The sequence below is a fragment of the Neodiprion lecontei genome, chromosome 1, assembly GCF_021901455.1.
Source record: "Neodiprion lecontei isolate iyNeoLeco1 chromosome 1, iyNeoLeco1.1, whole genome shotgun sequence".
Taxonomy (NCBI): Eukaryota; Metazoa; Arthropoda; class Insecta; order Hymenoptera; family Diprionidae; genus Neodiprion; species Neodiprion lecontei.
Window position 1 is genome coordinate 12359439 of NC_060260.1, and position 288358 is coordinate 12647796.

The window sequence follows — 288358 nt, forward strand, 5'->3', positions numbered from 1 at the left end:
CTCCACATCCATGATACAAAAGCTCCGACTCCCTCGTGGCGGTGGTCGGCCATCGTCCCTCGTAACGCAAGTCAAATTTTCTCCATGCAACAGAAGGAGACGAGAACGAAACTCGATATAATTTCCCGCTACGGCACCCAAAATTTCTTCCAGTAGCAAAAACAAAGCAAAACCGAAACTCAATTTCAACGCCAACAGATAACACCGCTGTGATTGATCGCCAGAACGAGAGTGAGCTCTCATGGTCGATCGGCCGCAACGCGAGTGACCTCTCATGATCGATCGGCCGCAACGCGAGTGACCTCTCATGATCGATCGGCCGCAACGCGAGTGACCTCTCATGATCGATCGGCCGCAACGCGAGTGACCTCTCATGATCGATCGGCCGCAACGCCGGTCTCGTCCTCCGTGACGTCATTGCCTTAAGAATGCGCAACAATCGATCTGTCATTGCCTTAAGAATGCGCAACAATCGATCTGTCATTGATTTTGGAGAATGCGCAACAATCGATCTGTCATTGATTTTGGAGAATGCGCAACAATCGATCTGTCATTGATTTTGGAGAATGCGCAACAATCGATCTGTTATTGATTTTGGAGAATGCGCAACTTGACGTCCACCTGTCGTCACTACGCGGCGCAGAACTTGACGTGAGATCGCGATGTCGTCTTCCGCGCAGCTCTACGGTGTTCTCCGGGGGTTGGGCAGGGGTGGTGCTCCCTCGTCGCTAGCTGGTCACTCGCGGTTGCCTTGGTCAAGTGTAGGCGGGATGAGCGGGGAGGCTGCGGCACGCCGGCCGCCGGCGGGAATCGCGTCCGCCTTGGATTCCCGCGCTGCAGGGATCTGCGTTGTCTCCCCCTCCGCAGCCTCGGTATCCTTCCCGTACGATCTCCGCGATGTCGCCTTGCCTCGAAGTATCCTTCGCGGCGGAGATAGTTGCTGACTCGTGGCCGGTGTATTCCAAAAAAAAAAAAAAAAAGAAAATTTACAAAAACCTGCAATATCTTATTCTTAATCCTCTGTTACGTCCCTGTCGAAGCTCGGATGCGTGACTCCCGTTCTGGTGCCCCTTACTATTATCGCGTCTCGATCCCCGAAACCCTTATCCCAGGATACCGTCCAAGGTTCAGGGAGCACCTTGTAACGGGCATGTCTGTCCGAAATGCCACGTTACAATACATATGCATACGCATTCAAGGCCAGTATGCGAGCATTGCGATTAATGAATATGTTGTACCCTGGCATGACCTGAATCTGAAATGTACACAAAAATTAAATAACGATGAAAGATGTGATTTCTCAAAATTATTATCTCTACGAAGAAACTGATATCCAAGTTGCGATACCTCTTTATCAAGCTTCTGATGAAATATTGTAGCATAGTGGAAGCATATATTTCCTTTTTCTTCAGCAGTACCTGAGATGAAAGATTTGATATTGGATTCGTGCATAAATATGCAGGAATGAGGTTAGCACAAAAACATCTCAAATTTTAGCAGTTATATTTACTCACCGGTTGCTGTTATTTCTGATGCAAGCCTTTTTAGATTACCATCCGTGATTTCAGGCTGAGAAACAGTGCGTTGTATCCACTTCAATACCCGACATTGAACTAACCATATTAGTAGAAAGTGAGTGTTCACCTTGGTCTTCACTGTGCGTTACACCAAGAAGACCAAAGTCATTTCCATCAAAGAGAGGTAGAAAATTGCTCGCCTGGATGATTTCATTGCACGATGAATCCTGTAATGTGAATGTATTACAAAAACTATGTAGAATGAAAGTATATATTTAACAGAAACAAACTATACCTTTAACGTAACTCTTTGGCAGCTGCTTCATTTTCTTTGTCAGATTTTTTCTCATTTTTTTTATGCGTCTAATTGCTGTAGAGGCAGACTGTCTATTGTCACAGCTGCACTGATTCGTCTAAAGGTACCCCAGCAGTCATCAACGCGAGTGAATCTAATAAAAAGTTGTTCAGTGCCTGAGCGTCGTTTTGTGCCCGTGTCATTGCGATCTCGAGTGCGAGCCGCGCTCGAACGATTCGTCTCCGCAGGGATGCCAAATCTCGCGTAGATGAGGAGGCGAGCGCGCATCACGCATTTTTTAAAACAGTCGAGTTACGTCGTCCGTCTAGTGACGATCGTGAGTGACGCCGTGCGTTCTCTCGTACCACAACCAAAAGACGAGAGGCCCAAATATACTCTCGTATACGTTCGCTCTACGGAGTAAGGTAGATGAGTACGGCCCGAGTGTCTCTCATTCTACACGGGACCGAGTGCCCATACACGCATACCAAGGGTCTTGCACCCTTCCATCATACAACGAGCCCGAGCGCTCTTGGTGTACTACCAACACCAATCATACTCTCATACACGTTCGCTCCTCGGAGTAAGGCAAACGCAAATCATACGAAATTCGATCGAATCGAATAAAACAAAAATCGCAATACGAAACGCACTCGAGATCGCGGTGGCATGAGCCAAACTGGCTGTAACCGGCATATACACATTCATATACACAATCGACACATGCTTTTATACGTTTACAAATACACGTTCATACTTCGTGGGTTTTTATGCCGCAAGGCTTTTCCCACAAGAGCCAATAAACATTCATAATTCGATGGCTCAAACGCGAGAGTTTTTTATTCAAGAAAACTTCATCCTCTATCCTTCACACTAATAAAAAAGGTTCAATTCAAAACTACGAGGCAACTTCGCCTATGAAGAAGCTTCGACTATACAAAGTTGTTCGTAGTTTTCAGATCATCGAAATGAAGAATAATAATTAACTAATTAACTAATTAATTAATTAATTAATAATAATTAAAGATGTTGTGTACAATACCATGTGAACATTGATTTTGATACAAACTTAGCAAAACTTTTATCGACTGTGTGAATGACGTCGTATTGTCGTTCTACTAGAGGGATAAATCCCTCAAAGCTGTCTGCAAAATCATTTCTCGCTGCGTATGGTACTAGTCCTTCGAAACCTTCTGCGTCGAAATCTAACCACATAGGGTCATTTTTCGGAGTGGTTTCCACCGTTGATAGCTTCTTTGGCTGAGGTTTTGAACCAATTTCTGGCTTTGGTGCCGTAGCGATTGGTCCTGGTAATGGTTTTGGTTTGGAACCGCCACCTCGTCCTTTCCCATTCCGGGAAGGTCCGCCTCTACCTCTGCCTCTAAATCCTCCTCTGCTAGAAGAAGATCCTTCGTCTGTAGCTGATGGTATGCTTTCGTTAGCTGATTGTTGTTGGTGTTGATTCATATTGAAATATGTAATTCAACTTTCGCTTTGCCGAGCTCCGCTCTATAACCTCAAATACTCGAAAGAAAATTTGGGGGGAAGTGTCATCTCATATGGGGTAATTCCTCTTTTATACTTGCTTCAACACCTTTGCATATTATTTACACCAATATGTCTTATTTTGTCAAACCTATTTGTACATTATTTTATTTTATTTTGTTTGTGACAGATATTTAAATAAAATTGTTCTGAGGAGGGCCCCCACTAGGGCCGAAACGTTAACACGATAAAAAGTGTTTTGAGTTGTGACCTTCATATCCAAGAATAACTTTAATCAACAAATCTCCAAGGTCAAGATAAATCATCTTCACAATAATAATTAACGCTGAGGAACATTTTAATATTTCCGGTTGCAACCGTCACAAAGGGTACAGCCGGATATTTCACCCCAAATTTCAGCTCTTAATCTTGAACAGTTTTTGAGTTGTGTGATGAAAAAGAAACTTCTTTTTCATGTTGAATTTTGTTTTTCCAAGAGTAAAAATAAAAATGATTGAATGGTGATTTTTTCCCAAATACTTGCGAGTAAAATACATATTGAAATCTTTTATTTATGAATTCCAAAAATATAGCCAATTTAAAAAAAATAAAAAACAAGTAAAATGAATTTTTGAACTATATTTTCTCTGACATGCAATCACCAAATTTTAATTGAAAACGTTCGTCTACTTCTTCATACTTGGAAATTTTTTAAATTTTTTCAATCTTTTCGATTAGATGAAACATTGTGAATAAAATTGAAAACATTTTCCGGAACATTATTTAGAAAATGAACAATCCGGCGGTATAATTGTGCTTTTGGTAGTAACTCGTTGATTGAAACAGTAGCAATAGTAACTTATTGTCTACAATAACAATACAAGTAAGATTTGGTACCAAAATGATTCCCAAAGTGTCGATCGAAAATGCCGTAGGGGCAGATTCGCATGCTTATCTGGCTTAACTGGAACAGATAACAAAGATAATAACCTCCAACTTCGACAATCTTAATCTTCTCGTCGATGTTGTTCCATTTTATAGTGGTGTTCGTACCCTAAGATAAGTGTGCCAAGGGCGTATTATTTTTTTATCGTAAATAGTAAATCACATTTAAACGAACAAATAATTTATTCGGAAATGCAAACTACACGTATCGGTTATAGTTGAAGTGCCTAATATTATTTGACAGGACTCTAACTGATTATTCTACAGCAGGCTGAAGTACGTCGGAGGGAATTAATAGAATGTAGAACAGACTGAAGTATGTTTGAGGGAACTACGATATTTAGGAAGGAAGTTCGTGACCAGGAGGTAGATTGAAGAATGAAGTTTGTCGAAAATCCGGTCAGGAAGAAGAAAGTTTAATACTTTGAAAGATGTGAGAATAACTATCGACGTTTCGGCCGGGCCCTGCCGACCATCCTCAGGAATAATTTAAAAAATGACCAGTACATGCTTAGATGTTGTTAGTAGTACAGGATTTCGGATGGAACTACGATAGAGAACCGGAGGAGTGTAGTGTCTCCATGATGGTTCCGTGTAACTGATTTTTGTTTAATCATGAAAATTATGCCTTAGGCGGTAAAGACTGAACCCGTAAGGGTGGGAGGCAATGCCAGGTACCTCCATGCGTGGTCCGGTATAGGTTGGGACAACCCTTGGAAAAACTCAGATACGCCTACGTCACATTCGCGAGACCCTAGGCGAATGACCCTTAGCGGGCAGCTCATGGCAACGCGTATGGCGACCACCTGGACGCGGTAAACGGGGAAAGTCCGTGGTCCCAAATTCATTGGCTGTATTCTGACCTTGTCTCTGCTACCTTTCCAGGCATGGTTATTTCTTGGACAATTGATGTGCGTTCTTTACAGCACGTGAAAACCCGCGGGTCAAACCTGGCCTGTGATTTGCCTCCCCTCATAGTTTGGGAAAGTTCAAAAAGTCAGGAAATTATTTCAAGCCACGTGGTTTGATCATAACAGAAGTAGATCACACCCGGGATTTTCTTGAGGCCGAGTCTTTTACTCTTGCTTGAACACACGGATTCCAAACTAGATTCTAAGCTATCTCTCGAATCGTTATCGTGAACCGTATGACTTGTTATTCGACATTTCGATCGCGAAAATTTCTGGATCTCGCTTAGTGCTGCACTTATGTCGTAACACACGTTCGTACCTGCTCGTGTGATTATTTCCCCCCGCGATCTCGGATGATCAACCAGTCGCGATGAGCCGAAACCTTTCATTGGTTTAGCTCATTGGTAACGTGGTTATTAATGGTCATTTCAAATTCGCCTGACTTCGTGGACAACTTCAGTGATCGACGAAACATTGGGGATAAAATCACTATTTTCTAAATTTTACAACGATTTTTGAGGAACTAAGATTTCGAAACATGAGTGTATTTTGATTTATTACGGTTAACTGTTTAGGGTTGGTGGTCGAGTGATTGAGGTAGATGACACAATAGGTTTACTTTAACACAGAAGAATTATTTATTATAAAACACTTGATTAGATTACAAAGAAAATAAATGATGTAATGTAATATTTGAATACGCGCTGGCAGAGTTGATGAGCGCGGATGACTGTTGAGTGTGCACGTCAGTCACTGTTGAGTGTGCACGTCAGTCACTGTTGAGTGTGCACGTCAGTCACTGTTGAGTGTGCACGTCAGTCACTGTTGAGTGTGCACGTCAGTCACTGTTGAGTGTGCACGTCAGTCACTGTTGAGTGTGCACGTCAGTCACTGTTGAGTGTGCACGTCAGTCACTGTTGAGTGTGCACGTCAGTCACTGTTGAGTGTGCACGTCAGTCACTGTTGAGTGTGCACGTCAGTCACTGTTGAGTGTGCACGTCAGTCACTGTTGAGTGTGCACGTCAGTCACTGTTGAGTGTGCACGTCAGTCACTGTTGAGTGTGCACGTCAGTCACTGTTGAGTGTGCACGTCAGTCACTGTTGAGTGTGCACGTCAGTCACTGTTGAGTGTGCACGTCAGTCACTGTTGAGTGTGCACGTCAGTCACTGTTGAGTGTGCACGTCAGTCACTGTTGAGTGTGCACGTCAGTCACTGTTGAGTGTGCACGTCAGTCACTGTTGAGTGTGCACGTCAGTCACTGTTGAGTGTGCACGTCAGTCACTGTTGAGTGTGCACGTCAGTCACTGTTGAGTGTGCACGTCAGTCACTGTTGAGTGTGCACGTCAGTCACTGTTGAGTGTGCACGTCAGTCACTGTTGAGTGTGCACGTCAGTCACTGTTGAGTGTGCACGTCAGTCACTGTTGAGTGTCAGAGTCAGTCCCCGAGTCTGCACTTGCGCTGTGTCCGTGCATCGGTTTTATGCACGAGGAAACAGTTAAGAAGTAGGTGGATGGAAGGGATTTCTTGTCTGTGATAGGACGAAAAGGTACAAAGGAGATGACATGCAGGAAAAATGGGGAAAACCCAGTAATTAGGAAAACGTGCCTAAACTGCGCATGCACGATCAAGTCATAAAACTTGGATCTGCGTGCGGGCGGTCGAGTTGTAAAAACTCGAGACGCGCGGCGGCGTCGGTTGTAAAGGCTAGAGTACAGTGTATTGAGAGAAAAAAACGAGAATACATTTAAGTACTTAGGAGTTCATAATTGCGGTGCAATAATTAAGGATTAGGAGAAATATGGATTTTTAAATGCATTTGGGATTTTTGGGATTTGTCACGTCCGGTTGTAATTTTCTGTTTAATTTTTGTGAGGCGAAGCCGCCACAACTGAATTTCAAACAATTCCAAGATCGCGAAATGACGGTTTTTACTCAGCACGAATCGTTACGATAACGTTACTAACTTCAATACGATGTTGAGCAACTGTGAGCTTGAAAGGCTGTGCGGTGTGGGAATATAGTTTTCAACTCCCGTATGCATGTACAATGTACATACATGACCGCTCGAAAGATTGAGATTATATTAAAATTTGAATCACTTGTGACGTATTCGTGTAAATATGACCAAACAATTGATCTCAAGGAAAAACGTAAAGTGTGGTGCTGTGGATAAAAAAGTGTTATATTTTGCTTATAATGCAACGAACGTATGCAGGAACATCAAGAACGACGACATGGAGAAGAAAGAAAAAATTGAAGTAGTCTTGCAATTCTGAGGATGAATCGAGCTGTGATGAAACTACAACAATTACGGCAGATCGCCAACGGATAACCTTCGCCTATGTATGATTTTTGGGAACTTCGATTGTTTTCTTTTATTTCTCCACCCGTTCTTGAATTCATTTTTATAGGGTTACAATATAAAAGGGACACTACTCGTCGCAGGTCTAACAAACTTAGCCTGATAGTTGAAAAAAAAATAACAAATAGCAAACAGATGTACAAATAAAAATATATAACGATGAGTAAGGAGAAAATAGTATGTAAAATAAAATTAAGACGAGGAAGGTTGTTTAAGTCAGATATAGAGATATATATAGAAGACGGTGACGATGTTGAAAATGGATAAAAAAAATTAAATTTGAAATTTCATCATATAGCAACGGCAGAAAACAGATATCCAGAATGTCGAAGGGTCATTATTCAGAATCGTACAATTCGTACAAAAATCAGTATCCCGAAAGCAAGGGACAACTTACCGCCAGCAAAAACAACTTGCCACCAGAATTTCACATTCTGAGTATCCAACTAATCTAATTTGACTTATAATATTTTTTATACATATACAGAATCGAGTAAATTCTTTACTCAATACTTAATAAAGAAGAAAGTACGCAATGCAAATGGACAACTTTGAGATATTAAAGCTGTTGGGTTAGACCTTTAGAGTGTGGCCAAAGATGTGTCTGTTTTTATTTGTTGACTTACAAACTGCTCACGTCGCCAGCAACAAGCTGATCAACTCACATTCAGATAAGAGTACGAGAATCTCGAATTTTGAGCAGGTGCATCGGGCGGATCTTTTTATCTGCAATATTTTTATCTTATTAAAAGATTCAATACGACTTATGGTATCATAAACTTATATTTCTTGGCTTCTAATATGATATGAGTTATTGACTCTTCTGATATATTGTGATTCTTCATTCTGACTCTTTTGATATACTGCAATTCTAGATCCTGAGCCCTCTATGAGATTACTGCTCGGAGTTTTAACCGTTCTCATTCTTGATCCTTCGCATTTATAAATTCGAATAGATGAAAATTCTACTTTACGATCCATCCAAAGGTTATTTGTTTGTGAATAGAAAGTTTTCGTCTCTTGAGCACCCGATGTAAGAATGTATGTTATTTATTTGTGAGTAAGAATTTCTTCTCTGCATGCACGATGTAAGGAGACTGTAGTGTGTAGATGTTTATGTTTACCCTTTTCGAATCCTTGCTTCCGATGAAAAGCCCGTAAGACCAGCAATGCCGTCTAATAAATGAGATGCGGATGTGCAAATCATTAATCTACGAGAGAATTTTGTCGAAAGAATGTAAATTTGAAAACTGGTGAATTCGAAAAATTAACGACGGAGCCAGTTATTTATTTGTGTTTGCGAGCGATCGCATTTGCCTCATTCTGCTAATGGCCTTTCGGAATTTTCACCAGTTGTGTATTCTAAATTCTACAACTTTAAATTTCGATACTTTTATATTCTATTTCCATTATTTCTGGCTTAATGAAGATTCACCACTTTGTTCTTTCGCGATTGTGAATTATCGATATATTTATGTCCGGAATTCTGATCATTCTGATTTTTGGTTTTACTGATTTTTTACCCGCACCGAGGCTTCCTGGTGGCGATGATTCACACGCGAGGTTCCCATCCTGAACCCACCAGGTTGACGTGACGTGGTTCGCTCTTCCTTATGATGGGCTTGTTGCACGCTGCAGTCCTTCGACCAAGTGAGGGCATCACTTGCGGTATCGTAGAATTTAAGAAGGAATAGCGGACCGTTGTAGCTGGTTCAGCTCCAGGCTGATAAGAGTCGTCGACGGGAGGCTTCGTTGTGGATTTGAAGCACAGTCCTGTACGCCATCGGCGACGCGTCCAGGCAGCAGTGGCGATATTCGATGGGTTGGCTCCTGGCCGAGAAGTCTGGATAATTGGAGGTCTTCGTTGTGCTTCACGCACGACCCGTACTCAATTTGAGTAGACCTCCATCTGGAGTCGAAATGGCGGTATTCTGCCCTCTGTAGCTGACTACATTGCTGTTGATCCGCTCCGTGACCTCTGCGTTGCGATATCAGGTTACCCCGAAGCGATGTCCTTCAAGTTTGTTCTCGTAGCGCGGTACAAAATTAGAAAATAGACAAAAATTAGCTCGGTAAATGAATCTTTTCTTTAGCTAGTCGTTCTATTTGGAGCATTGGCCTCACGATCAGACGTGTCTTCGTTGTTTATGATTCATTTATTTTGTGATGTAAGAAAATTTACATTACCCTTTATCAGATAAGCACATGAAATCGGACGAAGAAAAGATCATAGAACTCCCAAAAAGGAGACTGAATTTCAACTTATTCGTAAACAAATGAATGATATAAATTTACACGATCGTCAAAATAAAACGGTTTGTTTATTAGAAGTGAAATTTTTTGTGGATATGAAATATTATTTATTGAATTTTTAACAACATGAGAATAGACAAAGCCTTTTGTGTGGATATGAAGATTGCGCGAATCCATTCCAATAGCTTCCTGGAGCAAACTGGGCGAGAACAAAATAGAGGTAAATTTGTCCGCTGATAATAGAAGTTGACCAAAGTTTAAGAAATACAACACATTTGGGTAACGTTTATAAGCACGTGTTTTAGCGATTCTGTTATAAAAAGGTCGACAATAAAGATTGCGCAACTTTCAGGCGTCTATTAGTTCTCTCACGGCTTGATATTATTCAAAGAGGATCTAAAATTTGTTCCCATTACACTCTCAATCGGATATCTGAATTGAATGGCGATATCTTCGTCCTCCGATTCTGCGGGAATCTCGGTGAGCGGTTTTCGAAAACAGTTTGCCAACTCTTCGTCGCTGAGTGTTTTGTCATCGATAATTTTGATTTCCGTCATGTGTTCCAGCTGCATGAACACGGATTACTGGCTGTTAAGAAATTATCAACCATATCAGAAAATATCGAAATTATAGACATCCAACGATAGACATAAGTTTTCAAATTTACACGCACATTTTTCGCATTTCTTTATCAACCCAGTAATAGATACGTGGACGCCAGGAACGAGAGCTGGGTATATCGATGCGATTATTTGCCATTGTGCGCCGCTTATAAAACAGCAGGTTCTTTGTCCTATAGTTATCGTAATGAACAGCACGAGTATCCTAGTTGCAACAGCTAGATACATTTCTCAATTTTTCATCTTTATTATCTTTAAGTATTCAGTCTGCGTATTACTTTGGATGCTCTGATATGCTGTAGCGTATTTTATTTTGATTTTTTCTGGTATCTTCGGAAAAGGTCTATCCGCGTTATTGAAAAGTCCGTGGCAAATGATGTGCGTGTTGTCCTTTGAACAGACAAATCATAGTCATCGAAACCCTGCTCAATTTTGTTGAATCACTGATTGTTCGCAACCGCTTTGATGCTGACGAACGCGATTGTTTGATAGAAATGTTCAAAAACTGCGGTGAACCATGATACATTTTTTGGTTTATAAGTGATTATTTGTAATGGTTTTTACCTCGTTATATTTTACGAGGTGAGCAATCATAGAAATTTAGTCCGCCCATAGTAAGACTGCGTTGATGATTACAAATTTGAATAAACTGAAACTCCGTTTCCGGCAAACGTTTGTTTACTCGTGATTGAAATCACATATCCTACGATATGCGTGAAAAGTAAATATTTTCAATAAAACGGTCGAAAATGGCTTAAGGGATCGTCTCAGTGTGACACTCCGAAAAATCACTGATTTTCGCGAATTTTTTTTTTAATGTTCACATAAACTAATCGGTCCGGTTTTTTTTTCATAAATAAATACGTTTATGAAGAATACAAAATGATTTTTTTAAAGTTTATTTATTGAGTGCATCATTGTTGTATAAATTATTGTAATTTCACGTGAAAAAAAAAGGTGCTGCACGGTTTCCACGATGACGGCCGCAATTTTGATCTGAAAAAAAAATTTCAAAAAGATTATTGATCTGTAGGAAAGTCGCTATCGCGCTATGGAGGGTTTTTTTTTTTTTCAAATTTGACAAAATGGCGGCGGTTTGAACAAAAAGTGTCGAATGTGGCCCTTTTTTTCGACAGTTTTTCGTCAAAAAAATAGGAAGTTTTCAAAAAAAAAAAGCTTCCATAGCGCGATAAAGAATGACGTTTAAAATGTTCTCCCGAAATTGGAACTAGATATCTTTAAAACTCTTCCTTTGAGAGTGGAAACCGTTTTGAAAAACACCATTCTGAGAAAAACGCGTTTAAAGATTGAAGTTGGAAAAGTTTATATAAATCGTTTACTTACGATCAATCGGCGATGCCAGGTCTTGATTTTTTTCTTGGGGGTTTCTCTCGTACGTCTATCCGTGGTGGATGTCAAAAACGAACTGAAATGCTTGGACAGTTTATTCTGCAAGGTTATAGAACCTAAGCACCTTAGTACTCGCGCAGGTAGAAAACCCGTTCCCTTTCTACAAGAAACGCTGTAGCGACCGTAATAATTTGAATTTCGATTTAAAAATTTGAGAGAATGTTTAGAACAGTGTATACTATACGATAATGCAAAAAAAAAAAAACAATTTTTTGAAAATTTCACACTGAGACGATCCCTTAAAACTGGAAGAAGGTTTACGCAGTTTTTGGATAAAATATAAACTGTGTCCCGTTCTATCATATCTGATTCTTGAACACAGAATGCGAAGTCTCAGGTGACTAAAGTTATTCTATTTTGCTACAAAATTATCAGGTACCGCATTTTGCCCGGCGAACCCGTCTCGAGGAGCAAGAATTCTTGGCTTCCGCCATTAGATTTTTATCTTATCACAGTTTCGAAGTTATAGCGTATTCTCCTCATACTGAACAACCTCTTCTAGAATTGCGGATTGTGTCAGCGCTGGAACTTTGCGTGCCATTTCACCGTTCAGTTTATACTATTTTCTCAATCTCTACAGTTTTTTCCAACCCGTTCAGATTCGTCTTGCGATGAAAAGTTGCCGAATGAGGCGCGCGAGTGCGTTCTCTCCTAAAAGGTTAATGTGAAGATCGAATCTCCAAGTTCTTGAAATATATCGAGCACATTGTTGGCATTTTATACATTCACTGATTGGTCGGTGTGTGATATGTCAGTTTGACAGTTGGCTCAAAGAATATAACCGCATTTTTGAAATCGCCATGCAAATCATTGCGAACATTTCATTGATCAGCGAAAAATATCCACGAATCGCTTGAAATTTCATTCACTTGAGTGTCCCGAAATTCCGGGTTATCAGACGTTTTGTTCGTCGATAAATTGAGTATTGATGTCGAAAGTAATGTAAAATTTTGAGGATTCGTTTCCACATTGAAACGCAAAGCAAAAATAAGTTCACGTTAATCTCTGATCACTATTATACGTGTATGAATGTAACAGATGTGAATATAACCGTGTTTTGTCACCCTCGCGGAAAAAAAAACCCTCGACTTGGGTGTAAATTCGTACCCTCAACTTTTTTCTTACGGGGATTTAGCATTATCTATGAGTTTAGGGTACGAATTCATACCTAAGTTTAGGGGTTTTCCCGTGATGGCATCGTCGTTGCGCTGTACTGTCTGTGGTGTCAGTTTGATAGTTGACGCGTCGTTGTGCTTAAATGCATGTTGAAAGTAATGACAGGTCAATCATCATGCCTATAAAAAGTGAACGAAAGCTGACAAGCTGTATGACAGAATGGACGTGAACGCTGCACCTAATGTGTACTTGAATAATCGCAAATGCTTCGTAGATCTTTAGAATATAAAAGAACCTAGTACATTTCTTTGTTCGTGCTCGCAACAACTTTTCCGATTATAGTTTTCCGATTTAAGTTGCTTGTAGTCCACCATGGTAGCGCTAGCGGCTGGAGAGCTAACGACAAGATACCTGAAAGACCGAGGGCGGAATGTACGTTGCAAAAGAAACAGTTATGCCTAAAACGCGGTTGCGAAGCAGCTGTCGGTAATATCGACGGCGCGTCTACCGATCGACCGCAAGGCGGTCTCGCAACGATGTTTCTCACTGCTACAAGTCCGTTATTATGAGATCTAAATAGCAAACACTCTAGGGAATGGTGTCACCCTGCATCAAACGTGGGAAGAAAGTAAGAGAGACAAAGACGGATGGATATTTATCGACGCTTGATGACACGGGAGCCACGTGATCAATGCGCGTCATGGAATAAAGTAGTAAGCATTCTTGTCAACCGCCAGCAGCGCTGCATGACGTAACGTATTCGACTGAAAGACCGAGAACCAGCTGCATGACCTTGCGGTGTTTGTAAACATACACACGTTGTCTCTCCAGTGTCTGAAGGAACCAGAGCAATAGGCTGTTGACAAAAAGTGATAAAGTTTTATCTTGCGACAAATAACTAATACTTTTGGACCTGCGATTTGAAAAATGGAAGTTGAACGTATGTGCACCGTCGAAAACGAGTTGGTGAGTAGTTAGAGTTAAACATCGTGCTGACAGCAGGTCAGCATGTATTGCAAAAAGTTGCGAAAAATCAGCAGGAGAAAAAAAAAGACCACAAACCGGAACAAAAATAACTCCTAATTTAATCAATGACGACAGTTGTCCTTCGGTACAATTCGTTTCTTAAAAAACAGGTTAATCGAACTCGCGCAAACTTATTTTTCTGTATTTTCGTATCGAGCAAATCGGTGTAGACAAAGGGCGTGTGTCTGTCACTTCGTACGTCAGGTAAGGGGTGACGCGCGGCGGAGGGAAAATGCAGGGGGGTGATGTTTTTCGTCGGTTGGCTCCATAGATCCGTCTGGCTCCCTCCTCCCTCTCTCCCGCCCCTTCCTCCTTGCGCATTCTAGCACCTGTCGTCCACTTGCCAAACTATAAAATTTACATTTTTGCCGATAGTTGTCGCTGGCGGACCGCTTCGTTATTTCTGTATTCTGTATAAGTTAGTAACTTTGTCGTAGCGAAACGTGGAGAAAAAAATGACTGTTTTCTTGTTCTTTCTATGATTTTGAAAGAAATAGAATTGCAAGATACGAGTAGATTTCGTTTTATTACGGTTTACTGAATTTCAAACAGTTTGAAATTGCGAGGTATCGGTTTTTCCTCCGCACGAATCGTTACGGTACCGTTGCTAACTTCAACGTGATTTTAGGTGAGAGTGTCACGTGGTTTGGTATGCTCATTACTTACTCATCGGACGATGATGCTCGCGGCGCTTCATTCCTTTCCAAGTTATTATTTGTCAAGTTCGTGACAGATACAGGCGTAAAATACCGAATCGATAGCTATGAGCGTGTTGTACAGGAATTATATGTTATGACCGTCAGAATGCCGAACATTCTGACGATTCCTTCATTCGCACAACAACAGGTTTACTCTGATTGATGACAAATTACATTGTTTATGAGTTCCGTTAGATCTAACTTGCAATTAAATATTTCAGCTCCTCTTGAAACTCAGAGCTAAAGTAATAGACGAACGAGTGATTCGAGTGCACGGTATTGTATGAACTGAAAATATTAATTCAAACCATTTGAAACTAAATATTATTTCGTTCTACCCATAGACGCATGTTACTATTCTAATTATAGAACGAGAACAGATAAGACTCGGGTTTCTTTATCTGCGTATAACATTTTTGTAGAAAGGCGGTCAGCTTTAAAATAGTGTTGGAATAATGGGATCGTTGACTTCTGACATCAAGAAGTGTTGATAATTATTACATTCTATTTACCATCATATGATTTTTTATGTCGATAGGAATTTTGGGTTTATTTTCTCATTTCATAAAAAGGATTGAAACCCACATGTAGTTTTAGATTTTTCAAAATCTGAAGGTACAGTTTATAATGAAATCAGAACACGAATTTTCAGTATCGTACTCGATGAATGTGGCTATGAATAAAACTGCGTAAAATAGAATGAAACAATAATGGAGACGACTCAATATAGGCCTCGTAGAGATTGCCGATAGTCACTGATAATCTGCCGAACAGCTCGTGTCCGTACATTATGTATGTCATGCAGGTCTATCGATTTTGATGCATTCATCTTGCTCAAATGCATGCAACTGCAACGCAATTTTGTACGTGACGCGCGTAGCCAAAGAACAGGATACGACGCTATATGTCAGTGTGAATTGGGTACTATGGTGATACTTTTAAAAATAAATTTTATGGTAATTTAGAAGTTCGATTTCTCGAATTTTCAGTATTCAGTAACAGTACGTTAGCTTCATTGTGTCATGAATTATAGTCACGTTCGATGTGTATTGAAAGAGAAGGAAGTATAAAGTTAATAAATATGATTGCATCAAACTTGGCGAACTACTACAAATGAATATTTTTTTTATATCTAATCGTTTTTGAGTAAAAATGTGTTGGTAATAATGAATTTTGTCTGATAATAAACGTTTTCCAATCTCAAATGTTAGTCAATTTTTAAATTAAAAATATCCTTCGAAGAATTCTTTTTGAAATACGCCTCAACGCAGTCCAAATTATTGTTAATCTAATTAAAATGTTTCTATCTGTTATGAATTGTTAGCAAATTTACTGAATGCGATCAAATTTGAATTAATGCTCCGACATTAGAACAATTATCGGAATCTTTGTCTCATAAATGCGCAGTTCAATCACGAAAGTGTTGATGAGATTGATAAAAATTAATTATTTTCAAATAAATAGACAACCTTATTGATTGATTAGTTAAAAATCAGACTTGAAAATAATTCTTGGGTAATTTTTTTCAATTTAATATGAATGCGATTAATATTGTAACAACGGGGAAAATTAAGAAAGGACTAAGAGAATCAAAGAGTTCTCTGTGCGATTTAAGCGAACGCCGAGCCAAAGAGTTCTCTGTGCGATTTAAGCGAACGCCGAGCCAAAGAAGTCTCACGAACAAGGAATATTTTAGAAAGAAAATAGATGTATTTGGACACGAAGTTCTCTTTTTAAAGTCTAGAGATTGACTGCTTTTTACAATAATGTCGGTTGACGCAGCAACCTTATTCTTTTTAAAGACATAAGAGGTTTATAAACGTCTTTTATCTATGATGACTACTAGATCATTTAAAAGGGGACAAAACGGGTGATTTCACCCTTTTTAACAATATACTATTGACCAAAAAATTAGTGTCTACTACCTCGCTTTACTATTTTGATTTAACATCGTTGCGAAAAAACTATAAATCCTGAAAAATTTGTATTCCCCTAAATTAGCATAAAAGTAAATTTTAGCGGGTTTATTTGAAAACACCCAAAAAAGGTTCTTCACATAGTTTAACCCATTAATTCTTATACACCATAGTGTACAACCTCGATATTCGTTTTTTACGATTTTCTCGAAATTACACCGTCTATTAAATAACCGTCAAGCATATGAAATCGGGGGTAACATTTTTTAGAATTATTCTCGCTTTGCGAGGAAAACAAAAATTACGAAGAGAGAAAAGAAAAAACAAACTCAATATCAGAAACACGTTCAAAACATCTCAATATCGTCCAAACAGTGTTTCTTTACTCAAATAAAGACATTCTATGCTAATATTGTAACTTTAAAGTGAACGGGGCTAATCAAAGCGACAAGTTTTTCCAGAGCAGCCGTTGCCCGGCTGCCAAAATGCATCTGCGCTTGCACACGTAAAATACATTCGAAAAAGAATAGCAGGAATCGTTACAAGATAAAGCAGATTATCGAGCGCCGCGTCGGTTAGTTTCCCTGGATTCGGTAGAAAATTCGAACGCCGTTCGAATCGCTTCCCGCTTTCCTCGCGGGCGGCGTCGTGGCACGGCGGTTATTGCGTGAACACGCGTGTCTACACGCGCGCATTTCGACGTTAGAGCGCGCGACGGTCGCAACCGTTTCTGCCGGCTTCCGTCAACGGTGGTTCTCGCTCTAGCCTTTCGTTTCAACTGCGCAGTTGGCGAGCCTCGGTACGACGCGGAGCATTGGTAAGTCTTTTCTTTTTACCGCACAACTCGTAACTTAGAGCGGCGGCGTTCGTGATGCAGCAGGGGGTAACCCTGAGGGTGACGGGCGCCCCCGAGGGTGGCTTCGATTCTCAACCGAATCGTTACGCTCCTGCGATCGTGCAGCGCCCATCTCGAGGGCACCGGCCCCTTAACTGACGCTGTCAATAACCCTCGCCCTCCTCAGAGCTTTTCTTTTTGCTTTTTTCTTCTTTGCTTTTCTTTCACTTTGCGAGCGATAAATCCGCGGGCAATTGCCTCTCGACGTTTGCGAGTCTCTGACTCGGCCTAAAACTGGGTCGGAGACGAGTTTCATTTATGGTTTGTGTTATTCCTTAGCAGGCTAAATCCCCTGCTCTCTGCGTAGATCGTGAGACGCACTGGCTTGGACAAATCCGTTTACGGTATCTACGCGCTGCTTAAATCCGCCCCACCGCGACGTCCCTGACCTGATTTAAAATTTATTCTATAATCGCTCGTTCAACGCAGCACCGACAGCGGACGCGATAGATGTCGGTATGCAGTTTTTCGTTGCATAATAGGTTCATCCAGGTGGTAGAAAGAAGAGCGCACAACGATATTGAGTAAATAATAACACTTGTCGAGTACTCCATATAGGTAATAACAAAGTACTGAATTTCTTTCGTATTTCTCTAAACAAATTTTTATTGGAGTTATAACAAGAACGGTGATCGAATGGAATAAATTTTTTTTTTCATTTGAATGAATGTGGCTTCACTTGATGAACAGAACCCCTTTTTCCTGGATCAAATGACATTTTTTAGAATCAAGAAAAAAAAAAAAAGAAAATTCCCTTGCTATATTTGGTAAATTCAACAAATTCATTTTCCGTACGTTTATCTTAAATGCGTAATGACTTTAGTTATTTTACGAGTAAAATTTCCCCATAGTGTGGCCTCTTTTTGTACAACCACCTCAGCTTTAATTTGGGATGGTTACCAAAAGAAATTTGTCGGTCGGTTGACATTGATTTTCTTATCTCATCAACCGTTTTGATAACAACTGCGACATGTTTGTAGGTTTACAGTTTTCGTATTACGTCCAACGTGCAATAAGCATTCGGTTTCTCGAATCACAGCCCTCAGTTATTTTTTATTTACCGTTAACGTTTTTCAAACCATTGAATGTGAAAAAAACATTTTATACTTCACTTCCTACCGTTGCATACCAAAAAGCAAATCTTATTTTCACTACGGATAAAATTATACTTGTCGAGTATTGTATAATGATGTATAACATATTACAAGTACATGCACCGCTTATTTTACTATTCGTTATGTTTGTTGTTATCGTAGCCGGTCACGTTCCGTAACGTAGCTGAGCTATGTGCGGCACTTTACGTGTGTACAGCTTGAGTTAGGTGCTAGTATACCTACATTATCCATACATGTACGTGTATGGACAGCGTTGAAGTCAGTAACGTTAAGATAACGAAACATGAAGAAAAAATCATTGCCGTGTAATTTCTGAATGACCTTCAAGAAGTTAGCTTTCAAAATTATGAGTGTAATTTGTTTATAATGGCTTACCAAATTTCGGACGATCTCAAGGCGCGAAGTTACGATTTTTGCCAAACATGCATTGTTGGAGTAACGTGACTAACTTCGTCTTCACTATCAATGGTGAATAACCTACGCAAATACCGGATAAACGTGTGTCTGCTATGAGCCGGGTGTTCGTTAACATGATTATTATCATTTTTAATGCGTTATTCTTTCCAATTCTTTCTTTGTACAACTCCGTATTGATTTTTCGGTCTACTTATAGGAAGCCAGATTTTCTCTTGATGAGGTCAGTTTTGAATTTATAGAGTACGAACAGTAAAATTCGCAGGAAATAATTAAAAATCACAATCGGACGTTGACAAATGTACGGGATTTGTCAACCCTATTTTGAATTTATAACATGCAGTGCAATACAAATTGGTCTACCTACCTGATCGTGGTTGACTATGAATTTTGTTCTCAAACGAATTAATTATCGAAATTTCGTCCGCAGTGTATTTTTCAACATCAATGGCTCAATATTTTATTATTCGGTTGATGTAGTGAGATGCGGCACTTGGTAATTCGGAATCTCCGTCACACACGGCCAATGCGTTAATTTTTGGACGATATAAAAGTATGATTGTTCCCATAAGAATTGGACAATTTTATAAAACATATACGCATTGTGATTGGCAAAAGATAAGCGAAAACACGGTTAAACCTTCCTGTGGATGATAATGATTTTTTTGATATATCTACAATCCTTGATGAACCAAAAGCGAGGATATTGAAGAGAAAACTTTCCAACTCGTTTGCAACGCATTTCATCATTACAATAATCGTTATAACGTGTAAGAGATGCAATGTAATCAAGAACCCATTGTCGAAATTTTCCGTAGAATTGTGCATAGTTAAGGATCGATCCGAACTCCAACGGTTTTTTAAGAGGGTTCCATGGTTAGTCTAAGCTGTAATTTTGCGAGATTTTGCGAATCACGTGTTTTGCCCATGACAAACATTTTGCGTAAAATCAATGGTCGAGTTATTGGCAAACGCAAATTACCAACAATTGTAGGATAACGATTTATATGGTTTTTTCGTTTCAGTGATGTGTAGGCCTAGGCAATAATTCTATAACTGACACCCCCGCACCATACGATGCAAAATAATTCAATTTTTTCGCTGCTAACTTGAACACATTTTTTGAATATTTAACTCTTTAATTTTCAATAATAAGATTCATCCATTTCATGTCGCCGTTCAGGGTATCTGCAATACAGCTTGGAAATTTTTTAGTTTATTTTGATTTTTCCTTTGTAACAAATACCCTGTACAAGTGCAGTAAAGTTTGAATAGTGTACACGATAATAATGAACGCTGTGTTCGCTTGAGAAAAATTGTAAACGATAGATACGTATGTACATATTTAGGAAGTGTCCGTTTCAGAACATGTCACATTATCGACAAATTTAACTTGAACGACATTTATAGTTGCGTTTTTAAATCTTGTGCACACATTTTTCATTATATTTTATGATATTTCTTCATACGTTGTTTACTTTGTTCGATGATTTGACGGCTAGGGTACTTTTAGTCTGTTTACATCTCACACGATCGAAAGATGAAATGCTCAAAAATGTTTCACGAATGACGAAATACCGATAATTCGATCGTGTTTAATTTCCTCAGCTTGCGCGATATAGCTCTTGGTATATTCGTTCCTTGCTTTAGTCCAGAGTGACGAACTACATTGATTAAATTATGTGATACCTTCTCTGAGCTTTCGCAGAAACAGTTTGAAACTTTGCCGGTCTTGCAGTTCCCTGTGGAATCCGCCGTGTACTACATGACATTACACGATTATATCTGGCCGAATTTCGAGTTTTAAATTTGCCTTAAAAATTCTTTCTCTTTATTTTATCAAAGCAAAACTATATTCCAAAGCATTTTTTATTTTTTTTTTGTACCTATATATATTCTGGATAATAAATTATCGTTGATTTCGAAGTATTACCAGTTATCGGCTTGTGATGATTTTCTTCATAACGACGACGGCTTTGAGTTACAAATTCCCTGGATATAAAATGTTCATTTTTACTCTGAGTTTATGAAAAATTTGAACTACCGCAAACAATGACGGTATGTTTTCAAAATTGAACAAAATTGCGGATTCCCAAAATACACCGTCTTTTATTATGAACTTTTTTTATTTTTAAATCGAAAATTTTTACACCTGAATCAATACCGAACAAATTTTTCTTGACTTGGTATTAATTTTTTTTTATTAGGATGTTCTGAAATGAGCGTAAATTTAGCATCCAGAATTTCCAAATAAACCAAAGTCAAATTTACTCTTGACATTTTTAATTTCAACTTTGTCTAGCCAAGTTGGATCATATTCACTAAAAAGTGCATCACAGGAGTAAAATTACGTCGAAAAACATGTATGTTTCAATTTTCATTTCACACATCACTTTTTTGTTATTTTTGTTCGAATTGAGTGCGCGCGATTACAATTGGGATTATCGAAAATAAATTCAACTGTAATATTTGAAAATTCTCCGTGCAATAGTCAGTTTCATTTCAGAAAACCCCAATTCAAAAATGAATATTAAAACAAGAAAAATGCGCCCTGTATCGACGGGGTGTAAATTTTAGTATTTTTGGCTAGTTCTATTTTCAACGAAAGACCATCGAAATCACGAATGGTTTAATTTTGTCAATCTCAAATCTTGTATTTCCATTCGAAAATTTACCGTCAATGTTTACGATGAGAGTTTGTGAGTCAAAATAAACATTTTACGTCATGGCAATATTTAATTTGAAGTGAGTCATCTTTAAAAAAATGTTTCATCAATTGATTACTGGTGATCTTTAGAAATTTTTGATAATCAATCAGTCCCAATCAACGAGTACAGAAAAACGTAGTTTCAGATGAAATTTTACGTTAAAAATAATTGCTCTAAAAAATTTTCCAGTCAAGTCTGAGTGTTGAAGTTAGAACGCTTTTGACCTGAGCGACAATTTCTCACCGACACTGTGAGTTTGTTCCTCGTGGGTCAATTATGCGCTACGCTTCGTATGTGCGAAAGCAATTTGCAGCCTAGTGGTCTCCCAGGATTCCCAAGCTATCTGCTACCTACTATTTCCATAGAGCAGCTTCAACAGAATTCGTATAATACACGTGCATATGTATAATATGGTACCAGCAATGCCAAACCGTGAGGGAATATTTTCACATATATCGTATGGCTGTGGATTTCGTATCGTAAAATGTACGTCTCGCTCCCATAAATCTCGATTCGTTACCTGTAGGATAACTTTTTCAAACTGTTTTCACATAAAAAAAAAACAGAAACACGCATAAATATTTCGGAATCTCGGAAATGTCTCCGATACTTTGTTGCAGATTTTAAGCAGCAAATACAAATGTCACTTTCCGATCAGACCACAAAGCAACTTGTATTTTGATGGCCCCTAATAAAATTCACTCAACTTTCGAGAGGGTGATTATAAAAGACCAAACGTTGGCGTGACGATTATAATCCGAGTAACTCTACGGACGCCGACGATAAAACAATTATCTACCATACCAATGCACAGGAGTTGACTGTTTTAAGACCAGAGTTTGATATTTTATGATCAAACTCTAAAGTTGAGTGAATTTTATTAGGGGCCATAGATTTGACGTATTTTGTACCCGGTACATTTTTTCATCCACATTTAATCCTGTCGTTACGTTTGATTCCTGCTTTGCCAACCTGCGTATCGAGTTTTTGTTGGTATTCTGTACCGGTAACAAATACTGTCGATAAGAAAAAGGTACATGTGCCAACTGTTCGACCAACTGCAGGAATTATTATACTTTTTTATTGTATTGCCTGGCAGAATGTATTTTACTGTAAACCCGGTTTCATCAAAATATAAAGCACTCCGTATCAAATCAAACTAAACGATGCCATTTTTCGTAACCTTTCTCGATTTTTTCGCTCTGCTCAATCAATTGAGTATAACGTATTGCAAGGGTCGACTTTTTTTTAAACCGAATATTCCCCTGTAAAACTCGTCGGAAAAAATCGGATCTCACCGTTTCCGTTTGAAATAATATACGCAGAGGATATTCTTGATAATTCAGTCAGCGGCGTTTTTGGGACTGATGGCGAAGAATAAGATATTGAGTCGTGAGTCAGACAACATGAGTTTGATTACTGTAAAAAATATCGATTTTAAGATAGTTCCTAGAGTACCAAATTATCGTAGAATTCAAGACTCATCTGGGAGTACAAAAATGGCTACATGTGTTATTAATCTTTTCCATTCTAATCTCACACACAGTTTTGTTGTAGATTTACATGCATTTCAATCTATGGAGGAGTCTACAGCGAGTTTTATGATGAATGACGATATTGAGTTACTTTCTAGACAACTTATGGTACTTGAACGACGTCATCGAATCAGTTAGCAATTGACAATAAAAGAAAGATTTTAAGATGCACGTGATTCGAACAATTACATGTTTTTTTTTTTTTAATAGTATTTCAGTGTTAAAAATTTCTTTGAACTGACTGATTATCCGTGTCTAATCGCGCAATGTTTGTTGAAGCACTTTAACATTTTGAGGGTTGATCATGTTACTCACGAAAATCGATGTACAACTTTTTGTATTTTCTGCGTAAATTTGTTTATCACTATCAAACACTGTGGAAAAGCAACCGTGATATTTAACGTTTATGTACAGTATGACATTTGACTTGTCAGTCCGTTGCTAACGTGGCCTTTGTGGGTTTGTAACGCTTTTCCATTCGAAAGTGAAAACTGTGATTTAATACGTCTCAGAAAAAGTGCCAAAGTTTTGCACATTTTCTGACGAATCTAATTTGAAGATGCAGCCACTGTTGGTTTTGAAAATGTACGGTGTAGTTCTACAAATACATTTTTATATCTTTCTGTCAAGTTCAGTGAAAAAATAACCTGATGTAAATTTAATATTGTATGTTACTATATACATCCTGCCTGAAATGCAATATCATTGAAGTCAGCATTGAAAAATGACTTAGTTTATAATTGTAACGTATTGAAAAAATAATGACACGGATCCATACATGATTGCATGACTAATGAACGGTAGACTTGATGATCTGATCATACGTTTGCGTTTTTAATTGACGAAAGTTGTGTAAGAATCAAACATTACCTACAATCATGATTCAAATAATGCATTTGCCTTTGTTCGAGAGATAAAGGTGGACTCAAATAAAAATCTATTACACAGATATTTGAAGGAATACGATAGCCAAAATAACGCAGAATGATTCATTTCCGTGAAAAATTTTGTTTAATTCGTGCAAAAAATTTCAATCTTCTGCGAAGAAAGTTTATACGCAAGGAACTTTCATTACAGAAGATTTTTTTTTTTTCAGGATACTTACTACCATAATCCAAATTTTTCTGGAAGGAATTTTTGATCTAATCTTTTTTAGTCATTTTAAAAACGAAAAACTCGATATTAACGAAATTTCACCAGAGTCCTACCTTAATAAATCACAACAGGTATATTAAAAATAATAAAAGCATGGAAAAATTTTTTAAAATTAAGGAAACGTTGTAGTTATGATAATTCTAAGACATTGCGCGTGTGTTCTTGTTGGGGAAGGAATTCCGACGTAAAAAAATGATGACATTTGAATTTAATTTGCTTACAAACGAACTCCCTGAAATTCATGAAAAATACGCATCAACTTCTTCTTATTGAAATTTATTAACGTGAGGTTTTCCAAGATCTTGTCATCGTCTTCAGCGAACTTGTGCAACAATAATAATAAAAATAGTGATAGCAATGACAATAATAACAACAAAACCAATTGCAGCCGTCTTCAAGCTTCTTCAAAGTTTAGCATATGTTATAGAAAATCCGATTGACAATATCAGACAAGTTGTCATAGCTTTACAATTTGCGTGACAATAATTCACACTTATCGTAGGTTAATGATGTGAAAAATCCTACGTACACTCGTTCAGATTTGATTTATTTTCACGCTGTCAAACAACGAAGCATCTCGAAACTTGGATTTGCGAAAAAAAAAACAAAAAATGAACTTTCCAAATACATGTACACAGAGTCTCTTAAAAAAATGTGGCTCATCCCGAGCGGTTTCCGAGAATATTTTTTAATCAGGCTCGTTTAAATCAACCCTCGTATCTTTTATCCTGTCGAGCTATTTAATTTAACGATATAAAAGAAATTTCACTCAGTGAATTTTCATTATTAAAGGCTTTACCTGACCCGGTTAGTTAGCTCAATATTAAATGCAGCGAAATTTTTTTCACCGTTATAAGGTCTACGTGCTCGAACGTTGGTATCTTCCGTTATACCCGACTTGGATTGTACGTGTATAATATTTTGTTACATACACAATTACTCGCACAGGTGTACGTACGTCCTTCTTGTCCTTATTCTGACTACGGAGGACGTGATTCCATTACAGAATATTATTTTAATTGCCTTAAGCTTAAAACTTAACGTAGCATATAATTTCCTTCTCCACTTTTTCGTTGCTCTCTTTCTATCACACTTTATCTCTTTCCTTTTCTCGCTGTCTTTCTCTCTCATTCTCGTTTTTCGTTTCATCCAATTTTTCACTCTACTTTTACTACGGGTACATTGGAGAATTACCGGATATTCCCAGTCGCTTCTCTTGCATAATCCTCGTGAATGCAATTCTTCCTGCATATGATGATAAGTCTTCCGTTGAGTAAAAAATTTTCAGCCGTTACTGAAAATGAACAATTCGGTGTATTGGTGCAATAAGGGTGTAAGTGCATGTTTTCTTAATTTGTAATATTGGCGTTCGAAATTATTAATCCTTTCGAAATTTCCCGCAAGGTTCGAAGCAATTTTATATATTGGAATGTCATACTATTTCATTCCCAATATTGTGTTCATTAGATTAATATATCGAACTATACTCGCAATGCCTTGCACTTGTACCTTTTTTTACACGAATGTTTTTCGTCATTACAGTTTTACAACTGGTTAAAAATTTAATACCGACAAGTTCGTCCGACACAAACGATTGTTTATCTGCCGTAAGGCAGTTTCAAGTGTACGAAACCCTGCTTAGTTCAGATTTTTCAAACCTGTCACTTGTACCCTTTTCATACTAACCCCCTCAATTTTAATCATGGCTTACGCTGCTAACGGAATGTTGAAAAATCCAGATTCAATTTCGATATGATTTTATGAAACAAAGTTTTAGCAATGTCAATTCATCAGGATTAAACTTCTTAATCTGATATCGGCTCGCGGATTATGAAAATTGGTTTGTGCTTGTCTGGGGTGATTAAATCTGATTTTTGTTTTCTCATTGCGTGTATTAATTGATTTTGTTTAAAATGACAAGAAAATTTGATTTATTTATTATTTTCATATATCTTGTGCTACGTGACACTAGGTAATGATTTGTAAAATTTACTGTCTTAACTCATTCGGCCTACAAAAAAAAAAACCATTCAATTCTGTGCACAACTGTTCCATTTTTTTTTCAAATTATTTTTCATACACGGTTGACTTTTGAAAAAGCAAAGGTGTAGGAAAAATGTTTTCTATGTAAGAAATTCTGAGTTTCTTGAAAGCATATCAGTTTTTAACGGGGATTTATATTTTTAAAAGATTCATTTTTTTTACGAAAAACTTTTTGCTGTGGTTTCCATCGGAAGAAAGTGCGATTCTAATTTTTACACTAAAGGTTCGTTTCCTTCTTACCGTGTAATAAATCTGAATTTTGTAGAGAAGGACTTGCAGAAGATTACTATCAAATACATTCGTCACGACTTAATTGGAAAGTAGCGTCCTTTTTTGCAACAAGTTTATTTTACGGCGTTCAATTTTGAAATCAAAAATATGAGAAGTAACTTTGAAAATTATTTCCTACTCGGCGATACGAAGAAGGCACAGACTTTCATGAAAGAAGCACATGGTTCCGATGATCATCATGTTCGTTACCTCGTTTTCTGTCAGTTTTAAAGACGCTTTTTCACCAGGTATGTCATGTCTCATTGACCAGAGGTTACGAGAATGCACTAAATAATTTACACAATTAGGTGGAACGTCGGTTTGTAATTTTTTGCTAAATTTATCGACTTTTCATGTGTACAAACACAGTTTTATATATGAACTAGTTGCTTGTGATCCATGGTTCCTCAGAGACGACTCTTGTTCCTCTCAATGTGTAAAATTTTTTAATCCCATTTGACCTTGATAATCAAAATCGAGATCAATTTTACGGGGGAATATCTTTCACGATCTGAAGAATCATCTGGTAAAACGGCGATTAATAATTTTTTCCCACCCTGTACACGAAAAGAGTATAAGCATTCTTTAACCGTCATTAAAATACCTACTTCTACGTATATTCCATTTGAAGATGAAAATTTCCGAGGGCCAATCAGTACTGCTGTCGGGTAAGTGGATCCTTAGGGTACAGCCGACGAATTTTTCAAGTTTCTGAATAGCTTACGTAGTTGGTGGTGCTCGTGGTGCTTGGTAAGTGAGGCGTGTATTCCTCTTCGAAAACCTTGAACGTGAACCACGAGGAAACTAATAGATAACCGTAAACCGAAAATGGGGCACTGGCGGGCCCCCATAGTGGAAGAAGAGACATTTTTTACATCTCTTGAAATATTTAGGGTGACTTTGCATATTTCAGGACCTTCGGTTTGGCCTCAGGATACTGTCCAACGCGTGGAACGGGTCCTTGGAAAGTCAGTCGAGTCGAAACTGTTCCCATCGACCGGGCATTGCCCGAGAAAATTATCATACCAAATTTTCTTCAATAAAAGTAACGATCGTTACCTTTTCTCAACCCAAATTCGAAGCTTCCTTCTTCGTTTTCGGTCAATTTCCACCATTCATATTCTTCTCGTACATTCTTCCGCTCCCTCTCCACGCTTGTTTATAAATTACCCCTAATGTGACGCCGTCGATCGTGTCTTTCATCGCGGCACCAGGTTCGCGTCGCGAAACCTGAGATCTTATACTGTTTTTTTTTTTTTTGTTTTTTTTGGAGTAACGACTTCTTGATCTCCGTCAGCTGTGCCTGGGGACCAAAGATTGGAAAAGAGTTTGGCAATCTATCTGTTTCCCCTTTCGCTTTTGCTGCAGTGTAGCATCGGCAACACAGGTACGCTACCTAACGTTCTACAGCTGTGTGGGTACAGATTCGTGATAGAAATATAGCAGGGTCTCGAAGAGTATAACCGCAACGCGAAGTGGGAAGATAAAGATTTTGAAGAGATTTTAATATCAGATAGGATTGAGTCTGAGACGTTGCAGAAGGTAAACACGAGCGCAACTGAAGCAGGATGAAAACTTGTACTTTGTCACCGTGAGGTGAAGGCACCTGCACATTTATAACCGACCCGCCGGGTGAGAACATCTATAGGCGTGCAATCTTTCCAGATTACATCTTGGATCATATAACGTTTAAAAAAAAAAAGTTAACCTTAGATTCTCGGGGATATAAAAGCGGCCGCGGCAGTCGTTCAACGAGTACATGCCCCGAAGGCCTTTTGTAAATTTTAACGTTTCTCAAAGCTGAGCTTCACCCTGTATTGTTGCAATATTTACGGATAATACGGCTGTTGGAAAAAAATATTCTACTACTATGTACAGGCTTATTTATGGGTCGGTGAATACGCGGATTGCGACTAATGCAGTCGATTCACCTGAAGCCCCCACAACTGGCTCTCATTTGCTCGATTTCGGTCAAGTGTTCAACAACCGATAAATGGAAGTGGATTTCGGACAACGATTTTCTGCTACGAATATGGTCTTGCCTATATTTTCATACGTACGGAGGAGAAGGATTATTTGAGTCAAGTGGTATTCGATTGATTCGACTAAATGCTGTAGACAAATCTGGCGAACGCAATATTTACTCAATTTAATGAAATACTTGCGAGAATTTAATACTGAATTGAGTCAGATCTTTGAATGATCATGCTGACTATTAATTTATTCAGGATACCACGGCGTGAGTGTTTTGACGTAATGTGAATATTGTATCAAGAAAATGTGTGACTGAAATGACTAAAAATTGGATTGAATGCACCTCGATCGTTTTCTTTTAAAAATATGAAACTGTTGTAGCAAAATAAATTGAGCTTCTTTTAATTCGTGTTTCGTTGAGTCAAAAAGTTTAGTGGTCGAAGCAGGTAATGAAATTTGTTCTTACAAAAATCTTTTGCATTGACTGAACATTAAAGTTGATCAAACTCACAAACGTATTCTTCGAATTGTATCATTCAAAATTCTGGTGACTCAAAATTTTGCCGGATTTACGCGACATTTAACGGGTGAAACCCGAAAACTTGATGTTACAGGATAGAAGTATAAATTGAATATGCGTCAATAGTTTTGGTTTATTTGTCGTTAATATCAATTGCGATGACTTGAAACCATGCTTTCTTCACTTGTGATATGTCTGGCGACAAACTAACTATATTGGAATTGTTGAATTGAAATCATCGTATTTGGAAAAAAATTAGGGATACTAAATTGAAGCGAATAGACTCCAGCAAAATCCCTTTTGTTTGTTCAAGAATTCCTTTCCCTCCGTGTGCTTGATATCCAAGCACAAGATCAAAGAAAAATTTCAACACCTCCAGTGGGTGCTACTCGAGTTTACTATCACGTGCCGTGCAGAGGCATAAATTTTTTGCACCCTTTGCGCAAAACGAACAATCGTAACATTAAATCTACTCACAATCCGTGCTCAGTCTATTCAGGAAAATTTATACCGACGTTCAGTAATCACGAATATTACCTAAAACCTTTACAAGGTTACAGAAAGTTGAATGTGGTAGATGGCTCGGGGAAGCGAAATTCGCGTCAGGGAAATCTTCGCGAAAGTTTCACCGATATCTAAACGTACCTGTGTGTGCAAGAGTTTCACCCCATCCAGTCCCCTTCTTCTTTTGTACTCATTGATTCGAGTGCACTTTTGGGACTTGGCGTTTCAGATTTACTAGCCTGCGTATTTTCTCGTTGGCTGCGATCGATATATCCATCGAGGATATGTGCATAGGTGAAAAATTGCCATTGAACCAGCAATGAAGCGCAATATAACGAACTGCGGATCCTGCGGAAGTCTAACAGCAAGTGCTCGAATGATTTCTGGGCATGGCGTTGATATCTGCAGCAAAAATGTCGGGGTCGGATCGAAGTAACTACAGCAATTTTGGAGCTTCGTTTCGCATTACGATAACTAATAGGGTGAGACATGCTGTTGTTATACACTTGGCAGAAGATTGACAATCTGGTAATGGACCGGGGGATATTTTACGGAGGAAAAGTAATCCGCTGTCGACGTCTGTTCCGGACACCGGGAACTAATCAGTGACGCCCTAATTGCCAGACCGTACCCCGTTCGTCTTTGCCTTCACCTTGCAGGACCAGATTAGAACCCTTTGCTTATTCTCGCGCTTCTGTATTCACCGTGTTACACCTGGCAAAAACTGTGCCATTATTCCACCCTCGATTTTGCAATCATCCGAGCGATCGCTGCAACGATTGTTTCTTTCCGATGTTCCTTCAACTTCTGTATTTAATTTTATTAGTCTTGTTAATTACCATTTGAATAATTCATTTCTGTACATCCGAGTTCGTGTCGCTAATTTTCTCAAGGTCCTTGGCTTGGGAAAATTCGAATTCTTGTAGGAAATACATTTTTACACAATTATTATTTTTAGCCCCGGCCTGTTTACTTTACCCAAAGTTCATTTTTGATGCGGGGTCTCCAGCGACCCCGGCGTGACACCGGTGTTTGCGATGGAAGGTGTAGTCTCCCGAATTTTTATCTTCCACTTTATTTTAGTACGGTTATATATTTATTCAGTTCGTTACGAAAAGTCTTATCAATTTATCGTAACATAAATTGGTTATTTGTTTAAGATGTTTCCTTGGTTTTGTGAATTTCTGAAATTTTCAGCTGGTCAAATCCAAGTCTTTGCTTATCTGGAAGACTCTTTCTTTTAGATAAACTATAGTTGCCAAAATCTCTGTGATGAACTTTTACAACAGAGGTAGAGCGACTTGAATTGAATAATGAATTCAGATAAACTTTTCCAGTACACTTGATGATACCAGCGATGTATAACTTTTCGAGGTGCGCAACGTAAAGATTGATATACCAATCGACGAACTGTGAACTTATCGAAATAAATTTCAAAATTAGTTCAGAACTGTTCAAGTGGGATATTTTGCGTGCGGAGTATTACTTGAACAGCGTGAACCGGAAACTCCTTCGCTTGAGGAGAGCCTTCGAAACCTGAATGCTCGAAAACCTTTCTTTGTTTCCGTATCCATACATATATGTATGAAGAATACTTACTCAGGAGTCAAGAGATAACACCAAGCTCATATGTTTCACTTAAGGGTCTCCGCAGGCTCTGCGTATCCTTTCGGCTTACGCGATATACGAGACCAGAAAATATTGTCGTACGATTTTATACTCTTTGTGACTCACGTACCTGAATCCAAGCTTCTAATGCACCCATATAATATTAATTCATCCCCACGAGAATCGACGACACTGTTGATCTGTATTTCATGTCCTGAACATGTCTTACTTCGCAACTACAGTTGCGAAATTGACCAAATGTTTACAATCGAAATTCTTACTGATTTGCAGGAATAAGGGCAGTATTGATATTGTTTCCACGATGACCATAATAATCACCTTCTAGTCTTATGGTGCCCTAAAGAATTTCATTTCCCAAAGTTCTTCCCGCGCTTTTCCGTTCATTAAGCAAAATCCTTCGTGTTCGTTGATCTAATTTACCTCTCTACGGATTTTGAATTCGTCGTTTACTCAATTATGGAAACATTCAACCGCATCCCGTATTATAATTTTAAAATTATAGGAACCTTTTAAAAGATACTTCAGCAATCACGAAAAAATGAATAGATGATACGAATTTTTCAATTCTTCCAAATCTATACCTTTCGTATCACACAACTCCGATATTAGATATCGGAGTTCAGACTCAAAAAACTGGTCACACAGTTTACTCATCCCATGTATTTTTACGTATTATTTCAGGACGGATCCCGTGGCGATCGGAAAGAGGGCGGAAAGCGGGGACGCAAGCCTGGCCGGAAGGCGTCCGACAAGGGAGATATGAAGGCGAAGCTCGGTGCGTGGATCCTCTTTTGCTTGTGAACGCCTCATTTTTATTACCGATTTTCGACCCGATTCAATATTTATTAAACTGCTTGTGGATGATTTAGCATTATTTACGGAAGTATTCTAATTTAAATAATATGAACTTCGATTAAACGCATATGCAACGATGGGCTTTCAAATTATAGCTCCGTCATTTGAAATATGGTCCTGTTTCAACATAGTGTCTTATTTTTTTTTTTGTTTGTATAATTCAATAAAATTTGAATTAATTAACGCACCTGCAAAGTGAGAGTTTTTGATCTTGAACACTTGAAGCAAACTGTTTAATTATCGCTCGTTTAAAATATACGAAATGATAATTTTCTGAAATAATTCATAATCCGCCGAGGAAGCATTATCTTTTTTGAATATATATATACGTATGTTATCCCTCGATCCATTGTATCTTCAACTTGACTATTCGTACACCGTGTCTGATAATTTATTTTCAACAGACTTTAAAATCTGAATGAATAAAAGAATAATAATCATTTGATTATGCTGAAGAGCACGTTCCGCAAAACAAGAAAATCTTGGTGTAATCCTGCGCGCCGAAGCTTTAAACTTTGAAACTCCACCGCAAGAGCTGAGCTCGGCTTTACATTGAAGTTTACCCCGAGTTAACAGCTCTTCCTAGTCGATAGTGCTTTGAGAGTAGAAAAAAAGGTGAGAAGTTCAACCGAAAAAACAAAAAAATACCTCTGAATCGATTACTCATTAGATAAATCAATTTCATTCGGTTTGTATAGCTTTCACTTTGCAGATTATTTATATCTGCAATAACATTTGTGTGAAAACTACGCCAGACCCGGATATCCAAAACGGATGTTCGGGGAATTTAAAGTTGGTACAAAAAATAGAGGAAAGAAAAACTGTACAAGTTCAGTTGCTTCGATCAGAAAGATACTAAAATCTCAGTATTTTCAGACAAGTGAGGAAATATTTAATCAGGATCATACATTCATTTGACAATAGCGTGTTTACTAAACTTCACCGAAGATCAAGTCCGAGAATAATTAGAAATGCATGCAGTAGAACTTGTATCATAATAATCTGTCAACGGGAAAGCTGACATTTTTCATGTTCTTTAAATGCCTACACCTAAATTCCATGCTAAATTAAAAATACAGGCCTATGGGTACTTGATAATGAAATACGGTGAATTAGAATTCTCTCACCTTGTAGCAGTTATTGTACAGAGAACGACCCCGTAACTTTCTTTGAGATCTCACAATGCATCGTTTTTGCCATTATCGCTGGGATTTTCGTTATAAATTTACTTCTTCGCGTCTCCAAACCTTTTCCTTTTTCCACACTGTCATCAATCCATTCCAAAGGTCAAAATCACCGCTCATAAAATTATCCTACAATTTCAATCCGCTGTAAAAAGATATGTCGGATGATACCCCGTCCTCTCAAAATCAACAACCAAAAGGATATTTGTCAGTTTATATGAAAGGGCGGTTTTATTACCGTGAAACAAGATTCGTATCGTATCGGGGGCAGATTTCATAACTTTCGCGATTTCAGTTTGTGAAGACTGAAATATTTACAACATCTTTCATCACTTTACTGTCAAGAAGAATATCGCTTTTATGGTTAAAAAAAAAATGAGTTACTTGTTTTGACATATCGTTACAATTCGTGGTCTCTAGAAACAAAAATTCAAAATTCTATCGAAACTAACTTTGTTTGCCGTACTTTGTTCAAACAGCTTTAGATCTTAAGTATCTAAAATTTGTTCGGCATATTATTTCGTTACTAGGTAAAACGGGAACCGACGATTTTAGTAAATCACTGTATAGAACTGGACGCTCAAATGTATAACCACATATATCGACCACCACAACGATAGTTACATATCTGATTAGGTAGAGCAGAATATTAATTAGCATATCCTAAGTTATGTACCCGGTATCTGAAGTTGTGTAATAATTTCAAATAAGATACTCAGTTCAAAAAAATTGCTCCGGATAAAAGAACATTTCAAACGAAATCGATGATTTGAATGTCAAATGACGAATCAAAGATCGCAGTGTTGATGTACAAAAATAGCTTGTCCAATTATTATTTCGAAAATTCGACTAACGCACACGAAGTTTATTGACCCGCTTCAGTTGTAATCCTAAATAATGTACTTCCGCATGAAATTTCAAGAGGATTAGGTGAACAAACTCGTTGGCAATAGTCAGGATTCGCGTAACAATTCGCCTTACCCTTAACGTAAGCGACTCCATCGCTGCTGCATAGTCTTTAACTTACTTTTGCATTAATTAGTACTTTTCACAGAGGATTACCCGTGCTAATGGCTAAATTCTGTCGGCAGAGTTAGAAGCTTTGAAGTTCGGCCGCGTGGCTGAACATGAATTCCTCTGAAGAAGCAAACCGTGGTGCCGATTTGTAATTATCCTTATGGTCTAAAATCTGCAATTTTACAATTTTCATTCCGTTTCTATTTCTACTGCATTAATTTCACTCGCGCAATGAATATTTATACTTTTGTGCTGTTCCTTCCGGTGTTTTGACAAGGCAATCTGTCGAACTCTTTCCCCACTGTAGTGAAAGCCAGAAGTGAGAACACCCTCTACATTGCCAGGAGGTCATTTACCCACAATAATTTGTGAAATGTTCTCATTCTTAGAGAGTTTGTATAATCACAAGCGGGGGTAGAATAAAACTGGGGATTTTCACGAGGTTGAAGTTCGTAACTTTGATATAACGATGCATATTGAAGAAAAAAAAAAAAAAGTTACTTCCCAGCCTCAGGATTGTTTGAAAATCGGTAATACATAATTAAAAGAAAAGGTACTCATAATATTTTCAAAATAGTAAATGAACGAGTTTTGTTTCGATGCTTTATCACGTTAACGTCACTAACTTCAATACCGTGGATTTTCACAATCTTTTCATACAAGTAAAAATATTTATTTAGTCTTCTACATCTCACTAATTAAATATGAAGTCAACCGCCTACTTTCCTGAAATTAATGTTTTGAATATTGTTCAAAATTGTTCTAGGTTTGTTCAACTTTGTTCCAAAAGTTAACGTCGCAGTTATTTCACCACTAGAATTGTGTTGTGTTTTTTACATCTTTTTAACTGTTTGGACTTTATTACAGATCGCGTTGTTATATGAAACAACATTAAAACATACAACTGTAAAACGCCCCATCAGGTTCCTAGTTTCATTCGTAGAGGAATCGTACTGCCAACTATAGCAGCTGTACGACTGTGTGAAATAATCATGGCAATCATAAACATATTTCCCCACTACACACTTCTTTAATAAAACAACTTTTCAACATTGCAGTAAACGAAATTATATATTTTCTTCATTTTAAATACAGTTCGTTCAACTACAAAATGTGATTCCTTCTACTCTGAGTATAGTATTTTTTTTCCATAGAATTGCCGCCACGCGCGAATGCTGTTTGCTTTTCATCCTTGCCCTTTTTTCCGAAGCTCAGGTCGTGCTTTCGCTTCGCGTTACTAATGACCGAAAGGCGTACATGCAGTACAAACTTTTTTCCTACCACTGAATTTATTGTTATAGCTTTACAAGACTAGGTATATACATACACACATATATATTTCATATAGGTTATACCAACCGAGCAACTCACCCATATACTATCCTGATTTTCTTCCAAGGAACGAATCTCACCTTACAACTTCCATCTTGACTCTAACTTCAACTTTAAAAGCGTTAGAATTTTTTCTTGCTTCATCGTGATGCAGAATAACTTTGCTGTAAAAATTGCAGGTTATACGCATCCATATTTTTTGCCAATCCGGAAGGACTAAAACAATTATCGTAGTATTTTCTCACAAACATGGTTATAGTTAAAAGAATAGTCGCGCAATTTGTTAACTGATACGTTTAATTAAGTTATTATTATTTCTTTGTCGTAGATAAAATTATTTTTTTGTTCAGTATAGCATACCTCAGACTGTTCTGGGTATCATAGAATGTTTTTTCGTACAATTGGTGCCACACGCGAATGCTTTTTCCTTTTTGTTCTGCCCTTTTCCGGAGGCCGGGGTCGTGCTTCTCGCTTCGCGTTACTAATGACCGAAATGCGTACATGCAGCACAAACTTTTTTTTCCTCCCTTTAGATTTATTGCTACAGCTTTGCGGAATGCGATATATATTTCTTACCTTCCAACCAACTGACTTACCTAGCAGCCTGCTTTTGTTCCAAACATCGTATCCGCAACTTGCGACTTTAATTTTAACTTTTGCTAAAACTTCAAGAGACGTGTCAGAGGAATTTCCCACTTTACTCCACCGCCCAGAATGATGTTCCACTGAAAATTGAACCAATCCGAATCTTCTGCCAATTGACACGAGCAACTTATTCAGCCTTCGGCAGCCTCGACTTTGCAAAATTGGACTCGAGGACGGTCGAGTTGCCAAGTTAACCGTTCGTACTAAAACCTACTTTTTGCAATAGTGCCGTAGGATCGCGAAAGTTTTCATCTCAAAGTAGGAAATCACAGGTTTAGTTATCAGTTCAATGTCGACATTTTATGGGCTACTCGTCACATTCTGGTGTTGAAGATCTGACAGCTGCCTCAAAAATATACAATTTATCATTGAAAAGCAAAGCAAAAACAACGCGACTTTCCTTAACCCTAATGGGTCACGCTTCAGTAGCATTTCATAACGGTCACACAGGGTGAAATTCACCCCAGCTCCAAAAAAGTGATATCCTGATGTAACAATGCGTTCTGAAAATCAAAAAAAAATATCTGTATTCTCTTTTTTTTTTATTTGGATCACAAATGAGGGTATTGAAGAATATTTTATTTTCCATGTAGTAGGTATTTCGCTGAAAAACTATTCGGCCTTTAGATATGAAAAATTAAAGTGTGTCCGTAATGTGCAAAATTAGGGGCGCGATTGAAAGGTTAATTTTTGTTTCGGCCAAAGTTAGATTCGTATTCGAAAATAAGATTTTCATCATGGTAAAAAAATGATATTCATGATATAGAGAGTTGAATGATTTATCCGCGTTTACTTTTGACTCATCTCTCATCACTGATCATTCCCTTGTGCTTTGTACCCCAAGAGACTTGAGAGACGAGGTATGCATTCGGTGTATGATTAACAGGACGATGAAACTCTAGTACAACCTGTACTGCAGGTGACGCCTGAACTATATCGCGTGTTTAATGGTACAGGAACGTATGCGCCATTATACGACCTTTTGCCAAACGTAAAGGTGAAAAGGCGTATTTTCTCCTTCACGAGTTTGCGTAAAAAACGTGAGCCCACATTCAAAAACATTGAAATTGGAAAATAGATCTTCATTGGTCGCATGATCGATCAACGGAAAATGGTTGTAAGTATTGTCGGTTACGCCGTTTCATCACCAACTTCATAAAAAATAATCACGTTCGCTAATGGTGCAAGGTCGCATGTGTCTACATCCCAATAAACACCGAATGGTATGAAACACGAGTTTTGTACGAAAACTCAGTATAAAATTGGTATAAGTAGAAATAGTAAACGTTAGATACTCTATGTCGAACTGAGTTTCGTTGAACGGATGAATGATTAATACGTTTATTAGCAGGTCAGAATGTTGAGTTACTATTAACAAACGTACGTATTTCGTATAAAAATACGTATAAGTGGCGGAAATTCGACTAATTACTATACGTATTCCGTAAGATTTCGACGTATATTCCACCATTCGGTGTTTATTGGGATAGGACCCTAAACAGTTAGGTTTGATTAATATTTTGAGAAAGTAGAAAATTTGAAACATTCTTCTCGAAATCAATAAATCTTCAAAAAAAAAAAAAAAAATACAGTAATTACGGTTGCGAGCTTACACCATTTATACACTTAGCAACAAAATTAACGGCGCATTCCTCTCACTCGGCGAAATAATACCGATTTTCAAACTGCTGTAACTCAATGAAAAATTGTCGAAAAAAATCATTTTGGGAGGCATTTTGAAAGTTGAAACTTCATCTTCAAGATGGTTTTTGAAAATTCTTCCTACAGTCATTTTTTACCTCGTGGCGTAGGTTTGAGTGCCGGGTTGCGAAACGCTAGAATTAAAACAAGTTTTTCAACGTTCTCTACGGGGCGTTCAAGAAATCGCAGAACACTTTCCAGACGACCATTTTGTAGCTTGAAATCTCCTCTTCGAAATGGTTGCTGGACATCAGTCGCACAATTTTTTTTCGTCTCAATCGTCGATCCTGCTCTTATTGACATTGCGTCACTAAAAGTTGAATAAGTTATCGAATAAAAATCACGCGCCAAATGTCCAGGAACCATTTTGAAGAGGAGATTTCAGGCTACAAAATGGTCGTCTGGAAAGTGTTCTGCGATTTCTTGAACGCCCCGTAGAGAACGTTGAAAAACTTGTTTTAATTCTGGCTTATCGCAACCCGACACTCAAACCTACGCCACGAGGTAAAAAATGACCGTAGGAAGAATTTTCAAAAACCATCTTGAAGATGAAGTTTCAACCTTCAAAATACCTCCCTAAATGATTTTTTTCGACAATTTTTCATCGAGTTACAGCAGTTTGAAAATCGGTATTATTTCGCCGAGTGAGAGGAATGCGCCGTTAATTTTGTTGCTAAGTGTATATGTGACAAAGATGTATTTTGGTGTTGGAAGGGCGTACATTTCATTTTTTCCGGCTAATCTTAGCGTAGATACGCGTTGTGACGGCCTTTGTAGCGAATGCCGGGAAATGACGAAAAAAAAGACAAAATTTTTCGCGCCCTTTTACCACCAAATTCTCCCTTTCGGTGCACACGTCCTTGCGTCATTAGACAAACTCTGTGTATCACAATACGCGATGTGTAATTTCCGTGGGGTGGGTCTTGTGTGTGTGTGTACCTATGGGCTGTGGATCCCGCTAACCATCCCCTTCGCTTTCTCGTTGTCTGCACAGCAGGTTCTCGAAGCTACTACAAGCGGGCCGCCATCGGAGCTCCCGATTTTAATTCGAACGCAACGTTGCGTGTTGCAGAACGCAGCAGGCAAAGCGCGCGCGAATGTCGCGCCAGGAAGAAGCTCAGGTACCAGTACCTCGAAGAATTGGTTACCGACAGAGAGAAGGCTGTGCTTGCGCTCCGCAAGGAACTTGACACGGTACGTCTTTCAAACCGACAACCCAGGAACGAGAATACGAGAAAATGGGTTCGCCGCTTCTTTCAGCCTGAATGGCGCAAGGTTTTAGGTCAAGATTGCCTCACGGGATTGTAGAAATGACAACAACTGTCCTTGACATGTTGAACCACGCAGGCGCCGTGAATCTCTGTAGTTTTTAGCGTCTCGAAATAATTTGCAGTAGCTCGTATCACGGGGAAATTAATACGAAGAGATCTAATTTCTATTTCTTAGATCTGAATTACGAATCATTAGATCAGATTTGACGAAGACCAAATTTTTATGGAAAATAAATTGATGAAGAAAACGAACGTCAGTGATACTTACCATTTTAAAACCTGGCATCGAAACGCCTGAAAACTATTTAATTCTGTTTGCAATTTGCATCATTTTATTATTAACAACAAATGTGGACGACTCTTCATCTTTAATAAAAGAAATTTGCATATTCACAATTAGATATACCATTGCATACCTCAAAAAGGTAATGAGTATGAATAAAGTGGGAAATTTTTTGGTTCATCGACTAATTTCATGGTTATGAAAGTGCCCACATAATTGTAACAGGACATAAGACAAAAAAAAAAAAAATTGAACAAATGGCTGAATACCAGTACATTTACCCTATCTATATCAGTTTACTGTTTTCTTGTTGAAAAATATTTTCACTTCATGTTTGAATCACCAGAATCTAAGTTCTCGACGTCTTGTTAGAGGGAAGAACGTATTTTTGTTGGTAGCTGGCAGCTTCTCCCATCGGTCGTTGACAATTTTAATTAGGATCATTTAAGTAGATGAGAATCGACGAGTCTTTCAAAGTTTTAGAAAGTAAACTTTCAGCCTGGTGTATTCAAATCTACTTTCGAAGACAGAGCTCCGTCTGAATTTGGCACGCAATTTTTCTTTTCTAATTCATACGAAAATTACTTTTCTGGTTTTCTGGAAATCACGTGACGTGACGTAACTCACGAATCGCAATTCAAACGTCACAGCTTCAGACCGTAACAATCAGCAACTTCCGAGATTATGTTGGAGATTAATGTGTCTTATTGTTTCAGTATCAACAGTGGGGGTTGGAGTTGGATGCAGGACGAATCCCGGAAGGATTGCAGGCGATGCTTGAAGAGGTTGGAGCCCTTAAACAAGAGAAGAACAATAACTGATAGTCTGATAAATCTGATAATGCATCCCTGATTAAAGTTCACCAAAAAATATTCTTCTTATTCCGATCGTTCGGCAGATTTTTTGCCTCAGTTGAAGAATCAAAGATTATAGACTCTCGGACACAGCGTCCTCTGGCATTAAAGGAGAAATTTCTGAGCCGTGAAATCTTGAACACACCTTTAATGTCTAGCCTTAGAATATGTCGCCTTTCAGAATATAAATTTTATTTAAAAACGTTAAAATCTTGCTAAATCATCTTTTTATAAAGCATTTTACATATCGTTCAGCCTACCAATTTACCAGGGATCGATTGCTTGTAGTGTGATTTTTTTTTTTTATCTTTATCTCCTGTAAGTTTTATAAGCTTAGACATGAACGAATTACCATTGTTAGCTAGATTGTAACTGTTAGTCAGAAATCCCAGTTTCTTGAATATCGATTATCATCTATTTTTTATATGTTGACAGTTACGAGGTTTATCAATGTTGCAAATTGAGATGAGTTCGCGCGTCGAACATTACTGTATTTGTGTATTATTATACATGTAATATATGTCGAACAAACTCAAGCATCTACTATTTTCAACCCTAACCACTCGACTTCCGCTCCTCTCCGAAGCCAATCATTGCAAAAAACCTCTATTTTCGAAAAAACCAATTTTCTTCGTATTCGTCCAGCAGTATATGATGAGATTCTATCAAGGTTTGTACAATGATAAAGAATCACCAAAGATCGCAGAAACATCACTTGAAGTTGTCGTGGATCATCCGTGTCACACATTTGTTTGAAAAGTTCTGACCGGAATCGTACACGAATAACGTATAAAGTAAGTCTGTTTATAACAAGTTCTCGCTGGGATTTTAAAACCTTTTCGCAACCTCTATTGACCTTACGTAGAAAAAAATTATTGTAAACAGGTCACAACATTTACAAGTGTGTAAATGAGAAAACCAGTTCTGGTGTAAATGATCAATTGAATCAGGGTGACTTTGGTACTTTCATTATTTTATTTTATTCCAAAATTATATTGCGCAAAATGTTTCATGATATATGCGGACATGTTGAATGGAATCCGCGATACAGGAAACTCGTAGGCAGGAATTTTCAGCGACTTCGTTTTCAAGACAATACTCGGTAGGTACTTCGCTGTTTTATCGATCGTGAACTGAATACGTACAACAATTCAGCTCCTACCTCGCATATATAAATATAAGTATAAGAATGAAATGATGTGAAACCGTATCATATCGCATGAATACGATACACCACGCAAATGCCGATATACATTTCTCCACGCAAAGTAGCTCACTTGAGCAAACCGAATATTGTTACTGTATTATATCAGGGCCTGATAGCAGTCACGTGACCTGATACCAATCTAACTTATTACTTATCGATGTATTAGACAGTTATCTCATTCCCCATGTAATATTTTCCTCGCGAATTTACGATGTCGTTTCGGCCTTCGTGTCGAATTGACAAATCGATAGATTTTTCTTGTTTTAGTCATGGTTAACTACGGTGTTCGTTCTGTGCTCGAACCTCTTGAATTTGAAGCTGTCTTAAAAGTCTTGACTATCGCGATGTCTCTTAATCAACTTTTTGCTTTCCAGTTATTTTAACATCTTCTCTAAGGCGCGTGAAATCACCATTGCATTCTCAGAATATTTCATTATTGGAGTGTTGAAATTGAGAATTTGTGACCCACACCGAAATTAAGATGAATATCATTATTCACGTCTTTGAAAAATTGCACCATCTTCATTGATCTACAAGCTGAACCAATCAGCGTTATCTTTCCCCTTTGAAATTCTACAAGTTTCTTATAAAACTTTTTTTTGTACCTCTTCTAGTTTCTCAAATCTTCACTTGGCGTTATTAAAACCGATCACCCTTCGTAACTTGGTTGGTAGCACATTTAGAGAAAACCGAGTCAAAAGTTTGATGAAGAATCATATTTTTCAAAGCTTCTCATATTTGTCTTATTTCAAAACAAAACGTTTTTACAGTCTACCGAAGAATCTTGATCCACGCGCCAAACAGCTTGTTAGAATTTGATCTTCAGAGCTGTTCTGCTTGAGGATCTGCAGAGAGAAAATGTTCTCATTATTATTCCAAGATTCTATGAAAGCCAAACAAAATAATTGAAAAGTTCTTCAAAATTGACAACACTGACTTGGTCTAATCTCCGAAATAGTTTCGAAATTACTCGAAGAAACGGCACATTCCTCTCGTATCTGTCAAGACTGTCGAATAATTTGAATCTATTTCAAAGCCAAAGTTGAAATCATGTTATTTAGTTTTACTTTTATATTGAAATTGAAAAATGTGAAGAATGAAAAATGTTGGATAAAGGCATGTGACGAATCTAACGCGAAAAGTTTTCTATGATAAACTTTTATTGATGGCCAAACTATTTTAGTAGAATTTGAGAACGCAACAAAAGTGTTAGGAATGACTATAATTCTTAACAGGTAATAAGTTCACGTTCAAAATAATGTAACTTACCGTTGGAATTGGGGCGTTTTTATAGCCGTGTATTCTATTTTTTCTCCTCAAGTCATTTATAAGTAAATCACATTTTCTTAAGATTGTTAGAAATTCATTTAGTTTCAACATTGATACATCCTGTCGTTAACTCAACTGTTGACTCACGGTGGCTCGATCTATTACACAAAATTTTAAGATCTACTTGTGGGAAAGTTTCTCACCGTGGTGATCCCTATTTTAAACTTTTTCGAATTCCGATCGGACCTCCTCCGAATTCGTTCCATATAAATAAACAAATAAAAACGTCTTCCAAAGCACAAGTCTATCTCAACTTTAACCCGTCACGCAGGGGCATTGAAGTTGGCCATTTGAAGTACGCTTGTATGTACAACATGCGTTTTTACTCAATTTTCAGTAAGTTTTTTATTACCGGATCTAAATATTTTGAAAAAAAAATCTGTAACCGTGAGAAATTGGTCAGGATCGATGTTACTATGTTATGAAAATATCAATATCGTGAATGGAGCAATGTCAGTTGTCTATCAATATCGAATTATAACGAGAAAGTAAAATTTTGATTGAGTATCGCTAAGTTTTACCAAATATGAGAAATATTGCTCGTTAACTTTTGAATTTAGGGGATTTTTTTTGCTGAAAATTGGTTCTGCGACGACATTTATACAGAAGAAGTATATTTAGACTCGCTCATTCAGAGCTAATTTGGGAGCGCCCCGGTCAAAATTGAAAAAAAAATCGAAAATAAAGATCACTTTAGTACTCAGATTTTCATTGGCAGCGATCGTATTGATAATTCGACGCTCTGTCGTAGTACGTAGCAGTAATATTAGAGCTTTACGATGATCAGAGCACTGCTCGTTACACTTCTATGAATTTCGCTTCGCTTCTGTGAACCCGAGTGCTGCGAAGCCCCGGAAATACACATGAACATATATCAGCTGCTTTATCCCATACGTTGACAAATCCAACCGCATGGAAATTATCATTTGGTTGAAATCTAGGAGTTTCGAGATTCTAACGAGGAACCCAAAGCTCCACGGATGCTGAGCCTTATTAGAACAGTCGTTCAATGGGTTTACCCAGGTATGGTATTTAAACAACAATTTTAATGGCGGACCGCTTATAAATGGAACTGTATATGGAGTACGAGTCTTAAGCTTCGTAAGTTTGGACCCGTATTAAACTAAGTCGCTTGAGAAATGGGGTTTACTTTGTACTAAGTGAATGTGTATTATATCGTCACTTTACATCACGGTACTATTACTACATACATCAAGTCTCCTGGAATGGGCATTGCAACAATTTGTTTTTTTTGTCAGAAAGGTGTCAGAAATAAATATTTATCGGGAGAAAAGGGTCCATAGCGAATCTTATTGATTTTTTCACTGTTTTGTTGCTTTGTCAAAATAGGGGTTACTGACTTAGAATCTGGTATAAGTAACAAATGAATACCATTCGCTCATCGGATTCACACAGTTGAAACTTAACGATTGCTTGCATCGACTCTCCCTTTCTCTTATGTTTGAATGCAGTTATTACAAAATAACACAACTTGTTCACCAAGGATTCTAAATTATAGCAATTCTACGTTAAATGATTCCAACACGTAGCAGGTTTTGTTTTATTTTATACAGAAAAATTTAGATAGAAAAACTAACACTAATTCAAAATGACGATTTCAAGATTTGTGGTACCATCGACCTACAAATCAAGAATTATCGAATCAACTCAAATCGGAAAGTCCTTTGACGAATAAACATGGCTCAACGGCTCCGTAGATGGTGGTAGATGTTAGAGCTATCTCGCGAAGATGTTGTAGAATCAATCGTTGCCGATTCTAACAAAATGATGTCATATTTTAAGATATACAATCGGTTTTTCTTTTTTTTTTCCATTGTTGCTCACAGGCTCCGGAGTATTGAGACAGCAAGTACTTGCCAATGTCGAACACAAGGCGAGGCTCTCAAACCGATTTCTTCACGTCTCGATGATACTTTTTCACAAATAATTTGCGATTCCCAGTTCAGATTCACTGAATTTGATTACGATTGTCGAATATTGGAGATTAATATGAATAAAATTGCATATATGGACGAGAATGAAATTTATGCGACTGTTCGCTTCGACGTAGCTCAGCAGAGAGAGACTTTCCGAAAAAAGCCGGAACTTCTGCCAGGTTACTCAAAATTATCTTTATATTTATATTCTATGTCGACTTTTGTCGTAGGTCGATATTTCAGAGCTTATTGTGATTTTATTTTGGCGACACAAGCGTCTCTACAAGTACCTGTTACAGCATATTACGGTTTATTATATGCGATTCAAGTTATTTGATTTCACCGATTTCCACACTTCGATAAATTACAAGGCAAAAACTTGTTCGTCGAATTACAGATTTCACTGGACCCGAAAAATTTAATCAATACCGGATCTCTCAACCGTTAAAATCGCCACGTGAGTACGAACATTGGTGCTTCTTGCTCTGAATGGTAAAATTCACAATTATAACGAGCTGTGCAAAAAGTACAAACCTGGAATTATAATGTTTCAAGAATTACCTGGCTTACGGATGTCACCTCTTGGGATTCAACGTTCGAAAAGTTTCATTAGCGTACTAAAATAGAGTTCAAATTTATTCGGTGACACGAACATTTATAAGGGAAGAAAAGTGATGCCGGAGTTCTCACTTTATTGAGCTGAGTAGAGTGATTGGACAAGTTTATGATTTCGATTTTACGAATTTACAGAAAATCCAGTTTCTATACTACACCTAACATTTCATCTATTAAAAACTTATTTACATTAATGTTGATTTATGTTGTAACGGTTGTCTACACAATTTTGAACAGTATATTTCTCTAGAGGTTTCAAATCCTTGTATTGTTTGTGAAAACAAAATGAGCACCAGTAATATTACAGTTGCTATATTTTTATGGCAAGAAAAAAAACATGACTTTGTGAACCAAATTGAAAAAGGTGATCGAAAGGACTGCAGATGTAGTGCGGGAGATTAAAGGTTGGAAAGTATAAAATGTTAATGATATTTTCTCAATATTCTTTTATAGTTGAAAATTTATGAGATTCGTCAAATAGCATATAAATATCAATCAACAGGACATGATGACCATCATTCAGGCGTATTCCTTATTAACGAAAATACTACTGACGATATTCTTCATGAATGGATTTGGCATTTCGGAGTAGACTTTACTTATCACTTGCATGGATTTTCAGAGATTTTGTTATTACTCTTCGATACATCAATGATAGCATCGCCATGTAGCTTTTATTGCTTCGTTCGTCAACTCGCAGCATGGCTGCGAGTTTTTCATCAACTACTCGTTTTCTTAAAATCGTGATTTCTTATTCCTTGAAAAAATTTCCCAAACTTTGGATCGCTTTCTAGTTATCTCTTATTCCGTCGTGTTCTTTTACGTATGCTTCTCACCCTAAAACTTTGTGAAATTTGATACCAAGAGTTGTCGTTATTGATCGCGTACGGATGCCCTGAGAGACATGTGGTTAAAAAATTTGCAGAAAAAGTCTGCAATTTTCTCTAAAGTTTTGCTTCAAAATTGAAAAACTATCCCACTTCTGACTTTGTTGAGTTAATTCAGAAGAAATGTATGAACCACGAAACATTGAACTGAAATTTCATCTGAAACAAAAATCTTTCAGCAAGTTTCAATGAATTCAGACAAAATTGAAAAATTGAGCAACTGTTACGTTTGGCTTAAGCATAACATCAGCAACACGTTTTCCAATGTTCCCGCACTGAGAGAAATTTTTAGTTCCGGTTATCGCTCAGTCCTTGACTATTTTCATTTTTTACCACAATCGAAACAAAATTGAAATTAGTTTTGTAGCTGTTACCAGAAAGTCTCTCTAGCATGTGTTACTATTCTTTGTCGTTACGATCACTGTTACTATATTTTCTTGTAACCGTTGCGAAAATTTAATGCTTGTGCAACAATAAATTGATGTTAAAGCCTTGTTTAACTAAAAAAAGTAGAGTATACCGAACAAACTGCTTTTGAGATGCAATAATCAAAAAAGGATCGACAATAGCGCAAAATGGTTACGCGTACCTCGTTTTTCGTAGTTCCAACAATATTCAAACATTTTTTTTTAACGATACCTGTTTTACTAAATTTTTCTAGCTACACCAACAAACGAAATTTTTCTTAGTGTGGTCATCTATACGTACCCACTTCCTACGATCATTATCTCACTTCCTCATTGTAACCTTACAGTCTCGTCTCCATCCACCTGTTTCCATCCTGTTCCGTACATGATTAGTTAACGGTAAAACCTTGAGTGCACATGGTACCCGCCAAGTCTGCACTTAACCAGATAAAGGTTGCCCGGCACCATTTCCAAATCCCACACCTTTCCTGGCTTCGCACAGAACCGTCCGTTATACTTTTAATTCTCCTCCTATTCGACCAACATCTAAAATCACGTTTTGCCCTTCAAACCAAAGAACATCTGCCCTTTTCCCGTAAAGAACAATTTCATCGCACTCCTGCCATTGTACTCTTCGGGTCCTTTACAGAAACCAGTTACATGTAGTTTGAGAAAATCCGTGCAAGAGCGCAGCTGCAAATCTCTATCTCAATTACAGATGGTGGCTTGAACCCTTTCAGTAACACATCTTGCAACTCGATATTTTGGCCTGATTTTTGTTGTACGAAGGTTTTTGGGGTCACTGATCACAAATCTGAAGTTAGAATTCGATCATTTTCAGATCCAAGATGGCAGATCCAGAATGGCGTGTTTCTGTGTGTCCGTGGGCTCAATAATGTGAATGAAATTAGGCTTTTCCATATCTTAACAATCACACGAAGTGATAAAGATCATTAAAGTTGTAAATAAACTGTGATGAGACTGGAACATGGAAATTTTTTTAGGTGGATCGCTGAGCAACGCACTGTGACTGAAAGGGTTAAGCACGTTTCATTTCTCATTTGAGTACTGTTGATTTTGAGAATACTTCGTGTTATTATTATTTCCTCAGTTCGACCAACCTTCAAAAATTTCACAATAATATAAATTCAATGTGTATATTGTCAGTCAGATATCGCATTTAAGGCCTCTATATCTTCTTCCAACTAGAACTGCCAACACACCTTAGATTAAATTGAATTTGAGAAAAAGGTAAGAATTGAAACTGATTTCTACAATAATTTGTGTGTAGCGATTCCCAATAAATTTGAAAAACTTCTAAGAATACTAATGTGGGCTCACAAATTACCCATTCGTACGATTAGTCTTAATCCGACCCTTCATATGATCATTCTTGAAATACCAGCAGTTTTGAATTTATTTTTACTTCATATTTCGTCGAAATTGAAGAACAATTGACAGCAAAAAATAACCATATCATTGTCCCAAAAATTTTCTTTCTTGATCAATGTTGTGTTCCAATGAAATTTCAAAGTCATTGGTATGCAGCTAATAAGAATACATAGAAATTGAGAAATGCCAGAGAATTTCAACAGATTTCTGTATCATTGACTCGTCAATACGAGGTAAATAAATTATTTAGTTCAGAAGATCCAGAAAATTTCTAACTTCATGAAAACTTTTGTGGATAATTGTTTTCTGACAGCAAAAATTATTTGGCATGTAAAGATACTTGCGAATAATCAGTGGATCATTCTTGACCCAGCTGGCAGACCTTTTGTGCTCGATAAAACAGATTTTTAACGATTTATCTCTGTAGTTTTGCAAAAAGCTCATGGCATCCGACTGAATAATTATTCGAAGTAGCGTGAAAAAAAAAGATTTTGGTCGTTAATGTGTTAAGTGTAAGGTAATTCTCAAAGCAACCACTCAGCTAGGATTTATCTGCTCTGGTCCGTAGTCTGTCCCGTTTCATTTATAATTGAACGGTAACTGTACAAACATTCGTCAGTCTGGCTGAACCTTTGTTGAATTATGGTCAAATTGTAAGCAGCCCCTCACCCCTGGGATTACATTAACCCGACGTCTATAAACCTAGCGTCCGACTCTCATACTGACTCCTGGGACGAGGTTGAGCCTGATCAAAGATTAATCCAAGACGACTTAGTTGAATCATAACGGTATTGATTATATCCCGTCTCTTCAATAAGGCCCCCATAAGCTTTGTCACAGCTTCGGTAAGAGATCAGTTCAGAAGACAGACGACAAAACGAACATATCAAGATATATAGAAAGGACTGACTTGCAATTCGTAAAAATTGTAAATCAGAGCCTGGTAGAAGAAGCTTTTTCTGACTTCAGTGAAAATTCTTTATAACTTTACGCTTTCGCGCTTAGCGGTAATTTTTGTGCTATCTAATTATTGGTACTGTTACAGTGTAGTATAAGTAGTTCGTCCCTTTTGAATGCCCCTCAAAAACGTCTCAGGTGCAAAAGCAATGCGTCAAGCACATTAAAGTACTAACGATTACTAAAATGTTTAATTTTTTTCCAAAAGTGCGAAAGCAGCAACGATACATGACGATTTTCCCAATCGCATTGACGCACCTTCTTTCGAGGAATTATCAATCAAGCCGAACATCGCTACAAAAAATTACTTATGCACAGAAAAAGCGTGAAATAAAATGTTGCTGATCATTTGTGAATTATATTTCACCCATATAAAGAAGAGAGAAAAATAAAAAAAAAAAAAAAAATGTAACCGTTTATGAGAAATGTCCGTAACAACTTTTCATTATATCGAAACGGTTTCTTCTTGTACTGAAATAGCTACGTGAACTATTTTGGTCTAACTAAGTAGCGTCGTAAACAATTCGATACCGTACATAGGTACACTTGCATAGCATATATGTAAAAAGTTAACTTGGTGGCCACAAAAGTTCTCGCTGCACCGGATCGGTCGAGGGTCGAGCAATATATTTATCGGGTCTGCTACGGATCCGTGCTGTATTGATAAAATATCGCTGTAATATCCCAATCTCCGTGAAACGCGTTACGTCGGTGTTATGAAAGCATATTTCACGTTAAAATTTATGCAAATCTGTGTTGTGAACCGGTTTAGCCGGTAACTCGGCCGAGAATTCACAGACTGCAGGAACGAAAAATACGCGTATACCTTATACGAATCTACGTATACGTTTCCCTCGTTTAAATTTTCACCCCCTATATACTCTTGATATGTGACAGGCTCGAAACGGTTCTTCCTTCATTTTATTTTTTACTCTCTGAATATTCAAATCGAATTATGCCTAGCACTAGATCACTCGAGAGCTTTTCTGAGCGCGACGACACGATCTCGCTCTGGTTGTTGGAATTGTCACTTTGCGACGCGTCATCTCATGGATAATGATCAAACTAATGCAATCAGGCTGACAGCTGACCGTGTTTTTTTACGTCTAAACGGTAGAACAGGTATATTATCGATTACTGTTCTATCTTAAATAACTGTAACAAAATTAGTTTAACCGACGTTTGTTTCGGGTTGATTACATCACGTGTTACTCTTATGAATCCCGGAAGTGCAGCGCGTACCGACTTCTATTTCCTTACGTATCCATATTATATTCAGGAATACAACAATTATTTCTCATAAATTAATACGAATTGAGTTGAATTTTGAACCCCAAAAATAACGATTTGCCTCCATTGTAATTAAAAACTTGGCTTGTGCGGTGATAAAATGGTGCTGATAACCAGGTTCCAATTTCATGAGTACAATTTCCAATACTTGAAAATTATAGCACGAAACTGGCGTTGGAATGAACGGAGAACTTTGGCTTGATTTAATTATTGAGAATAAATATGTCGTTAAAATGTAACGGAAAAATAGCTGAGTTATAATGAGATCCAGAATAATACCTTCCACTGCACCCTGTTCAAGTGGAACTTGAAAAGACGCGACGGCAGCAGTCGCAGCAGCACCAGCAGCAGCAGTGGCAGTTGGTGGAGTTTTAATATTATCTCGCGTTTATATTAAACATAGTAAATTTATGGAAAAACTTTCATAAACTTTGTGAGAAATACTTATATATTGCTTCATTCTCTGCTGCGTTTGGTGTTCAACCTTTTCACATCCATCGCTTTCATCGTCCTTTTCCCGATTCGATGACAAAGTACCTCTAAAAGGGTTGCCATGTAGTCAAAATATTTTCCTACTCGAAATCTTATTTTACGTTTAAAACGAAGAAGTGGCGCGTGTCTTCGACATTCTTTGGGATAACCGACAGATATAGACATTTTACTTCAACTCCTTAACTACCTCTTGAATGGTCGTTACTATTCGTTCCTCAATTCATTTTTCGCTAATATTTTTCGCTCATTTCTCACCTGTTACGATTACTTTGGTGAGAAATCAACTCAACTCTGATGCATGGAAACAACGTTAGTAGTTTGATTGCTCACCTGGTCCGAAACTTGGCTAGTCAAGTCTGCCGCTATGAAATTATCTATTCGGTAATTATCGATTCTCACTGCATTTGAGTGCATTGCTGTGGAAAAATACTCGTGCCAAGTGATAGATTGTTTCATTATATTCAAACACCATCCTTTTGACATTTTTCTGCTGTTCGTCCTACGCTGTTTTTGGTGCGTTTTCTGCGTTCCTGGGGGTCCAATTACTATTTTTATTTTAAACGACAGCGAAAAATATGTCCACGCAAGACGTTACGTTTATTTATAATAAATCTGAGAGAAGGTGAACGGCATAATTAGTGTAAACGTGGATTAATCAAAATTATATAAATAAATTATTCACGCACTCTCGCACTCCAATTAAAATACGCCTAATACAGAAATTTAAAAATGACAAAACGGGACTTCTTGCTGTTGAAAATGACGTTTAATTATAGAATGAATCGACTTTGTGAAATGATTCTAAAGTACAGCAAGAGGGATGTTTCTATACAACGCATTGTAGCAAAATTTAACCATGTGAATATAATGTAACGAGGAATGAATGAATGTGGCACAGGGACTTATTATTCATTCATTTCTTAACTTAGCTCGGATCTTCCGGATGAAATGAGCGGTGCGATGGCTCCAGAGATGTAACAGTAGCTGGTGATTTTGCGAAGGAATCAACAATTGATCGTCACCAATTATTGATTATGATGTCCATGCGGATCCCGTCTCTTATATCGTTACAATTCAATAACTCAATATTCGAATATAAGTCACATTAGTCGTACTTACATTAAGATTTCTACGACTGATTCGATTTAACACTTGGCTCATGTTTTTTTTTCTTGACAAAAAATTGACTGGAAATTTTTTCGTCCAAAAAAAAGTAAGATTAATCTCTTTGGAATTCTGGTGAACAAAGAATGACAACATCACCAATATTATCGAGTTACGGTACGACTTCATACATTTTTTTAATGATCATCGAAGACTATAAATATTGGAACCTGACTAGCATCAAAACGAAGACGGTCTTGCCTTTGCAAATCCTTTATATTTCTTATAGTTACTTAGAACATATTAGCTTATGATAAAATATTTGCAAGTATGTTTTTGTCCTACGCTACATTGTAATTAACAGTTTAAAAAAAAAATCACTTGTAATTAATATTAATCAATCAATTGAGTTTCGGAACATATGGAAGGTTTCAATTTCAACACAAGAATCTGACTGGCATTTGAATTATTACAACGCTATTTCAAAACTTTTGCATTCTTCCGAACCCAGTATTTGTTGGAAGTCAACTGTCGTTGTTGTCAAAAAGGGTCAAAACTTCGAAACGTTCAGTAAAAATGTGTGCAAATTTTCAAAGACACGAGGAACACCGATTTTATTTTTACTTACAGTCTGCGTAACTTTTCGAACTTTTTTACAGCAGTTACAGTTGAAAATATCAATGAGTTGTAAATAATACTGCTCGATGTCTCTGAATTTGTTCCGAATATAGAAAAAGTTTGATAATACAGTACATTGGAACATTGTAATTATCAAGTTTGCATATCCTTATTAATATTTCATGACGAGTTATTTCTATACGTTTTCTTTGGGAATTTTCAACCACGTCTCAGAACTCGAAGACGGATGCAAATCAAGGTTAATCATTACATCTAACCTTGTTTAACAACTGCTCAAAGTTGGTAAACTCGTGGAGTATAAAAAGAAAATAAAAGGTACCAAAAGTTGGTTCACAAGTAACGAAGTACTCAAGGATTGCAATTACGTTGTTTCAACTTTTTCTTTCTCGGATTTGCAATCCGCATGATTCAATTATCAATGTCATACTGGTCGTAATAAAATATCGTTTGACTGAATAAGTCGATAGGCTCGTAATGTTAGTAGCAAATCTTATACGCGAAAAGTTGAAATAACAACACTCGTTGAAATGCATGACATGATTTGAATTGTAATTCGTTCCAGCACTTTTGACGGCATGTATGAACATTCGAAAAACTGGAGGGCCGAATTACGACGAACAGCTTTTTCTCAAATTATATTACATTTTTATGGTGTATTATATTTTCCAATTATTGTTCCCCGCTTCACGGTGGGCGAATCTTATCAGTTTGTCGTGCACGTGCAATCACTCATTTCCTGCTTCGTCTCCGGACTACTGGAAGCTACCATAACCTGAGGCTAGGCTCTCTGAAAGCGACGACGCCCTGGGGAAGATTAGAATAAAAGGTGCATTTCCCGTTGCTCGAGTTCCTCGAGTACAATTTCTGTACAAAATTTTAACGAACCTACCATTTTTCTGCAAATACCGAACGCATATACGACTTTGATGCTTAGAGAAGAACGGCGAGTCGCAGACTTGAATATTTGTGCTACAGATAGAACGAGGTTTACATGATGCTCTAGATTTATTTTACAGCTATCGGAATTTGGAGAGATATTAACGATTATTTCATCAAACTTTGCTACTTATTCGATTCGCTATTTCCAATGTTGTAAAATTTGCGGAAAACGGAAGTAAGTAATAGGCGTACGATTAAATTAAGATATGACTTTACACTAGACAAATTGTAAACGACTTCGACAAATCGTAGATAAGTCTGCGCTGTTGATGAATCTGTGTACAAGATTGCGAATTGAAAGAGTATCTAAAGTTCAGAGAAATACATTGTCTTTAAAAACTCTATTCGGTTCTTTGCAACATTTTTTTTGATCAGTTAATAATAAAGAAAATGCGTCACACTTATTCTTACTTATGTAACAAACACGCAGGAAGGCATTTACTAACTTACTCACATGTTAATTTTTTCAATTCACTCCGTTCCCAGATTGTATTTGATAGCACGATTTTGCAACTACTTTCACTCTAGACTGATTTCTCACTTTCAATTTCGCTCACTCGCTAAGGTTTTGCCATCGGCTGATGTACCTTTAGATCAGAATTTTAAGCGGTATTAACTTCGGAATCGGAAATAAGTTCTTCAAAGCAAACGTATTTGAAATTCTCTGTGCCAGCCATGAGAGAAAAATGACATTCTAATCTTCTACGTCAAAGGTTCTGTCGTTATCCTCTTTCACCCGAATCAGGCTGTAATGCAATTACTGAAATCTATTGATTTCCGTAGGCTCCGTGAAATTATCAGAGCTAAACTAATTTTCAGTAAATACTCTGGTTCGCCATCAATATCAGATCATAATTGTCATCTTGGACAATTTTTTGGGTAAAACACCACTTTCAATCCACCCTTTAAATTCAGGGAAGCACTCTATGATGTGTACTTTTTGATGCCAGAAAAGAAAAAAATACTTTACGTGATGACCATCGCATACACTGGAATTGAAATGTCAAAAAACGTGTTTCTTTGTTTAACTTTTTGAGGATTTACTTTAAAACAGATATCATATTCGGAAAGATTGGATTTTTCTTATGGTAGAAAGTGCTATAAATTGAATGACAAAGATCCAATTCAAAAAATATGAAAACGATAAAATTGATCAATGTGTTTTCCGTACACGGTAAGGTCTAGTGACCTAGAAAACTGAGGGTTTTCTTATCTTGGTGTACACTAAATCATATATAAATCTCAGCGATTCTGAGATTCTTACCCTAAAAAGCAAGCCAAAGATTCGTGAATCGGCCCATTCACACCATTGGCGTGTGTTTGCATTCTAAATCTCGAGTTCTGCAATTTGGAAATTTCAAAAATCGTAGCTGCAATCGATGCAGATTTTGACTAAATGACCGAATTATTCTCTACCGTAGACATACATGATCCAGAGAATAGTGATAAGACACATATAACACATATAAATGACTATGCCACATACCTTCGACAAATAATGTTAAAATGAATTTCACCTCCCGATTTTGCTTCCTGAATCGACTGTATACTATCTGCCAAGATTCGACTGTAAACTAATCACGAACGTAATAATATTATTTCAAACCTGATTATTTATTCGAATAAATTTTCCATCTTTAATACATATTTTTCAATGCATTTATCTTTTCCTTTCTGCACTTGTTTCAGTTGCTTAATCGTTCCCTCTCTACTTTTGAGGTGCTGCAATTTTTCGTGGGTATATAGACTGTGCTAATTGCAAGTCTGTTTCATATTCTGACAAAAATGTCGCGGATCTTCTCGAAGTATCCCAAGCGCCAAGTGTCAGCGACTCGTCAATGAGTCGTGTTAACAAATATACCTATATTCAAAGCCTTTGAGGTTTTGGTGGTTGGTTAGTTGGTTGGTTCGTTTTTGTCGACGTTTCGTAAACATTGCAGTTTACTCCACCAAGGCGAGAGTGCACCTGATAGTGATTGCTCACTTGTCGGGTGTTGCTATTTATACAAGAACTGCAGGAACACTCGGAACGTGACGTTTCCAGTTGAGTGGAGTCGACTAATCACGTGTCATTTTCTGATCGATTAAAAAAATCGGGAGGATGGCAACGCGAATGGAATGGATTTGATACCCGTCATCCGTTATGTTGATATCGTTAGGATGTTTGCGGATCTCAGAAAAAATACTGTTCCGAGTTGAACAGCGAGGAGATTTTTTCGAACAGAATTATCTGGTCTGTTTTCATTCGGTGTTCCACCAAAGCTGTGTTACGTCCTCCAGACCTAGTATTCCTTTCCCACAGTCCTATAGTCACTTTACACCCTGCATCCCCTCCTTACCTTCGCCGAGTCAGCAGATTTATCTCTAAACTGCAACTAGCGAGTCTCCTACATTCTCTAAACTTGTCACTCCCATCCTAGCTTTCACACGAGTCACTTCTAAGCACATCTCTCCATGCCTACTCAAGCTCTTCTCCCAAGACTCCTTTACTTTAACCACTGTTATAATTCAATTACTTGGTCATCAATAATGAACCAAAATTACCATACGAATCGTCTACCTCCCTTAAAAACGATCCTTTCTTTTCTCCATCATTCTCTGCATTAGGAGTAGAGGCACGTAAGTGCATAATCGACGGTGTACGGACCCTAAGATAGCCAAATAACACTTGGCTGGGCGTAGAGTTGGTTTCGGTAACCACTCATCGAAGTCTACACAATCTACCTCGTAACAGCTTAGGATTCTCCCTACGGAGTCCTTTGCTCATGGGATATAGGGAATTAAGGTGGTTCCATTTGTATCATTCATTTGTATATCTTCGATTATCTGATTCGGAGTAATCGTTGTTTTGGATTTTTTTAATGGTAGATCAGATTGAGCGGGGAGGATTTTCAATGGACTGTAAGTCTTCTTCAGCTCTATGAGCAAGGAATCTGGTGTGAGATTCTTTTTGCGGTAGATGACGATAAATATATGAAATTACAGAAATTCAACTGGATATCAAATCACGACACATGTAAGTACCACCACACAGAGAAATTCTTAGTTCCGGTTACCAGTCGGTCCATAACTATTTTAATTTTTTACCACAATCAAAACAAAATGCAAATTAGTTTTGTAGCTGTTACCAGAAAGTCTCTCTAGTATCTGTTACTATTCTTTCTCATTATGATCACTGTTACTATATTTTCTTGTAACTGTTGCGAAAATTTAATTCTTGTGCAACAATAAATTGATGTTGAAGCCTTGTTTAACTGAAAAAGTAGAGCATACCGAACAAACTGCTCTTGAGTTGCAATTACCAAAAAAGAATCAACAATAATGCGAAATGGATACGCGTACCTCATTTTTCACAATTCGAACAATATTCAAACAGTTTTTTTTAATGATACCTGTCTTACTCAATTTCTCTACTTACTAATAACAAATGAAATTTTTCTCAGTGCATTCTGGCCGGTAAGCGTCTGCAATGAAACCCCGCGGGAGTATTCGTGTTCTGTCACAGACAAGGATTACGTTAAAAGTCACGGCACTCGAGAAACTTTTTCCGCCAAAGTTCTTGAGGAAGAAATACAGATACCTTGAATAAGTAATTGCCTGGAAGATACATCGCAAGGTCGAAAGTGCTGGGCCAGGTTTAAAAATTGTGTTAGACACGCAGGTGCAGATAACTTTACGAGCAAGATGAAATAAAGACGTCTCCGAAGTTGGACTTTGTTGCATTAGACTACGTAGGTTGAAAAAGTTGGAGTCGAGTTCAGCTCACTTTTTTTTGTCTAAGATTGAATTACGTTTGATTTTTCCATTTCTCTCTGGCTCGGAGATTCACGCTGAAAAAGCAATTTTTTGACCGTACATTTAGTTTAGATTTCGTAAATTCACCATCATCAGATACCCCTCCGTTATTTTGACCGTTGATCACGCGTCTTAGCGATTATATGCAGCGGGAAGAAACTGAAACCTGTTGGATATTGTGAAAAAGATTTGATAAGATCTTCATAAATTTGTGGACATCGCTACTTTGGATTTATCGGGTATTTGAGAACTTATTGCTACGGAAAACCAATTCGATATTTCACAAATAGTGATAATATGATTCTACATATTTATAATGAACACGCCTATACGTTAGTGGGTCTAAAGTGGGCTCACGATTAGAAATAAGATGAACGCAGCGTTTCATTAGGGCGTGGGGGTGAAAATGTACGATAATCAAGAAATACACTGATCATAATATTGAACTTTAAAAGACTGCAAAATGTATTTTACAGAATTTTCCAAGTGCAGAAATTTGAAATATAGAGAAGTCAAAATGTAGAAAGGTCAAAGTACAGAAAGCTATATTATAGAATCTTCCGAATGACTAACATAATAATACCCTGTACCAAAATTCTGACTATTTTATATTCTAGTTTTCTATACATGCATAATATTTCTACGTTTTGACTTTTCCATTCTAAATTCTGTATTTTAAGAAGTAGGGTTATGTAGCATGAGTAACCGAGGCCGTATTAAAGCTGTTTACTGGAATTGAGAGAAACTCACTAGTCCCAGAGGGAGAAGAACTTTTTATGAGGAGCTTTTTTGATGAATATATTTATTTGAGATAAACAATTGAATTGAGGACAGTGATGCTTACATGACAGATCGATATGGAAGCTAGTCAAAACGCGAAACGCACTTCAGGAGCCCATAAACCGTCCAATTGAAAATTTTAAACTACCTAGTTCTACGAACACGGAAGTTTATTTTTATTTTCATTTCAATGTTAATCCTGTGATTAACATCTTTAGTTTCAAGTTCAATCTTCATTAGATATACTTGACGTGGCATATTGAGAAATACTTCACTTCAAAAATAATTCACTCCATAAAATATAGCATCAACTCAATTTTCAATTACACGTGAAAATTCATTCAGTTTTTCCAGAAACACCATGATAATGGGTGGTGTACCATTCAAAAGTTGGTGACACTAGTTTCAAAATAATATATTAATGGTTCTGAGATTTGCCCCTGGACAAATGTTAAAATTTATAAACTTTGAAATAAAATAAGTTGAAGACGGTTCGAAAATGTGAAAAACATCAACTTTCTCAACATACGAATCGCAGGCTGTTACCGAAACAATTAATTACCGAAAACTTGGAGTAATTTTTCAAGACGTTTTCATTGATGTTACCGTCTCTATAATTTCCGATAAGAAAATTCGCTGTGACAGGGCCGGAGATGTGTATAATACGAAACATGAGAAATAGCCTCATTTATGGCTGTGTATTTGTTTCATTTTTATGATGAAACAGTTCTGTCACTGAGTTCTGCTACCGTAACATATAATATACGTAATGTACGTAAGTCATAATGACACGTGGTGTACATTTTCAAATTCACGGGTCAAAATATTCAAAGCCTATATGCGCGCTACGTAGCGACAGACCGCGAAAAGAATCGCAAAATGACGCATGTCGCAGGAAAATTATTGCTTCATGTATGGTTTCTTATCTTGTAAAGTCTTTAACGTTTCTCTCGGATCTTCCATATGTCTTGCCAGTGTGTTCATACCTCAAGGGCCGTATTTTAGACACGGGATCACGTGATCGATTTAGGAGTATTCACGAGAATACATCCAATTTTTGCTTTTTTATCAAGCATTGGTTCGCTTGGAAATTTCCTGTAACGTGATCGTTTCAATGTTAGGAAGTACCCTCTAATCGACCAGAATCCGTAAATCCGTAAACGAATTAATTATTGAATAATTTGCTAAATATAACCTCAAAATCCGTCTTACGGTGAAAGAAATGGATGAAAAATCTCTATAACGATATTCATTCGGTCCTAGTTAACCCGTATACACTTTCTTTACAATAGCACGATCATTTCACAAAAAATTCCAAATCGATTTGAAAGTTTAAAAAAATTACACTCGTAAGTACTCCTCAATCGGCCGCGTTACACCATGCTCAAAACATCGAAACGGCAGATGTGCTTAAAGCTCGTGGCTAACATGTTTCGTGAGTGACCCATAAATGGCACACCAGATCTATTGCGAATTTTCTGCACCATCAAACTTTATTCGCATACCCATGATCAGATTTACTGCTGCACAACATATTAGTCTTCATTTTCTGTCTACGAAGCACATATTGCTAAAACATGAATTTCGAACCCATCCACTTATTCAGTAGGTACTTTATACCTCTGCTAAAAAGAACTCTGGACCATCAGGCCCATCCAGTGGCAAAGAGGATGCAACAACCATCCTATTTAGTTGTCTACCTGAAAGTAGCACGTCGCTAGTGTAACCGTGATCGAGGTGTTAAACACTATGTCAATTGACCGTACACCTCCCTCAAGGAAAAACAACCCTCAACTTGTGTGTAAATTCACACCCCCAACTCACAGATAATAACACCCAAGTTGAGGGTTTTTTTTTCTCTGAGGACTAACTTTAAAACCGTCAGAATTCCAAATATGATTGACGTCAAGTGACTTGCAGTGACTTTAACTGACTTCGAGTGACTTCATTCGCTTCAAGTGACGTGAAGTGATTTTTAAAAAAGTGTAGACCGGCCGTCGGAACTGGTTAACCCCTGGACCGTGATATTCTCTACGGTTTGTGTGACAAATTTTATACGATTAAACCGTAATTTATACATTCACGGTACAATTCATCAACCAGATTTCAGTAAGTTCTGGAATCAGATGGTATAGATGAAGCGAAAATACTCGAGAAACTTGATTATACGAGTGTAGAGATATTGTGCAGTACTCATTAACCGCAGCGTTACCAGCCATCATTCAAGGCAGACTTGGCAACAGCTGCGATGGCTGAGAGATACCGGATTGCGAGATTGACAATCGCTTCGCTAACAATAAGTTAGTGAGAAACAAAACTTGAAGATGCATTACGGTAGTGTCTTTCCTACCATGCGCTGCACTTTCAGATATCCAAACAACTTTATGTTGTAGGACGGAAACTACTCGAGCACCCGATTAAGTGTCTAACATAATTGTGCAGGATAACGACGATTCATATCATCCGAACTGTCATGAGACCACTTACAATTGCCATGGCGGAAGCACTGCGATGGGGCTCCAACTTCTTCACCACAATCAGGTCATCGCAGTTATTCTTCGACACTAGCTCCAGCTGGACAGCACAAGCATTTCTACCACTATGGGCAGAGCTTGTTCTGCCCCAGACAATCCATTAGACAACGACACACTGGCCAGCTGATCTCCAATAATTTTAAAATGAGTCATACTTGACGCATTGTATGTTGAATCACCTTCTTCAGACCCTTCGCAACATTTACTAGTTTTCCAAATACTGGCCAACGCCTTTTTGAAGACAAGGTTGTTATCAGCAACGAGCGTGTCTATCTTCAATCTCATTAATACGTTGAATACGCATAACAATTAAGTCCACTTGGATTGCTGCCACATTGACCTAGCCTAATGTCAATCGACTCAAGTATAGATAGTCGATCATTAGCTACTGGATACATTGGATAATATGTACAAGACGCAATCACTTGCATTTTTTCCTCGTTGGAGATGTAGTCTTACTGGAACACATCAAGAGTGCTAGTCAAGTTTCCACTAATAAGGAGAGTATCAGATCTCCGAATCATAGATTCTGCTGAAACTTCGAGGGATGTTTCTGTGGCTCAAAATATGCAGATTCTGATATCATGTAGTTCCATTTATCAGGCCTTTCTCGTCTCGATTTCAATAATCTCTAGTAGCGTTGCCTTCAGTTGCAAAAATTTCAGAATACTCTGTGAGAAGTCTTTCCATAGAGTCAATACAGGATCTTCCTTGACAGCAACTTCTTGCCCTCTGACAACAAACTCGTGCAAGATTTTGATTAATTCAGATTTTGATGTCAGAACCGTAGTCAAATGTGAAAGTAGACACATCGTGTCTGCAGTTGCAGCCTGTAGACCGACTTACCTCAGAACGCTACTAGGGATGTGAAATGATAATTTATCTGTTTACACGTAAATTCGTGACAACCAGTCATCGCAATTTCCAGAGAGGACTTTGAAAATTAATATTTCAGGCAAAAATACACAAGAAGTTTCATTTATCAGGGCATCCCACTCACTAAATTGCTATTTAATCAATTTTAACCTCAGACAACGGCTCAGTGGATGAGACTACACATCAAAGGCTCTCTATTTACAGGCAAAAAAATACCCCTTAGAGTTTCAACAGAATGCTTGATCGCAAGATCCGATACTCTTCTTCTAAGGACTAGTTGAAATTTCACCAGAGTTCTTTTGTACCTTCATCGTGAACAAAGCACACGTAGTCACGGAGTACCGGACGGATATGTTTCAGTATAGAATTTTGTGTACCAAATAAAATATGAAGATGCGGTTACATATTGGCATCAAATTTTTTTCTGCCAGGATATGAAAGCTCTGAGAAATTTGGATCAGCCTGTATGAGTTAATTGTATCCTTGTAGTTAACCACCTCAAGCGAACTCCCAATGAACAAGAACTGAATTAATACTTTCGTTCTATTACATAATTGTTGAAAATCTACTGTTAACAATACCAATTTTGATTCGAATTTTCATAAAACGACTCCTAATTTCCGGTCTCAAGCTAATCTCATGGCACCGAGTATCTGCACCACATTAGAAGCGTTGCACAATAATATTTTGGTGGTTATAGGTGTACGTTGCTATTATTTTTCTTACACAGGATTGAATTGATTGTTAATCAACTTCTTACAAAAATTGACAAAATGTATCATCGTACCGCACATGCAATATAATCCGTACCCGTGTCGATTTTTCCTCTTTTATTTTCCCACGCGTGAGCCTGTAAAGGTGATAAGGATAAGAAACGTGTAATTGTATACGGAATATGAATAAAATCGTGAAATAGAAATCAGTAAACTTTTATTTTTGACATGATAGGTACATTTACGATGTACGGATTTTCTACGCGGTTGACGAAGTAATAATTCACCCAATTATCGTAAACCTAATTGTAAGTAAACTATGATAAAATTTGAATCAGTATAGAAACCGAAAGAACACATTATTATTCTTATCTTAAACATATTTGTAGGTACGAATTAAGGGTCGGTATTAATTTCACCGATTAGGGTAAAAGTTTGAGGTTGGAAGAAAATGGCTAGTCAACTCGTTTGTACCCGTCGTTTGATTAAACGTAGCTGCATCGTATTTTCACTAGCATTGCTTGTTTCTGCAACTAATCGCCCTACGCTTGCAGCGTAAAAAAACACTTACGATTTATTTCGTGCAAAGTCTTGGTGAAATTGTCTCTGCTTGTTGTCAGGTACCTCATGTACATTTTTACTATCTATTTCACGTCATTATTTTTTTTTTTCAAATTCATATTGTGTTCAAGTGAACAATAAAATGAAATAATTCAGGTGATTTGGTTCAGTTTAAATAATAATTCCTCATGGTTGTTACGTAAATGAAAAATTTTGAATGCCGATGGTAATAATTTAATTTCATACAAACGTGTTGGTCATCGAAACAGAATTTTTATTTAATTTTTTTTCCCTCAGAATACTGAACTTCAATGTTCCTTGTATAAATATTTACAGCAAGGTAAATAAATATTCCGCTGTTCGCGTATCCGTCGCAAGATAATATTCCGAATACCGTATTATTAATAATATATCTACGTATATGTGTGTACTGTGTACATTCGTATATTCGTAAAGAAAAATTGATAGAATTCGAATTCAGTACAAATAATGTCGATATCTAACTGTCATTGCGTTACTGATCTCACAACAGTGTACAGTTTTCTTCTCTTCTTACACAAACGATAGTTTATGTAAATACACTTCATTAATTCACACAGTTTACCGTACTTATTATACACGCTTACTCGACAGTCAATTATTGAACAGAGTATTATTATAATATTATATCACGTCATTCGTCCTATAAGAAAGTTCGTAGTTGATAATAATTATTTAGCGATCTTTCGCGAGAGCTTTCAAATTTGGTTTTAATATTTCACGCTCGCGGTATCGTTGAAATTCTGTTCCACTATACGGATAACGATTTTTGTTTTTAAATTACTCGTTCGAATTAAATTTGTAGAAAGGAACTTTTTTCGTTTACAATGCCGGAGTTTTCCCGCACTCGTCACTCGCATACATTCAAACTTGGAGACACGCTCATTTCCATGAGAATCAATTTCTCTTGGAACAAACTTCTCATGTCCATGTATCGGCGATACGTAAAGCGAATATTCACACACCTCTCGACGGTACGATTGCTTCGGAAAGCAATTGCCCCGGTGGATGAATTGTGAGGAAGAGAGCTTGAACTTCTGGTAAGGAAGCGGGTCCCATAATGGTGGAATCGCTGGTACACCCGTCATAGTTTGCTTCTCGTTATTCCCAGGTTTCATTGTACTGCCAGCGGAAATTCCTGTCGCAACTAAGGCATTCGTTGCTCACATTCAACCAGCTGTCAACTTCCTGCTAACTATTTGTTCAGGGAATTGTTGACGGCGTTATTGGATATCGGCAATATAATCTTCCTATGACGTCGTCTCGAGGTATTTCTTCTTCCAGCGGCTCGATCCCTTCACCTGCCATACGGTCCCTCACCTGCACAGATTTACAAAACATGACTGTTGTTTGATTGGGAAAAATCACACTCGACTTCTTATTTTGCAATTTGCGACATGAGAATACAAGCAAATATAACTAATTATGAATACGTTTAGATCCCGTCTAATTGGATGGTTTTTAATTTTTCTGACGCCCTTAGCATTCATTCAAGTGGTTGCATCGAGACTTGTTTGCAAATAATTTTAACATGTCACCCAAACTTGATCAGGTATTGATCTCACATTTTTTAATTTAGCTGGAACTTTTTTATGTGATAGTAGATTCTCTAAATTATTCAATTTTTTATTTTTTATTTCTCCGCGTATTGATTTTGAGTTACGAATATTCAAGTGTCTTGGTAAAGTTTTAGCTCTCGTTAACTTCTTGATAAATTTCCGTAACAAAATCAATGTTTCTTCCAATTGTTTTGGAGTTCTATAAGTCAAGGTTCAAATATTAGTGAAATTTCGATGAATTTCTCAACTATTTCTGCCTTTTTAGCGAACATGTGTGAGTATTCATAACTCGAAAAGCATTGCATGAAAATATGAACAATACACATAATTACAGTTTTCAAGGCGCTGTTTTGTCAAATAAGAAAGATTCGGCCAAATTCAAGTTAGTGAGATTAAAAAAATTGATCGACTTGGTATGGAATGTTTCATGCAACCATAATCTACATTTAATTGTAATTACAATCCAGAATGAGTAAAGATTTTAAGTCTCGATCACGCTTGATCGATCAAAACTTTGGATTCATGAGTTTTCCAAAAAATACTTCGCTACATTAATGTTGCGAAGTTCAACCTGATTTGAATCTGAGGATTCTTGATCGCAAACATCTAACGCATCTCAAAAAAAATGTCTAAAATACTAACTAGAGATAGATACTTGTGAATACTCGTGTATATAAAGAAAAAAAGTGCTGTTAGATATAATTATTAATTTTTTACGGTGATAAAAACACATCTGTCGACAATAGTAAAGAAATCGTTGACATCGCGAGTCATAATGAATATTTGTCTTGATGAGTGAGGACCTTGAATTGCGCTTTAAAATACGGAAAAGAAAGGCCAGAAACATAAAATATGTATATCTGTAGCTTTGCTTCGTTTGCCGCGTCACTTAAAAATTTATAAAATGTTTTCATCTCCCCAAATATACATGAAGTGAATTTATCAAAGTGCTACGGCATAATTTTTTAGTAGTTGCACATTTCAAATTAAGCAGTGTTTTCAACAAATATCACAATTTTCTCGCACCGCATTTAACAATCTATAGCGACCATCGTCTGTTCATCTCTGTACAGGTGTTAGATTCATTAATGCTCACTAAAAATTCCCTTCATACTGTTTGTTTTACCGAGAAGTTTGTTGGTACCCAGGAAACAATTTTACAGCCTTTATCAAGGGAAGAATTCAATCAAGCACTCATTCAAGAGAATTTAGCTTGCAGGATTGCAGTCTTTGTGTGCTTTCGATAGAGCGTAATGTTTCCGGAAAAATTCAATCAGTATAACACCTATATAATTTAACCCTTACACTGCACATCGAGGTTAAAATGACCCCACGGTATCTTCGTTGATGAATTCAACATAAACATCTCAAATCAAAGATCAAATGAATACCTCTTTTTTATCGTGCGATATATCGCTGTTTTTTTTCTTAATTATTTGTGTTCTGAGAGTTATTCAGTCGATTTTCAGCTTGAAATATTGAAAATTCATCGAGTTATGATTTTTTTTTAGTAGAATCCATTTTCCGATATTTTGTTTTATGAACTTTTCTTCATATTCAAAATTCCATTTCGCTAAATGTAACTAAATTGCCTCGAGATATAATATTTAAGGAGTATCCCAACATTTTTTCAAGTTACTTCAATCGATTTCTTTCTTTCTACGTAATGATTTTTCACGCGGGGTCTCCAGCGACCCCAGTGAGACACCAGTGTCCAGATGTGTGCAGCGTAAGGGTTATAATTGCTTAGTATGTAGAGCTTCACGTTTGATATATTACACAAAACTAGCAATAAGTTCAAATTATGAGGAGGTAGATGTTCAAGATTTGAATGACAATATTTTTTCAAACAATTTATTGATAACTTCTGGGCATTATTATCATTCAAATTTAATTTTCTTATCTCTTTTAGTGTAGCTGATTGTTTTCCGATTTTCATCTTATCATATAGTATTCAATAATGTCGACGAGATTCACTTTTGGTTGAGAATGTATAGCCAGTACATCCTTAAGTATTTGGATGTTTCCATCACACTCTGGACAATTCATCAAACGCAAATAAAGTAATGTGAAGTGAACTACCGTTTATCATGTTCTACGGTAGATCCTTCAAGCACAATAAGCCATTAGACATGAAAATCAACTTGAAATAATCCGGAGTCAATATAACTACCGTAATGTAAGACCGTGAATAGGTCTGAGAACATTATTTCTTCACAGATTCACTCCACCTCCTTATCTATCATCCAGCAAAGGGACTGATTTACTATTGGTTTTAGTATCAGGTAAAGGTGAACCAAAGAGCACAAAGGGCCCAATCGTATCAAGTATAATCGTAACACATGTCGCGTTCGCTTCTGATCCTGATGAAACCCGCAATCGAAGAGGTGTAGTGAATTTCTGTTCAATGCCTTAGTTCGACTGGCTCTTCTCATCTTAGGCTTTAAGGTGAATGGTAGATTTTACTATTTCCACGCTCCTTGTTCGAGATACTTTTAAACATTAAGGAACCATCTTTTTATTCGTTCTTGTTGGAGGAATCAGCTTACATGCAACTCTGATCGTCGAGCTTTTGCTTATTGTCACCTCGTACCATTGCGAATGAAAATTCACGTACGGCTTTCGATAAACTCTACATCACTCGCCAACTACGAATATTGTTTTTACAAGACTGTAAACAATTTTTGTTTAGTCCTCAATTCAAATTTTTTAAACCAGTCTTCACTAATACTACCCTAGTTTGTTTGATGTGAGGAAAACGGGTGTTGAATTATACTTAAACAGGTGTCTGTAAGCTTTCCATCATCTACTGGCGCAGGTATGAAAATGTCTTTGGCCGATGATCGGAGTCTACACCAACTTAGAACGATAACCACGTTTGCCTTCTCTCTCCAAGTTGCCTGATCACGGTATAATCCATTGAAACTCGATACGCGTTACTAACCTGCCTTTAGAACGTCAGAATTGCAATCGACTAACGAATAGTTGTGCATAAATCTAACACTCAACATATCCAACGAAGCCAAACGCGGATTGCCATTGGTCAGAGATTAAGTGCGGCATCTCTATAGCCTTGCGAAATCCACCAGTGAATCTCTTGGGACAGTTTCCAACCTCGTTCAGGCTCTGACGCTATTTGCCTGCGAAGATAATGTAGGATCCACAGGGAATCTAGTTCTCAGACTATTTTATCATTTTAATGGGGCCGTATGCGATCCAACTTACCGTCGAATAATCATGTTAAAATTCGCTTAAGATTTTTATCGCTGTGACAAATCGCGTAATGTTTCGTTTCCACTGTTGATTGCGGCGGATGCAGATGTCTTTTTACAAATGGTATAGTAAAGACCCAAACTATAACTTTGGTTGCCGTTTATCAGCGAAGCGTTGGAAACTTGCAAAAAATCCTTCGGATACATGACTACAATTTTGATGAAGGAAGGTGTAACAATTGATATAAGGAAGGTTTATGATTGAATGCATAAATGCTTTATTGGGATAGTGATGAATTCAAATGTATAACTGATCGTCAACGAAATGGATTGTTTGAATGTTGGAATTGGAGCGTATTTGATGGAGACTGGAATAGAAGTCGATTATACAAACGTTGGAATGAGAGCTGATTTGAAGAAGATTGGAATTGAAGTATACTTCATGGAGGATGGTACAGAAGTGATTTCGGGCAAAGAGTACGAGTGCATGGAAGATGCGAGAACCCAGAATAGTGGGGAATAGAGTGAGCGGAGTAAGGACGATAACGAGTGGCGTGAAGCTGGATGGAAATAAGAGGACAGGATGGAGGATGAAGGATAACCTGACTATAAGGAAGGAAGATGGGAAAGAGATGCGGACGCAACGGAACTTTGGAACTAAATGAAACATATTAAAAAAAAAAAAATATATAGAAAACAAAAATTTCGGCAAATCAAAAATTTACAAAAATTTATTACAATAAATGAATAAGCTCGGAAAGTCATAATTATTCATTTGGAAAAAGTATAGGTTTGTCAGTACAACGTTTAAAATCGATTCATTTCCGGTAGAACCGAAAGTTCGAATCAAACTGAACATAGTAATTTTTTCTCTGAATAGGGCCGCGTGTTGTTCGCGTCAGTTGGGTTTTATTTTAGAGGTGACAGTTTTCTTTTTCATTCGATCGTTGGTGAGTATAAAATGTAGGATGGACAGTTTATGTCGATCAAGAAATCATTGAGCAAGCGAGAGTGATTGGCAATTGTCCAACACTCGTAAACAGAAAGCGTTCGAGCGTTATGTTAGGCTGAATAACTTTGGAAATTTTGGAAATTTTGGATTGATCTGCCCAAACTTTGTGTCTGATGATAGTCAGCGAAAATACGCGGATTCGGGAAAAGAGAATCATTCCCATTCATTCGTAGATCTAAAAGTCTGCTTATTCGACATTTCGTGCATCATCGAAACTGGTGGACCGTCGGTGCCCTTTGCTTGATGTTTTTTTTTGGCGCCTTATTCGGAATTGGTGAACTTCAGACGTATAAATCCTCAATGCCTTATTCTAAATTCTCCAACTTCTAATACGATAACAGAAGACGTTGCGAGAAACGAATATTGGATTAGTCGACAAATTCCTTTAGTTTCGAAAGTAAAAGTAATAGTAAACAGATTTGAACAAAGTTATGGACATATCTCCGACATTTCGTCGTGCATTATTGATTCGGTCTCGCTATTCCATATAATTTTCACACTCAGTTGGACACGCAAAACCACCCACAGAGCTCGAAGACGTTCGGAGTGACCAACGGGCTAAATTCAGTAATTGCAAAGCCACTTTATTTCGTATAAATTGTAACGACAAACTTTGTCTTGGGAAAAATTTTTATCTTCAATCGTAAGTCTATTGCATTCAGAGAGTTGTCTTACAATCAGCGTTTCAACTATATTTCGAGTTAGTTTGGTTACTAGTTCATCTTATTTGAACCCAGTTTGTGACACGTCTTGTTCAATTTTGATTTTTTCTCAACAATAGACTTTGTCCAGTCTTGCACTAAGTGCAGTGAGCTTGAGACGTAAAAAAGTCGATCAACCTATATGAGTTCGCAAAGAAGATCGCACAACAATGTTTTTCCGCAAAAATTGGCATATCTAATTTTAATTTCATAAATAGTATGCGAAAAATTTGAATAATAAATACATATTACCAATTATTTTTTATTACTCTTCCTGTTTCTATAGAATCTTTCTTCAAGTGAGCTTATTTATTCTAATGAAATGAAAAGGCTTTTAGATAGAAGGGATAAACGTCTGGCTGTGAATATTATAGAAGTGCGTGACGACAGTGAGTACGTTACACATATATTAGTGAAAGTTTCTTCATCTCATTCATGAAATATGCACACATCTTTTTTAAAATGCTGTATAATAATCTAAAAACGTGTCCAGGGAACAGTGAGATCGAGAAGTACGAAGGATTTCAATATTTCCGACAAAAAATCATTGCCCAAAATGTATTTAATCTTCAAGGAGGCCAGCACTAGAGCATTAGCTTCTAAATATTTGTTTTGATATGTATAAAATACACCGTGGAATATTGTTACAGTTAATCAAGTATCGCATAATCATAATTCAAATTTAGTAGATCCCAGAATTAACACGTATCAGAATATAGTATTGTCTTTTATGATAACGAGAATAGTTTAAAAAGTCGGAAATAAATTAAAAATCACTCAGCCCTTTGTTTCATCTTTAGCAGCAGCTCCGTCGTATAATCATCCAGGTGTTATTGAATATGTAAAAATGAGGTCAACCACGATTTTCGATGTCATGTACATGCTGACTCAGCGATGCGAAAGGTTTTGAAATTTACGATTACGTCGACTGCGTGACTTCGTTTTTTTTTTTTTTTTTTAATAATTCAACCACACGTTATTATTCACTAAGGAGAACAAATGGTGATGACGATGTGTTGAAATCGATGAAATGGTATTATCAATGATTATGTGGTTTCTACGGGAAATTGAAGATCAGTCGGCAAGGCGTCTTCCCGTAGAGTGTTCGTTTTCAGCCTTTTCTTTAGCGTGCAATTAGTCTATCTTCACATCTGTGCTCCACGATAATTCCCCATTTGGAGCTAAACTCCTCCCTGACCACTTCTGGGATTATGGTTGAAATGAAACTGGCTTGATAATACTGCCAAATGCTACGGATCGGGATTCTTTTCTGGACTGGATTGATTATATCATCCAACGTCACAGCCAGTAAAAGAAGTTGAGGGTGGATGTTTCGCCTCTCTTCCCGGAGGAGATTGACCTGGGATGCAGGAAGCTATCATTGGTGAGTACACAGCTGGAGGCATGATGACTCCTGGGAATGCATCATCTGGCTCTGTAATCATTCGACGCACTCCTTGATTATAGAAATCTGTTGTTAAGCACAGAAATGTGGAGGCTATTGGGGGGAATTGTGATAGCTTCAGGGGGCAACGTCTCACCAGTTTTGCGAGTCTCCGCATTGATGTTATATTTAACACTAAACGTTTCCATGAGCTGCCTTCCACTAAATTCGACTCTTCTCGTAGATATTTGAGAAAGAGGCTCCCCTTGTGGCAAAAGTCAGACAAAATGTTCTCATATCCTTATCGAATGGTTCGTTGCTACTGCACAGGATGTTCTAGGCAGTTCCTTCAAAATTGATTAGTATTATCATCTCCTGTAGCTCTATTTGGCCATCCCTTATTGCCCTGTCTCTCCATCTCCATCCTGCTATCGATAATGCAGCAGTGATTTTTGGATCAAAGCCTTCGTACTCAGCAGCTTCTGCCATTATCTTCCAGAATGACTGCTCTACATCAGCAGCCCCCAGCATCTGAGTTCGAAACCACATTTCTGCTTCTTCTGTAGTCCCTGTGAATGACCTAAACACCCTAGCTGTAGCCTCTCCGAAATTTGGAGCTAGTTTTTTTTCTCTGAGCTATTTGCATACAGGCATCGTCCAAGTTCTCATACTCAGGTGCACCATGGAAAGAGGGGTCTGAATCCTGAGTGCCAACATGAACAGATCGGACCTGATGGCTAGCCATGCCTATTGTCTCCATTACCCTTCTCACTACTGCGGGAGAACCTGATGGTCCTGGTTGGGGCTCATGGTCAGGATCTCCGTAGTATGTGGTGGGAGGTTCTCCAGTAATATGGTTCCTGTTGGCGCTTCTCCTACGCTCATGCATGAAGTCAACTCAGCTCTTGCTCTGCCTCTGACCGTGAGGTCATCGGGTCCCGACTTCTGGCAGCATTCTCCAATCGCCCCTTGAGCTGATCTGCAGACAAATCTCTGATTGACATTCCAGTGAATCACCGAACAATGCTTCGCTGTTTGTGTGTTCCGTCGATGTGTGTTGGTCTTTCAATATCGCGTAATATCGTTACAAGCTATCGATTTTTTATCATTAAGACCACCCCTTTTATTAAAAAGTAGGATTGGTTTATTAGCTTTGTTTAGACGGAAATTCTGTTCTGAGTCAACGTTTGAGCATTTTCGCCAATTATATACCAATGATCGGGCACATTTTGACTCCTAAAAGTGTGCACCGAGATAGGAAAATTGATCGATTTTCAACCCTCTAGGGCTTGCAGAATATCTCACATTTTATCCGTCCGTTCTCGCCCGAAACGACTTACATATGTGAAAATTTGTAATTAAACTTGTTCCAACTATCGTTACAACGTAATTCGTAACAAATTTTTGCATACGTTCCTATAAGTGACGAATTTCAGAATTGTAATGCTTAAAGTATTGCACAGTTATATCAAATTGATGAAATAGGCGATATCTAATTTCACAGTATTTTACCTTGCAAATAACAAGGTACCTTTGCAGTATGAGGTTCTCCAGTAAAAATTCAAAACTGCAATGAATGAAAGATTTGTTTATAATTTGAGTTATCGAGGCTACTGCCGGTATTAACTAGATGCATTCAAACCATCATATTTATTCGCTGAAATTGAGGCCTTGAGGTTACACAAAGAGAATATGTTTCTTCATTATCCTTATACAGTAATACATTATATCTCAGAAACGAGTGCCTATTAAGTGTCAGATTTATCACTTTGATCGTTGTACTAAATTGGTAACTGTCAGAGACACGTGCCGATAATGTATTAAATATAATTCAGCTTGCGTGATACGTGAGAATATAGCTTAGACAGGCATCAAATTGATTTTTCTCTTAGAAGTTGCACATCAAAAGGTGGGGGGGGCTTCAGAGCGTCGCGATGTCATGAAACGGATCCTAAGAGCTAATCGACCTGACTGAGTACTTTGTTTCAACCCCTGTGAGTGCAAAAGATCTACTTTAAGGTCACGTAGTACGTTACCTTTACCGACCGAGAGCATCTTTTATTTACAAAATTATTGTAATTCCTAGTTCTCGTCTAGCGACCTCAATATTGCATGAAAATAGTCTCACGATGGTTCATTTTACTCCTGATTCTTGCCGGAATTGCGCAAAGTATCTCGGCTACGCACTTTTTGTTTACTGAAATGCGGGAAATGTGGGAATAGTAACACGTGTCAAAAAACCACACATGTCTTTGGAGGTTTTCGGGATATGAGTAACTTTCCTGAATTCCGCTTCAAAAGAGCGATACACAGTGAAATAAAATCTTTCCGTTCGTTTGTTCATTTAATATAGGGAAAAAAAGGGTGAGTTTTCTCGGTCGGTAAAGGTAGAAGTACTACATTACCTTGAGAAACTTTCTCTGCGTGTAATTATTCGTTTATTGAATATACACTGTGGACTTTTACTGAATGGTAATCACGCACGTCAAGCTTTTTTGTATTTCCACTCATAGAATTATGAAATTTGGCAACTGATCTGTAATAGTCATAGTGATTGAAAAATTTATTACATTAGATCGATGTTCTCATCTCTTTCAGATCATAAGATGTGATGTGTTATTTTCGCAGACTGTTAGCAACCTATGACCAACATTCCGCGACATATTTATGAATAAAATTGTCCGGAATGTCTTGGAAAGTTGATGAATATTCGAAAATACACCAGTTTTCGTTAAAAACTTACAATTTACTTATGACGTTTGTCAGACGTGGTATAACAATGGTCCCGATTCAATTTCTCCCCACTTAGCTGACGACGAGTGAGAAATGCTCGTGGGTAAATAAATGAACTTAGAATTATTCTATTCGTCGTATGATGTTCTTAACCAGAATGTGATCTAAATCATTCATGAGAATCGTAATTATCGATCTACCTTCGATAATGTTAATAAATTTCTTTTCGATCTAACCTCGAGACGTAAATCTCATTGAATAAATTGATTGAGATTTGTACGGCATAGGTCCATTTTTATAAGTGTTGCTAAGGATCGATGCTAAATTTGAGTTGTTTTATCGATTGCTTCATTTCGGACAGATCCAATTCCACGCTACGTACGTATGTCGCATTATATCAAATTCCGGAAACAGTACTGGAATCCAACGCGGAATTCGGGGAACTTTTCGAATAGTAAAACTTTCATTTTGCGATTCAATTACCCGGTAGAAGCTTTTCCGTGTAAAGTCTAATTCTCGTGTGATACGGTCAAGCTGTCGGGGCCGGGAACTTGAAAAAATACTCAGTGCTGCAGGTCGCGTCTTTTGTAACCAGGATTTATCGAGGCCCCACTTTGCCACACTAGATACTAACTTTTCACTATGTTTGCCCCCCTTTTTTATTGCTAACTCTCAGTAAGGAATGAAATACCTAGAACTGTGATAATGATTCATCCTTGATCCATTTTAAGAATTTTTTCATTTTTCCATATGGCATTGATACGTCGATCACACAGCATAACTTTGCGGGAGAAAACAGATGGTTCGAATCTTGTAGAATCTAATCAAAACGTATCTGATCCATATCCTATGATTGAACTCTAATTTTGTCTCTGTTTAATCTGATCTAAATAAGTATAATTTCATATGATCACATCGTATTATTGTCATATTATACATCACATTATTTGGCCCATTTTGATCCAACCACGTTTAATCTGATCTACATATTCTGTTCTGATCCATCTGTATTTAGTCTGGTTCGATCCGATACAACTGCATAACTATATTGCAATAGATATGCTGATACACAACTATAAGGTATAATATCGAGTTGAGCTAGATTTGAGATTAGATTTCGTGAGTTCCAACTTAACATAATAGAATCTGGTCGGTCATACGTAAGATTATGTCAGTGCGGATATAACTTCTGTATCTAGTCCGTATAAGTACCAGGTCTTGTCGGATCTTGAAAGCATATCTAGTCGCATTTGACATTATACATATATACATATATTACTATAAAATAAACATTCCAGTGTGCGGAGAGAGAAAAAAAAAAAGATTCGTCAAATTAGAAGTCGAATACTTCAGTCATTGTGAATTATCCATTCGGTTGAGCTTTCCAAGCAATACACCAAAATAATTGTTCCAAAATTGAGTTAATAATTTGGGATAAGTTCCTTATATAAGTATATATATTTAGACCATGAAATTTATCCAATCAGATCTAAACATACATTAACATTAGATCTGATTTAATATTATTATGCATAACAATGTATAATTCAGATCCGTAATTGAGTTGTAGATCTTATATGATGTGATATAGTTGGACGTATTTTTATCTAGTCATTGTTTTCCCGGCCTGTAATTATTCCGAGCGATTTAGTGGCGTCGGAATTGTTCAGAGCTCCATTTCATTTATATTTCATGTGCCCTGACTACCTTCGTGGATAACTGACGAGCTACTGTATCGACGTTTTCATCAGACTGTCCTTGGATGGCCAGCAAATTTTCTCAACCCTCATTGAGGTCACAAACCGTTCCTAACTCATGGCATAAAAAATTTATAGCAACAATTCAATCAATTCGAGGCGTAAAAGTATCCTCTTACCGTTTCCAGACGATCGTGTATAAAATTTACCATATATGACGTATTTACAGTAAAATTTCCAGATCGATCTATTAATACCGATCATCAAAGTGCTGCGAAGTCAACGGCAATTGAAGCCCTCACATTCAGAGAAAATTTTTCACTTGAAACAAAAATAAAATCGATTTGTACACTCGTTTTGTAGAAAATGTTTTCGCGGGGATTCAACATTTTGTTGCGAATACGAAAATTAATGAAATAGTTGTGTCAAAATCGTGACAACTTTAATTCAATAAAGTATTCTGTCCGATAAATACAAAATCTGGATTTTGATTTACAATTAGTCAATTTAACGAAATAGTACTTTTTTCCTGATATTATCCAAATATTAAATAAACCCCTGATAGATTCAATTAAATCGTTTCATACGGTTCCCTAAATCTATTCAGTAGATGAAGATTAGTAAAATCTACGAAATTTAAGAGTGGATCACGAGTGTAATTAATTGATTACCACTAATAAATAATATGTTACATCATAAATGTGCAAACTAAATTTGTGACAAAATACTCTCCACAACGGGTTGAAAATCCTTTGTCGCAAAGGAAGTAAGGTCATAATCAGTAGAACTAAATCATTCGTGGTCTGATACCATTGAATTAGCCTGTCAATTCACAATGGCATATTTTTTTATCATTATTTGGCGTGGCTCTTAATTCATGTAGCATAAATTACAATCTAATGATACTTTTTTCAGTTACAACAATTAAGCAATTATTTACAATCCTTGCACAATGATTTGACTGTGTATATCCGATTTCGCAATCGCAACAGAATTTATGAGATTGCGGTGCCGAACCTTTTCTCAGACTTTACTAAATGGTTTCGTTTTCGGCTCACTATAAAATCAACGGTTTGGTTATCTGAAAATAATATTTAACCCTGAAATTTCGCTGCCGGGACCGAATTTTGCTCATTAGGACCAAATTTTTGTCCGATTCTATCGTCCCAAAAATTAACCGTTCAAAAAATTAAACTTGAACTTTCAGATTGAACGAACCACCATGCGTGTATTATACCAAATTTTTCACTTGTCTATCCACGCCGCGGGGTTGAAGTGACGAAAACTCCTTATTATGAATTATTTACTGGCGAAACTTGAAGTGAAGAAATCAAACTTTAACAAAACAAAGAAGTTTCGAAACATCGAAACCACGCCGGCTCAAAGTTTCGAATTGCAAGATTTCGAAAATTCAAGTTACGATAGAGCAAAATTCCAAAAGTTAAAATATGCTCACACAGAGTAGTTTACTCAACGAGTGAGTGTAAACAATCAAAACGACCAGGACACCGAACGTAAATATATCGAAAATCCAAAACAACGAAAGCTCGAAGTGGTGAAATTTCACCAAAATAGAAATTCACAGAACTGAAAATTCGAAACTTTATCGTTTCGTCCAAGTTTGAATTCTTCGCTTGAAGTTTCGCCAAAAAAAAAATTCGAAATTTGGCGCTTTCAGAACTTTTCAAGTATCCACGAGACTTTCTATTTATTACTATTTTTCATTTCCATTAGGTCCTCGAACAGTTACGCCAACTTTTGCGCGCGATTTCAGGCGAGAGTTTTTAATTAAACTTGTAGCTGTAACACTTGTACAACTATATTTATATCCTTGCAATATAAACCTATATAGGTACGTACGTATGTACGTATGGCTGGTTTATTTTTCTCTGTGTGCGACTCGACGTACCTACACAACACATTACTTGTACCCACTGTAAACCTCGCAAACTATTCGCCGTTTCGTGTTCAGGTTTAGGTTGTAACCTCCTCCCTGCTCGGTCAGGAAGTAGAATCTACCCACGTGAAGTGACCCGTACGGGACAATATCCAATAATTCCGCGTCCACGTTCGTCGCGTTGAGCAATCCAGTCCGTTCATTTCTGTGCTTGGTGAAACGGCTGTATTACCCGTACGTGTAGCCGATGGAATTTTATTCCACTGTAGGAATGTTTCCCTTTTTTTGTTTCTTTTTTTTTTCTTCTCCATCGTTTGCATAACCTACGTTTCGTTCTTTTTTTCTCATTTCGTTTTATCATAGTTCCAAAATGACAAGAGCACAATCGGTGAAACGAGGTCAACGACGCGACGCACTGTACTCGCTATCACGTTTCCCCTCGCTTTTCTTCCTTGATATTTCGTTGAAGTTCCATCCACGTTTACTTTTCACTTTATTTTTAGCGTAGTTTCTAATTGATTCCTTATCCTGAATATCTGCCGTTGGAAGGTGTGAAATTAAGATGCGTAGGAGAAATTCGAGACTCGTTGATTTTAATTGATTCTCGCGATGTTGATAACCTGTACCCTTTTGTTTTTTTAATCAATCATTTTACCCTATTTCCGTTAGTTGACACTCGGTGCAGTGGGCTGTCAGGGAAATGACGGAATTTATAATTTGACGACCACCAAGGAAATTGCTGTGCAGAAATAAGAAGAGAAAGAATACTCTGGCTCTGAATTAAAGTCAAGGGAAAAATGTTGCAGTGTCGCGTACGTGTCTTTTTTTTTATCACGCAATTTTAGTTTTACTATCATAGCGAATGACACGTCCTTGCATTAGGCATTTCACGTTTACTCTTTCACTTTGAAATGGTAAAATTTTTTTACCAACCAACTTTTAGCGTTTGGAAAGGTGAAATTTGTTGTATGGTATTTTTTTTTTTCTATCAACTTGATAAAATACTTGTATATCAAAAATTCATTATATATGGTCACAATTACCACATGAATCTTGAATAACGACGAATAACTTAGAACACAATACACTTTTCCTTGGAAACTTCACAAGTTTTCTGAATTATTCAGATCTAGTGTTTCTATGATGAATGCACATGTCCCAACATGGCGTAACGAATTTCGCACATTTTTTACATTGTGGAATTCATAATAACGGCAATTTATACATATAACATATGCCATAGCAAATAACACACCTGGAGAATCTGTAAAACCTGGAAATGTCATGGAGTTTTTTTCCCGAAAATATCTGGCGAACCTGTAACTATTTGTTATGACTTGGATTCATTTGACTGAAAATCGAAGATCGTTGGGGAAAACTTAATACTTGATTGTTGTGAAACGAACGTGAGACAATGGCAGAACAGTATCCGCTTGTAGCGTATCTTTTTTTTTCGTATTTTCAGAAATCTTTATTAAAGATCGCGATTCAGATTGTCGAGCTTCTAATTAACGGGGTCAAATTAATCATCAATTAAGTCCGGCCCTCGAGACTGCGGTGCATTCATTCCGCACGAATTGCTTCGGCATGCGAAGAGTTACTAATTAGTGCCGACCATCCCACGAGAAAAGCAGCAGATCATTCTACTGTTCGTACTGCTTACTGTCTGGACAGTCGCAAGCAAGACTTTTGCTCGGGTGGAAGTTTCCACGGCACAACTGTCCCGGTAAATGAGTTTTTTCAACAACGAGACGTGCCGCTAAAGTTTTTCTCGACAAACCGTTCGGTCAACATTTCATTCGTATAAGTTTGAGAATTTTTCATAAATATCGTGACTTTCACGTTATCCATCAGCGGATTATTAAGTCGTTTTTTGTTCAAATTTAACTTGAAGTTGAAAATATCAACTGGCAGAATATTAGAAACAAAGCGAGGCCGTGAAATTCCGGTTCTTTCATCGTACGAAATATATATTTGATGTACATTTATGGACAATCAAGATGCCGTTGATCATTTGATAAATTTTCAAATTCATTGCAATCTACTTTCTTTCAGAGGCTTTGATCGAAAGACCAGGTATGTGAAAAAGGTGAAACTATTTATCTGTAATTGTTTTTCAATGCTACGTTATGCTCGTTATCAAAAACAACACAGTAACAAAACCAACCTTGACTTTAACGTTCATAATTCGTGTACTCGTATACGTATATTATGTATATCATTACAGGTACGTCTTTATTCTGAAGCGAATAATGGCAAGTTAAATGATTTCTAACAAAACAACGCTTCAATCCGGAATGAAACTTTGTGACCGCGACTCAAGAGATTGGAGTGAAATGTTGTATCTACTTTTATGGCATGTGGGGATATTTTTCTCTAAGATATTCCGTGCTAACGTAGAGTCTTGTCAGTTTTCCGAGCTCGGAATTAAATTCCCTGACTGTGTATTATAGGATGGAATACGGGTAAGAAAGTAGGGGAAGAAGAAAGGGAGACGGGGACGAGAATCTTTTTCAGTCAACCGGAAAGTGACACTTTCATCGAGTATGAAGCAGGTTGGCAATTTAAATTTGTATTGCAAAGCAAGAATTCTGTAACTGAAAGGCGAAAGAACTTTTCAGTAATGGGTTTTCTCTGTTTGCTACTTTTTTTTAAATGAATATTTGAGCAGATCTCAACACTCAACTGCGTGGAATATTATTGTACAACTCGCTTTGTACATTATACATTAATTTTGTTTCTTGCTTATTCTACCCATTCGTGTCTACTTATAGTAGGCGTTGAAAATTCAATAATCACATTCGTAGATATACCAAAAATTGAGGTTAAATGTATTATTGACTCACAAACACCACTACCTTGTTTGAAAAATAAATTCCTGATCACAATATCATTTTTCTCGTCTCTACCGCTTCTGTATCTTCAGCCTCGTTTAACGTATTCAATAAGCCGTAGGTGCTGCATAAATTAATTGATAGTTCATCGCTTTGGCAAAATTGGTAAAATTCTTGAAGCAAGTGGAGTACAACACGGTGAACTATCTTATGTCGGACAAGACACCCATGGCAATCTATTTGGGTTGATATGAATGGATCTGTCTTTAATCGCAAAGTAAATTCGATGCATTGAGCAGGGAATTATAAAAATTTTGTTACTATTTAAATTCAATTTGTTTAAACTTCTGATTCCAAATAGTTCTATGTATCGCCTATTTTTGTTCAATAGTAAATTATGAAAATCTGAAATTGGGTATTTGCGAAACTTTGATTCAAGCGTTGAAATATTTTCAACGGCGAATGTCTGAAATTTTTGTTTTTGAAAAGCTCGCCCATAAGATAAAACACGGAATTACCATGACCCACATAGTGACTCCGTCGTGAGACATCTTCTATGTGAATTTTTTAGTCATATGTTTAATCTTCATTTCGGAAGTTTTGGACTCCTGTTTTGCAACTACAGCCGAGCCCATAGCTCATCAAAATCGATTGGCTCATACAAGTCGAAGTGAATTTTCTATCATGCAGGTATTTTTGTCGAAATAAAATATCATGTATTGTGAAATAGTCATTCCTCCAAGTTCAGCAATAAATCAATCGAAATGAACGAGTGAAGAAAGAAATATTTGGGATATCGTCTCAAGTTGAAACAAGTAACTTGATAAAACTTGATCGATATCAGAGATACAATATTTTGAACCAGTTCGGTTCAAGCACAAATTATCCAAACGCATTGGTGCTTTGAATGTAAATGTGGGAAAATTAGAAATTCTCGTATGTTACCCAGAAATTCAGTTTATGTTTCACGAGCATAGGTAGATATAATTAAGCAGGCGCGTTTAATTCAATTTATGAAGGCAATAAGTGTACGGCAACGCTATGATTCGAAAATATAAGAGATATCTGTTGTTACCCGGAAAAAATGGGGTCAACGATTTACGTTTATTTCTGATTCTATTCTCACCATTTTTATACATTGAGAAATCCATGGTGACCGGACCAATGTCTGACCTCCATTTTTAACTTTGTTCAAAACTTTTGGTGCAATTATCCCAACTTTGAAATGGTACCCTGAATATTTTTCCAGATTTTTCACTTTACCGGTTAATCATTTATAAATATTGAGAGTGATTTTGAAAAAGAGCATTTTTTGAATTCTTAAAAAATTCTGATCAACTGTATTTTCTGTACCGAATACAAACTCAGTTTCCTTAATTTATATTTTCAAATAATTGTTTATATTATTCTAGTTGATTCATCGTTTGTGTCTCCCAGAAATGTTCGTTTGCCAAAATAAAGATTTCTCTATGAATAAAGGAGTGAAGATCAAAAAAGAATTGAGCGCTGATTTTTCAATTTTTTTGTACGGTTTTAAGAATATAGAGACCAGAAAAAAAAAAGTTTCAAAGAAGTATAGATGTGTTTGACAATTTATAAGATAAATTTGATCTAATCAACCAACCAAATCTTCTTCGTATAATTTTTAAAGTAAATAAAAAAAAAGAAAAAAACTAATCGAGCTTGCGGAAAACTCATTTTCGATCAGTGTTCCATTCAAGTCTTAATCCATCAAAAAAATATTCCGTGAAGACTGCCTGAATTTCAATTTCTTGAAATCTTTCTTTAACAAGACTCTTTGGGATAAATTCGTTTGCTCAAATCTACATTTCACAAATAGAAGTAAACTATTAACCAAACTTTCGAAATCGTCGAACATAAAACCTTCAAGACTAGGTGGGAGACAAATCAATCCTTTTACCGTTGTGAAGAAAAAGTATAATTTATTTGTGAAGTAAGGCTTCAACATATAATTCCATGTGATGGAAATTTGTTCAAATTTCAATATTGACGAAAAATTTGGCAAATGAAATAAAGAAATTCTTGAACAAAATGAATATTGACAAAAATATTATACACATGTATTACGAGTTCGTAGTTGGTTTTCAGTGGACCCTAAGAGCAAATCCATATCGAATTAATAATTATGATTAATAGTCACAAATTCAGGGACTGAAAAGTTCATTCTGTTTGCAGATACAGACACGTCGAGTACTATTTAATTACAGGAAGCGCGAAAAAGTTGGAATAGGTTTCAATTAGATTTTTTTTATTCCGAGCATATATACTGGCCCAAGTGTTACAAACTTTCGTACGATCCTGATGGAGTTAAAGTTTAATAATAACAATTATGCAGTTGATATATGATAAAAATATTCTGCAGAACTAGGAATTTTAATCAGAAGAAAGTACTTTTCTTCAAATCAGCGAATCAATGTAATCATAAATACAGGAATAAGATGCTCAGCGCAAACGACGATCGTCAAACAGTTTTTTAGTCTCCAATCACATTCATCGAAAGCGGCTGCAAAAATTACCTGTTCAACGGCTTTGAAAACCCGGATGAGGTTGAGACCGGCCAGCTTCTGGACATCCTTTTCCGACCAGCCCCTTGCCAAAAGCTCTGCGAAAAGGTCTGGATATTTGCTTACGTCCTCCAAACCGACGGGAGTCCTAAAACACGAAAAGAGAGGGGAAAAAAGTGATGAAAAGTTCAAATGATGAAAATAATCCTGACGCATAAGAGATACCAAGTGAACTCTGAATGCTCAAAGTAGCGCACTATTCCTCGAAAATTAGAAAAAAAAATTTTTTGGAACGCATTCTCAGGTACTTGCAAATGCATTTTACTTTGTATAAACCCACGTGAAACAAGGACTGAGTTGTAGCGATATTTTTCTTTGAACTAGGCCAAGTTCCTCGGTACAAATTTTATTTTTTTACTTAAATAAGGTTTTAACGTCAATTTATTACTGCACAAGCATTAAATTATCGCAACAGTTAAAAGAAAATATATTAACCGTGATCGTAACGAGAAAGAATAGTAACAGATACTAAACTTTCCGGTAACGGCTACAAAACTAATTTTCATTTTGTACTTAGAACTATATTTTTCGATTGTGGTAAAAAACGAAAATAAAAAAAATGTTCTCTCAGTGTGGACACTCATTTTATAATGCGGAGCTTGTCAACGAATTATGACCCAACACGACTACAATTCGTTAAGTAACGACGTCGATGCTGATCTGTCGTTGCGTTGTTTCCCTCAGGATTCGAAGACAAGAAATATTGCTTGCGACTTCATTTCAAGAATATTTATTCAGTTATTCCTACTCTGATTTTAGATAAGATTACTGTTTTCAATCACGTTGAAATTTAATAAAGATGAAAAATGTCCGCGGATTCAACGACTTGTTGTTGAAAGCGACTCATCGCCGAAATGTCTTCTCGCCGAGTGAACGAGAATCCGGTACACCGGAATCACGAATTAATTTTACGACTAGCGCAGTTTTGATTTTCCCTACTCATTCGACTTTCCTAATCTCTCGACATACATTACATCTTTCCGAGGTATCGCTCTTATAGCTCACCAACGGGTGTCGCCATGTGTCCGTTAAAAAGCGATCGATACATTCTTCTTGCGTTAATTTCACCGTAATAAAATACAGTAAGCATGCGTAAGTTTTGTCCTTCGTATGTGGTTGCGCGTGTGTTTCTTTAAGGGATTTTTTACTCGGCGGAAGTTAGGGGAAAGGTAGTCTTCGCCTGGTTAGCGAAGCGGTGAATGCGAGGGGCTCGAATCCCGTTGTCGCGGGGAACTCCTACAAAATTCTCCTTTATAAGAGGTTTCATCAAACCGCGGGGCAGCTACCAGTGGAAGGTGTACTCCCCGATGGTAAGCCGCATCCATCGGATGATTTTTTTACCCAGGGGTTCGCTAAGTGGTTCTTTGTGTGCTTACAATGGCAAACTCGCTGGAATAGAATGCTTTTCATGCCTAAGGTATAAAGTGTATACACATTTACACACAAGTAGGATTACACTTGCTGATATACCGTAAGTACACTTAAAACGTAACGAGTAAGGGGTGCACATCACAGCTTATTCACCGGATACGTACAAATATTATATCCGCGGATTAAATCGCACGGACTCTCGGCAGAGATTTTTTAGAGAGAATATGTTTACGGCTCGTCCAATGCTCTTCTCTTATCTTCAAAATTCGTACAGACGATGTCGATGTTTCGTTACTGTTGCTTCTCATTTTGCGAGACGGAATTAATCCAGCGTAAATATCACAACGAGCATATTCGACGTTCTGTCGTCCGATGGTTTTGTCCTTATCTGTCGTTCTCAATTAAATTATGTACCCATACATGTACCGTCATTTGAAATTAGTATATTTCATCTTGAATCGAGAGGAACACGATTCGATATTCTTCACTTTGTACACGAGAGTTCGACAAATTTTGTAAAATTATTGGAAGGCTCGAGTACTGTTGTGAAGTATTTTTTTTTTACATTAGGATTTCTTTTCAAATTTTATGTACTAATCAAATTACGTCCTCGCGAACATTAATCCGCGAAGGACATGTTTTTTATGTAGACGTTTATATATTTATTACGTTTGGTAGAAATGAATATGATGTATTTTTAAAAGGCTCGTTTATTCAAAACTAGCGATACGTATTAGCTCGTTTGATGGTTAACGATAGAATGTTTTTTACAACAGTAATAACAGTTGGTACGGTAACCCAGTAATTCATTTTTTCGTGACACGCTTTTATCTTGAAAGACTAGAATTCTCATATTTAAATATATGTATAGGGTGAGTAAGTATCGTAGTTACATATATCTAAACTGAAAGGTATAAATCGATGAATGATCGTTACACAAACACACATATTATTACAAATTAAACATAAAATAATGCATAGATCAATACGCAACGTACGAGTATTGTAAGTATTCTTTTTACATCGGGATTTCTTTACCTCAAATTAAAACGGTGTAAACGAGAATATGGCTCATCCGACGTAAAAAGTTATTCCACTTTCGTCCATTTATGCCTGGTTTATGACTGTTCGTAACAAGTAATTTCTCTTGTCAGGCTGCAAGTAGGAAGTCGATAACACTTCTGTAGTTTTGCGTTCCGCCTCGATAAGGAAACGATGACGTAACATTTGCTCGCTCGGTAGTATGCGAAGGGATAAACGTGACGCCACGCTTATTGTGTTCGTTAAAAATGGTGTATGCGTTTTCACGCCAAAAGGTCTAAAGCACGTTTCAGAGGCAGTTTCACCGCGTAGATAAGACTACTGGTTGCCGTTTTTCCTTCGCGACATTTTTACAGCCTTCAAAGCGTTCTAAGGGGCTCTTCAACGCTTGAGCTTTTGGCGGAAACGTCCGGAGGCAACAGAATTTAATAGCAATGTATAACCAGTATAACTGCGTACCTTTGAGTCGGCGAGGAATCGGGCGGAATATTTAATGATGTATTATGTAAAGATGAGTCAATTTCGCTGCATCAGAAATTATATTCAGGCGAAATATTAATTTCGGGAGAATTATCCAGACGGAATCCAAATTTCTCATTCATATGCCATCAAAGAACCGCAACCCTTGCAGATTTGAATCAAATCTCGCGGTGTAAATATTTTTTCCAACGGATTTCGATTCTGTATCTCGCAACTAAGATATCCGATTTTTTTCAGAAATTTCCTAAATCTGTAACAAAAGTTATACGCATTTTCATTAGAGTGGACACGTAATGGATGTCAAGTTTAAAACTTTGAATTAATAGATGCCGAGATTATATTTTTTTTTTTTCATGAAATTTGAAACAAAACACAAATATTTTTTTCGAGACAATGCATTAATTTTAAATAACCTGTAAAATTAGAAATGAGATTGAATATTACACGCACGTTTTTTCACCTTCTTTAGCTGCACTTTTCCGACTAGAAAACGTACTTGAATTATAAGACAGTCTTCAATATATTTTTTTTCAGACAGGTATTGGAACTTTTGACAAAAATCAACTCTTGAAAAGAAATTCTGACGGGTGAAAGTTTAGTTACGAACTTTTTAGATTCATGTCTACTGAAATAGACAACCGTTCTGAAAAGGTTAAAGATGAAGTAGGATAATAATTCGATAATTCTATGCGTCACCGGTCATCCTTAACAACGTGCATTTGTTTGTATCACTTTGTCACATCGAACTCACAAAGTAGCAGCTACGCTCGATCGACAAATTTGACGTATCATTTTGGGCCGTCGACCCTTGTCCTTGAAGCATGATATTCAAAGATCCCTGATTAATTGATTTAGGATGAAGGGTTTGGAAGCTGTCCCACTTTAAAAAGAGAGAGTTACCCAAAGCACATGAACAGACAATCCGGGTTGAGTGGGCAATTAGTCATGGTTCGCGTTAGCCTTAGTCATCTGCACTGGAACTCGTGATATCCAATGATTGATGCATCCAGAATTGATGAACTTAGGCTTGTTGAATTTGTCGAATGGTAGAAGCAAGAAGGCACATCCCCTTTGTTTGTGGAGTTCGAGGTTACGCCTTGTCGAAAATATGATGAATCGCTTCGAATCGTACTAATGTGTTGCAGACGTCTCGAACCAGGCTTTGATGGGCGTTCAGAATTGGCGCAAGACTCTCAATCTGACGTCACGGTAAGAAACATCACATTGATATGGATTCGATTATATCACCTGCTTGCATCAGCAAAGAGTAGTGAAATTTCCGTAATACTCAGTTGTTCGCTTTGGGACAACTGTTTGATTAAAGAATTTGCTACGGTTCACCCTTGTGTAGGTTTGGTGGTTTACATTCAATCAGTCGTATACTGAAATCACTACTTTGTATTTCAAATTTTCACCTCGATCTGGTGAAGAGCACCTCCACCTGTACCGACGTGAATTCCAAACAGAAATTTTTATTAGGCTCAGATAAGGCCATGGCTTGCTTTACTACCTGATCAGGTACACATCTGGATATCTGTTAGGGCCTGACCAGAAACGTATCGTGCCCCTCTAGAATGCCCTGATCAGCTTGAGTTCAGGTACGATGGTCAGACTCAATTTAAAATAAAATACGTCCCGATTTCCCTATTTCGTTGTATTCGTTTCATAAATTTCAGTATCATATTCTGTAACTTTGTGCCATCTTCGATGTGATGATTCCAAAATTGCTAAGTCAGAATCGATAATATCAATTGAAGCTCAGCTGCATATAATGGCTACATATATCGGACTGGCTGTTCAATAAGCTATTTTAATTTTTTGAGCTCCAACGTCTTTTACGCGCCAGTCGACCTGAAAAACTGATTTATTTTCGTCGTATGTTTCGCATGATACGTCGCAAAAGGCAGATAAAACTAGAACTTCACCGAAATAAAATGTAATTGTTTTGGTGCTTCTGCGTTACAAGATAAATTTTATTTCTTCAATGGTATACAAGCCATTCCGTGTCAACTTACCGATTTCTTTCAATCCGATGGAAAAAAAACAGTAACCAAAGTCCTAAATATTTACAGCATTAGCCATGCTGAATTCAAAAATTGTAAGCTCAGAATCGATTCCAGTCACTTCACAAACTACTAAAATATCGGGGTCCGGAAGATTTCACGATCGTAAAAGAAACTCCGCCAGACTCCGTTCGGCAATTTGAGGGGGTGGTTTTTGTTATAAATACAATGGAAATTTATTGAAACGAAAAAATTCTTATTTTGTCGCTCAGAAAGAGCTTTGTAATGTTAAATAAGACGAATTACAGCAAAACAGTGCGATTCTCATGGGAATTCGGCTGTACGTGTGTAGGGGTAATTCACCCCCTGAGTGACGTTATTTCGAAAAACGCAAAAACGTACCCCCTACTTTTTTCTGCTGTTTCAAATGCAATTAATTTGATTGTAACCCGAACAATAGTTTTTTATTTGTAAAAATTTTTCAACTTTCAACCTCTATAATTTTCGAATATTCAACCCCGTCGTAACCGGATGAAACGCATTTTTCATTATTCGCCATAGGAGTTATTCTCCAATTGGTTTCATTCAAACATCTCAACTGGAAGTGTGCGAAACTATGAAACAACCACTGAGGATGCCAAACTTTGGGGCTTGATTTCACCCCGTTAAACCGTTTATCCGCCGATAAAAAAAAATATGTGTCGCTTAGATTTCGATGAAGAACAACATATCCTTAAATGGACGAATTGGGGCGGGGACTCCTCAGGCAGTTTCCTTGTTAGATATGCAATGTTAACCTTTTATTATATAATTCTCGGAGAACGTAAATGCATCCGCATACAGATGGAAATCTTTTGGATCAATTAGATATAAACCTTCAATTTTTCTACTGATGAATGCGCGACTGTCGCAAACACTACTAAACAGGAGATCAATTACTTCCTTCTCTAACCAGACGTATTCATTATCTTCCAAACGAGGTTTTGTGAAATAGCTAGTGATTGTTGATAGTTGATGTTTACTTAGATAATGTCTAATCATCTGAGGCTTGTTTATATTAATTGAAAATAAATTACATAATATACGTCATACATAGCTGACGCGTCATCAGAAGCATACATATATTCTTTTGTATGATAAACGCCATTTCTGTGAAAATAAATTTCGTCTTCATATAAACCGACATGCTCCGACATCTTACTTGATATTGTCCGATTGAACAAAGTTTCTAATTCCGGGCCGCATACGCGGGATGGATATTTCACGTTTAAGAAAATCTGTTCACGGAGATCATTACACAATTCTATTCTTTTACGATGAGAATAAAGTTTGAAAGAGACGACTCTCTCTAGTTCATGTACACCCGCAAACTCCCGTTTTCGGAAATCCAACAACCAACCAGTGGCAAGAAGCGGCTTCAAGATTAAATCACAATTCTTTCCTTCTATCATTAAATGTTAACCTGACCAGGACGACATCAGACGCGCCTAAGTAAGGGATGCCTTCTGACAACCAGACCAAGGTCACGTCAGGTGTGCCTTAATGAGGCACGTCTGATTTCAACCTGATCAGAGCCTACTGGGAGATTAAGCTGGTTTGGAAAATTTTCGGAAAACGGCCGTGGTAAAAAAAAAAAGGCTTTCGGTGATACGTCGGAAGATTACAAGTTTTTGAAGCACGAATGGAATCAAACTTTTCCCTTCGACGTTGTACGGAATGAGCTCACACGAGATGAGCTCGACACAATCGTAACTAAGTTTTTGGTCGTATTCTGACCTCTTTATATCGAAATGGTATATTGGAACCCGGCCAGAGGCTCCCTGGGCGAAGGGACGTTAAAATGTCGAACTTTGATATGATATCTCGTAAGGTTGGATATGGCCACGTAACGACTTCTCGTATTCGTTTGATTGTGGAGGACGAGAATCCCGCGATGGTTACGTTGGGGTCAACGCTTGTTCGCAGTTAAGGAAAGATATTGCTCGAACCCCCCAAGGCGGCTACCTATACCCCGCACTCCATCCAACTTTGATTCCTTATAACTTATCAAATCTATCCCCAGTACGATATTCCCGGTAGTTCAATCCCGGGGAAAACGATACATGGTCGTACACAATAAATAAAAAAAAAAAAAAAAAGGGGGGGGGGAAGAAACCACGCCTAAGTATACGAAGGAATAATAATAAAGGACACGAGACGGTGTGCGCAGACGATATATGTATAATATATGCATGAAAACCCGGGACTTCGTCCCATGTTGAAGACTTCACACCACTGTTGATTTCTAGCTGTACATAATGGATTTCCTTTCGTTTTCAGATCAAAGTGCCCGAGTACCAGACGCAAATATTCAACAACGGTATCGGCACGGGAACAGCATTATTCTGTTGTATTTCGAGGTATTCATTAGGGCTCTTCGGTGTGAAGGGATGCAAATCGCACGAAAGTGGATTCATTGTTCGAGAGAAGATCGATGTGAATGACGTAACGACGTAGGCTGGAGTGAGTTTAAACAAAAATTATCGACCGTTCTCTGTTGAGGTTGAAACTTGTCAGGGATAAAAAAAAAAAAAAATCACAACCGCGAGTTATTTCTTCTTTCGCATCCTGTAGTGCAGGGATTTCCCTTTTTTTCTTTTTCCTCGGGATTTTCGACGGCTGGGTTCACGCGTGGTGAACATGCCCGGTAGTTACACAACGCGCAAGGCTATACCAGACAATTCAATAACTCCCCCACTGGTGCGAAGTGTAGTGGGACAGCGGAGGATATAGGAAAACGATAAAGACGGGAAAAAAAGAATAGAAAAAAAATTCGTGCGAGAGAGAGAGAGAGAGAGAGAGAGAGAGAGAGAGAGAGAGAGAGAGAGAGAGAGAATGATAATATGCTCATGACAGCCTTTTTCCATTTAGAAATCGATGTCATATAAAATTACAAACCGTCACGCTGCTAGAATCCGTACCCACATTATTTTCACGCCGGAACGTGCGTACTTTGCTCGTTCAACAACTTCTGAGTACAGAAACTGAAACTTGTATCTTATTGTTCCCAGGCGTGAATCGTTTACTCAAGGACTGTGTGGATTAGATTGAGATGAACTCTCATCCGCGTGAGTAAAAAAAATTTATGTTGTTCGGCTCAACTTTCTATCTATAAGTCGTTATTCGTTCTCAAATTGAGCTGATCAAAATCTAGACACTGACAAATATCCTCAAGAGTTATTCGAGATTTTCGACGTTGGTAAACGTTCGTTTTCACACACTGGTAGGACGAAAATATCATTTTCCGCCACAATAATCAAAGGAGCGTGAATTAAGATTTTTAAATTTGAAATAGGTTAGATAATCGAACGAAGATTCGAATTCTACCTGATAAATAATTTGTTGCTAACATCCCTGATACACTCACCGAACACGCTGCAAAAATGTTTGTTTGATGAAAAATATGTTCTCTTAATGCTTTTTTACATACAAATTAGATTGTAGACACGTAAGAGATGGTCTTTTCGGAAATACTTCACACTCATCGAATTGAAATGAGAACGATTAATTGGAATTCCTAAATCGTTATATATATCTCTATAAATACTTTGACAAAAATATTGCAGTGTTGTAATTCTTCTACATTTATGTGCTTACGATACTCCACGATTCGCTAATTGAAACGGATGACTAAATTGTAATTACGTATGAGATAGTTTAACCGGAGTGATCGTGAGAGGTTCATTTCCATACTGAAAATAACTGGTCGACGTTGAGGGTGAAAGAGAGAAACGGTGTATTCCTTTTTTTCCCTCGAAGATACATGCTGCATAATATATGACCATATTTATCTTTATATTCCGCGGTTCCCGTTTTATGTTTTTCAGGTTATCGTTTACTCGTTCAGAATTTGAACAAAGCATCGGTACGAACGTAAACTTTGCGCAAGAACTCGTACAATAAAATGCGCAGATACAGTGAATTACGGAAAATCTTTTGATACGGTCATCCGATTCAAGTTCCTACCCACTTTTATCGAATTTTATATACCTATCACGTCCAATCATTTGTCAAAAGTTTGCGTATGTACGGGACGCCATTTTGATCGAATTCGTCCGGAGTTTGCATTCCTCTTCTACGGGTAGAACCACGAGCTCCATTTTCAGTTCCTCTTCAAATCCGTCCGCTGCGGTGACCGACATCCGGGAAAAACCGATGTTTTGTCTTTATAATCCGACTTTCCACGTTTGCCCGTTAACGCCGGGATATAAAACTTTTTCGCCTGCCAGTCAAACGAATGTATATTCAGTGTCTGATTTCCAACCACGAGGGGTTTGCTACGGTTATTGAAGAAATTCAAATCTACGCATCTTTTTCAATATTCTTGCATAATTTAGCAACGGGAAAAGCTCAGACTCATAGATCACGCGAGAAATTTATTGAAATCTTGAAAGAATGCCAGAAATTATTCATTCCAATGGTACGAACGAGTCTAACAAATATTCCGTCTCCAAAACGGGTGATTGGAGACCGATATGATTTCACTTTATTCATGGATTCCAATTAATCAAATAACAGCCAATTTAAAAGCGGATCTTCGACGCGAGTTCATTTCGTCTGGATTTTTTTTTTAGGTTTCTTATATGTCATTGGCGCGTAATCGATACTCTTGAGGATTCACGAGCCGCGGACTGTTTGCTCACGTCTACAGACGGAGCTTTGTCGCTTCCTAATCTAAAATTCTGCGTGACGGCTGCACGTGTCTCTGTGATAACAGGCATACGTACAACCATATACCGACAGCGACGCAAGGTTTTATCCCCTCGTGCCTACATATGCCTGTAACCTTCTGCGGAAATCGGATTTCTCTCGCAAGCAGTTAGTGTTTGGCAATTGAAGGCAATCTACGCCAGCCATAGCGCGCCGTTGCCGCCCCTCAATGCCGACGGATATAATTGAGTAGCGTGGTGCTTATTGTTTCGCGATGCTATATCTCCTTGCCAAACCAGTGTCTCGAAATCGATTAATTTCATGCTGATATTACACCAGCACCCAGTTTCAATTTTAATCCGACACTGTACGCCAAGAGCGTGTTCGCTTGTATTCAACGAGTAAGAATAAGCCGGCATGTATTTCTTACAAGCGTAAGCTTCGTGACAGGTTCCGCACAATTAAAAACGGTAGATAATGGATAAGTGGTTTGGAACTCTGTCTACCTTATTTGGTCATCGTTTTGTAGCGACTATTTTGACTGGAAATCGAGCCTCGCAACAATTACAAACTAGAATTTCAGGCCATCGTTCTAAAATCAAAAACCATGAATCTGACAGTTGCGCTCTTGCATCCCACGTTTTGAATATATGGGACATACCTTCGATTTCGAATATTCATCTGTATTAACCACAGAACCAATGGCTTGGACGAAACATTAAAGAAATGATTCACATTATTAGAAACGTATAGATAAAAGGTCAGATACTCAAAATCTAAGTCATCTTTATAACGAGATTATTCGTAATTCACAATTCTCGTGCTCTTTCTCGTGTAAACCATTTTAGCTTTAGGTTTTCAAAGTTGCAATATTAACACCTTGATGTACCGATTACCAATACGAATTTAAAATCCTCATTTCCTCCTGAAATGGCGAATAAATAACACCACGCTCGTAGGATAGTCAACAATTTGTAAGTAATCGCATCCTAGTGTTTAAATACCTGATCAAGTTGTCTTTTAATTTTCCGTAAACTCGCCTTTTCTCTACATATTTAAGCTTGTATTTCAACAATTTATACGCAACATAACCTCAAGCTATGTATATGCACATGTCGACTAACATGGTTTATTGCACAGAATATACAATTAATAATTAATCAGTAAGCCTGAAGATGATCGGCTGGGTCCAGTGGAAACGTTGCAGATGTTTTTTTTTTTACTAATTAACAAAAAACGTCTACGTTGGCAAATCTCAACGAATTCTTCCTTCGTACATCCTCTATGGTCGCTAACTTCAGATTTGTTTTATTTTGTCTATAAACATCAACTCATCCATCTATGTTTTGTCATTGAACATTGCTTTTTCCAGCTAACGTCTAACTAGCTGAAGGTTTCCTGAAATCAGTGCAGTCTTGATATTCTTGGTGTAATTTATTTGCAACGTAAAGGAAATGTTCCTTCTTAAAGTGCCGAAAAAAGATCGGACAAGGTTCAGCTCTCCCGTCTTGTTCTCTTAGTGAGTTCTTAACTTCTCTTTTCCAGTTACGACCTAGAAAACTTTTCTCAGCAATTTTCGACCTACAAATTCACCATTTCTTGCAACGCAATCCTAAGCTTTTCTTTGCTTTCCAACCAGCGGGAAAGGTTCGTTTAAATATTAAAAGAAGTAATGATTTCTGGGTCATTCGTACCGTAGACGTAGATATATTTCATGCAGGTTTTTCCATTCTATTCGTTCGGGTTTGTCTTCAAGACGTGAGGCCAAAAGTTCAAAGTATCAACTGACTTTATATCTGCCATTGCATACGGCATGAATTTTTTTTTCCGAAAAAGAGCAACGATCAAATGGTATTAGCGTAAGATGTTAGGATGCTGAGTTACGAAGCTTAATGTCGTTTCAATGTCTCCCCAATCACCGTCAATCTGAACTGAAATCTTAAATTCATGGTACGAGTGAAACATTTCTCACTATCCGATGCGCCTTAATATCTTCCCCAACGATGTCAACGTCAATCCTACAAAACAATGCTAAATAAAAATCTCTATCTCACATTCTCGGATCGTATTAGGTTCACGCTACGCTCAGATCTACCCAATGTCACGTATTTAGTTTTGTATTTCAAACACGCGTTTCACCCCAGACAATAATATTTCAACAAACTTTAATATGAGATAATCAAACTGGACTTTTTTCGATATTTATTGACAGAAGAAGCCAGAGCAGAGTGAATTTTGTGAATAGTTTAGAAATGCTATTACAGTCGACGCTCTCAATAGGACCGCTTCTTCTCAAGATACCTCAGCAGCTTTCCCCACTACTACAGTTGAACAAAGCGTAGCCAAAATTTTGCCCGATACTCTCGCAACAGGGCCGGTTACCAAATTTTTCGCACAAGATACCTATTTTTTTATTATTTTTTTTTTTATGCCGATAACGATGCGAAAACAATCAGCTTTAAACCTCAATTAGGTCGAAATGATAAAATTCGATGTGGCATTTCCCGCGAATGGTAGGTCCGAGAAGGTTCAAACTTGGAGAACTCTTCAATTTTAGTACACACTACAAGAGGTAAAAATTTCAGACAAATCGATTCTTTGACGTCCCGTTCAATTCTCGACAATCGGTGGACTATACAGGTACAAACACTTCAACGGTGATTCCTGAATTCTTATTTGTCCTATATCTTTTCACACACCAGAGATATATAATCTGACAAAGTATGAAAAAGTACGGGATGTCTGTCCACAAAGTCTCAAGGCAAACAAAAACACTGAGCTTTAATCCACGTAGACGGAATATTTCACGTTCTTTTTCACGAAATGATTTTCAACCGATGCTCTCATTTCAGTTGATGAGCCAACCTTAAAGCAGAAATTGATTGCATTGGTATGAAATTGACCACTCCTCGCATGCCAACTTTGCTCCGAGCTCTCTTGTATATTTGTACTTGGACTCCCCTCGATTCGAGAAAAACATTTTCATTCAATTTGAATATCATTTTAACAAACATGCGAATGAGTCGCCAGCGATATTACGTCTCAACGTCGTTCCGCTCGTTAGGAAAATGTCGAGGTACTCATGCACATGTACAGAGCTGTATAATTGGTGCTACACCCGGTCCCAGCGCATGCTATGGCATTCAATGGAATACGTATACTGTAATTACTAAACATTGTTATCTTCACATGCAGCTCTAAAGTCTCGATGGAATGCGTGCAGCGTAACGAGTCAAATGTGACCATAAGATTCGTGTAATTGAGCGGAATGAAATAAGTTTCAAATGCTTATCGTTACGCAAGCACAACTGCAACGGTGAGCTATTTCCTCGTTGAAAAGGTTCCAAAGGACCGTGTTTCCGGCGTAGACCTACGAGCGTTCGGAAGCATACCTACTCTTTAAGGATCCTTGGCCCGAGATTGTTTTTGAAAAATTTCCATCAAGGACCTGGAGGGCCTCGATAATAAATCTTTGGATAAGCGGTACTTTTTGCTACCAACCACCACCATATGCCCACTTTTCAACCGAGACTGAAGATAAAACAAAAACTAGGGTATAATTATGTCTTTGTTCGTACAAAACCTTTCGTGCGTTCCCCGCGGCATTTACCTACAGAATCACAGATCCCGCAAATATATATATATATATATATATATATATATATATCTGTGATGAATGCCCGCACGTGGTCTTGTTCAAGGTAAAGATTACAACGTCACCTCGTGGACTTTTTGTTCGAAACTAAATATATCTCTTCACTTTTGCGTTAGGATACCTTTGTGCCGCAGTGCAAACATCAGGGGATTGTCTCCTGAAAAAAGTACTATCTTAAACGAGCCCTTTTAGTTTTTTGCATACCAAAATATTTAGCTAACCGTGGAATATATTCGTCCTATTTGCACAAAAGTCTGTAGAAAATGACGCAGCTGGATCAGAAGAAAGAGACACGTATAGGTTCTGGATCTAGATTCTGAAAACGGCTGGAAATGCGCGGTGAATCAATTCGTTGCAGTTTTATTATGTGCACATCAATTCTGCATCTTTATTAGACTTTCAATCACCGTAATTCCAAAGAAATGTCCCGATGCAATGATATTCTAAATGTTGGTGAAATTGTTGTTAAGAATTGATTGATTTGATTGATTGATTGAAAGATTTGGCGCATGCGCACTTCCGAATACCTCAATGTTACGCACTGTTCCATTGCGTACAAGCTAGTTGAGCACAACCCCTGATCTAACCTGATTTCAGTGATACCTTCGTTGCTTCTCAAATCAAACTTTCCTTCACAGGTTTTGGAGAAAATAGCGTGTTTCATGGTGGGGATCAAAATCCCGAAAGACAAAAAGTCGATTGGTCGAAAATCTGAAATTTTAGAGGCGCGAATTTTATAATAACGAATGATCAGTTCACAGAAAGTGAGATTTTCGATAAATCACCTAGCATAATAACTATTTTCCTGAAAGTTGATTTAACCGAACGCTCTTTTATCTGAAAGAGTATTTCCAGAACAGTCTGCATTCCGAATGGAACAAAGCACAGAATGTGAAGGTATAGAAAAATGAAAGTGACGAAATGAGAAATTGAGAGCGGCTAATTCTCCTAACAGCTAAAAGGCAGAAAAATTATTAGACAAAAATCAAAGTTTAGAAGGAATAAAATTTCGATCCGCAAAATGCAGAAGGACCAGAATTCCGAAATGAGAAGATACGGAAAGGCCGAAGTAGCGAATTTCTTGAAAATTTGGAATTTGTGATTATCTCATTGTATTAGACAGTCGTTTGTGTCGTCAAAGAAAAAAAGAACGCAAAGGAATAGGCAACATATTTTTAATAACATTCAAACTGTAAATCTTTCTTCGCGTGCGTTGGATTTATTCGTAAAAATCAAATGAGCGCGATCTTCCACATAACATATAACGCTCATGTTTTTACAGAATCTCTCTTTTCATGTGAAAAAATTTTTAGGGCGTGCCACGGTGGAAAATCGCAAATTATTTTTTTCTAAAACACCCTAACATACATATAGCTGGTCACGCGTTCCTCTCTCTTTCTCGTCAACACCTGTACATAATCAGCTGTAAGAAGATCAAGATGATAAGACCAGTGAACTAGATCATTCGTATATCCGCGGCTGATCGTGTAATTTACTCTTATAACGTTCACGCGTCCCACTCATTATTATTGGCACTATTTAACTTACCGAGCCCGAATGGGGTAAGTTGTTTGACAAAATACCGCATTTTACCGTTTTCTTGACAGTCGTTATACCTTCTTTTCGTCATCATTAACTGGCGCTCCGTTCCGCGCAGTTTCGCACCATTCCGTCACATCGAATTGTCTGAAATTATCCGATTGCATCGAATCTCATCTGTGCTACAATCATCCGATTCAACGGTGATCTTTTCTCAACCACGAAAGCTTCCGCACCTCGTTATCTATTTTCCATTTTCCGCATCTTAGTCTTCGAAAACTGTACGAAGCTATTCATTAAATTGTAAGTTACCTTGATCGTCTTATGTTTTACTGTATTTCTGTTATTGTTCGTCGAAAATCAGCTCCGAATCTAATTAATCTCGACACTGGAGGCTGTAAGCCACATTATTCATATTTCTCAAAGCAGCCTGTTTAAAATATCGACATAATAGCCTATTTTGTTTATTGCCAGATTCGTCTGTTTAATTTTTGTTATACATTGCTTGTGCTTGTTTCCTGTCTATACAGTTTTAACTGTGTCAGAATAGCAACCTCAATTTGTATTTCGATATTTTAGTTCGAGACATCTAATTTATATAAAATATTCTCTCGATTATAATGATTTCGTCACAAACATCAGACACCTTATTCATTTGCTGCTTTTCTTTAGTGATCCACGTACCGAGAAATCTCTTCCTATATTGAAATAAATCAATTGTATTATATTTCATGATCTTTATTTCTGATAACTGCTGCACGACCAATAAATAAACTTTACAGCATGTTTCACAACGTTCGAAAGTCAAACTTTCCAAACGATTGTTGAAAAAAGAAAAATTTACCCGGACACTAATTTCCGTGCTCCTAAGAAAACGCCGCAAAATTATTCAACTCCAAGTTCAATCTCCACGTGGGCTAGTTTTCAAAACACTGAGCTGCTGTAATTCCTTGGCAAAGTAGGACAAATTTTTCACGGGAAAATGCAGCGATGAGTTATGTCTCTCTGACAACTCGGGGTTACACGAATGGTGCATTTAAGCCGGGTGAATTACGTGCCCAGTGTTGCTGACCGAAGAACACGTGATGTTCTGAACCGTAACTAATGCCAGGCATTAAACGAGGAATAACGGGTCACTTGGAGCCAAGAAACGTGGAAATCGCTCCGTCGGATTAATTTTAATTAAAGAAAAGGAATCGATATCAGTTTTCTCGTTCTTTAAATGTTCACTCCTCGTCGATGTCTGGTCATTTTTTTATTCCAATTATTCTGTATCCCGCGATTCACGATCGCGAGAATTTTTTCTTCTCTTCTTGATCGCGTTACATTCTCCTGGGATTTCGATCGTCTATAACAAAAGTGAGAACCGTAGATTATACATTACAGACTCCCTCGTTTACTTCAGGAAATGAGATTCGTAAAGCTGCAGAGACAACGTGACTTAAAAATTTCTTCCTGGCTCCTCGTTACTTCATATAATGGGCAGGTATAGGAACTGAGGTGAAAATCGCTTTCCAGAGTCTAGAACTCAGCTGCTGTATAACGCTTGTCGTGAATTCGACTACTCAAAATTTTGCATAACGTTTCTACCGACAATAATATACCGAGTAAACGTAATTAATATTTCGCACCTGCTTTCTCGTATAGCCGCACATTTATAATCATCACAAGACATGTAAAATCTTTGCTACACGGAGGGAAAGGATTAATCGAGTCAAGTGATGTTTGTTCGATTCAATCGAATGCTCCAAAAAGTCAAACGCGGCGCACGCAATACTCACTTAATTCAACAAAATACTTCAGTCGGACGAAATACTTGTGACAACTTAATTTCAATGAATTTTGTACCAAGAAAATGTATGAACGTTTTTTATATTGGAAATCTGAAATAGTTGTATCAAAACAAATTTAGCTTGCTTTAATTCATGTTTTGTTGAATCGAGAGTTTAATGGTTGAAATAGGCAATGAAATTTGTTGTTGAATCATTTTTTTTTTTGCATTGACTAAAGATTGAAGTTATTCGAGCGCGCCAAATGCTTTCCTAGAGTGATATCATTTATAAAATTCTAGTGACTCAAAATGTTGAAGGATTTACTCGATATTTAATGGATAAATCCCAAAAACTAGTTGTATATGTGTAACTATAAATTGAACATGTGCTAATACTTTTTATTTATTGATATCTGTATTGATTACGATAACTCGATTCCGGAAACACAACAAAAACTTCACTCGACTCAATAATTTACTCGATCACGACAAGAAAGCTTTTGTTGAATCAAAGAATTCGCTTGACTAATTCATTTTGACAAACTTACTTAATCGAACAACTAAGGAATACTAGACTGAAGTGAATGGGCAAAATCTATAATTAAGAATTCGTTTCCCTCCGTGTATGGTTACGAGAAAGGAAGTATAGGTAAAGTATTCTTAGCTTGCATAATACATCAATTTCTGCAGAGATCGAAGTGTTTTTTGTGTCCAAGGGTTTGAAAAAACCAAAAGCAAACCAAAACGAGGCAGAAAAATTATGAGAAAAAAAAATGTATAAAAGGGGTATTCGGGATCTAAATCAGATCTTACAGTTTGTGGAAACAACTGCGATTAGAATGAATTCATGAATAATGGATGAGTGGTTTATCGAAGCATCATCGTGGCTTGAGATATAAATTTTGGCTTCCAGTCTCTTTCCCTCTTTCTTGATCGCGGGATCTCTCTAGGCGACGTTTTGCTTAATTAGCTCAATTCCAGTTGACGTTACACGTGCTCGACGCTTGCGGTTGACAAACGGCCGCCGTGCGGACGCTCCTATTTGCTCAACGCTGTTTGCAATTTAAACTAAGCCTCTCTGTAAACACCGTAGCGACTCTCTACTAGTTAATAAAAGTAGCCTGTGATCTGCAAACGAAAACTTGCGATCAATATATCGGTGGAACATGCTTTTACCTCCGAACGATTTTCTGGAACCCTCGTATCTACTAAGAAAACGATGACATAATTCCTAAACACATGTTCCGATAGTAGAAAGTCATGTTCGTTTTCTTTTTTTTTTAACCATCTCGAAAAATATTGAGGCTAGACGTTGACCGTTTCAAGACAAAAAGTGAGGATGGTTTGTAAAACTTATTGCCTATCGGAACATCGTCTCGATAAGAATAGTATAATTACAGCCTGGAAAGCACTTGATCGGTTCGTCTGGAATCCCGCCAGTCGAGTAAAATAAAGTCGCACACCGGAAATGGAAATGGACACCGGCCGTTGTGATTGTAAATTATGTAAAAAATTCTTATAAACGTCTTTCAAGGGCAGAAGGTCGTATTTTTCAGAGCTCATTAAATTATCTTGTGAAATTTTTCCAATTTTCGACAAGTTTGATCTTTTTTTATTTCAAAACAAGTCGTAGGGGAAAGATATGACAGAGTTACGGAAACGTCACCTAAATGTGGAAAAAAATGTATTTTTCCTGGTTGTGAGATTCCATTTATTTATTTATTTATTTATTTTCTCTTCCGATTTAAGGTCCTCCGGTTCTAAGCTGCACCATTTATCGTGTCGTAAATATGAATTTCATTCATACGAATCAAATCGAGATTTCTTGCAATGTCTGCACGATATTTTGCCACACCTTGCACACTACAGTTACATTTGTCCAACTATTCCGCAAAGTTACACCCTATTTCTTGGGTGAAACGGCTCATTGACCCGTGCAGATTACGCTCTTGTTGAGAATGGCTGTAGAGAGACGTACTGTTTTTTTTTTTTTTTTTTTTCCGTTCGCGGATTCAACAGTTATATAGCGTCCTTTAAGAACAATCTGTTATATGCAAATTGCAGGAACACCTTTATTTTCATCTACCATTTCCACTCCGTCATTCCCAGTCTCCAAGATTTCGTTTCATAAATTTCTTGATACCGTCCTTATGTTAATTTCGATTTAAATTAACCGAAGTTAGTCTTTTAATCGAAATTGCCGCACTCGACTTCGTCCGCATGATTTCCATAATTTTTACATTAGATTTGAACCACCCGAGAACGATCTACTGATTTTTACATAGATATAATTGATTTCGAAATCTGCATATGCAGATTGGACTGCATATCTTAGCCTTCTTCACTGTACGCTGTACATGAATTTTCGAAAAAAGAAAATTTATGGAAAATATGTATACCGGGAATTCTTAGTAAATGGGTTGTAAAATGAGTGAACAGGTATTTCCACACATATTCCTTAAATTCCTCTAAAAGTAAATAAAAACATTCTTAACAGATATTATGTATCTTTTTTCGTGCAGTGAATGTAGAAGAGGTATTCGAAAATTGGGAAGACTGTTCTACCGAATGCTCAAATGCAACCCTCCAAGATCAAGTCATAATTTTTCATAAACTGATAAGGCTTGATAAATGTACTGGAAAAAAGAAAATCTGAAGTCTTTCGAATTGATGCGGATGTTTCAAAGCACTTTAATCATTCTTTAATCAATCACCAGTAAAAGCTATTTTACGCCTGCTATTTGTTTTCCTCTTCTTTTTTTTTCTTTTTGTGAAAAGTACTCATAAAAGGTCTTTCTTTATGTAATCGCACCGGGAAGTCAAGCCTCTACATTTTCTCCGCTGACATTTGAGCGCCTTCAGTACTGAGTAAATAAATAAAAAACTCCGCATTTTCTCGCATTCTTTGCGGATGCCGTTCAGACTCGGAAGTTCAACATAAGTTTCTCTATAGAAGTGTTGAAATATATGTCTGTGTTCCATTAAATAATGGAATTCCTTTCGCTCTGCGGAAAAAGGAAAACGGATTCGAAAATAATAACAGTATAAAAGACAAAATTGTGTCGACAACAAATACAGTAGAAATCCGATTGCAATACCGTAGAACTTCGATTATCCGAACTAATTGGGACCGAGTCTAGTTCGGCTAATCAAAAGTTCGGATAACCGAAATGCAATTTTTATCTTCAGATGTAATAATATATGTACAGCACAAATTCAAATCGAAAAAGTTCGCATTAAACATCCAAATACATATTGATGAACCTCTTTCGAACGCCGAACGATTATTTTATTTTCATTTCACTTTCAATTGACGAACGGCTGCTCCACGTTTCTTAGCGAGCAACGATGTATATTTCGCACGAAAAATGTATTTTTTGAGCCGGCGTTCGGATAAACTAAGTCATGGTTCGAATAATTGCGGATTCGGACAATCGAGGTTCTACTGTAGTTATGGATCCTAAAAAAATGCGTAAGGTGAGGCTGCGTTATTTCGTTGACGACTTTGTAGCCTTCGAACAGAATTCATTGGTAAACCTGATGGATTGATGCCAGTCTGGAAATTTTTCTTCCTTCAAGTTTTCTTATTTGACAATTCAAAAAAATTCCAAACACGTTTGTCAGAATCTCCATCTTGTCGGAGAGGAGCTTTGTACGAAGAGGGTAAACGAAATGCAAACAAAATTCCCTTACGTATGTAGGTACATAGATATAGCTGTATTCGGTTTTCACGCTTTGCATGCATCCGCAGTTCTTTCTGTCCTGCGCAAAACGCCGTCTATATATACATATATACATTATACATATATGAGGAATTCCATGCGAAACGAACCGACGTTTGACCCTGACCATTTTCGATTTTGTTAAAAATTGTTTCTGGAATCGTCCCAACTCTGAAATTGTACCTTGAATTTTATCAGATTTTTTATCCAACTCGTTAATTGTTTACAAATATTGAGAGTAATTTTGAAATGGAGCTTTTTTAAAATTCTTAAAAACTTCTCAAAAATAATTTTATCTTTTCCAAACATTTCAAGACCCGGCCCATAACGGGCTGATTTTATTCTTTTCTTTCCTTTTTTTTTTTACCACTTTCAACTTGAAAATTCCTAAATTTTCTCAAAACTTCTATTTCTTACTTACAACATTTCTAGACCGGTTTCATTACGAGTTGATAAAAAAAAAGATGAATGTGCCAAAAAAATTGACAAAAATCGCTCCACAATGGAAACGGTCCTGAAATGTTCTGAGTAAAAAATAAAAGTTCGAGCATTTTTCGAGAATTTTCAGACCGCTCAAACAATATTTTAGTTGACCAAAAAAATGAAAAGTGCTGAAAATATATCGAAAAAAAATCTGCTCATCATGGTCCCGGTTTTAAAATTATTGGAATGGAAAATACAGTTTCTGTGAATTTTTTGAAGGCTTCAAAAATGATATTTTGCAAAATTACTTCGATTATTAATAAATAACTGAGCAATTGATAAAAAATCTGAAAAATGCAGAGAACTCTTTCAGAGTGGGAACAATTGAAGAAAATTTTTTTATACCATATCGGAATGGTGAAGGCCAGACGTTGATGGGTTTCGCATGGAATTCCCCGTATCCATATAGGAGCAATTTTGAAATTTGTATGTCTATCTAGTGCAGGTCCTCTTCTATTCGATCCTGTAGTGTGGGTATCGGTACTTGCCTCCAAACACCCACAAATACTGAATGGAAAATTGTTCCTGAGGGAACAAGTTCCGAAAAGTGTTATTTTATAGTTTTCGTGGCTGTTTTATCAATAGTCGGTAATTTTTACCGTCATTGCAAACCTGTACCTGTGTGTATACTTAAATAAACGCTACAAATAATTGACAATTTTAAGCTACATTTAAATACAGCAAGGGTTTCGAATTATATGATAGACGAATTATAATGTACAGATTATTTTATACGTGGGTTTTTCAAGAAAAAATGGGATATGTAAGGAGAATTTTTATCCGAAAATTGAATTCTTTGGCTCAAGTTCGAGCAACAATTGAAGCAGCTTCTGCCCATTGTTACTTTACCGATTGTATTTACCTTTGACTATTTCGCTGGGATTGATCTAAATAAGGACACAGTGTCACCATCTCTGTAGCCTCAACTTCAGACGTCTCGAGTAAGATCAGCGACGAGTTTGTCCTTCTTGATCCTTTGTATTTGGAAAAAGGAGAATGAAAAGAAAAAGAAGAGGGAAAATAAGAAGCGAAACAGTCCCGCCGAAAAAGCAAAAAGTGTCGATGCAACGTGACTGGAAAGCGATTTCATTCAAGCGTGTAATGAATGCTCTCCTTTTACCCTAAAACACGTTTTGTAACAACTTTTAAGATTTCCATTTCGCAATATGTCCCCGTCGCGAAGGTCGCGGGGAGAGACGTGTATTCAAAGAAGATTTCCTTTTCATACTCGTATCAAACAGAAACGGAGATTTCATTTGCTTCAAAAAGTATTTTCAACTCGCTTCTGACTCCCTTTTCTCGAACGAATATAGTCCAACTTGTACAAGTGTGGTAGGTACCTAAGTATGCATACCTAGTTCAACAATGTTCAGGTGCACACTTGATAGGATCAAATGTTAGTGCTTTCCCAGTATTTTATCAACATCTGTTTCTTCCAGCAACTTCAAGCACTGTTATTATTAAATAAAATAAATTACGTTCTAATATTTTGTCAAGACGATTGAATTATCTTCGAAAATGATGCTTAAAAAATTAGAAATTAATACAATCAACAACTGCAACGACAACAACAGCAACATTCGCAATAATAATCCGTGCCCTACCAAAGCGTGAAACGTTTGTTTACGATATGAGTATTTGGGGTGATTCAAACTGTCTGTTTGTTCGAGCCTTAGCAATTAAGAAAGCCTACCAAGTATTGACGCAGGTAAACACAACAAGTGGTTTGGCCATTAACGCAGGCAGTCAACATCACAGGCAAGTAAAACTTATCCACGAAAATCAAATATTACAAGAATTATACTATTTTTTAATATTAAAAGGAGAATCAGCGATAATATCATTATAGCTGCTCCACAGACTTTTAGATAAGGGATCGGCTTACACTTCTATAAATCCATCGAAGGGGTAAAAAAAAAAAAAAAAAGAAACCGTAACAATGAAAAAAAAAAGTTTCACCGGGAGAAATTCTTGAACTGCAATTTCATCTAAATATTCCTGCTTTCGATTCTCATTCCGATTGCGATTTCGAATCACCTGAAGTACACGTAATCCATTCCCCTCTTCTTCGCACTTCTCCTAAATAAACTTTTTATCTCTCTCTCTCTTTCAAGTGCAGACTTTAAACTCATTACGCAAACCTCGAGCAGTTGATTTTATTATTTTATTTTATTTTATTCTATATTATTCTATTTTCGTGATTTTATTTTTTAAATTTTATCTCAGTAATATGCCCTTACTTCACTAAATTAGTCCTCTCTTTACTATTGCACGAGATAAAATATTCGCCCTGGCCAGTTTATTTATGTATTTTCTTATTTATTTATTTATTTTTTATTCTATTTTTTTGTCACTCATGTATCTATTGACTCGTCTATATTTGTTTTTGTTTTTTTTTTTTTTTTTAAATGTTTTCCAAGTGTGATTCTCAAATACTTGCGGTATATCCCGGTTTTATATTATTTACTCCGTTCTGCCTTTCGCGAATGTCGTTCTTATATTTTTATTTTTACACCTTACTAATTGTTTTTTCAATTTTCCTGTCCTGACAATCGTTATGTTACTTTTATCTATACTCTCATATTCTTGCTCATATTTTAACCTCTTTACTTATTTATTTATTTATTCATTCATTTTTCAACTAATTATTTCTTTATTTTATTTGTTATTCTACCTTTATTTTGTACTCACTTTCGGTCTATTTACGGTTATTTATTTTTATCTCCATCTCTAGTCATTCTTTTTCAATCTTAATTTTAATGTATGTCGATTTGTTGTAGTTTTTATTTGTATTTTATGCCTATAAACGTGATTAAATTGTATTTACTTTTTGTATGCTACCCGAGGCGACTTGTCCCAGGGCGAATAAACGCATCTATCTATCTATCAATCCATCTCTCTGTCTGTCTGTCTACCTCGATTAATTCTTACGTTTCATTCTTGTTTTTATCACTACTTCGTAGTATGTATTTTCAAATATCGGCAAATGTGATACTCTCGCATGTCAATGCGGAATGTAACGCACTGGTTTAGCGCTTGAGGGAATAAGTCCCGGAGCGTGAAATAAATATTGCTTTCTCTTTCTCTCTCCGCCTTTCCCCGCCTCTGTTTTTATCTTGGCAGGTCACGTGTCAGGTAACCCATCTTGAATTTAAAACGTATCTTAGGTTTCTGTAAAGCTGAGAGTAAGCGCGGTGAGTTCTTTCGTCTTTTTTTTTTTCCTGGCCGCATCGACAGCAACTACGAATTTTGTGTCTATATTAAACAAGACAGTTGATGAATTCGGATGAGTGGATTCGACCGGGAATTGATGGTTTGAACGGAATCTTAAAGTTTCGAACCTCCGACCGTAGTACAACCGACAGCCGAACAAACTCCTCAGAGTTCGTGATTTTTCTCACGTTGCCTTTTCAATTTTCCGCAAAACCCTTGTGCGTTTCACGAATCAACAATGATTACCTACCCCTTATAGTTTGATCAAGCAGCTCACGCAATTCACTTATCGTTAGATTCCGTTTTGTATTCCATTCGAAAAAACGGAAGATTGGATCTACAGCAACTATTATTTTTTGCATGAGTAAGTAGGCAGGCTGACGTAATACCGATTTTCAAATTGAAAACCATATCCCAAAGTGACTGTGGCAAAGATCTCTTTTGTCAGGTTATGAAATGGGAATAAATTCACAATGTTCGGCCGCAGCCACTGATAAATACAAAATGTTGATCATGTCTGATTATCGTCGTAAGTAATCAGAATCACGCATCACTCTAATCAGATTTTAATTATTGACGTACGAATTAACATATCATTTTCATTTACTTACAAATTAATTCCATCATACCCGGCTCCGATCCCAATGTGATCTATTCCAGCCACTTTTCGTATATGGTTGATATGCGCTGAAATAAACAAGGTTCATTATCATTAATTGTTTGCAGAGATGAGAACGACGGGTATATACGTTAACATTGGGATGATACGGTGAAACGATGGTTTCGATATTTGACGTGTGTAAACGCAGGCCGGAATTTCTCGGATTTACGATAAACGCATTCATATTATAGCTTTGAATACGAACCGACGCATCGTTAAATGGAACGAGAGTAATTAAATTATATTTTGAAGGCAACGGTGTTTGCAGTCAAGCCAATTGCGGGAATAATACGCTGATTGACGAGCCGTATGACATCAGAATCAGTATAATTTGACAAATTCACCGATCAAACCTGCGCATAGTTCGTTTATGTAACGAAGATCAGGACACCATAAACGTGAAGACATTTCCCCTGATATTGCGAGGTCTGAAACCTCAGTCCGACGTTTCTTGATCACGTCAGAATCCAATTGGTGGTAATTTCTATGTTACGCCCACGCCACGTTACGCTACGTATAAGAAATCGTAGTACAGACACCCAAGAAGCCACATTGGTTGCCTATCTGCGGATCGGAATGCATGCGGTATGTACAGGATACTGTTTTATCTCTTTTTGCACAAGTAGGTGTGTAAGCAAGTTAACTCGAGTTAGGCTGTTGTTGCACCCAAGGGTTCAATTATTCTGTACAGTGTACAGAAACTATTTGGTAAAGCGAGCCAGTCACAAGCAAATGTATAGGTATGTTGGTAGCCATGTAACAGTGTTCGGTGCGATACGCGGAGTTACCTCGAATAACTCAAGTGTTCCACTGATTACGTGAAAAAAGTTGTGTTGGCTTTTCAGTGAGGTAATTCGGAACCGAAATTATGGAAAGAGAGCGAGGGAGAGAGAGGGTGAGAAAAAAAAAAAAAAAATTTATCCAGGAGTTGACTGTCGGAATATTGTTGAAAACTGTATCTACCGGCGAATTCAAATTTCCCATCGACAGAATCGTGATGCTTTTTACGCTGTCAGTGATATTCAGACGGAACGAAGTTTTCCGCATGAAGAATTCTGGCAAATAGATTTGACCAACAAAAGACACGGTACCAGTTGGATCAGTTTCACGAACCGCTAAAATCCGACTACGTGCAAATCTCTCAGTGTTGTTATAAATGTATACGGAGAAAAAAACTTGGCGAAAATTTGGCTGACATGAGCAAACTCACCGGCAACGTCTTGGAGCGTCGATTTTTCTCCGCAACTGATGAAATGGGGATAAAATGAGACCATCACTATTCCTCCATTTCGAGCCTGTAAACAAATTCGCAGATGATGTGCCGAATCGGATTCGTCGAATGTTGCGCTACGCAGTGATTTTTTGATTAAACTATTCATGATTTTATAATTGCTCGATTCCTTTCTTTTTTTTTTTCTAAGACAAAGTTGTACTCGTTACGATTTTGCAAGTGAAACAAGAATATAAAATAGGTTAAAATAAGGAATGCCAGAATACCGCAACATTATTCACGAAAGATTAGTTTTTTATAAGTTTTTTCACATTGCACGGACAGTGAAGATTTTTTGCACTAATGTACCATCAACCATTTTTGTCTAGTCATGTCTGTGACAATTGAGTCTTGTTTTAGAATGTTTTTTATGAGTCTACGACGATTTTTCAGAAATCCTCCAATAAAATCAAATCAATATGGAGACTGCCGATGAAGTTGTTTCCTTATAAATATTATAGGATAGATTTGAATGACAAGTCACAGTGCTATGACGTCTACTTACGAGGAAACGTAGTGCATGATCAGGCACATTTCGCGAAGAATTACATAGGGCGTGAGCACTGCTGTGACTGAATATGACCGGGGCTCTCGAAGCATGCATCGCATCCAGCATAGTTGGTACCGATACGTGAGAGAGATCTACCATCATTCCCAGCCTGTTCATCTCCAATACGACGCTCTGTAATTTTTAATAATACATTAAATTCTTTTAAGAAATACATTTTGAGCCGACATGTACGTAGATATATGTTTATTATTAAAACTTGTGAGAATTTATCACGAGATCAAATATGAAAGACGAAGTTGGCAATTCCTTGGCGACTTTTTATACAACATAACAGCGCATTCTTGATATTTTCGTATCATTAACGAACTGCAATGAAATTTTTAATACCGTGTCAAGTATAAGGCGACTTTACGGTAAGCCTGTCAGTGTGATTTCAATGAAACGTTGAAAAATGTAAAAGAGCGAATCCTCGGTATGTAAATGAGGGATAAAATTTTGCGTCGGTGCCTGAATATTTGAATTCCTCTAGCTGAATTTTTCAGGGATGTTTATGAAACGCTGATGATACGTCAGCGAAGTCGTGTTTACTCGTAACGCAACTTATACGTACTAATTAATCATAGGAGGGAGAACCGCATGTTGGATATCCTGCAAGCGACGTTAACATCACGATTTCGCTTACAAACTTGATCTTAATAGTCATGTTAATTTGATACAAAAGTTATTTAACGAAGCAATTTGTGTCGGAAGAAGATATACCTGCTAATCTTCTGAAGAACCGGTGCAATTGATATGTGAATATAAATTTCTTGAAAAAGAGTATCAGAGAAGCGTGAAAAAGTAAGAAATCCAACTACATTGCGAAATGTTCAATCGCAACCGTGAAATATTCGATTAGCTGTTTTTCGCATACGTCTAATTCCAACGAATGCATTGTTTTTGCAACCCTTTCGATCGAAACAATAATTTCTTTAAGCAACGGAATGAACATTTGCTGCATAAAATATAAAGAATTTCATGATCTAATTCTAATGATCACCAGCTCGTATTCAACTCTGCCGTTGTTGAAACTTTGAGTATTTTCATACGTATAAGTCTAACTTGAACTTTTAGCAATTTTCTCGCTTGAACTTTTTACTACATTTCATTTACGGGGACAATAAATATCCGAATTATTAAGCTTTCTAAAGAGTCTGGTCTATTCTTAACGGTAATTTCGGGGCAAGTTACAGTGACGAACCGGGGCCGTTAATTTCCGAAGAATCGTTTCGTTACCTACCAGCGTACAGTCCATGCTGAAATTATCACGGTGCCTAACGCCACTCATTCCTGCTGCCTACAAGATTTAGTGCGTATAACTCGCAGGCAGACCCATGTTACTTGACTGACGCTTATTGCCGGTGCTGTCAGCGCTGCTTTGTTATATTCGAAACTATATTTTGCGAGTATTGCAGGCAACGCTGATCTCCAGGGTCAGAAGCTAGATTTTAGGGAATTTGGAACTTCGGTCCAACACCCTTCGGGGGTTAACTAAATCGTGGATTTTGATACCTTGGTGCTACTAATAGATTAACCGTGTCGCTCTTGGACGGAAACACTCCCAAGTTCGAATCACGGGAATATCGCATGTTTGAATGTTCCTAGAAGTGAAACTATGATCAAAGATGGCGATTCAACATCCCTTAACTCAGTTTTTGGTTCTGATCGTAATTGGGTGTGAAGCAAACTTCACAGCGCAGGGAGTAGATGAGGTCCCCAAGGAGAGGGAACTTTTGGGTCGGAAGGGGTATGAATTTTCTTCCTTTTGTGGAAGGATTTCGGTCAGGAGAGAGTAATGGAATGGTCTCCGTCCGCAAGGTACTTTGTTAACTCATGATACCTTGCCCATTATTGCCGTTAAATATTGCACACGTTTCTCTGGATTGCAACAGTTTCTTATAAAATATTTCTGCAAGTGCAGTTGATAAGCTTTGGATACCCAATAGAATGTTAGTCTCTTATTAAAGCGTATCATCACCTGGTCACCCTTATATCTCACAAGGAAAACTTTCAAAGATGCGAGTTAAAGATACCCAGATAAACAAAAAGAATGAGCCATTTTTGTACACCTCGATACCGATAGGAGATAACCCAGAAAAACACCTCGTATATTACACGGCTTATAACCAAGTTTCCAATCAGAAGTTAAGCTGGTTGTCCGGCATTGCCACCTGCGCCAAGCATCATCTGCCCGGATCTCGTATAAGCGAGAACTTCGCGATAAGGGTCCCTCGAATACCGAAACAAAGCGAAAACAGAGAAATTTCGGCCAGGACGGTGACAAAACAGTACCCTCTATATTAACGTGCGCCCTTTTCTCTATTCTGATTGTCTCAAGGTTCACCCTTTTTCCGACAAGACTGAAGAATTTTATGGCGCGCTGATACGGCCCCCGCATATAGTCATCAGTTAAGATAAATTTTCGACATTTGTCTTTCATAGAATAATGTAGACAATGTTGAAAGTCGATATTAGTCACTCGTAAAGGTCACTCATAGTTAGTTTGCAATCCTTCTGATTCGATTCAAGACAGTAATTTTTTACACTTCATTGCCTAGATTATAGTTACTCTTTGTTTATAAATTTCGATTTAATTATCGAAATTCCAAAGATCGTGTACAATAATCGCTGTAACATAGCTGTCTACAATTATGGTTTGGGACAATGAAAAAGCTTCGTCCTCAGTTAATCTCAACCCAATCAGAAATAGCATGTACCAGGATAAAATTCATAGCAAACTTGAGTTCCGAGAGCCGAGATCTCCGTGATAATCGTTGAATTGTCTTTTTAAACAATGGGAAAGAAAATGGAAAGGCAGGATCTATTCAATCAGTTGGACTATTGACATAAATATCCTATGCTATAAAGCTATTGGCGAGTTTATTTTCAAATTAAAATGAATATTTTAACAGGCTGTTTGGCAGACGATTAGTGATGTGGTGAAAACGCAAGAACTACGATATATTTTTAAATCAATTCTTCAAAGTCTCCTCATACTCTAATCGGTGATGATTTTGTAATCAGATCAAGCCGATGGTCAGATCGACTTCCGAAGGAATTGCCAACTGATGACACTGTAAATAGACGAAAAAAATCACGTGGAAGCTACATATTGATCGCAGTTATTGGTTTCAATTGTACTTTGATTAGATGATCAGAAATCGTGAAATGTATTGTGCACGTGTACATTTTGTGTCCTTCGTCGTTTTATTGGTCACAATGAGAATCAGTGCATTCGTTGCACGTCGAGGTGACAGATTGCAGTATACCTAACCTCAACTGTGCTGGTGATGCAGTGCTTCTCATTAATGCTGCAAAATCGTGTCGTAGGACAATTTACGGTAAAGATCTGCACATGCGCAATACATGCATCGGCTAAAAAGGAATAAACAGAAGTCGACGATACGTCATGATACTGCACGAGATCATCACATCAAAGCATTTGAAGATTCGCTAATGGCTGTTTATACTTTCATCTACGAAGAAACTTCAACTTCTGCAACCAATATGGCGTCCATAAGCTAAAAAAGTGATATTCTGCTTTAACAATGATTTATAAAAATGTAAGAAAAAAGATCTAGGCATTGCTTCAGGATCGCAGAAAAAGCTGTTTCAGTTTTCCTGACCAAAATTGATTGTTTATTATGTTATTTATGATATTCACTCCGAGTGACCAATTAGGATTAAACAGGGTTGTAGAAGCATCCAGGGTTGCCAACGTGCAGTGCGCGTTATGCGTGTCAATAATCCTGTTGTCGATTTCATATCGGAAACACAAGTTACGTCAATTAGTTCAAACAGGATACCCGGTGAGATAGTGAGGTTATATTTTGATGCTGTTTGTTTGAACCGCAACCTAGCTAACTTAACAGGCTTTAAACGTCAGCACGTCGGCATCGATTTACTGAACGATAGAACTTCGTCGAAAGGGAGAAATATTTGTTTTATCTGGTTTTTAACAGGGGGCAGGACTATTTAACGAAATAGAAAATTCAATTCGAAGAATCTCTGGAAAATAAGCTCTTATAAAATATTCATGAACCGTTTTACTGATGCCTGTTTTGTTTCCGAAAGAAAAAAAATCATCGGCGATAAGTGTTACAACGTAGTAGAATGATCCTCTGTTTTTGTGTTTCAACAAACTTCACTCTGTGATTATAGATTGTTTTGATGTATAAGGTTCTGGATTTTCGTAAATAAAGACAGAAATCTGATACATATTTACATTTTTACCATTTCGTGGCAAAAATTATTAGATTCTAGATTCGGAGAATGGGCTTGTGCTAATTGTAAATTCAAAGTTCAATCAGCGCGGAGTGCCCATTCTACTGTAGAATGTCCTTCCAACCCTCGTAATGCTATTAGTTGGGTGAGGTTCCTCAGGACAAGCGTTCGTCCTAAGCCCAGTCAGGATTTATGCTCGGAAGGCTGGTCTCGCACTACTCATGTATTCAGCACTGCATACTCACGCCATTCGCGTAGATTTCGCGCTGTGCGTGGCAGATGCATTCGCACGTAAAAGGAATAGCGAACTGCACGTACGTCACAAACAAGCTGCGTGTCTCTTGTCTACGATTAAAGCTCCAACTTAGAGCCGACGTGGCTTCACTTTGGTTGTGACGTACATTTTTGTTTATAACTTTCGGACGGAACTGAATCCGAATATACGTTTTGATACTTCTTCGCACAAACACCGTATAATATGTCAATAATTTATTCCACCATGAAACGTTTCTTCTTTCATCCCTTGATTATTACATGGGTTCACGTTTTACATCACTGGATCATTTTTCATTTCTATCGTGACATGTCGAGTTTTTTTCTTCCTCTATACTGCACCATGATCTTGTCTTGAGTACCCGAAGCTTACTGTTTTTATATCGTATATCGTGATGCCTGTGACTTTCTTTTTCAACATTTCTTCCCATATTAGCTGTGTGGGTAATTCGTTGTGATAAATAACCATTGAAACGGTAATCCAGCGCTGTAGTACAGAATTTCATTCGGATTTCATGAAAGCTGGCCTAGCAATACAGCAACGGAGTGTAGGGTACGTTCTGTATTTCTTCAATAGCACTCCCAGCAACCTACTTTGTGCCGTTTGTAGTTTGCGCATAACGTTTTTACAAGCTTCACCTCACTCGACAAGTTCTCATAGACAAGCACAGATTCGACCTTCGCATGGCATATTGTTCTTTTATTCATTGTAGTTTCTTTGCAATTTTGTCAGCTGTTGGAGTTGCTTTCAAAGGTAAAAATTTTGGTCCCTCCGTATAGTGGATTCATTTGGTATGATTATTTTCAAGTCTTAATACCCCAGCCCTTCCAAATGTACGGCTGTATCATCGATCTAGCTAATTGTGCGACCGCTTACCGTAACATTGCAGACGTCATTCATATATAGTACTAGTTTCCACTGGTTTTGGAGTTTTGAGAACAATTTTGTCGACTTAAAATGCTATGCAATTCAATACTTCGGCACAGTTTACCACATTTAGAGATATTGTACCAAAATGACAGTGGTTATAAAATAAAAATTTAAAAACGCATGTTAGTGATGACGAAAAATTTTTGAACTTCCCATACGACAACTGCATGTAACCCCTTAACACCAAGATTTAGGGTAACAATAAAGATGCAAGTGACATGCTTAGAAAAAATACAGAAGCTGCAAAGTAAGGGCAGGTCAACACAAAATGTACAAGAGAAAAATGTAAGCTAGGAGAGCAGGTTACAAAAGTGCTGTAAAGACTGGTTGAAATTAAGCGGAAAAAGTGGAGACTCGCCCCTGAGTCGAGGCTGAGGGTCGTTCGTGCCATAAATGCCAGATGTGTAGAAATTCCAGGCGCGGTCAAACCCTTGGCCGTCGGCTAGTAGGGCGAGGCCTGAACGCTTCGGAAAAAAGAAAACTTACGTTGAAAGCTGAAAGAAATTGCGGACACAGGGAAACGAATGGAAATAATTATGTCTTTATCAGGTTTATGGTGTTGAATGGCCGTCACACTACGCTGTTTGTTACGCCCTGCCACAAGTGTTGAACAATTTAGATCCACTATAAAGATTTGTATTTTCAATTACAATTTAGTACCGCATTTCCATATGCTTCGTGATTTTCTTAGAGGCATGGAATAGCGCTTTTTTATCAAAAAATTGTGCAGGTGATCTTACAATTAGGTATAAATGCATCGGATTAAATCTGTAGTTACAACCCTGGGTTTTAGGCACGATGGTTAGTAAACGGAGTACTTTATACATTCGACATCAAAAACGTTGGATCGGGAAAATCTCAAACCATAGAAGAAGCACGTTTCGGTACCTGAGAAGTCGCTTTCGAGCATTTTGAAGGGTGGATTATGTGACCTTGGATTTCTTCTAAACAAGATTATAGTGAAATCGCCCAACCAATTATCATGAAATTTGCTCAGAATACTTTTCAAACTTCAAAGATGTGCAAGTAAGCTTTTCGACCAGATTCCACCTCCGGTTTAGAAGCTTCGATCGCAAACTCCATCAATTTTGAAGATACAGCAGTGGGCTTTGAAATACACTAAAACAGGCTGTTTCAATTTCTCAACGTACTGAGAAATTGGTTGTAAACAGCAATATCCTGCATTTTTCATCTACAGCTATTTCACTTTCCATCTTTCATGTGATGTACTTGCAAGAAAATTGAAAAGTGATCCGTGACATTTGCTTAGAGTACTCCAGCCATGATCTCTTTAGGATTTTTACGAGTTTTTATGTATATATGCATAATTTATGCATGCCACTTGTGCCCTTGTATTCAGGTTTACAAGTTCATTAATGACATGAGTCTCAGTGTGTGTAGAATTTTTGTTTATTTTTCAGTATCAACCTCATACATCTGCGATATGTTGACACTTAGATCCCCAATAGTAAGCAGCTCATCGGACTTTCTTTTTCTGATTTCGACCCCTGCCCTTTTCGTTGACGATCTGGCAACGCTTATGCTACCTTTGAACATGCTCTATGCTCTGCGCACACACGCTGTTCACAAATTAACAGATTTTGTGATATTCTTCTAACAATGGTCAAGTTGAACCGGCAAGACTGTTCACAAATTACTTGTATGAAAAAGTTCCTTAGAAAACCAAGATTGCAAGATTTTATTGAAATATTAATCTCATTGAAAACCGTAAGCGATCTCATGTTACGTAATTGATTTAATACAAAATCTATTAAGATGATAGAGAAAGCTTCGCGAAATTTACGAGACAAATGACTCGGGTCTCTCAAAGCGATTAACTGCAAGAAAGCCGTGCTTTGAAGGCCGTCCGTGGCCTGCAGGAGAATTTCAAGCTTTCGAGACGCTCTTACAGGTCGTTGGAGATATTTAACTCGATCCTCGTTTTATCTACATCCTGCAATATCCGAGTATACGAAGGCGACGCGACGTTGTCAAGAGCCATGACGTTCTCCCAGAGGATGGGGTCGTTCTCTGTACCTGACAACAATGGCTTACAACTACATAGTTCTCAGCCCCATCGCGCAAACTGACAAAGTAGAAATATCCCGTCCTCGGCGAGATGCGGGATGCATTAACTGTCGGGGCGTCAAGAAGTCGTTTAAGATTTGCCTGTAGAGAAGTCTACGTCATTTTGACCAAGTTTTTTTTTTTTTTTATCGTTCCAGTACCTGTAACCCAGTTATTTTTTTTCGCAGACTAATAAGTGCATAAACACATCATTGTATTTCGATCGGTTTTATTAATACTTTGTGGGGGGCAACTTGAACGGTCATGTGTACATACTTTTAGGGAGTTTTTGATTAAAAAAAAAAAATGAAATCTCTTAGAGCAATTCGATTGATTGCACATTGATTGCTCTTCATTCATCACTTCCAACTTCTGTCTGTTATTTTCGATACTTGACATTTATCAGAGGTGACAGTGTGTATTACCAGAGCGTTCCTCACATTGCGATGAGATGAAATGTCAAATTTAACGACATGCTGCTACCTATGAGTCTTTAATGATTCGGCAGCCCGTTACGCTAGAATATTTATAATCAATTGCACGGCTGTCTGATCCGAACTTTTGTTCGTAGTCTATCTCTCGTGAAATAGGACTGAGCTAGAAAATATCACCAGGTAACAAAATTTCTCCTACAGCTTCTGACCGATTCACCTGAAATTTGTATAAGTTGTTTTTTTCATGTATTCACACATTGTCATACAATTTTTCCCAAATTCTCACCTGGGAGATAGATACCCTAAATTTTATGTTAAAAAAGAGCTAATTTTTTTCATAATTCTTAAAAATGACGTAGTTTCTTTGGAAATGAAGCAATTGAAAAAATTCTTTCAGGGTTTTTCAAGTTATTAATACATGTTTTTTTCTTCCGGTATGTAAGCTTCTTATAACTGCTATTCATTGTCTTGTATTCCATTCCGATTAATTTCAGTGAGTCCACGCCATTTACTCCTGCTTCAAGTCGGCTTTACATTTCTTTGGTATATTCTACATTCTGCATAAAACCATGATTGGTAAACATCAGGATGAACCGCGATGCCTAAGCCGCGACTTGCTCGTCCCTTAGATTTCTCCTTATAAGATGGTGATTGTGTTACGTCACACCCAGTGAGACCAGATAGAAATTCCATTATTGATGTATTCCATATTTCCGTGATACACGTTATGTCCAATGCAATAATTTCTTCTTTCATATCCGAGATATTGCTCCTATCGTACACGTTGCAGAATAAAATGCGAAGTTTTTACGCGTCTTTTCCTTCAAGTTCCAGTTTGTCTTGTAATCTTACGAGCTTTCTCATCCGCTATCTTTATATTTTAGATAGTTGATCGAAGACGGACTTCTTTCCTCAAGGTGCCAATAATTTTACGACACTTGGTCTTTGGCCTGTGGCTTTTCCCACACTGAACACTGACAATGAGATTATACATGCATCAGGAATTGACAGTTTCGCTTTACTAATAACGTTGAACACGCACTTTTACGGATCATTAGTCTCTTTCTTTTTATTGTACATTGAATAATACAATATTTCATGCCATTTGTATTTTGTCAGTTAGCACTATGTTGGTTTTGATTTCAATTATTGTTGTCTCAAGTTTTTGATAATGTTTTCCTGCTTCATCTGTCATTATTTTCCCCCTTGCATATCATAAACAATTTTATTATTTGTCACCTTCATAATTTATCAATGCAGCACGAAGTGATGTATTCAATGAAAGAGAAATCACAGTAGCTCAGAAAATTGCAGATATTTGCACGAAGAACTTTGGTAATAAGTACTTCATTTCAGGTGGAACACATGAAAAAACTAAAATCAAGTAATGACCAAGCGTCTTGTGCTGATAAAAAATTAGGGTAATGAAAAGATTATACCATAAACACCCTAAAAACCTGATATCGAAATTTCTTCTCGTCACAATACGAAAAAGCCTTCAGACATTCTTTTCTGCCAGCCATAATGACCAACCCTAATCCCCAGACGACAAATCCACGATTCATGCGTGAAAACATTCATTTGGCAATTTATAGTTTCGCATTCTCTGCAAACCCAATGGGACTACAGATTTCCTGCAACGTATTTGGATGGGTATGTTCGCCTTAGATGGAGGTGACTTTATACGGCCACCGAAATATCACCATGGGACACTCGGTTAGTGATAGCAGAACCAGGCAAACTTACTTCCAGAGTCTCGCTATACGTTCGCGTCTCTTGAAGCCATCCACCGGACAGTTTACTTTGATTGATACAAGTAGAACGCTTGGCTGCTGCCACTGGCTTCAGTTGTAGCTCCGAGAACGGATGACTTTACTTCGAAACTAACCCCCGCCTCTAAGCCTAATACCTAGAGGATCCACCACCTAATTAGCCGGAAAGTTTGGAGCCAAGAGGTCCACAGGCCAATAACACCCGATCCCGGCGGGCATCAGTGGCGTACGTTTGAGCTTACGGCTTTCATGTTCACATGTTATGACATATTCACTTAAAGAATTACGGCAGTGCAAGCAGCGTGTTCTTGAGATAATTCGGCAATAATGTTATATCGAGTAAATTCTACGACTGCACGATGATCATCGTTAGTTCAGAAGGGTACTTTTCATGTACACTTGGTCTTAAACTATTCGGAATACCTGATTCGATCATTCGAATAGACAAATGTTTTATACATTTTATTACTTTCGAGAAATCGTCAAAAATAATGTACAAATAATTATTCGGAACAGTCTGGAAGCAAAAACATCATAATCCATGAAGCGGTTAAACGCATTCGGTCATGCGCTATATCTAATTCACCTGCAAGTGGAAGTGAATCCATTTCGTGTGATATATTTTGTAAAGGTCAGATGCCAGTCAGCTTAGGCGAAATTTTCAGGTTAACATAATTTTTCTGCGTCTCTGGAATGGTTGAAAAATTATTTATTTTCATGGAATTTCGATCAATGTCAATTGATAGATGTAAATTTACTCCGTTATTCAATGATTTGACGTGCACTGAAACACTTTTTTGAATCCCACGCAATTTTAAATTTCAAACCGTTGTTATATGCATGAAAAATATGGTACACCCTCTCGATAGTCGAAGAGGGGAGTAACTTTAAGAGAAGGAAAGGATAGCTTGGCCCTACGTCGTTCGAACACTGGCAACGAAGAGCCTGGAATATGGGCTTGGTTATCCTGAAAACGGGCGTCAATTCACGTGAAGAGTGTAGGATTTTGTGGAGGTACTAAAGGAGGAAAGGTAGTGAAAATGAGGCGAATGATCCGGGCGAAACGGTTCATTTGACTTGTTTGCTGCCACTGCTGTTACTGCGTCATGTCAAGCGAGGAATGACCACGGACCACCTAGTCTCCTTGGTTTTATGTTGGTTGGACGCACAGCGGCTGACGGTAGTTGACGTTTGGAGCAGTCAGTTGTGCTCTCAGACCAACTGCTGGGTCCTTGGGTAATGGTCTGCTGTGATTCGATCGCCGGTGGTAGCGAGACCTGCGAGTCACATGTGAAGCGTTTTCTATAAAAACAACCGTTTTTTTTTTTTTTCATTTTGTTGTTGCTCTACGAGACTCTACTTGACGTGAAATATTTCAGGGCATCAAGTCCAACTATTCCAAGGATTCTGTATTTTCGTACTAATGTTGGAGTCCGCGTAATGATCTTTGTGAAATGGTACCGTCCATGTGAGTTCACTGCTTGCAGTTGCACTTTGACAATTATTATCGACCTAAAGTTTAATGTTCGACATAAATGGATCGAGGAAGAACTGACGCAGTAGCAGATATTTGCTATCTGGACATCGGTTATGTTGAGATATACGTATAATAAACGCAGCCGGGATTGGATTTGCGGAAATGGTCGTGTACAATTCCAAAAGGGTTTAGAATTTAACGCGGTGCTAAGTTGTGCAGACTGCTTGACGCAATTAACATTGAATTGAAGTTGAATAGAATTTCGAGGGGAGTAATCGTCGAAAGGACTAATCAAAGCCAAAATGTGTCAAGTGAGAAGTTACGCAGGCAGCGGGCTACCTATTGTTTCTTCATTCGAAGCTGTGGAAATCAATGTCCCTACAATTTCATTTGAGCTCTCGTATGCTTGAATGGCGGCGAGAGAACAAGAGTCAGAGGGGTGAGGAGGAAGAGCGAGGAAGCGTACGTATGCTACTAGTTGATGGAAAATTTCTGCAGGGAAGCTTAATTCGCGGTAACGGATTGCTTCGCAGCGACATGGTTTGTGGTGAATGGGTTCACTGATGTTTTAGATTCAAGTCTTTACTCCCAGGTTAGAAGTTTAACCACGCGTTCAAATTCACGTCTGAACACACACGGCCAAAAGTTTCACCCGGATCTGCACTCGGTCTGATGATTCGTTATAGGAAAAGTTTTGCCGAAGGGAGACCAGCAGAGGAAATAAACGTTTCGCTAGTCTCGAAAAGGATTCTATTACTTGGACGATTTCGACGTACTTAAGCTATGTATCACCGGTTCCATCAACAGTTTGATTTACAATTTAGCTTATACTCGAAGTCACGATATGATTTCATGAAAGATTTGATCTCAAACAGCACTGGCATATGAAACTGTCTGCAAATAGCTGTGACGATGCCTATTTTAATGATTGAATTACTCCATTTTTTAGGTTATAAAGTTTCGACCACTCCTTGGGAACGAGTGTAATTTCTACTTTTGAGTATTCATCGTCGTTTTATTGAGGTTGATCAGTCGAAAACATCTTTCTTGCAAATTGAAAAAAATACCGGCGGTGAAGCCAGTCAATGGTTGCTATGATCCCTTCACGTGTACATCACTTCCGATGAACAGTTTATCTCCATTAATGGAATATTTTGGTCTACAATTTTGCGTCTTATTATAGCTACATCTTTTAAAAATATTTTGGCCAAAAGCCGATGACGAAATTCCAAAAATCGAAAAAGTTATGAGCACTTGAGTGAAACCATTTACGGCCACTCGGTTTGCGACTCAACAGATTTATTGGCTTCAAGGCTAGAAAGATCGGCCTGTAAGGAAGCTGCGAATGCGGCAGAAGGCCTCCTATATGCCAAGAAATCAACGGTAAGAAAAAATTCCTGTCTCAGCTGACACAGAAATAAGCGTCAAAACTTTGAACGCATTAACTTCAAATGTGTTTATCTCAATACTACATTTTTCAACCTGATTGACGTAAAATCTCGAGTTCTATCCAACAGATTGATTTAAAATTTTGTGTAAATTTTCGTTTATTTTACGTTTTTGTTTAGCATAATTGCAATTATACCGCACTCTAAGCCTACAAAAAATTCGGATTACCGAGTATCTTTCATTTCTTCAGCCTATTCCATCACGGAAAGCGTCCAATTGTTCTCGAAAAATTCAGTATTTACGGCAATGTTAATAATTATTGAACAACCGGAGGTTCACTTTAACTGTTGGATGACCCGTTTTGAAAGCAGGATGAGTGAGGTACAGATGTTATTGCAGAAACGGATGCTGGAAGAAAATTTATTCGAACTCCTTGTACCACTACTTGAAACTTACAGGGGGAGTGTTCCTGATTTTTATTGGAGTGTCAAAGTATGTCTTCGTTTTTCAGAGAGGCCAGTCATCCAAAGCTAAGTGCACTGCTTCCGGCCTAGAGTTCGCTGCCCCGGTTGCCTGAGCTTTATAAAGTATGAAACTAACGTTCAAGGACACCACTTGATACACTCTTACTTCATACGTGAGTAACTATTTTTTCAGATCAACCAATGAACCATCTTCGAACGAAAGTGTGAAAGATATCGTTGCGAGATACAAAACCAATGCTTCGTAACACTTTGTTTTCTAAACAATAATTTTCATACTGAAAAAGATTTTTATCGAATGTATGAATAAGCTGTGAAAATAAGCTGATTAATAATCTGGATTATAATTTTCTTATTCAGGCACGTTACGATCATGTGCAAAAGGAAGAAAGATATAAAATTACAATATAACGTACGAGCCTAAAATTGTTCTCGGAGGTCTTGAACCGGAAATGATTATAGGTACGCGTTTTTCTTGTATTTTTCAAGTATCGCTGTGATTTACGCCGTTATCTTGGCGCTCGGCATCTTTGCTTTAAACACGCTGACTGGAAGAAAATATCGCGTTTCGCGAAGTCGTAACAAATTCTGCTCTGAGAGGTGAAGATTTATCTAGCTATGTGCGGCCCTATGTATGTGTTTGTATATGTATATATACATATATATATGTATGAGCGAATGGAATATGTATGTACGTAGGTGGCAAAGGAGTTGAAAATTAATTTGGTCAATGTCTGTAACGAATTGTGATTCCATTCGTGAAATGAGACGCTGCACCCTCGTGGGGGGTGATAATTTATTTAATTCACGCGATGCTCGTGTATACTGGTATATTATTCAATTTATATTTTTTATGAGATAAGCCTTCCATTTTTTATTAAGTTTTGACGTGGAATAATCCGATGGCTTACTAGGTGACTCAATTTCATTGGCTCGAGCGCCTCGCCTGCGGTGAAAATTATGATAAACCAAATTAAGGAGCGTACATCCTGATTGGATCTAGTGTGACTGTATACGTATGCGAATACTCCTCGCGTTAAGACTGTTAATCGTAATTTGCCAAGAGCTGTATTACTTAGGAGATCCAGGATTTTTTATATTCATCGAGCAGCTGGGCATTTTTTTTTCTAAATTTAACACACCGTGGAAACTGTAATTGTACTCAGAAACTTTCGAGTGCAAGTAAGGGTGATACGTTTTGGTGTACTTTTCAACTCGACCGTACAAAAATGAATTCGCTTGTACGAACAACTTTATTTGAATCCAATCAACTAAAAACAGATTATTGAATTACCAAAATGGTGATAATAGATTTTATATAATTTCGCTATAAATACACATTATTGTTACAGTGAACTTCAGGCGTTGTGACAAATAAGAATTAACATCCAGTCCATTGCCAGCATTGAATATATAATGACCCAAGTCAGACCAGAATATTGTGCAAACCTGAAGCTACGTTAAATGAAAAAAGTACAAATGAAGAAACTAATAGGAATAGAATATATATTCGGGTGAGACGAAAGGGGCTGCGGGTAGAAACTACGCGGGCGTGAAATGCGGATTGATTTCCTCTCACTTCCAGGATTATTTTCAGCCTCCAAAGTCGGTTAGTCCACCGCAGTGGCATCGAATTTTGATTCCGTCTGGCAATCTTTATTTCAGGTACAACCGCGTGGATTGTCAATTCTCTGGCTAAAAACGCGTGCAACGAATTACCGTGTTTGTGGGGGCGTATTACAACCATCCGAGATATCAGCAAAAAAGTTATATTCGAACGGTGACATCCGAACCAATCTTCTTATGTGTCAATACATATACCTGTACGTATTAAGACGTATTCACTTACACGTCATTGAATGATCGCCTTTTGTTGCACAGAGTATGTTTATCGAAGATCATCGATGACCCGCGTTACTTTTGATCAAAGAGCTTACTTTTCTTACGTACGTAACACGAAAAATGTAGACACTTTACTTGTTGATTGTTAGAGAAGGAAGAGAAAAAAAAACCTCGTGCGAAATTCACGTTCTAAAAGAAACGGCGCTTTTTCCGCAAATCCGACCAGCGAGCTGCCACAATTTTTTATCGTCAAATCGTGGAACATCGCGCTTTAACGTCTACAACAAACTCGCAGAGCAGCGACCAATTTAAACACCCTGCCAGGTTCACGTTCGAGTGCGCTAGTGCTAACACTTCAAAGTGCAATATCTTGCTACGGGAAAAGCAGAAACCGATCTATGAAGACTCGTTAAATCGGTTTCAACTCGGGATAAAATTGCACCCTGTACATGTCGTGTATTACCGATCGCGTGTAAATTTGGCTCGATGTATTTAATTGTAGATATAAAACGCAAATTGAACGAGTAATCATTTTAATATTTTATTAAAAACAAATAAATAATAGTTTGCGGTTTATATTAATGCGATATGTATTAAATACGTACAGTGGCTGCTAGTTGATGAGATACCGGGAACCTCCTTAAAATCTGGGTAAACATTAGGGTGTTTAAAAAAAAATAAATAAAAACTTTGTTTAGGTTAAAAGAAAGTTCCTGTAAAAAGATAAGTTGGTTTTTCACTTTTATACATTTTCTTTAATTTATGAAGTATCGTGAATACAATTTTTTTTCTTACAGCTTATATCAATAATGATATCAATTTACATCACAAAGAAGACCCATAGTTGTAATATCGAGTCTCCAGTTGATGTTTAAGAAGTGTACCTGACAGCTTTTCCATTATTAATTCAATCTTATGAAGTAGTTATAATTTAATATGAACTCTTTATTTAGGAAAATAGGATTAACGGTTGATGTATTTTTGCGTAATGGATCGTGATCTTTGGGTTGAATATAAATGTGAGTACAAAGAAAGTAAAAAAATTAGTGCTACAACCTATTTTTTGATGAGTTAAAAAAAAAAAACGTGAAAAAAGTAATAAATCCAATGAGCCTGATCTGCAAAATAACGTTAAACGCAGAATCTTTCTTTTAATCGGAACAAACTTTTTGAAGGATGCTACAGTGGAAAATCTTAAATTATTTTTTTCTGCAACACCCTAGTATACGTGTATCAGAAAATTCCGAAAGTTACTGGAATCGCATTGATATTTTGAAATATCAGACCATAATGAATAACTTTGGGTGTAACTACTAGAACTGAAGATCAGAAGATTTGAGCATAAAAATATTTTCACTCCGTTTCAATTTTCGTTGCGAACAGTCATGGACCCTGATAATTGAAATCGTATATCAAAGATCGACAAGCTGAAGTGAGCTGATTCTCTCAATTTTCGTAAAATCGTCCGAACTATATTCAAATCTAATTAGAGGATACAACAACCGATCGTTAATATGGTTAAATATAATATTCGTTGATATCGTGAGATGAACAATCGATTACAAGATATCTGTTTTTAGGTACCCGAAAATTGAACGGACCCATTTTGCGGGTTGCCTAATAGATATTATTTATTTGCACTCAGCAGGCTATTTTTTTTTTTGTCAAATTTTGACCCGCTTAATCGAATTAAGGACGAGTAAACTCAGGAAAAATTCGTTTGAGATAAAGTTGTTTCTGGGCATCTGCGGATCGAACGGATGCAATCAATTCGTGCATTTCATTAAAACGAACCTCTGAGAGGCTTGCAATTAAGAAATTGATCGAAATCCGAGATACTTATTCACTTACCAAGGCACAAACAAATCCCCCCTCATTTCCTTTCTTTATCCGAAGCTCAATTTCGTAGTTGCCATAAGTTGTTTCAAACAACATTCTTTCTTTAGAATTATAAGTTATTTCGACGTATTCTTCTCGCACTCTCTTCATATCACTCCCCCTATTCGCTCGGGTCTCGACGATATCATCGTGATAAATACCTCGATTACGTGGCACGCATCATCATCCTTTGAATCTAAGCAAGCATACAGAAAGATGAAGGAACTCAGCCAAAGAATATCGAAAGGAATCCTACACCCAGGCTTTTTCCGAAGCTAGAGGCTTTTAGCAATCAGCGGTAATTTTCTTCTTGTTTTTTTTCCACCCCCTCTATCAGAAGAATACGGAGTTTTTCTTACAGACTCGAATGTTTCGCTTCTCCAACTTGAATTATCTGCTCTTCAACTTGGGAACGACAGATGTAATTCGGTCAGGACAAGAACTGGATGATGTTGAATTTCAAACTTGCGTATGGAAATGTTGTTCTCAAAGACAAGATGAAATTCATTTATCCGTGAACTGGAAATCGCGATGAAAATCACTGCGACATAAATATATGACGGTACGATTTGCGGATAAAAGATGGCAGACTCCAAAGAAGAGAATAAACAATGGCCAGCAGGATAAGTGAATCTTCCGTGAATGAGAACGTATTTTCACAGTATAATCGTAAGCTGGTGTCGTTATTAACGTCGCACAATTCCGAGAAAGCTTCGGATGGTCGGATGTGAACAAAAAGTTCCTGCAACGATCAGTTTGTAAAGCGTAAAACATTTCGCTTTTTTCCATAAGAGAAAACTCAGGTTTCCGCCTTTATCTTTCTCTTTTCCTGCGTTCCTGTTTTATTTTTCTCTCCTCACTTCTTGCTTCTCCCTCACGTTTTATGGTGTCGGTGGTCATGTTTTATTTCCCGGCTGGAAGACATTTGCGCAACCGCTACCGCCGTTCTTTTCTCGCTGTAAAAATTTTGACTGCCCCCATATTATTCTTTAAGATCCATTTAATTGCCAACAGAAAAAATATACGCGCAATATCAGGACTCCAAGCCCGTGTAACAAGGGGTTTCACTTACCGAATCCATCATCATGAAATTTTTCCTTGCCGTCTTGATTTTTTTTTTTTTTTTCTTCTCTTTCACTACAATGATGCCTCATTTCCTTAAAACTATATTCACGCTGACAGAACTTTGCTTTCATTAACCGAATGACAAAATTTCATTCACCAGCATAATCATAGTTCGAAGTACGTTCTGTTAAAAATTATCTGACAACAACGGACTTACAGTTTTTGGCAAGCATTAAAAAATTGCGGGTAATGGCTGGCGTTACGATACTCTGAAAATGGCTGACCGATCAAAATTCTAATTATGCTCTGATGCCCTTTCAGAAGTCGATTATAATTAATAATTTCACAGGTTTCAGCATTTTTTATGTAGCGAACAACGTAGCTCCGAAGATATTGGCATCGGATAAAAAGTTTCAGGGTTTTTTTAGCATCGAACATTCCAAATATACAATCTTAGTGTTATTCGAATTTGTTCAAAATCATTTTCAGGTGAGTTTTTTCATTCGTGATCACCGTCATTGGCTCAAGGAAGATTGATGGAGATTTTTCAAAACGGTTTTTTCCATTCCAAAACTTTTGGTTCGAATTGTAAGACCAATAGACCCTTACGGAGTAAAATAATAGAACTGTCTTTTAAAGTTGATTATATCTAGCTTTCAAGATTCTACGCGTGTTACATGAACAGATTTCAGGCTGCAGCACACGCAAGTCGTGAGTCAAAAAGTAAAGGAAATTGAAAAAAAAGAAAAAACACTGCCACACCGTCGTTTGTCTAAAAATTTCCTGAAAGGACGACAAAAAAAAAAAAAAAAATGTATATTCCTGGTTTCTGAAAATAAGCCGTGAAGATTTTGAGACAGGTGTGAAAACTCGTGCACTGAAAATGGGTGATTGAAGAAGATTGGAATTTATTTTTAAAGCTTTTCATCGGTCAGATTTTTGCGAAAAGTAAAGATAAAAAATGTCACGGACAGTCGTTCCCTCGTTTAGCAAGGAACATGCAATACGTACAATAATGGAGTTGAAGATTAATTTTTAAGAAGGAATATTCATTGATCACAAATCGATCTCGTTCACTAACTTTTCCTCTGAGATCCACGTGGATTGATACAGGATTCCGAGGAATTTTCATCTCGTTACTCAGGATACCGTTGTTGTATTAAATGTATCGCGATCAAAGAGTACACTACGGCATGGAATCACTTTGATTGAATTACCCCTGATTGAAATGGGAAAGTTGAAATACTTTTCGAAACAATGCCACAGAGTTTATTTCTGTAAACATCGGCCTGTCCCTGATAAATGTGAACAACGTTATAGTCCGTGGGTTCAAACCACAATACAGCGATTTACAATACGAGGATCAGCTATATGGTCCGTGGCTGATTGTAGCAACCTGTTACGGTATGTTGTTTTAAAAAAAAAGTTATATTCAATTCAACATACGTCCGTTGCGCCACATAAATATCCCCTCGGTATCGAATTTTCCCACCAATTTTTATCGGATCTTGAACGATATGATTTTAAACATTGGTCGATTGAACTCATTATTTACTGTCAGAGAATATTTTAGATTGAATATCATTTGTCCAAGTCGTCTGTGACGTGACGAGAATTTTTATTAATCGCTCCTTCTGATTACTGCAGTTATTTCAAACCTGATATAATAATTACGTTCCGTAAGGCCATCAATTCTGTTTAATCGATTTCAAATTTCTCAACTTGATTAATATTGCTCATTCGGTGTATCGGTATTTCAATAATGGTGCTTATAGGCCTTAAAAAGAGTTATGGATTTTACGAACTCCGGTAGCGCAATGGAATTTTCTCATAACGTTGGTACTGGTACCTTTATCACAACCAGCGGTTCATCAGAGCCCTGTAATTTCAACGAATGCGCAACCATAATAATCTGAGAGACGTTGCCTTTCGTAATTTGAAACTATCGCGATCGAGACACGTTGCAATTCTTTTATAGTCGTAATTTTCCGCATGTTTGATTCGTTTTATATGCGATTGCTTCGGTATGCGTTCATCCCACTGTTTATCCTTGAGTAGTTAAATCTAAATATTGTAAAAACCGACAATTTTGATTGTCGTACAACCGAATCTACTGTCATTGTGTTGTTTATTTATGGTTGACCATTGGTTTAGTAAACTTTACCAAACTAAACCATAACCCAATTTTCGTAATCATTGTAGGACTTAATTTATTCCAACTTTTAACACGCAACAAATCAATTGTATTAATGCAAATTCCGGATGAATAATTCCGAACTTGTTTAAATGATTCTTCTGTAGAAACTCACGGTGCAGGAACGATTCCTGTAGCAATGGTTCTCTTCCTTTTTGATATTGGGAAAACACCGTAACAAATTATCGTAAAAACGACTTGGAGATAACGACGCGAAGCTTTTGATAAATGCCCACGTCTGTTAGACCGGCGACGGACCTTTTCCTATACTTATGACCACTCTCGTTAGCGATAGAGGTTTTTCGATGCGAAGAATAGTTGTATCAAAAGCTGTCTAATCGTTATTTTCGATCACTGATCGCAATATCTGCGTAGCTTACGAAGCAATCATTTTTATGCATTTCTTTCGGTGGGAAATCCCGTGACTAAATGAATCACATCCGGCAATAAAGCTCCGAAGCTTTTCGAGTTCTTTACGTGCGTTACAGGAACCCTAGTTGATATGTATTGTAAACCCTTAATTTGAAGAACCAAAGTGTTTTTTTTTTTTTTTTTTTTTTAATGACCTTATTTTTACTGCCGGATTATTTGATAGCTATACTTTCACAAGTTACGCCTTTCTAAAATTAACTTGTTAGAAAAAATCATGCGGACTAATGCCAGCCGGGTGTATCCGATAAAAATATTAAAATATTTAATATTGTTCAAGAATTAAATGTTTTTCATAGCGTAACCCTTTTCGCATCAATTTATCCATTTTTTTTTTAATAGCCAAAGGCATATCTTCGATTCTTTTGCCTTACCGGACCTTTTGCTCTGATTATTTTTCATTTTTTCTTGTAGACGTTTTCTTCGTTCGTTTCAAAGGCTTCTTCGTCGAGTGACAAAAAAAAAAAAAAAAAAATATACGCTCTTGTACCTTCATGGTCAAGTTCTACAAGTGGTCAGATTTGGGTGGCATGATCAAATTTATTATTTTTTTTTTTCTTCTATTTTTTGTAATCGTGAAGACTGATGCAGCTATTTATTAGATAATAACCAACCTTTGTTGCGAATCTATGTATAATATCGAGTATGAAAAAATCTGCAACAGGACACAGGCAATCATTTGCTGTTCAGGTACCTGCGTGCAGATCCGTTCTAGATTTCTAAGGTTATAGATTTTTTATTCAGTCTCACTAATTCTCCTGCCCTCCGGCATATCCATTCACGGCAGCCAAATTGAAGGGATTTACGCAATTCGACGCAGACTTTCTCATACCTCATATATCCTCCCACGTTTTTCCTAAGAAAATCCTTTTCATCCGTTACTTCCGTCCGCTAATTAGCATCGAAATTTTTCAGCTGTACCTCCTACGCGTTCTTCTTTCAAAATTACGCAATCTTCCACATCTCGCAGCCACTTACGACGTATTTAAGTGCTATCGTTACCAAAGCTTGATTTTCATTTACATTTCGATATTCAATCTTCGTAATTTTAACTCAGTTTCCACCCACGTTAACGCAAAAGCTTTCCTTTCATCTTAACCCTTTGATTCATAGAAGTAATTATTCTTACCACTTATTTTATATCTATTTTTTTTTTTTTTTGTGAATTTAGAAAGTTTATATATATTTCTTTGCGGTTTTTTGCTATTTCTGACAGTATACCAATAGGTTGTCAATACTCGAGATCAAGTATTGCGATATAATATTAATTGTTACTGATAGAAACAAATTGATTGAAAAAAAATCGTAAAAATTGAAGGAACAAATCATTTTGTAGAAAGATACCCGTTTGCACATATACATGCTTTAAATAAAGTACAAATTTCTGGAGTAGCCAATTACGAATCATTAATTGGATTTAAAAAATTCAAAGTGGTGCATCCAATATGGCAGACGAAAATTTCAATTCCGATCGAATCCGGAGAAAAACCTCTATTCAGAGTTTTCTGGGTTCGCTGATTATGAATCTGAGAGTAGATTGTGAAAATTCAGTAGGGCGAATCCAATCAGCGACCCCGAAAATCCCTTTACTGATTTTTTTTTTACGATATCCGATGAAATTTGAAACTCTTGTCCGTCGTATTGAGTCCGCGATTTTGAATTTTTGTAATCCAATTTCAGATTCGTAATTAACGACTCGAAAAACCACAGGATACTACGGATCTTGTTATAAGAGTCGACTCAGCACAATAATGCGTGACTCGAAGGGCTAATGATTAGTTTAGCGAAAAAGTTTAAAATCGAAGGCGCAAAACATTCGAAATCACGATTGAAGTTTCTCTGCTCCGCAAATCGCCATCAATAAAGTAAAAACGGTTTAGCGGAGTAAAAAAGGTTCCACCCGCATATATCGATTATCGCACAAATGAGAATCAGATCGGTTAGTCGTTCCTGGGTGATGCTGCAGAATCTAGTGGATGCCGGATAAAATTCCCTCGAAAATCACGAAACTCTACGCGGTGGAACAGCTCGGGATGGATTCGAGGTACCGAGGGTGGTAGGGTGGGAGGTTGGGCGATGCCGTTTTTGCAACCTCTTGCGTGACAGAATCGGGAAAAAAGGGGACCTGTGAATCATTTGCAGAGAGTCGAGAATTGTGCGGGTCTTGCAGGCGGAAGAGTGAACAGCGCGCTTGTATTTGCACAAGATTTTTCGTCCTGTTTCTCCCTTTTTCTTCACTTTCTATATTTTGCGGCATACGGGTTTCGGTGTCACTCTACGGGAGATGAATATCGATTCAGTCAGCCATTCTGCGAACTGCTCCTTTTCTTTTTTTTTGTTTTTTCCCTCCCCGTTTGTATTTTATGTTGTCCCGTCGTTTTATCGTCGCTATGCACTTGTGTAGACATAAAAGCGTAGGTAAACACGAAGACGGAGATATTGAAAAAAATTCAAGCATATAATATATTTCTTTTTCTTTTGTAAAACATTTGAATCCTAGATAAAAAATATCCTTCTATTACGAGTGTTTTTTTTTTCTTTTTTTTTCAACTTTATATTAAGTAACTATCATCAGCCGACGATTCCTCATATTTTAATCACTTATTTATTTATTATTTCGGTCGAATGGCATGCTGATAGAAAATTTACGATGCGTTGCAACGAAAAACTTTAAACAACAAGTGAAATGTGAGAGCAGGATGGCTCTAGAAAGACTCCAGACAAACATTTCTTTCATCTGTGTGGGGTGAATGATGAAGAAATCTTATTGAATTCTGTAAGAACAATAAACGTAACTTTTAATATCTTGAACCAGTCTATTCATTACTATACTTTGACTCTGAACAAGTTTCCCACGATACTGGATAATCTGTGTTTCTGAAATTTTGACGTTTACGTAGATCAAAAGGACCTTTCACCTTCGTACTAATGGTGGCCATAACTTTCGATGTCACGTAATAGATATCGCCAAAAGTGGATCGAAATAATACTATAAACTAACTTTGAACCTAAAATAAAAATTTTTAATCCTGCACGACGAATGGATATATTCAAAACGGGCTATAATTGTATCGTAAATAATAATTTCTTGTTATTGATCGGCATCGCTTCGGCTGCATTCTTAATCACCGGTACAAACACAATGAGAAGGGATATTCGTGTGAAAATTTATACTCTGCGATACCCTTGTTCTAATACTACCTCAATTATCTCCAATAAAGGAATTTTTACCTTTTCAGATTATAAATAACTTTTGACCCTAAAACAGCCCTCTGTATTTCCGTTGATTTAAAAAAAATATCGCACCGAAATATTGTACGCGGTAGCTACTCGGCGATAGAATATTAATTTCTGCCGCTTTAGTCGATACGCGAAGCAACTTTAAGCTTGTGTAATCACACGATACTTGAGCGAAAACATATCAGGCTCATTAGCAGGTTTTTGTAAAAGAAGATCAGGGGGATTCGCATCGATCGATAAGCGCGCCATCAAACGGTAAAAAAGGATAGGATGAAGAGAAGGAAAGAAATGACAGAAAAATATTTTTTAATAATGGGTAAAAAGTAACATGCCGAAGCGGATGGGCGAATCACGATTTATTCAGGATCTGAATTTTGTAATTGAGTTTTCATGATTCCACACACGTGTTACCGTCGAGAAATCCTTACGGAATACACGGCTTTGGGAATTTTCAACGAAATTGCCAACTCTACTTGTCAAGTTTGTTCACGATAACACCGAAGTAATTTCAAAGTGAGAAATAAACATTCACGCATCTTTTATACCGATGTAATACAATTCTGGGGATATTTTGGTACTTACCTTTCCAAAATTGGAGAGACCGCCGATGTGAGGTACTTGACCGGGTTCATCCACCGTACTGCAGTCTGCCCTACCGAACCAACATGTCAATAACTTTATAGTGTCAATATTATGTTACATAATATCATTATTATTTCATCATCATTGCACATTTCGCAGTATCTCATGGAGGGTATGATAAAAATGATCATACAACTGTAGCCACGGATAAGTTCTTCGAAATTTGAAAATATTTGGGTCGAAATTGTACTGGTGAAATATGCTCGAAAAGCATTTTGACTGACATCATCGGTGATTGAAATGAAATGATGGTTTCAATCAATATTTTGATTTTTTACTTAATAACCGTGGGGGAAAAAACTCTCAGAACCCTCAACAAGGGGGCGGATTCGTAGTCTGAATTTTTTTCTGATGAGAATTTAGCATTATCAATGAGTTGGGGATACGAATTCATCCCCAAGTTGAGGTGTTTTTCCGTAACGGGAATCTTGGGACTTATTTTTGTTCTCAATTTGTCGTATAATATGTATACCTGACAATAAGTTGCGTTTGTACGATGGGGAAAAAATTTTGTTATTACAGAAGCCGTTGCCAATTCACACGTTCAGATATGTTTTATCAATTCGAATTTTATAGAGACAAAAGAAAGATTTTTTGGCTTCGCCAAATATGGTAATTAAAGATGGCGGAGGGAGTTTTTTTTTCATTTCGAATAACAGTCATCGGATTGAACAAAAAGTTGGTTAGAAGAAATCGATTAAAAACATATTTATTTAAATCAACAGGACATTTTTTTGGACAGATTTGGTTCAATGAATATTAATAACAATTGTTTTGATAACTCTCTTTCTTTTTCCCAAATATTCAATTCTTTTCATAACATGAATTATAATACTAGCGAGGAAAATTGGACGTGAATTTTCTCAGATTTTTCTAACGAGCCGTTAATTTAAGGAATTATCTTATAATTTTGTAAATTTTTGAGGAGGTCACAGCTATTTTTTGATCAAGAACTTTGATTGATTTGTTTACTCTCGAATCGTTGTAGCTATTGATCGAAACAAAAATCTTACCACAAGTTCTGCATAGCTCAAGAAAAAGGTAAGAGTTTAAAGAAAAACGAACGTGAGTTTTTTTTATGGAACAGAGATTTTCTTTTATTTCTTTGGCTCAAAAGCGACTTAAACAATATCGTAAGTGCAATCAATACTGCCTTTTCAGATAGTCAAAACGAAAATCAGTCTTGTAGCTGTTACCAGAAAGTCTAGTATCTGTTACTGTTCTCTATCATTATGATCATCGTTACTATATTTTCTTCTAAATGTTGCGAAAATTTAATGCTCGTGCAACAATAAATTGATGTTAAAGCCTTATTTAACTAAAAAAGTAGAGTGAACCGAACAAACTGATTATGCGTTGCAATTACCGAAAAAAGATCGACAATAGCGCAAAATGGTTACGTGTACCTCGTTTTTCGTAACTCCAACAATATTTAAACAGTTTTTATAATGATGCCTATTTTACTGAATTTTTCTAGCTACTATAACGAATGAAATTTTTCTCAGTGTATTTCCCTTATCCGATATCTACTACGTGATTGGGCTAAACTGAAATTCTAACTATTCAAAAAGTAGAGATTCATATTCTGACGTAATGTATAAAATGAATGTTTCTCACAGAACCGTCCGCTTTGTACTAATACATGCAAAAGTTCTCCGTGTGAATATATATATACATATATGTATACATATGTATAGTACCTATGAACATTTTTTTGCAGCAGGATCACTGAGTAACGTTTGGATTCGAAGAATGTTTCCTTCGGGGCTAGAAACAATATTGGGACGCGACAGAGCTTGAAGAAACTGAATTCCGTATGAATATTTCGCTTTCAGAAACTAGTTTTATCACTTCTTACATCCCTACAGACTCTCCATAAACCATCATCTCACATCTTCCAACGTTTATATTGCTGAATTATTCAATTGGAACTCGAATCGAACTTTTCCTCGACACCATTGATTTCTTTTAACTCCCAAGGGTAAAATATTTTTTCCAAAGGATTTACAAATTTTCAAACATACATATGCGTATTTTTTCGTTGAATTATCCGTGAAGAATTTCATTATTTAGCGATAATTCAAAACGAAAAAGAAAAACGAGGCGGAGTTGAAGTTCCGAAACCACCTAATTCCGAATTTAGTCGCGATACTTGATGTAAAGAAATCAAAGTTTGACGAAACAACAAAGTTTCGAGTGGTCGGCAACCCGACGGCTCAAAGTTCCGAAAATTCAAGTTACGATAGAGCAAAGTTCCAAAAAGTAAAGTTTCGCGAGAGTAAAATTCCAAAAAGTAAAATCCACTCGCACAGTGAAGTTTGCTCAACGAGTGGGTGTGAAAAATTAGGGATTCCGAAGGTAAAAATATCGAAAATCCAACACAAAGAAAGATAAAAATGGTAAAGTTTCACGAAGCCGGAAATTTACAGAACTGAAAATCTTCCATCATTCGAAACTTTGATCTTGCATCAAAGTTTGATTTCTTTCTTTTGAGTTTTGCCACAAAAAAAATCGGAGTTTGGCGGTCTCGGATCTTTTCAAATTCGGAATTTTAACCCCGCCCCGAAATCATACATTCACGTACAAGTATGTTCAGACATCACTTTATTCTTTCTTCGCCCATACATTGTACGTATAGTCCAAATTCCCACAAAAAGTCGTATCCGCGCCTTTAGTACTGGTGATCCTCAAATTTGTTCTCGAGTAATCTCAAGCTAGCTTATATTTCTTATTTTCTCACGCCTCTCGGAGATCCGAATGAATATGTGCTCGTATACTCGTATATTTCACATCGGTGCAGTTTTTGAGTTACTTCGAGTTCAACGGGATGCGGCGAGCGAAGCTAAAAAAGCTATCAAAAGTTTTATTATCCGTAAAAGTATATGCATATATCTTTGGTACACGTACGTATATCGTATACCTTAGAGATTCGCGTCTACGTACAATCCACAACACACCGGCTGGTTAATTCTGCATGTACAGATACACAATCATCCAAATTGTATCCGAGATACACGTGAATCAGACACACTTTCACAATAATGCAAACCACAAGGGATCATCTTACAGAAACTAACAATAAATTACTGAACTGGGCTGCTACTTTTTAATTGATAATATTTCAGCGCTTTACTCTGTACTAGTTTTTAGCCATCTAATTTCCGATTGAAATTTAGACGGTACTGTTAAATTTGATCGTTTTTTGTCCCATATTTAGTCCACAATCGTACTTTTCATGTACGGAGGAAAAATCTGAAGGAAAGTAACATTTGTTTAATGTCATGTCGCTGTTTGAATTTTAAGTGTTGGGTAGCCGGGTGTACTGAAAGAAAAAGTGAATATGCAAAACAATTTTTGGATTCCCCCGTCGAACTTGCGTGCTATATAATTCCCACGCCAAAAAAATGAATCAAAATGAATAACAAAACTTGTTATTTCATTTCATTTATTCACACAAAAATCACACGTTTCATACCCGGAAGTCTTTTGTGAAAAAAATATTATCATTCAAAGCAAAATGGCGTTGCAGTTATGAAAACGATCTCTAGACTTTTACTTCAACTCAACTTTGAAAGCCTCTTGTAAAGTACAAGTATGTTCAGGAATTGGCGAAATGAACAATTCATACTGTAAATGTTCGAAATTGAAAATCTAAGTTTCAGACTTTCCACCTCACGAATTGTGAATATCACATCTATGCGTGCATTCGCTAATCCTCAGTCACGTGGATCTGGTTTGGAATTGTGTTTTTCTTTGAGCAATCCATTTTCGGCGCCTCCCCGGCACCACTGAAGATGTTCTTTCTCGTGCGCCTTCGTGCGCTGATACCGGGGCTCAACCTCCGATCTCGCATCTTAAAGAACAATTCTTCGCTCTTGTAAACGTGGAATCCCCAGCCTTAGCTCGGCAGCCACGCCTCGCCTCAAGAATGATCCGGTACAACGGCTTACCACAGATCGATGAAAATGGCTGCACGAACATACCAGCCCAAAATCCGGAATTCGATCCGAAAGGGTTTCACCTTTTTTCAGACTTCACCGTTTTATTATTTATGTGAAATTCCCGACGGTTCACGCAGGAGTTATTTTGATACGATTGGAGAAAACTTATGACTAGTTTAACTGCGAATTATTTGTGAAATTTGAATTTCGGAAATCGCAATGGTATTTTACACACAGAAAAATTTCATTTGTTATAGTAGCTAGAAAAATTCAGTGAAACAGGTATCGTTGAAAAAAAATTGTTTCAATATTGTTGGAATTACGAAAAACGAGATACACGTAACTATTTTACGCTATTGTCGATCCTTTTTTGGCAATTGCCACGCGAAATCAGTTGTTCGATTTACTGTACTTTTTTAGTTAAATAAGGCTTCAACGTCAATTTATTGTGGCATAAGCATTAAATTTTCGCAAAAGTTACAAGACAATATAGTAACATTGATCGTGATGAGAAAGAATAGTAAGAGATACTAGACTTTCTGGCATCAGCTACAAAACTAATTTTCATTTTGCACCTAGAACTATATTTTTCGATTGTGGTAAAAAATGAAAATAGCTGAGGACTGAGCGGTAACCGGAACTAAAAATTTCTCCCAGTGTATGCATACAATCATGGGTACAGGACCTGGAATATATTTTCTTTCAACTTCGCTATTTACTCGTGTATCAAAACAAATCATTGTTGTAACAAAATCGTATTCAAAACTGATCGAAAGGTTCCGAAGTCATCAAGCACTCTGATCACGTGGGACAGATAAGCAGAAAATTTCAGACTTTATTTTCCACTGACTCAAAAAAAGTTAGACCATGTAGCTGGTGTAAAAATTATAAAATTGTTACGAATAATCTGATGACATTTCTTTTGAATTACAGACAGTAATCGATGCCGTAATGTTTTTTTTTTTTTTTTTTTAACATTTACGACACTTTTATTGGATACGCCTAGTTGCAAAGTTCTGATAAATTCGGAAACATCTAAAAATAATCATCAACAAACATAAATCATTGCGTTGATTATATTTAGCAATATTCTTTACCTCGACATTCCGACATACACAGCGGATATTCGAAATAGAATGTTCCGAGTGTTGCGTTTTCTTAAACCGCAATTTATAAAATGAATCCTGCAGAGTGATAAACATTTCCAAAAGTTCAACGGAAAACGTTAAGAACCCGAGGAAAAAGTTCGTTATATTTTACGGATTATTGCACGCCCATAGTCGTGGAAATGAAAATTAAATATGAATTAAGTAAAATTGAGTTGAGAGAACTTTTATGAGTTAAGGTGAATTCTTGCAGGTTTTTGCTTTATTCTTGTGAAATTTGCATGACTGGCATAGATTTCTAGCTACACGAGAATTTCAACAGCGTTATATTAATCACTCTTTCGCTTTTCGTTTCTCATTTTACCGCACTCGGTGAGATTCTCCTCTTTCTTCTCCTCCTCCTCCCCCTCCTTCTCTTTCTCTTGAATTTCTAACGCCAAAGTATATAACAATTTTATTATTAATTGAATTCAGGTTTAATTTCTCACCCCTCACCGTTTGGTATTTTATCAAAGGTGCCTGTAGAATTCTAACGAGCGTCAAGTATACCTGCGAAAATTTTCCCCGGCGATTTTACGCATCATAAAAAATGTAATGAGAAATTGCTAATAACAGAACGGACTTCAGCCGAGAATATTGAAATGATCACCGTTTATCGATCGATTGCAATTATAAATTACGGCCCGCCTTATTTTATGTTCTTTGTGTTTGCAGAGACAAAAGTATTCGGAAAATTTTCTCCCATAGAAACGTTCTTTGATCTCGTAACAATTAAGGGTGGCCGATTTCATGCACCAGCATCTTCGGTAAAAAAAAAAAAAATGAGATTACAAATTTTAACAAGACATTTTTTTTCTTCACCGACGCGACGCGACGTCCGATCTCTTAATGAATGTGAATAACCATCCTGACTTCTGATAATTGGATTAATACTTTCCACTGTGAAAGATTCTGTGATGAAATTACGACTGTCTGAAGGGATTGATGAATGACTTTCTTTCATCCATCAAACGTTTCGAATAAATTAAATTTTTTTATAATGTAATATTTGTTTTCAAGTATTTTTTTTTTTTTTCAACTATTCTAGTTTTTAAAAATGCTTCATGTGAATTTCTGGAATATTATCTGGATGAAATGTACATTAGTAACTATTTAATATATCAGGCGACAGCTTCTGCAATAAACTCTCCTAATTTTACCTGACTAAAATGCACATGTTGAGATAAAATAAAAATTTCAAAACGTGTTTCAATATTCAAGTGAACCATGCGATGAAAAATTGTGGCTCGTCGACCAAGGCAGCATTAACTGAAATGTATGTAACTTTAATGAACTCAGAAGAATTTTCCAGGTTGTACTTGGTTTTATTTTTTCCCCCCATGGGAAAAGTTTCTCGAAAGTACAGAAAATTTCACCTCAGTTATATCACGTTACATATTAATCGATATAAACAAAGTATACGGCCTCTCGTTTTTAGTTTTATTACTTTTAATATAATTTGATCTCTATTTAGAAGATCGCCGTAACAATCTTCACCAAGTTATTAAATTTCTTTCACGATCATTCAATTTCTTGAATGGTTTTAGAGAAGCTAATTCTAATATATACATCTTCACAATGTTAGGCTGCAGAAGCAGAAAAAAATGTTTAGAAAAAAATATTTGGCCTGATAAAATAATACGCAACAATTCATCATTATCGCCTTATATAATGTTCTCACAATATCATGTGTTTGATATTTTTTCGGTGCCTCCCGAATATTGGAATATTATTCAAATCAACCATTTATTACAAAATCATGAGAAATGGTACTATTAAAAGAAGGAAATTGATAATGGCCTGCGGACAATTTCGGATCTACAAGCAAAAAACGAAATGTTACGTTCTTCTGCACACTCCACCCCCTGCTTCATGGTAACGTCACGTTGTCCCCATCCCTCTCCTGACGTAAGATCGAAGGTATTCGTCGAATGGCTTTATTGATCAATCGGTTTTCGCGATTTGGCAATTGAATTACACCCTTGCACTCCACGGAATCATTGCGACCCTGTCTAGAAAAATAGATATGAACGAGGCACGGCTTACGATTAATGCAAGACGTTGACGTCTGGTTTCCAACGACATGCAAGCAGCTTCAGACACCTCGAGATTTATCGCAGTGATCGGTGGTATGTCCTCCCATTACGAGAACTTAATTAGTATAATCAACTGCTAAGTGAAAAGGGGCCATTCAAATATTACGTCACGTTGTTTCCGGCCATTTGCACCCCCTACCCTCATCGCAAATCGCTGCGCAGTTTTTCACCCCCCTCTCGACGTGATGTGATCTACTTTGTTATCGCACCTCTCCCTTCTTTGGTACAATTCAAAAATTGTTAATAATATGGCAGATGATGTCAAATGGTTTATCGTAAAACAAACAAATACGCACAGAAAGAGCCACCTTGTCACAGGTCGCCATAGAGAAACTAACCCCTTCCATCCCTGAGAGGGTGACGTAATATTTGAATGACCCTTAAAATGACTTTCCAGTTGTCCAATTTTTACGTATTCCTGAGCGTTGTGTATTTTGAAAATAAAATCAGCTGACTTGTGAAAGTCGGAAAGATTTTCAACATTCGTGAAATTTTTAATTGTTCTTTCGTGCAAAAAATTTTACGTCAAAAAGTGAACTGCGGTTCTCCCCGAAGCTTATCGTAGCTTTAATTTGAGTAATAATCAGAAGTAAAACGTTTTTGAAAAGAAAACGACTAATGTCGTATCTTGTATAAAGTGCTTGCATAAGAAAGTCATAACGGAGGAGAAGTTTTGCATGTTTTGATGCTTTTCGTTGATTTGCTGTCTAAAATCTAGTATAGCGGCTGAATTTCGCTGTAACTGCTCACTGGCGTACCTTCACGAGTGATAAATTGACAATTTAAGTTAGTGAAATAATCAGGATTGTGCCGTGGCTATAAGGTCACGCTTGTCATGAAAGATAAACTATGAGGTTGGCATATCGATACCAGGGAGCCCTCCTGATTCAATCGATATCAATTTAACCCCAGGCGAACCGTATATAAATGAACGGACGTAGTTTCTATAGGTGGTCCGTGGTTTTAATTATCTTGCCTGAATGGCGGGATTAGGCACTCACCAAGGCGTATTGCAGGTGTGTGTAAGGGTGAGATATCGCGCGCCCAACTCGTATAGCATCCTAAGAACGGCCAGGCTGTTTCCCACGGCGTGACCACCTTCGACCCCGATCAAACTAGCCAGTCGACCTTCCTTGTGTGCGATTTCTATACCTGAAAAACATTAACGAATCCATGATATACCATGATTTCAGTTCAAGGATTCTTACATCTACTTCGTGCATGAATTTGTGTTAAATATACTGACATAAATGCGAACAGCCTGAGTACAGTTTTGAACTACGCGGGTCAAAACTCTCAGGGTCGATAGATGGCGCGTCGACCGCATATCGATCCATCGATGTGCAACTCTCTCAACGCAAACTTCATACCGGACCGTCTTATCCAATATGGCTGAGAGATATCTTTTTCCGCATCGATCACAACTTACAATTGTTATTGACACCTTTTTCCGAATCAATTACAGATTAGAAAAGTAATTGACACTTTTTCGAATCTGTTACAAATTAAAAAGCAATCGACATTTGTAATTTGTAATTTAAATGTTATTCATTACAAAAAGTAATTATGTGCTGGAATGTACCAATTGGTACGAATTTCATTCTATTTCGATTTCGTTATTATATTTCACTGATGAAAAACCGCAGGCTTGATGTTTTTCATCCCCGATAAAAACGAGGGTTTTATGATAAGCAATCTGCTTCACGAATTTAACAAATGCGTTACATATAACCCATGCTTCGTAACAAACTACTGTTTTTTCTCATTGAAAATTTGGACTAATAAAAGAGGAAGCAAGTTCATTCCTACGTTCATTTCATTTTCATTTTATACAGAGTGAATTGCTAACGCCAGAATGATCTGTTGTCTGCTATGGTTTAATGCGCATGCGCTGCAATTCAATAACAGTTATTCGCCAGGGTTACCAACCGTCATGAACGTAACCTAACAAATTTTGACAGTTGTCACTGACAGGTGTGTTCAACACCGACGGATGTCAAAATCTTTGAGTTAACATGCATCACAAGGAACTGTAGTCTGAATTCATGACGGTTGGTCGCCCTGGCGAATAACTGTTATTGAATTGTAGCGCATGCGCATTAAACTATGGCAGACGACGGAACATTCTGTCGTTAGCAATATACTCTGTATATTGTTATGCACAGGAGATTATTTTCCTCTTTTAGTAGTCCGCAGACGGTGGGCCGATTAAAACGTCACGGATAAAATAATGTTTCACCATTCGCCAACGCATTAATTCATTAATAATTTCGCTGTCAGGAATCTAACACATTCATCTGTTCAGTTAAGTATTGTAGTTATTTGGTAAATATAACATACTGCTGTAGAGGAATTTTTCCGTATGGTTATTCTCTGGGACATTTTATAGGAATTCGATCTCATCCTGAACCTTGGATGTATGTCTTGTATCGAGATAGTAATTTCATATGATTTTTCCGACTCTCTAAAACACTCGAATTTTTACTCATTTTTTTTAAACCGTTTTTAATTATCGACATTTCTTCAAACATACGTATTCGTCTATACAATTTAAAAATCTGAAACAATTTCGAAAAATCCGGCGTCAAGTACACAGGTCTGCAACAAAATCCTCCTTCAAATGAAATATTACAGATATAAAAGTTTTAATTTGCCGAATCTATATTTGTTTTCCATTTTTTGCTGTGACGTATAAATTACGTTATATGATTTTTTTTATTGTACGAAATGCAGAAATCGTTGTGTTTTGTTTTTGCATTTACACTGCTTTCACCTATTTGAATAGTGTCTGTATGTAAGTGCATACAAGAGCATCAAATTTATTGTAATTATTATACAATAATAATAAAGAGAATCAAAAGTTTTTTTTTTTTTGCAGACCAGTGATATCAAATTTTTTAGACCTAGAGGTAGAGTTGGTTTTAGACTTGGTTTAAAAAAAAAAAAAAACTATCCAAAGTTGATTATGATTTTGTCATTATTTTGAACAAGGATTATGTTTTTAATAGAAATATTCATTTTCACTATTGTGATTCTCTTTTGTTTCATTTACGAAATCATGATTTTCAGCCCGTTCGATGGTGAAGTAAAATCAATAACTCTCTGAAAATCAGCCACCAAGACATGTTTCGGTCGCTCATATTGAGATTTTCGCAGGGGTATAAATAATGAACAATATTCATCGTGTTTGTGATAAAAATTATAGCACGGTGCGTGTGAATGAATTCTCTAAATCTTTGACTGCTAAGGATTGAATGAAGTTCTCGTTTCATGTCAAAATTCAATTGGATTGTCGTCTTCCAATGTATAATATAATTCTGGAACATATTTGCCTACTTTCTGTCAATAATGTATAATCTAACGAGAAGAATAGTATCTTCACACAGTTTTCAGAACGCCAAATTGAATCGTGTTGAACATTTTAGAGGTTAGGTTAGGTTAGGTTGAGTTAGAGGTTACATCGAGTTAACATAATTGTATTTAAGTCTTCTTTCTCTGGCATCTATCCCCACTTTCCACTGCGTGATATGGTGCCACAACTTTAAAGCTAAAACTTTTCCATCTCCGTCTGCTGTACATGCTCTCTGAAATGGTGTAGGAACTTAATTTTTCTACTTCGTGCCAATAGAATCAGCTGCTTTAGAAATGGAGAGAAAACGAAGCTAATTCATTCACACAGGTTAAACGTTCAGAAAAGAAATTCTAAAACGAGAAAAATGGAGGTTGGAAAAAGACATGGCCTCGTATTATAGATATTATTAACACGCGAACGAGACGAACGTGAAACTAGCCCTCAAGCAAGAAACGCGATTACTAATGACCCAATAGATGCAGGTATCAAAAAAGATTATTAAACTGCTTGATGTATCTAAGGCTCAGAAGACTTTGTCAAATCTGAAATTCCTTTTGTAATTTTAATACCTGAGTAAGACGAATAGTACCGGACTTGTCGAAACCTAAGCCTCGTGTGTCCAAAGTTTAGACGAGCTACACTGATTGAGACCGAAATCATTGAATGTATCATTCAGATCTCAATTTGCTTATTTTGTTTTCTGAATATTAATTAGCTGATTAAGACCAACATTATGAATAAACATACACACACCTTGAACTTCTGAAATTCTTAAATTTTCGAAATTACTCTCTAAAAACTTTGTTTTCGATCCATTCAAGGTCGATCTCATATCTAATTGAGTAAATTCGTTTTATTTCTCATCACCTACGGAGATACAAGAAAAGTATCAGTTTCACTTGCAAACGACTGCTTCTGATTACAACGAATTTTTACGTTATTGATCCTCTGTAGTATCCGAAGAACAGGTCTTTAGATATGTCGGTTCGTTTGTCAGGCTGTCAGTTTGTCACCTATCCCGGCAAACTCTAACGATGAACTTAGGGATTATAACTATAAAAACTGTACCTTGATCAGTCAAAATGGGTCCTGCTGTGACGAAAAGTACCGTGAGCAATACTGTTCTGTCGAATTGTTTTTCTTGTTTGTTGACGTACTTCGAAATTTTCAAAACGCTTTAGATTCCGGAAGTGCTCCAAATAACAAATGAAAATAAATCGGCAACAGGACCAATCTTGGAATGATAAAAACCACAGGTCCAAGAATTTTTTCTCAAAATTTACATTCTGAAGAATTTCAAATTGATGAGTCTGATTTTGCAGAGAATTTTAGGGATTACCGTGCTTGATTAAATAGGGGTGAACAAAGATGAACTGTAAAGAGTTTTGAATGTTCGTGACTCGCTGCATTTACATAATAGAAAAACAAGCGAATGAATGATTGAATAAATAATCACGAAAATAAAAATAAAATAATAATAATAATAATAATAACGGGAACCTTTTGAAAGTGCTAACATAAACCAGAAAAAAATTCAACTAAAGTAGAAGTGACGAGATTCAAAGTCGCACGTTCTGAAAAAAAATATAAGCTATCCAGTAGCAATACAACGAAATATCGAAATACAGACGCAGATATATCAGAAAGTGGAAAAATATGTAAACGACAAAACGTCTCTGCATTGTTCAATGCATGAATTGTCTGTTTCGCGTACGGAGGTGAAGTCGTTTCTTTCGTATTGACGGAAGAGCTTGAGAACATGGAAACGAATTTTAAGTGAAAAATTGATGTTAGAATGACTTGTAGATAATCAAATATAGCTAATAAAAATGAAAATTGTCTTACAGAACACGTTAAAAAATTCACATCCAAGCACCAAGTCAGCGATCAGTGAAGACGCAGAGGCGCGTTGATCACAAAAGAAAAAAAACATGTAGCTGCTAATCTCCGGACTATTGGCAAACGATCAGTTACCAAAAATTTTGGGTTAGCTTCAATTGCAGTATTTCGTCATGCGTATTAACGGTGAAACATTTTGATTCATGGGCAATATCTGGCTCGTGCGATTACAACTCTCGCCTTTGCGAATCACGCTGCAAACGTATCACTCATCGGAAATCACCCACTTTCCGCACTTGTTACACAATTTGCGAAGCCTATGGACCGTGCGCAAAGTGCTTTATCTCCAAAAAGTGCGGCGGAATGACGTTGATGTATGCGTGCGACAGAAAGGCTCGATTCTACTTTCGATCGGTTCAATTTTTCAAAAAAACGCGAGTTTTCCAACTCATGTAGCGAGTTAACGGGGTTAGGGTCAATTAGCAACTTTGAAATATCGATATTTTTTTTTTCCTCTTAAATTTCGAAAATACAATGTCCTGAAAGTATTTGCTGTAAATTTCATAAAGATTCGAGGGCAACGTACAGAGATGTTCGATTTCAAATAAGGTGGTCTCGAGTAGGTATATAAATAAGAGAATGTGAAGCTGGGTAGGTTAAAACGTGTAGTACAGAACTAGAAACATCCGAGTGAAGTCTCATCGTCTATTCATATCCACCAAAATACGTCTACCGTATCTGAAATCGGACGTCACTTTAAAAATTTTGAAAATACCAAATTCTAAAAGTCGACCCATATCAGTATCATTCTTGCCCGTTGGAGCCCTACAAGTTTTGTACAAAAACTGTTCTTTTAATTTCTGAAATATTCACTTGGGACGATTGAAACAGAGCACCCCGTATATACATTATACATCTATGTTTAAAGTCGGCACTTATAAATGTGACATGCTTCGAAGTCCACAACACTGTCAAACGGTAATCGAAGGACTGTGGAAATCGTTCGTCATTTTTTAGAAACCGTGGTTCAGGTACGGTTTTGTCCTGGTGCTTGTTCCGATATTGACATAAATTAATACGTCACGCAATATTCTTGAGTTCTGCTCAGCACCATCTTGAAAATGAAGAATAGAGATACCGAGGTCACACTCGGACAATAAAAGGAGATGATGTTCGGTAACTGTGCCAGAAAGTCAACGACTCGAAGTCAGCTATACGCTATGCTAATACGGAACGACGATATTCGGGAGGGAAATGCTTTTATCACTAATGAAATAACATCTTGGCAGTTTGTCTGCTTAACGTTTGTTTTGGATTTCCGCTAGGATATTCGATGCTATTTCGAGATTGGTTACATTTTTCCGATGCTCTCTCGTCAACCGTCAATTTCGTGGATGACATTGTAGCTGCCCCTCTAGATCTGCTCCTGAATCTAATTAGACTGTGTTACAAAATGCTAAAATATCCTCACGTAGCTACTCGAGGTTTGTAAGCTGTGCGTGTAAACAGAATTTTATCAGAACTGCGTCTTTGAGTATGGATATTCAATAAGACAAGAAACGATAAAAGGCTTTGGAAGGTAGAATAAAACGAAATAAAATCAACCACCGCGTTCTCCTTCCTAGTAGTTAATCATCACCCTACTTTGTTCCGTAATCTTGTTCAATGAATTGCAATGGGCAAAAGAAAAAAGTTTGTCAAGATGGGGGTGACTTTAATAGCTACGTAAACGCCACCTCTGAATCGGTGACAGACGGTAGGAACTTTTAATTTCTTTGGTTGAACGAGCAGTCCCTCAATTAGGTACAGCCAGAAAATTCTTTCCACATACATTATATATTATAGATATCGTTTTCTTCCGCATTACCGATTATAAACGACTAACGAATGAGAGGAAATAAAATTGGCCCAGGAATAAGAGACACGTGCTGTACCCAACAAAGGTGAAGAAAGCCATGGATTCGATTTCCGTTCACTCGACAAATGAGTACTCCTATCCCCTCGTCCAATCCACGCGGATTTTGTCTCCACCTCAGTTTCACCCACTCCATCTTCTTTTCTTCTTTCCTCCTTAGGTTCCCTTCGCACTTCTTCTTTTCGTCTCTTTTCTAGGGGTGGATTTCTCAGCCACTTCCAAGCTCGGCGAAACTTTCGGCTTCTGTATTAGCAACCTATTACGCTTCGACATTTCTTCGCCACCTTCCTTATTGATCGAGTCCTTTTGTTCTACTTGAAAAGTATCAGGACGCTTGTTAACTAAGATCTCGATAAAGCACGAAGAACATACGACAGAGATGATGAATTATTCAAGTGGTTTTTATACCGTTCCATTTTACATTCACTGCACCGCACTGAAGTATTTTTGAGTTGCGTTTTATACTTACCTGCTACCCGCTCACTATGTATGGGAACCGTATATTGCTTCATCGGAATTCGTTTTCTTGAGGAATATTTGTTCTATTCACTCGATGAATCTAGATTCTATCCATTTTCTTGGCAGTCTACCAGCTCAACCCCGACAAACTCTGTCCCGTCCTAAAGACTTCTTCAGAGAGCCGTTCGACTTGATATCTCTTTTAAAATTCAAAGCTTACATCACTTTCGCAGAGTGCAGCAGCGATCGCTTTACAGTACCGTATATGAAACTAGGAGGTTGGAGAAAGGAAGAAGAAAACCTCAAAACAAATTTCACCAGTTGAGAATGCTGTTACTGATATCTCAGATCGTCGGAATAGCTTTTCCTCAAAAATATTCCACACGATCTGACTATGAAATTGAGAATCAAAAGCACACCGGAGCTTTTAAGACTTCGTATAAAAGGTCGATAAAATTTCCATCGCTAGAAACTGCACTTTACTCCCAAAGGATTTTTCACCCTTGATATATGGAATAGAAAATTGCATTCACACTTCTATCAACGAGCCGAAGACGTTTGGGGATTTGCCGTGAACAAAACTATACATCAAGGGTAGCCCAAAAACGTGGTACAGTATACTCGACGAGTAAACTCGATTCATGTTTGAATTTCTTTTTCAGAAAGCCAACGTCGGTTGTTCTTGATGGTGATTCCAGTTTCCTATACAAACAGTGATTTTTTCTGACCTTCCAAAAGGATGACCCGACCTTATAATCTGGGATTCATATTTGACTTCAAGAGAAGTCGGCCGAAGAAAAATACAGAAATCTACAGGCTCGCAATCAGTGGAACAATGTGTGACATTCAAACATCGCCAAGAGAGCAATTGATCTCTTCGAGTCACCTCAAAGAGCAGGTATAATTAAAGTTTACGGATCAAAGTAAAGTCCTTGTTTCTGCCATACATTATTTGTGCCATGTAATTAGTTATTTAGTTTGGTATGAGTGCAAAATACATTTGGAATTGTAAGAGTGCACGTACAATCACACCAGGGCCAATTTATCTATCTGAACTAACCAAGGGTATTTCAGAAAGCGTTGGGGTGAAAAAAAGGGTCCAAGGATGAGAAGCGCTGAATCATTCGTTTCTCAACTAATTTATCAGTGATTTTGTACGGCTTTAGAAACAAAGGATTTCATGGAATTCCGATAAGCCATTATTGCGATCTACAATATATTGGAAACGCTACAGCAGGCAAAGTTTCAATTGTCTCAGCCTTCAGGGAAATGGTACAATATTCAATTCGGATTGGCTGTGTGAATTAAAGACACTCGGTAGCGGTATAAAAGAAAAAAAAAAAAAAAAAACAACGAATATACCAACTTTTGGAAAACGGTAACGGTGTGAATTTCATATTGACGATCTACATCATCACTAATAGATTGAAGCACCGTCAGGGAGTTCAGTAATCCTTGAGTTGCCAATTACTGAGAGTCAAAGATAAATAATTCGCGGCTAGAAATTGTCTCTATTAAAATCCATCTGAAATTCAGCCTAAATTGAATGGTATCCGAACAACTCACTCTGCAAAATTGAATTCAAGATCGCCAATTGGCTGTGTTTCCAAGTTATTAATCCGCAGCCAGCGATTGGCCACTTCCAAGAACCGTTTGCAGTCCACCGTGAAAGCTGCCTTAGCCTTCAGCGACAGTGGAAGAGCCAATAATTATTAATTACCAGGAATTATATCGATCTACGGTTGAATAGCCACCTAGTAGGGCGGTGGTTGCTGGTATTCGCGTAATTACTCACAGCCACGACCGAGATGCGGCGTTTGTTTTTGTCCGTTCCATGGATGTTGTCGTAACTTTAACCGCACATTTCGTTCGAGTTGAAAATCCCACAATCCTTATTGGTACCTACACACCGTGCATGTACATATATTCCATATTCTACACAAGGCACATCCAGGTATAATTTTAACCGCCAATTTACATGTTTTACGGTGCACGTTACACATAATACATATGTCTCTAATTGGCTTTGCTTTCAGGCTTCCCCTACAGCATCGCAATTTTTAACTTTCATTGGATTTCCATGATAACTTTTATTAAAACGATAGGGAGAGTCAGACAAGCTGCAGTTAAACTGTATAATTAAAAAACGGCGATCGAATGTAATTTGTCGTTTACGTCATCGATGAAAATGTGTTGGAATACTTAACGACTTGTTTCATTCGCATACGGAACGAGTTCAGGGATTTTTCTTTTTTCGTACATAGACGTGTAATCGACGTGTAGAAACTTGAAACAGGAGCCATAACTAGCTTTATTACGACACGTGCTGATCGTCAAACGCCTTTTTTGCCTTAACTTGGAAACTTTGGTAATTTGAATGATTTAATGTTTCGAAACGGATTCACTGTCAAGCAGCATTAACTACAAATTGCAATGTTAAATTCACGAAATCGTAATAGTGAATACCGCCCTTGTTCACAGTTATGCTCGTACCTACCGTAAACACCTATAACAACGAGATAAATTCCGCAAGCAGGTGAATTTTATAACTAATGTACCTTCAGAGAACCGGATTGAACCTACGGCCATTGATTAAAAAATGATCACACAAGTTTCACCCTAAAGCTGTAAAAGCGGTATATGTTACTACTCGTTAGGCGAAGCGATGAAACTTTGTCGAATAGGGGAAAAGTTGGATAACTGTAAAAAAAACTCCATAATTTCAGGTGACATGTTGAAAGTTTCCCTTTTCAACATTCCATACTCAAATTATGTCAATCATTTCTACGAAAATTTGTCGATGAGTACCAAATCATTTCGCTGTAATCATTTTCTACTAGATCACGTCCCCTCAAAATAGTAATTCCATTTCTAGCATATAGGATTGCAGGTGTACATAATTATTTCAATAATTCTCGGTCAACTCCACATCGCACCGGCCTATCAATTAAGCAGTAATTATGACAAGATACTTGATGCTGTGAAGGTGCGTTAATTCAGAGGTTGTAATGTCCACAGAAATGGTTCATAATTCTGACTTCAAGGGCTATTTTCCACAATTCCATTCCTCAGCTTCGATAATTAGGTAAGTGTGCGCGTAAAACAGTCGTTATTGCGTTCGGTGCAATAGCACGATAAACTCGGCCCATGGAAACGACGGCTTACGGTTTATTATTAGTAATTTAAAAGTTAGTAGCTCGTTAAATCGTAACGCTTTGTGGTTTTAATTGCTCAATTTGTAGAATTGTGTAACTGAGATACTGCAGAGGGCCTGTTCTTTACCACGCGTTCTGAAAATTCTAGTATTTTAAAAAGACAGAACAATACCTTCGATCATTACGTTTCATTGCTCAGAACTTTGCCGTTACTTTCGCAGAATCAAGATTTAATTTAAAGAAAGTGACTGAAAATTAACCAGTCGAGGACCCAAATGATCCGTCTATACTCTCATTGATCAGGCTAAAAAGGTGATTCGAAGTTTCATATTTTGAATTGTGATTGGAGGTTCTGTTCGATCAAATCTTTGATGCGAGTTTGAAATTCTAAAAAAAAGAGTCTAATAATCTTTCTTTGGCAGACACTTTTTATCTCAGTTCCGAAAGTAAAATAACCGATCAATACCTCACGATATACTTCTACGATCCTCGTAGTGAACGTACTTTTTATAAAGTCAATGTATAAAAAGAAACAAAAATACGACGAACACGACGACTAGATGCTTTGGCTTCCACGATTGTCAAAATAAGTGACGTTTTACGCGGTCGGTAAAGAATAACCATAGTATTCTACTTAGCCAGCCAATAAATATTCATAGTAAATGTGCCAGCAACTGAAGAATACATCTTTCGAAATTAAACATTGCTGATAGGAATATTACAGTGTTTTTTTTTTTTTTTTTCTGTCATCAATTAGCTTCTTGTCAGGATATACCCGTATTTTTACTAGAGATTTTTGTCAGTGTAATGTATTTAATTATACCGAGATGAAAAGGAGGCGACTTTTCAGAAGAAAGTGTATCCACTGAGAAATTTATCAAAGTTGTTAATTTTTCTACGGTAGACGAAGTGGCCGCAACTTACAATCGGAAATGAAGATAACGTTTCGAAAGTTTTTAACCACTTAAAATTTATCCGATGTACGATTTTTCATCCCGAAGTTCAGTCGTTTCAGACTTTGAAAATCATGTAAACATTGATACGGATCAATGGATTGACATCAAGACTCCACGCATCAAAATTTTATAAACTTTTTCATAATTTCATGTCTAGGTACATAGCGTTTTCGGAAACACTTAGAAGCTCAAGCTCTCGCCATTTTAAATCTATAAGTATTAAAGTTTCGAAAAGATCCACGATTCATCTTCACCGAATGCTTTAAATATGCACATTGTACGTGAAAAGATTGAAAAGCTTGCAAATTTACGATCCGTTATTCAAAACACGAAATTGAAACAAGTAACCAAACGCTCAAACATTCATACTTGATTTTTATCCGTACGCTTATAATTTCTCTAAGCTATTGAACACATTTTTCTCACGCGTGATGTACGTGTTCACTGATTTAACCAATACCTACACCGAAGAGTTACTGCCGCGTTCCGTAACTTTTTTATTCTTTCTCTCCCTACCATTAAAATGAAAGTTCTCGCTATATATAGATATATATAGATAGATAGATATATATATATATATATATATATATATATATATATATATATCGACGCAATAAGAACAGCGGAGTAAAGTTTGTACGTTGTCATAGAACTGAAAACTTGAGCGGGGGTGCTTATGTATATACATCTATACTTATATCTACCCGAAGAACTTAACGAGATCATGCCTTAAGTTTTATGTCTCATTGTTGTTTCGTTAGACGTGAAAGTTCACGTTCTCATTAAAGATAGTACGGGAATCGTGCCTTTTCTTCAACGTTCCGTGAATACCCCGAGGCCAGGTCAAGCGTGTGCATTACGTATGTGTATATATATGTGTATGTACGTGTATATCATGTACGTGTATCGGCGAAAGCTCTGATCGAGTTCCTCGGTAAATTAGTATTCATCGAAAGCTCGACTGTTTTGATGGTCAGAAAGGGCGAAGGGTATGGCGAGAAGTTAGGGCACATAAGTATCGAGATATATATATATACATATATATGTACAATACACATAAAGCGTGAATAAAAGAAGAGAGGAGGAAAGAAAGAGGAAAAAATTTGAATCCCACAAAACTCAATTTGCGTAAATTATACCAATTGCAGAGTCGCAAATAAGCTCGTCAGCAGGCGTGAAAGTTTCATTTCTCCTTCTTACGTTATTATTACTGCAACTGATTATTAAAACGACAAGAAGAAACTGAAAAAAAAATTAAGGACGAATAGAGAGCATCCGACGTTTCGTGAGAATTTCACCAATTATAATTATAACTATATTTTATATACCGATTATATATATAATTATATAGAATAGATTGGCAAAATATGTTTATCTTCTAAGAGTAACGCGGTCACCAGCTGACTGCTGCAGAGGTCTAAAAGCAACCGATAAATAAGACCGTGGTGACTAACCCCTGGTACCTAGATGCTTATACACCTGGTGCACGAAAGCCAGGAAGGTGGTGAATTATGGTCTGGCTCTTGGTCCACGCAAGAAATCCTTGGAACGATGCCGCGAGCTAGGCTGTTGTAGCTAATCTGCGGTATAATTGTATCCTGATACTAATTAGCAGCATCATATTTACTTCCAAGATTGTTGTCTTCGTAGGTCTTGAAATTAACAACGGTGGCGTAGATTAGGTATAGCTTTCTCAAAGGCGAGTCTTTCGACTCAGAATCTTAAGCCACATAATCGGATAAATAATTGATTTTTGAAAGATATCGTAACGCTTTTTGGTGTTACGGAAATACATCGGGTTCGGTGAGCAACAAAGAAGTGACCGACAGGCAAAATCAAAAGGTGGGAAAAGAGGTTTAATAGCGATAAATGTTTTCAGTTTAGAGTTTGAAACAGGACTGGTCTTAGAATAATATTGATTGACGAAGCAACCTCATTCATTTCATAACATATGAGAACTCTTATGTATTTTTTATCTGTGGTGGCCACTGGATCATTAGCAAGGAGGGCAAAGCGGATGATTTTACCCTGTGTAACAATATTAAGTGAACTGTGATAAGATGGGGATGAGAAATTGCAGGTAAAAGCGAAAAGATGAGTTTGGTGAATTTAGATTGGCCGAATGAAATATTATTTAAGGAGATGCTACAGTTAGTCTTTACCGACAGAGTAAAATATCATGCATTTCGACTATTTTTAAAGCTTCCGTGGTACTGGCACAAAATTATCGCTCTGATCAAATTTCGTCCTAGCTCGTAGCTTCAGTCAATAAGCGTGAAGGTATCATCAGTTGGCGGAGAAGGGCATTCGAGTTTTCAACGAGTTAATAATCGAGACCTTGCGCCGTACAAAAATAAATGCAAAATACATTACCAAAGCCCCTTTTTTGAACCGAAAAGAGAAGGGTCGAAAAAGGCTGACAAGGGTCACCGGATTAGGTAAGACCTCGTTACGTGTAATGTCAACACCAAGTTCATCGGATTTCATTTACATGCCGTCTCCGAGGGGCTTGCGAAGATGATGCCGCGGGCTCTGGAAGCCGTAGGCGTTTCAACAATGATTAAATGTGCTCCGTGGACTGTGTGAAACCACGGAAGGTATTAAGATTCATGCCGCATTCCACTAGCTCCGAATTCTGAAGCCTTTCAGGTTGAATATCAGCTATAAATCAAGTTACGATTGTTTGCTAGATCGTTGGTGTTATACATCAATCGAAATTTGCGCCTGACAGAAGTTACGAGCCAATTGCATTGAAGGATGAATTGCATCATGCTTTTTCAATACAAGAATAAACAGTTTTTCCAAAAAACGTTTCGATGATACGTTTTCTTTCATGTGGACAAGAACATGACAATTCCTCAAATTCTATGAATAACTCATGATATCATAATAAAAGTGAGACTATAGTGCATGAAAACTGTACTTCCATAGAGAGAATTTTGTTTTATGAAAAAACTAGCGAAGTCTTATTTTTAACTTGCCTTTACTTGAAGATCGTTTATCGTTTTTGAATTCATTCAGTGATTGTATATGATTCTTGTCTAGTGAAGCAGTGTGAAAAATAAAAATTCCGCCCGATGCGTGTTCAAAAACTTGATGTACCATTCGTTATTTTCTACTGAAACTTAAGTCTACTTAAGTTGTTATCCGGGAGAACGGGCTAATTGCAAAATCCTGTTGGACCAACGAACTAAATTCTTCCGTACGACGTCCCTAAAAAGTATATTCCGTTCTTTATTTTTTGTGAATAAAATCGAGAGGCAAAAGATTAAGAACTTTTAGTATTTTGTTTCGGACTGCAAGGTGGGAACGAAATTCAATACACAACACGTAACTTCGGTCGAATCTTATTTCCAAAAATCTACAAACGACGCTCCTAGTCCAGCCCTCGTGATTAATGAAATAGTCGCATGTTTCGTACGCTGAATCAATTGTGAATCTGAAAAACGTAACGTACCTGCAGCTGTCGTAACCAGCACCATGTTCTGAGGATGCTTGTTCACAAGCCGCCGTATCAAGTCGATTTGTTCTAGCGCCAGCTGTACAGAATCCAAGTACTGGGAGGAACAGGGAACGTAGGCAGACCAGAACTGTAATGCATAAAAACAGACAATATTGATTCTGAGAAAACGACGCACAGGTGCGAATTATGGAAAATTGCATGAATGTGCCCGTGCGATGCGGGATAGTGAACTTTCACGTGAAATCACTGATTTAGTCCACATCTTAGACGTAATTAGAAAGCAAGATATCGTTAAAGCACATCGATAGATTTTGACGGCATTGCTACAAAATATAATCAGTATCTTTCTTTCAATGAATACTTTTCGATACAGAATTTTGGATTGTTTTTCATCGATTTTTGGTAAATACCAGTATAGACGAGTAACTTTTGCATGTTGAAAATTTTCGTAAAATTATTGAGAATGTTAATTCTTAGACTTTATGAAGTACTTTCGAGATTTAAACTGCATTCAAAAGAGTTCGATAAGCGTATATCCAATTCTGATAATATTTTCGGACATGATAAGAAAGAAATGTAATTTCGAAAAACAATATCTCTCGCACCCCAAAACACACATTGTGCCGAAGTTTTGGAGCCGATCACTTGTTTTTTCAGATTTAGACTTTTTCATTTTGATTTCAGAAAAAGAAATACGAGGAAAGTTACATCTATAATGTGTTTCAGGAATGCACGAACTCTCTGACGTGTTCCTGAAATTTCTCTGTATGCTCCACAGCGTGTAATTTCACTTTTTACAAACAGCCAATGCCGTAAACTTTTTACAAAATAAACATCAAACAGAAGGCTTGGTTGGTGAAAAAATTCTATTGAAAACTGAAAGTATCGATCTGATTTCTAAGTATCTTTCCCGAAATTAAAAGGGTTCTAAGTATCCGTTGAGTATTTCTCTCATTCTTATCTGCGTCCAAGGAAAATAAATTATTGAACGCAACGAGTCTGTTTTACTTTCTAAAAATTAACGTCGTCTTTACTTTTTTCTACGTTTCAATCGCCGGACGAACTTCAATTATAGAATGAAAATAAGAAAGAAAGACCAAACAAGTATTGATGTAATTTTTAATTAGGCAGAAAAAAAAACTTAATAATCAGTTCAAACGGTCAACTTGTTATAATTTTTGAACCAAACACAATTCTTATTTTGATTTTTGAACTCCACCACAGTTTTACCCGCCATTGCCCTGGTATTTACAAACAGTGTCTGCATATAAACAAGCATGTTGAGACGACGAACAAGAATCTTCGACTTCTGAAATATTGGGCATCGGTCTACTTCGATAGGTTTGATTAATATCTCTACTTAGGGCTCGAGATATTTATGAACATCACAGAAGTGCTTTCCAGCTCTGTAGATATTTTTGACGTGAATTGGCTAATTACAATTTCCAACGTCTTCACAAAGCGAAATTCAGTTGAAACTGTACGCTGAACTTCGGCCCTGCAGACCCTTTGATAAATTCCGTTTGGTCAAATAGTCGTAAATTCGTGAATCCCCTGGGCTATATAAAGGATGACCCGAGATCAATGGACTCCCAGCAGCGGTAGGTACTCGGTAGATCCTTCGCTGGGTCTAAATTAGTTAAGACAGTGATGAATTGCATCGAGGGTTGAAACCATATAAAGAGTTCTGCATTATACGGTTGGTACTACACTGTAGACAACTGAGCGTAACTAAAGTATACCTATGTTCATGAGTATATTCTCTCACATAATCGGATTATACAACGTGTATGGGCAGGCAAATGTGGAACCGGGCGAGCTTTTGGAGTCTTTTGACCTCGTATTTTTCAAATCTCTCGAAACCTTTTTTTCATGCAAAGTACGCGTGAAAAGAAAACTCGTGTACTATTTTCTTTATCGGAGTTGTCATAGCATAATATTCAATACTATTGAAAGGTTAGCGTTTTGTCAACTTTAAAAGTGTCAAGTCAATTCTTGTCCGATTCGACGTGGATTTGCCCATACATTCATTACGTGTTTACACGTTTGTACCGTTCTTTACCATACATCACGTTTCATCAAGGAACGAAGACAATGACGTATACGAATTATGTTCACGTGATCTGGCTCTACCTTCTTTCTTGTAACATTTTTCCTTACCCACACGGAGCATTCCATCTCTAACGGAGGTGCCATGGATATGCATAATGGATATTCAATATTTCTGTGTCTACACCATTTCGACTGAAATTATGTTCAAACTACATTCATAAGAGATTCAAACGTTCGGTTGTTGTTCATCGCATAAAGCTCTGCTATGTATCCTAAAAAATCTCATGAAATATTTGGAGAAGAGATTTACATCTCCAACTAGCATTATTTCACTTGACTCTCTTGTACTTGTGTATAGGGGCCGTAAAGAATTCAGAAATCACCATGTGCACAGTTTGTTATCGATATACACAAAATGGTAGGCCAAGGTTGGCCAAATCCCAAATCACCTGACGACATTCAGAGTCAATTTAAAGGTCAAGTTGCGCAGAGCTTAATTTCACTCGGCGCTCTTCTCAGTAGGGATAGGAGCGAGCTGGCATGAACCCTCTGACGGCTGTCTGCTGAACTTTCAATTATATGCCATGGATATTTGCGGATGTCCAATAAATTACACCCATTACTGACTTTGATCAAACGGCGAAAAGTGTGGATACCATGTTCATATCTTTTAGAGGCTACAGACATAGGAGCATCTTTCTTAGAGTTGTGGATCTTGTATAAGCCTCTGATAGACGCAATTTTTTACAATGTAATCAATCGTTGACGTTAAGAAAAGCCTGTATTGTAATTTCATAGAAGTCATTTGCCAGCAGAGTGATTGCTGAATAAGAATACTTGTTTCAAGTCACATATTTAAAGTCATCTTTTTCTCAGTGCGTGAAAATGCAATAATATTACTGAGAATTTCAGACAATGAATGTTTTATCAGTAGGTAGATTTTTTTTGTGGTTCATCAAATAAAAAATTAAAGATCTGAAAAACTATATCCCGTGAGTTGAAAACCATGCAATAAACGATATTGCAACTTAAAAAAATTACAGATCCTGCACCAATGAAACTATCACTATAGAAAAGTTTTGCTATCCATCGAAGAAAAATTTATTTTCATGTTTGAAATGAATTTTTAAAAAACTAACATATTTTGCAAAATTACAAGATAATATTTTCACGAAGTTGGATTCAAGATGAATCCAATAACCATGTCATTGTGTTGAAAATCCTTCGATTTTATCGACCACCCACGGAGATTGTCATGTTAGGTTAGGTCGACTTTAGCCCATCAGGTATGTAACCTCAATCGAACTCTAATGTATATCGATAAGCTTATCTACTATATAAAAATGACATTCATATTAACCCAATCACAAACATTTTCAAAATCAGCCTAGCAAATAGTCCGTGATTCACAGAGATACGTTCTTGAATGATGCAATTATTTCTGTCGTTACTTAACTCAGCATCTGCTGCTAGACAAATAGTTGTAAGTACAGTTGATTAGGTATGGTTACTCTACAAGTTTCCGTATGAATTAGATGGAAATAGATTCCAGGAACACTTCAGTGAACGCAAAAATCTTGATAATTGCCAATAAAACGATTTGCTACATAATTTGAATCTCCAAGCCTACCATCTTTCTTTATACCTCTATCTTTATCAGAAAATATTTTTATATGTTTAAATATTTTATTTGTAATATATGAATGTTTCTTATACGCATTATAGAAAAAATAATAATATCATCCATTCCTACTTCCAGTTACAATTTAAAGTACATAAGATTATATAAATGAAATGATATCAGAGATAATCTGGTTTCTCATACCGTTACCAATTATAACTTATATGCTTATCGTATTTGCATTATTGTTCCAATTCTTAAAGAAATTTGTGAAACAACCACAGCTAATTGTACTTGAAGATCTCAAGTAAGGCTTGAAGAGAAATTTTGTATCATTTGAGAAAGCATCTGATTGCGGGTGAGTTACACTTTAACTACTATGTATAAACCAGACTAGCTTCAAAAATATTTCCACGTGAATCTGGTGACATAAATATCGAATACTATTTTCATATATAATAGTGGATAACCTATTCCACGAAACACAGAACTGTCGGTCTTCTAATGGGCCAAAATCGGCGACTCTGGCAAAGCGCTGGCATTCACATACCTTTTCTCTACCAGTTCATACACCCGTGACTGATATTGACCAGCAACAAGCCGTCAGTTTGCCGGTATTGGAATTCCAGTATTACCACTCTGCTCGATGAACTGTATGCGATAGCGTGGTCCTTGTTCAGAGTGTTGGCGAATTTTTTTCAGGCCGCTCCTCACATCGGCTCCGAATTATTCAAAAACAATTCCTTAATTTCTTCATATTTTTATCTCAACTATTTCTGCTGTTCTACAAGGCTTTCGTTTCATTATAAGAATTACATCGGATTTCATGATCATTTTATACTTTATTTTTTTTTTTCTGTCAATTTTCATGGGAAAAATCTAAATCAAACGAGAATTTACCGAGTATAATTATCTCTTCAAGGATGTATTTTTTTTCTCATAGATTCATTTTCCAATTATTTCCAGTAGATTTTAGCTCGGAAATTTTTAAAATCGCGTATTGGGTATGGTATGTATATCCGTCACCTGCTGTCATTACTCTTTCTAGCGTTAGAGAAATTTTCATTCTGAAGTGTTTTAGAAACGAATATATTCTGGAAAAATTTCAAACCCTCACTTGAAAGTGTTTAAACTTTGTTTTTCTAAAAACGTTCAAATTCAACTTGATCTCAATCCATTTCAATGTTTGTCCTGAATAACTGCAAAACTTCGAACATGCAAAATTTCTGATTTCACAGTCACCTTGTACAGAATTGATACCGACCAAGACTTGTAGTTCATCACTCGTCTGTTGTAGTATTCAGGCCCAATTCTCTTTTAAGTGACACCAGAATGATTTTGAAAAATATTTGCACAAAATTCTCCTGTAATGATATAAAGTCGGTTCAACGTATAGATCCCGATACCGACATTTTACCGACATTTTTGGCCACTTCACAGCTCGGACACAAACCCATTTTGTCGGGAGTGGGGCTTATCCCCACTCTGGTCAACACCACTTCTTTCGGAATGGGGGTTATCCCCACCCAAAGAGGGGTTTGGGTCCGAGCTGTGAAGCGGCTGAAAATGTCGGTAAGATGTTGGTATCGGGATCTGTAGGTACGCAGAACCGACTCTTTATCATTACTTTCTCCATTAAAGAACTAGCATATCATGTTTTCAATCTAAAAATTCTGTAGATAGAGCAGGGCTTCCCATAAATAGGTATCAAAAAATCAACACTGTACACAGACAGATTTTTTGACAAACTGATACTGCGTTTTTACGGATATTCAGTCTACCTTATTGCATCATATCCCGTATGTATTCAACCAAATTCTAAGTGCATCGGCAACTGCCACTGCACTAAATCAGCTGCCCGTGAACCCTTATTTGAAATTCACGCACCCACCCTGTTCTCACAGATGCCATTTGTAAATTACTTTTATTCTATTCTTCATGGTTGTTACTGTAAGTTAGTATTTAAAATGATCCTTAAATGTGGAAAGGTTAGACTTCCTCTTCATTTAAAAAATGTTCGAGTAACTTTTTCGCTGTTCATGTTTGAACTAAATTTTGTGAGTCATAAATGAATGACGGTAAAAAACACATTCGAGTTTTCAATTCTGACTACAATTGCGGGTGTTCGAACTCTGAAAATACCTGTCTTTGTTATTGTTCTGGTGTTTTCCGGCTACTTGGTTTCAGATAACTGACAATATTATAACGACGTGCAAAATTCAAGTTGGTTGAGAATTCTGTTATCCGCTTATTACAATTTGCCTATGTGAAAAGTCGTAATCCGTTTTCCTAGTTTCAAAACTTAATAACCAGGGCAAACTGATACCTTTCTCCTATTCCAAATTACCACCCCGTTGAATGAACCAGATTTTGAAGAGTCAGCTGACGAAAAAATCAGTTATAAGCACTCAACGTATTGCTCTGTAAACTTGCTTTCACGTGGAGATATTTTCCACGCTCGAAATATGGAAGAAATATCTATGATATTCTTGACACCACAATTTCTCACAATTCGTCGGGGCTTCCATTATACAGGATGACAGATGACATCTCCGAGAAGACCCTATCAGTTTCTGCCCGAGGGAGGTGTAGCTTCTATCAACCGACTGATTTGACAAATTGCTAGCAGCGCCTGTTTAATATTCTGCAAAGAAAACTGCACACACCCAATATGTGCCAGAATGAACGCTGCTTACTCGATCTGTCTCGATCTGTACGATACGGATGAAAAGGTAAGTCAAATACTCCGTAATTGTAAAATGAAATTCACAGAAATATTCACAATCAGTTAAATCTACACCCATAAATCATCTTTCCGATAAGAACCTCTGGCTAAATTAACCATTACTTCTAATCATATTTCAGACAAATACAGTACATGCCCAACTGGACAATACATCATCTCTGGCATCAAAAATAGTGATTAATACTTCTTAGGTGGATTCGTATACATTGTGGTACGAGAAATTGAAATTATCTAACCACAACCATCTTGGTCACCAAAAGCATCTGGTAGAAACATTGATTACTGCTTCATGGTCTCAAGACCTTGTAATAAAGGAAATGCAAAGGATCTTCATCATTCGGGTGATCATTATTCTGATCAATGACACTGTATTACCATGAAAAATTCTTGGCTATGACAAGGTCAATAGAAATCAATGACACTGAGTTGATTACTTATAATGGTTATTAGGTATTCAACCTTCAAGGTTAGAATGATGAAAATTCGACGATTTATTCCTGGATCGAAGATTTTTTCTCAGTGACAGTACTGAATTTTTCTGTACCATTTTATTTAAACAAAGGTACAATGTACTTACCTTCTACACTAACGGACAGTCCCACTGAAATTCAAACGGATCCAAAATTTTCCCCCTTACACATTTCTATGGCCCGGTATAGCAGACTTTCCTCACAAGGAACACCAGTTTGGTGTCCTACTTCGAACTCGCTGCAACTCATGTATGTTGTAGAACATTGAAAACTAAAATACACTTCATTCGTAATCGGCGTAAAAATGGTTCGAAGGCGTGAATATGACCCCCAAAGGTGGGCACACAACACACGCGGTGGTTTCTTGATGTGCTTGATGGATTCGAATGAAACCATCGCTGAAATGTTTCTATCGATGAATGAATCATTTCAGCGTTGATCTTATTTAAAGACGTGAAGCGCTCCTATGCGAAACTGAGAAACCACCTTATTGGGTGGCTATCCTTGGGAATCGTTTTCACCCATTTAAACTGTTTTTTTTGCCAATAGAAAAATACTTGTCTTTCAGTTTTTAATGCTCTGCAACATACATGAGCTGCAACGAAATTTAAGGTGAAGACTAAACTGATTTTCCTTGTTAGTGGGGGATAAAAATCGCCAGTTCAGTTCAAAAACTTTCGCTTCATTGACTATACCAACTCGAGGACCACTCCAATCTGGTCTGTTTACCACCCACCCAAGGTCCAACTCCTGCATTTGTCACCTTTAAAAGCTACGTCACTTCCTCTTGGCATTCCCTTCAAGGTGTTCAAATTGCATTGTGTACATACTCTTGTCAATTGGGAACTCTAGATCAGCGATTATTTGTAACATGAGTATCCAGCGCTGGAATACTCGTGCTGGATGACGTGATTGCGAATAGGTTCTTCAATCACAAAATTACAGATAAAAGGGGTTCGAAACTTCTTATTCGAATATACTCTGAGATTGCTGCAAGACTTTGGCGAGCTGTGATTCGAAGGTGTGCAGTACGTTCCTTATCGGACGAAATACTCGACGACAAAAACTATTGCGGACAAACAGTCACTAACTAACCGCTACCCGGTGAACTTTGAGAAGGGTCAGAAAATGGAGCAATCAGCGTGATAACCGGAAAACGCTTAACGAAGTGCAAATCCGAGAGATCTCCTCTTGGATAACCGCTGGTGCTCTCTGGTCATCCCTAATTACACGAAGATTTCTATAATTGAGGTCTCGGAGATTGAACTCTGGGATATATAGGTGTAGTGTCGAATACGTGGTCAGTTTGCTGTTGATGACAGAACACATTTTCTCAGGGATAATCTTTCCAACTATTAGCTGAAGTTTGACAGAGTGATGTTCTTTCCAGAGGATGAAGTATACGCGATACATTTTCATTGAAGTTAGCTCGAAACGTCGATACAGACAAGTTCAAGTCAAGATATGTGAATTTGACGGTATGTTAGATACGGATTGCGTTAACAATTCCTTTGAACTTTGTTCTGTACTATCAAGTGAACATCTACATCAATGCACATCCCACGTAAGTCAATGGTAAAGCAATTTACAACATGCTAAGGCTGAATAGTCGCTTAGTTCTAAAAGCAATTTTCACTCTCGTCAACTCGGTCGGTTTTACGAATAGAAAAAAATTCTTGGCGCAGTGGAAAATTGTCTTCTGTCCAATATAATTTGATTCTGAAATATATTTCACTCTGACATATTCGGATGACACATACGTAGTCTTTATACCGACGGAGAAGAATACGTGTCTTAAGAGTGCAATTTATTGTGTATTCTGACGTTATCACTTTACATACACGTTTGTAAATACATTTTTGAGACACATAAATGTCTCGTCGGGAAAAGCGTGTATTTTATTTACCCCGCAAAAGAAAATCGTGTTATGATTATTTTCGCCTTGCACTTTAATTTGTCGATTGCAGATGTTAGTTGTGAAAAATTATAGATTTCGGTTTCCAAAAGAACACCTTTGACTGCATCACACAAACTCGTATAATTCATAATCGTTTCATGCATACTTCGTCAATAGTTTTATAAGTCGTTGTTGTACGCATTACACGTATGGGAAATTCCATGCCAAGTCAACATGCGATTGACCTTGACCGTTATTAATTCTGTTAATTTATTTTCATCTTTCATTACCCCTTCAAACCAGCACCCATAATTTTTTTCAGTTCTTTATCTTAATCCAATTTCCAGCGTTACGTTAAAACCTTGAAATGCCAATAACTAGGCGGAAGAAAATACTGATCAAAGAAGTATACCATTTGTTGCTTTCGAATTGTACTTTCACAAAAAAAAATAAATAAAAATATGCATATATATGCCCTGAATCCCTGAATCAATAAATTTTGTTGAGAAATATATATATGAATTTTTAAAGTAAAAGGCTAATATTTGGATCTTGTGGAATAAATCAGAAATGATCTATACTTTCAAATTAGAAATTGTAGAAGAAACGTCAAGGTTCGGTAAATTAATTCGAAGGAAAACGAAGTTAGCATCGATTATTTTGAAACCGGAAATGGGGAAATCTTGTTGGAACGTTATTTTAATAAAAATACTGTATTGTGCAAATTGCAATCAAATCGGTTTGATGGTTGGTGTATAAGAATCTCATCTACTAACATACCGGCCCATGTAATTGTAAATTATAAAGAAATCCCTAAAATGCATTTCAACGGCTTAAAGTTGGATTTCAAATTTCAACAAGTTATCTTGAAGAATATAGAGGTTTCAAATTTTCCCAAAGTTCGAACTTTCGCCATTTTGAAACCAAAAGTGGGAATGGTTTGTAGAGTCTATTGAAACTTTGCGGTTGTCATGATAAGAAGAATACATTGCCCAAATTACAAAACAATTTGAAATTCAAGGCTATTGATGATCTGTAACCTGCAACTATTCAATTGACAAAACAATTCAACCTTGGAAAAGTTGGTGATGACATTTGCTCGAGAGAGTCGCGTTGGGTCGATTCGAATGTTGAAACGATTGCCAAGCGTTTGTTGTTAAATTCAATAAGCCATCGAATATGTCAAAGGCTAAAACTATATGAGACCTGTCAAGTCGACCCTCATCAAAATCTCGAATTTCCTTTTCCTTTGCCTGTATCGATCCTGACATTTGTATTTGATTGAAATCTGTGTTGCGAATTCAGCATCGAATGATAAAAATTTCAATATTATCATTAAAATGAGCATCATTTTTATTTAGGTACTAACCGTAAATGTAAACTGTGGATTTCGAAATATATGGATTTTGATCATTATTTTTCGTCCTTTTTTTTTTCATGGATTCATTTGACAATATTATGATTACGATTTGAAGGTACAAGAATTCAGCTGCCAGCAAAATATCCTCTTTGAAATCCCCGGACACATATTTTTATTCATTTATCCAAACCGATGCGATTTTTGTTAGTATCCGGCATCCTTTGTTGCTTTCAAATTTCGCTTTCTTGCCCCGTTTGAATCACTATAATCAGGTATAAGACATACGACCCAATTCTTCTTACCTTCTCTGGAAAAGCTGAGTCACTTGTGCTATTTGTTACATTGGGATACAGAATTTTTCGAGTTTTTATGAAGGATCCGCTTACAGAAGGTTTTATAGATCGGTAACGTCTGTTAGTATAAAATTTAAAAAGTATTTCTTGTGAAAACACAGCAAATTGTTTAAGAAAAGTTACATTTTATCGTTCTTTATAAAGCCAGAGCAAACTCCTCCAAAAACGAAAATCAATGAATTTATAGATAACGTACCTTTGGAGATAAAATATTTCTTATTACGAACGGTTAAATTTTCATTATAAACGAAAACCGCTAAGGAAAATGTAAACAATGAAATAATTAAAACCCGAGGCATAAGAAATAAAAAAAATTCTCACCAAATTGCGTATACATTGAGAAAAAGAATCTATTCGAATTGCGTTTATTACGAAAATTACTCGTTTGAAACAAATATTCATATGTTTGAAATAAAGTTCAATAAAAAAGAAATAAAACCTCTACTCATTCGAAATAAATAATTCAATTCTAGGTTCACATTCAAATGAAATCCATATATTTCAATTAAATTGAAACAATCCATTTTTTCTTTTTTTTTTTTCGGTGGCTGTTGAAAAACAAATGACGTATTCAAATTCATCGTTATGCAAAATAATTCTGTATTTCTTCGTTTTCTCAAAGGGATTCTACTTTCCAAGAATCTGAATAACTTTCAGCATACGAATGAGTCCCTGCGTATCTCGTGAATTTTGCAGAGTTAGGGAATGAAACAACTGACAACAGCAACTGGTAATTTGGCTTTTGGAGGTACCAGGTGGGGTCTGCCTGGTTAAGCGGTGGAAAATTATAAACGGCTGCGTACCTACGGTCAAAGCTCACAGCCTTGGGGAAAAACTGGGCTGTATATTTTGAGCCGTTACGTTACGAGGTTGAACTCGGGTCCCACCATGCAAATAATCACAAATATCACCATTGTCAACAGACGAAACGCGATATTGCTGCACAGTATGAAATTCCCTGAAGTTCAACTCTTTTTCCCATCTCGAATAAACTCATCTTGTATTTCAAGCAATTTTTATTCTTTATTTTTCACTCTACATAAGCGAAAAAAAGTTCTTTCACGGACGTACGATGCTTCATTTCGACCGATTGAATACGAATTTCACGTTACACGGCCACGAAATTATTCCCGAAACGGATATGTTTTTTTGCGAATTGATGGATTTTCCGTTAAGCGGATATTTGTTTCAATATTCTACCTGAAGGCTTTCGGTTCATGGAAATTTCATGGTTGGTAATAAAATAAATTAGGTAGACGTATCCGACACGGTTTGTCACGTAGTAACACAGATGGGACCACCTTTCGTGAAATATATTCCGTCGAACCACAACCCACGTGAACATATGTAAATGATACAGTATTATGCAGCACGTATGACAACCTTACAATTAGATAAACAATCAAGTAAACAAAGAAGACCTGGACTATTTAGAACTCGTAGGTGATGCTACATAACCCAATTCTTGCCCCCGATAGTAAATTTAGGTACGCCGGGATCCTAGACTAATTTTCATTAACGAGAAGACGAAGCAAACCGTTGAGATTTCGGAGTCTGAATTAAATCAACTAACTATAGACGACAAATAAGCCTGGCACGCGAAAAATTTCAGTCCATTCGATAGATCGACTTTTCACTTTTAACTTCGTTAACCCGACTTTCAAAGTGCGCGTTTCTCGGTGTGTTACTTTACAATTTTACTCGCCGGCTATCTCGGTGGAAACGAAAACTCACCACTGACTCCCGGAGTTTCTGTTCGCTAAAACTTTACGAAAACTATTCGACATACCTATTCCGCTTTGAATCGATTCAGGCAATCGTCTCTGTAACAATATACGAGTTTTGGTCTTGGGAGATGGGACACATCGCTAAAGTTTCCGCAAGCACAGTATTATACAGGTTTTGCAACGGTGTACACACAAGTGCAGCTTTCGATGTCTGAACATCTTATGAACGTTGTAATTATTTTCAAACCCGTCCGTATCGCACAGCATGAGAGTAAACAAAAAGTTTATTGAAGTATTTTTCTTATCGACAAATTTTTAAGAAGTGAATAAAATTAAGAGAATATCTATTCGTGACGCAAAGCGGTGGTGAATTCTTCTTTTTTTTTTTTTGCAATGCGCTGCTGAAGCAATTCCACGGTGGGGTAAAATTTAAATTCAAAAATGACACACAATGCTGCGATGTATACTTTTACTTTCGTTCCTAAGCAAATTAAACAACAATATCAAACAACTTCAATACAGAGTTGACTCGGAACACTTCGCTTAACACTCGACAATGGTTTTGAAGCAAAAATTTTAACGCGGCATAATTTTTCATTTATAAGTAATTTATGTTCCGGAGTTGACTCAGACTTGAAATTTGTTGTTGGTATTATAATCAGAATTTCGTTCGCTGAGTGGATAAAGTGGCTAAGTTGGTTTATTTATTTTTACAATCTGGTTTTTATTTGTCTTTATTTTTCCTCATGCACTGGTGAACGGCATTTTTTCAGCCGTGAATCAAGCCATTTAATAACGAATGATCAATCTTCATTACAACATGACGTATAATCAAATTCTATACAAATTATGACTACAACAATAAGTCAACGTCGGTGATACCAAAGAATGTCAACGAGTTGGTGGGTTGAAAAGTTTTCAGACTTGAACTTTCGGAAAGAGCTGAGTTTTCGAAGCATCTATCTTCATCATGCTATGTATAATATTTACGGTTGTATAACACGCTTTTATACATAGTATTCACTATACTAGATGAAATTGGCCATAAACGTTGATGATGAAGTAGGATTCAATCTCTTCGTATATATTATGGAGGATACCTAGAGTTAAGAAGGACTGTCTCCGTGTATGACAGTGTCCATGAAATCGAGTAGAATTAGGATGACGTTGCTGGAGCAAAAGTTTCACAAAGCGTCAATCTGATCGAACTCTGATTCACATTTAAAAAAAAGTGCCAATCAGATTGAAGCCTTATTGCTTATTAGCGCCATTCTGGTGACTTGACGAACCACTATTTGTCGCTTTTTGGTGGACACTCAACCCATATGAGATACTTCTGTATACATATCACGTGTCCAATAGTATGAGGACGTATCTACCAAAAAGAAGAATTTGGTAGTAAAAGGGCGTGTAATGTTTTTTTTCGTTGCATTTTCTCCAAAAACACTCAAAACGCGTATCCACACTAAAATAGACCGAAAAAACAAGTAAAGGTATAATGCCTTATGTTTGGTAGTTACGCTCTTTCAGCACGAAAAGATATTTTTACCTATCACATTCATAATAAATTATATAAGATCGATGGAGTAATTTTTCTATTTTTTTTTTTTCTACCAAAGACGCAAAAACCTTCGAAACATGAAGATTTATCGATTTCGGTAAGTATTTTAAAAATCTTATATTTTCTTAAAAAATTATATCGAACTTAGCGGTATAACAGTCGTATTCATCACCTTCTTTTTCGTAAACGTTTTAAAAACCTTTAAAACGTAAAGATTCGTCGATTTCGGTAAGAAGGTTTGAAATTTTGTGTTCCTTCAAAAAATAATTAGCGAACGTGATCATTTTTCATAAAGTTCCCGATGAAAGAGCATAACTAACAGTACTTACGACCTTTTACCGTCAATTGATCCATTGTTCAATTTCAAACTGGGGAAAAAAGCACACATGGCACTTATACTGGCCTGAAAGTATTAATTCCGCACAACTCAACCTGACCTGCGTCACAATTATGTTCAAGTCGAAGAAATTCCGCATGTATGTTTAGTTATCGTACCTGTGCAGCAACCATCCCGTCCTTAAGTCTTCGAAGATCAGTGTGGCTCCAGGCACTCCGTGCCCAGGGGTGTGCGTCTCGTAAATCTTCGAACTTGAAGTCCCTGAGTTGATTTTTCAAGAACTTTCGAATGTTCCAGGGGAGATCGTTGTGCCTGGAAAAAGAAGGACGTGACTGTTAATATACTCGTTCCTTGCCCAACCAGAGCACAGAATGTCAGAGAACCCTGAAACGCTGTTCATTTGTACTCTGACAATTGTAGCGAACTTATGGACCAGTGCAATAAGCTTCGGAGTCGCGAGTGCATAACCATTGTAATTTTCTCGGTTAGAACGGCACAAGCACTCAGGATAAAATGCAGGAAGAGCGCAGAAAAGTGTGTCTTGGATATCGTGAATGAAGTGGAAACAAAAAACGACTGATCTCTCAAGTAAGTAGCCAGAGATAAGTAGTTTTTGCCTTTTACCTTTCGTGAGAAGAGCTCGTTGCTCTCAAGGAGAGTCGAGACTTGGTAAGAGTCGCAAATGAAGTCCTATGTTCCGTATATTCATTTCAATCAATGCGAAGGGAGTTTGAAAAGTGTCAGCCAATTTTTAAATTCAAATACCTCGCTCGTTCTAACGAGCTCTAGTTTTATTTTAGGATACACAATTTTTTCGATTTCATACAATTATCATGAAAGATCGAAGACACGTTATGTGTTCGTAATGTTTCATGGGATGAATTCCCGGATTAAATCCCCATTTTTGTTTCACATCGTTAGACATGGAAATGAGTTTAATGACGATTATGCCTTAGATGCCAACGGTTCTCTGGATTCGAGGGTTCTGGAATGATAAAAATCTGAACACGACCGAAACAGAAGTATCGGCATTCAGGTTCCGAAACTCCGCATTGCTCGATAGAATCCTGAAATTCTTGGGATTAGTCAGCCATTGCAGTCGATCCGCTTCCTGTTTCCCTCGAATACTTGTAGGGTACTGCATTCAGAGTGCACGGGAAATTCATTACACTAGCTAATGCCAAGTTTTGAGGATAATCCAATTCGTGCGAACGGTTCTAGGATGTCTAATTCGGAGGTTTCTGGGCAAAACAACGTCCCGAACTCCTCGTGGCACTCCTTCATTTAATAAATCTTGACTCGAAGCTCCTTATTGGATTCCATTATCTCACATAATTCCGTCGTACCGAAGGAATTTCAGTCATCCCAACAACGTACCTATACAGCAATTATTTTCACGCCGAGGTGAGTCTGCATATTCTATTGCCGAATAAGTTACAGCCTACTATGACATTCGGGCACGTAATCAATATTCAAATATTCGCGAGTGTGACAAAAGGATAACGGTAATGATCAGAACCTAACCTCAAATACATCATTTTCGGCATAAATTCCCTCAGACCAGTCACTACGATCGTTAAAAAGTTCCTTACAACCACTCCCACAAAAGTGAGTGATGTACTAAAATAAAACTACCCTGGTTACGTTAATCATCCTTTCAGCCTAACAATCATATGGGTTTTCATAGCTACTTTCACAATGATTTACAATCTGTTCTTTATAGAAAGTTAGTAGAACTATACAGAAAATATTCTTAGTAAATAGTTAACATTCGACCCGATGATAAGCGTTATCAAAACAGTCTCTCGATACATATTCTACGTTCCGATAATTAAAAAGCTGTTAATATTCCAGCGGCGAGTGTATCGTGAAGCGGAGTGAATAGTGCCGCACCCAAAACCGAAAGGTTGAGACTTCAGAGAAAGGAAAAAATTGAATCCCGTAGCATACCGCCATTCGTGCCTAATCAGCCCACAGCGCGGCTATCTCTGTAATGGAGTAACGCTGTTCACCCTACTCTATCCCGTAACGTTTTTTGTTGTCCCATAATTTTGCAAAGTCACCAAAGCTGCCGCGTCATCTCTCGGAGCTTTAGAAGCGTCCGCAGCTTCCTACGTGTGGTAGGTATTTATGGGCTTTCAAATATGCGCGTGGTTTCCATGGTCGTCCAAACTTCTGCCTGCCAAGCTAATTTTAATGGGATGTCAAGCGTATGTAACAACCGAACAACGCGTTACGGTTTTCCCAGGAAACGGGTCAGCGATTTTCATATACCAAACAAGATTCCAGGCGTGGCCCTTGCGGGGACGTTCTAATTCTTTTGCTGAAAAAAAAAAAAAAAAAAATGATTGTCATTAACAAACTTTGTTCCGAAGAATCAGTCATAGAAATTGAAGATTATTTTTTGTATCAATGATCGGTAGGGCGAAAGGTTTAATATCTTACAAATCATCACCTGTGATTTTGTGAAATATTATATGAGAACGGTAGACTTAATTTTTTAATGTCAAATACAGCGTATGTAAATAAGATGGCTGCACTTCAAGCTTACGTGGTCGTATATGCACTGTTTTTTGAGTTAAATCAAAGAGTGAAAAATTAAAAACGCTTGCGTTGCTGTCAGTGGTGTGAAGACTAAACGGATCGAACTGTTTACACGCAACGGTGAAAGCAAAAAACTTCTGTCTCGTAAAGCTTGGTGCAAAAGATTTGTAAACCCTAACTATAAAAACCAAAAATTTCCATCAAATTTCTCAACATATGAATATAATTTATTCTAATTGTTGTTTCATAATATCATCAATTTCCTTCTCACATATTGATATTGGTAAGTTTATATCGAATCCAATGTGGTACGAAAAAAATGATTTAATGATAATATTGTAACGATATTACATGCGAGTCACATAGAATATAAAGTAATTCGTATGTACGCGCCTTAAGCACATACAACGTTTCAAAATAAAGGGCAAACGCTTAACTCTAGGTGTCACGTCGGTCAAGATCACCTATCCGGTGAAATAAGTGTAACTCTCTCTCTCTGCGAGCCGGGGCCGAAGCGAACGGTCGATATAAAGTCTAGTCCTGTCATATTCACATTCTCATAATTTCGTTAACATTTGGGAAAACAAAACAAGTCAAAAAAAAAAAAGGGGGAACAAAAAAAAAAAAGAAAATTGACACGACGATTCATACAAGAAGTGTAACCCAACGCAATCCCAATCTTTCGGAGCCTGTGAGCCTAAAGAACAAATCCAAATATCTGATCGACGAACGACCACGCAGTATAATCGGTGAAGACCGATTCTATAAAAGGAATATCAAAGAACTTCAACATCCATGATCATCTACGGAGCCGTTAGGCCACCTCTCTTCATCAGAGATATTCCGAGCTAAGTCATCTTTTCATTACTGATTTGTAGGTGGATTGTGCCACAAATCTGTAATAGCCTTCTTAAGTCAGTATTTTATATCTTCGTCTGTTAACTTTATTGTAATCTCACCATAATTTAGAGTCCTTTGTCAGTAGATTCATTCTTTCACTAGAATCATTTTTAAATTTGAAGCATAAAGGAAAAGAGAGCCAGTCTTTCGTTAATATGGTACAAAAATTTTACCAGAATAATTATATACAAAACGTCGGTAATCGCGTTGAGTAATTTTAACGTGTGAATGAAAGAGTGAATGAGATTTTCTATGATTGCCTGTTCTTTTAAAAGGTTATACCAAAACTCAATAAATCTGTGTTCTACATTGTTTCCTCCTGATTTAATGTATTTTGTTTATTGAATATATCTAGATTTCTAATATAACATAAAATCAAAACGTATCGGTTGAACCTCAAAAAAAAAAAAACCGTTACAAAATGGCGCCCGAACATAAAGTTTAGACATAAAGAAAGTAAACATAGGATTAAATTTGAAACTTCGTCGTTGAATGTTTGTATGATTGACCTTAGGTAGTAATTGTAAGAAACATATATTACGCGATAAATAGAAATATAAGAATTTCAAAAGTACATGGCACCAACGATTAAAAGAACACCTGTTAAAACTAGGTCAAGGATCACAAATAAACCAAGGAGGTCAGAACCTGACATATCAAAAGCAGGCAATAGTCAAATACGAAATAATACAAGCGAGATGGAGGGAGAACTGGAGCGTTTGAAGGAGGAAATGGCGAGTTTCGCGGGTTTACGAAATGCGATTGAACAGCTACAGGCACAACAAGCAACTAACGCACAGCTGGCAAACGAAGTCGCATTGTTGAAGCTCCAGAACGAACAACAAAGACAGGCTCTTCAACAGATACAGAATCCAGTTCAACAACCAGTTACCAATAACGATCAAATATCGGTGAGTGAGTTAATAGTAAGTTTGCAACGAAGTCACATTGATGCCAAAGCTCCCGAGTTTACAGATGAAGAAGTTATAAATCCTATTGAATATTTGGAAAATTTGGAAAATTATTTCAGGTTAAAATGTGTGAAGGAAGAGTGTAAATTGTCGATAGTCGAAAGTAAATTATCAGGTAGAGCAAAAATATGGTGGGAAGCGAGTAAAGAAACTATCAACACGTATAATGATTTTAAAGAAGCCTTTAAAAATAAATTTTATTCCATTCCAATCCAAGTTAAAGTCAAAACAAAGTGGAGTTCAAGAAGGTATAATCAACAGGATGGTTCACTTCAAACATATTTTTTTAAACAGCTTAAGGAAGCAAAATACCTATTACCGAAACTAGACCAGTTCGAAATAAACTATACCATTATCCAACAATTACCATATAAAATTCGTGATACTCTAGCAACTGTGAATATGGCGGATACAAAAATAATAGAACAAGCTTTATCGCAATTAGATGTAAATTATGAAGAAAGAAACAATAATAAACACAAATATCAAAATCAAAGTAACAACAATCAAGTGAATAATGTAAACAACATGCAAATTCAACATAAACAACAGCAACAGATAAATAATACAAGTAGGCAACAAAATTATCCAAATGCTGCAAACAACTTTTATCAAAATCCTCAATTTGGTACAAACTTATCACCATGGCAATATCAACCGCAAGTTCAAGCATCAACAAGCAACCAAATGAATTTACCAAACGTCAATTATCCACCACCTTATTTCTCAGGAACCAATAATCAGATACAGTCATTACAAACTCAAATGCAAACTAACACCAATAATTTACAAACCAGTCCAAATAGAAATTTAAACTAATAAACAGCTCGATGTGTATAAGTCCGACATCGAGTTGGGATTATGCAAATTTAGTTGAGGACTTAATGCACGAAATTGGTAATGCTGAAGAAAAAATTGAAAGAGTAAAACAAAACTTATCGAAGGGTCCAAATGTAGTAATAAATGTGTTAAATTATCGAATGGTAGCTTTATTTGATTCAGGAAGCCAAGTAACATGTATGTCTGAAAAAGTATATAAATCTCTCAAAGGTAATCATAGTTTAAATGAACTACCAGTTACAAATGTAGTAGTTTTACCAGCAATTGGGAAAAAGCCCACAGCGGTTAAGCGACAAATTTTGGTTGATGTTCATATGGGATCGCAGAAAATCACAACAGCTTTTTTAATTATACCGCATCTGTCTAGTAGTGTGATTTTTGGTAACGATTGGCTTGATATTAATAAAGTAGTTTTAGATTACGGTCAGAAAACAATTAGTATTAAAGGTAAAGTAATAGCTCCACCACTTTTCTCATACGACCGGGAACCTGCGGAAAGGTTGAGCTCATTTGCACAAAACGCGAAAATATATATCAAAATTTTAAGAACTGAAGATTCAGAAAAAGAACATGAAAAAATAGGTAAAGAAATATTTAAAAAGAATTCAAAGAAAGAGAATAATAATGAAGAAAATAAAAATGATGATGAAGATATAAAAACAGTTTTTGAAAATATCACAACTAAAGATCCTGAATGTGATAATGATGATAAAATGTCAGAAACACATGAAAATGTGATGCAAATTGACAATGAATCTGATTGTGTAGAAGAGAATAAAATTGATGAAGAAACAGAAATAAATTTAAAATATATCTTTGTAGAAAATGATGAAATTGATAAAAATATTTTAGTAGATAAGGAAAATATATGTGTAGCAATAAATGAATTTGATAAAATTGCATCGGTAGATCAAAGAGATAATCCGAGAAATAATGAATTAGAAAATCTAAATTTGATGTGTGTAAAAAATAATATAAAATGTAATGAATCTGTATTTCAAAATGTAAACGAACATGAACAAAATAACGCAGAAACAATAGAATCACAAGACCATAATTTTTACAAAAAGAATTTAGTTTGCCAGAAAACAGTAGAATCGGAAGATCACAATTTTTTTAAAGATAAATTGGATGAAAATATCGAATCAATTTTAATAGAACAAATTCAAGTAACAAGATCTCAAACAAATGATCAAAACTTTTTCGAATCTGTCCGGTCGATCGCGAATAATCTTATGGGTACAAGTGAAGAGCAAAAAGTTGAGCTGGAAAAATTGCTAATTAAATATGAAAAACTATTTTCAGAGAAAGCCGGATGTACAAACATTTATGAACACTCTATCAAATTACTAAAAGACAAGCCAATCGTTAAAAAATCATACCCGGTACCATTTAAACTTAGAGAAGCAGTAGATGCAGAGATAAAGAAAATGCTTCAAGCAGGAATTATAGAAAGATCAAATAGTCAATACTGCAATCCATTGCGAATAGTACAAAAGAGGGAGAATGGAGTGAGGTTATGTTTAGATGCCAGATATATAAATGACATAATTGAGTCTGATAACGAATGTCCACCACCAATAAATGAATTATTAAGAAAATATCATGGTGTAAAATACATGACATCTACTGATCTAACACATGGATATTGGCAAATCCCGCTAGAGAGAAATTCACGTCAATATACAGCTTTTTTACACGGTGGCACTTTATACCACTTTTGCAGAATTCCATTTGGTCTCAAGACGGCAGGAAGTGGATTCATACGTGCCCTAAATATGGCATTAGGTAATGAATTTACCTCCTTTCTGACTTGTTATATAGATGATCTTTTAATAACCTCAACTGATTTTGATTCTCATATGAAACACCTAAGCCTAATATTTGATCGTTTAATGAAACACAATTTTACACTTCGTCTAAATAAGTCACTTTTTTGTAAGAAGTCAATCGCATTTCTCGGATACGTTATAACACCTGAGGGAGTTAGTCCCAACCCAGACAAAATCAAGGTGATTAGAGAATTTCCAGTACCAACAAGTAAATTGATTTTACAACGATTTTTAGGAGCGTGTAACTTTTACCGGCAGTTTAGCATAAAATATTCGAACTATGTCACGCCCTTGAGAGATTTATTAACAGACAATACACCGTTTAGATGGACAGAGAAACATACGAAAGCATTTAAAGAGATAAAGGAAAGTTTTATAAACTGTGTAACCCTTAATCACTATTTACCTGGCGTCATATGTAGAGTACAAACAGACGCAAGCGATCTTGGAATAAGTGCGATTTTGTACCAAATTGATGAGGAAGATAACCATAAAATTATTTCACTTATAAGTAAATGTTTGTCGAAAGCAGAATTAAATTACACAACTACGGAAAAGGAATTACTGGCAATAATGTATGCATTAGATAAATTTAGAATTTGGTTAATTGGAAGTCCATTTGAAATAATAACAGATCATAAAGCATTAACTTTTATAAATACAGCACCGTTTTTAAGTCCACGATTATCACGATGGGTTGTAATCTTACAACAGTACACATTCACAGTCAAGCATTGCAAAGGAAAAGATAATGTGGTGGCAGATTTTTTCAGCCGAAATATCAACGGGAAACAAAGTACAAACGAACGTAACAAGTTACTAATAGCAAAAATAAACCAACTGCTAGTAGATAATGTAGAACTCGAACTAAACAAAATCGCATCTCAAACTATTAAAATGAATCCAACGTTGATAAGAAACCTGAAAAATTTAAAACAATTGCAAATAAAAGATGAGGAATTGAAAAATATCATAAATAAATGCAATACAGATTCATCTGATGGTTGTTACAAAGTACATGAAGACTTGTTGTTTTATAAAAGTAAATTCGATCAAAATTGGCGAGTAGTAATCCCACAAAGTATAGTAGATTTACTCGTAATTTCTGTACATGAAAAAATAGGTCATATGGGTGTATATAAAACATACCAATATATTAACAGATATTATTACTGGCGAAAAATGAGAGAAGGTATCAAAAAACGTATTCAAGCATGTGACACATGTCAAAGAACAAAGGCATTATCCTACAGCATGCAAGGAAAGTACAAGCAGGTAACAGCTGATCACCCGAACGAATTGACTACAATTGACTTCTATGGCCCTCTGCCGAGATCTATTGGGGGAGTCCAATATTTGTTAGTTGCAATAGATGCATTTTCAAAACTAGTTACGTTATACCCCATAAAACGAGCTACTACAACAATAGCATTAAATAAAATAATCAACGAGTACTTTAAAAACGTAGGAAAACCAAAAAGATTGCTATCCGACAATGGAACTCAATTCACAGCTGCTAGATGGAAAGTCGAATTAGAAAAACAAGGAGTAGAAGTTTGCTATTCATCAATTAGACACCCACAATCCAATCCTACTGAACGAGTGATGAGAGAACTGGGGAGATTTTTCCGTACCTTCTGCAATGATAAGCATACTAGATGGGCAAAATATGTCAAAGAAATCGAAAAATTATTAAATTTAACAACACACCATAGCACCGGTTTTATTCCATACGAACTTCATTTTAATAAAACAGCGCATGATGAATTAACAAAAATGGTAAAATTTCCAGACAGAATTGAAAATAGTCACGATATTAAAATATTGTTAGCCAAAGAAAACTTGAAGAAAAATTTTGAATATAGAAGCCGGAATCAAAAATCAATTTCAACTGTAATTTTAAATGAAGGAGATCTAGTTTTACTACGTGTACCATATCCATCCTCCGCTATCGATAAATTAACACACAAATTCTTCCATTTGTTTAAAGGTCCGTACAAAATAAACAAAAAAGTTAATGAAAATGCATATAATTTAATAGATACAAAAAATAAAAACAAAAACTTGGGAACTTTCAATCGTGTGAGTTTACGCAAATATTATCAGCCCACAAATCCAAGTGCTAAATAACAGATAATTTTTTGTAATGAAAATTCACGAAAAACTCGTCATGAATCCTTCAAATGTTCTAATAAGTCCAACATGCATAGATTATAGAATTTTTTAGATGTAAGTCCAGTTAAACAAAATGTTTGCTAAAAGAAAATGTGATTAGATTTTAAAATGATAATTTTAATGATGAATGATGAAGGATGAATGGATTGAATGATTGATAAGTAAGAAGTAATTTAAAGAGAGGTTTTTAGATTTTACTGCAAATATAGGATAACGAGTAATTTTCGATATTTTCGTTCTCACAACAATCTCGAAAATGGGGGGGGTGATGTAACGATATTACATGCGAGTCACATAGAATATAAAGTAATTCGTATGTACGCGCCTTAAGCACATACAACGTTTCAAAATAAAGGGCAAACGCTTAACTCTAGGTGTCACGTCGGTCAAGATCACCTATCCGGTGAAATAAGTGTAACTCTCTCTCTCTGCGAGCCGGGGCCGAAGCGAACGGTCGATATAAAGTCTAGTCCTGTCATATTCACATTCTCATAATTTCGTTAACATTTGGGAAAACAAAACAAGTCAAAAAAAAAAAAGGGGGAACAAAAAAAAAAAAGAAAATTGACACGACGATTCATACAAGAAGTGTAACCCAACGCAATCCCAATCTTTCGGAGCCTGTGAGCCTAAAGAACAAATCCAAATATCTGATCGACGAACGACCACGCAGTATAATCGGTGAAGACCGATTCTATAAAAGGAATATCAAAGAACTTCAACATCCATGATCATCTACGGAGCCGTTAGGCCACCTCTCTTCATCAGAGATATTCCGAGCTAAGTCATCTTTTCATTACTGATTTGTAGGTGGATTGTGCCACAAATCTGTAATAGCCTTCTTAAGTCAGTATTTTATATCTTCGTCTGTTAACTTTATTGTAATCTCACCATAATTTAGAGTCCTTTGTCAGTAGATTCATTCTTTCACTAGAATCATTTTTAAATTTGAAGCATAAAGGAAAAGAGAGCCAGTCTTTCGTTAATATGGTACAAAAATTTTACCAGAATAATTATATACAAAACGTCGGTAATCGCGTTGAGTAATTTTAACGTGTGAATGAAAGAGTGAATGAGATTTTCTATGATTGCCTGTTCTTTTAAAAGGTTATACCAAAACTCAATAAATCTGTGTTCTACATTGTTTCCTCCTGATTTAATGTATTTTGTTTATTGAATATATCTAGATTTCTAATATAACATAAAATCAAAACGTATCGGTTGAACCTCAAAAAAAAAAAAACCGTTACAATATATTTACAAGTTATTTGTAAATTAAAAGTGACTTAAAACGCCGGAATGAAGAAGAGAAGTATTCGCTTTATTTCATGAAAATATACGATATGCACTATACAGCTGTTCCGAAATAAATCAAACCCTCTAGTTTACTCTTTCACAGTGATCCTAACGTTCCATCTACTCCGTAATATCTTGAAATATGATTAATCTGGTATGGAGAGTGAAAACCAATGTTCGTAGCAATATTTCTGACCACAAAGCAAAGAAATAAAAATCCGGTAGGCCGTAGATAATTCATACTAATTATTGAACGAAACCTCATCCGTCAGTTTCAACCACACCAGATTCGACGAATTATCTCGCTATTCATCTGGATCACCGTGCACGGCAAATCTGTTCTGTACGGTACGATCAAATATAATGGTACGTATAGGATAAGGTGTAAATTTCGCTGGCGGCATAGGGATTTAGTATATTGATCTAATTGTAACAATAATACACAGGGAGAGTCAAACTCGTACGCCCTAATGCGTCGTAATTATTGTCGGTCCCTCCTCTAATTCCATGGTTGTAAAGGTGATAGGCTGTAACGTAACATTTGCATCTTGGGACGGACACGGTTTCGAACGTATTATATTTCATTCATATGCATATCGTGCCAGGCACCTTATCGCCAGTTACCAATTAGACCTTACAACTATAGGTACAGGAATACAGTTGGCGTATACATATCTACATCTCGTATTCAGTGCCCTTGGATTCGGCAAATTGCCTCGAGGAAGCCGCGCAGTTAACTGGAGAACCTTCTTACGGGTGGAGTGCCTTTGGAAAGCTCCTCCGTGCAAAGTCATTCCGTTTCCTATGTAACATCTGTTTCACGGTAAAAAGTGAACCCGCCAACGTTTTCTTCTTTTCATTCCAGTTTTGCTGATGAAATCTTTCCTCTTTCTTCGTTTTTCCACCCCTAAATTCTTCATGACATCAGGTATACGGATTGTTCCATGGTAGCTCTGCGGCGGCTTACGTGGAGCTTTAATGTTGTTATCTGAAAATTTCGTTTACGGTACAAGACGGCTGCCTTGAAAATACCGAATTCCTTTGTACATGGAGAATTTAAATTTTCCTCCTGCAAAGTGCCTCGTCTCTGCGAGATATTTCATGAATTTTAGACTACAGTATCGGGCTTTCAATCAGGTTCTTCAATTTCTAGTCACTATTTCTGTACTCTTGGAACCGTATGCAAGCTTATTTCATCAGTGTTCAAACGGCTATTTAGCATTTTAAGTGGACCTGTACCTGTAACTTGAAGCTCTGTACCTGCAATTAGCTACTTTATGGTTCTAAATTGTAACCTGAGACACTTGAGTGACAATTGTCCTTTTATCAGAATACATGACTTACATAAAGCGTTAACAGACCGAGGACTAAGATTGAGATGCGCGTACCATACGGATCTCGGAAAACGTTTAAGTGACTACGTGATGTAAATTTGACACATAACGTCGAGGAGTTACTGACAGATTGATCTGAAACTTTGCATCACTGATTAACCTGGAATCGTTTTATTGAATGCTTAGCGGTTATGAGTTCTCTACATTGAAGTCCCATGGTTCATATTGGTCAAAATGAGGCATTCATTGTCACGGCGATACTCACGTGACAATGATTTTGCTGATTCTTGTCATAATAGCCAGGCATATTTTCTACCGGCATCTAATATAACCTTTCCCAATCAACCTGTTGACATCACATGTCAATTGTCAAGGAATTTTCAAGCTGATGGTAAGAATTGATGTACAACAGTCACAGTCATCTCGAGTTCTTTGCGGCTACAGTATCGTGCATTTAGCTCATTTTCCAACAGCCACATCCGCGCACTTGCCTCGTAGTGTTTCGTGTGCGACGGACAGATAGCAACTTCTACGAGGTTGACCAACTCCGGTTGGTATGGCCTTCTTCCTCCAGATACTACAATCCGAAGTTTCTCGAGGGGTTTTCAGAACGTTGTGCAACTAAATTGTATAAATAGTTCCTAGTATCTGTCACAAGCAGATATAACGCTCGGACTTGTTTGTGTTCTTGTTTACCAGACAGGAATGATGAGAGTATAAATTACGCAGTTCTGGTCTATAATTTGAATCATGTTCCGAGTTGTGTTTAATTGTCAGTTGAAATGGAAGGATTGTCAAAACTTTTACTTATACATATTCTGTCAGGCACATTAATTCTCCAAGATTTGCCAGAGCTAAGTTACATTATCGTAGTAGTGGTCCTTCGTTTTCTCTATAAAGGGAATGGAAAATGTGAAAAGAAATGGACAACGAAATTTAAAAGGTTTGGAACAGCAGGTCCAACTACAAGCTAGCAACTATTGTGCAGTGTAGAAGTTGATTTTTTTTTTTTTTTTTTTTGAGATAAATCTAAGATCTGAATTTCAGATTTCATCAATTCATCGTCTCAAAAGTGGACCAATTTCTCAATCGCTATATGCGGTGGTAAAATTTATGGTGGATCAAGTTCAATTTAATCATAGTCGGAGCTTGGAACGCAGCACTTTCGCGTCTTAATTACCAGATACTGCTTTTCAGGGTGCAACAGCTGCGCAGGCTATAACTAGCGTGATAAGCACTCATAGGCTTTCAGACACCGTCGATGAATTAATGTAATAACGTAATTTTCATTGTTTCTGAATTCGTTTCGCAGACATTTTCGTGCGATATTAATCATGCCTAATATTCACTTATTCATGTTTCAATTTTGCCGACGAACTTCGACCAACGAATGTAACAAATGTACGAGCCGAGTGTTAAAGTGTTCGGTAAATGTAAGTTGAAGGGCCGGACTTGATGCGAGTAATTCGGTCACTTAGTGGATTTAACGGACCATTATTTATGATTATTTCGCCATAAAAAGAACGTGTTTATATTTCGATTGACAATTACAAAAACACGTACAGTCCTTTTTATTAAACCAGTAAGAAAGAAGGATTTTTGATCCGAACACTTTCGCTCAGGACAGTGCGATCCGTTGATTGGAAAAGTATCCCATAGGGGTTATTTGTTGACCCTATGTGCCAAGTGTTTAGACGCCACGTGTGTTTATCCAACCTAACAGTCGAGCTATGTATGTATACATAGTTGTATCACCTTTAGTCAACAACTCAGACCTTCCAACTCCCTTTCGACTCCCACACATCAAAACCCTGTTTCTGACCGAGATAAAATTTTACGGAGCTCTTTCCTCCTACGCATTCCTTCTTTTTGTATCGTTGTTTTTTTTCTCTGCCTCGGGTTTTCGTTTTTTTTCTAGCGCCCTTGGATTAACCATTGCAAACTTATTGATCTTGAAGCAAAGTACAATCGTAACAAATTCATCTCACGTATCTTTAATTCAAATCAATCAAGCTCACAGTGCTCAAGTATTGGATTTTAACAACTATTCAAATGAATGGTCTGCGGGATATACGATTAATGTAAAGAAGTTTCATGGGGAAAAAGTTGCTTTCAGAGAAACTGACTAAGTTTTTGCTGACAGAAAGGATCTGACTTGAAATTGAATTCTCATAAGGGATCAGAATTCTGTAGTCAGCTGAAATTTTTACAAAACATTTCGTAAATTCAATAAAAGCATAGAGATGAAGGATTTCCTACAATTTTATAGAAGCTCATCCAGTATTTTGTATTGGACCACACAAATTTTTTTATCGAAACAAAACTATGAAGCGAATAAATAAATGCAGTGAAGATCTCGTACCAAAACCAACAGAGTTTAACCGTTTCTATTTTTACAATGAGGTACAGCAACTGTTACAAATGTTATAAATCGTAGTTTTCAGGTATTCAACGGCGCATTGATATTTCCATTTTTCTCGCATAATTTCTGTGTTATACAAAATGCGTCCACAAGACGATTTTATTCGAGAAAATAAAAAGAATTTCCTTGAATGTATGACTAGTGCCTTCCAAATTATTTAACAAAATTATTGGGTTCTTACAAAGAGAAATATAGTTCACGAAATAATAACAACAAAATTTTTTTCACATAATCTTTTTTTTTCCATCAACAGCGGTAACAAAACTTTTTTCTGAATGTATAATAATAACAATAATAACAAGAACAACAACAACAACAACAACAATCGTTACCATTTACCGCCATATCCGATAGAGTATGTCTACAGAACTTTGCAGGAGACTTGTGATTAATCATCATCGTTATGCGGCCATCATAGTGACCATCATTATAAATTATGATACTTTTTTTCTCATATTTTTAGGAAAATATTCCAATCCAGGAATATGGGAATCTGATATCATCAACAGGCGGATATTTCGTATTAAAATATATGCAATAGTATTGATTCTTGACTCAGCAGCCTCCTCGAAACTTCGAATCGTCCTTCCATAAACGTTCTCAAAGCATTTTGATGCGCTAGAGCACCGATAGGCGGTGGTATCCACCTGCTCTCATCTCTACTGAGTGGTCAAGTAACACTTCAGTCGGTACATAAAACTGGTTATCTGCCCTGTATTCACAACTACGAAGACTTTACCGAGGATCACGAACACTTGAGCCAAATATGAAATCGAGTACGGTTCGAAGAGCGTTGTAGAGACCAGACAGGGTAAGGGAAACGATGAAAGGTACACTCGTTTCAAAGCAGATTCGTGCTCTTTGATACGATACGCATCTTCACAGCGACAAGTATCGAAATTGAGTGGTTGAATTAAGTAAGTTCAGATTTGGTTTGAGTTTCATTATACGTTCAATATCGCTGAGAGTTACATGGACGTGGAAACGAGTGACGCCATGAGATGTCAGGGAATTGCTGCAAACACGTCAAGAGACCAAGAAGATGTTATTTTAGAAGAGAACTTGGCCGCTCGTGGATGTCTCGGAAATTTATCTTGCCATCAGATACTCTTGATACACATATATTAGCACTGTGAGGAAAGGCTACGCAGGACAAACTCATTTCAACAACAGGATTTCCACAGAACTCTTGGACGGAAATGAAGAGACCCATGTCGTAAAGTTTTACGGATTCGATGTTCGGTAGTAAGAAAGAAAAATTGAAAACTGTTTGCGACATCTTTTGAAAGAGGTTATGTTTCTTGAGAATATTATTCAAACATGCTGGTACTTATTTCTTTCAACTACCTCATATTGTTCAAATATCTCACACCCAACGTAACCCAAGGCAAACCTAACAGTACGAGATAAAATACTTGACCTATGGAGTATGAAATTTTCACGACCTATTGACAATACTCAAAATAAAAATGACAAATTATTTTTACACGGATAACTCTGCCCAATGTTGATTTTATCATTTTTAAGGAATTACATTTATTTATATTTTATATACGCACTACAATCAGACCACGTTGGGGGCGCTATCATTTCTGATTGTCAAATCGTTTTCATTGATTCACGAACATTTCCCACCTTTGATCAAATTCTCACGGCAGAGTATTTGTTCCATGATTTTCATCGAGTTTCTAAACTTTTTTCCCTCGTATCATAACATCTCGTATGGCTTAAAGTTTCTTCACAGATTTTAATTGTAGTTGTAAATGCTTCCAGCTCAAACATAGTAAGTGAGTATGGTACGATTTATAAATAAAGTACGTTTTGACGTAACTTTTTATTGTTTCAGTTCCGATTTTATACGATAGCCTTCGACCGATAATAAAATATTCCACAATTTTATATATTTTACAATTCATATTCCATAATTTTATTGCACGATCGTCTTACATTGAGCATTTTTCAAATTAATGTGTGCATAGTTGGAGCGCTTTCTTCGAAAACAGCGATGATGGAAGGTCGAGGTATCACGTGTCGTGACAATCGTTCTAAATATACGAAACTAAAAACGATTCTTATTAATTTTTTGTGTCTTGTATAGACTGGATCAACATGAAACGAAAAATGATTAAAACCGAGCAAGAAACTTTTCTTCTTAACAAACTACAACAAGAACATCAGCCTTTATTCGCTGTGCTCGACCCTCCAATGCAAAGCGGATATCGCATACGGCTAATGAGAATTACAGATGTACTAATTGTCACTTTGATCTCTGCGATCGTTACAAAAGTACTGTTTCGTAGCAAGTTCGACACGCATACCTTTATTCTCCGCATCGATGTATAATTGTTTTTCTTCCCACTTCTGATTGCGTGGTCCTGCAACCCGTAGACTTACATTAATCGATCAAGTCATCATCCGTCGAGCTTAAGACACCTATCCGCTAAGCCCTATATTCACTCACTTTGGACAAAGCCGCGACAAATCATAGTTTTAACAGAGTAACAATAATTTGTCACATGTTGTGGAAAATGGCGTCATAGGGTCTTTTGATCAAGCACTGCCAATTCTGGATGACACATAGTAATCGTGAGTAATTGAGACACGAACCTTGAACAAAGTCGAAAAAAACATGAAAAAAGTTAAGATCACTCTTCGCACACAAGTTTTTATTAAAAACAGTTGACAGGCGCTTTCGCAGCATTACTACATGGAACAATGAATCTATTAGAGATCCGCACAGGATCCACAGCACCATAAACCATCCATATCCATGGTAGATCTTTAATAAACACCTACAGAAATCCACAATATCTATGGTCAGATTAAAGCCGGTTACGGATATCCATTGGATGTCTATGAACATCACAATGCATGTAAGCGATGTTCGCTCTCCTCTCTCGCCACAAAAGAGATTCAAATTACACAAACCTTCAGCAATTCAGCCCTTTCGTTTACTCCGAATATCGCCCAATCTCGACATATTTTGTCTAGGGCAGAACAAAAAGTGCACATGATAGTTTCTAATATTTTTCATGATACGTCCATTAGAGGTAAGTATTCCGTGTGGGTAAGATCGAGGTGCATATGAATAATGGATAGATTGGAGATCCGAAATTCTTCTCCACATAATCCATTAGATATCTATTAGAGATCTGTATTGATATTTAGTAGAGTTCTACGAGATGTATAGCAAGACATTTGGATCTCTGTCAGAGCTCTATTGCACTTCATTTCGATTGAAATGGATGTCAAATAAAGGTATTGTATATCCCATGATGGATGTCAATTAGAATTTGTCAAAGAACTTTCTGTCAACTGTTTTTAACAAAGTTGCTAAAAGTTCTAACGCTCTTTGCCACATATCTATAAACATATATTTGTCATGAATACCGTACACTTATACTCAAGGGGTTAATCAATTTTGTAATCTGATCCACATACGTCATGTAATCTTGTGTAATCTCGGAAATCTCTCATAACCCCTAGTAATCGTTTGTAATTTTTGCATTCACTTTGTAAGCCTCATGTTTTCTTCATAATCCATGAAATTTTTGTAATCACTGTACAATCCGTGTAATCTTCGAGTAATCTTTGCAGTATCTTGGCAATCTTTGTGATTTTTCCTGTTTCTGGAATCTTTGCAAACATTGGAATCTTTGCAATCTTTGTATAACATTTTCAGTCCTTTGGTAATCGTTGTAATTATTGTTGTATCCGGAATCATTGTACTCCTTGTAATCCGTGTAATCTTCGTGTAATTTTTGCAGTCTTCTGGTAATCCTTGTAATTTTTTCTGTCTCCGGAACCTTCGTAATCCTTGTAATATGTGTAATCTTTGTGTAACCGTTTCAATCTTTTGATTATCCTTGTAATTATTGCTGTACATGAAATTATTGTAATTCTTGTAAACTATGTAATCCTTGCGTAATCTTCAGGGTCTTTTGGCAATGTTGTGATGTTTGCAATCCCGTATAATCCATGTAATCGTAGTTGGCGTACGCCACTTTTACACAGTATTCAACCCCTTGCTTATGCAAAACATATTTAAAAAAACATGTTTCTACACGATCACTTGTAACGAGCGATCGCCAGTTATTACAGCACATTCTCTGCGAAGTGTTCTTCCATTCGGCAATAAAAAGCAAAAATACTGAAAAACATTTCCGCGGCCACCGGAGTTTCACGACCCAGATCCATCAATTATACATATAGATATTATAACTCGGCAATTATTTTTTCACCGTAATTTGTTCTCCGAATGCAAAACAGCACCTACTCGACCTTTGATTAGGGGGAGGGGTGGAAGTACGATTAGTAAACAAAGGTCAGAGGTCGCCGTGGGATCTCGTTTTACGCGCTGCTGACCGTTTCCCGGATTTTTCCCGCTTAATTTTGCAACACTTGCCTTGTTTTGACCCTCTGGTTGATCCCGGCCGTGCCGGTCACCACCCGTAATTAAATATATTTATGAAAAAAAAAATGTGCGAAACGCTTTCATTCCCCACACTTTCGGTTGTTCTAACCGTGTGATGTACTGCTGGAACGTGAAAGGAAATCTTTTCCACGCATCTACGGCCAACACTTGTACTCAATTTGCTGTACATGTAAATGGTTTTCTTTGACACCGCGAATAATTATTTTCGTCATATTTATTTGGCAGAAGAAAATTATTACGTGAAAAACTACCTTTTGCTTACCGTGAAAATCGAATGTTTCCTGACGTGCTCAGCTAATCAATTGTATTCATCGACTATAAAGTAATATCGAACCTTCCCTAGATTCACACACTTTTCAATGTTCATATTTCACAAAGTTCATTTCGTCTCCATCTCTCAGTAGATAAGCTTCGGTTTTATATTTTAACAAGCCAACTTTGAACTCGTTTTACAATGAAATTGAATTTTCTATAATCTAAGTATAACATAATTTTTCAAGATGAATTTTCGAAATTTATAATATACACTTTCACGCTCCTCTTTATTTTTCTGCAATGGTAATGATGCGGTTTATTTTTAACTTGGGAATCAATCCTGCATGGAGAAAATCCAATCTTTGGTAGTGTACAACTTCTTTTTGATGCAGAGGATTGAACTTTCAGTTAAATTATTTTAAAAGTATGTGAAACAAGTTTAGAGTGCATTACGTCACAAAATGTTACGAACACGAATTAAGGACTACCCTGCATACATTTAATGGGTATCCAAATATACATCGCACCTATATAATACATGTAAGTACACTAGGTAACAATATCAAAAACATAGCGCTAGTATTTTCCAAAAATATCTTACTGAAGCAAAGCAGAGAATTCTTCGTAACAGTGACCGTATAATCGTAGAAATTTACGAAGAAGCTAAATATCTTACGTTGACATCCGTATGATCTTGAGATTTTTTGAAGGCCTGTGCTACGATCTTGATTAAAATAAGAAATCAATTTTCATTGTTCGTTAAATTTTCACGGCCGTTTTATAGAATGTTACCACGTATCACTTGGTCCTCAATCCTACTGATTCAAATTTGCCTAGGCAAGAAGAGAAAATACGCAGATACAAATGTAGAGACGAGGTAATTCATGCAGATTTATACATACACAGGTATACCTATATATCCGCTTCAACGATCAGGGTTTCACAGCAGATCTCGTGCCGCCAAGATCGTAAACCGTAGCCAGTCGAGCGAAATCGAGAAAAATAACCGAATCACTTGACGCGATTCCGCGGTTATGAAAATAGTTGAACTATGCAACCAGCAGCGAGTTGGGATATTTATTGAAAATTTTCATATTATCTTTCGTTCTTGTTCCGACAGTGCAAAAAGTTGCGTGTGTTTTCTGAATCGGAAATTTAAGCTGTCGAAATATTGACTTCTATGTTATAAAAAAACTATCCGTCATGTTTCTCATTTCAATTTATACACACAACTTGAGTTTAGGTTAAATGCTGTCTTCAATGCTAGCAAATATCATTCCAAACTTTCCAAACATTCGGTAGCTTGCAATTTTAGAATTGCATGCATTGAAGGTGTCTGATGGTATTCCAGAGAGTGTCGATATTGCTGTACTTCTTTTTCAATCTCATACCTTCAAAGTTTCCCATTTCGAAACCCCACTTGAAGTATTCATCGGGCGTTCGAATATCGAAAGAATAGTCAATCATCCACCATTGAATCTATCGAATCACCTCGACAATGAACGCCCTGGTGTTTTATTCATTTTTTACAGTTTATGGACCACTGTTAATACTTATGATTATTCGAATCCCGGGGGATTGTTAACAATGTTGCGATAACGAGGCGAAACGTTTGCAGATTTTGAGTACTCAGGTACAGCTCAGAAAGTTCAAATATCAGGATCTTGTTCCGTAACTTGAATGTTGACAATTCCGAAAGACAAATTCAAACGGAATTCCGTAACCAACGCACCCCAGAACTCAGCTGACAATGCGTCATCTTCCATCATTCAACGCTTCCTTGGAACTCTAAGAATCTCAGACGAAATTTCGTAATATTTTTTCATCTTATTTATCACCTTCTCTTCGGTTTCTCTGATACCTGCACCTGATGTATCAGTTTTGGTCCAAGTAAAAGCCTGCTACGATAACTTTTCCATTCGAATCGTCCTTTGGTCACTACGCCAATTTTAAGCCATTTTTAAGACAAAGGTTGTTTCAATTCTTGATGCAGTTTCGATTGAAGTTCGAACTCGTTTGGGCCTAAAGTCACTCGTGAGTTATGGATTAGTCCAATGATGAGAATAGTCGAGTTGTGGTTCTCATTCTTAGCTCGAATTCAACCTGGTTCAACGGTGGATATAATAAATTGACGCTCGTAAATCGCGAATGCTACTCTCAGGTCAAGCTGTCAGTTTTATAAGTCTGTTCGGTCAACCGTCATGGGTATAAAGTCACCATCGATCTGTTATTGATATCATTCAATGCTTAGCCCATCGCAACTATGTTCCATTATGCATGAATATGCCAACTTTGCCATCACGTTTACGAGTACATATTGTCCTGATAAACAGCCATTTACGATCCGACGATTCATTCCGTAATGACAGTATTTAGTCAGAGACTGATCATTAACGTTCTGTCGATTTGATATTTCTTCCAAAAATATCAGTTCGATTAATTAACCACCAGTCTAATGTTCGAAACTAGAAACTAACATGTTCCTTTCATTTTGAACCATGGAAAAACTTACGGTGGTGAAAAATCGAAATAATATCCCAAAAATGTCTCTATAGTCACGGTCCAAAATATAATTATGAAAATTATAATTCAACTCCAAATCAAGATGATGTTTAGTGAGTTTTCCGTGAAAAAATATATGTTGGAAAATGAGTCACGACGGATGGTTGAGAAACGCTGCCCACAAAACCTGAGTTATGGTTTCGCGAGGTTCCAGATTCCAGGATGTTGTATCCCTGACCAAAACCCGAAGATCTATGGGGAATGACAGCACGGAATATTACTACTGGATTGTTTTTCCACGCCTTAATGCGCGAGTATCGTATAGGAGTGGTTTCATATCGTCCGCTGAACCATGTCGAGCTCTCGCCTCACCCTAGCATGTGAGGGTTTCCCGTTTCCGTCCACAAATCGTTAGGGTGAACCGCGAGTTTGTATAAATCAGGATATAAAGTTACTCACGTGCAGCGCAGCGAGAAAGTGCTCGCAGTTTGTGAGGCAGAGGGTAGATATAATGTAGTACAGTAGACGGGTGATAGCTGTGTGTAAATACGTCCGTGCATCTTTTTACATAATAATTACATTACGTAGCCGTAGTTTCTACAATTAGAGTAATTATTTTACCCAGACAAATGAAATTCCGAGTTTGAAAAGTTCCGAAAGAGTCAAATTCCGAATTTTTTGCTGGCGAAACTCAAAGTAATGAAATCAAACTTTAACGAAACATAAAAGTTTCGAATGGTTGGAAACCGAACGCTCAAAGTTTCGAAAGGACAAAATGCCCGACAAGTCAAAGTCCTAAAAGTGCGAGACTAAGAAAATTAGAAAATTTGAAACATCGAAATTCGGAATGATCGAAGATTTTCCTCTTTTCATTTTTCTTTTTTTTTTTTGGATTTCCGATATTTTTGATTTTTTTGATTTTTTACACCGACTCGTTAAGTAAAATACGCTGTGTGAGTATATTTTAATTCACGGAATTTTACTCTATCGGAACTTTACTTTTCGGAACATCGCGCTATTGTAACTTGAATTTTCGGAATCTTGCATTCTGGAACTTTGAACCGTCGGGTTTCCGACCGTTCGAAACTTTGTTGTTCCGTGAAAGTTTGATTCTTTTACTCGAAGTTGTGCCACCAAATAATTCGGAATTAGGCGCTTTCGGTACTTTTCAAATTCGCAACTTCAACCCCCGGTTGCACGTCTGTGCTGGAGTCTTTTAATTTATTAAATGTAATATACCATTTTTTAAGTAATAGGCTCCAGATTGTGTCTACATCTAGTTATCCGTTACATGTATGGGACATTCATTGCCAAATAACGAATTTTGACCGCCACTTTTTTCGTTTTGCTTGAACTTTTATAGATCGAACGTTTTCAAGATTCTCTAAAAATTATTGATTTTTTGTTCGGTTCGATCGTTTCAAGATTGGTCGCATGATGGAACTTTTTCTTGCTTTAACGATCACTTCAAAAAATTTCGGATTGGCACCGATCAATGTTGAACTTATCAAAATAATCATGAAAAAAATACGAATCTTGTGATTAAGCTCACTTCGGCCGCGATTTATTCAAGCATCTTGGAAATTTTTTTATGAATTAAAACTTATATCATCTTACATTTCTTCAAAGTTGTCAAAAAATTGAACGAACTAATTTCACGTTTGACATCATTGTAACAAGCTTTTCACGTGGTGAAAAATGTTAAAATTATTTCTTCCACACCTTTAAAATGTTAACACTAATCTATCTCAGTTTATACTTCATGAAGCTGTTCTGACAAAATAGTTTAACCAAACTGTTTCATCACGAAGAAATTAATTTAAAAATGATCTGATCAAAGAATATAAGTATTGAAAATTCCTTGAGAACTTTAGGAAAGGCGCAACCTTAGCAAGGTTTGAATATCTATAGCCTAGAATTGATTCAACGAAATTAAATACATATTTATATGCATGAAATTTCATCATTTGAAATAGCATGGAATGCCCCATACGTATATAATTCTTTGTTTCACTTACATCTTTCATTTCCGACGGGGACAAGTATGACTATATATATATATGGTTTTATCTTTCGAAGCATAAAACGGTGCGAAGAATATAATTATTGTACGGTGCGGAACAGTTTCATTTCCATTTTTATGTTCCTGGCTGTTTTATAGCGGCATCTCATACTTTCTATTTTCCCCTACCGCAGTTCTGGCTGACTTATTGTCAAAAGACAAAACCTGTCGCCCCCCGTCGCTCATCACCTGAACATCTGTCAATACATCGAGTTAAAACACTTCCCTTGTCCATTTGTTTGGTAACTTATACATTATATCAGTCGTTAAGTGGAACGAAACAACAATAGGAATAATCGAAGAGCTTTCATCCCCCGATAGCACTTTACGAGTATGGCCTCGATTTTTACCAACAGTTTACTCATTGTCAGATTTCGTTCGATGAACAAAGCTCGGCCCACCCACTCACGTCTTCATGCCTGAGAAGGGACGAAATAGTAAGAGATTGCGCACGACAATAGCTCTTTGGTAATGGTGTATAACACCCAGTACCGACAATAGTGCCGCCCTGCGATACCAATCTCTACGTAATCATACCTGACCCGCTCTTCAGCCAGGGATGAACCCTTGCTCCACCCCATAATAGATGGCCGTATGTATACCTGTACTCACCCTATGATATGTGAGAGATGTACAGAGGAGATTTCCACGCTGATTAAGAACGTATTGACACGATCGATCAGGCGAGTAACGGAGAAACAAGGAAAAAAAAAAAAACTGCACGGACGAATGAAACGAGGATCGAAACGGCTTGGACAAAGTTAATTGTGTCGAATTGGGTCAGGTATATTCGTCATGTGAGAGATTCTTCGTTAACGTATTCAAGGTTCGTACGTTTCGAGGAATCTAAAATTTTTCAATTCCCTGACTTTTCAAAGCGTTGCAGCTTGAGAATAGGATTTTTTCCAAGAACCTTTGAACCAAGAAATATGCCGCTGATTAATGATAATTTATTTACACATTTACGTATTACCTAGTGAATATTTTACTGTCTGACTATCAATTTACAAACATCCTGCGATTATCCGTACAAAAAAAAAAAAAAAACCAAAAAAGGCTTGGTATTAAGTAATGCATGAAATGATGCGACGAAATAACATTTTTAGTGCAATTTTCTCTTCTTAAGATCGATGGTACTTTTGTATAAGAACGAGTTTACTTCTTCAATAAAATCAAAATTCCAGTCTTATTTTTGAAATTCGCTCAGTTTTCCCTGACGTTTCCCTGCTCTGAGAAATTCTCTAGATTTCCCCGATTTTTCAAGTTTTCCCTGTGCGTACGAACCTTGTTATTGCAACCATTTTTTCGGACTTTATAGAAATGTGATTTTGATAACTAATTATCTACAAATGGTGATGTTTTTCTTAACTTCTGTGACTTTGATGTCGTGCAGTATTGTTAACGTTTGGCTTTAGAATTAAGATCCTTCATACTTGTTTATAAATTTTTTGTGTATTCGTATAATTTTTTCCTTATTTCCAACATGGTCTTTACGTCTGTGAGACTATAAACATTGATGTGGGAAATTAGCTGTATAATTCATGCTTGTTTTATCTAAGTATACATTTTTTCAATAGCAGTGTTCGAACGATCGAATTCCAATTATGGATCAATTCTCGTCGTTAAATATTACACAATGAAAAAAGAAACCATTTTTAGACTAATATCACAACTAGATCGCTACGAAAAATTCAGGATAGAAAATTTTTTGCACTGTACCTCAATTCTTTCTATAGATACATACATATGGCAGTGAAATAATTTATCTAATGCTAAAGTGTTTCCACTCGAAAGGTTCAGCTTCACTCTCGTGGATCTATTTACAAAGCGAGATGAAAAATGATGTTTCTTAACGATCCGATTGAAGCACCAAACTAATACGAAGATTGCGTGTCGGTACACTTATTGTAATAAAAGAGGTATAGGAACAGGATATTATAAGATTGATCTATTTCATGTTGGTGAGGTAAATTTTGCTCCTCGATGTTGATACCGCGTAACAACGAAGAACAAAATCAAATACACTACAACGGTACTCTCAATGTTTGAAACAAATATAAACAGTAATATTAAGCAAAGCAGAAAGAATCCAGAGCACCCAATTGACGAGGGTAAAAAATATTGACACACGTGCTCGGGATGAATGTCGACGCGTAACAAGCGCTTGCGGTTACGCATGTTGGTACGTGAATTTACATCGGAAAATAAATGAACTTTAGCACGTCGTTCCATAGCAGCTCGCTCGTTTTCTGCCCTCGTGAATTTCGTACAATGTTTTCATGTTTATTAACATTTTTAGTGTTCAGTACATTCCCTGTTGCACCATCACTGTCCTGTCAGGTTGTCAGTTAACAACACACGGAGTAAGAATTTTTTGAATTTACCGAATATGGGGATCAAATATGGCGAAAACAATGCCATTTCGTTAAATAAAGAAGTGAGCAGACACCAACACAGCTCAGTAAAAAACAATTTTTATCGAGTTTATATCTAAACTGATAAATTTTGATTTTATACATCGAATAATAATAACCAAAATCTTCAATTTACATTTATAAAGTTTGCTTTTGTTTGTTTTATGTTGATAACTAATCACTGGTCAATACAAATTTTGAATCTGGGTTATAGATCTCAAATTTTGATATCTTCTACGTAACTAATTGAAGTAGGAACGATATCTCGGATTTCAAGCAATATTACCTATTTTCTCAAACATTTATTGTAAATAACAATTAGAGGAAATTCAGTTTCGCATTTCAATTTATGAAAAAAATGATTTAAATATGAAACTGAACTCTGGTTGGTTGGTATTTGCAACGAATGTTTGAGAAAACAGGTAATTTTTATTAAAATCAGAAATGTCGTTCTGGTTTCTACAAAAGCAAATTTTATCTCATAAAACTATCAGATCTACGCAGATCTACCGCGTAGTTGGATTAATTTTGCAATTCTCTCTGCTACCGATAGACGTGATTAGGAAATCTGCAGTCTGGTACTTGAAGAGAATAAGTATTTGCCAACTTCTTTCTCAGCACGTTTGTGTGATCCAGACTTTTTCACAAATTTTCGGCTTTTCCGGCCGCCCATCAACAACCTCGCGTCACAGGACCTGGATTTACTATTCTCTGGATTTTTGAGAATGTTTGTGATTGCAGTTAGCAAATTAGTTGCTCAACTTCGCTTGTTTCTGACAATGAAAGTAGTTAGCGATAACGAAGCGTATAAACAGCTTCTCTCAAGCCGGAAGCGATCCACGAATTTTTCACCCGAATCGAAGGATGAAATATCTCGTTCCTTTTGCCTTTTCAAATCGGCTAACTTCGATCTACCTAAAATTAATTAAAAACTCGCCAAAGTTTTCTTTCTCTCCAAAAATCTCTACTTCAATGGTGATGAATTTGCAGAAAATTAGCTGGAGGAAGTTAAGCCCTTGCGATGGACACTCTCGTTATGTGTAAAGTACAATGTAACGATGCTCATGCAATTTACTTAACGTAGGATATTCACAAACATCGGTACACTTGCATACGATGCGCCTTTTCTCGCCAAAAACAAGTTTGAAGTTCTTTCTCTCCACGATATGAATTCGCAAGGGATTTCTGCCGAAATATAGAACCTCACCCTCGAGTATCAAGGAAGTAAGTTAGGGATTCAAATCACATTGGTAACGGAACAACGAATCATCCGCAAGCTCCAGCATATTCGTGAAGAACAATTGTTGCGAGTGACTATGGGGATGTGAGACGAACTTGTACTATACCGACAGTCGGTTCTTTTCTCTTAAAAGAAATTCTACTTACCGACGGTACCTGGAAAAACTTTGTTGAAACAGTCTATTTTATTTTTAAATATGTTAACCCGACTCCGTTTCCGATATACGAGAACATAATTCGATGTAGAATTTTCTGCTCTACACGATTGTCCAGTCAATTTTGATCTGCCGATAGCGTGTTTTCAGGAAAATGCAAACAAACGTGAAATTTCGCTGTTTTCTCGAAACGCCGACTACGCAGATCAAAAATGACATCAAATTTCAGTTCACGAGGGACAAAAACCACCGTACACAAAAATCCAGCCATATCCCGTATGTTTTTAATTCAGACCTATTTTGACCGGACTGTGCAGCTGGTGTCGTGTTGAAGGTAAACGGAATTGAATTACACAGAGAGTAAACGGTTAATCTTCTCTGTGAACTTTCGGCTGAATGGAAATCATTAATCATGTTGTTGCGATGCACGAAAGCCGCATGAACTGCAGGATATATACCATACAGTACCTATATACCGCATGTTTGAAAGTTCAACAAATTAGTTAACGACTCGGTGACAGTTGACGACAGTGACTAGGAACAATAAATGTGATGAAGGATCCGCCGCCTCGTGCAGTCGTAAAAACTGCGAAGGTGTTCATCAAGCTGGAAGTATTATTCACACTCTTATACTTAGGTGAAGATGTCTACGCGAATAGTCCAACTTTGAAGCCGGCTTAACTATAGTATGATAAATTGCTTACAACCTGTATTCGTGAATTATTCGATTTCAGGCTCACTCAGAATGATATATGATACCAGACGAGAACTAGATATTCCATTTGTAAATGAAAGACGCGCCAGAATCTTCCGTGGACCGTTAGAAAAATTTGCTTCGAGCCTTTTTTAGGAAAAAAAAAAAACACTCAACATATGTATCATCCAAATGTGAGAGCGATGCATGGATGAGCATCGTTTTTACCCGTTTGTGTAATGTTTCTTATCCAATAAAAACTTGAGTAGGTAAAATCTTCCCTGCATTATTCATAGAAATTAAGTATTCCGATTCTTGAACCGTGAAAATGGGTTTTGAATAGCAATTTCAAAAACTTGCTTGTAAGAATCCCTGAACAAAAAATTGTTCAGTTGGTCGACATCTCCTACCTTGAAAAAATAATTTTTCACAAAATATGTATATGAACCATTTCATCTTTGGTTATTTCATGTCTTTTGAACCATCACGCTTTACATCGGAGTCAAAATGACCCCGCGGTATTTTCACCATAGATTCAATATGAAAAATATTCTGATTCGATCCAAGATTTATAATGAAATATCGTCGATATCTTTAATTCAGTCTTTTTCTGAAAATTCAACTTCACTTACTCAAATAAATACATTTTTTCCATCCCGTATTATCTCCATATCGCGTGACTAATGCCAAAAGGGCGTATAAAAATTGTACGCCCTTTTGGTTTTTCAAAACCAAAAGGGCGTATAATTTTTTTTTTTGTGCCAATCGTTTTGTCAATATATTCTAAGCCTAAAAATGAAAAAAAAATTTTCAAAGCCAAAAGGGCGTATATCTCAAGTTATAAAGCCAAAAGGGCGTATTATTTTTTTGATAATAATTTCTAATTTATTCCTTACTCAATAATATGCAATTATTATTCAAAATTTTGAAAAATCTTGATTTTTTTTATACGCCCTTTTGGCTTTAGGCCGGCAATTTCCTAAAGCCAAAAGGGCGTATATCTTGAGATACGCCCTTTTGGCGTTAGTACATCGAAAAATTTTTTTTGCAGATCTTTACGTTTCGAGTGATTTTAAGTCGAATGGCAAAAAAAAATTTTTTTATACGCCCTTTTGGCATGGATCCCTATCTAACTGCTGTAGTACGCCCTTTTGGCATTAGTCACGCGATATTTCTTTTGTTGAATATCTGTGTCTTGAAAGCTACTCAATCGATTTTCTGATCAATACATTGAAAATCCAGTGAGTTATGATTTTTTGGGTAGAATAATCCGTTTCCCGTTTTTTCATTCGTTGCCTTATGAATTTTTTTTCGATACTCAAAATTTTATTACTCTAAAAATAACGAATTTTTCTTGAAATATGATAGTCAAAGAGTATCCCAGAATTTTTTTAAACTTATTTGATTCAACATCTTTGCTTCTACGCAATCACTTTTGATGCAGGTTCAGAAAGTGTGTAGCGCAAGGATTAAGCTCGTCAATCGTCGCTGAACTCTGTACCTCCAACCAGTCCCAAAATATGAGCAAGGCACACAATTTTTGAAAACAACAATTTTGCTAAATGATTAGACACGCGTATGTTCCTAGCAGAAGACCTATCCTCATTCCTATATTTCATTCAAAATTAACGTGGCGAGGCTGGAAAGCGGTTGAATTCGCATAGAATGACCCAATTGCGCAGTTAGTAATTTCCACGGTTTTGATCCACAGTCCATCCGCTGTAAGTACCCTTTGGATTCTATTCAAGGCTGAAGCACATAGCACATTGAACTAGAACATTGATTTGATATTTATACAACACAGCCCATAGGTGCATCGATACGCGATCGTTTATTGGTCGGAGTGTGCCAAGAATACTAAAAGTATCATAAAAGTTCTCGGAAGATCATTAAGAGTGAAAAAGCGTTTGCCAAAGTTTAGCTTAGAATTGGTATCCATCTTTTTCTTCTACTCATGGATTCATATTTGTTAAATATTGATAAGAAAAGAAGATGAAAGATGTTTTGTTGTTGAAAATTTCAGGAATGTCTGCATAGGTTTTTATGGTATTCGTTATATCTCGTATCTACAGATTCCTGATCTTTTCTGTTATTTGTAAAGTGCACAACCACGCCTACCCTTTTTAATACTCAAGTTTATCGTAAATTCTCCCAACGGTTGCCAACCTAATGATAAGAAAAGGCGATTTTATTATGCGCAGGCATACGCCACTCGTGCCATGCATTGTCCCACAATAACGGCCTCCACTTGGGAGAGGACCAAAAGATCTTTAAGAAATGTATGGACGATTACCCCCCTCTAACAAGCCTTCGCTTCGATCTCACAAAACATTCCTGTCGACGCTTGTCTCCCGTCCAATTTTTGAAAGATATTATTGCCTTTTTTCCGAACATGCAAATGACATCCGGTTGGCTCAGGATTCACACGTTCAATGCTTCAAGAAGAAATATAAATTCCAGGACCACATATTCGTATAGGCAAAAAAATGTACACTAAGAGAAATTTTTATTTCTGGTTACCGCTCAGTACTTGACTAGTTTCATTTTTTACTATAATCGAAAAATATAGTTCTAGGTACAAAGTAAAAATTAGTTTTGTAGCAGTTACCAGAAAGTCTAATATCTGTTAATATTCTTTCTCATTATGATCACTGTTACTATATTTTCTTGTAACTGTTGCGAAAATATAATGCTTGTGCAGCATTGAATTGACGTTAAAGCCTTATTTAACTAAAAAAGTAGAGTAAACTTCACAAGCTGATTTTGTGTTGCAATTACCAAAAAAGGATCGACAATAGCGCAAAATGGTTAGGCGTACCTCGTTTTTCGTAACTCCAACAATATTCAAACAGTTTTTTTAACGATACCTGTTTTACTGAATTTTTCTAGCTACTACAAGAAATGAAATTTTTCTCCGTGTATATATATATATACATATTTATGTCGAAGTTCCAGATTTCGTCGCATATATATATCAAATGGCACAAAAAGCGTCTGTGCTGAAGTAGCGAATATTTCACCCATGTAGCGAAATTCTTTCACCATCACAAACTATACCTTACCACATGCTTGCACCCTTTGAATTCGTGCTAATATTAAAAAAACACCGTTTTTAATTTATTGCAAATTTACAAATTTAGAAGCACTCTTATCGAACGTAATGGCAACAACGATTAGGTAGAATTAACGCCGTTTTTTTCTAACACGATAGTAGGAAGTTGATTTATCAGTAAAGTGTACGAAGATTTCGAGACCGTGATAATAATTATTGGGGTGAGATGTAAATTCATATCATCGTTCAGACGTAAAACACAAACCCCCATTAGAGTCACTGTTTTCACGAGTTTCCAGTTTATCGGGTAATGATATGCCGAAAATGTAGGCGCGTATTGTTCCACGCCTGAATTTAAATTTCATAATCAACATTGATGACGGGTTGTCGAAACGCAGTATCGTTATGCTAATTCCAGAATTGTACAACAGCATGATTTCCGCCTGAATAGTACGCCTGCGTTACTGTAGTGAAAAGCACAGCAATTTATTTGGCAAAGTTTTATAACATTCAGTATTGACACATTCCACTATATAATGAGAATTAATTGGTGCGTTTCAGTTAAAAATTCTACATGACGTGATGAGAATTCGGTAATTTCTTGTTTCGGTTCCGATTCAAAGGCATGAATTCTCGACAACTGAAATTAAGCAAAGTTGCCACAACTAGTTTTGTTTGGTAGAATGCACTCCAACATGTGCGAAATGGAAATTAGACTCAGAGAAAAATTTATCTAAAGCTGGGAAGAATGATAAAAAAAATTGGTGGATTAAAGTATGCAAATGATTGTTCAATATTTGCAGGCCACTTTCTCAGGGTTGTCTTCCGTTCAGGTTTTTAAAATTCACCCCATCTGTACACGATGGTTAATGTGTAAAACATTTACCTTGTGGAACCATCAAGTTCAAATATCCCGATTTATTAATACTTGGATTTCTTTCAAGTCCGTAATCAACAAAATCACAACTACGCGTCTCGAACTAAATCGTATACCTATGCAACTCCGTAGAATATCGAATTACATTCCGTCTTTGGATCACGGCAAATTAATTTGGTTCACAAAACGAAGCTCGGGAATTTTCGTTTGTGAAAAAATCTGGCCGTTCACTTTACATCCTGTCAGCAAACTCCGTGTAATTTTCAGAATTCCATACCTATGGGGTTATCCATGCGTTACGGAAATTTTTGGAGTGAAAAGATTCAAATGAAGCACATGTACAACAATATAGACAAGAGACAATAAACCTGAGAAGCTTTTGTCAGTCACTTTGATCTAAAGCGGTGAACATTTGAACAACCATGAAAAATATCTGGTACATACAAAAGTTTGAGTTGAATTTACGTCGATATAAATACCAACTCCGGATTTCGCTTTGAAGCCACCGCAGAAAAATACGTTTCATACTTATAGCACGGTCATATCTCTGGGCGAAATCGCCGTGAAAGCGCGAGAAAAATCGCTCAAGATCCTTGCATTTCCTTCCCATGCAGTTGAATCATCTCGTAATTTCCGGAAAATATCTTAGGAAACGATTTTCCACTTTTGCGGAGAGAAAACTAAAACAGAAAGATCCAACAATCGATCAATCATCCCTCGGAAGCCGTGCGTGAAAGATTGATAGCGTAACTCACACTCTTTGGCCTACCAGCAACTCTTTTCCTATTAAAATTCGACACCTAGATTTCTCTTTTCCACCACCGTTTCTAGATATCACGTGAAGTTCTTAGGCGCACTGCTTCGAGTACCGGAGTGTCTGACAACCGTTTGTACGACTCCTCATTATCCGAACTGCGGTTTTCGGAGTGGATCCTACCTCAGGGAACTCGACTCACCCATCTATGAGGGGAACGTCCCTCAATATCCTGCGGGCGGCAGCAAGACGATCTCCAACGTGAGCTGCTAGCAGCAGCCTTGTCAGTAGCTGACCCAGCACCATCACACCCACAACCATCTTCATCCTCGACCTCACTGGGCCCGCAACTTCTGATCGTCACTGTCCTCATACCATCACGATCACGGGGAAAACTTTACTACGCGGAAACTTGGAGGAGCGTTAATAACCACGACCAACGAAACGATAGTTTCTTGATCCTTTCAGAGATACCTGAGAGAAGTTGATCGTTCGAGGTTTGTACAAAATTTTCTGACGCGGTGTCGGCTTCGAGACACTGTGTCATGTGATTCACTGCATCGTTACAAAGTCACTCTACACCAACCTGGGTTAGGGGGAAGAGACGTCGCACCGTGTGCGGCACCGTTTGAAAAAAAAACTGAGCACGTAATTAAAACTGGAGTAAGAAGATGTAGCCTCACATGTGCTGAATACTTGGGTCACTGGAAGCTGACAGTATCATTTGCGCTTTGTGAACCTCACAGATGTAATTGCCGCAGTCATTAACTAGTAACTCAAACTTTCACGTTCCAACAACGAGAACACTTTCGCATAAAGTGCTGTGGTGCCTGCATCGCGCACTTCACGCCGTTTTTACTAGCTGCGGTGAATGAAGCCTTCGTCAACGAATCCCGGTACCTACTTCAACCCGAACACCAGTTAGCGGGCAGTTTTCCGTCTAGGGTAATTATTCTTTACTCAAGTTTGTTTCGAACGTAAAACTGCTCGAGTTCGATGAAAGCAGTTTAAACCAACGTAACTACGGAACACCGAGAGATGTCTAACTTTTAACACTGAATAATTAATTCAATTAATCCTCGTCGTGTTTTTCCTACTCGACACGCGTACACGTTTAAAACTCAAGCTACCAATTTATACTGTCCAACGTAAGTAACAATTTGTACTTTACCAAGTTCACCCCATCATTGTTTATCAAAGTTTTCATAGTTACAAATATGCCGTTAAACTCTCGACATGGTTCACTAACACAAAAAGTTGATCTACCGATAAACCGATTCCAGTACGAGCGGGTGACTTTGAAAGTTCAAAAGAACCGCTACCGAAAAACTTTGCGATAATCCATCGACTGTAATTTTTACCACTCTCCTCGCGATAAAGTCACAACGAAAATTTGATTCCTAAAACTAAGTCAGGGTCCCTACGGGATACGCGTTACTTTGGGGTAAACTTTCGCAAAGCTTTCCGAAGAGGATCCGGAAGCGATGGTCACTGGTGCCTTCCGAGGTGTTCGCGGCTCGGAGATGAAGACCCGACTGACTGGCTTGTCCGTCGGCAATAGCGCAGGCGCTCTTCACATACCCCGTTCTCACTCTGTCAGACTCTTTACCCCTCAGGATTCTCTTCCACCGTACGCACTCGGTGAAGCTTTTCTTCTCGCTTACGGTTCTATAGGAACTGAGGGGCTCAAGTGATCCCACCTTTTTCTGCATGTAGTTGGTTACGATGCAGGCATGTGTCTGAAAATCGTAAGAACGGTCTTCAAAGTCAGCGTCCGAGTATTTATTTCAACACCTCTTACCAAAAGTAGGAGAATTCAAATTTCTTACGAAAACTACCATGTTTTGGTTTTCGTTGCAAAAACTGGCACGTTTCAGATTTCAAAATGAAAACTTGGATGTTCGTCGAACAGAAACGAACAATATTTCTATTTTACGACGTTTTTTCAGTGTTTTATTGTTTAGCAATTTCTTCTGATTAACTAATTCAAAATTTCGCGATGCAAACTACTGGAATATCAAGTAGGCAACTGAAACTGAGCTCCTGCATTTTTTGCAAAACTTTGAAAAACCCTAAGTGGGAGAAAATCAGTCCAAGATAAAATCGTCCACGTTGGCCGGCAATTACTACATTGCTAAGAAGAATCCGAAAAATATCTTATCGAATAAACGCCGACGAATGAATTCCATTCTCACAAGGAAAGTAATTCGTTGGTAATCGGTCTCGACGCTTGTTCAAATTATACATATGCGTTAAATTACGCATTATTTAGTTTATAATGCGGTTGTTCACGGAGCAAAGCGAATGAAGTTTGCGTAATCGGGGTACAATTCCGTCTGTCTTCGTCTAAGGAAAAATAATTCTAAACTTTATCCGAGTTCTACCGTGAACAAGAAAAGTTATACGGTAAACAGAATAAATGGACGAAAAGTTATAAAAACAAAATAATCAGGACTTCGTATATTGTCTTTGCAATTTGAAACAGAGTTCCTCGAGACGTACTCTGCCTATGACACATGTTTACTTAGTGTCACTGGAACAAGGAAAATTATTCGCATGGCCGTTCGCTTCCTTAAAATAATATTGTTTTGTTATTACAGTAACACCGCCTCGGTCCCTTGACGTAAATCGAAAAATGTTACCGCACTACTTTCCGTTTAGGTACAAGGACGTCGACCATCAACATATTAGCCTGTTTGCTTAGATCTGTATTTTCCGTCTGCTAAAACTTCTTGTCATAACGTAGCTCTACTCTGGATGTGGAAAGTATGTTCAATATCATATAGGTAGAGGTGCATGGGGATTTCCAAGGCATCTCGATCCAGTCGTGACTCTCAAAATTTCTAATTTTATTCACTTCTTATGGTGCTTATTATAGGGACTTGCGAGAATGCGATTAATAAAATTTTTGATCCAAATAAAAATCAGTTTTTTAGATATTGCTCGATTACCAAAATCATTGTTCGGAATTTACACGTTAGTAAGTACTTTGAAAAGAAGCCAAACTTTTGAGCATGGATCGAAGATAGGCAAAAACAAATCAACTTGAGAGCTCCAATCAAACCAATTTGAGAAAAAGTGAGGTTTTACTAGCAAGGTTTAAGGGAATACAAAGGTCAGTAAAAGAAAATAAATCACCGGCGTAGGAATTTTACTATCCGTGCTGAAGTCCAGATAAATGATTTCTTCCTCCTCATCTTGTTTCTTTTATTTAAATTTTCTATTCTAAATTTGTTTACTCTTATATTTCGAAATTCAACGCACGCCCATCTCTGCTTCAGGTCGGATTTTTTTTACGAAGAATTGATTGCATACGTCCATTGAAATGAATGATAGATAACTGATAAGTTTATGTTTATACTGATTCGTTACACTTTTTGTTTAAAAATCTATTAATAGGAGGAAATATTAATATATCTCATAGTTAATAAGATTGACCAGAAATGATACAGAAATTCTTCTTTGCCCTTATTGCGTCTCGTAATGTTCCACAGAAAAGTAAAGTTTTATTGACAAATCCACCATTTTTTGATATTTTGATAACTTTAAAGCGCTATTTTCCGAAAATCTGCTAGTATGGCATCCTGAATTGTTACAATCGTTACCTTAGTTTATTCATTCACGATTCAATTACACCGTGAGCGATTAAAGAAGCTGCTAACAGGTAGAAAAGTGGGCGGGAAGGGGTGACATGTTGGGAACTCCGGCGTAAACATTTTCCAACGAGTTGGCGAGGAAATTTTATTTTATATGTCACCTAAAATTCAATAAAAAAATATACTGTAGGAAAAACTTTTTGAAAGTGTTTAAAACCGTTACGTGAACTTAACTTTTGTGAACAAATGTCTGAGACTCTATTTCTTTCCCCGAACGGTGAATCGCAAGCATTTTATATCTTACTCGTTAGTGATGCTGTCGAGACGAAACAAGACGAGACCCGAAATCTAAATTTCTCGTCTCTTCTCGAATCAATGTCGAAGCTCGAGACGAGATGAGATGAGAAATTGACATTTTAAACAAATTGACATTTCTCGTCTCGTCGAGAATCTCCAGAATTTCGAGAAATTTCGAGAGATATTGGGAATTGGGATTATTAGGAGCATCTGGATACTTATTTTCTAAACACCATCCCCCCCCACACACACACATATATATATATCGTATACAATATATATGTACTATACAAATGAGACATAATCCATGTGATTTCGTTCTATCAAGAATCGTGAGTTTCTGGAGAAAGAGGACTGGTTATATCTCATCTATGGGTCAGGTCGATGGAAAAGATGTAAGTACTGCAGAGTTTAATTTCTCATGAAAATAACCACAGAAGTTAGATTCCTGCAAGGAATTTCTTGAAAAATTGATGGTTATTTATATCGCGATAATGATTATTATATAAATAAATCGGCTATCACCGATATTACGTTTACGTAATTTCAGTTACTTTCTAAAACACAAATGATAGAGAAATTGTACATATACATATATTATAGGTATGCGGTAACTGATTTTACAAAAATATATGTGATGTAAAGAACTTGCAACTCTACATTTTCCAATTCTTTTCTTTTCTGATGTCGCTAAGAGATTAAGGGCTGTTCGGACCCACTGGCGCCTTGGAGGGCCCAAGAGCTTTAGGTTTCGACGTCTGGGTCGCAAAAGCTGCATGAGATTTGGGAAAAAGTAGATAAACCCATTTATCGTTCAAAGAGCCCTCTGTTTATGTTTATATTGCCTATCCAGCACTCTGCGCGTCGATTTGTTTTCGAACCCGCGATCTTAAGGAAATAAGATTCTGGATACTAGTGATTCAATAATTTAATACGTGTCTAGCTAAGATTCGATCTTCTCCTTTTTGAGCGTGAAATTTTAAAAATGACCCAAAATTTACCTTTAAACTAAAGAGAAACTCGAATTTTACTTGGGCACAATTTATTTTTCTTCTTCGTTTTCGACAAGAAATGATTATTGTGTACTCATTTTTTTTCAATTTTGTATTTTTGAAAAAAGGAAAAAAATGTTAGCTGATCTCCGCCCACTCTTTATGAGCTTTGATGAAAATACTTGTTTTGAGTTTTGCATTTTGAGAAAAAAGTTTCATCAATTTAAAACTGGCCCTTTTGAAATTTTTTTTTATTTTTCAATCGCAGTTCCACTTTGGGTCTGAAAGTACCCGAAAATAATTTATGGTTAAAATCGAAAGAGGTCCTGCCGATGACCTCGTGAGTTGAGTTGGAATGCCCCGTATGTATATGTAAATGTATTCCTATGTCCCCAAGGGTTTCTAATAATTCTGATTCCAGATTTGTCTCGAAATTCTCGAGATCCTCGACATTCTCCAGAATCTCGACGAGCCTCGAGACGAGACGAGAAATCCGTTTCGAGATTTCTGGAAGACGACACGAGAATCTCGATCCTCTCGTCTCAACGGCATCACTAATCCTGCTGACGCGATGTCAATGTTGTGAAAAGTACAAAGTTGACAGTAGAAAATCCCATGTATGCTTCTGAAAGGGTTCACTTTTATGTACCTACATGCAAATGATCATACATTTAAACCTTACGATTAGCAACTTCGAATTTTCTTACTTACTGATATCAAGAGGTTTAAATACGGTGAAACGATCCTTACGATACAAAACTATTTCATCGTCATTCTGTTAAGAGCGAGTAGACTCGTGAAAGGTGCCAAAAAGCGCAACTGATTCGGCTCCTGAAGAATATACAATCACGTTTATCAGGATCACCTGAAATTGGGGCCAATTATTGAAAGAAGCTCAAAATCTTTTACCGAATCCGCTCAATCCTACACAACACAGATTCGTTAACAACTACGAGGTAACTCGTAAACTTTCTGAGTTCGCTGGCATATTTTTAAGTGCTCTTTTATACTTCAGAATCGAATTATCAATCATTATATAATACCTACTGCTAATGTGAGAACCTTTTCTGCACAAAAAGCATAAGCAGCAACAAAATTATAATGTATACGAAGTATACTTTATCACTCAAGGTCAATTAACCTTCTTTGGCATGACTCGGGTACTGTAAGATTTACTTCAACCTAATCAGAATCGAAGTAACCGTGCAATTCTGCTGTCAAAAGTTTTATTAACAAGACAAATTCGAGTGGAAAATTTGTCAGGATCATTCACTTGACACTCTTCGATCCACCAGCCTTAATTTCAAATTTTTGATCATATTTGGATTTATTGACTTCAAAAAATCCGGTGAGCATTTTCATAAAAAGGGAATAAAATTTGAAATTCTTGATCGCCCATTTTCGTTTCGAATTGACTGTGAACTAGATGAAGAGTATAAGTCTCAGAATTAAAATTGGTTTGTGAGTTACAAAATTCGAAAATTTTTTTTTTAAATTCCCCATGCTATTGAAATGGAGAATAGAAATCCGCGATGAGCGACCTCTAAATATTAATATTAAGAGCAACGCCTTCCACAGGCATCCCCCCCCCTCCCTTCCCTGAAATTATTTCAGAGGAGATTTTGAAAAAAAAAAAACAGTCGATATTCTTGAACCAGTCTAAAATAGGGCAGATTCATTACTTTTTGACGAAAGTGTGCGCACTTGGGTCAGGGATTTTGATGCTGATTTTTTCTTCAAAATTAAGGTAGAAAAGGAGATGATCCTGAAAATTTCAACCCGATACGATTAAATTTGACCGCTGGAGAAATTTTTGAAATTTAATAAAAGACGATTTTTGAGTAATTTAAAAAAAATTGTATCTTAGCTTCAAATTAACTTAAAGGCTCGTTTGAAACGGTATTCTCCTCTGTTGACCTTCTGTTTTCAAGAAAAAAATTGATCCTTAATTCAAACTCAAATCCGGCTTGGCGGGGAGCTTCCAACTGAGTCATTGTTGTAGCGAAATTTTACCTGTTTTTGAGACTTTCAGATCTCCAGTTTTCAATGTAGAGGGTTGACTAATTGCTGATATTTTTCATCGAGGTCTATGCTGTTGATATATGCCCTACGTTTCATTAATATCTTCTATTTCTTTAATATATAGCCACACAATGCCGACCGATTTTTGAAAAATCGCTATTTTCAGATAGTTGTAACTTTCTTCTTTGAATTTCCATTTACTTCAAAATTTCAGGAACGTTGGTCTCTTTTGTCCCCAACAAGCCTTGAAAATTTCAAGTTTGGAATCGAGCCAGAATAAGAGCTATGAATTGTCAAAGTACCCGAAAATTGCATTGAAACCGACGTTATTCACGTTCATTAAATACGACGCCTGAAAATAAGTAAAGACACATATATATATGTTTCTTATTGCCCTGAGAAAAATTCCGTTTGTTGTAGTAACTAGAAAAATTCAGTAAAACAGGTATCGTTTAAAAAACTGTTTGAATACTGTTGGAATTACGAAAAACGAGGTACCTACACGTAACGATTTTGCGCTATCGTCGATCCTTTTTTGGCAATTGGAACGCATAATCAGTTTGTTCGGTTTACTGTACTTTTTTAGTTAAACAAGGCTTTAACGTCAATTTATTGTTGCACAAGCATGAAATTTCCGCAACAGTTACAAGAAAATAAAGTAACAGTGATCGTAATGAGAAAGAAGAGTAACAGATACTAGATATTCTGGTATCATCTACAAAACTAATTTTCATTTTCTACCTAGAACTATATTTTTCGATGATGATAAAAAACGAAAATAGTTAAGGACTGATCTGTAACCGAAACAAAAAATTTCTCTCAGTGTATAAACGTACCAAGTTTTCGGTTAAAATAATAACAACATTTCTGATCCAGGACATTGCCTCGGTACCTACCTTTCTTCAACTGATTTGCGCGCATGGAAGTTACCGTCACGGTCGTTAAGAACGAGAGAGCAAAGCTCGGAGGCGGAGGTGCGAAACTCTCTCATGGATTTTCCGGGAGAGTGGCAGTGTGTGTTTTATGTTTCAATACCCGCCAACATAGACAGTCACACTGCGTGAAATACAGCCCCAATCCAGACCCTTACACTCCCCTCAGTTATCCACGTGCGTGCAGCCCCCTTAGCCGCGCTAGTTTACGGGGCTGGGCAGAGGAACCTGGCGAGCATGGTTATCGGATATGGTTTGCTGCTGATATAATTTACGACACGTACTCGTACGAAATGTGGATCAAATAGACAACTCGAAGATGATCGTATACCTGTTTCAACGCAAACGAGATTCGAGGGGTTGAATTCATTTGACGTCGTAAAGTAAGGCTGGAGCCGATTTTTAGGTAGACTTGAAGAGCGTACGTTTACAATTCGTTTTATAAAACTCTCCCGAATTTTCGCTTATTTATGTTCGAAGAAAACGGAAAATTATTATATCAACCGAAAAATTTACTTCGCAAATTCTTTAAGATATTGTCGAGTTGATTTTATGTAATACACGCATGAATATCGTTCCTTTGTTTCTTAATTTCAAGCCACATCACATTCGTCATTATCTTGATAAATAAAATTTTAGTAAACGTTGACCTTGGATTCGTAATCAATGACCACAAAAATCTCCGTGTACCTATTATCTTCGAAATTTGACATCATTTTATCAAATATGCCTATCAAATATCACGATATACTTCATCAATTCGTCAATATTTGAGAAGTTACTCAATCTCGACGTTGTGAAATGCGTATGATTGTATGTACGTAATGTACTTACGTATGTAATCGATTTTTTCTAACGATATCTGAAAAACAAATTTTCATGATTTTGCTCCCAATTAATGCAAATCTTTCGCTTTGAACTGTTCGGATTTTGTGTAAAATCGGCTGAGCCGTTTTTGACTTGATTGCGAAAATAGAAACAGTTTTCTCTGACAGTCAGTAGAAAACAGATCGATTGAATGGCGTGTAAATTGCTTTACCAGTGTGGTGTCATTGAACTTGGAACTGTTCAAATTTTAAGCAAAGCCCATCCAACCACTTTTTTTTTTCTAAAATAACAACGTTTTTGTGTGATCTTCGTTTATTCACAAATAACAGGGACAACGAATATGTATATCGGTAATCGAATATGATTCAGAATTCACTTTACAGTCAACAAGATTTTAGCAGTGATCTGCAAAATGCAATCATAAATATTAAATATATATATTGTAAGCTTTACTTTTAGTTACAGCCTAGCTGACTTTAGCTTTTAGGACCGCTCCGAAAAGCATGGAACCTCTAACTAATCATCTTTATCCAAGCGAAACATGCACAATTATGTGTTTTTCTCTTCTTCCAACGCGCGTCAAAATTTCGGTAGAGCATCTCTAATAGAATGTATCAGCCAAATAAATATAAGCTCTTAATATTAATATTTAGAGATGCCTATTCAATATTTTCTATTTTCCATTTAAATGACACTTTTAAAAAATTGGATATTTATTTATTTTTCTTCTCCGTAAACAGCTTGACTTATAAACTATCCAAATATAGATTCTGATAGGAAATTTCACGCTCTATAAAAGAATACTGAGATAGAATGTTCCTAACTCTAACCGATTAAGAAATATTCAAGATAACTGAAAGATTATAGCTGAATGCCTCATAATCGGTTAGGGTTAAGAAAATTATAAGTAACGGCGATTACGAGATAAAAAAATTCAAAAATTTTCCGATGTTTTCTTCGTGTTATTTGAATCCAAAATGGAAACAATGAAATAAGAAACTTTTGGACATCGATATTAGAAGCTTATGCATATTTGGCTAAGATATTCTATTTCAGATGCTCTGCCGAAAATTTTGATGCGCTTTTTAAAGAAAATGAAATTTTTTTCCATTTTGGAACACCTTAGTATCAATACTGCAATTAATTGTGATAAATATATTGAATAACAAGCGCCCAGGGCTACAATATTTACATAAATGGAAAACCGTATCTTCATCAGTGTCGTTAGGTTTTGTGAATCGGGCATCCCGTCGCTTCGCTTCGCTCCGTTGAGCTGTGGATAATGTGAAAAATTATAAAAAGAGGGAAAAAAATTGCAAATGCCCACAATGCATTACGGTTACGTGTGGCACTTAATTTCGGCTGCCAAAGTGAACTTTATGCAGGGGATGATCTGGGCGGTCGGCTGTTCACTGCCCAATGGTGATGCGGTCGTTGCGAGCAAGCGTTCATGATTTTCCAGTATTATCGCCGAGTCCACAACGTCCCACAAAATTTAGTAGCTCTCTGATGTTCTCATAATTTCTAATTCAAGCTTTTATGCCACGTCGGTGAATTCGATAAGCTGGATTCGACTCAGCTAATCGTGAATCAGATGCAATTTGTGAGCTCGGCCACATTATTATTTGCGTTTCAACTAAAGAAATAGAAGATACATTCTCTCTTCAAAATTTTGTGAAAATTCTGATATCATTATTTTAATGTCATGAAAAATGTCTTCAGAGTCATTCAAAATCGGCAGTCTTGAGTTGTTTGTTTTTGGCTTACGACTAAATATTCGATCACTTTTTCGTATTACGTGGGAATGTTTTTTTTTTTTTCTAAACGTCAGTGACTAATAAATACTATTCGCAATCCGAGCACAACAAAATAATTAATATTAAGCTAATCATTGTCCTCGATGACTAACAGTTTTCAATTAAGAGAAATTATGAAATTTCAAATTTCCGTAGTAAAAATATAATAAATAAAACTCGATGGCTCGTACGAAATTGGCCTGCACGATGAAATTATGACATCTGTTTGAAACGGAAGCCAATGGTAACAAGCTACACATGATATTGTCCGTAATTAATTGGAATCATCGATTTCTAATTGGACGTAATACTTTCTACAGGCTGAGTTTTACAATGAATATATCAACCCTTCTCCAATCTCTTGACAATAACATAATAATCAAAGTTCATGATCAAGCTTGATGACGGATAGATCAGATAACATCAGATTTTGATAAATTGCCGAGTATAACGAATTGTACTTTATTTCACGAGGCTTCTGAGGGATTAGTTTTGTTTTTTTGTTTGTCGTGCGAAAAAATATTTGCAAGTGATCGTGAGAAATACTGATATTTTGTGGTGATGGTGATAATCGCAGCTTTCTGTAAAGCTTGAAAAATTAACCTTCATTCACATTTGCATCATCGAACACTTGTCAGTTGTCTACTGGAAAATTGGTATGATTCTGTTTTATTAGCTTTTACACCCGAATTTTTTAATTCAAACTATCTCAAGTACGCATGACGGATCTGCTTTTTGACTTTCGAATCTAAATTCTTGGTGATCCGTTCTTCAATTCTTCTTCTCGAATTTTCATAATTTTTCAATTTTTCTCATAGAGAAACGTCAAATAGTTTCGATCGTTTACAATTATTCAGGGATTCGATTTAAAATCATGCGTCAATGCGAGCATCACAGGCTTAGTTTTAAGAGTAGCTGTATGAACTGTGGACCGTAATTCTCACTCGAGTGATGAGGGAAAAGAAATTCTAATTCCATGGGTTGAGACGGTCGCAAAAGAATATCCAAGTTCTCATCCAACAATATCAACGAAAATCCAACGTTGATAAAAAGCAAGATCTTATTTGACAGTTTGGCTACAACCTAATAAAAGTCGCGCAAAAACTTATTTAATTTATACCACACTGTTTACTGTACGAAGTTACAGGCATAGTTTTACCAATTTTAAGGTCGGTCCTGACATGGGTAGGTATAAATTTATGCTTGCGGCCGAAGTCACGCGAACAATGAATAGTTATCACAACTTCGGACTTGGCCCTTTCTAATTGAATCGGTCATCAACCCGCGGCTCGTGATCGTATCCAACGACATTTTGCCACGAAACAAACACTCTCTCCAAACAGATTCCGACAAGTTAGTTATAATTACTGTAGACTTTGCCAGCGGTGTACAAGCGACCGCGTATCACGAAGCGAGAGCAGCTTGCATGTGGGCACCGTTTCCACGTAAGCTCCTAATTTGCATTCAATATCGCATCAAGGCTCCAGGGCCAAAAGTGAGAATGTTACAGTTGAGCGAAGTGCTCACACCCTTTTTTCCGCGAGCCATTAATACAGCCTTGTAACCCAGGATGTCAGACTCTTTTTGGGTCCCTTCAGCACGTACGAATCCCACGCTGGCATGTCACGCAGTCATTTTTCACCACCCTGACGTCGCCATCTCTGGAAAGACTATCCCATCGCTTTATGTGACCTTCTGTACCTTCCGTAACCTCCTTCTTTTTGATGTTTGATACGTATGGCCGCATCTTCAGAAGTATCATTAACATTCATATTTAGGGGCGGCGTTGAAATTCCGAAAAGTTCCGCAAGCGCCAAATTCCGAATTTTTTTGCGGCGAAACCCTAAGTGAAGAAATCAAAACCGACTGTCAAAGTTTCGAATCTGCAAGAATGAGAAAATTAAAAAATCTGAAACATCTACATTCAGAATGATCCGAGGTTTTCACTCCTGCGAATTTCTGACTTGGTGGAATTTCACCATTTTGATATTTCTTTGTTTTCGATTTTTAATATTCTTATGTTCGGAATCCTGCTCATTCTGATTTTCGGTTTTTCTAATTTTTTACACCCACTGGTTGAGTAAACTATATTTTAATTTTCAGAACTTTGCTCTATCGTAACCTGAATTTTTCGAATCTTGCATTTCGGAACTTCGATCACTCGAAAGATTGTTGTTTCGTAAATGTTTGACTTCTTTGCTTCCAGTTTCGCTACCAAATACTTCGGAATTCGGCACTTTCGGTACTTCAACCCTGCCCCTACGTTTTAACAAATATCTATGTACTCGTTAAACATTCAAATGTTCATATCGGGTAGCTTGTTAATGCTTATTTTAGGATATTCCCCAGGGAATATTTACATGCCGTCCTCAAGTATGCTTAATTAATACAATGAGGGCTATTTCACTTGAAACGGGTCAGTCTAGAGCATAGATATTTGTGAAATTTTGCATATCAGTAGCCCGCAGGGATCAGTGGTTTTGTTGTTTCACCAGAATTGTCTTTCAGCACCAAATTCATGCGATCGTTAGCAATTTCTATTCCCTACAAGGTTTTCCTAGCGAAAACAGATAATTTTTAGTAATATAATAATGTGAAATACGAATGAATTTTTTTCTCAGATTTTGAGCGTTACATATTTATTCAAACATACGTAACAAATCGAAAAAGTAAATTTTGTTCTCGGTGATTATTCTACAATCGATCTAAACATAATTAATGAAAAACTGCCTAGGACTCTCGAAGGCTAGTGAAAAGTACCGCGTATACTTCAACCGTAATAGCAATCACGGAGTAAAATCTTTGGAGCAATTTCCACCTCACCATTTTCATAAAAGTAAGGAAAATCTCGTGATTCAATAATCATGAAGAAAATTCAATGCAGTAATTATTTCAGACAAACACAGTGGTTTCATTCAAATAATTCATCCTTTACCGAATCTTGCTCCACAGACTCATTTACCCGTCAGACACAACGTTTGAAAGTTTTTTACTTTTCCACGATGCGCGACGGGCTTCACATCAAACCCGTACAGCAGTAAAGCAAAAAAGTGGTGTCGCGTAACACATAGTACCATGTATTATATTCCGTAATTATAATGTCATATTGTATTATATCATATCACACTTATATTATACGTATGAGAGCTAAATTTAAAAATGGAGGTTGATTTCTTGATTAGAAAAAATTTCGGGCATCTTTTATCAACACCCCGTTTCGCTGTTTTCAAGGAAAAAGGAAATGTTGCAATCACCCCAAAAATGTAAAGTTGACTTTTCACAAGATCTCGACGTTTCACGATCTAGAGAATTATCTCCGACCATTTTCGGCTGGACGTCTGTATGCATGTATGGGGCATTACATATCAATTCGATCAATGACTTTCCCTCACCATTTTCGATTTGCTTCACGATTTTTTATACGATTCTCTGACCTCAAACGAGAACTTCTGAGTTTATGAAATTTTTTCTTACAACCGTTAATTTCTTACCATTATTCAAGCCTATTTAGAAATAGGCATTTTTTAAATATCTCAAAAATCTCAATTTTCACTCCGATCATTCTGACGTAGGTCCAGGGTGGGGTGATGGTTTTTGTTTTTTTTAACACTTCAATTTTCTTGAACAAACAAAACACCGTTTAAACATTCGACAAATTCTCAAACAATTACCAAAATTTCTGTGTTCGTTCGTCAAAAGATTTAGAGTTGGGCACAAAATTCTTAGTTGTTTTTTGAGTCACCGATTACGAATCTAAAGTCAGATTGGCATAATTAAAATTTTGCATCTTCAATATACTGAAAAACTCTAAAACATTTGGATCTTCAACGAAAAAAACGACATGAAAAACTGTATGAACAAAAATAAAATCATTATACGGTCGAAAACTCCTTTGTTTACCCAAAATAATTCTACGAAACTTTAATGAAATCAATTCAGTAGTTTTCAACGAATCGTGAACACTGGTCATTGGTTTAGGAAATGCTGTTTTTGAGAAAAATTCGTTCAAATTTTCAGTTACGTTTGCATTTCACTAGAATTGGCATATTCCAACTTTCACCCATCTTCCGTCGCAGGTCCAGCAGCTTTTGTGTGCAGCTACTGCCTCATCTTGTCGTGTTAGTCCAAAAATTCTCGCGGTCAGCATTCACTTCGGAAACTTATAATTCCGTAAATTTTCGTGAAATAAACTTAAAACTTGAGAACATACTCTTCAGGTATCGTGTTTGAAGAAAAAAGGGAAAAATCCATACGTTCAAAATTGTGACCAGGTACATAACCACGTAAAATGTACCTTCACCAAGTCACAGCTGTTGGGTTGATTGCGAGTGTATTAGTTAATTTGTTTTACCACACTGATGCATTGATGAAAACGTATCTGAACATCGGACAAAAATTTTAGGTAATTAGTATCAACTAACGGATTGGGCGTGACGGTGACGCACCCAAATAAAGCCGAAAACGTGGTTAACCTTCACGATGATGAGCCAGTTGGTATCTTCACGAGCGATCTGCACATGCACGCAACCTAACAATTTGTAAAATATATTATCACGAAATACTGCCCATAATGGTTGTCGGTCATTTGTCAGTGTCAAACTAACAATAAGTAAAACTGTATTTCAGTGGGATCTTTAGAAAATGATAATTGGAAGTTCGACATAAGCGATTCGTATGATGTTGAGCGGTAGCTGATGTTAGTACTTTCACATGCAAATAAAGGTATATCACAATTGCCAGAAGTGAAGGCTGTTCAGTGTCAATTCACGACACCATGTTTTTGTACAGTAACGTCATCTATGAACTTGCAGTCCCAAAGATGTGGCAATTATGTGCATTGCGCATCCAATTGACAATTCGAAAGTTCTTCAAAGCTGATTGAAATTGCAAAATGAAAAATTCACACGATATCATAAACGCAATGCGTATAAAGTCAAGCGAGACAACCAAAAGAAAGAGTGACGGAGCCCTACGTTTATTTGGAAAATTAAATCATGTGTATCATAATTTTAAATGGGTCCCTCACGGCCTTGAGCTTTAAAAATTGGTCCAAGACACCAGACTTCTTCACCTTCAAGGGAGACGATTATAATTGCAGTATAATTGATTCAAAAACGTGTAACGGCAATAAATTTAGAGTCAAATTCAGGAAAATTGAGTTTGCACGGTAAATTCAATTTACTGTTACGGCTACATGGTCATTTTTTAGTTGATGTCATCAGCAATCAAAGTCTTTGAGCCTTGACGTTAAGGTATTCGTCACAAATAGTTCCATTTCAGATGCAATCGCGACCCAAACTCACTCGTCAATGAGTAAATGATTCGCGATTACACACAGTTGATGTTGGTTTTGGATTACTTTCGTCTTGCGCTCAAGCTGAGGGTCCAGTTACCTACATGCGGTCAAAGTTGAGGTCAAGTCTGGGGGCTTCAGGTGGTTAAATTGCAACCAACTAAATCCAACGTGTAAAAAATGTCAACCAGCAATATCATACGATACATGTACATCAATATGTTGTTTCGTCAGGCGATTCTGTTCTTCCCGCTGTCCTATACGAGTCAACAATGTATGAGATCAAACTTGGGGTAGTAGTGGTATTTTCGGAGTCGGTGAACTTGTTGGGAAACTTTGTACCGAAGTTGCTCCCAGTTCAACTCAACAAATCAGTGACACATGTGGGAATACAAGCATCCAATCACCTGTTTCACGTGACGTGCTGTCTAACAAGAAAGATGGAAAGGAAGATGGGAAGACTGGAGGGTTCCATATTGCGGTCGATCTTTTCTTTTGAACTTTTTCACGATTCTCTGGTGAAATAAGGGAATTAACTGCGTTATCTTGAACCAAGTATGTAAGTACTTTTTGATGCAGAATTTGATGTCCTTTCGGATAGCATTGAAAAAAATATACCATTTTATTTGAAAAAACTAAGTTGACTTTCATTAGACCTTGGAACGTCCACTTAGGAAATATCTAATACTCTCATCTTCTTTCCCTCTTCGTACCTTACAACTTTTGTCTGAAATATTTTTCACTCACATCTTTGGTTTTCGAGCTATTTGACTACTTTGTATTGTACTCGATGTGAAGGACTGTGTTAAATTTCTTCGAATCTACAAGTAAAATTGGAAAAATGTTGATAAAAATTTGTTAAGAATTTTCGCATTTCATCCACGATTTTCGGGCAAAAGGCAATCATCCTTCCGATATAAATACGTTCGTTTTGATCAGAAAACTTGTTTTACACATAAATATCCATGATGAATATTCCTGCTGTGTATAGCGAAACATTTCACGATAAACCTGAAGTTTTTTGAAGTGAGTTCTCAATGGTTTAATAACAATGATTGAAGTTAGTTAGTACAATTCGATTGAAGCGTTTACTTCTGACCGCTAATTGTTACGCTGCGCCACTCGAATACCTACGTATGGCACCAGACGTTTGTATAAGTTGTTCATTACAGTGGTTCTTCGAAAGGTCATTTTTGAACATTGACTTTCTCACCCTCCGAATTGGCTCCAAATAATTGAAAAATAATTCCCCAATTTTTTCAGATTCTTATATCAACTCTGACCCGTAACGCCAGAGGGTTCATTTCGTCGTTTAACCCTTGTCAAGGGACCGGTAAATCCACCCAACGGATTTCGATGAAATTTGGTATCGGAGGATTCCTTGGGTCACTGTTTACGAATCTGAACTCGAAATTTCTAAATACAAAATAGCGGAACCAATATGGCAAACGAACAATGCAAAAGTCACTTGGTATTGCTGTATTGGATGTTGGAAATTTGTAAATGAATTTGCTTGTAATTCTTACCACTCCAAAATAACCGGCTACACTTCCACTACTGCATATCGGTATATGAGATAGACCGGGTGTAATTTGATGAAAGTATACAGAACAGAAAAAATGTTTGATGAAAAAGAATTTGATGAAAATGATGGCCGGGGAAAAAGAAACCGTAAACTCAGTTTTACTGCATTATCACCAAAACATTCAACCGCATAACTTGTTTCGCAACTGTATAACACAGGTCCAAAAATGTTGAAGAGCTTAAAGTCTTGAGAACCTTAGCGGCGGGAATCACTGTGGTATGATGATGCTGCTCACTGTAATTACTGAAGCTGTCAGCAAAATTACCCGACTTCACCAACTTTGCTACCTTAAGTCTAAGTTCATTCTGGCTGCGGAACAAGGCTGAAGATAATACGACATGATTTAACGAGAATATCCGCGATTCTCATTGCTGTGTGGTATCGCCTAAAAGCACTGGAGGCCATCTTGAGAAGTTCTAATGAATTTCGAGCGAAAATTTTAGCCGTGGGAACTTATTTCAAAAAGTATAAGATGCGATGTGAATCGATAGAGGTTGAAAAAAAGCCCAGACCGTTGACTTTCAGCTCAGATTCTTAAACGATTAATATTGAACAGTCACCAAAATATAGACCTATCATTTTAAAAATAAATCTATTTCTCGATCTCATACTTGGATACACATTCTGGGACACCAGTTTTTTGCGTTACAAGGATACGGAATGGGGCTAATTTATATCTCGCAGTCTGCCGTTTATATTAATTAGCATTACATAACCGTGTTTCTGTTGTATGCAAATTGGGATAGGTGAACTTTGGAACAGAATAAACAAGTTTAAGGGACTAGTTAGATATGCATGTTAAAAATTCTTTACCAAGTTCTGAGGCTCTACCGCTTACATCCAACCCTCAGCTTCAAATCCTGCGCGTTTTCTCGTTTTGCAGTTTTCTTCTTCTCAATCTGTAAAAGGTGTAGCGACTGTTCTCGATTGAAAATGATACGTGAAAAAATTTGAACTATTGAAACTACAGCGAAGATATACAGGAAGTTACTGTTCACTCCTTAAAGAAAGCCTGCAATAAATACGATGACGTGAAAAAAGCTCGTCAAAGTTACTTTTGCATGTAAGTATGTGAAAAGTATTAAAAACTTTCACGGCTTTGAGTAACGAGTTAGAAGTATTCCAAACGACTGATGCACTCAGTCAATGGTGTCAGAAAATCACGTTCGAAAATGATCGAATTGCATTTACTTTTTCCATAAGAAATTTTATTCATTACATACGTTTGAAAATGAACTATTGATTGCAACTCCGAGTGTTTAAATTTTCGAAACTGAACAGTCAAGTTGATTAGGGCACGCACGTCGAAAATAAATACCTGAACGATAAACTATCAGATAACTCCAACATCTCAAAAAATTTTCAATGTAACAGCTTTTATAGCTGAACAAAATTTTTTTTACCATAAATATACAATATTTGACACTGAGGGTTGAATAAAAGCGGTAGGGGGTTGAATCTTGATGGAAAATATTTTCTTTGACTGACTAATATTTTCCTCAAGCTGCGCGGCAAGAAGATTCTGTGACATTTTTGACAAGCTTATCCGACTAGACTTTTCAAGATCTGAAGTTGGGTGTTCCAAAATAGTGCCACATACACATCATGCCGATGAAATAAAAATTTCAGCACTTCTTTTCTGCGTGTCGGGTTCTGTGATTAACGAACTGGAAACCAGCAGCAAGAAATTCTGCTGCCAAGTCGGAGAATCGTCTGTACTTTCACATTTTATGTACATATTCAACGCAGCCGCAGCTTTCGCTAACAACAGCTTTACTGTATTTACGCGCAGTTTTAACGACGTCTGCTACCTTTGTCTTACCGTTTTTTGTCTCTGTCCTGTATCGCGCTCCACCTTGTACAAGCATTCCCTCTTTCACCATTCTTTCGACCAACAAAGGTTAAATCAAGTCATACAAACACCTTAACTCGGGTAATCGTGTCCTTGTCAGGCGAGATGAATATATTCCAAATTCTTGGTCAACTCATTTCTTACGGAAGATATGACGGTGTACCAGAAAGATTGCGAATATAGTATGTTCTCGGCGATATTGATCAAATTAAGACTTCCAATAGAACGAATACTTCCCTTTCCTCGTTCGTTTCCTCCGCAAGCCTTGAATCGATCCCATTTAACCACCGTCCACTTTACCGACATTGTTTATCATTTCGGTAACGACTGGTCTGTACGAAAAAAGCTCTTATTTTTCCATAAAGTCCTAAAAAACACTTGTATCACTAAAGTTTTCTATTTTCTGTAACCGGAAATGCAGCCGGTCCTCTCCATACTTTTTTATTCAGGTACGATAATTGTATCGCTTGTACTCTAGGATGTAACTTGGGTCGATTGTAATCACGAGCAACCGTATATCGTACATAATGCCTGGCAGATGTGGCTAACTGTTTCCAAAATGCCTGTGATCTGTATGACAGTCACGACAAAACTTCTGTATCAAGTTCCCAGTGATCTAACCGATTAATCGAAGAGTTAGCTGGACGGTGTTCTCAACTGCCATGAAGTAATTGCAGTACCCGGAAGTTCCTTGGTGGAAAGTTAGAATTGCAAAATTAATTTAATGTGAAGTTTGTTAGGCGGCACTGATGCCGGACGCCAGTCTAAGGTGGTTGAAAGCGGCTAACTTCTGATCACTCGTTTTCTTCATAAATAATTCAGGCCACAGATACTCTAATTATCCATCCTGATGCGACAGTCAAGTTTAGGAATTCAAATTGCCGCGAAAACACCAGCATTCTTCAAATGAAACGAGGATTTCATTATTTAAACCGAATACAGTGCACTCAACTCACAACTAAACGTAATTCCATGTCAAGTAATTTGCGCGAAGGTATTAAGAAACCATTTGTAATTCAATAACAACCTTATAATGGAAGTTCCGGGTGAAGTACAATAGAGATCAAGATCTGGTTTCAATATTCTGGCGATATACAATATAAATGGTTCGCTTAGGCATTTCTATGGTAGCTAGTCTAACTGGTCACGAAAAGCAGGAACTTATTCTCTTTCAAGGTATTTATTGTTTGATCATAGATTAATAAATGAGTACATTGATACGATATAGGTATAGTTTGGATTAGTATAGAGGTTAATAGCTAGCACTTGTCGAAATTACAAAATTTGCCGTCTCCCCTAACGATCTATTTTCTTCGGCAATCTAACAAATTCAAACATAAATGTATTTACATGTGTCGACGTTTTGGCGACAAAGAACTTTTCACTTTCCGAACTTTCACTATTTGGTCACATATTGCGCCACGACATAAGCTTGCCAAACAATTCTATAACTATAAGCCTCTATCGGAGGCCATTTGTAAAGATGAATGCGATCGATACTAGCCGTCACAATGAAGGAAAGTAAATATATCTGCAAGATGGCAAAAGTCCGAAGTTTTATCTAAACTAAAAATTTTGTAGGCAGCCGTAAAATTCAATCATCGTCACGTTCGCAATGCCTCAGAATAAACTCTTGGTCCTAAAAAGCTGGCCATCGTATAACCACAACCAAAACTAAAGCAATGACTTTTACTGGCGTTATTATTCATGCCACAAGATCTTTTTGAAAATTACGAAATAGATATCACCAAGAAGAGATTAATCATCATTATATAGCTGCTTACTTTCACGAAAAAATCGTGGAAATCTATACTTGTATGACTGTAGCTCCTGTATGTAATTCCACGGGGTCATTTACAGCCGCAGCTTCTGTGGACGCTTCGTCTTTACTCAAAATTCCGAAGATAATTGATGATGCAGCTGCCGGAGCATTTTCTTGAGGAAAAGCGTACTCTTCGTAGGCCTTTGACTCTCCAAAGTGATGGCCAAAGTGTTTGTGACCACCGTGGTGTTTGTGATATTCCACGTCGCTATGCTTGTGGTGATGATTTCCATGATGACCGTGCTCTTCCTGATGCTCATGATCATGCTTATGGTTATGGCCATGCTTATGGTTCTCGTGATGGGAATGCTTGTGGTCCTCGTGATGATCATGTTTATGTTCATGGCCATGCTTGTGATCGTGTTTTTCATGATGATCATGTTTATGATCATGACCATGCTTGTGATCGTGTTCTTCGTGATGATCGTGTTTATGATCATGGCCATGCTTGTGGCCGTGTTCTTCATGATGGCTATGCTTGTGGTCTTCATGGTGGCCATGCTTGTGGTCCTCGTGATGGGAATGATGATGATCTTCATGATGATCGTGCTTGTGTTCTTCTTCGTGGCCATGTTTGTGCTCATGCCCATGTTTATGGGAGTGTTTTTCTTCGTGATCATGTTTATGATCTTCTTTGTGGTCGTGTCCGTGATGGTGGTGATGCGACTCCGTTTCCTTGTGACTGTGGTGGTGGTGGTGCTCGTTGATATGATGATGCTCGTGATGATGGTGATGCTCATTGTGATGAGCATGCTTGTGGTGGTGATGATGTTCACCATGATGCTTGTGCTCTTCGTGGTGCTCATGTTTCGAGTGATGTTCGTGGCCATGATGGTGCTCGTGTTCACCCTTATGTTTGTGGCTGTGATCGTGACCGTGTTTGTGGCTATGATCGTGGCCATGCTTATGCTTATGGTCCTCCTCATGTTTGTGATCTTCGTGGTGCTGATGTCCATGTTTATGACCATGACTCGACTTATGCTTATGATCTTCGTGATGCTGATGTTTTGCGCTATGGTGATGACCGTGGTGATGATCACTTTTATGACTGTGACTTCCATGGTGTTGGTAATGCCCAACGTGATGTCGTTTTTGAGCTTGGTGCGATGTAGAGGCAGCCAAATTCTCATAATGTAACGTACCGGGATCTATACTGATTCTGTCCTCAATGTTTGAATTTGACGGTAGCAAGCCCAGTGCGGCATTTTGGTTAAGTCCAACAGACGGCACACCAGGAGACGGGAATCTCAGTGGCTGGGCTGGAATGGTATTGCCAACGAAGCCGAAATTTCCTATCCCAGGAAGCTGTCTTTTTTGGGTAACCTTCGTCGGCGTAGGGGCATTGGTTGTCCTTGCTACACTTCCGGCTGGTACCTGAAAGGCCTGTGGTGTCTCCAAATGAATAGTGTTCGTAGCAGCTGAACTGACGGGAAGCTGAATCGATGGGGTCAACCCGGCTTGTTTCGTAAATTGTGCATTTTGCGGGGCACCGGCCGTGACGACGACGAGAGCCAGAAGCCATATCTGTAACAAATACCAAATTTCATCTAATATAAATCGCTCAATGCTTGAGGAAGAAAATTGTAATTGACGCGCACAATCTTCAACGTTCAAACAATGCTTTAACCTAAACTATGCCACTATAAACTTCTTGTCCTGTAGGATAAAAAAATTTGTCGTCGCGTAACTTTTAGTAATTCAAGTGTCCGAGTATGCTAAATATGAAATATATTCCCACGAGCTTGGTGTTTTCCTTACAATATAAATGGCAACGAACTTGCGAATACGTATAAGTATTAATTAAAATTGAAATTATTTTAACTACTTTGTATTCTGACTTTGCCATGCTTGTCGTATTTGCGGAGACAACGCTTAAGAAGCGAAAGAGTAATAACACGTTTTCCCAGTTGGAAACTTAACTCCTGTAATCTTATTTTTCTCAATTACTTCTGTTTCAACGTGCTTGAAGTAATTGATGGAGGTAGGCAGCACCGAGTTGTACAAACATGGTACACTCAGGCCAGCGGACGCTATCTTTGTATAAATTGCTTTGGTGCTGATTAAATTCTGAGTTATTCAGCGTGAGCGTTTGCCTTCCAAGAGGAATATATTAGGAGGGGCTGACAGTCGAAAGAGAAAATTAGTACGCTGCACAAGGATTGAAAAAATGCAGTCCTGTTCTAAGCAGTGGACTAAATTTTTACCCCCGTAAACTAATAGTTGTATTAGTTTAATCAAAAACTGCCTTCTACACTTTTCCAAGATTATGTCAATCAAATACTGTTTTTTCCTGAAACCAGATCGACTCAAAACCAGACATACATCACCCAAATGGAAAGAAACGGGATCACAATTAAATGAGATCCGATACTATTCCCCATACTATTGAATATTTTCATATAGATTTTATATAATTTAAAGTTCACACACGAGCCGATACATGCTTACCTTAAGCTCGTGCCTATATCACTTGACCTGGTAAAACTAAATCTAAACGTGTGAAATTTGAAAAAAGAATGCGACCCGTTGGGAAATTGTATATATTGCTCGAAAGTAACGGTTTTTTTGATTTTTGGTAATTGTCACAAGAATGCGAGTGGAATTATTCATATGATTGAAAGTATTCATCAAAATCTGAAACTTACCCAAGTGCCCATCCTGAAGTGTTTGTGATGTGATCAGCTGCAGACAACTAGATACCGAATCCGGACAAGCATAGCCTTTTATAGAGACACCGGGCATGAGACTGTTCGTACTTTCTTTCGTGGGAAGTGCAAAAAAAATTTATTAATATTTTAATTATTATCGTAATGTGCGGTGGAGCGCAACGAAACTTATTGTTTATTATACGAGTTTGTTTTCTCTACTCATGGTTTCTCCTACACATAACTGATTGCATGATTTCGAGTGCAACATTTCTCGCTCCGCGTAACTGATCGTGAACCAAAAATATAAAAACTCTTTTTAAAATCGAAAACAATAAATTGTTGTGCCTAATCCACCTGCAGCAGGTCGGCTCTTCCTTTCGTCAAAGCTCCTGGTAAGTAGCTAGAAATCTTAAACTTCAACTCACGTATAGTGAAATCACTCCATGGTTTTCGTCATCATATTCGAATACCACGATAGTAAGTTTACACACAAGCATTGACGATGATGCGGCTTATATTTTTACTAATCTTGCAGCTGAAAACTCAGCTACATCAACGCGATACTATTACTAAAACGTGCAAAAGTTTCACAATTCCAATCTAGTAAGTAACGTAAGTGAGAATCGGCGGAGTAAGAGCAGCTCAATTTAAACTTTGAGATACTCTCGTATGAATCGAAATCTGAATGTTTTCTTCTTATTTCGGATTTTACAGAATTTGAATATTAAGAAAATTTTTCTATAAATTGTGAACCGAAGAAGAGCATAATTTAATATCAGGATGGAAAGCAGTGCTCGTTGATAAGTTCCAGAGTATTTGCAATGAATAGTGATAAATTCAATTGATAGAGTAACCCCAAAACACCTTTGACACCAAAGAAAACGAAGATTGAGCACAATCCAAATTTCTAATTCAGGCTTAAGGATCTGAATGGATCCCGTTTTGCTCACCATGTGATACCAAATGGCTACCAATGAGAAATAGTTGAGGCTAGTGTGAATTAGGCGACCTCTTAGATCACGCTTTGCTAACCCGCTGTGCCGGACTCCCTGTGAAAGCTATTAGCGATACCTCTGTTCCTTCTCGGCAAGTACTGAAAGGTGCTCCCATGTTTGGAAAGGTTCAGGGTGAAGTGGGAGCAGAATAAGTTAGGTCACGTTTCACTTTGAAAATATACGGAGTACAGAAATCAATCCCGAAATTGTCAACAGTCAAGGGTAAAGGGAGAGGAGGGTGGTGTGAGAACGCACGGAGGGGATCCATGTCGCCAGCGTAGATTGCCTTCACTCCACCACCGTTTCCGTCTTTTCTGATGTACCAAACACTCTCCGAGAATATCCTTTCAGCTCAAGAGTCTGGAACATTCGGGACTTACCTACCCATTGAAAAAAGGTCATTGAATGAGGAAATTCTATTTGCCCCAGAGCTGATTAACGTAATCTACTTCACGATTGCGGCTCGTTTCTCTAATCCTCCATAAATTCTAGCACTCTGTTTTTTTGGTCGAAGCAATAGCTTCACGCTACGTTTGCTCAATTATAAGTGCACCGTTAACGCCAAGAAAAAGTAAACAGAGTAGAGGAAGCAGTGTTGCATTTCTCCTCGAAATTATTATACTCGGGATCGTCTCATTCTTCTGTGCACAAGCAATTTTTAAAATCTTTATGAAAATCACGTTGGGAATTAGTGAATTCACAATTAATCATTGCGTTATAATTATTGTGCAAAGTATATACAGAACACTGCAAATTAGCTCGACTTAAATATGACTCTCACCGTATTCAATTTTATTTTCTTCTCAGTGCTGCAACGTATTGTAGGATGCCACAGAAAACATGTTGTGCTAAATTTAGGTTTTCCCGTAATCGCTCTATTAGCAAAACCACTATTAATCATAATTAATTTTGATGAAATTCAGACGGCAAATTTTTTGTGAATAATCCAAAGTTTTGAGTCCGGAGTGAAGATAGGCGTGTAATTAGTTTAGGAGATATTCCGAGACTGGGAGTTTTTTTTTTTTTTTCTTTGGCTAATCTTTTTCGTCCTTCAAACTTTTTGGATTAAATTTCTGCTATTTTTTATGATTGACGTTCTTGTATTTTCCAAACTCAGTGCACCAACTAATCTAGGTCGCGATGAATAAGTTATGTGCAACAAATTTCACCTCCCGGTCTCTATAATTAACTCGTTTATGACCAGTTATACGTTTTTCAGTTTTTCTCTTATTATCACTTCTTGTCAGTTTAATGAGAAGATAACTATTTGTTCAAGGAAAGAATGACTTTTGCCCATTTTCACAATTCATTCAATTTTTGACTCCTACAAGTCACTTTCCAAAGTAATGAACTCGCGTGTTTATCTCGTTTAACATCTCATTCCATTACAAGCGGTTCAGTTCCGATCCTACTGGAATTCAGATATTAACTGGATTTAGCAGGTGCAATGTTCCCTGGAACATCACAAATGATTAATTAACCCTGAATCAAAGCTTATAAACCGGATATACGATGTATTTATACATAGCAAATACGCTGAAGTTCAAATGCCTGTAACATTCGCAATTCTTGCTCTTAATAAAAAAGAATAATACTCCATAACTATTGCAAGTTACTGTGCTGAATGCGTTCAAGGACATTTGAAATGAAAGTATGGAATAAAAGCTGATTGGCATAATTTAAATTGATATAATGTTTCTGGGTGAACTCGCGAAACAGACTCATAAACAATTTCAATAATTTATTCCATTCCGTAAGCGCAGATGACAGCTGTTAAAAAACACATGTCGTTTGATTTTCGATGATTCATAAGGTATAAAAATTAGAAGTAATCGGAGGAGATCACGTAAGTGATCCTTGACTTTCCTTGCGAGTGAGCCATGACCTTTGACTTCATCTGTCATACGTATTACAGATGTATTTTCAATAGTGACTTATGTGCAGTCAAATTGTTGAACGGTAGGAGAAGTGGAATGTACGAGTAACTGATTCTGTAACAAGTTGTTGAACCATCTGGCGCTTTCCAGTTTGCGTGCAATTCTACCTGCTAGCCGTTAATCGCTGTAGCTGCCTGTGATGGACTCTCATACCATGTGAGTACCACGTGGTCTGTCGTTAGCTGATTGATGAGCGTGTTTCCTTGATCACTTGTAAAGTGTACACATCTGAAACGTGTTAAATCGATCATGACCGTGTTCGAAAAGGGTGCGAAGACTGATGAACATTCAATTTAATTTGTTTTTACAAATGACGTGCGCATGTTCAACTAAAGTGCGTTGGAAAAAAAAAAAAAAAACGTTTGTTTTTGAGGTGAAAAATCTCAGAAACAAGATTAGTGATGAATTTTTGTCTGAATCATAAATCGGGTCGAATCAGTATAAACCGAACTAATGGCCATGAAATAATAACTTGCAACGGGTATGACAAACGGTAAAGTTGTTAGGAACTCAGGTTTGTTTTTAGATTGCAGTAGAATTGTACAATGTATGAATTCTAGACAGCAGTTGAAAAGGTCGATACGCTATAAAGTTGGTCAAAACAAGTGAAGGTAGGAAAACGCTGTAGATAAAAGAGAAGTTGACATTTTTTTCAAAAGCACAACCTAAGCACTGTACAATGTCTTTAAAGTATATAATATTAGCTCAATCACGCGCGTGTGATATTGTCTTTTTAGATTTCAGATTTGCATTTTTAATTTTCTTAATAAGATTCTTTTTCTCACATAATTATCTGTAGTAAAAATTTTTTATCATCCACGTACACTTATGAAAATATCAAACACGACCGTTTTCAATAACCATAAATATAAATTGAAACTAAATGAAATTTTCAGTTCTGAGGAAGCCTGTCTTCAAAGGCTCGAAACGACAATTTAATTTGACAATTTTTATAACGTTGGACAGAGATAAAAAAATACGAACTATATATATTTCAGTTGTAGATAAGCACGTAATATTCAAGGTTATAAAGACAGTTGTACACGAGGTTTTTTAATTATGAAAGAATCGTAGCTGATCTAATGACATGTGGTATAGAGTCCCAATACCTGATCGCTGAAAGAGCGGAAGAATCATGGTAAATCAGTGTATCGGTTTGATTAAAGTAGTGGATTTGCTCGATTAATACGATGCAGTCTCAACGTGTGAGATTTGTGTCTTGTTCAATAAATAATTGACGCGAGTAGCTTGCTGAGGAATACGTTGTAGTCTGATTAAGAAATGTGACCACAAAATAATTCTTTTTTTGTCTGACAGGTAGCCAAAGCAGCTTCGTACCAAACGGTGATATGTGACAGTAACCTCTCAGATCGAGTACAAACCTGGTCACTGCGTTTAGAAGAATTGAAAAGATCGATTGCGAAAGGCGATAATTTTTCCATCTTCTTGTTCAATGTTATCTATACGTATACACCGTAAGGCTAAGTCATCCGTAAAACATAAATCTACCTCCATCCTAACGTCAAACGACATTGCACATAGATAAAAATCAAAACACAGCTAACGAAAATTTCATTTGAATGACAAGTCGCCACTTCCGTCGATAAGTGTCTTATTTCTAATTTCAATTGCGTGAATTTAAGTTGCACGTCAAGTCACAAGATTACGCAGATTTCTACCATTTTTCTACATAAATGCAGGTTGATGATATTATGTATTGTTCAACCAACGAGAATTTTCAGACAGATTCATCACGTGTCGTTAATCCTGCCTGCCTGCAGCAAAAGCGCATTGAAGTAAGAAGCTGAAACATCGCATTGAAGCTACCAGCGTCAAGAAACCTATTTTCTAGTTTTCTACAGCGAGACTGCAGCTGAACACACATTCAACGTCACCGGACAAAACTGGCTATTAACCGGGTGACACCTTGGCGTTTTGGTATCTTCACTTGGTGTTATCGTAGCTTGTGTCCGACTCGTGATTGGATACTGTGGTAAACTGAACTTCTGACTGTTCGCCTAGAGAGCTTGCGACAAATCTCACGTGTCGAGCTTTGACAATGACGGATGAATGGTGACCGACTAACAAAATGGATACGAGCTTAGAGCAAGACGCTTATTATAGGTATATATGTGTACCTTGCATAAATCCGTGGTATCCTTCTGAAGCTTGATGCACGCGTTCATTAATAAGAAGAAGGTGGAGCATTTGCATTAGTGATGAAAAATTGTTCAAGAAACTCGTTGACACTCCAAAGCTCGCTTGGATTTTAATCTCTTCATCAATCCAGGAGGAAGATTTCTAAGAATTGAATGGGAAAATAATCCTGAGAACCTTGTTATTTCCACCTCGAAACATCATTTGTTCAACGAATCGCAAATCAGGGCCCAAGGTATTGTGACTCCCTCTAAAGAAATCTGAAAAAAAAAACTTTTCATAATGTAAAACATGAATTGGTATTGAATTGAATATTCTGAAGGACGTCCCAATGTGACGAGTGTCAGTATCTTAAATTAACTGACGCCTTGACCTTTTGATTGTATTGACGCTTTGTTCTCCCGTCACAGACTTGAAGAACCCCAGAGAAGTGCATTGCAAAAAAAATTGCTCTATAATAATGCGAAAATTAGTTGCTCCAGAGCGCGAAAGCAGAATAATTTCGCCCCTTTGTAATCCTCCTGAGAATTTCTCTGTGGAATATTTCAATTACACTCCCTTAGTAAGATCATGTCTGATTTTCGGGGCAATTTCGCTTGCCATAACTTCAACATTAAGACCGATGTTTGTAGAGCATATCATAATATTATAAAATAGGAAATTTTCTGTGTCAAATTACGTATCAAAATGTTCTCTGGCTCATCGACTATGTGACCTGACCAAAATTCAAACTTCCACCGCAGGCTTGCTCGGACATTTGAAATTTAATACGAATTTTCGAATCATAACTTAAGTGTCGGTGACACAAATATAATTGACGATCAACGATATTGAAACATGGCTGTAATACCTTCTGCATTCATCCGTAAGGTACCAATATCGTAGTTCATACTAAATCGCAAGTCTTTCTTACCATATTCACACGTTTTAAAGATGAAACTTTGTATCAGAATACGGCAATGTGTATTTTTCAACCGGTAGGATAATGGTTGTGAAAAATATTAAAACCTTACAATTAGTAACATGTTTCTCGTTTTCTTGTATCTCGTAATGCCCAATTAACATGACGAGACGGCAGGAATATGGCTGGTAATACGAGTTAAAAGATCATGATTTCTACGGAAGAAAAAGTTTCACTAATGATCAAGCAATAAATGACAATAACGATATATTATTTAAATTCTAACAACAGGTACAACATTTGTACAGCATATCTTGATATAGACCATCAATTTTGAATTTCATCCATTACTAAATTTTGTTCACTTGACCACAGGTCACAATCCGCATGGTTGAATCAATCAATAATCTTTAGTACAAAAGTGCTTATATTCTGTTACCATTTTTTCATTACGTTCAGAATTGAATATCGTACTACTAATCTGTCAATCATTAATTGTGTAGGTAGCTAAGTTACCGACTAGACGACAGATCTACTACTGGAATAGAGTCGTCTACTCACCATCAAGAGACACAGTCTGTAGAACTTTGGATAAAACAAAGTGAAAACAACATAATATTAAATAGGAATGTATCTTCTTCGTAAAAGAGAACATCCTTCGTTTTTAAATGATCAATTTTCGATTGCTAGATGAGTGTTTTGTCGAAGGTTGTTGTGTTGGGCACCGGTGTGTGCTTACACTGATATTTCACGAGGAATGCAACGGTGTTAGGTCACTCTCGAAAGGATTGACAAGGTAAACGACGAAAAGCGTTGGTGCAAATAACGTGGAGGATTATATATCCTGCCGACTAGCCAGCGTGACACGATAAATCCTTAAATCCGTCTTAGAAGCGCTTCCTTTGGATTCCCTCGAATTTCTCACTATCTATCACTCTTGATACTGGGGCGAAGGCCGTTACTCGTATGCAGATCTGCGACCCAAACTACCATTGGTACTTCAAGCACACATCCTACCACGCTTGTCGTCCATCCGACGACCCACAGTTTCTTCGAAGATAGATTTCCAGATGACTTTAAGCCTGAAGCTGTTTGATGACCCGTGACTCAATCCTCTTATGATCCTTCTCAACATCTTAACCCTCGAAGGTGATCCATTCCCAAAATACCTACATTATATCAAATGCCCAAACGTTCCGTAGCAAATTGTTATACCATAAACCTGATTACATGTGTTTATTGTCATTTACTTTCCACCATGTCTAGTTTGTAGTTACAGTGTCCAATACATCTCATCGTTAGAGGATAATTAATGAAGCACTTTTCGGTGGGCACTAATTAGAAACACTCAGCTCTAGCGTGACAAGATGAAAATACGAATCCTTTGTGTATAAATATACGGGATACGTGATATTTCCGACAAGTGTTTCTTATTAGCGACCGTCGATTAGCTAAATGGGTTCAATTTTCTCACCAACCGAAACTAGGGGTAAAAGGGGTGAAAATCAGGCATCTAAATACAAGCGAATGGATAATTTATGGTGCGAGGTAACCATTGTCGAAATGGCAGTTCATCCATAGTCTCCGGAAGTGCAGTAGCTCTTTCTAAAGCCTGAACCGAAAGATCTATGGTGGAGTAGAGTTATACGATGGAGAGAGACTCCTACGGTTACGTGTAAGACCATTATCTACGGACCTGCAAGACCCGGTGAAATCTTCAACATTGATTTACAAGTCTCTGAAGTTTTATCTTGGCGTCCGTCAGTCGTTCCACAGTTCACGATACGAAAACCTCAGATGATATTTCACATTCCTTTCGGGTTCTTGAAGCGACCCGTGTGTTCACATGGTCATTACGTATTACCGCAGAACATATTTTGTTCGACGTAGGTATTTGAGACGCAAGCGTTTGTGGATGTACAATGAACGCAAAATGAAATTTATCCGTACCTTTAATATACCTGTGGCGTCAGTCAGGTTTACAACTATCCACTGTCCGAGGTAGTTATCAACGCTGGAGAAAACACGGGTGAAATCGCTAAGTGGTAACATCATCTTCAGTAATGCCTGTGAAACTGACACCACCTTGAGATGAAGGCGTCTCCGGGAAGCGGAAACACTTTGAAGGCGAAACAAATTTAAGTACGAGACTCCTGTCGGGATGCAATAAGAAGAGGATGTTTCGACGAGGCTTTTATCGAGCTAACGAGCTAAAGAAAATGCAGAGACATGTTTGTTTCAGTTTTTTCTTCACATTCCCAGTGTCTCGTACTGCAAAATATTACTGCAGCAGGGCTATTTTCATGCTCGAAGTTGAAATTCGTGAATCGGGCATATCGAGTCTGATCTAGTTATAATTTGATTTCCATTCCAAGTTCGATAAGCCTTCAAATAAGAATAGGTTATTTACCAATCAGGCATAAATTATTTTCTCTTCTCAAAAATACCAAGACTCTACGGTAGAGAAGTTCATACAAATCGTGTATAGTTTTGGTCATTGCCGCCGAAATAAATCACAAGAAGTGATTTGACACCGTAATTGATAAATTTAAACATTGTATTTGAACTTTGAATGAATTTTTATTCAGCTTCATAAGGTACATTATAAATATCGTAATTCCAAAATGAAGGCAAAATTGCTCAGAAAAAAAACAAAAAGAAAAAAAAAAAACAACACAACGTCAGTAAATAATTATATGTGCTTTACTAATGAGAAGAACAATTTTCAAAATACATTAGCTTGTTGCCAGACATGAAGATTTCCTCATTTAGGAGTAACATTCAGCTTTTGTATCGCTCAAACAACATCCATAAATCAAGCATATCATTGGTTCAGTTATAATTGCGTTCATATTGATCAGATAATTTTCAGAAAGAAAATTCCATAAGCTGTATACGAAACTCTGGTTAGCATGATGCAGTTTTCATCAACAAATAGTAATGATTCATTAGAAAATACACGTTCTATTCATCAACTGAGGATACTGTACTCCTGATTCGTCCGTAATTGTTCGAGTGGTGGTTTCAAACATATTTGTATGACACATTACAGGAATTTTGTTTATTACAAGAATTATTTTTCTAAGATAACCCTTTTCCTATTATTATTATTACACTTTTTGCAAAACGAGTGGCAAAGATTTATGAGACGAATTTATGGTGTGAATTTATGTCACGAATTTTTTCTCTCTCATAACTAACTCACGTCTGTTTTTCTCTACCACACGAAAAAAAAACCAATCGGATTCACATGCGTGACGATATTTATATGTACGGTATATTTTCGGAGTCGAAATGACAGGGATTGTGGGGTGGATTGTGTAACAAAGACTTGTTCATTGGTTTATAGTTTGTAAATTAGTTCTAAGTTAATTTAGAGTCGATAGCAAATGTTTGATTGATAGAAAATAAGTTCAAGTTTGTTGACCAACGATCTTTACACGGGATTGTTGTAAAAAGAGCCGAAGAGGCATTCGGTAAAAGATGTTGGAGAAATTGAGACGTTTTGTGAATAATAAATATAGTTATTTACGAATCCATCGAGTGCACTTGAATAGTTTTTATTTGAATTTATTATTCAATTTGAGTCGTTCCACCTCTGTTATAAAAGTTGATCAGAGAGATTCTGGCAACTTTAGTTCGTCTAAAAGGAAAAAAATCTTCCAGAGAACTAAAGACCAGGATTTAACCAGTTAAAGATTTCAAAAATTCACAAAACTTGAAAGGAAACATCTTAAACAAATCACCAATATATCTTAATATAAACTGACAAGTCTTCTCGTATCCAACAAAATAAATAAATAACCGGAATATAAAGTGGAAGATAGAAATTCGGGAGACAACACCGTTCCATCACAAGATTGCGTTACCGAGTGATCTTTCAACTTGTGAAAAACCTCGATCGATGCGATATTTACTCCAAAAAAATACTGTCCACGTAATTGCCGTCTCGCATGTAAATCCAACAAGTTGTTTCTTTTGTTTTTTGATCAGACGATTAACATTATCCGTCGTATTATCAACGAATGTTCACGTATACGAAGGAGGAAGAGGTGCAAGAACGAAATAGATCATATCACGCCGAAATTGAGGGGTGTAAAAAACTGCGTGACGATATACGTTGTGGGGGACGGGGAAGCAGGGGGGAGACGAAATGACCGAAAATAGCGTGACGTAGTGTTTGAATGGTCCCTAATTGAATTTTGATATTTGGAGATATAAACGTCAACGTCGAAATCGACCAGAGCACCCGAGTAAACTGTTTAGCTTTCGGCCTGTGCACAATACCGTATTTATTTACGAAGCCATTGGAACATGTAGCTTGTTTGTAAGTAGGATCGACTTCAAATTGATTATGTTTTCATATAAATTATGAATAATCTATAGTAGCTCAGTCGTGCCAATTTTTCGGAATGATGTTTGTGAGCAAAAATTATTACACTGAACTTTGCGAAATGGTTGGAAAATGTGTAAAGAAGTCAAACTATGTTATTCGGGGCTAAGCTCAATGTGTTGGTTGGTTCGTAATTTCCTAGCTTCTTGTCCAGCGGTAAAATACGGAAGGCTTTAAACGAAAGTTATAGAACGTTCTTTATCGGCACAAATACAAAACTGACCTGATCCGACGGCAGATAAATATTTTAAAAATTTACTCTTCAAGAGTAAATAAAAATTACGGATTCGTTACGACATAAAGTTAACGATACCTTATTTATGATGTATAAATAACCGCATAAAGTGGATACTGAAAACCATATTAACCCTAGTCCCTTACACCTATGAAAATTTCTGCAATTTTTACACGGGGCCAGTCAGGCCCCATCCAACTTTGAACTTTATTGTATTACACAACATTATACAATATGCAGAGTCATAACTTGAACAAAATTCTGAGACAAAATTAAAAAAATCAAAAATAGACTCCAATAGTCTCGGCAAAAAATGATTAAAGATGTGAGAGAAATTGTTGAAGTTAAAAAAGTGAAAAAATACGAAATACTTGAAGGCGGCTCCTACAATTAGACCTTAAATTTTTTCGAATGATTGTTTATTGTCTTTGCAAAAATAACTCTGGTTCAAGTGCGTCGATTTTGAAATTGTACGTTTAATTGTACGTTAAATAAACGATTAGGGTTGAGAAAAAGTGGAATTGATACGTCTACTTTTCAGCGCACGCCATGCGTCGATATCAGCGGCTGACGGAAGCGATATTGATATAGAGACCATCAAGAGTATGGCTGGTTAAGTCCGATAAATTCAAGCTGTTTGCCAAATTTGTAATTAAACCTTTTAATAGCGATGCAAATTTCGAAAACGTAGTAATAAAAAATATTCAATAAGTCTTTACTGTCACTGTGATAACTGACATATAAAGATGAAAAAAAAAACGAATTTTCTAGTCTAAATTAAAACATAAATTAAGTTCCATGGTTCACATTGACAGAACTTTTTCGTTGATTACTGTGGTTTTTTTTTTTTTATTCTCTAACTTTCAACATTTACACTTACGATCTACAGGACGAGACGACGCAACATAATTTTCAACAACCAAGCGAACTTATCTGAAGTGACGTTTGATTGGGATTTTATTGACGTCTCGTCCTAATATATCAAACCCTGCCCAACCCTTCGGAAAATGTAGAACCCCCAAATAGTATGATTTGAAGATCAAAAAAAGAATTCATACTTATATTTATACTAATATTCCAAAATCCTGGATTTTTTTGCATTTTCAGGTGAAAAAAATACTTAAAGTATGGAATGATTAGGATTTTTCTTAAATCCATGATTGTTTATAGCTGTTATAAATAAACATGTGCAAAAAAAAAAACGTCTGTTTGTGAATGTATTTAGTTAACGGAAAAATTTGGTAACAAACGTATACTAGAAACGCTTGGAATTCATTGGTTGACAATCAGATATCTCAGAATGACCTTTAAATTTACAAAACTCAATGGGTAAGGGTGGTTTTCACCCTCTTTAAGGCTGCATATCGATAGTATTGGTGATTACACCTATTCTCGGCCTAAAATCGCATAAATCTCATCCAAGAACACTATCTAAAACAATGTTGATAATTCGTCCCGTTCGAGCCCCATTTTTGGAATTGTCTTTATTTTTAATAACTTTTTGACATCAAATTCGCATTCAGCGTCGAGAAGTTCGTAACAAACTTATAGTCGCACTTACGTCCAAGGTAAAAAAAAAAAAAAAAACTGAATTGCGTGCTGAAAAAGTTCGAACTTTACTTCGGATAGATTTGTTTGATTTTGAATTTTGTTGCAGTGCCTTTCGTTCGTTGTACGATACTCGGATGCTTGGATTTTTCAAGATTAGCGTATCGCAATCATTTGCATTTTGCACTCCTATTATACTCATAACTCGACTCCTACTCTCCAACCTGAAAGCCTCTTCACTTCATTAGACTAAGCCATCTCTCGCACATTCCGTGCGCACCTCGCTATCACGTCCTATTCTGAGAACAAATTACTTATCCAAACTCACTTGCCTGTATACTTTTTCTCCGGCTTTCAGACTCAAAACTTTGTCCCTCACAACCTAATTGATATAAGCCCATATCACGTCATCATTCACTAATCCAGATATCTCCGTTCATTGAACTACGGAGCGATATCTCGTCCATCATAATCTTACATTCGACGAAATTATACAGTATACACCTCAAGATTCCCGTCATCCGTAAATGTAACAGCAGAGAACATCCCAAGGGCTCTGTATTTATTGTCGCTTGGGAATACTTGATCTTAAGTTCGTTATAACCACACGATTGTTTCTTGAACAGCCAATTTTTCGAGATATAATCCACAGTTTCATGAGAATTGTTGTAAGGAGCTTTTTTATCATCCAGTAACGCTCGTTTAGAATACCACTCATCATTTTAGCTTTAGCCACAACATTTTTTCACAAGCACAGCTGATGTGCTGGTCCCTTATAATAGTAATTTTCTCGAAAACGAAGTGCAGGTGGTTATTATCGTTACGAAAAGAAACAATCTATGCGCTCTAACAGGCAACAGGCTACAGATAATGAAATTCAAACTTACCGCTATATATTTCAAGATCCTCTAACGCTCTTCCGATAGGTGCGAATGAGAAGTAAAGAGGTGAGAAAATCCTAGTTACTCGACATGGAGTCTGTGGTTAATTAACACGCAAATCAATAGACCTACCATTTAACACTTGCCGAAGTCTTACAAATTTCTCGTTCTCTCCATGAATTGAATATGTGATATTAAGCAGACAGTTTAAACTGTGAAACATATTGGTAATAATAAATTGTTGAACAAACATCGACGAACCCGGCATGGATTTAAAATAATTTACATTTGACAGAAAAGGAGAAGAATCAATTGAGTTATGCGACCTGAAGACAAAGAGGACTAGAAATAATCGAAATATATTTTTTTATAATTTGAGTTCAAACTATTAAATTTATTCCTGTAAACACTTTTAATCAAAAGTTAGGTATCCATAGAAAAATCAAATTTTGAATATGAAAAATATTTCTAAAACAACAAAATGCCGGAAAATGGATTATTCTACTCAAAAAATCATAACTCACTGAATTTTCAATGTTTTAAACTAAAAACAGACCGAACAATTGTTAAGATACAGATAATTAAGAGAAAAAAATTGTGGAGATACTGTGTAATGGAAAAAAGGTATTTATTTGAGTGAGTGAAGTTTAATTTTTAGCAAAAGAGTGAATTAACAATTTTTACGATATTTCATTACTACTTATTTTGGATCAAATCAGATTATTTTGGACATTTTTCGTACGGAATGTACGGTGACGATACCGCGGTGTTAAGCGTCAGGGTTAATCTTTACAACCTGATTTTATTCGCACGTATTTACGCATTGATTTTAATTTTATTTCCGGACGAATGATAACAGATGAATGTGAATTTGATTGAGAAAATTTATCACTTTCATAAAAGATACTGAAAATATTATGTACAACTCATCTAACGGATTTTATTTCGCTGATTTCTTCTGATTATTTGATATGAAATATTAGTTAGAAAGAATCCGACACAGTGCGTACTTGTACTATCTCGCTTTTTTATAAATCTACAGTTCAAACATTGAATCGCAGGGAATGAGTGGCGGTGAAAATACGTGGAGTTGATGTAAGGTCTTGAACTACTACGCAGCCCTCCGCCTCTTCAATTGTCTGGACCCTTCCGGGCGTGGGTTTTCAAATTTTCGCACTAAAGGTCGAGACGAGTGTAAGGTTGTCTTGGATTTATGAGCGCGAGCTTGAATTTGCAGACCTGGCTGTTTGTCGTTTGGTTCAGCGGGAATAATACTGCCTGCTGTACAAAGCCGTTGAACAAATAGAAATCCCCTTTAAAACGGAGCTTTTCGCTACCTGCCACAGCTACCTAGACCGATTCTGTGTATCTCTTGATCCTTCATCAACTGTCCTCAATGACGTAGCAGGAATAACATTCTCATGGGGGTTGTCAAACAATTGGTTTCGTTACGGTACGAAGGAACCCTGGAACAAATCCGGATACTCCCTCTCCTTTTTTTTCAAGGCACTCAAATTTCCCTGGACTTACAGCGAAATTTTGGAAGTACTGGCTGAAAATTCACTCGTCGATGAAAATGAATTCATTAGTTTTTAATGAACGAAGAAGGCTTGCTTGAAGAGGTCAGAGATTCCGATTTCGGATCCACGCGAAACGACGAGTACCGGATTTTGATTACGTGCCACTGCAGTACAAAATAAAGGTGCGTTAATATACCGAACGTGTACCCAAAGCAGAGTCTGAAGGGCCCGTTAAAAAAAGAAGGATCCCGCTTGAAGGGAATGGACCAACTAAAAATACCAACAATAACTGCAATACAATCGATTCGTGAATTCATGATCGCTTCGTGAAAGCTAGTCAATCGAACCGACAAGTCGCAACAAGCAATTTTCAGCAATGGGGTGAAGCTGCTGACAGCCAGAATTTCTAGAATTAAAGTTCGAAGCTTTCGAGGCGTGGGCGATCCTTTTCAAGTGACGGCATAGAATTCGGCAGAGGAAGAGAACGAAAATTTTTATCAGAGAGAGAAAAAACAACTGTGAAAGAAGAAATTCTTTCGAGTCCAGACACCGGCCCTGATACCAAATTGTGAGAAGGATTTTGTCATTCACACCGACCAAGCAGATATTAAAATAATATTCATTATTGTTATTCGTTACACCAATCGTATATTTCTCTTTTTTTTTTTTTGTAGAAGCCGTAGAAAAGTTGATATGCATAATAGTGTATTTTGTTTATTTCTTTTGCTCATTTTCACCGTGTTGTCGATACCAGTTGACTTATAAACGAACCATCGCCGCGTAAGGTTCAAAGCTGATACTTGTCAAGCGAAAAGACATGAATTTAAGGTGACGCATTTGTGTATTGCACAACATGCTATCAGCCGATCTCGAAAACCGCTTATAACCGTTTTTGTTTGTTTGTTTGCAAGAAACGACTGGAGTTTGAGAAAAATGTCGAATTATTTTTTAATCCGGGTGTTCACCTGTACATTTATTCACACCCTAAAATAGTTTGTTCTGTTTTTAGATTGATTTCGATTGATCGTAAGCCCTAATGACTCGTACTGCATTTTCAATCACTTTGGGGGCTGCTCAATGTTTACCGGCCGACCAAGTCAGGATCCGAGATGACAGCCAAGACCGATGAATTTCTTACGGTAGGTAAGTTCTTACAGAAGTGGAATAAATTATGTATCAATTTTGTATCAGCACGCGGCGATCCCTGCCAGACCTCCAACTTCCCAAGACGAGAGCAGATTCCGACACTCGAAACGTTGAGACGCGAAGAAGCCGATTAACTTATGATTCTACCAAATCCCAAGGAGGGGGAGGAGTAAGGGCGGGCATTTTTTATCGCTAATCTCCAACTCCCAAACAATACCATGCATGCTATAAATTACGATGAAGTAAATGGCTGTACGATTAAGAGAAATGTTTCAGTTTCTACGTACATCTTTCGGAAACGAGAACTTTTCAAAGTGGTACATTTCATTTTTTAATCCACTTTCCTCAGCCTGACTGATTTCTCATCGCGAAAGAAGCACATCAAAAATACATTTCTCCTTATTTTGAAAGGTGGATTAATGTAAAATTCGTGATCCGAGGAGGTCAATAGAAGAAGATGTTCGTCGGGAAACGTGATTGACAATTTGCAAAAATTATATTGCACTTCTACGACTTTTCCACGAGGCCCAGCTAGCCATCATCAAGGAAAATTGGCTATCCTAAGCGCTTATGATGTTGGACGCTGGGCTCGGTCGAAACATCGTAAAAGTGTCATGTAATTTGTGCAAGTTGTCAATCAATGATCTTCTCCGACGAACGTCTGCCTTTTTGAAAGGTAGGAAAGTTTGTCTGTTTATCAGTTTGTAACGATTTCCTTAGACAGATGTTGATTTCTCTAAAACTACAAATAATTACATACATGCAACGAGATAGTTGGTCAACTCTATAAGTTTATTTTGTTTATCCATTGAAGAAAGAATCGATAACAGGAATGTATATTTGTCGATTGACGGAATATTATTACTAATTGTATTGAATTGGGAAATTAAGATTTTGGACAGTTAAAAATCAAATGTATATGCTTATCTTTTAGAAGCGTCAAATGTTGCAGCTAAATCGTCTTAATTGTCGTGTGAGTCGTCAGTAGGTATTTCCAATTGTGTTATTCAGTTTGCAAAATTTTTAATTACGAGAGAAGTACATAAATCTATTTCCCAGCGAGGTTTGAAGAAAGACGACGAAAGAAACTTCGTGTGGAAATAATATATTTAATAATACTTTCTAATTCTGAGTCGTACATGTGTTCCCTCTTCGACCGATACTAAACAACTGACTAGCCTGACATAGTTTTAGCGCAAGCTCACCAGTCACTCATAATTCAGCGCCACGTGTATATATGTAACCACACAAATTCTTAGAAGCTAAGGATTCGGAACAATGCCACAGAGTCACTGACGAAATGAAGCGATGTCATGTGAAATTGTGCGATATCACGATTGTAGCTTACATAACTGCTCTTCATCGCTGAAAAAGTGCTTGCTTGCAGTTTTCAGCTCAACGCCGTCTAGCGCTAGGAGAAGAACGAGACAGTGGAAATTCATCGAATCACATTCCAGTCTGCTCGAGTAAGCACAACGAGCAATTTTAAACCAATCTGGAATAAATCAAGAAACAACCCGGGAACCCCAGCGGGCTTTAAGCTCAACGAAAATACTAGTGACAGGATTTAATTTCAAAAGAAAATCAATATTTTTTTTTCGAAAGGTGTAGCTATCGAAAGAAATAAAGATAACGAATTGAAAACACAACGAAAAATGCCAAGTAATTCAACCTCCGCGTTTTACAGATACATTCCGAGACTTTGTACCACCAGATATTCGAACAAAGTTAATACTGGAGGTGGTGGTTCTATCAATACTGGTTCAGGATCGTTCCACCTCTACCATTCGCAGGCACATACATACAGAACCTAGACTTTCGGCGAGTCTGGGTTTATAGATATTGAACTACCATCCAAACTAACCTGGCTCTGACAGCCTGGCTATTTATGTCTCCCACCACCATCTCCGCAACCCCCGTCAACCTGTGACCTCGGAACGACATTCGCACACACCCTCCTGCATTCCTTCCATATTTGTTCAAGGTACCCCGATGGTCGAGAAATTTTTAAGAAAATTTCTCTCCAATACTGTCTTCTCCCCGTGTTTCACCATTCCATTTCATTCCATTTCATTCCATTCCATTCCATTCCATTCCATTCCTGTATCTTGAGTGTTCCATCTATCCCTTTTTCACTTTTATTTCTCATCCTTTCGATACTTCGTATACCAACGAATAACATACACGTACGAAACACATGCCCACGCACACCGGAATCGACTTAACAGGTGTAAATATCTGTTTGCTTCGTTATTGTTATCTGCGCTTCGCTACCCACCGTTGTCAACACCTCCAGATATACGTTGTCGTAAATTTGGCGGACTATAAGTTTACAGATAATCAATAGACGACGGTGTGCTCCGTACGTACCGCAGGAAATCGAACCTTTTGTGCACAAGTTTAACTAAGTGACCATGTAGGTACGCCGTTTGGGCCGCAAGCCGCGGCTTTTTCGGTCAGAAAATTACTTTACCTATATCGAAGGTAACTTTGTCGAGTACGGATGAACAATTTATGATCGAGTTTGACGCAACCGACGAATGGCCACGACTCGAGGATTGGTACAGTTTACTGGCTTGTAGGTATCGCGGTGGAATCAATTAATAATCAAATCCTTCAACTGACTCTAGGATGAACTACTTTGCAGGACAGTTGAACAAACGAAGGCGGTGTACGTGTAACTACATAAGCTCGCGACGATAACTAATTCAGAAACTGTTGTTACGTTGGAGGGTGAAGGCAGATGTGTTTCCTTCTAAAGTGCCAACTATACATGCGTACTGAAGTTGCACGGTGCCCTTGGGAAGGGACTGAGCTAACTAATCTTGACTAATTAGTCACCACGATAAATATAAATTACCACACGACGCCGGTCTAGCTGTCTAGTAATCTAAAGTTGCTCAATTTTCAGGGCGGTCTGTCTGAGGATTCTAAGATATACATGGCACGCCACGCGTCCATTCTGCATGAATTGAACACCCTCGGAATTTCTCAAAACGACCGTCACATTATACGTAACACACTGCGTATAAACACCGGTTCTTGAGAGTTGCTAGTCGGAATTATTAGCCCATGTATATGTATATGCTCGTGTAGAATGGACGTGTTGCATGTCATGTATATCTTAGAATCCTTAGACAGACCACCCTGAAAATTGGGCAACTTTAGATTTGGCGAGTAATAGAAGGTAACGCAACGATTTCTTTGTGCGCTTTTATTTTTCTAAGTTGAAAACTTTGATTGAATGCGTGTTTCGAAGCAGTTATTTCAAGTTGCAATCTTGCCGTTGATTACAAGGAATCACATTTCACTTTTATGGTCTTTTCATAGATCTGAATGTATGTTTTCCGGCCGCTTTTACTTCGATATCAGATCTTCAAGTTGTTAAACAATAATTCAGAACCGACGAAAACTGTTGATTATTTTAATTAATTCAGTATCGATTGCGGCAAAACACTTGGTAGGGTTCGAAGTATAGAATAATAACAAAGAAAATACCAGCGTTTTACGGTCAAAAGTTATGAAAGAGGCTGAAATTATTGCTTAAATTGCGTGCAATTGTGTTTGGTGAGTTTTTCTTTCTTCATTTTCTTTATCATTTCCGCAACATACCCTTACGTCTCCTGCGTGCTTCCATAAACCAGCGTCAAAGTTTTTCAGCTGACGCTTCTTCGCATTCCATTTATAAATCAGCTTTCCATAACTTGCTGCCACGCGCAAACATAATCAAGTATGATTGTTTTTATTTGATAACCTCGTTGTTTTTATTGATTAAGTTAGTCATTTTACTCTTCTTCAAAATTCTCTTTTCTTTTGTATTTTGTATTTTTATTTCATTTCAATTTTATTTTTTATTTTTTATTTGATACCTACTGTTTGTTTTTACTGTACAATCCATATATTTTACTATTGAATTTACTTAATTTTTCCTGATGTATCCTTCATTTTGTTACTTTGGTTTTATTGTTTGTTTTCTTTTTCTTTGTGTTCTCGTTGCGTAGTCCTTAGGGGATCGTAGTGTCCGAGCACTTATAACAACCCCGTTTCTTACTCTTTCCCTCTGCTAATATCTCTGAGAAGCATGTCGCGGTGAATTGTTCTTCAGTACAAAGTCTCGCTGAAGTACACAGTGAATAATGACTTTAACAATTTTGTAACGAAAAGTGCCTGTGAAAAAGTATCGGCACGATCATGAAATAAAATGTGAAATTCTATCTTAAAAAATTATCGTGACTCTTCGAAAACGTAAGGTACGTCACAAACCTTATCGACGAAGCTATAGCCATTGAAGATTGCAGACCGAGGAGCATCGCAAAATTAAACCAGATAAGTTGCCACCAGCGGAACGAATTTCAACTTGAAATATAACAAAAGTAACGAGAGATTTGATTATATGAACGAAAAACAGCAGGGACAACTTGAAGTAACGAAAGACGATAAGCATTGCAAGGGAGGGCGGGACAGGCGTCATAACACGTGATACAATGCATCAATCACGAAAGTGTAAGTGACGTTTAGTGTCTTTTACCGGCCGCCGCCAGCCGCTTGAGTCGCATTATACATGAAGGACGTTTTTTCGCTGCTAGACAAAAAAAAGAAAAAAAAAAGATTCGTCGTTTCTGCTGTAATTTTCCATCTAAATAGTTTATGTGACATTGATATAACATTGTAACATAATAATTTGGACACAGGTGTTAATGTCCGCAGAGGTTAGTACACCAGCAGATAAGAGCATGATTTTTCGATTACCGCTTATATTTCTGTCACAATTTTTGTTTCTGTTTTTAATTAGCTACTGGGGTAGTGATAAAGATGGGGTAATACTGTTCAACATTAGAATTACCGAAGTTAAGTCGATGTTGTTTTTATCAAAACCAGTCGAAATGACTGGTCTTCAAAAAATCGTAATGATAGCAAATGTTTGTATCGATATTATATAGTTCCAGTGTTCAACGGTATCCCATCTTCCCCCAACCCATATTTGGGTTTATTTGTCTGTATGCCACTGTACGTGAAGTGTACAAGCCAAACTAATAACGAAAGTTCATGGGTATCCCACGTCACCTACTAGCGTATGTGTCCTTTTTCCATTTTTTAATTTTTACAAAGTTACTAATGAAAATTGATTCAAACGTGAATGCCAATTGTAGGACCGCTTGACAGAGATCACATATCTCATTAATGTAATACTCAAAGTATAGAAATAATGAGTGAATATAGAAAGTGTTCTTCCTCTTCAAGACACAACTTGTAAGAATGTCTGTAAGTGTGTTTACATTTTGAAATCTTACGCTTCTTGGTGCGAAGCTCGTAAGACAGTCAATGACCGTCTAATATTGAAATGCGGATATGCATCATCAATATTAATATTAATCACGAGGCAATTTTCATTTTGTGAAACGTATATAATTTTTGAAAAACTGGTGAATTCGAAAAATTCATTCAAGACATTAAAAATAATGTCTTATTAATCCTGGAAAGCTTAATGTCCCCATCATGCTCCGCCCCCATCTATGTACGATTTAACTTGAAGAAAAACGATTCACGCATACAATTTTAACTTTACACGCACTTTATCGAACTGATGCTTGATATTTCCATGTGAGTGAATGATTTAATGAATGATCGGACGCATGCTTATATAACGTAACGTAATAAAGACGATTTCAAGTTCGAAAAGATCGTATAAATAAATTTGTTCGCGCCACTTTACTATTATTATATTAGTTTGTAAATTTATCACAGCAAATACTTTAGTTTCGTTATATTTGTATGTTGCACCTATTTACCACGTATAAGGTGACTAAAGAGTCACAACAGTAGATTTACTTTCTTATTCCACATGACGCGTAGTTCAACGTTATAGTAATTCAAATTACGTACTTATTTCCCACGTCAGAAATTCGTGGGCCGATACTCGAATCGGCAGTTACGTACGTTCGCTTGGCCGGTGAGGGCGCAGCGCAAGTTAGTTAGTCTCGAGCGCTCGAATAGGTAGGACGTGTTAGGCTTTCCTTAGACACGCGCGTCGATTATTTCGTTTCGCGTAGTTTTAAGATTTATCCGTTTAACTCGGTCGGGGGAGGCTTGTTTTACCCTCCGGTTGGGCCGGGGGTGTCGCGTCTCCCTGGGCGAGCGTCATTGCATGTCAGCGTTGGTTCTCGAGACGTCGGGACCGCTGTTTGCATGGCATTGGGCCACCTTGACGCTCCCCACTCCCTGCTTCCACGAGTGCGTGGAAGTTGTGGAGCACGGTTTCTCATGGAGACTTAGATAAGTTGGCTTAAGATCATTGAATGATCATTCAATCTGGTTGACAAGGAACGCACCAGCGACTGTATTATCCTGGTTTATGATGATCTGTTTTGCAGTTAATAAACACTTGTCTTGCTTCGGCTTTTCCCTCTGCACCGTGAGGGTTTTTATGCCGAAGCAAGCGTCTTGTCTTTCCCGCGAAATTGTGTTATTTATTTATTCACCCTCTCACTCACTCATCCCATCCCGATTGAAGTTAGAGAAGAACTCTGGTCAACGACCAAAACAAAATTAATATTGAAAAATAAATAAATTCGCCGTTCTGCAAGTATTGAAAATTATACTGATACTTTATTTGATTATTAAAAATATCAAGACTATGGGAGTAGATACTATCGATGTACTAAAATCCTGAAAGTATCGTACCTCAATTTCAACTGGTTTTTGAGAGAAAAAAAACTAGTCAATTAAATAAATTTCTCTCAGAATTGAGTTGATCGATTTATTCGAAAATTGAATACGATAATGCGGGAGTCCAGAGGTTTCCAAAGACATAATGGACAGATTTTTAACTTGGTAAATTAATAACAAAAAAAAGTTTCTTCTTAAATTTTTGTTTTCCACTGTTATACGTTTCGAGCAAACTCATGAAATTATTATTTTTCCATTTCCTATAGATTTTGTAATAACTTATATTGTGTACGAAATTTTCGTTACCCGTATATTTGCAAATTTTACTCCCATTTTCGTATAAATAATATACTTAAACGATTCGCTCAAGTGGGAAGTTTGGGAAAAGTTTTTATCAAAATGTATCTTTAATAATTTTTAACACGAATAATATTTCGCAACACGGTTATTCTGACAAAACGGTCAACCCAATAGTGCAATCGAGAAAATTACAAGTCTGTACCCATGTGGTCGGTAATACCGCAAAAAGGATTGGAATCCTTATCCAACTATTGCTTCTTCCGGTCTAGCGCATCTTGCTTCGCGTATAATCTCATGATATTTTTTCTGCTATTATATTTCCTACGTGCTGAGCATGGAAAATGTTATCTTTAAAAGCACCCACGTAACTCGGATAAATCTAGAAGGTCTTTTACCGAAAAATTATACTTTCATGATGTGACTTCGCACAGTATTACAGCTGCTTACTCTACACGCAACGGTTATCATCTTTGCACTATCTGACTATTGGATAATATGTCTTATTGTTAGAAAGTTGTATTGGAATGTTTTTTCACAAATATTTAAACCAATTCGTCACCATTGACGGCATTGAAGTTAAGGGATTGAAGAAGATTTATTATGGACCTCAATAATATGGAAGAAGGAAAATTTGAAATGGGTGGAAGAGATTTAGAGGTAACGTTTCGACTTACGGTATTGTGAAAAATTGTGCCTTAATGTAATCGATGTTATTGACAAACGAGAAACCTCTAGATTAAAGCAGCTTCAATTCAAATCGGATTGATTAAATGTCAAGAAGCTTTAAAAGTATACGAAGAATTGCATGTCAACTCAGAAAACGGTTGACCGTGAAATTCTTTATTCTTACAAAGGACTTCCGAGCGATCGGATGAGCCCTAAGAAGTATTATTATTTCTTTAGTAACTCATGTTACGTTTTGCATTTTGTAATAACCGGTAAACTATGTAGGGGCTTGAACTTCTTTATTTGAAATTTGTAACGGAGAGATTTATTAACGACCCAATGAATTCTATTTCATCTTTAGTTTATCACATACCGAAACATAAATCTGAACTTCACTCACATTTTGTTTTGTTACTATTGCTCCATCGTGACCTGGTTTCACTCAACCTAACTTTACTTACAATTAGCCTGGTTCAACTACAGTAAAACCCAATGCACCAGACCCATCCTCTAGGTTCAAATCTTCCGCACTTCCGTTGGCTCCCCCGTTCGCTTTGCTTTCGCCTAGCGCTTGGCTATATTCCTTGACTTGATTTACATGCCTTTTCCACACTTCTTCTTCTCCTTTCAAATTCGTTGCTGGTATCGCCTTTTCCCCGCGTACATAGTTTCAGATTTTATTTCCTTGATATCCTATTCATTCTTCTTGTGACGCTTTTGGTCGTTGTCCGGAGAACCAATTTTGTAACTCTCCACCTAATCAGTTATTCTCGCATGAACAACAACGTTTCTGGACAGCCTTGTCCGGCATTGTATTATATGTAGGACAGCGATAACTGTGGCATTTCCTAATCAGTAATGCGTAGACTTTGTCATAACAGTAAAAATAAATAACATCGTGTACTCGGACCATAAGGACTGACTGTAGCAGCTTCAGTTGTTTGGAACGCAGGGCACAAGGCAAGACATCAGATGAGAAAAGAAGGCGATGTAGTTTGCTTTAACTTTTCATTGCATCTTCAGTGAGGTCGAGAGAGACACCGATATACATTTTGTTTCAACTTCTACGTGCAACCTGCAATCTGCAGTCTGTGACCTGGAAGATTCAAGAAAAACGTCCACTCCATTTTCGTAAGCTCTACAGACAATTCTGTGGGAACGACTTACAGATAACTTTACGTACTTACGCCACCATAATAACCAAAGAATGCAATCATACGTGACTTGTTCATTTTGCCTACGGAACGCCCCGGCCTCTACTGTTTTCAATGTCATCATCGATGTTGACCATTCTCCGCTACCTTACACGCAAGGTAAACAGCGTACTGCTAATGATGCTGTAGCTTTAGCTACGACTACCGGAACAGATTCAATAGTACGGTCAAGTGAAGTTATTGACAACCTGCTGATGATTGGGGATCAACTGTATATTTACAGTATATTCGAGCGTGACAAAGTATGACCTGAAACAATTTATTAACCGCATTTGGCTGTATCTGAATTATAATCAAGTCAGATTGTGATGGATCCAGCAATCAACAAAAAAGTCTCCAAGGGATTCTACACGGAAATAATTCATAACAAGCTGAATTTTGGTACAAGTTGCACATTTGGGTATGCAATATAAGAATTGTGAGGTATCCGTGAAAATTTGCTTCTGGAAGCCGGGAATGATGTAAAAGTACTTGAAAAAATGGAGTTTCCGACGGCTGACGACAAATAGTTGTTATTAACTTTATATATTTTGAGTTTCCCTACAAAATTGTTGTTGAGACGAATAAGTTTTGAGACAGAACCGTCCGAAAAAGGGCCAAAATTGGAGAACCCGTAAAGCGTGAGAAGATTACAGTGTTTTACGCGGATTGAGCAAGAAATGACATGAAATTTTCTATCGATTTTTGAAAACGTATCCATTAGTCAAATCTGGTTCACGCGATACGCCAGAAAACACAAAAAGGTATTTTTGGGTAATATTTCAAGCAACTGGCGACTGCCAAATTTAGTATCTTCAACAGTTTTCAAGCTTTCGAAGACTAGAGAAACGCTTTTTGGTAGGGTGTTTTATTCCTTATGGAACGTAATCAGGATATTTTGAAATTGGATGAAATTGCTCGGCGATTTATATAAATATAGCTTCGGATACGGAAAATTAGGTCAGGTAAATGGTACAGGAATGAAAATAAGATGACGAAACGACGAACTGATGCACTACCGTCTTTACCGATTATCCTACATTGAGCGTGAAAAGGTTAAAGAAATCGTTGCTGAGTGCGAAGCCAGTGGCATTGTTCGGAAAAGCCATTCATCGAATGCCAGCCCCATTTCACTGATAGATGAAAAAGACTCGTATGAGGTTCGCATGTACGTAGATTATCGAGGGGCGAATAAAACGATAAAATCTGATAAATTACACTTACCGAACATTGAAGAACAACCGAACCGACTAAATGGGATATCGTTTTTTATATCATTGAACCTTAAGTCGGGGTTTTATCAAATTCTGATGGCTAACGATTCGCAATTAGTAAGAGTTCCAGCATTTGTTACACCAGACGAGCATTACGAATTTATGCATATGCATTCTAGCCTCAAAAATGTCTCTGCTGTATTTCAGAGGGCCACAAGTAGAGCTCTCAGCTAGCTGAGATTCATCACTGCTTTAGACTTAACTAAAACCAAACAACTTGCAGCAAAAACAATAAACGGAATCCATGCTCTTTGAATACATGAACTAGAATCTAACCATTCTTTTACCACTTTTGAGGCTGTGATAGCGATTCTTTATGGTGATTTATCGGCGATCTGTATCGAAATAAAAAATTGTATTCCCATTTATTTTTGTAAGTCGTGCTTTACAAATTCTATACGTGAAATGTTACCGATGTTATTTGGCCACTTAGCAGGCTCCTGCCAATCAGTATTTTATATTGCATTCTTTGCACAGTCTCAATAGGCTTAGAAACATCTCTTGTCTGGCAAAAGAAATCGTTTTTCTTCGCATCACGTTACAAACCAATTCAATTCTAGACAGTATCGTCGAGTAAGATCGATATCTTCTGTCAACATTTTATTCTTCTCATAAAATGGTTCCTACATTTTTCATGAAATTGTTTCCTACTGCATTATCTGAAGTCGTGTTAATTTGAGATTTTTTATTCAGCCGTTTCCGACCTTATCGCGGGAGTTTGTCGGGACAGAAAGACAAACCGATATACAGATCGACATTTTTCTAAAAACCTGTTTTTCGGATACAAGACGTCCGACTTTAGACGAAGTCATTTTTTACCAAAACCAATACTTTTGATCCCATTTTACCATAGATGATGAGAAGTAAAAATATGGTGCAAAACAAGTAGTCTTGTGTAATATTGGTTGTAAAATTAGAGTAGAATAACGGACAAATATTTCCTACGATCTCAAAAGCCCAGCAGTAGTCCAAGCACTTGACGCATACCGTATCCACTTATTGGGAATCAAAACCGCAGTAAAAAAGAACATTTAGCCTCGGGATGCCTGATGAACGGTATACACTGAGGACTACTATTTTTGCATAGTACTTAAGCCAGGACTTAAGGTGCGGTATATTAGTAAATATTACCGCCAGAGAATGAATTGAACTAAGGCAAATGTAAGACCGTGATATAGATTTTGTGCAGAAAATACTCAAGACAGGTGAAGTAGAACCAGAAACCAAGAAGTGTTTTGAGACGTTTGATTCAGCCTTTGCATGCCACTTATTTTTTTTCGGTCCCGATAACCTTTATTTAGGGAGAACCTTTATTTAGGCGAGAACTTTATTTAGGGAAAATCGTATGAGTTAAACACTTCTGAGATATAGTCAAATAAAGATCGTCTTCTCTCGAAGAACATGAGCTTAATAGGGTCATACTTTAGGAATTCTCAGACCCCAGTGTGGCATGCAAGGGTTAAAAGTTTTCGTTATTTTCAAACGTTCGAGACAATGAATAATTGAGTAAGTACCTCGTGTGACACGATTTGATTTTTGAAATATATGTCGTGACAGGTATACAGTGAGACACGAGTTAGCAAATAAAGGCAAATATACAGGGTGAGGAAAGAACATGGAAACCGCAGGAAATCTCACGGGGTTCGGTAAAAAAAAAAAAAAAAAATTACCAAAGTCAAATTTTAAGTAATTTTTAACAAGTGATTACACTCCCCTTACTATAGTTGTTTTGTCATTACTGTTTTCAAATCTATCAATTGTACAGTAAGCTCAATCTACTTCAAGGAATATTAACTCCAAATGAACAACAGTTGACCTATTCACTCATTTTATGTATGATTTTATTCTCGATGAATGAAGTATGAATGCTTATTTGATTGTGTTCCGAATTCAAGATATGTATATACAAAAAAGATGGAAAGAAACTCAATTGAAATACAAGGTTACGATTGGCTGATTGCTAATCATAAATTTATTTGTTTGTTGCTGTATTTTACTTATTATTTCAAGATTAGGCATAGATACTTTTTTTTGTTTAAGTTTCACATAATCCATTTATACAGTGTGACCAACTATATACGTCGAATGCAAATGTGAATCATTTCAGATGCAGTCCAAAAATGCAGTTCGAAATAAAGCCAACAGGAGCACAAACAAGAAATTTTGATTTCATGGTTAAACGTAACTCATCAGCTGGAATTGGGATGATTCACAATATTTTAAACAAACAGGGAATATCAGAAGGATTTTCTTTGATGTATAAAAGATCAAGGAGATTATAGATCGTGTACTCAACGTTTGCTGGAGCAGTACTGGTGATATATAGAGATTCACGATCTCAAGAAAGTTTTTATCATTTGTAAGTATCAATAGCACAAATAGCATGGTTAAGGGTGAAATATAATGATGACGACTGAAACTTTTGTACCTACATTAATGATCGAAAATCCGAAATTCACGAGATACGAATTTTAAGATAAAGAATGACGAGCGTACCGAAGTTGGGAGAATATACGTGTTTTTGACGTCATCCAACCTTTCGGCATTTCGGCCATTCTAGTCTTTGGTCAGTCGTTATTGATAAATTCGGATTCGTAGATTTTTGACAAAGGCACGAGTCTGACATTTGAAGAACCAACTTTTTGACTCTTCGTTATTTTCGCAATTCAATATTTTGTCCTTCGTGATCTTGGCCATTATCAAAAAAAAAAAAAAAAAAAAATGTTGGTATAAATTTATTTATATATTTTTGCGTTCTCAATTTTTATTTTTCTACAAGTCATCTTTTCGCATTTATGGTCTCTTTCTGCGTTTTCATCCGTTGGTAGTTTGACTTTCGGGATTTCGTCTCGTTGACTTTTTGGTCTTCCGCATATTTGTACCCCACCCGGAAAAACAAGTAGAACAATACAGCGCCCTGGCCTCGACGGACCCCGACAAGGTATAATAGCCCAGAGGCTGGAAACACAAATCACGAGATCTCAGAGGCCGTGTCAGTCCCTCCGAGCCCTTTTCTCAGGTTTCGGTTCCTGAATAGGAACGTATGACTGTCCTCTGCTCCCTTGAGGAGCTTGTATCGCTTTCTCGTTTTATGCGTGTCCAGAATATTTGCAGCCCCAAGATTCAGGAGTTATTCACCCAAAGCCAGGATTACGCGGAAACCGCTTTGCGCCCTGGCTTTATCCATTGACTTATTCGCATTCAGACGAATGACTGCTCGCGATAGAGAAAGTTGGCGAAATTGAAACAATTAATAACGAACAACTGTTGAGCGAGAGTATTTCGGTAGTTAGACATTTTCCAACGCAGGCACAGAGAGAGGAACAATCTTCTTGGATTACTAGGATAAACCAACTGACCAACTAAACCAGCTGCGGAAAAAATTCCGTTTTGATGTTTGAAATTTTTTTGTTTTTTGAAATTTTTTTTTTGTCTGCAATTAATCGTTTCAATAAGACCTGAATTTGGGATTTTTGAGGTCGCTGATAACGAATCTGGAATCAGATTTTCAAAATTTGAGATGGCGAATTTAATATGGTGAACCAAAACATCAAAAATATCGCTACAGCTTTGAAATTTTGTACATGGGAATTATCGGGGGTACTGATAATGAATTCGATATTCAATTTACAAAATTCAAAACAGGAGGTCCAATTACTCATCAGCGACATCAAAAACCCCGATATACAAAATTTCAAAGTTAGAGCGATATTTTGGATTTTTGATACGCCATAGTGACCTCGCCACCTTGAATTTCGAAAACCTGAGTTCAGATTCGTTATCAGCGACCCCAAAAACCCTGATGTACGAAATTTCAAAGCTAGAGAAATATTTTTAATTTTTTGGTCCGCCGTATTGGATCCGCCATTTAGAATTTGGGAATTTCGATTTCAGTTTCGTTAACAGCGACCTCAAAAACCCCTGGATACAGAGTTTTGATATATTGCTCGACAGCGCCTATATTTAGGTTTTCCGGCGGCCTAAAGGTTAATGGTTCAAATATGTACAGTATTTTTTTTTTTAATTTTCAACGTTTGAAGCCATACAGAATATTACGGTAACCGGTAAATCAAACCTGTGAAACGCCGGTTAATAATTCTCTTTAGACAAGGAGTTAAAAAGTGGGTACGGAAGAGTGTCGTTCATTTATTCCATGAGTAAGCCGGCGTAAAGTGGGATCCTTTGGAAAATGACGTGATTAGTGTTGTTCAAATTACATTTTTCTATTCCTATTTACTTCCAGCAATCAACGAAAACAGTTTACTCTCTACACCTCAAAAATATCTGCTCCAACTTTTGACCTGCTGTACTTCGTCGTGGTCTTTTGTATACTTCTTCTTAAGATATTCTCACAGAATGCAATGCATCTGCTTAGCATCAAATAACAGCTCGGTCGAAGAGGAGGTGGCTACCTAAAAACACTTTTAACATGCGAAAACTTGAGCACACCTACATGGGTCGTAAAAGGGTCCCCAGAAGTAGCGCCTGACTTCGGGAAGCATCGTTCCCAGATATTAGGGCACGTTATCGTAAACGATCCGTAGTACCTCATACATGAGATGAGCAACAGACGAAGACAAACTTCGGTAGTTACTAGTTGGCTTCGAGTATAGGAAAGCGTGATCGTAAAACTATCTCACTTTCTCAACCCATATATACGAGTAAAGGCATTGAATCAGATAAACCTCAAGATGACCGTTTTACAAGCTAAAGGGATGGCTTACCGATGTTCAACGGTAATAGCCGAATAAAATTTGCAAAGAACATCTTAGGAAATTGAATAACATATCATAACTCACTGGATTTCATCAAACCTTTCGCATAAGCGGCTCAGGGAGTCTAGTCTTTCCCTAAATTGCTTCGGCTGCATGTTGCAACTCAAGCAGTTCAATTCATTATTATGCACAACAACTTCTGAGACGGTATAAAGTTCTGTTATCATTTTCGGAATAGTCGATATTCGGAATAGACTTATTGTTTTAATGATTGCGTATTGTTATTTGCTACTAACGAACTTTAATATGCATCAATGTCACTTAAAACTGAATATAATAACATGATAGAATACTGAAGATTGAATCGCATTTTTACGGATTCAAGGCAGTTTTATTAACGGTTAGATGTGTTCAAAAAGGTGTCAAAAATAACTATACGTTCAAATTATCTAAATCGTGTTGTTAAAAAGAGTATTTGTGTTTTTGCGATACTGAGTTAAAAATTGAATGCAGTTTTGTTGGTTGGTGACAGTGGGAGTGTGAAGGTATCATGAATAGAAGTAGGAAATTGTTAGTTTGTGGTTGCGTTAGTAGACACGGTGGTTTGATTACAACACCTGTATTGGTGAAATTTCAGGGATAGGGGTTCTTATTGAACGTGTAGCTTGGAAGTTTTGTCGCCAAACGTGGTCGCGAGGTTGCAGCGAAGAAAGAATATTGCGCAAATGGTTTTCAGGGAAGAGGAAAAGGGTCATATATAAAAGTGAAAGGTTTTAAACCTCGGTTTAAGGACTGCGTATGCTGATCTACAAATGGTCCTTAGACATTGTAGCTCATACGAAATGTTTCAGAATGATCGACAGTTGTTTTTGATCAATGTCTACAAGTTTGACTCGGTGGACAAAATAAGAATCGCAGAACTTTTTTATTGGTGTATCACGATTGAATCAAGTGGAATATAGGACGCAACACTGTCTTCAATACAACTGAATTCATTGATTCAGGTTCATCTTTCGAACGAAGTTACTGATAATCAAGTTTTTTTGAGTTCAGCGATACGCCATTAAAATTAATTTAAACCAATGACTAAATGACAGTAATACCTTAAACCAGTGACGATAACTCTGGTTAAGACATTTGAATTCGTCACTCTCTATTGCATTTCACGCCTCTTCCTTTAGATTGACTTATTAGTATCTTTATTCTTCACTGATGGCGCACAATTTCAAAGCCAAAAAAGTTTCCTACTTGCGTGCCCTATGTACGAACAAACAGGATGCTAAAACATTACTGTAACTTTTTACTATATTAACCAAGTCGTGAATACGGTGCACGTAATTAGAGTTACAATGCGTAGAGGTAAAAATCATTGTTTTTACCGTACATATCATCGCAAAGATATTTAAAATGTTTACTATTTGACGATTGTTAAGTGTTACCGTGATCACAACATTTTATTCCGTGTTGGACCTCCAGGTACATTGGACCGTTCTTTAGGAAGGTATAGTGCAAAATTTGTAAGTGCGGAGGAGTCCAATTTACATGGAGGCCCAATATTTACCCTGATACTTTTCTCTACTAAAGCTCACCCAAAGCTCTATTTAGTTGATTGTCTTCAGCTACCTCTAGATAATGATATAGTGGAAATGAGCACAGGATATTTGCCATCCTGCTCCCTGTTATTCATTCTGATTCACGATGAAACTGGTTGAAATTTAACACTGTCTTCCTCCGTACACCCACGATGAAAATTTGAAAAAAAAACAACGCATTTTGAACAAATCATTTTTGCAAAAGACTTTACGTTCTTTTCTAAAAATTGCAAGACGTTATGGGGGAAATATTGGAAAAGTTTTAATTGCGAGGATTATCGGAAATCACCCTGCACTGGAAAATGGAGTGCAGTGGAAGCAGATACAATCTCAACTTCACAAGAGAATTTCTGAAGAATAACCGGGATCAAATGCACTTCTAGTTTTAATGACTCACAATCAGTGAAAACTAGTTTCACCTTTCGTATGATGGAAATTCGTAATGAATGTTGAAAGTTTAGTGAATCTGTATTACCTATTTTTACGACGTACAATTATCACGTCTCACGATTTACAGATTCAATTAAGATGAAATTTTTCAATGAATTATTCTGTTGTTATAAATCCCAATGGTAGTTTGTTGAAATCTCAGATGAGATAGTTATAATTGTGATTCTACGGAGCACCTGAAAATGGATTTCGTGGTGGAAGAACCACTGCTTTCATTAATGGCATGACAACTTTTTTTTATGGCATGCATACTATTCTGATCAATTAGAGTTTCTAAACGGAATGGCATAATTGTCCTAAAGTTTTCCCTAATGGGAAGTAGTAGAAGTCTTGGAGCGAGTTGTTCTTGTGATAAGTCGATTTCATCTCGTTCATATAAGTGTACGTACCTAATTAAAGTAAAATGATTCTGTTGCAGCTACATAACTTACAAACACAAAAAGAGATTAGTCATTCTCTAAATAAAATGTAACTCTCGCGTCTGGAACATTGCTGCGAAAACAGCTTTTCTAACTACATCACAAATAAAGGTACACTATGATCAAATTCAACCTACTGAAGTGGCTTTCAAAAGGCGACTGTGAAAGCTTTTCAGCAACTTACAGAATGCTTGTATGGGTGATGGAAGCATTTCTTATAGAGTTTCACAATGGGAAAACGCAGTTGGTCACGTGCGCAACTTAATACATTATAGAAACGTCGACAGATCTCAGCATGTGACCATTGTTACTAATCTTTTGATGACTTTTATTTCTGCAATTCAGTTATTCACTGCCTTTGGCAGCAAGCCTGCCTGAACAACAACAATTTTATTGTTCACATCCCGAGTATTTTTTTTCAAAACACAATTTCATCTGTGGCAAGATTCAACGATACATTAGTGAATACTATTATATCAGCAGTGTGCTTGACGCGGGTCCGTCAAAAAACTTCGTACTCATCTCTCAATTTGTTTTTAAACGCTGCCATTTCATCTCTAACTCTCTTCTTCTCTTCCTCTCTCCCTATGATTATGAAGAATCAAAATCTCAGCCCCGAATGACACAACACACGTACAGCGTTTAGAAACCATACCGGCACGCTACGCGAAGCGTAACATACTCATTGATTTACAAAAATGTCAGTTCAGTCCACAACGAATCGTATACCGTGAATATAAGTATAACCCTTTCTGGCGCAGCGTCTTGTATATGAGACACCTTTTTTTAAATCGGTTATCCAAGATTTGCATCCAGCTTTTTAGCTATTGATGTCATTTTTGTTTTGCATAATTGGACTTCGAAGATGTCAATGTTGATGTTTTGAAAGGGATTATGATTATGCCGCGAATACAGTGAGAGCTAGAAATAAACAAAGTGTTGAAAATGCCTGTTTTTACAGAACAAATGTAATGACGGGAAAGTTGTGAGGACTAGAAAAGTGAAATTCGATAATCTTAGGTTTTTGTTGCTTAAAACCAATCTGACGTAAAAATTTCAAAATTGAAAATAGCGGATCCAAAATGACAAACTGAAAGTATACAAATTATTTTAATTCGCTTGAAATTTGTTACTCGGGGGCTTTTGGGTCGCTGAAAACGAACTCGACGTCAGAATTTTGAAATTCAAAATGGCGGATCCAATCGTATATATTTGGTGACCCAAATAACCCTGAATGTGCATTTTCAAGCCATTCCGATTATTTTCACATTTTCAGTCCGCCATATTAGATCCGTCATTTTGAATTTTGAAAATTTCTCAGAACTCATCTCATTTTCGAAATCAACTACCTCGAGAACCCTTATAAACCCAGTTTTAAGGAATTTGACTTCAAGGAAAAATGTATGCTTCAAAGTGATAATGAATAGGATAAAGAAATGAGAAAATACTAAGCGAAAATAGAGACGATGTTAAAGGCATGCACACCGCAAAACAAGACAGAGGCTACAGAGCTTTCGTAAGTTTAGCAAAGTAGTTCGGGCGTTTCTATGAAAACCCCAGTCACGTACTGGACCCCTTACACACGCTTTTTGAAGACATGTATAGATTCGAGTAGAACAGGGATTGCCAACAAGCATTTAAATCGGTGAAGGAAGGAATACTATCAGAAACAATCTTGGCGCATTCAGACACGAACCACCATTATAGTGTTTATGGCCGCCGACGCAAGCCTTTATACGAGGCGGAAGCGATATTATCCCACATTTATGAAAACGGTAAGGCAGGATCGGTACGGCTTGCTTCACAAACCTTTCCTGCACTTTAGAAAAAGTATACACGAATAGATAGGAAAAGGATACGCCAGAATCTCGGAAATAAGAAAATTTTTTTAATACGCACTTACAAGTTGCAAGTTGGCGTAAATGTTAATTTCTGAAAAACATCCCTATTTTCAAGGTTTTTCAGTTTTTGTTGGTTAAAAATGCTCCGGTCAACTCGATCCAAAGCTCATTTTGAAGGTTTCGAAATTCTCTACAACTTTTTTTTTTTATTGCGTAAAGCAACACGCATCATTTTTTGACCGCTGTATGAAAATTAAATCTCTTATAAAAGTTCAAACTAGACGTAAAGAATATTTGCCATCTAAAAAACGTGTTAGAAAATTTACAAATTACTGACTTACTGACAAAAGACAAGAAACGTCCAACAAAGCAGTGTTGGAAGAGACACTAAATCTCGTCTAAAATTTGACAATGCGGGATAAAACTTTTTCTAAGTGAATAGGGGGTTGCGTTCCCTTAATTACTACGCATGCGAGTATTGCTTTGATTTCGAAGTTCGATGGTAACTTTTGTCAGCGTTTGTGAAGAGCGTGTTATACTGTCAGGTATTGGATTCTTCCGCACGACACTAATTAGTGGAGGAGAGGATATCCCAAAAGCATGGGAAAAGAAAGGATATCTAATTGGGAAATAATTGTTGAGTCAAATTTGATAAAACCTAACAATATATTTACAAATTGAATGTAAAAAATTTGGTAACAACATTGCAAGTACTACTATTCGTAGTAGTTTATTTCGAATCGTTATAGTAGTGATGTTGATATTTTCTATTGGTTTATTTGCTGAATTGGTCAGGGTTCGAAATAGTTGTTTATTAGATAGATCGATACTTAGTTGTCTTGACAATTACTTAGGTTTAGATATTTGGTTAATGCTTAAAATCGTTGGGTAGTTGTTGTTGGTTTGAGGACTTGATGTGTACTGATTTTTTCTTGATGATCGAAGAAGGAATTTGGAAAATATTTGGAAGTTTGGAGGGTGTAGGAGTTTGCTGATTGGTCTATTTATCATATTGATCGATTAATTATTGTGATTGAAAGTTTCGTACATAGAAGGGAAGTGGGATCGTGCAGATATGTCTTAAGGGTAAACAATACGCGACCCTTCCGTGCCTTCGTGTACCAACAGTCGAGGCAGGCCAGCGTCCACATATGGAAGCCAACTGAGTATTGTAAATGGGTAAAACCTTTGGATAATAAAGGAGAAAAAACCCGCGTTGAAAGTCACGTACGATCCTTCGACTATTTAGTCATATTTCGATATTATTTTATTGCCAAATGTGGGACTCTTGCCTTTTCTCAACAGCTTGACCTGGCTAAGGGTCTACCTTCTATGGAAATCCGAACCGTAGAAGAATGTGTGAACTAAAAATTATATTAATGAAATTTTGCTGATACACAAGCGGTGTCATAGCACAATAAAATTCACAAACTGTTATTTCAAGGTACTGAACCGATCCAGCTGAAATTTTCAAGTTAGTTAATATACGAGAAGCCTAAAATAGGGAAAGCTTTACGTTCGTTCTAGATAGCCCGCCGAATACGACTGTTTTTATAGGTCCTGTCGATATATGAAGGATTTCAAGAGAAAGTTGTTGAATGAAATAGGAAATTGTACATCGAAGGTGTAGTTGATTGTACTTGGTCGGCCTTCTCAAAGAAAGCATCGCCTGAATGAAAATCAAATACGTAGTTATTCCGTTTTTATACGTATATATGTGTGAATGAATTACTAGCGTGCCAAGTAGGCACAAAGAACTCGTAATTTTGTGTTTCATATCTGAATATTATTTTTCAATCGTTATTGACATCCTCTGCATGTATACCGATCGCATTAGTTGATTATGAATTTTTCTCCCAAGTAAATATTATAATTGTTGGGCAGTAGTATAGATTTCAATATTTTTTGATGATGAATGAAATAATTCATTAAATAACTACTGTGGTATTTTAGTAGATGAACGATATTTATTTTTTTTTTGTGTCTCAACCACTTTCATGTGCGTACTTTGCGCGAAATTATTCCATGTGAGATGTTTTTGGAGTCGTTTGTTATTTTCATGAAAAGTGCATCTTTACTGTAGTGTTGCTGTCGGATAAAAATCATATAGTCTGAGAAGGTAACGCGAAATCAGGACAAGTAGTGAAACCAAGTACAAGAAATTCTTCGTCATTTTGATTTACGTGAATATATAAGCTATCAAAATCGTGGTGAAAACCGAAAAAAGGACTTTTGTGAGGTCGGAAAAAAGCTCGCACGTGTCGTCAACAAGCGACACGGGCTGAATACAAAAGCAGTCGAATGTAAGCGTCTTTGGATCAGTATATCTCTGAAATTTCTGATCGAGCGAGGAAAAATGTCCGCGCATTCGAAGATGCGGTCAAGTCGTAATGGCAAGCGTGTATCTTCATTATCGTATCCACTCGTTTTCGAACCCATGATTCGATAGATATTATGACGTTTATCCGACCATCATTTCTGTATTGGATTAACTCCGACGGATACCTACAAAAAATGCTGTTTGTAGCAGCAAAGTAATTCGTAGTGTGAAACCATCTCGATTGGTTTTTTGTACTTCAATGTCAAACTTCAAATCAAAAAATCAATTTCACTTTTCGTTCAGGCATAAGCTGCGGATCGCTGATATCTCAAAGACTTCCTTGTATCAATACGTTTAGCTAGCTTTTAATAATACTGATAATCGCCAAATATTCTGCAAGTTCAATTCTTATTTCGGGAAAATTATTTTCAGCCTTAAGCGCGTATCGTGCAAACAACGATACATCTAACTAATCAGGTGACGAGAGTCCTGAATTTAAAGTTTCTTGTTTCCGCAGGTAAGAAATTCATTTTTCTCAAATTTCGAACGTCTTTACTATTCATGGAAATGCTTGTCATAAACCAAGCTGAAGGCTGAACAGTTTGCGACCTTGCATATTAAGTTCTGCTCTTTGAACGCAATTTGCTCTAGTTCCGAGTTTCCAGTTTCAAACCACAAGCTGCCACACAGTGGGTGAAGTTGTAAATACGCGCGTAATTGAGACTTGCCGATAAGTAGGCAAGTAAATGCGCTCATTTGCTTTTTCAAACCCAGAAAAATGATTGATCAGATTTTCATGTCAAGTGTCGTTTAAAAATTGATGAAATCAAGAAGAACATATCCAAATATATAATAATTATCTGTTCTGATCAACAGTTATTTGGTTATTTAAAATATAGCGTATACGTACAAATAAACAAGAAGAATTATAAAAATAAGCACATATACGTAAATTTTCCTTTTATTGTGACACTCCGACTATCAGTTACAAGTCTTTATTTACTGAATGTTGTGCACCAATTGCTGTTAGCAATAATGATTGAATGACGAAGCGGGAACACAAGTGCGAGGAGTAGAAAAATCCTTCTCAAGGTGAACTAAGAATCAACGGGTGGGTTCTTTGAATATCGTAGATTAAGCGAAAGAGCAGAGAAATTAATTGTTAAGACAAGCAAAGCGATTTTGATGCATAGATATTGATTCTTTGATTAAACGGATAGGTTTATGTAACGTTGAATATTGCACGAGAAATCTACACGACCAACGGTGTAACGATTTATGTATTCCCCCCTAGAGTCAGAATAACGACTGGAAAGAATTTTACTCGTAGTGTCTGTCACGTGACAGAGGTCTATGCCAATTACATCTGTCTTTTGGAGAACGCTCTCTCTCAAACAAGTCGTCAACGGAACACGAGATCCTCACAGTAGACCAGTAGTGGAAATCAATAATCTAAATATACGAAGAAAATCGATCCCTGGATCACCGAAACCTCTGACCGGAGTTCATCACGTTGTAACGGATACATCGCCTTACTTTTAACACCGTCCTCTCATGAGATGCACAGCGTAAAGATAACAGTTGAGTTAGAATGTTAAGAAAACTTCAGTCAATAGATGCAGAGAGAGACAATTTTGACAAAGAAAGACGATTTAGAAGCATAGTTTTAAACAGATATACTTTGTTCATCAATAATTCATACCTTGAATAAGTGTCGAATGATTGAATGGATGTATGAATCATTTTGCTCACATATCTAAAGTTGGTATTCCATATTATGTTTACAACTGGTTAAACTTGAAATTGATAAAAATAATCACTGTTCAATTTCGTGCAAGAAAAGAAATTTGCTTTTTATGTCTGTCGTTTAGTAGAAGACAAACATTACAGCGGTAACGAAAAATCCGTCACCTGGTCACAATTTGATGATCGTAGGTGAGCCTTCGATTTTTTGAAGTCGAATTCCCCGCGTCGTTTGAGTGCAGCACTCAACGTTTTATTTCATGTCGATGGTTAGCACTTTAGGTTAGTCCGGTCAGATGCCGTAATCTTTATGGGTGACGCCAGGCTGTAGAATGCTACGACGTCACGTGTTTACTCGTATGGTGCTGATACCATCATAGTTTCAGATTTACAATATCCACCATTTTCTTTCTTTTATCGTGTAGCTATTTTACTGTCAAGTAGCCCCATGTTGTAAGTGGAAGTTTCCATAATTTTTTTGCTTCCATATCAGTCTATGAGCAAAATTAAAGTATCGCGTTTCTTTTTTACCAGGGAAATTTTCAGAGGATGACAGATGACTGAATTTTAACGATATTGTTTTCTATTAAAAAACTTCTTTGTCACACGCGCCTTGAAAACTCGATTTCAAGCTTAACATGCCCGTTTCCAGCGCTGCTGCGTAGTCTGAATCGTATAAAACACGGTAGACCGCTACGCATGCGCAGTTTCTTGAATAGAGTGCTGCGTGGCACGGCGCACGCGCACTGACGAGCACTACGCGCCGCTACGCATGCGCAGTTCGTCGCTACGCATGCGCACTCGAAGCAAGCGGAGTAAGACTAGCTCTGATACACAGCTGAATGAAATGATATACATAGTATAATGCATTTTACCGACTGACAGGCCGTATCATAATTTTACTTTACATTTAGCAACAAGAACACGTGATAGATTTTTGACGAGGCTTTCGACATATTATGTGGAGTAGTATAATGGTAGACAGATAGGTGAGGTGAAATAAAAAAAAAAGTAAATTTTCGTTAATAATAAGCTGTTAAATAATCGGCTGCCACATATTCGCCGTATTATAATTAAAGTCTCCGTAGTTCCGTCCCGTGCAGAATTTTATACTGTTACAATATTATACAAATCTTACATCATTTTTGAAATATTAATGAAATATTATGGATATCTTTTACTGCGGAATATCATAAAATGTCTGTAAATCATATTGCAGTGTTGCATTACACAATTGGTTTTCACGAATAGGATATCTTTATTTTTGCAATTTATATATCATAGTTGGATGAAATTCATCGGAAATGTATCATTATTACAATTTCTCGTTGAATTTATTTATATTCCTAGGGATTTCACAAATAAATTTGGCTCATATCACATTGTGACTGTTAATTCATTTACGCAATACCAGCATAAAATTCAATATCAAATACGATGAGTAGAGGAATTCTATACTGGATTAGTCTTCTCACATACCTGCTCGAATTGAAAAATACGATAAATTTCTCAAGTGCATTGATTCGTACCATTCCGGTCATTGGTGTTATTCATGATTATGGATTTTTACTCAGTTACGTAGAACTTGGCGATCCAGACATACATTTAATTACAAATTCCTTTCAACATTACATCGAATATATGTGAAATAAATATTGCTGGTGTTAAAGGTTTTCACTGTTGTTCCAATCGGAGGATCCATCAGAGTCTGTCAAAAAGCTGAAACTCACTCCACCATTTTTTCTTGTCCAGCGTATGAGGTTTCATAGTTTCAGTTAAAATTTCTATGATTTCAACGTTAATTAAAGTGATGCAGGCCAATTCATTTTCGTTTTCTACGACAGAAGTAAGTAGAGAATTTCATTATATCTTATCTTTGACGAAATCTGTCTAATTGAAAAATTGGTTCTGAAAAATTCATCTGATACACGCTTGCAGGTATTTATTTTATGACGATCAGATGATATCATGTTATCAGTAACTAAGATTTTGTATGTCAGTGCGTCTATTGACAGTGTTAAAGTTTCTGCTTATGTGAATCATCTCTTTTACATTCGTCTTAGACCAGTTTAGTTCAGTCATTATTATACATGCGTTTTCAAAATCAAATTGATGTCCCAAATCTAGGCTGTGAAAGCCAAAGCGCAACTATCTACGTTGTGGCATTTAATTTTGGATCGATGACCAGATATCCTTCGTTTTAAATGTTGTGAAGACTGACGTATGTAACCATTCTTAAAATTTTTACGTTCGATTTTGTATACAGTATTGATTTTGTCCTGCATCAGAGTCACAGTTTTTAAACCAGGCAAAAGTCTGTTTGTGTCATTCAAAATTTTTAAGGCTACGTTTATTCCTTCTTGTTCTAAAAGATGTTTAATACTAGTAGATAGACCATCAGTGTACGGAATTGCACACACATTAGGTTCAGAATTGTTGTTCATATCCCAGTTTATAGTAATATATAATTTTTGAGTTCCCTGTATTTTAATGGCATTCATGAAATTGGTCGGATATCCGTTTATATGTAAAGTCTTATACATTAATTCAAGGTTTTTTGATTGTAATAACGGATTAATAAATTAAATGTATTTACTTACCTCTAAACGTTACAATAGTTTAAAACTCAACCTTGCTTTCTAAGTGATCAGCGTCCTATTCTATTGAAAATTTACTGTTTCTTCGCTTTTGAAAAATTTGTCGACTATATGGAGTATAGTAATCTATCCAACCGTGGCGATGTGCTTCCGCTTGAAAAATTGAGAAAATGTAATGTTTTTACATCGAAGAGTCACAGAGTATATCTCAGGTCCGAACTTATGTAGCTTACCTTTGACTAAAATAATATGGAGGATAGATTGACGAGCTACGTAGGTTCAAGGGTTGGATTATAATAGGCGACCCCGGTAATTCGATTGGCAATGTTTTACACGGCGCCTGTACAAGCTTTCCGAAACCCGCCATCCCGTTTCGGTCACACAGCACACTTAAGCCATGTTCCTTTCCAGCCTGAAACCGTTTTAACAACCTTAGAGCTGCACCCAATCACCTATGCCAATTTATTTATTTAGCACATCCATGCTGAAAGCCTACCGGATGTAAAAACGTTTCGTGTAGTTGAATATTCAGTTTACGATGCGGTTTGATCGAATATATTTATATTTTTTCAAATATGGAAATATCAGCAATGTCATAAACGTATTGTGAACTCGGAAATGAATACCTAAAAAGTATCAAGTGTCCATGAAGCAAAAGAACAGTTTTAATGTGTTGTCATTGGTAACCATAAAAATCACTTTTTTTGTAAGTGAAAAAGTATTTCTAGAAAATGTATATCCACGCTGCTGATTGTCAGCGGACAATCAAACAATCAGGTGCTACGTGACAACTTTTCTACTGCAAAGCAGTTGATGGATCTCTAAAAATGGCCTGTATTCATAAAAAATGTACTGAAAAGTACGACGTGATCATTTTATACAAGCAAAGAGAAATTGATCAATTTTCAGTGAAGTGAAATGATATTTGTCAATTAGATGACAAATCAGATCTTGAATCTGATTGAATGAAACGACCTTGAAATAATTTTACAGTACGACCTCGTCATAAGTGAATTTAGGACTGTGCAAGATTCGTATTGAAAACACCTATCAAAAATGACACTAAATTGTTCATCCTTGTGTATTTGATTAAATAACACTCACGTCGTAATAAGGATTGCACTATACAACATAGTGAGACAATTCTCAGAGAGAGTTGATCGAAATAACGAATACTTGGCCAGCTCCGTGGATCAAGAAATAGAGTGACATCGGAAATCAAGTATCCCCTCGAAAGGACGTTGCAATTAGTTGCAACAACTTTCGTCACGAACATTTTTTGTCCTACGAAATGATTCTTTCATTCTTCATAAAATTGTTTCCTATAGCATTGTTTTATTTATTTTATACCAACTTGTATGAAATTTTCTGTAAAACGTCGTATGAATTACGGCGTCGAAGTCCTTCGAGTTTTTAGAATGTTTTCCGATAGAAGAGTACGACCAAAGCGAAAAAAGAAAAACAAAATGCGAAGATTATTTGCCCATAATTTGATTATGAAGTTGTGTGAATTTCTTTGTCAGATTTTTTCATCAAAAAATTTTTAATCTTTCCAATTGAAGCATACATTTGAACAAAACGTATATGACAGTTTTTTATGTTTATTATTTAAGTGTGAAGTTGCGTGAATTTCAAACTTCGTCATCGATACATTTTCGAGGTCATGGCGAGATTTTGTGTAGACAGATCGACAAATCGACAGATTGGTCGACATTTTTATAAGAACCTATCTTTTGGATACTGGAATTGCGAAAATGAAAAGATTCACTAAATTAAAATACATGAATTTCTCTAACACACATATATTTGAAAATGAACAACTTTCATGTGAAACTTTTTCGTATACCACGTTTGGTTTTCGAGAAGTCTTAACAACTGATTTAAAATAGGACACCCTGTATATTACGAGACGACATCAATCACATAATTCAATGATTGCCGCTAATGAAATAATATCATGAGATCAACTGGAGTTTTATCGATCGAATCAAACAGCACCGGCGGCTTTGCCGGAGAATTTCGGATAGATTTTTAAACTTTCTCTATAATTAAATTTTTCAAAACCGAATCGTTGCAAATCAAATAAACAGAAATCGAAGAAATTTTTCGTACCCCACCTAATATAATTTTCACCAAAAAAGCTAGATGCTAGTTCGTAGATATGTCCTCATGTTGTGACGATTTGTAGTGGAAATAGGAAAAGAGACAGAGAGGAAGAGAGAGACAGTCAAGTTTGGGTCGAAAGAGTTAGTAGATCCACGTAGTTCGAGAATATAAGACGTATAACAATAATGAGTTGAAGCGTAAATTCTGGCCAGGTAGAAATTTTAATTAAACATTGGAGCGAGAATACAAAGACTTCAATCACAATCTTTTTTCTTCATTTTTATCATCGTCACAGTCTTCTGTACATATCCATATTTCCAACAAAAAAACCTCTTTCGTCGCAATTTTATTTTACGGACAATTTTTTCCTCACTCGTCGTTTTATCTTTTTATTTATACATCTCTGTTTTATTTGTTATTTAGTAGGTGTTTTTTTTTTTTTTTTTTTAACTTTCAGGCTAAGTTTGTCAGACCTGAGACGAGTAGTGTCCCTTTTATACTGTTGCTATAGAATAACGAATTTAAGAAAGTGTGCAGAAATAAAAGAACGAATTCGAAGTTCCAAAAATTATACAAAAAACTCAATTTCTCTTGGGGTCTGATTTTATGTGTTTATACTTTTTTCTTATTTTATTGCTTGGATTGTAGAAAAAACTAGAATCGTTACAACGTCATTTTCAATTCACCAATGGATACACGAAAATTGACAGCACCTTTCGAATCTCATCTAGAGCGGCCAATATCAAGGAGTGCCAGAACTACACAGATCGGATACAAAAAGTGTAATCACAGTAAAGTCACAACGGTCGGTGGGGTAGAAGAAATACACGATTCTGCCTTCACCTCCTAAATCTCAGCCTATCTTTAGTTTTCTTTTCACCCTACGCGGCTCGACGTGCAGAACTCCACCCTATCGTTATTCTCTTCCTCCTGGGTACAGTTCTACCACTTCCGTTGCGCTTTATATGATAAATATTGTATTGTGGGAATAACTGTATGTAAGATATCACTGGGCTGTGCTTGCTGCAAACATTACAAGCCCTGCATCTAGACGCGAGAGTCACTATACAGCCTGCCGCTTGACATCTTTATTCAAGTACTTTATGTCGGACTGCTATTACTACGTGACTGGTGAACCGAAAAAAATTATTATATTAGACTGAGGGGAATGAAAATACGTGGCTGAAAGCATGCACGAGAAATTTGGTAAATAACTCTGTTATTTATTCTTCGTTTTACGTTGTCGGATCATCGCGCGCACTTTGCGAAAGTTCAACATAACCTAACCTGATATAACCTAACGTGTTCTCGTAATGATTTATTTTCAATAACATGATGAATCAATATAGAACGCTGTACATGGCCAATCTATAAAATTGCGTATGACGTTTATATTGGCTTTTTTCGTCCCGCAAAGTCCCGCAAAGTGTAAACCTTTACCCGTGAGAAATCAGACTTCACCGACTCAGCCATTCTAACATCTTGGCTGCAATTTCTCGGGGAAGTACAATAAGATTATTTGAAATAAGAATAACAGTTTTGACTACGGGTTTTTATGTATTACAACAACAATTGAATTTATCTTAATAGCGTGTGAATTATCTTTACTATTACATGAACTGAATTAATTAAGTGTTGTTTAACCATGTGAAAGTTTATAATACAAGTCTAACAGAGGCTAAGACCTATGTAGACGATATTGATGGTTGAACTTGAAAGTTGTTGCCTCGATGGCGTTTCTGAGTGAACTGCTTTGTTTTTGAATTTTTAAGACCTATGTCTAGGGTCATGTCTCTATGACTATAAAATCAAAAAAAAAATGTCAAAGTGAAACATCAGCTGACTGCGATCTTCCACATAAGGTGAAACGCACATCTTTCGACGGAATGTTTCCTATGACTTAAACAAACTTTTTAGAGGATCCCTTGGTGGAACATAGCAATTTATTTTTTTCTCAAACACCCTATATTATACAGAGCTCTTTTGAAAATAAATGGAATCGGGTCCAGATAGAGTCAGAAATTCTTATGTACCATGTACGTAACACTTGTTACGTCATGGGCAATAAATCGTTATCGTGTAGAATAAATTACTATACATATACCTAAAGATCGTGCGCATTATATGGGAAATCTGGCATACTTACGCACTGATCAGATATTTCATCCTATAATACTTAATTCGTAACGGACTTGTTCGTCCTCCGTTTCTTCATCGACCAAGACGTTTCTTCGTCGAAAAGGTTTCATCGTCCGGTCTTTTTCTCGTTCAGTTCAGTCAATTTTAATATGTGATGCGTCCATTCAAAATCATTCGGTGTATGAAAGACCGTGAAACGATAAATAGAAGGATAAACGAGATTTGAGTGGACAAAAGGGTTCTGAAGAAAGAAAAGCGATTTGTTACTAGCTTTCATCGTCAAACAAGAAATAAACCAATCAACCTAAACCATCGACTGAATTCTTGATACATACATTCCTCAATAATAAATACGTGCAAGCTCTACATCAGGAACAAATTTTCATGAAATGATCATTATTGCAAAGTTCAGGATTCGGAATCACTGAAGACTATTTTATTTTAAAAAACATGTGATTCTTGGTTCAGAGTCTGCTTGCCACATCCGTACTGACCATAAGAACAGCTAGTGAAACTTTGAGGCATAAAACTTTGAATTGTGAATCAATTTGTTAAGTTCGTACGAACTAAAAAAAAACACAAAAAAAAAGAAACCTCGGACTGTTAGAAATAGAGCGGCGAGCAAGCCCCGTATGGGCGTGAATATAGTGTGAATTATTTTTCGCGTCAAGAGAAAAGCGAGAATAAGAGATGGGGGAAACGCAAGAGAAAAGAAGAAAAAGGAACGTCTGGAAGACTAGTGAAGCCTGTAACCCAGAATGAAAAAAACCATCCGTACGACCTTCGACAAATCGACGCCACTCAATCCTCTCGGGGTTTCTCGCTATACGAACAGAGATCCGCAATCTACTTCCTGCAACTCACCTACCCTGCGGCCTAGCGTTTTTTAAAAAGGGAGGCTGGTAGTACTTTATATCCTCCGTACACTGCAGCGAGGTAAGTGAAAGGACGTAGAAAATTGTTTGGCGGAGAAAAATTAATGGCAGGGTATGTAGGTGGTGTAATATCTAGAATCCTGCGCCACTGGTGTCGGTATTTTTCAACGCTATTCTCACACTTCGTACAATTTCTGCTGCCAACGCTACCACTACGAGTAGAGGACTAAATTCGTGGAAGCATTATAAAATAGAAAGGCCGCAAAATAGAAAATTCGAGAACACGATAAGCTGGCTGATGGAATTTGCAAATGTGGAAAGTCGTAACATAGAGAAGCCAAAATATGTAGAAGGTTGAAGTATCGAAAAGAAAAATATAGAATCAGTCAAGATTTTGACGACATTAGATTTTGGCTTTCTGTACATCACCCAATTTCTTCATTTCGACTTTCCTATATTTCAACGTTCTCTACGTTTTGAGACTCTATGAAATACATCGTCTAGTCTTTGGAAATACGGTAAACCGACTATTCTAGTTTTGATATTTCTACATTTTCACCTCCACCCTCACCACTTTGCAACTACCATCACTACCTGTTCCTAAGAGTGCTGCACGCCTTCAACACGTTTTTCAAGGTGCTCGAGAACGTTCAAAGTAATAACAGACGCATATTTATTCACCCGGTTTACTCACAAGATATTTGGTGTAGAGTGGAAATATTGTGATTTTAACAGTAACTTGGTGAATAATCGAATTCCACACGATCCACTTATAGCCAATGTATTCTGCAACGATATTTGCGTGGCGATAATTTCATCAAGTTTGAACAAATATCAAGTTTCAATATACTTTTAAAAACACGAGAGGAAGAGCTTAAGTAAGAAAAAAACAGAAGAGCCAAATTTCCGTGTAGTAAAGTTAGTGATCCTCGAGGGCAGCGTGGTGGTGAAAAATGACGGTCAGTGGTCGCAAAATAACAAGTGCAAGCAAATCTCTTTCAGTAACTCAGGTCGCAGTCGATATCCAACCTTCCTCTCTCGTTCTCTCGAATTCCCTGAATGTATTTTTATCTTTTTCAGGCACCCAACGGTCCGATCCGAACTTCATTTCACCATGGAGATAAAAAAAAAAAATCTCTTTTGATATTTGCGACCTTCCACCATGGTGCTAAATAATTTATATCTCTTGTAGTTTATACGTGTAGGGCAGTATTCGTAGGCTGGTCAGCGCTGTTCCAGGATCGTTTCCAGTCATCATGATCTGCACACATGAACGACAATTTTTAGCGTTTCCGAAACCACGTCATACTTTAGTATGAAACCCTAATAAACCGGGTCAGGTTTTAGAAATTAAGGTCATGTAGTACTTCTATCTTTATCAATCGAGAAAACTAACTCTTTTTATTCTTATAATAAACTTGCATAAATACTCGGCGTTCCCGGGTTATAATTTTCTTTTTTTTTTTTTCTCTTGTTTTCACCTTTAAAATTGAATTACTCGAAAGATTCCCATGAAGAAAAAATATCGCATTCACAGAAGAGAATCGTCGAATTTTGAGGGAGGTTGTTGACCCCCACCCCCCGCTTTTGTCACACAAATATACATACAAAGAATTTTGTATATTAGTCTAGATAGATAAACTAAATTTGAACCCTTTCCGTTCGATTGTTTATTTAATATAGGAAGAAAACGGCCGAGTTTGCTCGGTCGGTAAAGATAGGAGTACTACATGACCTTAACAGCTAGCAGTTGTCTGAGTTATCTTTGTGTTTGTATCGATTCGAATATACATGCTAAATAATCAAAACAAGGGCTGGTGAGAATTTGACTCATGGAGTTAGACACGTGCTGTATTTCTTCAGTAGTTACAACTACCTTCATAAGAAGCTGGTCTCTCTGTCAACAACTCTCTTCGGAGTACAACGTAAGGAAGTTCTAGTCTCTCAGTGATTGATCTTCGATAGTGCAACAAGAGGAATTTAACATTTCGACAAGATCATCGATCGAAGATCTTCACCAACTGCTGACCAAAAGGTAAGTTGTAATCAAGAAAAACATTTGAATTACGAAAAGTAAAAAGTTCAATAAAGATGTAGAAATTAAAGAGAGACTCTTTCGAAAAAAAAAAGAAAACAAATGTAAGCGAAATTTGAGGGACAAGTTGAGGGATCAAAAAGCAATTAGTTATTTACAGTTTTAATATTATATACCTGTTTAAATAATCTACATATGGAATGAATGAATGGATGAATTAGACGGCTCGTGTTCCATATATTTGAAACAAAATAAAAAGAAATCGTTGCTATGTTCATAATACATTATAAAATGGGTAAATAATAAAGAAAAATATTCTCATAAGTTATCAAACGTCACAAGCAAAGAAACAAATTATTATCTTACCTGGATATTGTTGCAGACTGCAGTTTCGTTACACGATAACACAAAAATGAATTTCAAATCGTGGTATGTTAGGAACATAATCTCCGACCACGTGATTGACATTTTTTCGTCATAAAAAATTGAAACGAATACAACACATTGTGTTGATTTTCCTTACTTTCGCTGTGCTCATTTTCTTCTGTTTCAAATTATCGCCATCTTCCAGTCACGTTAGGATCGTGGTTAGCTTAGGCATGCTTGGGTTGTCAGGGCCATTTCTATTGTCTCCGTTTCTGGTTTTTTATAAATCCGGTTGCCAAGGTGTTGCTAAGATGGAACTGAATCCACGAAACCAGGCAACAGCGCACACGGATAATTCACCTAACGAATCGGTAACAAACAGTGCTGGTTTTAGCACAACTGGCACCCCGGGCCAGGATTATGTGGCGCTCCTTTCCAAAAGGACAAATTAGCAGCTTTCTGCTTGATCCATTCAAGCGGATACAAATTAATGAAGTCATGTGAGAATTTTGAAGATTTTTCTTCAGCTTTATCCAGAGCTAACGAATTGGACGTAGAAAGTTTTTGTGGCTCCTTTTTTACACTTTTATTACATTTTTTTGCTGCTTTCGGATTGTTTCTTTTTTACGCGTTGATTCTTCTTTTTCTAGAGGACGTACGTCAAAGAAATATTGTAGATATTTTTTGTTTTGTACGTATTTTTTTTTTTTTGTTGTATCCTTCAAGCTCTTCTTTATTACGAGAAAGAAGGTTGACCCAAATGTTTTAATCATAAGAAGAGTTTAACGAAATTTTACTTTCCGGGACATTTTATCAGCAAATACCCAAACCAAATCAGCAAAATCTAATTTCTTGACAATTTCGTTATAGATGAAAAGCGTTGCTAAGTTAGCGAGCCTTGACTGTGTCATTCTGGATTGTAAGCAAGTTTTTATCGGTTTAAGTTTTTTTCATCAATCCCCACATTCCGATACAGTTCCTGAATATTACGCTGTTTGTTAAAGTTTGAAACTCAAATAGGGGTAATATCGTTATCGGAAAGGTAATCGTTGCAGCTTATGAGCTCATTGCACAATAAATTTTCGTTTACGTCAGAATCGGAATGAACAGCAAGCTTTCGTTTTAGATCAGCACGGCAGTCTAGAAGCTGTAAGCTCTTTCTGTTTAGGGAATTTTTTAATATCGTACAAAGAAGTCCATGTTTTTGAGAAACAGAAATGGCTTTATACTTCGTTCACTTTACACTTTCAGCGCCGGTTTATTTCCTCTATCTTATTATCTCCATGCGAATCGCACCAGACAGTGGCGCCCCCATAGATTTGACGCCTTGGGCGAATGCCCGAAGGCTTCCTACCCAAACTCCGGCACTGAGTGCCGAAATACTTCATTTTTACGGAGATACTCGTCAGTTTTCCGCTAAAAAACCATACACTTGTTCACATATGTGTATAAATATGATTTCCTTTGCCGGGTTGATTATTTAAAAACCGTAAAATCATTGCAGTCATTTTGATAAGCCCACATTACACAGGCCTGCGGAATATGACTTTTAATTTACCTTTAAAACAATAATTATTTCTTCTAGATATTTAATTATGTTGCATTAAAATACAGCGCTAGTTCTTTTACGGCACATCGAGATTTTTTTTTTTATGCAAGATCTGCATGCATACAGATTTTTGAACAATTCTTATTAGAGAATAAAATATGATGAATATAAAACTGAACGTTTTGTTACAAAATGAATAGGATTAGTTTTAATCAAAACTCAAGAGACTAGATAAACGAAAAAGACTTGTGCTATTGTTTTCTATTTTCTTCAAAACTCCCGTTCCATCTATTTCTCGTGTACTTACGTAGCTCTGAATATGCTTAAGATCACCATAAACAACAATTAGTGAGGGTAGATGAATATTTAAATATCAACACTAACATTAATACATATAATTAACGCAGAAATTCGAAGTCAACTCCAATAGTACCAAGAAAACAGGAAAAAAACATTTCTCATAAAATTGATGCGATCGAATTTTACAAATATTTTTTTCGTAGATTCGTACCTCACATGAATAATTAGAGTCGACATAATGTCAACTGATAAAAAATTTGACGTATTGTTAGAGTTAGCAGAAATTTTAAAGTTTGCCGGACTATAATTTGATGACGACATGTGAATTGACGCTCGACTCGTATACGATTGACTGTAAATTGGTGATCTAGTAGACATTCGTGAACGTATGGTTGACATATTGTAGTCAACTATTGACTTCAAAGACGCCCTATTGATCAGTATCTGATTAGTTGGCTTAATTTTCTGCCGACAATAAGTCAAAAGTGAGTTCACCGCGTGCTATTTGTGTATGTATACAGTCAATGCTTCATCGCAAGCTTTACTACAAATTGTTTGAGTCAAGTGAAGCTCATCTAAAATTCCTGCAGTGGCCATTATTATAACTTTGTCTAGTCATATTGACAATTCAGATAGATTATCATCGTGAAAGGATGATATAATACCTTGGTCACAGTTCTGAATTTGTTGTACTTGTGACGATTTGTAATATATTCAAAATTTGAAATTTCCATTCATAAACATTGTACCTATGTACATTTACAATTCAGTGCTAAATTTTAAACACGTTTCAAAGAAAAATTCCAGTTCTTTTTATCAAAGACGCATAAACTTTGAAGACTTTTTTCCCGTTCTTCCGCTGTTTCAGCCACTCAGTAAAATAATTCATCAAATTCTTTACGCTCCCTTTGCATGTGCGGATTCATGGGGATATCCGCAACTACATATCAAGTCTCTCTGGGGGAGTTGAGAATTCAATATTAAAAAGCAAAATCTTTCTTTTATAAGGGTGTTCTGGTGTCGAGTTATATAGGTATAGTATAAAGGCTGGAAAGAACAAAGAAAATCCCACTTCTCGAGCCAGTTGAATTTCCCACATTTGATGTACCTATATGGATTCGCATTTAGTTTTTTTTTTTTTGGACTGGTGAAGGGTATTCTAAGCACAACGAAATCCTCCAATAAGTGTATTTGGACAAGATCTTATTCAATATTCCAATCAAATTGATTCATACAGCAATTCCGTGTACCCGAATATATATTTAATTTAATTGATGGGATGGAAACGACGTTACTTGACTTGATCGTGAATACAAATCGAACAGCATCTTGCTCTTTTTAAAACATATAACACATTTCACTTTTACATTAATTATCAAAAGCCTTGGGCTGCTAACGCCTTGTACCAGATTGATCGTGACATAAACTCGGTTACTCTCTTATTCATGAAAATTCAATGAGATTGTGAAAAAAGAAAATGCATATTAATATATTTTCAGCTTGTACGGCGATCCTTTATCGTTTGGCATTTTATTACTCTTGCAGATCGAGATCTTGAAAAGAAAACACATTCACGCTCCATTCGTTCCATTAAAATTAAATGAATAACAAATCGACGAGCACTTGCTCGTTTACCGTTCGTCGGCCCTTCCAAAACAAGACGATGAACTCTATAATTACAAGGCATCAATATTCAAAGAAATACTTCTGAAGCAACCATGAAATTTATATGAAATGATCTTATGTTAATTGTCAATCGACTCTAATACCTCGTCTAATACACATCAAAGATCACTCATAGTAAATATAATTAATGCGCAGTTATGTTGATGCCTTGTGGCTGTAGATGGATGTGGAAAATGGCCAAAGTTCAAACGTTTAATCAATTTCGAATGGTCGCCTTTGCTATATTCGGCTGTAAATTGTTGATTCCCTTTATGTTGATTCTCGATGATTTCTGAACGAGTGGTTTTCATGTTCGTAAAGCCTACTCCGTAAACCAAAACGACTTGAATAGAATATTGAGTCGATACGTCCAAAAACGAAATTAACTCGAATTAATGCGAATTGGAACGACTTTGGTACGATAATAATTAAGGAATTCAGCTAGGCTCAGATATTTAAGGAGGGCAGCTCATGTAATTTGAAATTTTGTTAGATTTTTTTTTTTTTTTTTTTTTTTAACGTGAAAAATGAATTTTACACTTAGAGAATATACTCCTAAAAAATTCAAAACTGAATTCGAAGTATTCGTGTATCTGTATAACGCTACCGAGCGCTGTACCTTTCGTTCCTTTGGCAATAAAATCTCAATTGGACTGTAAAGAGTACCACTGGCAAGTAAAAGCAATAGTTTGTGTTATTTTTGAAAATATATCGTCCACAATCCAACAGTTGAGACGCAGTTTAAGTCCTCTCGAACACTACTTTTCTGTATCGAAAACTTTGAACACGTTTTTCTCAAAACGTGATATTTCACACGCCGTGCAACATAGCTCAGCGAATTTCCAACCGATTTGGATGAAACTTTTCAGAAATATTTTTCAACTTACTGGCCATTGCACGACGTACGAGTTTCGATAAAAAAATTATTAAATATTGTGTTTTTAAAGGTTGTTTATATAAAAATTAGTGATTATTTTCAAAATGGTCCTAAATTTTTAATTTGTATTTTTGCTCTTTTCGTTATTCAAAGCGTATTAATGAATTTTAACGATAATAATTAGATTTTTTGATTTTAGTCAAGGTTTGAGAACTTTCTGAAGTACCGATTTCCAGCATCTATGGCGTCGCCATTTTGAAATATTTTGGTCTAAAAAAATTTGTCAATATACCTTACATCGTATATTTTGAGATTTACTTTATGTCATATCAATAAACTATTTCATTTCTTTGTGAAAAAATTTGCTGGCTAAATGATATAAATAAGTCAAGTCAGCTCAGAGAGAATTAACAAATTAATTAGTCATACGTTGTCGATTGATTTCACAAATTTCGGCAGCTTTCCTAAACTTTAATTACTCTATCAACAACGGTAATAAAAATCAAACGGTAATGCTTACTGAAAGTTTTGGACGTAGGTCGGTAGAAGCGATATAATGCAAAGATCTACTTAACCCCAATCGGTCAGTCTGGGTTTGCTCTGTCTGAAAATCTAACATCCTTAAGGGCCTTTAAGGGGAAGGTTCGGTGCCCTTTCTAGCCATGGGAAATACTAGAGAACTCATGATTTTTATTTCGGCTCCTATTGAAAAAAAATTTAATAATTTTTGGTGCATTATTTACAACTCATTTAGGTACGTTGTTCATATTCTTCGTTACATTATATATTTAATGCATTATGTAATGAAAAATATTATCGAAGGAGTAAGTAAAGACAGGACGAAATTTTTGGCGGATTATTTATAATACATTTACTTCGGTCGATGAAAAATATGTACGAAGTAAACGAATTACAAATAATTCAGCAAAAATTTTAGAATTCTTTATAAACTTCGACAAACTTTTCTGATGTGGAATTTTTTATGAATAAAGAAGCACACTCGATGAAACCACAAAAAAGATTTTTTTTGGCCGTTAAAAACTAAATTTTTCACCGAAAAATCAGAACCCCATGGCTGGTGATTGTTTCCCAAAGCTTGAATTTTTTATTTTTTTTTTACATAACTACAAGAAAACTCACTATTTAAAAAATTGCGCATGGTATTGATGATATTTTGGTGCACACGAAAGATAAAATTTGCGAAATGATCATAGATTGAGAAAAATTTTTAACCGTCATAGAGCGTTCTTCGCGATAGCAAATAAGGCCCAAAAAAATCATGATCCCTATAAGAACCGTATTTCCCATAGCTAGAAAATGCACCGAGCCGTCTCCTTAACAAAGATTGATACTTGAAACTTTTGAATTTCGATATGTCTCTTTTAAATTTTTTTTAACAAAGAAAATGAAAATTAAAAATATTTTCATAAAAATTTTTGACCGTAAAGTTCATCAGTTGGAAATCAATACTTCTTTCGTAATTTCATTACGAGATGCTTGAACATTGAGTATTTATTGAACTTAAGCATTCTTAAGCTCCCGCAATTCTTCACAAAATGTCACAAAATAAATCCTGAATTGTAAACACGACTTTAAATAATGATTTTTCACCTCAAATTGTTTTAAAACAATGAAAAACTTGGTATATTTGGTCGATTTCACTCTGCGCCGAGTCATATTATTCGTCTTATTATTCCGTGCACTCTCACTACGACAATTTCTTTTTTTATTTCATTTCTAGGAGATAATTACCGCATAGCTTGTGCATGTAACAATTTGATAATCACTCAATGTATGACCATAGTGTAATAAAGCTACGAAAAAAGAATTGATTTCCGACTGTGCAGCATCTTTCAAAAATGCTTGCCATATCCTAGATACGGTATGGAAAATACCTATTCGTTGGCTACGAGGACAGTCAAAGATAATTCGAAATTAATTAACGTTAATCGCGCCGTTACAGGACTGCTTAATGCGACTCAGAGTCGCGGACCGTGATTCACAAAAATACCGGCATCACACGATGCAACCAAAAAGATAATTAAGATACGCGAGAAAGAAAGATACGAGCAACTTAAAAGCTTAAAAGCTTTACCTTAGCCGATGACTCGGGCACTCGTTGAGTTTAATTTGCATAAAACTTAGCGATAACAGAAGAGAAAAGCGGGAGAAAAGGTAGGCGGAAGGAAGGAATTGAAGCTAAACGGTAGTACTAACGATAGAACAAAGGTACGATAGTGATAGAAACAGTAGCAATAGAAACGACACAGCAAAAGGAAGGAAGAATTCAACGGAAGGAAATCTCTGAAGGTAACGAGCGAGGAAGAAAGGGTGTTGTATCCTGGCGGGTTGAGCGTAGAGTGGACGGAGGTCGAGGTTCGGTTCGCCAATCTCGCCGGTGTTGTCCTGTGATCCTTTTTCCTTCTGATTGGCTGTTCATTTCCCATCGCGAATTGGGTCGTCCCTTTTGTGACGCATACGATTTGCGAACACGTGTCCCGTGGTTTCGAAGATTACGGAATAAATACCGCTGGATGTGGTGTTCGTCCTTTGACGTCGTAGATTGCTCCTTCTCCTACATTGTGTACAGTCGCTATAACCTTGCCGGTCTGCTGGTTGCCTGGCGTTGAGGACCTTTGAAGAAGATACACCTGATATCTCCAGGCCAAGATGTTTCCGGCTGGAAAATTACGGTGTTAATGCCAAGGGGCTAGTCGCTGTCTAGTATACTGGCTTCTTAATCAGAGTAAGTAACCTTGTTTAACTTATTTTCCTTATCTATCCAGATACTCGCCGATACTCGTCGCCGGTGAGAATAGATAAGCAAAATAAGTTGAATAAGGTTACTATCTTAAGTAAGAGGTAAGTGTACTCGGAACTACTAGCCCATCGGCATTAACGCAACTCGTTGAAAGAATTACGGCTAAAATCAATGGGGAATTAGTTAGTGGGGAGGAATCAATGCACGTTAGTCAGACTTGGGATAAGACTTCTTAGGTAACGCTCAAGACCAGTTAACTTGCACGTTTTTCAATAAGAGAAAAAAAAAGATTCACAATTACAGTTTAATTCACAGTAAATATCGATTTCATCTTGCCAGTTTGACAACAATGGTTATTGTTAAGATTATTTGCGTGTGCATGCGAACAAGAATTACGGCTTGTAGGTATTAAAATTCAACATACTGGTCTGTACTCGTAATGTTTCGAATATAGAGGTACGTGACAAATAAAGATGTTGGTATCCAAATCGTCTCGCATTACAATGTGACTTTATTATTAAAATAACCGACACTTGTCATAATTCCAGACTATTGGTTCATCGCGTGCTTTGTGTATTCCTATTTTGTAATTTAAGGGATCAGTTTTTTTTTACACTCCTTTCGGGAAAATTGATGTTAGCATATCTCATTGGATACTGTTTTCAGGGGTGGGAGTGAAAATTTCGGAAGATCAGAAAACAGAAAGATCAGTAACCCGAATTGTTCCCAGTTAAGATGCAGTTCATAGAGCTCGTCGAGTTATTGAAAGGCAGAAACATCTGTTCTTCCTTTGCCATGGTGGATGATGTGATTCTCTTATTTAGTTACAATTTCCAGATCAAATGTTGACTACGGTGCTTTCTCAACAATGGAGAAGTTGTGTGCAATGAAATGTTTATAAGGTGATTCTGATTGTATTATATCTTTTTTTCTTATCCTCCAGAATTTTCTGTTTCTGATTGACTTGACTGCGATAAACCACGCATAATTATATGCAACTATTGTTGTGTTGAACGAAGCTTCAGCTTACTGCGAGAATATTTTTAATTTCACATTTTTCAGCTATACCCGACCCCTCGACTATGCCCATTGAATAATTCAATATCCTGACGGATTCTCATGAAAAATACCAGATCTCATTGACATAAATTATGAGTAAACGAAGGTACGAGTTCGCAGCGAAAGAGTAGAAATGAAATAGAGGGAAAGAAAAAGATCACTCCGTTGAGTAGTTGACAGCATCACTGCGAAAATCTAAAATTTGATCTCGTCAACGTAGAACGGTTCATCAAATATTTGAAAGCACTAAGCCTCAGCACCATATCGTTGTTTTATTAATTGAATTTAATACTCCGTTCTTCACTTATAAAGTATTGAAAATAATTTTTGTGAACGTTATAATCTTAGTATTGAAATTCGCACATTTTTCAAATTGATTTTGTTAATTTAAAACAAAATTACAAATTCTTAATTTCAAATTTGAAAACTTCTACGTAAATGTCAGTGTGAAAGCACTTTTTCTATTCCTGTATGTCAGAAATTGGCTAAGAAATGTTTTTTGACATATATGTTATTTCCACATTATTTACTTTGCAATTACTTGTCACGAGGCCGAAAACACTAAAAATTAACCCCTCAGTTTGGATTAGGTATTACAGTAGAAGATTCTGAGCTGTATCATACGAAAAAAAAATCATCTACGTACAAGTGGAAAATCTAATGAAACTAAAAGAGAAAATGATAATTTTATTTAAAAAATTCCAATAAGAGTTTTGAAAATCAAATGCATCGATTTCTTTTTATCAAAAATAAATTCGGTCATTTTTAAGATATGTTTGAAAAATCATAAACAGGAGGCTGATAATTGAAAAAAAAATTCTCTTCGTAGGATTTTTAGAGGTCAGATACCATACCAGTAAAAATCCTTAGCAAAAATAAAAAGTGTTATGGTCATTCCTTATCGAGTTGACATGAAATATCCTATATCTACATGTATACGTATGCATTATGCATGGAAATTGGAAGTACCGTGGGCTATACAATTTTTCGCCTCGTAGACACTGCACAATACATAAAAACCCGGGAAAGCTTCGTATATTTATCAATTTTACTACCTACGAAGTACCTTCACTGATTGTGAACGAATCGAGGAGTTAGAATAGAAAGTGCGTGTTTTAGTATTCAATTTATGTGAAAAACAGAAGAATGTCGTTTCACACATGGTTATCCACATGTTACAAATCATGAGACCCCGCAGAATCGTTAACGCGACTGTGAGAGATTGATGAAGCCGTTTGGTATGAGGAGATTAAGCACACCGGTGTCTGACGCCAGATCAACGTATTATTCTGGTCTACCAATGGCGCAGGAAATTTCGCTGACCAAAGGAGCGAGAAGAAGAGAGAATAGGAATCGTGAGATAAATGTCAAAGAGCAGAGATTATTTAGGGTGAAACATGGTTGAATGCGGTCATCTGAATGGTCGGCAATTCTTGTGGGCATATTCAACTTTAGCTAAGCACAAACGTTTGGTTCACGAAATTTAACGAACTCTCTCCAGTGGAGAAAAAATGAATGCGTAATGTATCGTTGTATCGGCAATATCAACCGACAAAAAACTGCATGCGTAGATGGTAGTAAGTTCTGCAGAAACAACTGACGAATCGTTTGAAAAAAATCAATGGATAAGTTGAAAATGTGGAATTATCATACCTGAGAAATAAGTCAGGAATAACGAATGATTATAATCAGTCAGATATGTTTTAGAGGATACAACCTTTTTTTACGTATTCAATGCCAGGTTTCAAAAACGAAATGCGTTTATTCAGCTATTCGCAGAGCACACGAAATCAAAATTCTACCAAGAATGAAAATTGTCCGAAACAACTGCACGTATTTTGTATACAACCATTCTCGACGATTGTAGAGTTGAACTGCACTTACGAGTGATGTGATTTTTTGGTGAAGTTGTTCTGGGCAATTTTATGTCACACCATTCTTAACAGAATCTTGCATTCATGCGTAAATATGATGAACCTAATAGTCAAAAACAGTCTGAAGCAGTGGAAGTTACTCTTGTCACAATATTTAACAAAATCTCCCAAGATGTCTGTTAATTCTTGAAGGAAGCTTCAACTAATTATATTTCTCGTCGACGTGGCGGTACGTCTCTGAATAACGTCATTACGAATGGATGCCCCAAACTAGGGCAGCTTCACGTAGTCTATCGACTGTGGACGTATCTCAGACGGGGAACGCTATTGGATCTGTCTTTTCTGAAGATGTAAAGGCGAGACGTGAAAATGAAACATCGGAACAGTTGGTGAAGGATAACTTAGATACATCTAATGGATATATCGAAGGAGTTTGAGTTGTGAATGATTCAGCAACGTGCATCGATTGGTCAGACGCTGCTTCTGCTCCAGCAGACAGCAGTAGGGCACCAAAACCAACATTGTTACGTTCTTTGCAGCCTTCCTTCGCTCTACTATCTCACCTAAATAAAATAGACTAATAAGCAAGTCTTTGGCAGTATCGTTGATTATTCATAACCCGTCTCAGAATCAAGTTGATTTGAGATCATCGATATTTTATTGTGTAGTAGAAAAATGATCTTTCCCAGCCCCATGTGGAATCCCACACGATCAAGACAGTGCGGAACTATATTCACCTTACGCGATATATGGTATAAGTTCGCACCATAATTACCAAGTGTAATTTACTACATTTCGAGGGAAGGTAGCTCCAGGAATTGGAAAATATTTAGCGGAAATGTCGATAGTACATCATGAACAAAATTCAATTTTATGTATTATGTATATGTTTCGCATCATTAACATAGATGGACACTGTGAGAGAGGCTAATTTGGCGCCATGTCGTAGAGAAGCTAACGTCATATCGGTGATGAATGTTCCTTACTTATACTTTTCAGAATCTACCGTTAGTCATCAAACCTTCCAATCCATGACCCAGTAGATAGTGTTGAAGCTGAGTCTGCATATATAACCGGACATCTCAATGCTTGGACTAAAGCCTCAATGAATCACTTGAGTAGTTATAGCTGTTGGAATTGATTCAGTGATGAATTAACAATGGATATTCTCATCGCTGGTTCTTCCGTACTAAGAGAAAATCTGTTCAGAGGTTTACAAAGGACCAATATGAAGTTGGTATGGTTAACCGTCGACCCACAACCTGGCCACTAACCTTGATTTTCCGAATTATCCAAATAGCCAGGGACAAAAAAATTGAATGCATTCCCTCAAACTCTTTTGATTACTCTAAAGCGTTATTCGAATTTTTCACCCAATACAAGTAGGTAACCTATTTTGGTTCTGATAAAACAACCTTACATGTACTCATTCAGCAATGAATTGCTTGGCTAGCGTTTCAGAGTTTGCTTTTCCCAACGTGAGCGAAATTCCTGTTGAAGAGCTTAAATTTATTGAACTGACGAAAATTTAGAGAATCTAAGAACTCCATACTCAGATCAATGCATCGTGATTGAGAGACTGGCAGAGTCTCGTGTCCAGTAGAGTAGATGTGCACCAGCTTTGGCCACTGCAGCTCCATTTTTGCCGACATGCGCAGTTCTAGTAACCGTTGCAACTTTGGCTTATCTAACCAGTTTCATAAGGAAATTTCATCCCGCAGGAATCTTTACTTGTTTACACTCTGCGAAAATCTCTTGGAATTATAAATATATTACAGACTCATCTTCTCGAAAAATGAAGGGTGGCCAGAGCTGGTACAGCTTTTACAATCATTCTCCACTTGTGATCATTGACTCGGTACAATTGGTTATTACACCGTCCTTATTTTGGCTTGAATGAATGAACCTGCTTCTCAAGAATTACAAAATAATATTTAAGATTGACAAATGGAGTATACCTACGAAATAAATATGAAAATCTTATTATGAAATGTAATACGTGATAACTCAGAATGTGTAAAGTTACACAAATTCTCATATGATTAATTGAATTATCTTAATTAAAACTGTCCTAAGATTCGAACGACCAAATTCCTGAAACTTAACACAAAGTTTTTTTTTGTTCATTTCAATTGTCGTTTCAAATATGTATGTATGTATTTCTCTAGGTATCTTTCACCACTTCTAAATTTTCCACTTACAATTTGTGTACAACAATTTGCAAGGTGAAGCAAAAAACATTAATTTACGTTTCAACGATATAGTTGGCAATAAAAACTCATTTCAATATTTCATGTAACAGGCAATAGGATAACGACAAGGAAATTTAAACTTAGCGCTATGTAAGCGTTTATGGTATATAAGCCAAGTTGCCACCATCAAATTTATGTTTATATCCATTTCTAGCCAATAATCTTTATACACTGATTTTTATTGATACATATTTCTTTTTTGATTTTAATTATATTGTTGAATAAATGATGACGGATAAATGTGATTGTGATTAAAACCGTTCAACAAATTTGCCTGAAATATAAAAGGAGACTTAAAAGCTCATTTCCAAATCATTTGACGGATTTTATTAAGTGACTTGCTCATATTCGAAATAAAATATCAATTCTCAAGAATAGAATTCGTTACAATGTGCACAAAAGTAGAATTTTTGTCAGTATTTATAGAGACAGTTTTTGGAGCAGCAAAACTTAAACTTCCTACATATTTTCATGATTTTCAAAATGAGTGATGAATTTTTTTAATTGTTCATTGGTAATTGTAATGTGTAAAATGTAAATGGGGGGTAATTGATCATACGCTTTGCATTACAGTTCGTTAATTCTGTTTTGAACCTTGCCTTGCGAGAATTTATCTGCCAAGCGGTGAACCGTTTACGATGCGGAACTGATTCATACATGTGTTGATGTTTTGAGGCAAGAACTTGATGGCAGTAAGTAAGATTGCAAACGCAATTTGCTTATTCGGTACACCAGCTGAAAATGATGCAAAAAACAAGAATAAAAAATTCGCAATTATAACATGTTTCGTATTGTA

At 36.9% G+C, this 288358-nt stretch overlaps 4 protein-coding genes and 2 long non-coding RNA genes across 13 annotated transcripts; 2 read left to right on the forward strand and 4 right to left on the reverse strand.

Annotated features, from left to right (window-relative positions):
- The first annotated feature begins 13688 nt into the window (after positions 1–13688).
- On the forward strand, positions 13689–40996 carry LOC107218454 (REPTOR-binding partner). Of its 5 annotated transcripts, none has more exons than XM_015656333.2 (4): positions 13689–13882; positions 32000–32093; positions 39047–39246; positions 40323–40996. In XM_015656333.2, the coding sequence occupies exons 1-4, from the start codon at positions 13844–13846 to the stop codon at positions 40425–40427; spliced, it is 438 nt and encodes a 145-aa protein (XP_015511819.1). In that variant the 5' UTR covers positions 13689–13843; the 3' UTR covers positions 40428–40996. The 5 variants fall into 5 exon arrangements, with proteins under 5 accessions (XP_015511819.1, XP_015511821.1, XP_015511822.1 ...); XM_015656335.2 differs by having other exon boundaries at positions 13690–13882; positions 39050–39246; XM_015656336.2 differs by having other exon boundaries at positions 13690–13882; positions 39125–39246.
- Positions 13984–14757, reverse strand: LOC124294149. Its single transcript, XR_006904037.1, has 2 exons — positions 14609–14757; positions 13984–14290 (listed from the first exon to the last, which is right to left on the reverse strand). It is a non-coding gene; the product is annotated as an uncharacterized LOC124294149 (long non-coding RNA).
- Positions 40997–62553: 21557 nt separating the features above from the next.
- Positions 62554–204073, reverse strand: LOC107218453 (dipeptidase 1). 3 transcript variants are annotated; one of them, XM_046738168.1, is made up of 11 exons: positions 203991–204072; positions 202755–203573; positions 169958–170111; positions 155670–155802; positions 141538–141688; positions 133295–133364; positions 108971–109147; positions 108406–108490; positions 107146–107221; positions 82520–82655; positions 62554–64273 (listed from the first exon to the last, which is right to left on the reverse strand). In XM_046738168.1, the coding sequence occupies exons 2-11, from the start codon at positions 202877–202879 to the stop codon at positions 64157–64159; spliced, it is 1224 nt and encodes a 407-aa protein (XP_046594124.1). In that variant the 5' UTR covers positions 202880–203573; positions 203991–204072; the 3' UTR covers positions 62554–64156. The 3 variants fall into 3 exon arrangements, with proteins under 3 accessions (XP_046594124.1, XP_015511818.2, XP_046594129.1); XM_015656332.2 differs by having other exon boundaries at positions 202755–204073; XM_046738173.1 differs by lacking the exons at positions 62554–64273; positions 82520–82655 and adding an exon at positions 104725–104772 and having other exon boundaries at positions 202755–204073.
- Positions 172680–175385, forward strand: LOC124294142. Its single transcript, XM_046738227.1, has 2 exons — positions 172680–174154; positions 174274–175385. The coding sequence occupies exons 1-2, from the start codon at positions 173819–173821 to the stop codon at positions 174298–174300; spliced, it is 363 nt and encodes a 120-aa protein (XP_046594183.1). The 5' UTR covers positions 172680–173818; the 3' UTR covers positions 174301–175385.
- A 19479-nt stretch (positions 204074–223552) lies between the features above and the next one.
- Positions 223553–226294, reverse strand: LOC124294455 (histidine-rich glycoprotein-like). The gene is made up of 2 exons (XM_046739506.1): positions 226213–226294; positions 223553–225091 (listed from the first exon to the last, which is right to left on the reverse strand). The coding sequence occupies exons 1-2, from the start codon at positions 226222–226224 to the stop codon at positions 223553–223555; spliced, it is 1551 nt and encodes a 516-aa protein (XP_046595462.1). The 5' UTR covers positions 226225–226294.
- A 2703-nt stretch (positions 226295–228997) lies between these two features.
- On the reverse strand, positions 228998–265746 carry LOC124294147. Of its 2 annotated transcripts, none has more exons than XR_006904036.1 (3): positions 265067–265746; positions 231286–231564; positions 228998–229375 (listed from the first exon to the last, which is right to left on the reverse strand). It is a non-coding gene; the product is annotated as an uncharacterized LOC124294147 (long non-coding RNA). The 2 variants fall into 2 exon arrangements; XR_006904035.1 differs by lacking the exon at positions 265067–265746 and adding an exon at positions 231678–231777.
- Between the last annotated feature and the right edge of the window lie 22612 nt (positions 265747–288358).

What these genes read in the sequence shown, in the direction of transcription:
- LOC107218454 (XM_015656333.2), top strand. Translation starts at nt 13,844, where the DNA reads ATGGAAGTTGAACGTATGTGCACCGTCGAAAACGAGTTG. An exon ending in GCACCGTCGAAAACGAGTTG is followed by an intron (nt 13,883 to 31,999) that starts GTGAGTAGTTAG and finishes GTATTATTTCAG; the next exon opens with GACGGATCCCGTGGCGATCG. An exon ending in TCCGCAAGGAACTTGACACG is followed by an intron (nt 39,247 to 40,322) that starts GTACGTCTTTCA and finishes TTATTGTTTCAG; the next exon opens with TATCAACAGTGGGGGTTGGA.
- LOC107218453 (XM_015656332.2), bottom strand. Translation starts at nt 202,879, where the DNA reads ATGAAGATGGTTGTGGGTGTGATGGTGCTGGGTCAGCTACTGACAAGG. An exon ending in GTCTCTCCAATTTTGGAAAG is followed by an intron (nt 109,148 to 133,294) that starts GTAAGTACCAAA and finishes TAAAAATTACAG; the next exon opens with AGCGTCGTATTGGAGATGAA. An exon ending in GACGCTCCAAGACGTTGCCG is followed by an intron (nt 107,222 to 108,405) that starts GTGAGTTTGCTC and finishes TGTTTATTTCAG; the next exon opens with CGCATATCAACCATATACGA.
- LOC124294142 (XM_046738227.1), top strand. Translation starts at nt 173,819, where the DNA reads ATGGCACCAACGATTAAAAGAACACCTGTTAAAACTAGGTCAAGGATC. An exon ending in CCAATAACGATCAAATATCG is followed by an intron (nt 174,155 to 174,273) that starts GTGAGTGAGTTA and finishes AAATTATTTCAG; the next exon opens with GTTAAAATGTGTGAAGGAAG.